This window comes from Pholcus phalangioides, unplaced genomic scaffold (assembly GCF_987345545.1).
Source record: "Pholcus phalangioides strain wild (caught in Gottingen) unplaced genomic scaffold, Ppha-v1.0 ptg000024l_1, whole genome shotgun sequence".
NCBI lineage: Eukaryota > Metazoa > Arthropoda > Arachnida > Araneae > Pholcidae > Pholcus > Pholcus phalangioides.
The window spans coordinates 9,759,400-9,994,464 of record NW_028301616.1 but is presented as its reverse complement, the minus strand read 5'-3'; the positions used below and the strand labels follow the sequence as shown (position 1 = coordinate 9,994,464).

The following is a 235,065-nucleotide window of genomic DNA, read 5'->3' as shown; positions in this document are numbered from 1 at the left end:
ATAAAATTTATAGATTGCGAAAGAAAAAATAATAGCAATTTTTCATCTTTTTTATCTCTTATTACTTAAATTATTGTGGTGAAATGTGTTGTACACTTTGATTTAAACTAGTAATTTTTAATTTAGACTGACAGAGCAACTGTTTGAATAAGTAGCTTTTCTTCATAACATAACTCTCTATTGCACATTAATTTTACATATACATCAAATTTAATTTTAGTGTTTGAATTCTTCATCAGTAGTTCATGATGCAACTACAAAGTAATCTCGAACACTTTTGACTTGTTGGAGGGGCCCTGGGCAGGGAAAAGTAAACAGGAGACCTCAACACTTGGAAAATAATATCTAATTTTTTTTTCAACAAAGATATTTTGTTTAAATTTCAAGTCGTAAATTAGTAGAGCCTATGCAGTAATGAGATCCAGCTCGAACAATTCCCAACATTCCAAAAAACCTTAGTCGGCAAATGAACTTCCCCAGCGTAACTTTCATTACTTAAACTGTTCCGTTTGGGCGCATAGGATTTTATGGTGACTTTTAAGCATATACCAATGCTGTTAACAAGCTCTGTTTTTAATGGGAGCCATAAAAATAGCCTGTTCCACTTTCTCAAATTTTTTCATAGTGACCAGTTAACCGAAATTAGCGACGAGTAAACGAGGGTTTAATAACATTGTTGTCTCAACTTCGAGGCGCAAATTGGAGCCGATCTCCCCGTTAAAAAGTTTCGCCACAGAGAGCAACAGACCTACAAACAGTACAAATATTCAGTCACTACTGTTAACTAGCTTGTGCTAGTTAAAATAGAAATATAGAATAGAGGGAATATTTAAAATTATTATTTTCAGATATATTTAAATTGATAGTTTGGAGTATTTTAAATTTGATTTTTGGATTTAACTATTTAGAACTGTAGGTCAGGCACCGATAGCAGGCGACAGTAACCGATCTACTATATGTACAGCAAACAAATAATTGAACAATAGGAACGTAAATAAGAATGGTTGTTTATGGATGGTAGACATGTTTCTTGAGGGTTCAAAGTAAGCGGCGTCATGCCGATGGAAGAAGCTTTGTCCAAGCGGTGGGAACATAGTCCCAATTAAATGAAATACAATCACAGGCCGATGTAAGTAGATGGGGCAATCGCCATTCATTAGGGAATCTTTTAGTTACCGTCACAAAGCATCTGGTCGGTTGTACTTCAGGGGTGCCCTAGGCAAAAGGGATCGTCCGAGGAGTGTTTTCTTGGAGAGAAAGCGGGGAATCGTAGAAAATAAAGGGGACCAACGCGAATGAATAGACAAATTTTCAAGATTGAGAATAGATGACGGCCATTTAAGTAGAAGTAGAATTCCTTTATTTAGGGGGTGCAATTAAAGTATAACAGAGGATCTAAAATGCCGAGTGTTAGTCATGGGAAGCTTCGATGTAGGTTAAAGGTTAGGCCATGGCCGTTGGGGTTCTCGGGGTCCTGAAGGGAGAGTCGCTTGGACAAAGAAATTAGGGATGGATCGGCAGTGGTCAATCTTATGAATAAACCTTCAAGAAACGAATAGAAACTTAGAGATGATGGGTAAAATATCAAATCAAATTAAATGGGTGGAGTTTTCCAAGGGACGGGGGACGTCCGAAATGAAATCTTAAAGGGATGAGAAAATCTGGATACGGGGGAATTGAGAATTGGAGAGTTAGAAATGCAGTAACGAAACTAGACTGAAAAAGAGATGACTTGTGAAGACGAGAGTTGTAATCAGAGGAATCGTCTTGGCTGCGATGAGTGTCTAAGGGGCTAAAGCTAAAGACTGGAGAAGGGTCTCACCTGGTGAGTGATGCATGGATTATATTCTCTCTCCCATATGTGACAAATAGTGTAGGTACTAGTAATTAATTGTTTTGGGGGCGAACTGAGATGTAATGGAAAATCACGGGTCATATAATGTTCAGGGCCAAGAGCTTAATTGTTTTGGGGGCCAACCGAAGATTTTGTTAAGTATCCTTGAATGGAATATGTATTAATAATTTTTAATAAGGATGATGATATGGCATGAAAAATACAAGTTGCATTAATTCAATTAACTAGAGTGTAAATAAACTAATTAACTTCCAGCATCTCGTGTATGACTACTTTGTGTAAACTTTGCCTGGGATATATACTTTATAAACAATACACAACGCAATTGTAATCAGGGAACGGTATTCGCTTACGTACTTACGAGAACGGCCTCAAACCCGAACGGGCTAACACTACACATCACTCACTTCACTTCTGAGATATAGATGGCAGCACTGAAAATCATACGCACAACACTAGATACGCACTCAGACTGTTAGGTGCACACACTTACACTTCCGGCACAACTCACTAGGTAGAAAATTGCCTATGGCGATAGACCTGAGTTGCGCTCGGTTAAAAAAAACAAAAACAAAAACAAAAAAACATTGTTGTCTATGAGAGCTGGAAGGGCCTGAATAAAAATGACGACTTAACCGAAGTGACGACTTAAGGAGGTTTTACTGTAGTTTTGAATCATGGAAAATGCCAATTTGCATGGTTCACCAACTGTAAAAAAATTCCAACTCAACAACCTTACATATTGGAAATCACAACATACGTCCTGCCAAACAGGTAAAATACTTAGAATGTATACTTAATAAAACACTAACTTATACTCCTCATATCGGATTTGCATTACCAAAATGATGGGAGCCTTAAAGAAAATAACATTCCCTCAGACAAATTTTCTATTAAAAGCTAAGTTCTACTCTATAAATCAATCCTACGGCCAAACTTACTTTATGCTTCTCCTGCATGGCCACATTCTAGTATAAAGAACATGAAAATGCTACAAAGGGGGGAGAAAATAAAATTTTTAGGAGATTTGTGAGGGCTCTATGGTACATCAGAAGCATAAACGTACAAAGAGACCTCAATATTCTACCTATTTTTAATTATATCAAAGAACTCAACAAAAATCAATTTGATGAATTCAGAATTTCAACATATAACAGATTGCAATGAACCTCCTACGCCGAGAACATCAGCTCGCAAAAAGGTGACCAAAACAAATCTTTCATCTCCCATGGGAGAACGTAAGATAAGAGTGGAAAAGGGAATTGTAAACCCTCTTGTAAATATTTTATATATCTCATTTGGCAACTTTTCTATTGAATTTTATTTTTTTGCACCTATTTGCTCACTGGCACCTATCTTGTAATTTTTATCTTGGCATTGTGGACTGTATATTCATTGAAATGTCTTGGGGTATATAATGTGTGTTATATTTATACCCCTTTTGGGCACCTATTTAATCATTTCTCTTCTGGCAATGGTGGATAACATGATCGCTATAAGTGATGAGGGAGTTGTACTGTGAAACATTCTTGTACCTTAAACACTTTCATATTAATCACTAGAGCCCGATTATATGCACCGAAATGTGGGAAAACATGCTCTAAAAATATGAAAATATGCACTTAAAAATGCAAAAATAAGTTCTTAAAATACAAATAGTGCACTTAAGCCCTTAAAATGCCAAAATATGCACTGAAAATCACAAAATATACATTAAACACTCAAGAAATATGCATTAAACACTCAAGAAATATACATTAAACACTCAAGAAATATACATTAAACACTCAAGAAATATACATTAAACACTCAAGAAATATACATTAAACACTCAAGAAATATACACTAAAAATCTTGAAGTCAAAAATTCCGAAATATGTACAAAAAATGAGAACATATGCATTGAAAAATTACCATGCAAAAAAAAAAACCAGATGTACTTTTAAAATGCATCTTTTCTATTTCTTCGTGCATATGTATTAATTTACAAAAACAATATCCCCTCATATATATTTATATACCGCGTACGCAAATAACTTCTACATATTTTTTATTCGGGCATTTTTTAATATTCATTTTGTTGTAGCTGCTCCATAACGAAAATACCAGTAAGAAAAGAATTTCGTCACTATTTTCCAAAAAACATTTAACACTTTGACATATCTCTAGAAATAGCCTTACAATAAAACGGTTAATATTCGTAAAATACTTCATAAATATGTATTAATTCACTAAATTTCACCTGCGGGGAAAAAAACCGATATTTTGAAAATATTACGAACAATATTTATTTGAAAAGTTATAAAAAAAATTGAGTGAGCCTAAATAAACCTTCAAAAATATGCACTTATGCTGAAAATCCTTTGATTTTATGCATTTACATGCATTAATGTTAAAAAAAGGCCAAAATATGCAAATGCATATGCACATATGCATTCGCATATAATCCGGGCTCTATTAATCACATATTTATCTTACATTATATAACCTTGCATATTAATCATATACTAACCTCATTTTATAAAGAAAAAAACTCACCGAGGGAGCAGTTGCCTTGAAGTGTTATTTGAATGACAGAGCGTTCCTTGATACCATATTTCGATTTTTGACTTATTGATAGATTTTGCTCATTAGAGCTCGCATTATACTACTTGTGCGGATTCACTTAGGTTGTATTTCATGTATAATCAGCTTACATTCCAGAAACATCATACCTGGAAAAGTGGCGGCATTTTAACCAACCTGCAAAAAGACCAGGCTTAAACTTCTATAGCATCGACCAAGACTACCGGAATTCCCTTTTCTTCTTCCCTCTACATACTGACTTACACCTACTCTTCGTACCTTCATAGGCCTACCTGGGCCCTTCTTTAATCCCACAATCAGCCCTTTGGCGCTGGGAGTGGGACAAACTTTGATATGGGTCTGGTGGTAATTTGTGGGCTTCACTTGGATCTTATTGTACCATAATATCATTTACTTATAGATAAATGTATAATAATTTATTCTAATAATTTATTTATTTATTTATACAAAAGAGAAAATAAATTGTAGTTTATGCTCTGTGATATTGTTGCATTAGATTTTAACAGAATTGTGCTATTTTATTTTCCTTTTATCGGCGATTTCATTAATGTAGCGTATTTTGGCAACTTCCGGTACTATCGGCGATAATGTGGTTGATAATTACAATGTCCCGCATTTTTCACGATTCTAGTTTTCTGGATTTTTCCTCCAAGAAACAAGATCGCACCGGACAAAATGCCATAGGATGGTTCATGCAGAGGATTTTCGATTTTTTTAACATGTTTATTCGAATGCATAAAAACTATACCTTTTCTATTTTTGCTCTTTTAAATACACTCAAACCTCGTTATAACGGGTCACTAAGGAAAACAAAAATTATGATCCTGTGAACGGACTGACAGATAAAATGCATTCGTATGCCTAAACCAAACTTTCCGTTTTCTAAATATGTTCAGTCCTGGAAAAAAATTTATACAGTCGACCACTGTATATAGTCCGCTGACCACGAGATGAATTTTCGCTGCGTCATGTCACGTCACGTCGGATGATTTTATTAAATTTTTTTTTGGTAAAACGATTGCACATCGAGAAAAGTTCATCAGTGACTGAGCTCCCACGATTGGCATGTCCTTCCAGGATAAAATAGAATCGTTTCACGTGACATGACGTGCCGTAGCCAAATCTCATCTCGTGATAGGAGGACTATAACTATGCCCCACGGAAAACGGACGCTATATTGGGAGATCTTTATATCGAACATTTTAAAAAAAATCATAAAATTTATTTTTGCTTTTTCCAATTGTTGGATATTCACTTCCAGTGATCGACAAGAAGGAAACCCGAACTCTTCATTGGGATCATTCAAGTGTTACGCCAGCAACGATGGGAAGGGGGGTTCCTGACTTTTGATGACAAGGGGGCGGGGGCTTTGGATGATATTTACGTCATCAATCGCCCTTTATGAAAACATGAAATATTCTCAATGGCATCTTACTCGGTGCGCCAAAAACGAAAAAAATCTTTCGATAGTTTGTGGGCACCTGAACTAACATTCTCCCTATTGATAAGCCCTTACGGAGCCAATTTAGTGATCTCTAAATGCTTGCACGGTTCCAAGTGATTTGGAAACGTGTCGCGAGTCGCTCAAGTGCTCTGTGCCACGCATCACTCAATTTATCCGTAATTATGCCACGGATCACTTAAGTAATCTGGGAATGTGCCGCGGGTAACCTGAATGATGTATAACTTTTCACTGGGGGGCCGCACCAGTGCTTTAAAACTGTGCCACATGTCACTCAAGGGAACTCTCAATATGCCACGGATCGCTGAAATGTTCTGGAACTGTGTCACGGGTCACTCAAGTGATCTGTCAATGTGCCGCTTAGTTCATTTTTACACAATCAGGTTTGAGCGGCAGGGGGCCACATTTGGCCATATACAGCATCGAGATCGCAATGAATTTCTTAAAAAGAAATTTTGCCCCCTCTAGTTACGCCCACACACACGAACGCACGAAAAAAAATATATATATATACATTTTGGTTTCTGTTCTTTTTACTCAACAGATCTGGTTGTTGTAATTAATTAATAATCGTTTAAATATTTTACAACATCTTTGTCGTTTTATTTCAAGATTTAAATCGTTATATTCTTTAGATATAATGTATAACAATATAACAATTGTTTTTCAGTTACGAGTTTTTATTTCGTTTTATAATTTCATATTGGATTCCAGTTTATCTAGTTTGTCTGTTTGTTTTATTTTCAACCAGGCACAGGGTTCCTGAATAAATAATTACATTTTGTAAAGGTAATGTTTTTAGCATTAAACCTATAATCATTATTGCAGTCCTGGATGATAGAGATTTTTTGGGATACATTATTAATTACTTTTTGCAAAACATTTTTGACCGTGTCGAAATTAGAGTCATAGTCCCCACGCAGAAGCTCCGGCGTGAAGAAAACATTACGGGGGCTGAAAGTTGCTGGTCATCCCGTATACATGGGATTCAAGCACGTACGCAGGAAAGGGAAGCTGCATTGCATTGTTTCTTCAGAAATTATTGGGGGCTCTGCCCTTTACGAAATATACTAGTGGGGAGGAGGCTCAAATGGCCACCGCTCCTAGGTTCGTTCTGGCGCCCATGTTCCCCACCTGAAACTGTAACAGCATAGTGTATAATTGGAAGAACCCAAGCAAAATATATATATTGCTCGATGATATTTTTCAATGAGTGGATTCTAATATTGGTAAATTTAAGTTTATTACTTACTGCCATGGGTTGGGGAATTTCCATTAAAGGGTTTTATTAAAACTACCCAAATAGTTGAATTCATTGGTTGCTTATATCTGTTCACAGTTACAACAATCTCTCAGGCAATCTTTCATATTATATTGGATTGTGATAGGTTTTATGTTTTCATTAGCGTATAATCGAAAATAAATAAATTCGGTTCAGTTAGGATTCAGGGTTAATTTATCGCATTTCAACCAATTGGAAATCATCATGAATCACAATCAGCTTTATTTTTAAGAGTTGATTTGTTTGAAAGAAGAGAATACCAAGAAACCGCAAAGTTCAGTAAATAATTATAAAATAATTTATTTAAATTATTATTTACCATAAGTGTGGGGCCCACATAAAACCACATACTCGCGGGGCCCGGTGCGATCGCACCTGTCGCACACCCCCTTATGCCGGCTCTGAATAATCCCTCTACAGCGATAATCTTTCTTGGTGCGAAGAGTATCGTTGTATCGAGGTTACACTGTACGTAGCGGTATAAGCTTTAGTGTTGAAAATCATTCCTACGCTCCTTCAAAAATACAGTTGATTATAAGCGTTCTCTCTGCATAATTATAAAGCAAAATGGAGCAGCATTTTTATATTTGAGCGTTCCATAAACAAAAAAAAAATCCTCTTTAAACGACTTTTTCTGGTTTTTCAATGTAACGAAAATATTCTATTTTATGAGGGAAAATAAAGAAGTGCCGAAAAGTAATTATCATTTTTCTCTGAAAGAAAGGAGTCATTTTTAAAAGATGAAAAGCGAATTTTCTTAATTAGAGGAAGGAGGGGGAGGGGGGCAAATACTTTCACACAACCCTCGAAAGTTTCTGGCACACGTTCAAGGATAAGATTCGGAAAAAATAACAACCGAAAATAATGCAAATTTTAATATAATTTACTTAAAATATTTCAATATTTCAGTCATAATGTTCCCGAAGAGTATCTGCTACGTTGTGTCGTGACTCAACGGGGGCAGTGTTTTGAATGGTGGGGGATGAAATTGGAGAGCGATCGATCTGGCGATCAATCGACGACAACCGAAGACTTCCATTAAGGACCTAAAAATTGACTGATTATTAATTCACACTAATGAGAGTGGAGAGAGTCTGGGCTTAAATAATTTAACGTTGGTAAATACCAAATGTTTTCGTTTCTTGTGGATAAGACATTGCTTTTTATCTGAAATAACGGTTGAGAGAAACGTCTCTTGAATAATTTAATACTGCGAGCGATACTTTGGGTGACCATATGACTCGCATTTCCGAGTTCCGACGTATTCGGGTTGTGAGTCTGCCTTCTTTCTGTAGTCTCCTGGAATGAGTCCTCGGCACTGGTCAACCAGATATTTTAATGTGGATTCCCAACCATAAAGTTTGCGTATGCGAGATTACTTCTCCTTCTAAGAGGTCTCTAAAGCTGATAAGTTGAAATACGCTTTCATTTTGACATCATATTGATTCACAAAATCTTGAATAGGTGGCAGCATCCACCGATGTTATTTTATTTTATAGAAGGTTACCATTTGATAAAGATGCACACACATAAAAGCATTAATCAATGAAACGACTATTTTTTTTTTTTTTGATTCTGTCGAAGACAGGTATCTGTCTCATATAGTGTTAACCTTAGATAGGTTTCACTTCACAGTGATACCTTTGCATAACGAACGTCTCGTCTTACGAACATGGGAGGAGCATTGGGAGCCGACTGATCTGATTTATATCCGTATATATGAGTTACTTACCCCGGTCCAGCGAATATGATTCGCCATACGGTTGTATATCCGTATATATGAGGGAACACACAGCATCACGCCCTCACCCCCTAGCAATCATCATCATCGTGCCCCCCCCCTCCTCCCCCAGACTTTCAAGTGTTCATCTCCATCTATGATTACGAAATTTTCGGCTAAGGAACGTGTTTCCGGAACGATTTATTTTTGTTAGCCGAATGTGTTTGCAACGTATGAGTTCGAGAGAGTGTCATCTATCTTTTTACAAAAGACAACTGGAAAAAAAGGAATCTTTCTTAAGCAGCTTTTATCCGACTATTTCCGCAGCCTAATTACTACTACTACTTCACCACACACCAACTCAGGCCATATCGCTATACTAGTTGGGTTGGAAATGAAGGCACCATCTATCAGCAGTTGTCTCAAGTTCGTTTGGGAAGATATCTTTTATATTCTTCTCTGGGATTGAACCTGGGACCTGACGGAAAACTTCATAGCGGTAGACGAGCATCTCACTATACCACGCCACTCGAATGTCAATTAAATAACTTCTGGCGTCGATTTGCAATTGTGGTAAGAGAGTACTCGACCGGTTAAGAACAACTACTACTTAGCCGTAGATGTACCTCGTATGTATTTCTATGGGACCGTTCAAGTATTACGTAAGCGAATTTTTAGCCATTTTTGACCCCCCTCCTCCCCTTGCCAGAAAAAGTCAGCAAAACGCTGGCCCTCACCCCCTTTCCAGCAAAATTTTGTCATCAGCTCTGCCCCTCTGAATCCAACTCATATTTTCAATATTGATGACGTAAGCATTATCCAACCACCCCCCCCCCCTGCCATCAAAAGTCAGCAAATCGGAAACCCCCTTCCCCCCCCCCCCATCGATGATGACGTAGTACTTGAACGGCCCCTATACGGAATTTCTAATGAACTGGTGCATGCCGGAATTTGAATGTACATCTTATGAACCTAACGTGAAGTTTGTTTCTCTTTACTGCTTGTTATGCGTAGTGATCCGCTCGCATTTGCGCCTTGAAGTTTGCTTAGAGCCACTAATCTAACCACATCGTAAGGCTTTTCCAATTGAATATAGTAACATCCCTCTGTGCGCAGGAGTTTCACGCAAGCTAGAGAAAACAAGCCACCAAGTTAGAGTTTAAACTACTTCTAAACCCGGTCTGTGCGCAACAATCTCATACGCATCTATTGAAGCTCTGCCTCTCTCGAACATACCAGAATGAAATACAATTCAAATCTTCAAAACCAACACAAACGCTGTAAGATTTGAAATTTAAAACTCGCTTTTTGTAGATCATAAATCAAAATTGAAACAATTTATCTTCACGTGTCTAAAACGTAATCCGATGCCACGATCCAAAACGAAAAGCGACCACAAACTAAATCCCACCATTAAAAATTCCAAATCAAAAATATTCAACGGTTTCGATTTTCGGAGGGCGTTTAGACAGAAAGGATTTAACGCGAATTTCGCGAGAGGATCAAGCCCCTGAAATTTCAAATTGCTTCGAGTTAAAAATTCATGTATCGAATCTTTTGATACCGCGAAAACAGCTGAGACCCCACACAATCTAATATTCATTCGAGTATTGGATCTATTAAATCACAAGGGTGCTCGACCTATTAGCAGAGTGCGGGCCATTTCACTGTGGTGTGAAAAAGTGCCACTTATGTGGTCTGCATCTCAAATCTGCCGTAGGCCATTTGAGTGATCTGGAACTGTGCCGCAGGTCACTTAAGTGATTTGAAAATATGCTGCTGGTCACTTTAGTCATATCTAAATGTGCCGCAGTCTGTTTGAGTTATCTGGATTTCTGCTGCGGGTAACTTGAGTGACGTGGACGTGCTCCGCTTAAGAGTTCAGGACACTTTGTGATCTGTAAATGTGTCACAAGTCATTAAAATGATCTGTAGATGATGTGACGCAAGTCATTTAAGTGATCTGTAAAAGTGTGCAGACCACTTGAGTGATCTAGGACTGTGTCGCTTGTTACTCTAAGGATATGTAAACATGCTGCGGGTCACTCAAGGGAGTGATCTGGGAACGTGCTGTGGGTGACTTAAGTGCTCTGCAAATGTGTCGCGGATTCTTTAAGTGACGTGGAAATGTGCCGTGGACCACTTAAGTGATATGAGACTGCACGACAAGTCACTTGTGATCTAAAACTGCCCCGCCGTTCACTTGAGTGATATGTGAATATGCCGCGAGTCACTCAACTTATGTGTAAATGTGCAGCCAGTCCCCTCAAAATTCAAGGAGTCCTGGACCTTTAATGTCCTGGGAATGTACCGCTTAGTTCATATTCAGATTCAGAAACCTAGGTTTGAGGTCATGGGCCACATCTGATGACTCAGAGGCATAGGCGGAGATAGACTTGGAAGTCTGGGAGGCACGGTCATTATTGCTGGGGGGAGGGGCAAGATGATGATAATGATGTCAATTCATATATACATTAAATCAGTCGACTCCACCTTTGACGCTGGGGGGGGGGGCAATGCCCTCCACGCCCCCCCCCGTATCCCGCCCATGCTCAGAGGGCCACAGTTTGCTCGCGGAGCCATCGGTTGAGCACGTATGTACTAAATCAACGACTAAACACACAAATTTTGAGATCAAAAACTGAAAATTAGACACAAGTATTTAGTTCCAATAATATATTTATTTTCATATGATAATATAGAAGAAGAGAATACATATCTTTCATTTTTTTTGGCGGTATTATACAGTATATATATTATATATAACACAATGTGTACATAATATTTCCATTTTCACGTACGACTTTGTATCACCCGCAAACTGTTTTACCTGACATTATAATTTTATGCATCAAATGTTTTCTGATACATTTAAATTGATAATGGGGGGAATGGATCCTTTACACAAGGTGCGTAGGCAGTCCCCTTTGTTCCGGATTAACTCGCGAATCGTTGATCCTAGAAGCATATTTCCAATTAAGAAAAAGAGTATCCAAATAACTTGTAGACCTCAGGTAAGTCATTCACGTTGCAAGGGGGTTGTATAACTATTAAACTAAAAAAAATGAGTCACCCTGTCCTAAAAAACTGAATTAGAAACTTGTTGCCCTGTCTGCCCCTGAGCCCAACAAAAATATTTCATGTGGAAATATTCGCTTGCATCAGGGGTCTACAATGTATGTTCCGTGGGCCACATTTGGCCCTCGGTGCTTTCGGCCGTGGCCCGTCGGTTATTTTTAGAAACACATTGAAAACATTGAAGAGACGGACGATTAAGAGAAAACGAATAATTTAATCATACCTGCGATGAATGACAGAGCAAGAAGCCCAAACAGTTTTTGAGAGAAAAGTCCGAATCTAGAGGCATCTCTACCTGCAGAATTCATAGAAATTCTGAAAAATGTAATTTCAGAATTTTTGAAAGAAATAATTTTTTTGAAACAATTTAAAAAAATAATAATAATTTCAGAACTTTAAAAAAAAATTCCCAAATACATCAATGAAAGAAATAATTTCGAAATAAATGAAAGATTGAATTTCTGAATTATTGAAGTTATTATTTAATAATTAATGAAACTTTCAAATAATGGCGGGATATTTTCAGAATAACTGAAAAAAAATATATTTTTGAAACAAATATTTTTAGGAGTAGTGAAAGAAATAATTATATAATTTCAAACACGCGCAGAATTACGACAATAATTCGGTTAAATAATTGTAAATTATTAAATTAATGAATTAATTAAAGTGATTTCAGAAATAGTAAAAAGTATAATTTCAGAATAAATGAAGTCTCCAATTATTTCGGCCTCCTGTTGGTTCTTGCTTTGAGATAAAATACAAATATGAGGGGATTGCATCTTATAATCCTTAATACCTCAGCCAGCGAGCTTCGTGGGAAGTTTCAATTTGGCCCGCGATGTCTGGAAGTTTGAGGCTTAGATGCCTGAATTCGGAAACCGCTGCAAATGAAGGAAAGAACGTCCTGAACTAACGGAAAAAAAGCTCATTTTTTACGCTTCTATCTGTTGTCATTTCCCTCTTACTAAAAAATTTTCGAATTCAAATATCACTTAAAAACATGTATTTTTGTTTTGGTTCAGGAGAGACGGGGCAGCAAATTTCTAATTCAGTTTTTCAGGAAAGGGTGCCAAAATATGAAGTCCATTATTCTAATTTTGATAACTATTCAACCCCTTGCAATATGAATGACGTATACATGAGTATGTATATATGTTACTGAAAAAGCCCGAAATACAGCCAATTCACGCGGTGGGGGGCCGGCTACTTTGCGAATTGGCCAAAGTCCGAATTGCAGAAATGATTCGGACTTTGGCCGGACATTTCCGGAAGTGGCTGGAGATCAAGCTCGGTAGGAGCCAAATCCAATTTTTTTAATCGCCAACGTGTGATAACATATCTATATATAGGAGCTGTATTGGATTAGCTCCGTGTGTGACGAGAGAAAAACTATAAAAATAATTATATAAACACATAAATTTTTCTGCCAAATTTTGGAGCAAAAAAAAAAGGACCTTCCGCATCGTGACATTGGTTTTATGGGTTGCCATAACTAACATGGACATAATTATCACAAAAAAATACGACAACTTGACGATGATCACGAATCATGTCTTTTGTTATAGAAGTTTGGCAAGGGATCACAGGCCACTTCGAGAATTGGCCAATTTCGGGCTTTCTCAGCAACATATGTATACGTAATGCATTATACATATCCGTCCCGCCCCCTAAAGGCATGCGGTTATATGTATATATAAATCTGAGGTCTACACGTTGTTTGAATTATTCTTTATTTCAATTGGAAGTATGCTTTTACGGTTTGCGAGTTATTCCAGGATAAATGTAGTTTTCTGTGCACCCTGTATATTCTCTCGACAAATCTAGTCTCGGCAACGATTCTACAGAAGTTGAATTGCGAATATAAGGCCGACATAAACTCCGGTATACGTGTACACCGGACTTATTTGTATACGCCAAAATTTGCAATAATAATACAAATACACTGTATACCAAAATGAAGTACATGTATATAATAGGTCTCACACAAATACTAAAAAAATGTGAAAAGCTTCAGAAAACTAACACAGGCACGTCGAATAGTACGCAAAACTACATCAATTTATAGGCACAAAAAGACGATATTCTCCATTAATTTATTATGCAATTTCAGTTGTTCTAAATTCATCTAGAATCTTCCTGGAATCTGATGACCGATGGTACTGCTTGATGTAGAATCCAATCGAACCAAAACTGTATACAGGCTTTACCAAGTGTTTTTTTTACGGTGGATATTTCTACAACCGCTGACTTCAGAAACATGCTCTCAGTTACAAAAAAGGTTCTCAAGTGAAGTGCGGTTATTCAAAATGTATTAAATTTGTAGAGGGGTCACATACATAAAAAAAACGGAAACATTAACTTTTTATGTACACCCTGTGCATTAAAACTTGTATTACCAATGTGTTACTTGTAAACCAATTAGTAACATGTTATTGCGACTCTAAGAAGTCCTTTACGAAAATTGCAAGTTTTTAAATGCAATATTTATGGAGATATTACACTTTGAAGTTTTCAGCATTCGTCGCCAATGAGCGAGGGTGTGGTTCAAAAACTACGAATTGTAAATTAAATTCAAAGTTTTAAAAAGAAGTGCAATTGTCAATAAAAGTAATTAATATTTACTGCGAATGAAAAAATTGATATTTTTGAGTTCATTCTATTTGTGTACAGTTCCCGAGAGTCACAACTTCTGAGGAGCTAATGAAGACTTGCCGAAAGAGATAAGTTGCCAAAAGATAGTGATTGTATACATGATCATAAATATTGCGTTTAAAAATATGATTTTTTTTGCAAATGACGCTTCAGTGCCGGTTCCACATTTCACTAATATTTATTTGTTTTTTATGTATACGACCTCCCAAAAATATTACGACATTTTAAGTAATCGCACGCCATTTTTGAAAACTTAGTAATTGAAAGTATGTTTTTTAAGTCAACAGCTGCAGAGATAACTGCTGAGCAAACAATTCGGGAGAGTCTGTACAAATTCAATAGCTAAACATAGCGATGAGGTGTCCGGAGGGAATAAATGCTCATAACAAATGAATAAATAAATATTTATTGAGTATTCAGAAATGCGTAAAAGAAAATTGGGATAGTTTTCTATGGTCTGGGCCTGATTTTTTAAAAAAAATTCTGATTCTTAGTTTTTGAAGGACGCCCACAGCGTAGATCAGAGAGAAATTAGTACCGTGAAGCTAAAAATCTTTATGTAGAGAAAGATGTCCTCTACACTTGTTAGTACAAGATATGCGGAAACTTTCTGTAAGTAAACATGCTGATATTTTGGAAAGAAATACCCATATCTGTCCCACGACGAGTTTCGTCTTGTCTAATTTGTCACCATCTCTGAAGACTGTAATGAACAGGAAGAATGTTTACATGAATTAGTGCCGGAGGATTGAGGGAGCGAAAGGTTCTCGGGGCAAAGAGCTATCGTCACTACGAGGTCATTTCCTCAACGGGTTCGCAACAGCTGCGGTTTCATCATCAGGAGGTGTCTCAATTGCATTACTGGTAACCGGATTCGAGATGATTCTTTTCTAGTTGGAAGTTCGAGACTTTCAACACCGATGGACGCAATTACACAGCTGAAACTTCTACAGATCGAAATCCCGACAGACCAAATTCACGGCACAAAATCCCGACAATTCAGTAATCCCAAAGGACCAAACTCTTGACTCAGTAGAAATCTCTACGGTCGAAAATCCCAACGCGGCTGAAATCCCGACACTATAAAAATTCTGACGGACCATAAGTAGTTGGGAATTTCAAACGGATTTTCCACAAGTGTTATCCGTACTTCTAGAAGGATGTGGTTGGATAGAAGGCACCAAGTAACTCGATTCATTGTCTCGCTGATTTCATTCAAGGCAACAAACAGAACCAGATGATTGTTTATTTTCCAACGATATTATAGTGTTGCATTCTTCAGCCTTATTTTGATCCGTGCCATGGTCATGAATGAAGACCGGCTGAAGTCAGGCATCAAGAACACTAAAAAGTAAACGAATACTAATTTCAACCAACGTCAGAATCATTAAACCTTCCTTGAGTTAGGTTTGTTATCTTGAATGGCTTTGTCACTCTTTTTCCGGTCTTATTTGTCAAAAATAAGACCGGATCTTTTTATAGACCGGATTTTATCCGGTATTTAGACCGGATAAGACGATATCTTTTATTTGTGGGCTGCGACAAGTTGTTATCCTTTAATTAGAGCTTCTGCCCGGGGGAGCTGCTTTTCTTTTCTTCTGAGTTTTGCTTGGCCAATGGCAGATCCTAGTTAATCACAAAATTCATTGACTCTTAAATCGTATATCTCGGTTTCCAAGGGTTTTGATGTAAACTCACTCGAAATTAGCACTCTTTAAAAGGAGCAAGAAATTACCGGATTGCTGCTTTTATTATTGATAAGGGAGCAGCTGGTACAGTGAATCACCTCTTAACACGTTCACTGCGGGGCCTAAATTGCTTGTCGAGTCCGTGGGGCGCATTTTTTTTTTATATTAAAACCAGTTTTGTACATGACGCCACGGTGGTGTCATGAGCCCCCTAGTACAGGTCCCATTAGCAGTGAACGTGTTAACGGACACGCCACAGATGCGGTCACCCCTCTTTAACGGTCAAATAATAAATTTCCCCTTGTATAATAAATATATGCATTTCAAACCCCTGATTGACGGTCATTCCTCTTTTTACGGACGCAATTTTTGTCCCGCTTTTGTCGGCAAAAGAGTGGTTTTACTGTATAGTATCGCAGTGACGCGGGTGCCAAAAGTTTGAGCACCGTAGTAATAAGTGTTACATCAAGTCGACATTATTGGTTGCGTAAAATATATTTTTTTTCCGAAATCAGGGCTAGACTACGAAGAATGGCTTGGATTGGGGGTCATGGAAGGAACTAACGTAAGTATGAAGCACAATTAGTGGCAGGTGTTCAAATATTTAAAACCACGAAAGGACCGACAGAAACAGGCCCAGACCATTATGTAAAAATCATTTTTAAGGTTCCAATACACTTATGATGGCAACAACACGTATCTTTTGAACGGCTATTTCCATTTATGTCTTTTATAAACCAGGTTCCCGATCGGCGAATGGCTCATTCGATATAATTGAACTCAAATATCTAAATGCACTCGAAATTCTACTTATTTTCTCGAAAACATTTTTCAAGAGCACCCGAATGATCATTGATAAATTTTCCTCCATCTTACAAATGCACTTAATTCCCCATTTTTCTGTTTTGTTTGGGAATTATCACATATAAAGTTCACCACATGTTTATCCAAACGTGAATATGAATTTTTTTGTTTTACTTGTTAATGAAATCTAACAGAACTCATGAGCAGTTGAAACGAAGATTCCTGCATATAAGGCATAGTAGAGGGTTATAAGAAAATACCACACATTCCCCCTATATGACAGTGGCGATGAGGAATCGGGGTGATTACAGAGCGATTTCGTGAACACGGTAGTCAATGATGTGATGTCTTGAAAATTCGACGACTAGGGAATTCACCACAAAAGAAATTCTTCGAAGGCAAAATTCACCAAAAAGGGAGTTCTTCGAAGGCAAAATTCACGAAAAAGGGAATTTTTCGAAGGCAAAATTCACGAAAAAGGGAATTTTTCGAAGGCAAAATTTACCGATAAAGAAATTCTTCGAAGGCAAAATTTACCCGCAAGAAAATTCACTAAAAAGAAAATTCATTGAATAACAAATTCGCCCACAAGAAAATTCACTGAAAGATAAATTCACAGACAACGAAATTCATGGAAGAAAGAATTCACTGACAAAAATTCCTGATTGACAGGAAAACTCAGACAATAAAATTCATTCAAAAGAAAGCTCAACGATAAGAAAATTCATTAGAGAATAATACGCCCACACAAGAGAAAATTCATGGATGGGAAAATTCGCCGAAAAGAAAATTCATTGAAGGAAAAACTTAACGACGAGAAAACTCATTGAAGGATTCACCGACAGCAAAATTGAAAAAAGAGAAAATTCAGACAAAAAATGCATCGATGGAAAATTCCTGGAAAGGAAAATCCTTCTGCAGTAAAGTTAACTGACAACACAGTCGCCCCCACGTGTATTCTTCATTCGCGAACGAGTGACATAGAGAATGAGTGACTGAGAGAACGAGCGAGTTATCAGAAGATTAAAAGAGTGACTTCACAGTGAGAGGCTGTATTCACCGACAGAGTTATTAACTGCAATTGCAGGTTAAAGGATTAGAGATCGACGCGGATTGGTTAATCCTTTAACCTGCGGTTGCAGTTAAACTCTGTCGGTGTGAATACGGCCGTTACAGAGAGCTCAAATTTGGATCGGCCTCTTTCACCCGGTCACCAATTCAGTCGCCCGCTCACTAGCTCAGTCACTTACACGCCTACTCTCTTGGTTACTCACTCGGACCATCACTCCCTCACTCAACATCTCGGTTATTCAGTCGAGAGAGAGAGAGAGAACTGCGGAATTCCCCATCAACCCTTTCTGATTCAACTGCTCATTCTATTACTAAGTAAAAATTTGATAATTATTTGCGTCCAAGAAAATAAAATGGACAGCTCGGAAACAAAAACTGGGAGAAAAATCTACTTTAAGGGGGAAACAGAAAAAAGAGGGATCTTACAGGATAACTCGTATACTACACATACATGTAAGATATAAGTATAGAAAAGGAGCACTTATATACCTATATATAAAAGTCCCCGGATGTTATTTTTTTCCCATGATCTGGAACCACGTCGTTAAGATAAGCGGATATGAAACTCACTATTATTATTTCGATCTATATGTAGGTATGGCTTATGTCACATCGAGCAGCAGTTCGAAGCTCATTGGCACTTTTCTTAATGTTTGTCTGCACATATGGCTGACAAAATCTTCTTATTCTTTTATAGATTCCTTTTAGATTCTCTGTCTTTTTTTTTCTCAAGGAAAATAGAACGAAATCGCTGAGATAGAAACGAAAACAAGAAGATTCATCGATTTCCCAAGACTTTTTTTTCTGAACATGTGATATTTTGGATTCTCTTATTCTCATATCTCTCAGCATGTTCATATACACTATATATGATCTTCGTCTCTCTTTATCTCTTCATCAATCTTGTTGAATGGATGAGATAAATAGTTTATAGTCACAACACTGTGTCGAGAAGCTGCATTGAGTTTATTATGTCTTCATTCTGGAAGTATAAAGAGTATGAAATAATTATTGTTGCAGTTCTAATTGGAATAGTTTGTGATTATAAAATTAAGTTTGAAATTATAATACGCACAACCACGTTTAGAACAGATTTTAAAATGAATAGAAAATTAATGTTTTATTGTTTTTATTAGACATTACAACAGTATTGGACTTCAGATTATTGAATAATATTGAATTGAAACATCGAATATGAAATTCTGCAATTCTTTCCTTAGATTCCACAAGTTTATGCAAACTTAGGGATTTAGGAATTAAATCCCGACAATGCAAAAATCCTGTCAAACCAAAATCTCGACACGACTAAGATCCAAACAAACCAATCTCGACACGGCCAAAATCTTTAAAGACCACCAGGGTCGTCTTAAGAGCATCATGGACCCCCGGGCCAAATGATTTTTCTGAGGCCCTACCAGGCGAATTTTTGAAAATCTCAACCAGATCCCATTTTTGTAAGGCCCCCCCCCCCGGGTGGGCCCATGCATTAAGACGACACTGCAGACCACATCCCTATTTTTGTTGTTTGCTTTCCTGACAAAACAAAACACCCGACATATGAAAACGTGTCCACGACTGAAACTCCTACAGACAGAAATCCCCACAATGCAAAAATTCCGACAGACCGAAATCCCGACAGTATAAAAATTACATCTAACCAAAAGTTCGACACGAACAAAATCCTTAGACAGAAATCGTGACAATACAGAAGCCCTGATACACCGAAATCCTCGAAATCTAGACAGTCGAAAATCTCCACAATACAGATATCCCAACAGACTAATTTCTCGACGACAAAAATCCCGACAGTAAAAAAGTCCCGACGGACGAAAATCTCGTACGACCGGAATCTCTACCGACTAAAATATCGATAGTACAGAAATCTCGTCACGGCCGAAATATAAATAAATAATAACATGATCTTCACGTATTCCCAAGGGATCAGCATGATCCGTCCAGGGAATTTGTTAGTGTTAGTAGACATCCCTGCCCGAACCGGGATTCGAACCCAGACCTGCACAGTGAGAAGCTAGTTCCCTAACCACTCGACTGCCAGGCGGCAAATATCGACAGAATAAATTCCTATTTTTTTTCCGATAAAACGAAAATCCCAACGTACGAAAAACTCTACATGACTGAAACACCAACAGAACAAAATCTCAACACGGTAAAAATTCCTACAGACAGATATCCTAAAACTACGAAAAATTCAAACCAAAATCCTTACAGATGGAAATCCCGAAAATACAAAAAGTTCAAACCAAAATCCCGGCAGACCAAAATCTCGACATGACCGAAATCCCAAGAGGCCAAAATCTCGACACAGGATACGAAATATTGACAATACTGACAGACAAAGATCCTGATACGACCAAAATCCCTTCAGACAAAGATCTCGACACAGAAGGCCTTTGTAGACAAAATTCGCAGACGAAAATCCCGAAACGGCCGAATTCCCGACATTTCACAAATTCCGACAAACCAAAATCTCGACATGGCCAAAATCCCTACAGTCCGAAATCCCGCTGGACAAATCTCGATACGACCGAAATTCCCTAGAGACCAAAATCCCGATACGGCCAATTGCTGGCCAATAAATACTATAAACGAAGAATGACAATGACAACTATTAAGTTAATGACAATTCGGAACATTGTGGAGCAGTTGTAGAAAAATGATGGTGAGGGAATGATGCAATATTTTCCCCTAACAAATTCCTATATCATTGTTGAAATGATAATGCCAGACAAAGATTTCCCTGTAATTAATTCCGTCAGGGGGGAAACGACAAAGTTTTTTCTCATAACGCTGGAAAAATAACGCGACTCTTCGACGATTCTCGAAATTCCGTCGCGGTGTCACACGTCACAATATATATTCTCATAATTGCGTAAGCAGGCAGAAAATGACATTTCCCATGTAAAAAGCGGTAAAATATGTAACATAAGAAAGAAAAACTAAGATAAGATGGTAAAACGAAAGAGAAAAAGCGCGTATCTCTTTTCAATTAAGAACTCAAGATGATCCAAAAAAAAAAAAAAATTGAAAAAATAAATAAATGTTTAATTTTTACCTTTTGGCAAGTTTCCAAGAACTCTTCGAATGTCACGTAGCCATCGTGATTCTGGTCCAACTTCTGAAAGTAATAAAAATGTCCCAAGAATTATGTCCATGAATAAATAAATAGACGCACGTAACAAGCAAATGCAATCAAGATTCCTCGGCTAGAACAAAAAAAGTAGCCCCGAATGTAAATAACGTCTTATCTTTATAGAATCCAAGATGGGGGAAAAAACTATTTTTATAGGAAAAACACATACACAATTCTAGTTATGATCTCATAACTTAAATTATTTTAATAAAAAAAACCAATTAATTATAGAATTCATATTATTCGAATTCACTCAATCATTCAGCGATAATACATTTATTTTTTAAATTATTTATATTGAATGAATTCTTACTTTACAATGTTATTCAGGCAAACACATAAATTGTGGTAAAACTCGAAAACACAAATAAAATGGTTTTATTTAATCAAATAATTTTCCCCACAAGCTGCTGAAATGATGTTAGGTATCTATGAAACTTAATTTTATTTTTTTGAAAAAAAGAATACAGGGTGTCCCATAAGTTCGTAAATGGTTTACAAATTTATAAGAATTGTAGGAATTGGTATATTTAGAAATGCGGGTTTTGAGAAGTGATTCTCACGAAGGGGGTCATTCAATTATTACGTCAGCATCGATTGAGGGTGGTTTCTGATTTTCTGACTAGGTGATTTGATCTGATGACAAGGGGGAAGGCGGAGGGGGGTTTGGATTATGTTAACGTCATCAACCACCCTTGATGAAAATATGATATATTCTTATTCGGCGCATCTTACTGGGTGCGCCGAAAACGAGAAAAACCTTCCGATAGTTTGTGGGCACCTGAACTAAAATTCTCCCTATTGATAAGTCCCCTATAGAGTCAGATGTTTCGCGGATCCAAGTGATCTGGATATGTGTCGAGGCTGCTTAAATGCTCTGGAAATGTGTGCGGGCCGCGTAAGTGCTCTGGAACTCTGTCACGCATCACTCAAGCGGTCCGTAATCATGCCGCGGATCACTTAAGTAATCTGGTAATGAGCCACAGGTAACTTGAGTGATGTAGAACCGCACTGTTCTGGAACTCTACCACGGGCCTCCTTGCATGATTTGAAAATGTGCCACGGGCTGTTTAAATGCTCTGGAATTGTGTCACGGGTCACTTAAGCGATTTATAAATGTGCCGCTTAGTTCGTTTTCGCAAAATTAGATTTGGCGGGTGGGCCACATAAGATAATCCACAGGGCCACATTTGCTCCGCGGGCCATATATGGCTTAGGGGGCGGATCACAATGAATTTCTTAAAAAGAAATTTTGAGTTCTTCAAATAGCATTGGAATTAATAGAAACTGATTCAAATAACACATACACATATAAAGATATTTTCTTACGCAATTTTAAATTTAAAAAATACACTTTTAACCCTCCTTCTCCCACCTCCTCTCTGATCCCAGCAATATGCATTTGGAGGCAAGAGGGGGGGGGGGCAGAGCTGATGACGAAAGTTTGCTGATGGGGAGGGGGGTTATAGTTTTGCGGACATTTTCTGAAAGGGATGGTTTCAAAAATGGCTAAAAATTTGCTGACGAAGTACCTGAACGGCTCTAAGGGGGATTGTTTTAGTTACAAGTTCCAATTCAGACTTATTCTATGAGTTTTAGTTTTTCGTCGATAGAAGGCGCGCTGCACGTATGGAAATTTGCAAATCGGAGTCGTATAAAATGCAGGGCGCACGATTAATGGCTCATTTTTGAATTTTCTTGTTACTTGTACTCGCGTAAGGTTATCATTGTGATGCTAACATTGGTGGATGAAAAACTATTGGTGAATTTAGTTTTTACCTCACTCATGAATAACCGGCTGAAGCTTCTGATGCAGAAGAGATTGAAGAAAGGTTCAGGAAAAGAATTCTGTGATTCGTGCAGTGACAGATATTTGAACTAGTTTTTCTGTACCTATCGTGTGAGAACGTTTTACTAAACATATTCGAATATATCAATTTCTATGAATTTTCGAACAGTTCAGTAATTTACGGGACACCCTGTAAATGTGATGTAGTATTGAAATTACTTTACACCTGAAATTGGAAATATATAATGATGATTTAAAAAAGTCAGGTTCCATTTTAGTGTGTGTGTTTGCTAAATATTTTCTATTTATATCTCTTGCGGAGTATTTATGCTTGGAAATGGCTCTCTCTTTGAACACAAGATTTGAATTTTACCAATTGATTTTCGCAATGGCAGATAAGATTGAAATAAAAAAAATTCACAAATTAGACAATTTAGATATCATAGCTTATTTTTTGTCATTACTGAAACAAATATTGTATTTATGCAATTAAAATCATGCTAAGTATGTTGTTAAAATGTATTCAGACTTAGCCTATAATTTTATAAAATTTATAAATTTTTGCTCAAACTTCATCTTCGGGAATCAAAGGGGAAACTAATGGAATCTAATAATAATAATATTAATAATCTCGGATAAACTTCTTGATCAATCTAAAGAAATTATCGAAATCTGATAGAATAGAAAATTTCATGAAGTTTTATAGGGATTTTTATATCGAAAAAATGACTTTTAAAGACTTTCTTTTGACCTTGCGTCCAAGACTTATTCTAGTAATGGTCTTTAAAGTCTTTTCTTGTATTTGGTGAGGATTCGGTGGAAGTATGGGGCGGAGAACTGATCCTTGTACAACCTCAAAAGAAGAAAGTGATAATCTCTTTAAAAGAGTTGATTACTTTTCTTCTTTGTAACCGCAAAAGCGAAAAATTTTCTCACTTTTTCTCTCCCCTCGTTAAAATAGAATTTTTCAACGAAGTTCTGATACTTTAGATGAACAGATCATAAAAACAATTTTTTTAGTACTTTCTCGGAGGTCAGTAAAATCTAGCCTGATTTTCCCCAGAACACTTTCCGCGTTATGACTAAGCCAAGTTTCATTTAAAACTATACAGAGGGCTAACCTTACATCGAAAAAGAAAGACAGTGTGGGGGTTTTAAAAGTGTAACTCGCATGCTCACGTGAATTCTGACAGGATAGTATTGTATACCCATACCGAGTTGGCCTCTGACCTTGACACGTGAAGGGAGGGTTCATTTTCCAAGGAGGAGAAACGGGGGAAAAACTCGCTAAAAAAATAGCGCTAAAGACACCAACGGAAAATACCAACCTGCTCCTTTTGCCCCTGCGACTTTTTGACCGAAAGAAGATCAATGGAATCGCCCATCGTGACGTTTTATGGCGTAGCCAGAGGCCAACTCAGCGTGGGTGTACAATAAATTCAATTTAAGTGTTAGAAGCCACGTGAATATACAAATGAGGGGTCATTAAAGTATTACGTCAGCATCGATGGGGGGTTTTCGATTTGCTGAGTTTTGATGACAAGGGGAGAGGGAGGAGTGTTTGGATGATGTTTACGTCGTCAACCATCCTTTATGAAAATATGAAATATTCTTTATGGCATATTATTCGGTGTGTTACGAACGAGGAAAGACTTTCGCTAGTTTGTGGGCACCTGAACTAACATTCTCCCTCTTGATAAGTCCCTTACAGAGTCACTTTAGTGATCTCTGAATGTTTCGCAGTTCCAAGTGATGTGGAAATGTGTCGCGCGGGCCGCTTAAGTGCTCTGGACCTGTGCCGCGCGTCATACAAGGGATCTGTGATTATGCCACTTAAGTTATGTCCGTGATTAGATCACTTAGTAATCTGGGAATGTGCTGCAGGTAACTTGAGTGATGTAGAACAACACTGAGACCCACACCAGTGCTCTAAAACTGTTCCACATGTCACTCAAGTGTTCTTTACATGTGCCACGGATCGCTTAAGTGTTCTGGAACTCAGTCGCGGGTCACTTAAGTCTATTGCCACTGGCCTACTTGAGTGATCTGAAAATGTACCACGGACGCTTAAATGGTCTGGAATTGTGTTACGGGTGACTTGAGCGATCTGTAAATGTGCCGCTTAGTTCATTTTTACAAAATTACGTCTGAGGGGTACAGGCCACATCATAACTCCTAGGGCCACATTTAGTGAGCGGGCCAAAGGTTTACCATATATGACTGAGAGGGTGGGTCGCAATGAATTTTGACTTCTTCGCCTTAGTAAATAGCATTGAAATTAACAGATATTCATTATAATAACACATATAACGATTTTCCTTCAAAATTTTGATAAAAAAATTTTTTTTTGCATTAAAAAAATAAATTTTTGATCGTCTGGGGGAAAGAGGAGCCATCAAAATGCATTAGGAGGTAGGGGGGGGCAGAGCGCGCTCACGAAATTTTGCTGACAAGGGGGGGGGGAAGGTGTCAAAAATGGCAAAAAATTTGCTGACACAATACTTGAACGGCCCCGAAGGGAGGCAAACTGGCAGATCTATGTTGACAAAATCTTGGTTTGGTGGTACTTTTTTTGTATTTTTTGGTGATAATGATATCATAAACATGATAAACATGCGATTGTTATTCTGTGTTCAGGATATGAAAGAACGGGAATGAAACGAAAGAACTGCACGACATGAACATTCAAGGGAGTTAAGTAAAAATGTATTAGATTAGATATATATAAAGGTGTCCTCCATCTCCTAACCAGACCATTGCCCGCCAAGTATGTCCCAATGTGACGTTTATCTCATCAATCGTTCGTCGTAGAAGTATGGTCCCAGGTCAAAAATGCTCAAAATGTGTGCAAAAAAGTCACCTTGTATGGTATTTGAGAATGAAAATACAACGTGTCACGAAATAAAACATCTAAACTTTTATGCAGTTCCCCAATCCTGTAACTTTCAATTAGAAAGCTGTTGCTCTGTCTCTTCTGAGGCCAACAAGAAATATTTTGTTTCTAAGTGTGATATTCGTCGAGATATTTAAATTCGAAAATATCAGAAGTTACGGGGAAGAACAGACAACCCTTGTTTCCCTCATTTATGTTGTTCTTTCCCAAATTTTCTTGGGTTTTGAGTTCAAATATGTCAGTGAATATTGTGTTTATGAAGATGGAACTTATTCGTTGGCCTCAGGAGACACAGGGCAACAACCTTCTCAGAAGTTAGAGGACGGAGGACCGTATGAAAGTCTAGATTGTTATTTTATTTTGTGAAAAATATGTGTATTTTCGTTCTCAAATATCCATAAACGGTAATTTTTGTAGACATTTTAAGCATTTTTCAACCTGGAACCATATCTCTACAACAAAAGGTTGATGAGATAAATGCCGCATTAGGACCTACAGGACACTCTGTATATTGTATATGGATATATATAGTGAGTAAAGTTGAATCGTTATAGTTCCAACAAAATTATGAACGTAGGTGATAAAAATCGTGCATAAAATTGAAAAGAGCATCTAAATAACGTGCCTATTATTGATATGTAATTTATTTTACATTATAATAAATTATTTATACGGGATCTCCGTCCTCTACTTTCCTATTGGAAAGCTGTATCCCCGTCTCTACTGAGCCCCCTTTCACACCAAAAAGGATTCATATCTGTACGTGAAATATCCATCGAGATATGGAGAAATGGAAAAAAATTCCGCGGGGGAATTCAAAATGTTCTATTAAGTTGCAGTTTATTATGACTTTTCTAAATCCTCAGACGCCACCTTAACTTCCAATGAGAAATATCTCGGCTAATATCGTGCATAGAATCATGATTTTTTTTCCCTTCTGTTTTTGATTTCAATAAATGTGGCACCAACTTGAATTCAAGGGAACCTCACCTAGCGGACAACCCCCCCCCGTTAACGGACACTTTTCTGATCCCCGGTCCCGTGGAATAGGGATTTAATGTATTTCACTCCCCGCGAACACTCTCGATAAAAAGGACAGTAAAAACAGCCAAACTCTAATTTATTAATTTTTGGTCGTAAACCGAGAATTTATTGTATCAACTAAGGTTACGCTTAATCTCAAGTTCGTGTTGGCAAAAATGATAAATCGTCAATTAATTACTTAATTTACTGAACATAACTATGGTCCAGGATGGTGATGGTGAATTCGAATGGTAATGTTGAAGTTTGGTTTTTTGGATACGTGTGAAAAAAGCCAACATTACAAGACTGGTAGTTTTGTTAGGAATGCTTTTATCTTCTTCATACTTAATTTAATTTAATTTTTACTGCAAAATATACGCGTGTGCAGTGCACGTATCATGTACGGGTAAAAATAATTAATTGGTTTGATGAAGAAAAGAAAGGTTATAAATTTTTCCATATTTTATCATATTTATCAGACAAACTTTATTCGGCAATTATGCATAATCGCCGATAAAAGTAATAACTGTAGTTAAATTTGATCAAACTTTCTTTATCGAGACGATTGGTGATTATGCATAACCACCGGCGTATCACTTTTACAGTAACAAATTGAAATGCATCGGAATCAATTGCAACCGAGGCTAAACGTCGTATAAATGTGAAAAAATGTGTATAAATGAAGTTCCACTCTATATCGTACCTTCCCATTAGCGGACAAAATTTTTGGTCCCACGGGTGATCGTTATCGAGATGTTCTACTGAAACATGAAGTTGGTGGACAGGGAGACCGTATGAATTACATTTGGATTTACATTGAACGACCGTATGAATAATTAGATTTTCACCATGGTACATATACATACGGTTCCTGGTAATCGAAATACCATGTTTTAAATAAACAAATTAATTATATATCTTTATTAATTTAAAGTATGTTCATATAACCAAGGGTTCAAAAGATAAAGGACATAAAAGGACTAAACTGATCAGTAACGCTGATGTGTAATTACCTCGAAGACTTTATCGGCGTGTTGCTGAGGCGTATCCGCATCAACCTGCGGCGTCGTATACCTCCCAAGCATCTGGTAAACGGAGCTTATAATCTCTCTGATCTCGTCCCTCGTGATACGACCATCCCCATCGATGTCGTACAAATGGAAAGTCCACTTCAACTTGTCTTCCGTCGTACCTCGGGACAACATGGCCAGACCTTGAATGAACTCCTGCAAAGAGATCGAAACAGAGACAGAAGGGAAGTTTTCCAGAAACCACCGACAGAATCATACTAGATACATGGAGAACAACGATTTAAACGACTAGAAAAGAAGCTCCGATTCCAGAGAATGCAATTCATATTCAATCGCATTTCAATCATTTGACTTCCATTGAACTGAACTGAACACGAGAAAGACAAATATCTCCAACATAATGTTCAGGTTGAAAGCATTGGGGAGGATTCGAGTCTATCAAGCCACTCAATATGGCACTGGACCAAGAAAACAAGATCTAAAAAGTTTTCTTACTACGGCCCTGGACAAGAAAAGAAAAACGGAAAAACCCGGATACGGAAAGAAAAGTATAAGTAACTTCACTTTGATAGATGAGAACTGAATGTTTCTTTCTTTATCCGATATGAGGTAGATTCTGGGAATAGAGGGGAAAAAGCCGGAAGCAATGACCCAGGAAAGCATTTGTTGCCATTTCATTTTAGAGTAAGAAATATATGTTTGTATATAGCATTTTTATGGAAAAGGGAATTGATAAAATCGAATGCTTTTGTGCGATCGATAAACATGATTTATTTGAAGTTCCTGCCGCGATGCGTGTTGAAATGGAAGAGGGCCGATCGATCTTTATCTTCGACTTATATTGTCTTCGTGCTGTCATTTGAACTGTTATCCAATGAAAGAATGGATGTCTTGTGTTGAGTTATGGGCATACAGCTGCTTTCCGACTTACGAACGCCCAAGTTAAGACATTTTAGTGAAGAATCGAAATATCCCCGCGAATCTTAGAAGTTGGAGGTATTTGGTGAAAAGAGTTGAAATTTACTTAAAGAAATGATTCGATAAATCTGTTCACGTATCCCCCAAATAAGTGGGTTGAAACTCAGTTTTCACTAGACAAATTGATTTGCTTGGCGTGTATAAACCATCATCTCTTCCATTTTGGCGGTAGAGTTCTGGAACACTCCCTACAAGAGTTTCGTCGAATTCCGTCAGGAATTTATTGAGAAATTTTGTCATTCGGAATTCAAGTTTTTATTTTTGAGCACCAGTGTTAATATACAGGGTGTCCTACAAATTAGTAAAGCGTTCAAAAATTCATAGGAATTGAACGAATTGGTATATTTGAATACGGTTTGCGAAGAAGTTATTCTCACGAAAGGCTGAATTTTTTTTTTGGTACAGAGAAAAGTAGTTTTGTCAGTAGAGGGTGCTGCACGAAAGTAAATCACAAAATTCCGTACCCGAACCTTTCTCTAATCTCTTCTGGTTTTGAAACGTTCGTAGAGATGCAGCCGGCGATTCGTATCTAAGGTAAAACAACTTCACCAATAGTTCTTTCTCTACCATTGTCTCTCAACATCAGAATGAAAACCATGTGGAAGGTAACAGGAAAATCCAGAGATTTACTTAGAATTTTACTGGACTCTGATTTGCATGTTTTTAGTGATTTGCTTTCGCGCTTTGCCCTCTATCGCAGAAACCTTAACTTTTTTTTTCTGTATCAAAACAAATCCCGCCCTCGGGAAAAAATAAAATATTTTCCGCAAATCTCATTCAGATTACTGATTCATTCAATTTTTTATAAATTTTAATCTATTTGCCACTATTTTTATCACTACTATTATTATTCAATTATTAGTTATTGCATTAAGTTTTTAATTTATATATAGGTTGATTATTTACGTACAAAATTTATGTATATTTGGGTATGTTGTATTCTACACGACAGCAAGTTCTGACGTGCATGAATACGTTTACTGAGCTTTCATCGCGTGTTAAGCTTGTGAGTTATCATTGTGTGTGGAAGAGCTAACGAACGATACCAATGCCGTCTATTTTCGTTGTGAACTGCTCGAGATATAGCGGAAAATTTTTGTTTCTGAAATCAGAGAGCGACGGAACACAGACGGAAAACAATATTGGAACCGGAGTGATATCCTCGGGTACAGCACCTTTACAATGTGCACCTGACGATACTATTGTTGTTGATATATGTTGTGTACTTTTTGAGATATTGCGGGGAACAATCTGTTATGAATGAGGGACGTGGGCCTGATGCCACGACGGGAAGAGATATTGGAACCGGAGTAATATCGTTGGGTCCACCTTTACCATGTGCAGCTGAAGATATCATTGCTTTTGACTTGCGTACTTTCTGCGACATGAGCGTTTAAAGAATTTCGTCATGCAACTTTTTGCGTATGTTCCCAGTATCGTCAGGAGGTTTAAAAGACGTATTCATGCCAAAAATTCAGCTCGAAAATTGGAATGAAATTTCTAAAATTTCAATTTTGAAACGTCACTTTTCATAAGAAATCGAATCTTTTTTGCGAACAAATTAAAAAACAAAATTCTACGGAACTTATTAGACATTTTAATTTCCAAAAATGTTCGTTTCATACGAAAATTAGTATGAAAATTGATCGACAACAAAATTTCAACAAAGCCTGCGCGAATGCGAAACCAGTCAAAAATGGGTTAACGAGTTCATAATCTAGTGTAAAATGTGTTAAAATATCAAAATAGGCATTGCTTCATGGCCATGTTTTTGAAATATTACCATCCAAAAAAGAACCGTATCTATCTCACTTTGAGACTGTTCTGCCACGATTTGCATAATATCGATCACAAAATCCGGGAGAAAGACATCACCAACCGTTATTGGGAGGAAAAACATCCGATATCGTACATATGTTGAAAGAAGTAATTCAGGGTAAGTTGTCTACCATTCGTTATAGAATGGAAGGTGTTCAGACACCAAGCTGTTCTGGAGAATGATGGAGTGCCTCACGAACCGAATTTCATTTTAACGTGTAAAAATCTACGTCTCATGAAGAACGAAAGCATATGCGTGCCAAAAAATTTGTTTTACTCTTGCCATTCATTTCAGAAACAGAACGTATTTCAACCAGGAGAAAATTGGAAATATTTTAGGAGTTATTTTAAAGGATAATTCAGTTTCAAGGGGAAAAAAAGATCAAAAATGAGGAATTAGTCTCCGATGATATCTCGTTTTCAAGGAAGTTTCGTGTTTTTTTTAAATTTTCTTTTACTTTTTTGGGGGAATTTTTGAGCAAAGAAAAACATTTCGGGCTTTACCTCTAGTCTTAAAAATGTAGGCCGTGTTTTCCCCACAATTTCAATAAGAAACTTTCAGGCATTTCCAGCTAGTTCCCACAAATCCATTTTTGTGCGAATTAGTTGGATTTTCTCTCTTTCTCTTAGTTGGATTGAAAACAGGGCAGGACTTAGGCAGGTGCGAAGGGTGCTATCGCACCGGGCCGCTAAATTTTTAGGGCCCCAAAAGGGGATAAAAATGTTTTGATTACATTTTGACTTCAACTTCTTAGCAAAGCAATAGCTTAAAATTCAGTCCAAGATAGAGAACCTCTAAGGTTTTAGGAGACAATCGGTTTTCTAGCCCTGAGAGTCCCAAATCTTCGAGTGCCTGGGGAAGCACTTGCAATTTTTTCACTGGGAAACGTACACTTTTGTCCATATTTATTGCCAAATGGAATTTTTTATATGACTACGAAGGAGTTTTACAGTCGTTCTCGGGCACCAGAGTACCCATGGACACCCTGGGGTATTGAAAAACCTCTGTTCAGAGGGGCCGCAATTTTTTTTCGCACCGGGCCGCAAAATACTTAAGCCCGTCCCTGATTGAAAGCAAAGAACCTGTTTAAGTGGCTCAGGGCTGGAACTAGAGAGGGGCAGAAGGAGCAACTGCCCCGGACTACAAACTTTAGGGGTGTTGCAAATGTTTTGGCGAAAACTAAAATACTATTGTAAAATTTACGCACGCACTCTTTGCGAACTGGTGAAAGTAAATCATTGATGAAATTTTTTCTGACCTTCTAACTTATTATATTTTATGACGCGTGAAACATCACTGAGCTGGAAAACCTGCTGCAACCTATCAAATGAAAACAAAACTATCCGTTATTATGCTTCAAGTAAAATTGGTTGTTGATTTCAAACCAAGGTGTAGCATGAAAATACTACATGGTCTGCTGCCATATACAGTCGATCCCGCTTACAACGTTTCCAAAAAACCACAACTGAAAAACGTTATAAGCGGGAAAACGTTTTAGGCGGGAAATGGTTATAAGAATTACAAGACATAGTTTTCCACCTATCATAGCTTTTTTTATGTCATTTTTAATTTATTAACAAATTTTAAGGTACATATACAGATTTAATAAGAAACAATTATTTGTTATACCCAGTAAAACTATAACAGTTTTTTTTTATAGCAGTCAAGTTTCCGTAAAATCTGGATGGCATCACCTGACACATTTTCTTGACTTTAAAACGAAATATCGAAAAGTTTTCCGGTCCTTTTATTGCTTCTGCAAAATGTTGGTGGTTACAATTTGTGTTGACTCTCTGTGGTTATCATCTACAAATTTAAGAGTTTTTATTTTTTCCTTTAAACTTAGAGCTTTTCTTTTTAACTTGCTTTGAGACACTTTGACTCGAACTGTGCTCGGCAAAATCTAACGCTTTCACTTCTTCATTTTCCGAAATTTAAAAGGTCATGAAAGCATCGTATTGGCTGTTCTGTGAAGAATCGAATTCCTAGAAGTACAGTTGGGAAATCCGATTTTAATTTCCTGAAAGAAGCCGCTTTTGAATGACACTTGATGCTGGCGTCTGAGAGTCTGTTAAGTTGTGCATGTTTTGTGTCTCAATGTAACTCTTTTGCTGCTTTATTTTGTATCTATAGATTCAGAAGTGGATGAGGAAGACTGCCGTTTATTCCTTTGTTATATGCAATACTCTATAACACCAATATGAGAATATTCATTTTTTTAAATCGATCTAATGCGACGAATTTGAATAAGACAGAAACGGAAAAAATAAGTAACCTCTCTTATGAGAACTTTTTCTAGTTCTTATCTAATAGTCTTCCTATTCAGAGACAACTTCCACCGATCATGTGCATTTGAACAGTGGTAAGGGCAATTATGCTCTGTAAAATATTGTTGGAGGGAACAGGGTAGAAAAAAATGTTCAACGGGGCTAGCACACACACATAATCACCATTTTCGTTTCTTTACATGAAAAAATTTGAAGAAAAGTGTATACGCTGATTTAAAGGGAGGAATAAGCCCGACGTGAATTTTCCGAACGTTGTAAGCGGGAATAGCAAGAAAGTTAAACGTTGTGTCCGGGAAAAGTTAACATCATCAATATGCGAAAGAAATTAAATTCACGAAAATTAGTCGTACTAAGAGGGAACATTATAAGCGGGATTGATACCGGCTACTATGTTTTCATGTACATCACAAAATAATTTTGCGGCAAACCGAGTAATTGCAGTTACCGATATTACGACGCATAAGATTTACATCGTTACGCCACATAAAAATAAACAATACATGGTATCATACTATTTACATTATTAATTTTCAAGCTCCACGCCGGTATATGGCATCAATTTTACTTGCAGAGTTTAAAACGAATAGTTTTGTTCTTATTTTATTGGTGGCAGCAGATGTGCCGGCGAAAATCTTCTCTATTCCACTCAATATATTAATGCATTTCTCTTCTATACAAAAATATCGGAATAGGAAGTGAATGGAATTCGAACTCATTCATCAATGTCCTAGGCAATATAATTTATCATTCTGCGACGCCAGCATTTTATCCATATAATATTAATGTCTGTATTTTCATTATCCCATGTTTTTTAGTTCCCGAGGAAATAACTTCCGAGGTTCAAATGTACTAACTAGCCAGAATTCTCATTTCTTTTCAGTTTCGCCAACATTTGACGGCGTGAGATAACTTAGATTGTCGTTATCACTATGCTTTTTACGCCAACCATGGCTTCCAATGCGCTACAGCAATTAATTACAGCTAAGTGATATGAGCTGCTATAGGCTCATTTACAAAACTATTTGTTATACGTAATTCTTGTAAAATTGGTTGTTGGTTTTAAACTGCAGGGAAATGAATAGTGTATGGTACCCTACATTTTCCTAATTTTTATCATGCACACCGGTGTCTATTTTTTGTCTCAAAATACTTCACAAAAGTATAGTAACCGGTATTTCGAGGCAAAAAAATTACAAAAACAGGACATTCTGATATTAGGAAGTCGCCAACGAATGAGCCAAATAAATATGCGAAAAATACAAAAACTCTTAATGCATTTCGACACACAGTGGATGTTGTCTACAGAGGAAAAAATATTTAACCACTAATTATATATACTCTAACCGAGGATCTAGCTTGGGTTGGATACCAAATCTCAATTCTCGTGCTCAGCGACAAAAAAGTGCGTCTGTTCACGTCAAACGTCGTAGTCGGAATGAAGCCGATAGCCTGCGTGTAAGAGTAATGCAGCTGCCTGACTGGTCGCTTACGAAATGGCGCTGCCCGATAGTTCTGTTTGAATTTTCTTAGAATTCCCGCTCGTACTGAATCTGAACCCTGACGTTGTGATCGGTGGTGTTGATTTATTTTCGCTTACCCTATATTTTTGAAAGCCCGAATATATGTGAAAGGATGATGTCACTCTCCACTATCCGTGCAAGGTTTTTAACAACTGGCTGTTGCGAAGATGAATTTTTGGAAAGAGAGAAAATTCAACTGCCTTTTGCGGGGAATTGAACCCACGTCCTTACACTTTCCGGGTGAACGTCCTAGACCACAAGTCGCCATATGGTGGCAGCGTCAGCAGTTGTGAGCTTGAACTGAGTCGGGTCCGGCCATCCATGCATAATAGTGGTTCCCAGCGTCTGCGTTAACGCCCTGTGGGGGGGGGGGGCAATGGAATGTTCCGGGGTGGGGTAGAAGCTACGAGTATAACATAGGAATCTATGGGTTAGATTGGGGAGGGGGCGATGGGAGAAAAAAACTAATTTCTGAAGAAGGGGGCGATGGGGGAAAAACTTCTAAAGAAGGGGGCGATGGGGGAAAAATTCTAAAGAAGGGGACGATGGGACAAAAAAAGTTGGGAAATTATGGTGTATACGGTCCCTTTTAGTGTACACGAGCTCCAAGGAAAGATTGTGATATTCGTTACCTCTGTAGTCTAGTGGTATAGGGCATTCATCCGGAAAGTGAAGGAACGTGGGTTTGACTCCACGCAGGGGTAGTTGAATTTTCTTTCTTTCCAAAAATTCATCTTCGCAACAGCCAGTTGTTAAAAACCTTGTATCGAGTATATGTGCCTTTTTTTCATAGACGTCTAAATCAGTTGTTGACTTCACTTTCTGAAAAACTCTCTTCTTGAAATTTTAAATCTATGGCTCTGTTGCCAACAGTGAGCAGCGACGGACGGTTTCTCACATTCCTGATTCTTGACTCTTTATACATTTATATGCAGATATTTTTTTTTTACACATAACGAAAAAAATACAATTGCACTGGGACCCCTGGTGCTAGAAAATCGGAGTAAAATTTCTAAAAATTTCATGTTTGAAAAATCATAAAAAATCGAATTTCGTTGTATACAAACTAAATAAAAAAATACTATGACACTCTCTCGTTAGATCTCTTAGTTCCTATAAATAATCATTTCATGCAAAAATTTGAATGGAAAGTATTTGAAAATTGTTTTTTAAACGAAAATCGTTGCCAAATGCATCTTCAGTCAAAAATGGGTTAACACCTTGTAGAAATATCCGAATCGTCCGGAAACCAGGATGGACATTCACTACATTTACAACTTCCCAGTGTTGCGACAAAAATTTTATTTTAATCTGACGAAAAATCCACAAAGCAAATAATATCCAGAAATTTCGTGATGATCTAATAGTTTTTATTCCTATGTTACGAGAACCGCCCGTAAAATAATTCCGAACATTAATGAAAACGACTGTCATTAACAGCAGATGCTAATTGATAGCGCACGCGAACACGTGCCGTTAACACTCTCTTCCACGTTTATTAGAATCCAATAGCAACCAATAAATACATTAATATATATATAAAGAGCAGGGAAAATAAAAAGGGACGGAAACCCATCGACATTAATCGTCAAAAAGTGCCTAAAAATCGGTTTAAAAAAATCCGGAATTTTTAATGGCTTCTGGTTCTGTTTCCTACTACGACCGTACATCGAACAATATTCAAGGGAACAAAAATAACATAAGTAATATCGGAACATCGAAGTCATATTACGGGGATTACAAAAAAAAACCAAAAAAAAAAAAAAAATATGGCGTCAGTTTTTCCGATATTAACGATTATTGCAAAACCATCGAATACTTTTCGGGATATTTATGGCAAAAAAATGCAAAAGAATATTCTTCGTGTGGATTTATTTCTTTACGATTTCGAATGAATTTTATATATTTCGCTTTTATGCGAGAATAAAAATGATCTTCAAAAATGTCCTTAAAAGGAAAATTCGAATAGAAATGAAAGATTTTGTTCTTAGTTGATGAGAATTGATTTTGTAAATTCTTCAGGCAATTTCTTGAAAATTTGCACGTATTCATACTAAAAGAAAATTACTGTTTTTTTGAGATAATTTGTGATCCGATTTTGGTAAGTATTTTGATTCCTTTGGAGAACTGTGGATCTGTATTAGACAGTTTTTGTAAATTTTTTAGACAAATTCGGATTCATTTATGAACACTTTTGGGTTATTCTCTCGACAATTTAGGATCGTCGTTTAGGCAATTTTTTTTATTCGATTTTAGTTTGGGATTTTTCAGACAATATCGGATTGTTTTAATAATTTTGCATTCTGCATGGAAAAGTCTGAATTATTTTTTGAGAACTTCGGATTCATTTTTTGAAACATTTAGAATTTTGGATTTTCTACATGATTTCGGACTTTTTAAATTAATTTTTCACTTACATTCAAACAGTATCGGATTCATATTCAGGCAATTTCGGATTCATATTTAGACAATTTTGGATTACTTTTCAGACAGTTGTGAATTCTTTTTATATTGAGACAATTTTGGATTCATACTTAGACAATTGTGACTTCTTTTTAGGTGATTTCCGATTGTTTTTTAGACAATTTCATATTCTTTTTCGCACAATTTTTTATTCAATTTTAAACAATATCGATTTGATTTTAGGCACTACTGGAGTATTTTTAAGAGGATTTAGCATTCTCTGTTTTATAAGAATTTGGGATTTTTTAGACAACTTTGGATTGTTCTAGGCAAAAATAATTTTCTTAATCCAATTTCAGATTTTTTCCAGCTGATTTTGGATTCGTGTATTTTAGACAACTTTGGAATATTTTTTACATAGTTTTGCATCTTTTTTTGTAGATAATTTTCTTATTAAGTCTTAACTTTCCTTGCAATTATAGAAGATTACACATGATTCATCCTAAGACCAAAGCTGGGCAAATCTTAAAAAATTTACATGCCATGTAACTCAGTCTAGTATGTAACTTAAACTAGTAGATGCCCGAATCGAAAGTTTGCACGCCCGAAAAATATTATCGCTGGATTTATTTGAAAATACCGTATTTTGAAAATTAATTGATATAGCTGCATAAAAAATATCGAAAGTCAAAAATTTCTTTTAACTCGAAATTTAAAAAAAAATACGAAAATACAAATAGAATGTTGTCACCAATTTGAAATCTAAAATTATTAAAACCGCTAATTAAAATTTTCCACGCTGGCGTTGGAAAAGAATACCACCAAATTACAACTCATCTTGCTTATCGAATCAAGATACGTACATATTCCGTTTAAACTTGCGGCCCGCTCGATTCGAAACTAAGAGGTGATTGCTGTAGTTGGGCGATTCGAAAATGAAACAGTTAAATTCTTAAAAATAATTTGATATTATTGAATCTGATTAGCGGAGAAAAAGCTCAGGTGAAAGCATTCAAAAAATAAAAAATTCCGGGAAAGTGTATTTATATGCCATTAACCAAACCAAAAAGCCAACCATGCCCCCCTGCTCTGTCCTCATGGGGGATATAAGCTGGTTACCCCGATAGACTAAAGATATAATTAGAAGATTTATTCTTACTCTGTGGTTACCCCCAAGGGGTGGAAAGACCAACACAGTCGAGACCAGGCACGAATACGACGACGAACCCGCGACCGAGACCTCTAACCACCCTATTAGGATGAATCCCATTATTATGTTTGTCGAAAGAGTTAAATTCACCAAATAATAAAAATCAATCGAGAAGTATTAAAGAAAGGTCTGTGCAAAAACTAAAGCCTATTGATCCGCCAAAGAGCCCAGTTGCAGTATATAAAGCACGCACCTTCTACCCATTGCTCGAGAGCACCACGGTGCTTCCCCGAAGAATCCAGAGTGCTCGATGCTCGTGTCTGATTTCGTGCTTGCGAGCACTTGGTCAATGTTCCAATTAAACACCTTGTGCAAATCGCATTGTAGGATTGAAATCAATCCTGATTTCATGCATTAGTACGACAAATTTGCCGTAAGGGTGATCTTTTGATGATTGGGTACAGGCAGTGCTCGCGACTAGGAAAAGGTTGAAGACCTCTGAGTGTCCTTGAACGTACCGGGCTGCGAAATATTTAGTCCCGTCAACATATAGATCTAAATTTCATCAACTCTACATTTGCAACATGGCTGCCAAACAAAGCATTTCCGTAAAGTATTGCGCATGTGTCGTAGGAACCACTTGCATCATCGTCGAAGTAAAAATTGAAAACACGAGGATTAAATGTGTGTTCTTTGTTTTTTTTTACATACCTACGTCAGGCATGTGGTCGAAAAAAATACATGCCCGGTCGAAATTTTTACATGCATGTCGGGAAATAGATTTGTCCACACAAAAACAAACACACAAGCTCTGCCTATGACTTGTGCAAGTTTCCACGGAAAAAGAATGGGAAATAATTGTGCTCATCCCCAACGTTTAGCATCATTTGCAGGTTTCCGTAAACATCCGAAAATTTTCGAAATTGTGGAAATATTACTTGTCATTTTCCCATTTTCAGTTCCACGTCCATAAACAGCTCTTAATAGAATTTTAAATTTTGCAACTTTGAACTTATTTAAGGTGTTTACGGCGTCTTCTTTTGTAATCGTAGTGTCATTCTCTCCAGTCGCTACCCTTCCGGTAATTTGAGCACGAACAATGGCGATGATTATCCCGGATGACGGGATCCACGGGAAACTGGCACCGGGAAAAACGTATTTAATGAGAGACATTTCGTATTTGCCACGTTATATAGTGCCGTGCGCTCGTGTGTGAGTGTTAATCTGCTCCGATGCATCCCATTGATCCAAAAATTCTACTGTATGTCTCAGGAGGTTCCACCGACAGAACTTGGATGCCATCCAAGGACGATTCTCTCAGAAATAAGGTAAAAACACCGCAGTGGTGGTGGCGGTGGTGGTGATGATGATAACACATATTGTAAATACCATGGTGTTATCTCCGGGATTCGGCACGCTCCGAATACCACCCTGGGCTTTTGTTTTATCCAAGAGAAAGAGATATGAATATAACTCATTGATTATGAAGAGAGCGGCATTTTACTCTATAATCATCGTGAGGAAATGCACTTTCTGCATATGGATGGGAGCTTAACACGTGATGAGTGTGTGCAAATATAATAATGATTATAACGTAAACGGTATTATTCTTGGGTAAATATATTTTCAGCAGCCCATTTGTTGGTTTTTCTACTTCGGGTAATATTTTTTCGTCCCCGATCGAAGGAACTGGTTTTCTGCAACCCCCCCCCCCCCACACACACACACTTAAATATTTGTTGCTATCAAGGAATTGGTGATACATACGCGTTGTCCCCCCAGTGGCGTATTTACAGGGGTGGAGGCTTAGCGAGCTGTAGCCCAGGGTGGTAAGTTCAGCGGGGTGGCAAATTTGAAGATTGAGTGAAGATTGAACAGAATTAGTAGAATGGAAGAAGGGTGGAAAAATGTGTATATATATAACCTTAAATAAATCCACCTCTGCAGAGACAGTAAGGGACTAGATCAGTGAGTGACTTAAAAGAGTGACCTACAGATCTAGAGACGTGGTCAGCGAGTAACCTAGAGCGTGTGCAAGCATGTGAATGACCAAAAGAGTGACCTAAGGAGTGTGAAAGCATGTGAATGACCAAAAGAGCGACCTAGGGAGTGTGAAAGCATGCGAATGACCAAAAGAGATCTAGAACACGTGCAAGTATGGGAATGACCGAAAGAAAGAATGATCTAGTCTAGGTCACTTATAGCACGTGTAGACGTGTAAATGATCAAAAAGAATGACCTATGAAGCAAGGAACCATGTCAGTTAGCGACCAAAAGAGTGACCTAGAGCGCGTGCAAGTATGTGATTGACCAAAGCAGTGTGCAAGCATGTGATTGGCTAAAATAGTGACTCAGAGGGTGTGTGAGCATGGAAGTGACCAAAAGAGTGTGTTAGGAGGTGCGTTATACTGTTTAGTAGGTGTACTTGCAGGAGTGGGAGGGAGACCAAATAGGTTATAGCTGAGAGTGGCGAATTCGAGTTAGGAAGTCATGAAAACTTCCTGCTACACTCTGCCGTTGCTAGATTTGTGACTCGACTGCAATGTGTTAACCCCTGTGGTGGTGGTCATGTGGAACACGTACTGCTGTAATAAACGATTTTGTGGCATTCTTTGACTTGTGTACGTCAGCGCCGCCTATCGGGCGTTTTTTAGTTATTTTTTCCTGTCAAAAAAATCCCCGTGCCCTAGCGATGCTTACCCTGCAAACCGTTTTCACTTCGGTTATTTTTCCGGTATTTCTGAATTTTTAAAGTTTTTACGGACTTTTTGCCCACCCTTTACGTATATATGTACAGTCGAATCCCGTTTTAACGAATACCGTTATAGCGAAAATCTCGTTTTAACGAAGACTTTTCCAATCTACCACATATGTTTACATAGGAACAATGCCAGGTAACCTTTAATTCCTTTATAACGGAATTTCGTTTTAACGAAGTGATTCCTCCGTTATCTTGGCATTCGTTATAACGGGATTCGACTGTACATATAACGTACTTTGGTTGTAAATTGTGCTTGAACAGGATCAAAGTTTCATGTCCCAAACATTCGTGAAGCTTAAGCCATTCGTGTCTGTGGTAAAACAACTTTACCACACACACACACAATATATATCAACATCACAATAAAACCCTTACGTAGCAGCGGCCAGCACAGGAAAATTAAAAAAATTAGCTGTTAATCGTACACTCTGCACGTTTATAGGACTCTGATTTGATCATTTCCAGTGATTTTCTTTTGTGCAGCGCCCTCTATTCACGAAAATTCGAAGTCTTTTTCTGTACTAAAAACAAAAATCCCCTTCCGGTAGCAGAATTTTTTTTTTACAAGCCATATTCAAATACACCATTTTATTTTCCTTTTTTTTATGCATTCTTAAACTGTTTACGAATTCACGTGACACAATATTTTTTAAGTATTTGTGTACCTATTACTTTTTAAATATTAAAAAAAATTTTCCTACGATGACCGTCCGCAGCCCAGTCGTGTTATCCGGGTGTAATTTATTGTGAAGCTGGGAGGACTTTCGCCTTGTCGTTGGATCATTTTGTTGCCATCTAATGAGGATTGACTGTGGTTCTTTCTGGAGCTTTGTCTTCCATGTTTCGAAGTAAAGTAATCGTCATGGTAAATGTTTGAATTATCATGGCATGTAGTTATCATGTCTGCCTGCTCTCTACGGAGAGACTATTCCAAATGGGAGATCAGCTCGCATTCGCGCCTCGAAGTTGGGAAACTGCAGAAAACAAACTTCAGCCTACCACCACTGTGCCGCCAACGGGGTTCGAACCTGAATCCTCGCAATGAGAGGGCAGGATGCACACATGACCGCAAAACGCCGTTCATCTCAAAGCGCTGCCATCTATCTCTCAAATTCGAAAATAACACATCGGAAAGTAGTTTTATGCACATACATATAATAGAGATATAGAGGGAAATTTAATTGTTTTCCCCCCCGACTTCAAAAAATCTGTCTGTTTAATCACTTTACGATCAAGGACGTAATATTGTGTCCACACGTGTGGAATAAATTCAAACAAGAGTTCTCTCTGTTTTTTCCCCTCTCTCGTCATCATCACGAAGCTTGTTGTTACCCTACGAAATTGTTCTTTTTCTTCCTTTTATTTCTATATAATTATTAGAGATTTTTTTCCCCGAATATGATGTATCCTTCTACTATATACATGCATATAAGAGCAAAAAAGAGCAGGTAGGGTGAAGGTGAAAAGAGAAATTTCTACTTCGTATAATATACCTATACCTTCTTATCTCTATCCTCTCTCTCTCTCTCCCCCTCCTTATCTATTCTATTGTTTTCCTTTCATTTGTTTTTTCTTCTTTTTCTCCCCACCTTCTTTTCCTTTTTCTAACGCGTGGTTATGTTAGGACATGGTTACCATATTTATCGCCCATTTGTCAAATAGAGATCATCTTAATTTCTTTACCAATAGCTTGTGAGCGAACGGGGATAAATACTTTGAAATAAAGGTCTGCTCGGGATTTCAGACGATTACAAAAAAAAACAACAACTTCAGCCGATCAAATGCGCAGCTCGTAAGGATTGAACCTGACATCTCGATGACTACACGGCAGCAAAGAAACTGCTTAGTTACACTGTTTCATAACTTTTCGCACAAAAACAAATTGTGTTTAACTTTGCTGGTTTCTCTTTCGAAAGCATTGTAAACATACTTTAGAGTGGTGGGCGAACTCACCGTTTTTGATCTTGGAGAGGCAAAACCATTTTTTTGTTGTTGTAAATGCCGTCTAATCGTTGAAAAAAAGGAAGATATAGGAAACATTGTAATTATCATGTCTGATAATTACAATGCCAAATATAATACTTAAGTGAAGTAATTTTTATAAACCCCAGGGACACTAAATTGTTGCTCCCGAGTTGTTAATGGTTGCTCCCTGGGGTAAGATGTAAAGTTTTTTTTTTTGTGTGTGGAGAAAAATAAATGCTCTATTCGGGGAACCCCGTATGGCGAACTAAATTTGACGGGCCGGGGGTTAGTATCTCTTAACCAAGTATCGTTGGTAAATTTGATAAATACTTGAAATTTATTGCCTTTATGATTATGCATAATACCTAGTGTAATTGGTGAATTTGATAAATACGAGAAAAATTCCGAATGAGTTTAGTATGTGTAATGGATATAGTCGAATCTCGATATAATGGTAACAAATTTTACGATCGATATAATAATAATCAGAGGCTCGGGGGTGTCGGGAGTTGCGCCTTCTGGTGATTCACCGGCGGGCGCCCCCGGCTCTCCCCAGCACGACCCAACCCACACGGGTAAAAGGCTTACATCCTGGAAGCGACAGAGCCTGAGTCGTGTCTGGTCTGACAGACAGATATAATAATAACAATTTTTTTTAACGATCTGTACCTAAATATAATTATAACAAATTTTATGATAGTACCCAAATATAATTATCACTACATGTATGAATTATCATGTATACTATATCATATAGTACTGTTTCAGATAATGTCTCACAAGTCCTTGAAATGATCAGAGGATGAAACAATTATCAGGACGTCACAGATTTATTCACAGAAAACGGCTATTAGGATAATGTCCAACAACACTGACTACTACACTGGCTATCGCATGATTTTATAGACGTGATGAAAATTCTAGAATTCTCGCCCAGTTCTGGTTTTGAGACGCCACCGTCTGGAGGTCATACGAGACACCGGATGAATCTAAAAGATTCGAGTGTTTATCTTTACAGTTCTGGTTTAGCAACAGGAGATTACTATCCCGAGGGTTTCTCCAAAAATTGCGGGGTACCTTCCGATATTTTTTCGTGACAGTACGATTTGTCATGTTTATCAACGACGCGAGGCTTGGTATTATGCATAATCACCGGTAAATGCGATAATTTTTAGTGCTTATTCAATTTACCAACGGCGCTTGAGTACTACGCACAATCACTGGTAAAAGTGATTAATTTAAGGAAATTTATCAAATTTACAACGATACTTGGATGTTATGCATAATCACCGGTAAAAGTGACAGTTTTTTCTTTTATCAAGTATTAAATTAGCCAACAATGCTTGGGTACTATGCGTAGTCACAGGTAAAAGTGATAAATTTAGGGAAATTTATCATATTCATCTGCGACGTTTGGGTACTATGTATGATCGCCGGTAAAACTGATTAATACGGCTCAGATTTTTATGCCCCAAAAAATGAAACGTCGTTGCTGATCGGTAAATCCAGGTTTTTTAATCCATCATCAACGACGTTTCATCTTTATGCATAAAAATCCGAACTTCTAGTGATTAATTTAGGGAAATTTATCAAACTTAACGAAAATGCTCTGTGATTATGCATAATAACTGGATTTATCACATTTTCCGTAACATATATCTAACGAATTGTTTTAATTTCACATTGTCTAGCTCTGTTACCATCTCTAAGAAAATGTGGCCATTATTGAAATTCAACTTTTCTGTAAAGAACGTTGTATTTATTTCTAAGCTTGTTTATATGATAAACAATCATATGATGAGTTACAGCCAAAATCACAGCCATTAACAGATTAAGATCTTTCTTCAAAACTTAGGATCGACCGTAATTAGATCATCATTTGCCGTAAGACCGACTGAATTAATCGAAAGCAATTATGATCAGAGTGAAAAGCATTAGCAGTGATAAGCGGTGAAATGCTTATCAAAGGAGGAATTTCTCCTCCGGGGATGTCTCTGAACTCATCTATGAGCTTTATTCATGGATGATTTCCAGTTTCTGGACGAAAGCAATTGATTAATATTTGACTTATTCATATTTCAGATATGTATAACACGGGGTTTCATCACATACAGTCGAATCCCGTTTTAACGAATACCGATATAGCGAAAATCTCGTTTTAACGAACACTTTTCTAATTCCCCCAGATAAGCTTACATAGGAACAAGGCATAAACCTGGAATTCCTTTATAACGAAATTTCGTCCTAACGAAGTGATTTCTTGGAGTTCGTTATAACGGGATTCGACTGTATTTTATTCAATTTGGGGGTTTCATTGTTATTGTACGCATAGCCAAATTTTCTTTCCTCGATTTATCTTCGCACCAGCCAGCGTTCGAAACCTTCGTATTACATAAGGTTTTCATTGTGATGATGACATTGGTGGATAAAAATCAAGTTGTTTCACCTCAGCCACAAATCGCCGGCCGGAGCTTCATGGGCGTTTCGGACATAGAAGAGATTAAAGAAAGGTCCGGGTCCAATCGCGAATGATTCGCTTGGTGCAGCGTCTTCTGTCGACAAAACCTTGAACTATTTTTTTCTGTACCAAAAAAAAAAAAAAATCCTCCTTCGTGAAAATAACTTTTTTTTGCAAACCGCATTTTTTCAAATTCACCAATTCCTTCAATTTTTATGAATTTTTAACCACGTATTTACGAATTATGGGACAGCCTGCACAATACCTATTGATCCCTAGGTTTCGCTTGATAGAGCGCAGAAAAAAAAACGTCAATAAACAGACTGTAAATAAAAGATTCTCTGTCAACTCATGCGGCTTTAGTTCATTATTTCAAGCCACTATTTCAAAACAATTTCATCAAATGGTTGCAAAAGTTTTTGCGAAAATTCTTTAGAAGTCTCGGAGTATCTCGCTGAACTTAAGATTTCCGTTCTGATCGATGATCATGTCGAAACAATCGGTGTGTAGGATTTTCTTTCATTTCACATAATAATCTGTAAAACGTCGGAATAATCGAAAATAATCGTTTTAAGAAAGAGCGGCAACTGGAGAAAAAAACTCCATAACGATCGCTATTTGAGAAATCACTTATCGGTGCGATTGGCAGTTGAGTGATTGGAGGCGACAGAAATTTCTCTCGATTTCTTTAGCGATACGTTATTTCTGTAGGTTCTGATTGTGACAACTCTTCATTGATCATTCGGTTGAGTTTATATCGACTCTCAAGAAAAATAATGTATGCATGAGTATATATAGTGTGTGAAAAAAGTCCATTCTAATATAAATTTCGCTTCTGGTGGTGAAATTCGAAATTTGATATTCAGCATAGATTGAGTACAAAATGGCATTCAGAGAAATAAATAGCTTGAAATATTCACTTGATCGCGGGAAATTTCCATTTATTGTATGCAATTAATGTTTTACATTGAATAGTTTGGTTCTGGAAGCAGGGTTGAACCACTCTCCAAAAATTTACATGTCCGGTCGGGGATGTAACTTAAAATATTGAATATCACACAAAATTTTACATGCCCGAAAAATATTAACACTGGATTTACCAAAAAAAAACAAGGATTTCACAATTTTGTATTCAATTTGAAGGTAATATTTTGGTTTCGTATATAGGCGATATCGGAGGTTTCTTTTACGAGGATTTAGGATTTATTTTTAGGCCGGGATTATACACTATAAAAGTTTTGTAAAAGTGCTTGTATAAAACATGAAATATACATCGAATAAGCTAATCGGTTCCATTCGAGCTAATGCAACCGATCAGTTTATTTGTTGTATTTTTCCAAGTTTTATAAAATCAATTTTACAAAACTTTTACAGTGTAATCCCGGCATTAAACGAATTTGGGATATTTAAGACAATTTTGATTTTTTAGATGACTACAATTTTCTTAAACTGATTTTGGATTTTTTCAGACGATTTCGGGTTCTTTTTAGGTGATTTTAGATTATATGTATCTAAGGCCGATATTACACCTTAAAAGTATTGTAAAATGCTTTTATAAAACTTGAAAAATACAACCAATGAACTGATCAGTTGCATTAGCTCGAATGTAACCAATCACTTATTCGTTGTATTTTTCAAGATATGTATATAAGCACTTTTACAAAACTTTTATAGTGCAATTCCGGCCTAAGACAACTTCATGTTTTTTAGACAACTTTGGATTATTTTCTAGACAACGTTTTTGATTATTTTCTCTAGAAAACATTGAATTATTTTCTCTAGAAAACATTGAATTGTTTTCTCTAGAAAACATTGAATTGTTTTTCTAGACAATTTTGCATAATTTTTTAGACAATTTTGCATAATTTTTTAGACAATTTTGCATAATTTTTTAGACAATTTTGCATAATTTTTTAGACAAGTTTTCTTATGAAGCCTTAACCTTCCTTGTAATTATAGAATATTACACTTGATTCATCCTATACGAAAGTCTTGGGCCTTGTAGGATTTAGTTGAATGTTGTTCACCTCTTTTTTATTTGCAGACCACTGAAACTAAATGGAAATCTTTGCAAACGGGTATAAATTGAAGAATCTGTGAATCGGTAATTAGAAAAAAAAAAGTTATTTAGAATGAATTACTTAAAGCTGAAAATTTTAAATAAAATAGGAGGGAAATTTCCTGTAAAACTTTCTGGCTTATTTCAATTCATATATTCGGTCAAATTAAGTTAAAATTTTCGCGAACCGCGGCATAACGGGGAGCAATAACTTGGGTCATCACGTCAAAACAAAAAATTAGGAGGGAAATTTCCTGTTACCTTCTAACTAATTATATTTCATACTTTTATATTTGCTATTGTAAATACCAGAAACTGTTTCAAGCTAAGGCCCTGCCCAATTGAATAAAATCGAAACTATGTCATAATTCTCAAAATAAAACGATCGTTGGTTTTAAACCAATGTGTGGAATGGAAATGAACATCTTAATTTTTTGTAGTACATACACGTGTAAATTTCATGCGCCAAAATACTGATTGATACTCTTTTAGATATTTGGTGCATAAAATTTACACCTGCATGCAGCATAAACATAAATAATATATAGCATCATGACATATTTTGTTCGTTTTTATGTTTCGTATCAGTTTGAAAACCCACAACCACATTCAATCGAAAAATTATAACAGATAGTTTGATTTCTATTCGATTGGTGACAGCAATAATTGCAAAAATTTATCCCTTTCGAACACTTTATAAACTTTATAATAAGACCATAATATATATATAAATATTTGAAAAAAATGTATATTTTTGCGTTTTCATGGGAACTATGAAGTATTCTTTTATTCCATGAATATTTCACTCTTGAAAAGTGAGGTTTTTCGTTTTCCCAAACAGCCCAGTTAGAGCAAGCATATCAAGACCGCACCGAGCTGCTGAATATTAGGACAGTGAAAATAGATAAAAAATACGTACGTTGAGACACTACACGTTTGCATCATGGCTGCCAAATTAAGCAGTTCTGTAGAATTTCGCGCATGTGTGTGGGAACACTTCCATCATCGTCGATAAAAAAAATAAAAAATAAAAAACGATAATTATTAATGTTTTTTTTAATGCATCGTGCATGTGGTCGAAAAGAATTTGTATCGATATTTTTACATGCCGGTACAGAGTTTTCAGCAGGTTTCTAATCACTAGACAGTCCGTATAGTCAGGTTTTCCCAGTAATTGGTGAATTTTTTTTAGCGAAGGGCCGCTGTAAGTCTAAGTATCTCCTCGAAGTTTTGCTGACTTCAAAAGGGCTGACTTCGCTAGGAGGGGATATTATCACTTCTTAAACTTGTCCAAATGTTTGCATATACAGGGTGCACAGGTAACAGCACGCACGACGTTTTGCTGGCGAACCATTGGTCCTGGGAGCATACTTTCAATTAGAAAAAGTATCCAGATGACATTTAAAATTCAGATAAGCATTCACGTTGCAAGGAGTTATGTAGTTATAAAAAAAACTTCTTATACGGGCACCTTGTGCTCAGAAACGCAATAAAAAAGTTGTTTCTCTGCTTCTCTCCTGATGATAAAAAAATCCACATTTCTAAGTGCAATATTCGCAGAGATATTTGAATTCGAAATGAAAGCGGAGGAAATTTGCGGAAAAAACAGCATAAAAAAAATGCGGACTCTGGCTTACGGTCATTTGAACAATACAATTTCAATATCTTGAAACGACAATGGGACTGGTTTATCACATTTACCGACACGGTATGGTGATTATGCATAACATAATCGCCAAATTCGGTACATCGGCAAATGTGATGAATTCGGTACGATTTATCATGTTTATACCACTGACGCTTGTGCATAATCACCGGAAAAAATAATGAATTTAGGGAATTTTATCAAACTTACCCCAATGGTTAGCAATTATGAATTGTAACGGGATTTATCCCATATACATGCTAAGATCCCTAAAAAACATTTAGCCAGAAATTTCAGAAGTGATAATATTTCCTGATGACTTCAATCACAAGAATTTACAAAACGTCGGTTGAATACCGAAATAGCGATGGTATTCTTTCTGAAAAAAAAAAATCATCAATTATCTCTACAGTACAACCAGATCCTGGATCTGCTGGAACTAGAGAGCTGGTATATGACCAGCCTTCCATTCCTATGCAAAAAATTATGAAATAATAGATGAAAGTGACCATGAAAGTGGTATCAAACATGAGTGATGCACGAAATCATGGAGGAAAAAAGAAAAACTCATGCCCTTTCAAAACTCTTTTTTTTGTTGTCAAAATAACAATTTTTTGGCTTCAACTCATTCTCAACTATATATAAAGTATATATATTTATATATACTTCTGCCATTTATTCAGTGACAATAACCCTCTACGTGCCTTTGACAATTTTTACACCGTATTGACAATTTTACTTTCCTTAGACAATTATTTGACTATAATTAGGAAATTTTATTTGAATTTGGCAATTTTTTTTGTGATAATTGGTGATATCCCATATGAATCCTGATTTCCGTATTTCTATGGAGGAAATATGGTTAGCCTGTGTGTTTACCGTATTGTTTGTATCGGTACTTTTATACCGGAACACCTATCGCAGGCAAGATGGAAACTCTTCGTGGGCCGGAGGTTGTGCAGCCCTGCTGGGGCGGACTTCAATTGGGAGGGGGGGGGGGGTCCGACACAGAATAGTATTGTAATAATGAGGATAATATATTATTATACTTAAATTAATGAATGAGAGTATTATTGAAAACGACAGTAGTCGTAGTATTAACCTGAAAGTTTAAAGTACCATTTTTCTCCTGGTCGCAAGCTTTGAACACATAATGAGCATACTGCGTCGCATCTGCAATTATAACAATAAAAATAACGAATATAATAATGATGATACAATACCTGAAATTAAATATAGTATTACAATAAATAAACTGATTATTACTTTAGGTTCACAAACAATATCACAAATATCGTGCCATATTCTTCATAGATTTCTGCATGTGCAACTAGCTCCTCAGAGAGCGGGCAGATCTTCAACATAATACTTACATAACATAAAAAATTCAAGCATTTATAATCTTCATTTCAAAATACAAAAGACGGATGGCGGCAGCAACAGCGAGAAATCGAACAAGCACAACTCTGACAACATGAATACGTCAGAGGCCACACATACAAAAACACTGAATACACATTCTGGCATGTACACGTTTGCAGGTTACGGGGGAAAATATTTCTTCTCCCTCACTCACAGGGCTTCCCTATGTTGAGGCTCTGATTTTCACTCCCCTCTTTTTTGACGTCAATGGCTTAAATTATATACAACATGTGCTGTGAATACAGGGTGTTAGTAAATAGTTTAAAATTTCATAAAAATTCAAAAAAAAATTATATTTCAATGAGGTTATACAGTATAGCAAAAGAGTTCACATTTTTGTCGATAGAGGACGCTGCACATATTTCCGGCAGGAGTGATAGGACACGAACATTTTTTCAATCTCTTCTGTATCCGAAACTTTCATCGAGCTTCAGCCAGCAGAGAACAACCGTATAGCTGAGCTAAAACAACTTCACCAATAGTGATCCACCGATATCCACCAATGAGCGAAATTCGATGTTTCAGTTTCCTCCATTTATTCCCCATTAGTCGTATTGTAAAGGACTCTGATTTTCGGTTTTGCACTTATTTGCATCCGTGCAGGGTTCACTATCGACGAAAATTCGAACTATGGTTAACGTTCCAAAAAAAAATCCCTCCTTCTGAGAATAACTTGTGCACAAACCGTATTCAGATATACAAATTCCCACAATTTTTAAGAATTTTTAAGTAATTTAAGAATGTATGGGACACCTTGTATATAGGGTGCGAACCTTGGTTTAGAAAAATTGTTTGTCTTGAGGTTTACTCCTGTTCCTCCCATTTCAGAGGGGTGGACAAACAAAACATTTTATCTCAATGAACTGACATTGCCCATCCAGGCCCGTCATTTGGGGGGGGGGGGGCGCTGGATTTTAAAAATACACTACAAATGGTATATATATATACACAAATATATATATATGCGTACCTTTAGTACATGCTCCTTGCCCCCACCCCCCGGAAAAAGTTGAAATCACGGCGCTGTGTGTCCATCAATATAATTTTTTCATCTGGATCCATAATGAAAACCTTTTTGTAATGAATTTCTGACAGTCTTGAGGGGGTTACATACAGCTGCCAACACTTGAAATATTTCGAAACGGATGACGAACATCGATGAGTATACATATTTTTAGCTAATGTTTTCGAAATTCGGCCATAAAACATCACTTCACGCAATACATCATTCCAACGCTGTGAAAATTTTCAATTTCACTTTCAATAATAATCAAGCTAAATACCAAAAAAAAAAAAGAAAAAAAAAAAGGAACCCAAGACTTGAACCAAATCGGGGAACAGAACTAATAAATTGCAACTGCAATTTGTTGTTGATGTTGTTCTTCATTATCTATGACCCACAAACATACGATTCATCCAAAAAAAAGCGTGGAACCTGTTCAGATTCTCAGTGAAATTAATTACCCGGAGCTTTGTGGTAAAAATAACAGCCCATTCGTTTCCCGAAATTCAGGAAAAATCTGTGGGAAACGATCTTCTCTCTTTTCATCATGGCGGATGTGTTTTTCTAGTTTCATGATTGAGTTTTGGCAACACCTAGCGTCATGTGTAATTGATCTTTTTTTCGCTCTTTGTAAATGAATAAATACAACTCTCCAATAAGCTTTACGGCTGAAAATATTAGTTAAGTAAAGATACGAATGTTTTTTTGATCAAACAATGCTATACGGTGGTGTTCTTCAACCACTGGTCCGCGGACCGGTGCCGGTCTGCAAGGAATTTCGACCAATTCATACAGATGCTACGTGAATTTATTTTTATATTAATACCGTAAGACTGGTATTACACTATAAAAGTTTGATAGAAATTATTTTATAAAACTTGAAAAATCTAACCAATAAGCCCATCTGTTACATTTGAATGAACTTATCTGATCCGCCTATTGGTTGCGTTTTTCAAGTTCTATAAACGAAATTTTATCAAACTTTTATAGTGTAATACCGGCCTAACTCGTAAATGATTTTGCTTATTTCCCTCTTGGCATTAGTAGTTATGCGAATTATTTTTTCCTATTTACTTTTTTGCGGGTCTGTGTGTGTGTGTGTGTAAATTATTTCGCCAATCTTATTTTTCATCGGTCTGCAAATTATTTCTTCGATTTATTTATTTTTTTGCCGTTTCTCAAATTATTTTTCCTGTTGATTTATTTTTTGCAAGTTTTCAAATTATTTCTACTATTTTTGGTATTTATTGTTCGTCGGTTTGCGCATTGTTTCTCCAATTTGTTTGCATTTCGCTGACCTGCAAATTATTTTGGCATATTATATAACTCCTTTTTAGTTTAGTTTTAGTATTTATTTTTTATTGGTCCGCAAATTATTTCGTCTAAATTGTAACTGCAACGAATTTATTTTTTTGCTAGTATGTAAATTATTTCTCAAATTTATTAATTTTTTGCCGGTGTGCAAATTTTCTTCTATTTTCGGTATTTATTTTTTGCCGTTCCTCAAATTATCTTCTATTAATTCATTTTTTTGTCTATCTGCAAATTATTTCTCCCATTTATTTATTTTATTTCGTTTATCATATGATACTATTGATTTATTTTCGGCTGATCCGCAAATTAATTCTCCTATTTTTGACATTTAATCTTTTGCTGCCCATACAATTATTTTCCCCCATTTACTTATTTTTCCTGCCAGTCTGAAAATTATTTCTCCTATTTATTAATTTTTTGCCAGCCTGCAAATTGTTCCTTCCTACTTCTTCTTCGGGTCTGCAAAGTATTTCTCATATTCCGGTATTTATTTTTCGCCGTTCCTCAAATTATGTCACCTACTAATTCATTTTTGGCAGTCTGCAAATTATGTCTCCCATTTATTTATTTTTTTCCGTTTCTGAAATTATTTCTCCTAAGAATTTATTTTTTGCCGTTCGTCAAATTATATCACCAATTTATTTAGTTTTGTCGGTCTGCAAATTATTTCTCGCGATCGTTTATTTCTGTCCGCAAATCATTTCTCCTATTTACTTATTTTTTTGCCAACTGCAAATTATTTCTCGGCCACTCCGTGAAAATGCTAAACTTTTTTCACTGGTCAGCAATTGTAAAGAGGTTGGAAAGCACTATTATACAGGATGTCCCATACCTCTACCGTTGAGGGTAGCTCGTCGAACAAGCATTTTTTCGAAATGAAGCCCAGGGTCACGACCTCCTTATTCTATGGATAGGTGCATTAATCCACTTCAGAAGATTCCAAATTACGCTCACATCACGAAGCATGACGTGGAAATTTCAAACACCATGCGAAGGCCCTTACACACTATTTTGACGGGACATGGTACCACGTCACGTCAGAGTAGTGTGTTGTGGCTTTTACAGAGAGGTAAAACAAATTCTTCCTCTGAGTCCTAGACAGTTATGGAGGAAAAAGGAATATCGTTCGCGAGAGCGCGCGTGAACGATATTTTATTTTATTATTATTTCTTGAATGTGCAATAGTGCATTGAAGCCATGTTTAATATTAACAAAATAAGGATGACGGCAATCTTATGGTCATCTCGCGCCATCAAATAATGAAAAAATTTCAAGAATAAATAAGAGATTTAGGCTAAATTTCAACCACGGGAGTTCCAGGACAATCTCTTCAGGAACTAAATTGAAAAAAAAAACAAAAAAAAACAGGGTAATGTGAAATGAAAATATTGATACTTTATGAATAAAATGTGAATGTGTCAGAATGAGATAAACGAGTTCTAATGTTACTCGTTTTCCCGATCCAGTATTTTTTGTATAGAAAATAAATGCGCAAAATATTACAGAATATAAATGCGCTTCCGGAAATTAGGAAGCTTTGCGTTAGGGAACCTGCTGCCACATATCAAACAAGAACAAAACTATTTGTAAAAAAATTTCACAATTGATTGTTGGTTTTTACACCGTTAAAAATTAACACTATGTAATGGATAATATATATATATATATATATATATATAATTAGGAACAAAAATTAAGAGATATGAAGATATAGAATGAAGAAATAGCAAAAATAGATTTTTGAATGACGAAAGCGCTGGTGCTGTGTTCACTTGTTCATTCAAAAATATATACTTAAAGGGTAATTATTTGAAGAAAAAGTGAATACAAGATGAAATTTTTTGAGCGTAAAATAGAACGTATGCAGGGGGTCGTCATCAGGGGGACATGTATGGTTCGAAAACAGTAGGCGTTTCTGAAGGGTGGCTATGCCTGATTGCATTAAAAATGCCAACCCTTGTTGCCCGACGCAAACCATGCATGGGGTTTCTCCGATGACGACCCACTGCATAGGTTCTATTTCACTCTCATAAAATTACATCTTATATTAATTTTTTCTTGAAATAATTACCATTTAAGTATAACTAAATATAAGTACTACTAATATAAGTTATACTACTTTTAGTATAACTATTAATAATTACCTTATATGTACAAATAAATACAAATACAAATACAATTCGGGAATGAAAGCGGGTAATCGGGAATGAAAGTGATAGGGAGTTGCTCCAGACCAACTTAAACAAGATTGCAGCATGGGCAAATGAATGGAGCATGACGTTTAGCGTAGATAAGTGCATGGTCGCTCATTTTGGTTCGAACAACCAACGGTTCTCTTACGAGTTGAATGGTGTCACTATCCCGGATGCAACTAGAGTCACCGATTTGGGAATTCTCATTGACGAGCGACTTAAGTTTTCTGAACATTGTTCAGCGGTTGTCAAAAAATCGAATAGAATGCTTGGTCTCATTTTCAAAAAGGTCTCTTCGCGTTCTCCTAAAGTCATTCTTCCTCTTTTTCGAGGCTTAGTTCGTCCTGGACTGGAGTATGCTGTAAGGTTTTGGAGACCATACCTACAGAGGGACATAGACTTGGTTGAAGGGGTGCAGAGAAGAGCTACGCGTGTCCTTATTGGCACACAGGGCTTGAGTTATGAAGAAAGACTTCATTTTTTGAATATGTTTACATTGGATGAACGCAGGTGTCGAGGAGATATGATCGAAGTGTTCAAAATTTTCAATGGGATGGATAGGATGGACCATGAACTTTTAGTACACCGCCAATCGACTGCTTTTACAAGGGGACACCAGTATCGATTGGTGAGGGACAATGCAAGGTTATGGTGTCGCAGGGAATTTTTCTCCAATAGGGTTGTTAATAAATGGAATAGCTTACCCCCGGAGGTAGTAAATTGTAACACAATTGACACGTTTAAAAAGAAATACGATAAACATGTTGGGGTAAATCGAGAAGCTATCCATTCTTAGAATAAGACAACCATAAGTAATCTTTATGGGCATCGTATAATATTTTATCATGTGTATATATTGTTTGTAATTTGTGTTAATTGCATTTTTAATTGGGTTGCTGTATTTTTGAAACATATGACAACCATATTTTTATGGGCATCTTTTTATCAGCCACCTCGTTGGGCATTTTGCCTGTTGTGGCGTTGTATTTGTATTTGTATTTGTATTTGTATAAAAATACATGTTATCAATGTCATACATTGTTCATTTTCAAGCCACACACTGGTTTGATACTATGTATTAATTCGATGGTTCTCAACTGGTGCTCCGCGGAGCCCTAGAGGCTCCTTGGGCACTCCCCAGGGGCTCCGCGGCAGCTCGATGAAAACAAAAAACAGACACAAAATTTGAAGAAGAAAATTATAAATATTTTAAATAATAAAAACAAATCAGTAACTTTGATGAATAAATAAAAAAATAGGCCTAGGGGCTCCGCCATAGAAATTATAGACCAGAAAGGGCTCCGCGTGTCAAAAAAGGTTGAGAACCGCTGTATTAATTAATTATACTTGAAGAATTACAAAATAGTTCTGTTTTTATTTGATAGGTGGCACGCAACATGGATATGTTTCTCGCATGATAAAATACTATAATAAGTTAGAAGGTTAGAAAGAGGAAACTTCCCTTCGTATTATTATTTTGTTTTTTCGGTGAGCAAATTATTAACTAATTTGTTCATTTAATCTCACCGGTCCGCATATAGAAGAAGGTTGAACAAAACTGCAATTAGTTAATTAAATTACTAGTTTTTCAGGAAATTTCTTCATCCATTTCTGAACACAATCCCTCATCAAAAATGGTTTTTATACACATCAGTAATGTCTGTTTAACGGCCTTCTTTGGACACCAGCAGGCAATACCATACTCCTTCCACCATCATCATTTCTTTGTTCCCAATGATTCACCTTCCAATTCTCACTGAAAGAAGTGAAAAGTCTTCTGGGAGACTTTTTTTTTTTACAGCACACTTTTCTTGAAGATTCCGGGAGTCTTTTCCTGATGTTCCAAGAAGGAGAATATCGAAAAAATTCCTTTTTTTCTTCTAGCCAAACTATTGACCCCTTTACGAGGGAGAAAAAAAGGAAGGCAATTGTCGAAATGGATGACCAAAGTCCATTCCTTGATGGTCATCTGGTAGATTGGGTTTGATTCATTGATCATTTATGATGCTGATCTCATAATTGAAGGACCACGTGTCTACTACACCCTCGTATTACTCACACCGTCATGTCCAGACGGGCAATAGACATTTTATTCCTGTTGTTTTGTTTTTAATGTCATCTGGTGGTTAGTGGTGATACTTTTATTCCTTTTTTTTAGCTGTATTAAGTTTATTTAGCTGTATAAGAATATACAGCTGTATACAGTCTATTTTCTCTGTACATTAAAGCTCTGTTGTGATGAAACTTTGTAAATAATGTCAATAATTATTGACAAATGGAAGCAAAAAACAACCATAAGCCATCTGGTGGTCAGTGGCGATGCTTTTGTTACTTTTTTTAATTGAGAGGTTTCGTATGCAGTCAAACTTGGGTATAACGATCTTAGTTGTTATGACACCTTGTCAATAATGTCAACAAATATTAATACATGGAAACAAAAAAGATGGGAGAAAATCTGTCGTAGCATCCAAAGTCATTGCGTTTACGTCGACGTCTTCTGCCATAAATGGTGTTGGCTGAACCATCTCAGTCTCTCTCTCTGTCTCTGTGGTCGTTGTGGATTGGGGATCACGATCCAAAGTATGATATGAATTAATCATAATAAGTCCATAAATTTTTGTAGTTTAATGATAGTATCTAAAATCCTGTTGAATATAATCTCTTGAGTATCACGAGAGGCATCCATTTTTTTCGATTAATGATGTTGCCTTTAGCAAGGTAAGGAAGACATTAAGATTCTCCTCAGCGAATAGGATCAAAGTTATTTGATCGGCATTGTTTGAATTCGAGTTCCTAAAACATGGTGGCCTTGGAGAAATGCCCAACCTGCCCATGTGTGAATCAAGCTTTTCTATTGGCCGTAAAGAAACGATGCAGATGAAATATCATTGGTCGAAAAGCTCTAACTCTTTCATAAAAGGAAGAGTGACTAATACCTAAAGTTTTTTCTTCCGAGAAGCTCACGTAGTTTCAACGATAGATCGCGAGAATCGCTATTCAGAAGATGTATAATCCATAACATGGACATTCTTCACTTTAATAGCAGTTAGTCTAGGAAATGGAATCGAGGAAATCCTTGCATCTAATATTCACAGACAAAACAACCATTCACATTTCATGATCCGGAGAAAACGCCTTTGTGCTACGTGTATTCGTCCATAATCGTACTTCGAATCATTGTAATAGATGAATGTTGAATAAATGTTTTCCGCACAGCTCCGCACCTATTTACAGACAATCCCTCCCTTTCCATTGCCGTGATTTACCGATGCTTCCAGAGCATCCCAGAGACAATTTTCTCTCTAGCTCTAAGCGAAGGATGCGAAATGATTGCACGTTACCGAGACGCAATATGCATTTTACCTTTATGAGTTTTGTCATCTTCTCTCTCTATGCTCAAGGGATATTCCCTTTTTTTGTTTTATTGCGTGTGTTGTTTCTACACGCTTTTGCTTCCGTGATTGTTTCCCTGAAAATGGGTATTTTCGAGAAGGAAAAAAACCTCTCCATCATATTCCTCTAGCTCTTATTCTCCCTATCGCTGTCGATGATAGCACATTTTAGATGTCTTGAATTATGAATTGCTTTTTTCCCCCTTAGTTTCTTGTACTAATGTCTATCCCATTTGTCAAATATACTGCTACGAAACACTCTTTCAGCTGCTTCGTGTTTGACATATTTTTTAAGAAGATGGAAATAAATATTCGGTAAAATCTTAGTAAGCCATTGTTGGGAGGAAATGGCTGAGACATTTTGGCTCTTTTTGTAATGGCTGCAGATAATCAAAATACATCAATTATTACTTAGCGACGTTGAACAGCAACTCAGCAGTTAGCTTCTTACTATTTATATGGAAAGTTATTTCTCAGGAGCAAATGTGTCAGCGCTGAATAGATTTTTCTCTATTTTCTCAAACATGGTTTCACAAATGCAAGTCAGCTTCTCGCGGAAACAAGTTTTTTCACCGAGAAAATTGATCCCATGAAAATCCCAAGTTTTATCCCCAGGGTTGCACTGTGGTAGGCTGCTGAAATTGGTTTTGCTGTGGATTTGTTTTTGTTTTGTTTTGTTTCGAGGCGATAAAAGCTAGGTTTCCTATAACTTTTTTTTTATTCTGAACTCGTGTTTGTATGGAGTTTTGGAATTTGAAGAGAAGTGAAGGAAACAAAGAATTATGAAAATTATCGGCTGGTTGTACAATATTGTTTCAAATAGAATAGGAGGCCAATATGAAGATGCAACGGTAAAAAAATGAGAAGACACATGAATAGTCAGATGAATAGACATTAAAAAGAAGAAAGCAGAAATAGACAAATAGGCAAAACCAACAATAGACAAATCAGTGAAGGCATTTCAACGAAAATAGAAAAATAAGAAAATTAAAGAGGTAGGAAAATAAAAAGTGAGGAGCTGCGTAAGAAGAGAGCAAAGAGAAGGGTAGAAAGGAAGGGAAATGAAGCGGAGAAAGGATTCAATATACAAAACGGTGGGAAAATATACAGAGCGAAGTAGAACAAATATAAAGAGAGAAGAAGCTTAGCACCAAAAATAAAAATAGACTGAAGGAGAGATAAAACGGAATACTAAAGACAAAAAGTACTAGAATAAAGATTAGAAGAAAGCTTGGTGCAAAAATTGCTTGAAGAAAGGAAAGGAAGAAAAAGAAGAATCAGAGGCTTGAACTACATAGCGAGAGAAGCAGAAATAGACAGAAGAAAATTAGAAACATTCGATAGGGAAAAAAGATCAATATAAGTACTGTAGGCAGAATGAGAGAGGAATGATACAAAATAAATAAATAAAATAAAAGTAACGAATAGTAGAAGTAGAATAAACGAGGAGAGTAGGCATGATGCATTAGAAAGAAGAAAATGTTTATGAGAAGTAGAAAGGAGTTTTAATGAGGAGTGACAGAGTAGAAAGGAGGAGAAAAATCTTCGTACAAAAAGAGAAATGGACATAGGGATAGACAGAAGGATGTAGAAGAAGACGGAAGAGAAGGAGAAAGGGCATAGTACAAAATACAAAGAGATAGAGGAAGAGGCAGAAAAACAATAGAGGTATTGTAAAGAGAAAGAGTGTGGTTGAAATACAAGAGTGATGAAAAGATACAGAGGGGATGTCTTTGAGAAGTAGAATAAAGTTTATATAATGAGAGAAAGCTGAGTAGAAAAGAAAGAAAAAGAGATAGGAAACGAGTAGAGGAATAGAGAAGAAGAAGTAGTATGCAGATGTGCAGAAAAAGATAGAAAGATGGGTAAAAGAAAAGGGAAAGGATTAAGGAATCGAACTAGATAGTGAGAGAAGTAGGAATAGATAAAAAAAAAAATTCAGGAAAAAAAGCAAAAGAGAGCCGAAATTAGTGAAAAAAGGGGATAAACAGAAAAGAAAACCGGGAAGATAAATGGAGAGAAAGTAAAAGAGTGGATTAAATGCCTGTTACACAAAAATAAGATTGAGAAACAGCAGAAAAAAAAACAAAAACTTCTAGCAAAGAAACAATTAATAACATGAAAAAAAGGGGAAAAAGACAATGTCCATCACAAGAAAGACAATGAGAAGACACTAAAAGTAATTGCGGGTATGAAAATCAACTGACTTTGAAACATTTCCTTTAACTTTACGATCCCCGTCCTAACAAGTGTATTTAGTTATTCACGCGACTGAATCACGCAAAAATTGATTGCATATTCATATTCAGTTTCCTACCTCATCTCATATCGAGCGTATTTCCCAATTGGCGACAAAAGCAATTTGCCGCCTCAAACAGGAGATATTCGGAAAGTGGAGAAAAAAAATCGTTTCGTTACGATATAATCGACGATCCAATTAACACTCCCTCTCTCCCAACTCGACTTCGCACTTTTGTCTCTTCCCACGAGGACAAGAATTCGAAAATGCGCGTAAGTGACGGAAGACAATGGAACTCATTAGAACAGTTTCAAGAAGTCGTTTGATAGTTTTAATCACGCCTAGGGAAAAGTGTCAATCCTGAACCAGAAAGCGAAGCTTCCAAGGAAAATGCTTCTGTCTGGTAAAACGTCTCCGAGGAAACTGTCTACTTTTTTTTTATTGTATCCGAGTATATCTTGTCGTTTATTGGTCGAAGAAGGCAGAAGCCGCAGAGTTTGTACGAGGTCGAGGGGAAACATCATGGAAACCCGAAAGCAATAAACAGTAATAAGACCGCAGTGAATCGGACTCAAGGGAACATATAGATGCAGAATGGAAAGAAGTAGTTTTTTTCTTTAACACATTAGTGACCTTTTCCGTCTTTAATAATGGCTACTACTACTTAACCTCACGTGAAAACTCGTACACATTCCTCTGCAGAATTTCTGACGAATCGGCACATGCCGGAATGTGTCTTCCGAGTGTATGTTCCGAGCCTACAACGTATTTATGTTGTTGAGTTGCGCTTGTTCAGTGTTCATGCTGCCATCTGCCTTCCATTTTCTGAAGATGGAAATGTTTGAATTCTCATTTTATGTCTGTATCGTGTTGTAGGTCTGCCTGCTCTCTCTGGAGAGATTTTTTTCAAATGTGAGACAAGCTTGCATTTGCATCTCGAAGCTACAACTTTTAAACCACAGGGCCGTCTTAAGAGCATCGTGGGCTCCCGGGCCAAGTGGTTCTTCTGAGGCCCTAACTGGTAAATTCTAGAAATTTTTTACCGGATCTCATTTTTAGGAAGCCCCCGGGCCGTGCTCGGATGGGCCCATGCGTTAAGACTGCACTGCTAAACCCCATACATGTACCTCGTCCATATTCCTCTGCGGAACCTCTAACGAATTGGTACATGTTCGAATGTGCGTGTACGTGCAGTGTAACCTAACGTGTAGTTTCTTTCTGTGTAATGCTTGTTATGTGTATTTTGCTTTTTTTTCTCAAGCCGAGCACAACTCAGGTCTATCGCCAATGACAATTTACTACCTAGTGAGTTGTGCCGGAAGTGTAAATGTGTGTACCTAACAGTTTGAGTGCGTATCTAGTGTTGTGTATGATTTTTCAGTACTGCCATCTATATCTCAGAAGTGAAGTGAGTGATGTGTAGTGACTGAATATTTGTACTGTTCGTAGGACTGTTACTCTCTGTGGCGAGACTTTTCAATGGGGAGATCGGCTCGCATGTGCTGGGAAACCGCAGAAAACCAGTTTCAACCGACCACTACTGTGTCGTCAACGGGGTTCGAACCTGGATCCTCAGGATGTAATAATGGCTGAAAGTCGATATATGAAGAGCATTTTTTTGTAAGTTCTGGAAGTTGAAGAAACGTCATTGGCCTGAAAATGAATTTATTTAAGCATGAACAAGTAAACCTAATCAGTTGTTTCGCGTTGTGGGCATAATAATTTATGACTACAACTTGCTTATGCCATGTTGGCCATATTGCAGCAAGGTCTTACCGTTCCTGATTTTGAAGTTTACACTAGCCGCTTTTAAAGAGTATTTCTACGCAGGGGGCGTGAAAGAACCGTTCAGTGTATCACAGAGGCCTAAGTATCTCTTGATCATCACATAATGTATGAACGACTTCGCACCCTTGTTCATCACAGAGGTCGATCGACTCTTGACCAATCGCAGAGGGTAAGAAGAAGTCTTTGGTCTATCACGGAGGACCGAAGAACACCTTTGTCTATCAAGGAGGGCAAAATGCCTCTTGACCATCACAGAATGTGTGAATGACACCCCCCACAGGCTAATCAGAGACTAAGTGACTTCTTGAGCAATCAAAAGTGGTGAAAGGATCTCTCGACCTATCACAGAGGGTGAACCCCCACCGTCACCACAGTGGCGGTCGGCTGAAGTTGGTTTCCTGTGGTTCCCAACTTCGAGGCGCAAATGCGAGCCGATTTCCCCATTAAAGTCTCGCCACAGAGAGCAACAAGCCTACAACGATAAATAATTCAGTCATTACACTTAACTCATAGTTAGAAAAACTGGTGGCTAATGGCAGCACTACACATACCAAGTATTACACAGATACTAACTTTACGCCAGGTTTCACTACACGTACACGCACATTCCAACATGTACCAATTCGTTAGAGGTTCCACAGAGGAATATGGACGAGGCATAGGTGGAGATAGAGTTGAAAGTCTGGGGGGGGGGGCACGGTCATTATTGCTAGGGGGCACGATGATGATGATGTTGTCATTTCATATATACATATATAATGTACATTTGATCAGTCGACTGCACTTTGACGCTGGGAGGGGCAATGCTCCCATCCCCCCCCCCATATCTCCGTCCATGGGACGAGGTGCATGTCTGGTTTAGTAGTAGTCACAGAGGGTGCAAAAAACCCCTTAGTCCAACACAGTTGGTCCAAAAACCCTTCGGTCTGTTACAGAGATAGACCTCTTGGTCTCTCACAGAAGGTGAAGGACCCCAAAACCAATCGCAGGCTGTATATAATGGTTGTAATAGATTCCTTGATCAACCACACACAACGAGCTTTTCACGGTATCACCGCGAGTCTGTAGACCACAGGTAACTCCAGTCAATCCCTCATTGTACAATCTACTACTTGTCGACTCCCGAAGGAGGTTTTGCGTCAAAAAAGGCTTAGTACCTATAAATGAAGTAATTTATGAGTTGCCATCTATGTTTCAAAGTAGCGACAACATCGTTGAAAGTAAATAGTTTTCGGAATGTCGTGGGACTACCGATCACCATAAACAGACGACTCGGTGTACAACCAAAAACAATAAATAAAATTCATCTGAAAATTGGATCCAAGTTATCCGTCTTTCCCGGAAGAATGCAAATTATCATCGTAAAATGCCATTGTAGTATAAACGCGGCATGGAAAAAAAAAAAAATCAAGAACGTGACTTTTCAAGCATTAACATTTATCCATATAAGAGAAAATAAAAATCGCATCTTTTTTTCTCGTAAGATCTGACATTTCTCGTTGATTTATGTGTTTCTATAGCGTTAACTTTTTTCCTCTTTTCTCTCAACTAATAAATTTCTTTTCCATCGATTTGTTATTTCTTAATATCTTTCTTATTTCAAGTTTCGGAACATAAATAAATAAGTAAATGTAATTAATCTTAGTGTTGGGGGAAGAGGAAAAACCACTGTGATCCCCCCCCCCTACCCGAATTCCTATCTATTTCCCTTGAGTTACCTTAAAAAAAGTATTTCCAGTTGTATACGCAACACGTATTTCGTATGTACACCATTCGTTGTACGGGTAAAATATTCGAGATTGGGATTCGTGACCGGCAGCACGATCCCTAAGGATCCAGAGTTTCCTCCACCTCCCGTTTTTCCCCGTGATTTGATCCTGCTTGTTCGTTTTCACTGATCGAATTTTCCATGGTGACTGTGTAGAGTAAGTACGTACATATCGAGATCTCAGTCGGAGTCGAACGTTTTATCGTCGGGAATTCCCCCTGAGGGGAGGAAATGAACTCGTGATTAATTATGGATTCCTATCCAGGATTCTAATCAGCTTGATTACGGGAATGCCAACGTCGTCTCTTTGAGTGTTATGCGGTGAAGGATTTCTGTCGGAAGAGACAGCGATGCAGTCGACCGGAATGTTATTCGATTACGAGGCTTCTGGACGTCCGTGTATTCGTTTTTGTGAGGTAACGTATTACAAGATACGCAATTAATTTCTGATCTGAACTTTTTTTCAGTAGAATCGGAATGTATTTTAATAAATTATGCCAGTTTTTTTTTCATTGAAGTTTGAGGCAGAATTTAATTTGTAAATTCGTTTAATATTGTCTGATACACGACTTTTTTGACTTTTGTGGGTGCGTTATCATTGGGAGCCAATAATAACGATGACATCGTGCTATACATCGGGGGAATTGCATTTCAGTTCTATGTGACTGACTGACTTTTTTTCAAACTGTTAAATGTCAGAACTATGTACGTAATTTTGAAATAAGATCAATTTTCTGAAACACACTGTACATCTACGAAATATGAATGATAAGTTAAAATTCTACAATAGCAATAAGCAGAAAGAATCGGGATATATTTTTTTGAAAATAGGCCAATTACTATAATCCGCTTAGCCTACAAGAAGATATATTGTCCCGATCGTTATGCAGACGATTCAGTGTAAAGCATCCATAAATTATCTAAAAGCAAGTATTAAACTGTTAATGGTAGGAAAGGTCAAGATCATATCAGTGGAGTATCCAAGCGTTTATAAAAACCATACAGAATAAAATAAAGTAAAACTTTGTAGACACGTCGGACAACATGGCGACAAAATGTCCTTTTATATAATATATACCGGGAGCAAAAATCCCTATTTTCTCTTCTCCTTTGTTTTCTCAACTCCTTATCCTTTTTTATTTTGTTTTTTTTCCCCCCTGCAGGAAATGAAGTTGCTTTCCTGTTTTTAGAGATCGCTTTCTACGCCATTGAACAAGCAGCAATGACCGACGGAACTTTACAGTAGCGGCCTTAAATGTTTCCCAGCAGAAGTATATACACTCACACGCTTATTACATCTTTCTTGGAGTCCCTTAAACGCGTTTGTATCTTTTTTTTTTACTTTTCTCCTTGAACACGTTAGCTTTCAAGAATAACAAAATTGTTTTTCTTACGTCCGCGATAAAAGCTTAATTCAAAACACATAAACCCCCATTAAAGTCCATCCAAGCACCTCATTGAGGGAACTATGAGCGAACGTTTATAGCGTCTTTTTGCATGGATGTCCGTTGTTAATGACTAGGTATATTTTTACTTTCTTTGAAACAGTGGCTCTTAGCCGGGTGTCCATGGACCCCTTGGGGGTCTTTGGAGAGGTTCCAGGGAGGGGGTCCTTAGCTTGAATCAGCAAACAATTACGACAACTTTTTGTCTAGACATTATTATGTACGGAATGTTATTCTGTCCCTGGACTTCGTCTTATTGGTTCCGTGAAACGCAAAAGGTTACCTGCTTTAAGACGACAATCATAGCCACCCGGGATCCATACCAAGTGTATAGCTTACCAACCCTTAGTTTGACAGACCAGGGTCTGAATCTCTGTTGGGGCATGGATATCTTCATTTGGCCGTTTCGAATATAATCTTAAATGTAAAGTCACTCTAAAAATAGCTTTAACCATTTGAAGGGCGGTGGTTTCGCTGTGAAATTGCCTGTTCAAAAAAATTTTCCCTCGGCTGGGTGGGGTGGTGGTTTGCGGGGGTGTGGATTTAAGAGGGTGGATAAAAGAGAAGCAAAAAATAGTCTTTTTTTTTTCTTTTATTGACTTATGTGTAAACAAACTTCAGCTACAGGAAGACGAAACATTTTGATTTAGTTATTTTATCATATCCCTACATTGGTATATTTGAAACAGCAAAAAGAAATTTCCCCTCATACACATACAAGTAATATCCATAGAGTGCTCATGCATATAAAAACTAAATTTATTCTAATTTTTCATTTTTTTGTAAAATAATTCATTTCTTTCTCTTATGTATCGTTATTCTTTCTGCAAAAGCCAATATTAACCACTCATCATTGAGGGTGCCTTTGATATTCCCTGAAAATACCTTCATTGCAGATGAGAACGATTCCCAGGCAGCGTGTTCTATGTGAAAACAAAATCGGTCGATACTTATTTGTGGAATTACATACACTGCTTCTTTTAGTTTTGTCTCATTTAATTTCGGAAAAATTTTCTTTTAGGTGAGAGGAACCTGGACCTGATTTGTCCACAGTCTTCATTATAATTTTCCATCAGCTCCAGGGGTATACGCAGGATCGACTTAGGAGGAGTCACAAAAAGTTTGTGGTCGGGGGACACTAGGATTTTCTTCCAAATAAATCTTTAGTTATTGACCTTCAAAAAACTCTGGAGTTAACAAAAACCGATTAAAATATCTGATTAAGATATTTTATTACTCCTCCGTATTTAGTCTTTCGATATTTTATTTTCTACAAAAAATACTAAAGAATATTTTCAACTTTTAATCATCTTGGAATGAGCATAAGCCCCCCCCCCCTCCCTGCGTACATCTCTGATTAGCCCCCAATTTTATGTGAGGTGATGACAGCAAAACTTATTTGGAACATTAATTCATCTGTGACATTGATTTAGCTCCATTTTTTGACTAAAGGGTTTTACATGAACTATATATTTCTCTTTCAATATAAAAAAAAACGGAGAATCCGGTTGCAATTACAGATGAAATCAGCGTTGCCATTCCCCAAGTTTTAGATAGAAAAAAATAGAAATATGATTTCTAGTATCATTTTACATGCATATAGCCTGAATATGTAAATTTTGAAATATTTTTCAAAATTTAATGCCATATAACAAAAACTCTAGATCCTTTTTAAGGTCAAAAATTTGAAATCAGCACCCTAAAATCTATCCAGAACAGCTATATTTTTCCATGTTAGGTGAAAACCCTGTAGACCAGAGATTATCCGACCGATACTAACTTTCTCATAGTCCAGAAATGTAAATTTTTAAGTAAGAAACAAAGCCGAAAAATAACTGTTATCAGTGAAATAAAGGTAATTAAAACTTTCAAAACTCTGCACGAATTTCAACTCTCTCTAAAATTCGACTTCCACGAGACTCCGATAACAAGAGGGGGATCGGGATAATGACCCGGAACGTATAAGTCTTGAAAAGATGATAATGACGCGCTAATTTATGTGATAACTCCCTGATAACACCCAAGCTGAATCGTAAGTACTTGAAGCTATTTAACGTAATCGCTGGACGCGCTTGAAACTGGAATAAGTGAGAGGGAAAAATATGAAAATTAGCTTATGAAAATTTTATTTTTCGCATTATATTATCATAGGTAACTTCCCTAAATTCAACTCATTCTTAAGCGATTGTTTTTTATTCCGGTTCGTAGAAAGAAGTCTAGTAAATAACCGCTTGAGATGCAGAGAAGCGCAATTTACCTAATTACAATATAAATCATTCTTGATTTTATTTGTCCATTATCCAAGATAATGTATTATATAACTTGAATAAATCCGTAATATAGCTTCAAAATATTGTAAAGTAGATAATAATACCCCAGAACTTACCGCCTTGGGGGAAATATGAAGAGAAAATATCCTTGAAGGAGTTTTCGTTGACTATTCCAGTAGGACATACCTTGGAATGGAAATAAAAATCGATTATAATAGTTCAATTAAAATATAAAATAAATTATACAACTTCGATTATGTGAAAATGAATTTTAATTGAAAAATAAATTCTAATAATTCTGAACAATTTATATAATACATTGTCATAGACGATTATATACAGTAAAAATCATTTGTAACGACTACGGCTTTTACTGATAATCTCGCTATTACGAGTAATTCTGTGGTGTTTGGTCAGAACATGATAACTTCAAGCATTTTTCATTGTCATTTAAAAATCAAAAATGACACATACACATAAATACAAATGAAACTACCATACATCAGCATGTTTTTTAGCCGTACGCACGTATTTGTGCATTTGTCTCACTTATAATTAGTTATAATTAGCAAGACTTACAGTAAGATCAAAAAGCCTTTTTTTTTTTAAATATATCATATTCTGATCGAACACCACAGAATTGTCAAACAGCTAATGTTAAAGATACAAAAAATATTCGATTATTTCGAATTATTTATGAATGAATATCAGAACACATTCGCTATAACGACAACGGAAATTCTGGAAAAGCATATTTTACTTTTTCATTCTTTGAGAATTCAACAGAAATTGGAGAGACTGGAAAGAGTCATATTTTCTTAATCTATCTACCCAATAGGTATTTATAGAAAGGCCATGTCAGTACTTCCCTCCAATGGATAACAAGATGATAAGATAATCGGAAGATGAAAAATACATCATATTATCTGTAAGTGTGGGTTCGGCAGGTGGGGCACAACCTCCGGTTTTGACATTGCTGTAACCTTTTCTTGAAAAATGCTTCCTCCCCTCTCCTTTCTTGGAATCTTCTTAAACTGGACACAGGATAAATAGTTCTTATTCATTTTCCCCGCCTTATATTTATTGGATATTTTGATAGTGCAACGAATCGTCAGTTGTAAAAACTGCTGCATTCGCAAAGTGTAAAATTTTGTTACACAATGAACATTGTGTACGCATAAACAGTTAGCTCCAGATGTATATTTCAATGAAAGTAGTTTAAAATAAAATGAAAAAATATATATAATTCATTTGGCTTTTTTTCACATTTATATGTTCCTACAGAACAAAAAAAAAGATAAAATTCGTTTATAACGACTGGTCCGTTATAACAATAATTTTCGCTCTAATTACGAACTGTCGTTATAAATAACTTTTACAGTACGTATTCTGATATACGAATGAAAATAATTTTATGTGAATTTTTCTTTGGATTGGATTTAGATTGAAGTTGTGTCCTGAAATGAAATTATTTAAGCTTGCGCACATGATAAAACAGCATGAGATCAATGCAATTAAACAAAAATTGGCAGAGATTTCATTGATTCAATGTTATTTAAAATTTAAATTTAAAACTACAGAAAATTAAATATCTTTTTTTTTATAACCCATGTAAAGTAAAACCTCGATAAGTCCTCACTCAAGTTTTCGAGAAATTGTAATGGCTTGAGCGTCGGTTTTAAGTTTAAAACTGTAAAAATCGTATAAATGTAAAATAACATTTATTAGCATGCAAATTGAAATTGGAATAATAACAGATCTATAGATTACCAAGGAAAAAAAACGGGCTTTTTACTTTTTTATTGAGTTTTACAGTGTTAATTATTATGGTTGAATAATAATTAACTGACGATTTATTTACAATTTTATTTTAATTCAGACAGAGCAGAGTAATTGGTAGAAAATATTTAACTTTTTTTTCCCCAGCATAATTATATTTACAACACATTTAATGCTTTACATTCTTCAGTAATAGTTCATGGTACGAAAATAAGGTAATCTCGAATGCAGGGCCTGATTTTGACTTGAAGGAGCAATGGGCAGGGCAAAGCTGAAATTATAAAACTTTCTCGTTTTGGGAAAATATCTGTGGTTTGTATGTCAACAAATATATTTTGCTCAAATTTGAAACCTCCGGATTAGGAGGAGAGGGGGGGGGTCTCTTTTGGCAAATACCTGAATTTCCCATGTCAAAATCAGCTTGAACAGCCTTTAACGCTCTAAAAACTGTTGTTCCAGTTGGGAAATGAACTTCCTCAGTGTCACTTTCGTCACTTGAGCAATTTCGTTATCATATGGTCGCTTTGAACATATGATAATGCTGTTACCAAGCTCTTTCTTGGTAAAGGTAAGAAAGAGCGTGGCTTTAAAGGGAGCCATATAGAAATTACCTGTTCATTTCTCACAAACGTTTCTATAGTGACGAGTTAACCGAAATTAGTGGCGAGTATACTAGGGTTTAATACATTGTCGTCTTTCGAGCCCCACCGTCATCACATTGGTGGTCGGCTGAAGTTGGTTTTCTGTGGTTCCCAACTTCAAGGCGCAAATGCGAGCCGATCTCCCCGTTAAAAAGTCTCGCCACAGAGAACAACAGTCCTACAAACAGTACAAATATTCAGTCATTACACTTCACTCAATTCACTTCTGAGATATAGATGGCAGCACTAAAAAATCATACACAACACACTAGATACGCACTCAGACTGTTAGGTACACATACTTATACTTCCGGCACAACTCACTAGGTAGTGAATTGCCCATGGCGATAGACCTGAGTTGTGCTCGACTTCAAAAAAAAAAAAACATTGTCGTCAATGAAAGTTGGACGGGACTGAAGAAAAATGACGATTTAAACGGCTTATTAGGGTGACGAATAACCGAGATTTTACTTCGTTTAGTATTAATTGACAGATCTCTACTATTTTTCGTCATTTTATGAACTGAACAGTTTCCTTAATTTTAAACCAATTTTTATTCAGTTGAATTGATGTCATGTCGAATCCCGTTGTAACGAACTCCAAGAGACCTGAGAAATCACTTCTTTATAACGAAATTTCGTTATAAAGGAATTCCAGACTTTTGCTGTTGTCCCTATGTAAACTTATCTGGGGGATTAGAAAGGTATTCGTTAAAACGAGATTTTTGTAATAACGGTATTCGTTAAAACGGGATTCGATCGTATTTTATTATGCGCATAATCTGTTAATTTTTTTTCCTTGAAAATTTGCGAAAAAGCTTGGTAAAGCAATGTATTGGAAGATATGTAAAACATTCTATTGGCACTGGGTGGCATGTAGAATCAAAAATACGTGTACCTCCTCCTGACGAGTTCAGGGTTCCCCCGCTCTGTCTTAATGAAGAGATTTCAGCAGCTGGTCAAGAAGACCTGGGCCATGCTGGAAGCTGTGCATGTATATATTGTGAGCCTACCGTGAAGTCTGTTTCTGTGTAAGGCTTGATATGTGTAGTGCTGCCATCTGACGTCAATTTCTGTAACTATGAGTGAAGTGTAATGATTGAATAATCGTATTATTGTAGGTCCGTTCCTCTCTCTGTGGCGAGACTTTCCAACGGGGAGACCGGTGGTGGGGTTCGAACCCGGGTGCTCTTGATGCGAGTCCGTCACTATGATCAGTCAACCACCACCGCGGTGAAAAACATAAGAATATGTGTACCAAATTTGAAATAACATCAATAGGCTAAATAATATTTCTAATGATATTCCTACCAGTGCACAGTTTTTCGGCAGATCCCTTAACGAGATGAACGTGCGATTACGTTATAAATGAATTCCAGTTTTTTTTTGTATTCTTCTTATGTAAACTTATCTTGGAGGTTAGAAAAGTGTTCGTTAAAACGAGATATTCGCTATAACGGTATTCATAAAAACGGGATTCGACTGTATTTGTTATTTCAGTGTCATATTATTATGTGTCATATTATCTCTTTCTTAAACCACATTGAATTCTTTTCCTGCAATCAGAATAGATTTCTACCAAAAAGAAACCCTGGAAATCTGCACTTTTAAACTTCACTGAATGTGTACAAAAATATTGATTTATCTCGAAAAACTAGCCATTTTCTTAGATGTTAGTAAAGCATTTGATAGTGTCGATCACACAGTTCTGCTCTCCAAATTGCATTATTGTGGTAATAGAAGGCAACGGTTCTAACCTTCTCATTTCATATCTTACTAACGGAACTCAAAGTGTAAAATGTAATGCTCATTTCAGTAATTTTATTAATATTATCAGCGGAGTCCCACAAGGATCTGTATTAGGTCCCTTATTATTCATTATCTTTATTAATGGCTTATGTAATCTTAAAATAAGTGGTAAAATCATTACGTTTGCCGACGATACTGTCATTCTCCACTCTGTAACAGATTATCAACCACTTATCACAGCAATTAATAGTGATCTAATTACAATTCGAAACTGGTTTATTAATAATAATCTCAAGTTAAACATTTCTAAAAAAGTAAATTTATTAATTTCTCTTTACTTAAATATACTTGAACATAACATAATATTCCATGAACCAAATTGTTTTAACTGTAATTCATGTAATTGTCAACGTCTTGAACAAACAAGTACGATAAAATACCTTGCTATTCACGTTGACCAGAATTTAAAATGGCTTTCTCATATTAACCATTTAAAAGCTAAATTGCATTTCATTGTTATACAAGTTTCATCATCTCAAACCTATCGTGAGTAAAACCTTTCTACTAACCTACTGCTATTCAATGTTTCATTCTCATTCACTGTATGGTTCATCAGTCTGGGGAAGCGATTATGTATCTAATGTTACTCCTATTTTGTCTCTACAAAAAAAAATTATCAGGCTATTGACATCTGATTGTAACACTCCATCAAGCGAACTCTTTCATCCTACTCTCGAACGAACTCCAGATTCTACTACCAGAATCTACTTATATTTTTATAGATCAGTAATGATAATTAAGAAGAATCAATTTACTTTAACCTCAAACTCAGCCCGCACATCCGCTCGCCTTAATTCCACTTATTCACTACCTTTAATTCACAAAACTATACTCAAAAAACATTTCAGTTTTCTCGTTCCGAAATTTTATAATACCATTCCCAATGAGATTAAAGAGGCAACTACATTCTCGAGTTTACAAAAAAAAATTTAAGTTCCATCTTTTCCAAATTCCAGACATTGAGATCCACTTTTAATTTCATCCTCAGCCTTCTTCTCTTAAACATAACTTTCATTTTTTCCCCTTCTGCTTTATTAACTCGATGTAGGAATTAAATAGAAAAAAGGAAAACACAAAAAATGCTGTCAAATAACATATCCAACTTATTTTTCAGAAAAATTTAGACAGTTGCAAATGCGTTGAATTGGCACGAATGTACATTATTGTATTCTGCATATGGTGATTCATGTTCTCATATCGTATAAGCGTCACAGCATCTTCAACCCCGTCACATGTTTATTATTTTCACACCAATTGTATATATCTTGCTACCACCTATTGTTATACTAAATTTATAATTACATTTTGCCCTCTTTCCTTTCTCTTTATTTTCTTTTGTTTCCTGTTGTTTATTTTCCACTTATCTTTATAATACATATTTTTACCATTGTTTCATTAGTTATCATTTTTCTATCTATTTGTCAAGAACTCTAACTTGTTGTAGTAACCTTAACATGCACAAACATTTTGATTGTAACAACCAGTATGGGACTAATGTCTCCTTGGTTGTTTTGTACTTGTATATGAATGATATTTTATTTTTTTTTGTAATTATTTGAATTTGAAAATATTTATTATATTATTGTTATTAAAATGATTTTTAGTTTTCTGGCCACCAGATCCTCAATTCACAAAATATGGACACGTCAAGCTGATTATATTTCAATGAGACAAAACCATGAGATCTATCCAACCATTGCCAAAGTAATATGGACTGTCTGCATCAAGTACTGACGTCTATTCACCCTATTACTAACGTAGTGTGTGTTTGTAAACAATCGCCATATCGTCTTCTGGGTGCTACCATATCCCACTAAACATTTATTGAATGTCTAACTATTTGAATGTCTAGTCGGCCGTGGTGCTACTCGAGCTATATCAATTTCATATTATGGCACCAATACATTGTTTGGCGAACTTTAACGTTGCCAAGAGGACGATAACGTTCGGTTTTGAAATTCCCAGATATAATATAACCTCGAAGCTATTTGTAGACAAATGACAAATATTTTTTATTCTTTGGTGTTGCCGAGAGGATTATAACGTCAAGTTTGATTTGCTCAGTGCGAATAGAACCCGGAATCATTATAAGAACAGAAACACGTGGTGAATCCGTAACAAAGAAAACAAAAAACACTAAAATATTTGAAATAATCCCTATGTTCTTTAATAACTTATTTATAAGATATTATCCAAGGAAGTGGAAAATGACAAAATCCTCTTTCCAAATCAAAGTGAAATGGAATCTTAACGCGCGTATAAAATATATTATTAATGTTAAGCGACATGCACATTAGCGACGCCATTTAACATAACATCTTAAACTGACATCGGTGATTAGCAGGGCCCGGGTGTTGATGACATTTGCATTTTTTTCTGCATGTTGCATTTTTACGTTTTCTTTTCACTTGTTGGGGCTTTTTTGGAATTTTCACGATAATTTTTAACTTTTAAAATTTGTTTTGACAATGAAAAATATTGAAAAAAAATTATATGAATACTAATTGATTTGAGCACTTATGGAAAAAAGTATGCTTGAATTTCTTGGAAAATGAAGGAAAACATGCTTTTTGGCATCCTAAGCACAGGCACTGTAAAACATTATTCCCTCCCCCCAGTACGCCAGGCACGGCCCCCAGATCCAGCAGCAGGGCCCTCCGATCAGAATCTTCACGGGCCTCTGAATAGTGAATTTCTTTAAAAAAAAAAAAGATAAGAATTTTTTGTCTCAGCCTCCCTCCCAAGCCCGAGATTTGTCAGCCCCACAGTTATGGGGGGGGGGACATAACGCCGGTGCTTCTAAGCTGTTCATAAATTATGAATTTTAACTCGTTTATTAGAAAAATTGTTAGTTTTAATGAAATCTAAAGAACAGAGGGGGAAAAAAACTAAGAAAAAAATTTGCAAATGATTTTGATGATGTTAAAACGTTTTCTCTCGACATTCGAACACAATTGGTCTTTCCAGAGAACTTCGTTTTGTTATTTTGATGGCATTTTTTTCAATTTTGATGGCATTTTTTTCAATTTTGACATATTTTTTTCCAATTTTTAGGACATTTCTTAAAGATTTTTTAGGGCAACCACATCCGGGCCTTGGTGATTAGAGTTCATGAAGAGGGTGGTTCAGCAATGAATACTTTATTTTGATGTGTACGTATTTAAAATATAATTCTTCACGAGAAACAAAGCATTCGATGTCATATAACATATGCAAACATGCGTCACATGAGGATTCATACAAATGCGCGAATCCGAGATACAAAACGTAAACCGCACAACACCATCCAATTTAAATTTCTCGTCCTGACAAAAACCTCAAACACGAATATACTTTAATGTATAACACCCCCCCCCCCCCCGCCAAGTCCGCCATGCAATCATAGAAAGCTTATGAAATGCACATATCTCTCTATATACACACCATACATCTCCTTGTTTTCAAGTAACCCGAATGATTAATTTTGGTGTGTTGTATATACAAGCATATGCGATACTCGGGATTATTTGAACCGTTTCCTCTTATCTGGAAGGAAAAATTGATAAATGGGTTCCGCGTTATACGAGCATGATGAATGAAGAATATGTCCATGTTCCCCTTTATCAGATATGATATTCGGGAATGTGTGAAGTTATTCTCGATTATTCAATAGCCGTGAGACTAGATTCGTGGTGATGAATTCGTGATTCAAAGGAACTGCTTTGATATATATATAGGATTTGATGAAGTGTATGTACTAGGAAAATTTCAAGATGATTTATTACTTCGAGAAATTTATATAGACTTATACAGGGACGCCCAGAACACTACCGTCGGGGGGGGGGGGGAGAGCCAAGGCATATGAGGATTTTTTCTGCAGTAGAATCTAGGCTCAACCCATGGCCCTTGGGCCAAATGCGTCCCTCAAAGTAATCTAATGTGACCCGTGACGTCAGACTTAAGTTTGTAAAAGTGAACTGAGCGGGACAGATATTTCCAAACCGCTTGAGTAGAATTGAGTTCTGGGTGCAGTTTCACATCACATGAGTGGCCTGTGGGATATTCCCAGATCACTCGTGTGACCAGTGACTCGCGGCATATTTATAACTTACTTGAGTAACCTGCTTCACAGTTCCGGAGCAACTAAGTGACTTGTGACACAGTTCCACATTACTCAAGTGGCCCGCATCACGTTTCCAGATCTTTGAGTGATTTTTGGCGTATTTACAGCTCATTTGAGTGATTTGCGGTACATCCCCAGGTCTCTTTAGCACTGGAGTAACCTGCGGCGCTTTTCCGGATCACTTAATTAAGTGGCCCGCTCTTTCCTAAAGGTTGAAAAACCTTTATCTAGGGTCAGAAATGTTTTTTCCTTATCGCATAACATGCAATTGTATGATCCCAGATCCTTTCACGCCATGCATCAGATTTTCTCTTGCTCTTCATCATAAGATCAAGGTTGTGTGCCTTAATTTGGTGACTTCTGAAGTGGGGTAATGCTCGTATCCCCCCAATAAGCGTGGTGCAATGAGGTTTCATTGCGAAAATTTTCCGTCCTGATGTCTACTATCGCCCTTCTTATTTAGGCGATAGAGTTATATATAGGACATCTCGCAACTTGCGTACATCCTCCGTAACTTGACGAATTCGTGTACCGCATTCTCGTATTGCTTTGAAAGCTTGAGCATAGAAGGTTTATTTAAAGGTACGTGCATACTGCTCGTGTGACTTGTTGAGCTTGCGAGTACGTGATGACAACCAACGCGCCTAACTTGAAATGGTCGATGTTAAGACACGTCTATATACGCGTCGCGTGCTATACGTTGTCGCTTTGCTGGATTTCTTAATAATTTGCACGGCTGTGACAAAAAATTTCATTCAGAGTAAAACAATTCGCACTAGACGAACGTTGAACTCGTGGCGCCCCCCGACGGTGGGTTCATGAAAGAGGCTTCTGACGCTCCGATCGCAACCCGTGGGCGGAAAAAAGAGAAGAAAAAAAAAGATGAGCAAAATCTGGGTGTATTTATTCATTACCCCACGATAAAAGCGAGGAAGTAGAATATGTAGACGTTCCTAATGAAATGAAATGATTGAAATCTTAAGGGAAAAATACCTACGCGACTGGTTGACTACTTCACCAAACACCAACTCTGGCCATGTCGCTATATTGCAATTTACTGCCATTAATGAGATGGAAATGCAGGCGCTTTCTATCGGTGGTCGTGTCAAACTCTAGTTACGGAAAACATCTTATCTATATCCTCCCTTGGGTTCGAACCCGTAACCTGCATGGTGGTAGACCAGCATCTTACCACCACGCCACTCAGCCTCCGCGGCAGGTTGACTGGAAATTTTTCGTTCTAGTCTCTTCACTACTCTAGTATCATGATTCTGAGATATTTTTACATATTAGTAGTGCGCGCTGTTCCAAATATTGATCGTGCACCCACCAGTTTGCAAAACTAATTATAATTTTAAGTATAATTGAGTGACCAAGTCGTTTTATTCTATGACTTCTTTCTGTAGCGACCGTATGAAGGTCATTGTTTACAGCAAGGCTTCTCAAATGCTATATATACCTTTTGTGTATACAGTAGAAGTCTGCTATAACGACAGCTCACAATTACCGGAAAAATTGTCGTTATAACGGGCTTTTTGTTACAAGCGGATGTTTTTTGTAAAACCAGCTCTTTGAAACACACAATCACCTGCAAATCATTCATTAAATCCATATAGTCGTTATACGCCATAGGGGCCGTTCAAGTATTACGTAAGCAAATTTTTAGCCATTTTTGACCCCCCCCCGTCAGCAAAAGTCAGCAAAACGCTGACCCTCTCCCTCCCCTTGTCAGCAAAATTTCGTTATCAGCTCTGCCCCTCTGAATCCTAACTCATATTTTCATAAAGGGTGGTTGATGACGTAAGCATTATCCAAACCCCCCTCCCCCCCTTGTCATCAAAAGTCAGCAAATCGGAAACCCCCTCCCCTCCCCCCCCATCGATGATGACGTAATATTTGAACGGACTTTTACCGTATGTTTATACTAGCACATGCTAATTTGAATCACTTGTTTGAGTGCACATCGTCTAGGTACTCTAAAATAGGGGCCCCCGAACTCATTGTGTAACTTAATTCGCTTTGCATATGTCTGACCTTACACATGTGCTTTTGTGATTGTATATGATGCACTTGCATGACTAGGGCTTCCTTTAGGTCCCATAATAAGGACCCCAATTATTTTTCTTTTTTTTATCCTTTTAACGCAGAATTTTCTTCGGTACGACCGTCCCCTCCTGGGCAATGAGCTGATATCACGTAAGCGAAATAGCCTGGTTGTGCTCGGCCCGTTCCGTTCTGCTCGAGCATGAACATCTATAAGGCATACCCATCCATTGCAGCAGAGACAATGCGGGAAAGAAGTGCCTTTAAGTTGCACTCTTCAATTCTGTCTATTAAAAACTGAAATGCATTTCTGCTTTACATAATCCAGTTTCAATGAAATAACCAACTCTTCACGAATCACAATGGCTTTTGCAAAGCGAGAAAGAACTGGATGTTTCCAGTTTCCAGATAAAATATGTATATTTATTTAAGAATAGAGAATAAATATGAGGACAGATATAGCGAAAATCCTCTTCCGCACCAAAAACAACAACAAAAAACGGGAACATTTTTGCCGTTTCGGACCATATCTCTTGGTCATTTCCGCTCGACTCTTGGCAATTGAGCTGTCGGGAAGAAAAGAGGGAAAAAGAACGGACTTGTGGTTTATGTTTATTCATTGCTTTTGCAGTACAAAGCTTTTGTCTGAGTCCAGGAGTTTTCTCGCTCCCTTTAGACAATATCTCATTTGCTCCTCCGGCAGAATCCTTGTCCAATATACATACATACATATATACAGTCAGAGAGAGAGAGAGAGAGAGAGAGAGCCAGGAGCACTGCAGATAAAACTGCGTAAAAAGGGAGGCTCAACGACAAAAACGGGCGCTGTTCCCATATTCATTCCCGAGTACATAGGCATATCCTTCACATAAGGTGTATGTATTAAGAGAGAATAGAATCCCTTGATGGATGATAGTGAACGTTAGCAGAGCAGCTGGAGGCGGCAAATGCTCAGCGTCATCAGACTTTTGGCTTAGAGTGTATGTAAAAATATTTTTAAAAAATACCAGAATAAAAAACCGAGGGCCTTTTCTATTCTGTTCGGATTAGTGCCTAGTGAATTGTTATGGCCCCTCTTGCGCTTTTTTTTTCTCCAGAAAATGGGAACTTTTCCTGGTTATTGCCGTTTGTCCCGAAAAAGCGCGTACGTATTTAATGCGTCTACGGTAATTTTTCACTGTTTAACTCGACTCTTGTTCGAATGAATCCATTAAATGAACGCAAATGTGTTAAGAAAGCGGAAAAAAAAAGTGTTTTTTGGGACTAAAAGCTGGGTAACGGTGATAAAAATTGAAAAGGAAAGGCCCAAATGCCCTTTTTTTACTCGTGAAATAAGTAGAGTTGAGAAAACTGTTTTCACTCCATTAAAGGGATTTTATTTATTTAAAATTTTAGGGAAAAAAGGGTCTTGATAATAAATGCTTGTGAAATCGTCACCGAAATAAACTCACATATAATAAAATGAATAATATTTTTCCTGCAGGGTTTAATGGATAAACTTTACGTGGAAATTTCGAATACTCGGGTGGATTAGGGCGGAAAAGCGTTGAAGTTGCTATTACATAGTAATTTTAATGTTTATTTTGAAATAATGGATGCGTTTATTTTTGTTGGTTAGATAGATAGATAGAACCGCTCACAACCCCGGACTGATGCAAAGCAACTTACTTCCGTTACCTCAAAGGAGGCAGGGTTGTGTCGGAAAAATTAGCAAAGATTAATAGTAGTGGCCCCCTTGCCCCGTGCTCGCAAGTATCAAATCACTCGCGTCCTTCTCCCTATGGAGACAGCTATTACGTCGATGTAACGTACAAGCCATTTGACTAAAAATGGGTAGCCGAACCCAATGACCAGGAAGAAAAAGTGCACGTGCGTTCAGTGGAATACAAGGGCTGGGGACCGCAGCTTGGGATTTCAAAAGCAGTGAGGAGGAGACTTGTGTGGCAAGTAAGAAGATGAAGTTGGCATGTTGAGGTGGAGGATTCGAATGAGCTAAATACACAATATATACAAAATACATATATACAACGCCTCCACTGTGACGGGAAACGAGAAAACAAAGCCTCCGTCCACAGTGCTGAGCAGTTTTGCTTCCCTTTCTTTTTACAAAATATGCAATATATACACGCATAGATGAAAACACACAGAGCCTCCACTGCGACGGGAGAACAATTATGTTTTGGTGATTTTTAGTAGTGACTTTTCTTATTTTTTAACCACTTGACAGGTTTTTTTTCCTGTCATATTGCGTCCAATAATAACCATGGTTTTTGATTAGCAATTTTAAATTCAAATCGATGATATAAATTCAAATCAGTAATCAAAACTCTCACAAGTATTGTTAATTTATTATTAAAGTATTTTTTCAATTATATCATTAGTATTTTTTAAATAAATTTAAAACAGCATTCTTATGCTGTGGTGGTCGAGTGGTTTTAGTGCCGGACTCGTGATGCGAGGATCCGGGTTCGAACCCCACAGTGGTGGTCGGCTGAAGTTGGTTTTCTGTGGTTCCCAACTTCAAGGCGCAAATGCAAGCCGATCTCCCCGTTAAAAAGTCTCGCCACAGAGAGCAACAGTCCTACAACGATTAATTACTCAGTCATTACACTTCACTCGTATTTAGAAAAACTGGTGGCAGATGGCAGCACTACACATAACAAGCATTACACAGAAACAAACTTTACGTCAGGTTGCACTACACGTACACGCACATCCCCGCATGTACCGATTCGTTGGGTGGTTCAGCGGGGGGGGGGGGGTGCATGTGTGGTGTAGCAGTAGTAGGTAGGGGCTCGGGGGGGATCCATGATGTTCTTAAGTCAGCCACCTCGTTGGGCAATTTGCCTGTTGTGGCGTTGTATTTGTATTTGTATTTATTATAAAAAAGTTGGCTTTTTCCTTAGAACTAAATGAACTGAATATTCAGTTTTGAGCCGCTCCCTAGCACTCGTTCTTTTATTTTTGCACAAAATTTAAAAGTAATAGTATTCGCAACGGGTGATACACTGAACAAATGCAAACACAAAATTCACTCCTTTTCCCCTCGTAAACGAAAAGCAGTAAACTCTGACCTTCAAACCAGTGTACACTTACGAAGTACGAAAGACTGGATAACCAAGCGGAGATCAAGATGTTGTTCAGAAAGAAAATTCACATTCCACGCGATCTCCGCTTGGTTATCCAGGCTTTCGTGTTTCGTATCAACAGCGGAGAGTGACATCGTTTCTCTTTACAGTATACACGTGTTTTGCAATCCAATTTTTACTATTATTAGAAACACTGCAAACTAAAAGAAGTGAAAAAGGGGTCATTCAAGTATTACGTCAGCGTCAGGCAGGGGAAAGAGGGTTTCGGATTTGCTGACTTTTTGATAACGGGGGGGGGGGGAGTTTGAAGGTTTCTTACGTCATCAACCACCCTTTTGGAAGATATGAAGTATACTAAGCTGCTGACAAGGGGGTGGGGGTGGTCAAAAATAGCTAAAAATCTGCTTACGTATACTTGAATGGCCCCAAAGCCGGGCAAATCAGTGTGTGTGTGTGTGTGTGTGTGTGTGAGTGTGCGTGTGTGTGTGTGAGTGTGCGTGTGTGTGTGTGTGTGTGTGTGTGTGAGTGTGCGTGTGTGTGTGTGTGTGAGTGTGCGTGTGTGTGTGTGTGTGGCGTACGCGCAAATCAAGAAAAACCTCTTTCGCAGTCCTCTTTCGGTGAAACACCATGCAATAAAGTCACGCATTGTCATTTATACCACCGGTTATTCACATACCTACCCTACCTCCGAGCAAAACAACTTCATTTTCCTTTCCATGCGCATGCCAAATGGTTACTATGTGTGTGTGTGTGTGGGGGGGGGGGGTCTACTTTGCGATGGTTTCGAATGGCAGAATGGCAAAATACCAAGTATACCATACTTCATCAGATGTTGTATACATCAAACATATGTCTATATATTCTTTATAAAATTGTCGTCGTCTGAACCACGTCCTCTTCATGCTGGCGTGGAGAAACACGCGTCATGTTGGTCATAAATTTCTATGTTTTTGGTAAGGGAAACGAATTGATGCCTGTATCAATCCAAAATGCACTTTTTCACCTTTCATCTCGAACCGTTATCTCGGAACCAATTAAGACGAAATGTGTAGCAGCAAAAGAACATTTTGGCTACCAAAAATAGGGCAGACGAATAAATTTTCGAAGAAAAGGCTAAAGCGAGTGGTGAAGTATTTATCAGCGACCATGACACTCACTCGAAGTTTAGAATGAAACCGAAAAACTACAGAGAGCTAAGAATGCAATTAAAACGACGATTTTTTTTTTCAATCTAATCAGGTGTCTTTTGAATCCAAAAAATGACCAAAACAAAAAAAATCGTTGCCCTTTAGTTTAAAAATATCACAAAAATATACATGCGGGTCTGATACACTCAACACACGTCCCCAAGTCTGAATTTTGACACAAGCACTGGCGGGTTGATAAGGCGTCCGCTTTGGGGAATCCCAAAACAAAAATCAGAAATTGAAACGACAATAAAGTGAATGACCACACAGCTTAATGATGGGTTCTTCTTAGCCCTTGGTGTTCGGCCAAGGAATCTTCGGATTTGTGCCAATTGGAAATCTGTGATCTAGGCTGTGAGCTTTAGCAGTTCGTCCATCTGAATGGCGACAAATTCGTCCCGTCATCATGAATTCCTGCTCACGAAATCATGCTATAACAACCGCGCTCTATTAAATTTGTCACATATAAGAGCAACTATTTTGGTAATGATAATTCACATGGTAAGGGGAATATTAAGTTAATGTCCAACCGGAGAATATTATCAATCACTTTCAAACTCAAGAGGACAGACACTCTCTCTCTCTTGTAAAGCCCCCCCCCCCTATAGTTGAGCGTGTATATTCACAAACAGGCTTCCTATACGTGATTTGTATACGGCGATCACAGTCTGGTAAGGTCCACCGTGGCGTGTATGTGAGTGTACTTCCGTGCAAGATATATTAAGCAACCCGCTCTAACACACATCACATACACAACACGGATTGCTGGGAAGCCATTAGTTTGAGCACAACACTTTCACAGGTAATAACATTTGCCATTTACTAAATTTGCATGAGAATTAGTGCACGAGACGTAGAAAAGCCACGTTCACGGAATTCCACAATTAGCACCGACCACCACCACGCGAGAGATTCCAGGGAAGTTCTATTAGTTCGCGACTCTTCGAGCTGCTGAGAGGAGACTCTTCAAAAAGATAGTATATACACTGTCCTGTCCACATGCACACAAGTTTCATTAATCTTTCACAAAAGTAAAGTACCTTTTCATATGTGTGTATATACTAAGAACTTTACTCAGGTTCCCGCCGGAACGAAGATTATACTGTATTTACGGAAAATATTCTGTCCGAGTGTTTTCGGGAAGAGGTATTTTACCAAGCACTCACCTGTTTGAAGCCCTGGTACATTAGCTTTATTTCATTCCTGCTGAAATTCGTCAGCCTACACAGGGCATTTATCCTTTCAGGTCGATAGCGTGGTGGCAATAGGTCCAGTTCGTCAAACTCCACTGCTGGAAGTGAAACAACAAATAAATGGAAAAATATTTACATATGCTTAGGCTGATTACATTTCATGCACAGAAATATATATATACTATATATATACATACACATATGTGGCTGTGATAAATCCGGTTATTACGCATAATCGCCGAGTATATCATGGTAAGTTTGATAAATTTCGCTAAATTAATCACTTTTAAAGCCGATTATGCGTAATATCAAAGAATCGCGTCTTTGGTAAGCACGATAAACTGTATCATATATTATACATGATGATTCATACATGTGTTGTATCGTTATATCGGAGTACGGTCGTAAAATTTGTTATCATTATATCGGGTTGCGACTGTATTCATCACACATGTTAGACTCATTAGTAATTTTTTTTTTCATTTCGTCAAATTCACGAATTACACGTGGGTATAATGTCTATCCTTTAAGAACATAATCACAGATAAAGGTTAACACATTTCAAGTACGTATCAAATTTACCAACACAGTTATTGTTCATAATCACCAATAACACTGATAATATTTTTAGTATTCATCAAATTTACAACGACGCTAGGGTATTGTCCATGATCTCCGGTGAAAGTGATAAATTTATCCAACTTACCGAGACGATTGGTAAGTATGAACAATAACCGGGTATTGAGTATAATAACCAATATCACATTTACCGTGACATATACAAAAAAGGGGGAAACTAAGATTTTGCAATACAATTACAAATAAAAATACAACTGCACAACAGGCAAAATGCTCAACGGGGTGGCTGAGAAAAAATGTCCATAACAAATACGGATGTCATATATTTCAAAAATACAGCATAATTAAAAACACAATCACAAAAATTATGAACAATATATACACATGGTACAATGCCCATAAAGAATATTATAATTGCCTTATTCTAAGTATGGATAGCTTCTCTATTTACCCCAACATGTTTATCGTATTTCTTTTTAAAAGTGTCAATTGTGGTAGAATTTACTACCTCCGGGGGTAAGCTATTCCATTTATTAACAACCCTATTAGAGAAAAGTTCCCGGCGACACCATAACCTTGCATTGTCCCTCAACAATCGATACTGGTGTCCCCATGTAAAAGTAGTCGATTGGCGGTGTACTAAAAGTTCATGTCCATCCTATCCACCCCGTTGAAAATTTTGAACACTTCGATCATATCTTCCCGTGTGCCAATAAGGACACGCGTAACTCTTCTCAGCACCCTTTCAAGCAAGTCTATGTCCCTCTGTAGGTATGGTCCCCAAAACCTTACAGCATACTCCAGTCGAGGACGAACTAAGCTTCAAAAAAGCGGAAGAATGACTTTAGGAGAACGCGAAGAGACTTTTTTGAAAATCAAACCAAGCATTCTATTCGATTTTTTGACCACTGCTGAACAATGTTCAGAAAACCTAAGTCGGCAGCTCGTCATTGAGAATTCACAAATCGGTGACCCTAATTGCATCCGGGATAGCGACACCATTCAACTCGTAAGAGAACCAAAGTGAGCGACCATGCACTTGTCAACGCTAGACGTCATGCTCCATTCATTTGCCCATGCTGCAATCCTGTTTAATTTGCTTTGGAGCAACTCTCTATCGCTTTGATTCCTTTGATTCCTTTGATTACCCCCATTAGCTTCACGTGATCTGCGAATTTGCTAGTAATCCCATCGATACCCTGATTGAGTTTATCGATAAAAAGTGAAAAAAGTATGGGGCCAAGGACACTTCATTGAGGAACTCCACTTGTGACGTCTGTGCAACTAGAGAATTTCCCGTTTACCATAACTTGTTGCGACCTATCTCTTAATCACGATTCTATTCTATTCTATCCAATTCAGCAAGTTGCCTCCAATTCCAATCTCATGTAAATGCTTTAAGAGTTTACCATATTGGACCTGATCAAATGCCTTCTGGAAATCAAGGTAAACAACATCTACATTCTTGCCATTACCCAAAGCCTTCGTCACGTGATCATAGAAGCAAAGGAGGTTAGCTACACATGACTTCCCCTTCCTGAACCCATGCTGATTATCCGCCAATATATAATTCTCGTCTATCCACTTCACAAACTGCCTAATGATGATAATCTCCAAAATTTTTGAGAGGGAGCTCGTCAAACTCACTGGACGATAATTTGACACCGCTTCTCTACTACCCTTCTTAAATATCGGAACAACATTAGCGAGTTTCCAATCCCTTGGGACGATACCCTCAGCAACACTAATCCTGTATATCTGTGCGACTGCGCCCAACAAATCATTAGCAGGAAGGAGTAGGACCTATTACCCTGAGGAACCTGGGAAGATAGAAAAAAGAATAATAGAAAATAAGGGATATTACCGACTGCTTGTGAAAACAGCAGCCAAGTATAGAAAAGTTTTCCAATTATGGCTGAAATCGCTAATGGCGGAAAATAAATTGTTACTGCAAATACTGAATTGGAAGTTATTGCATCATCCCGCCCCTCCCCAAAGAAAAATGTTGAAAACGGCTAATATCCGAAGATGATGTCACTCTCTGCCATCCATATGGAGGTTTCAAGAGCTGCTTGATGCGCAGATGAATTCAGAAAAGAAAATACGGTATGGCATCGATTATTCGAATACCGATCAACCGAAACATCGCTTAACCGAAAGCGTTCTAGTCGGCAAATTCACTGCCTTGAGACGGCCATGGGGTCATAAGAAGAATGTGATGCTGTCCTATTGCTATCTTTTAAACGTTTGCGATAATTAGTGGGAGGGAAAAAAACAGTCAAGCTCTGAAACAAAAGAAAATTTTGGACTTTTTTTCCTTAACTGAAGACCTACTTTAATGAGGCCCAGGACAATTACTATTATTTTTTTGTTTTTCATGTTATAAATTTACTATATAAGGGTATAAGGACCCGTGAAAAGTTTGGTTTGGGGGGGAGGCGCTAAAGATTTCAGCCTAAGGGACCTGCTCAAGGATGTGGAGGCCTTGTCTCTGTGTTATTTGTAAGACGTGTGACACAAATCCTATAGAGTTTTGTGTTTAATATCAATCTTTCTTTGTTTGATATCTCCGATGACACTGCGTAATTTTTTTTTTTCCGTTAATGATCGGTTATCCGCAAAGCAAGTGAATCCGAACACCCTTAATCCCCAATTGTTTCGGATAATCGATGCTGTATTGTACAACTGCCTCTGCGGGGAATAAAACCCCCGTCACATAAGTCGCCGTCTGGTGGCAGAATAAAATTAATTTATGAGTGTTTATTCACAGAGGAATATTTTAATATTGATTATAAAAATCACTGATAGTCGTATAAAATTCAGTTAGGCGTTCCACCCTGTAAATTAGTTTACCTATTAGCACTTGCATGCAGTACACAGAAAAGAGATCTATGGAAACTTTAAACACATGCTTTCAAAGGTAGATATGTAACTTTAAACTCTTTCTGAAATTGAACTCATGAAAATTGCTTCAGATGTTTTTATATTGGCAATGACGAAGTCCAAGGCGTCTAAAAGCTTCACCTCAATTCGTATGAAAACAAAAAGAGGATAAAGAATTATTAGACAGTTGAAAAGATGATTAAAACTATCACTGTCTCAAGATGGCTTCCAATTAACCCAACAAAAATGAATTAACGTACGTGATCCAACTGAATTGGATCAGGGAAGAAAAATACTCTCAGTGAAAGTTATGAGCAAATGAGAAATTTCTTATTTTTGAATTTTTAAATAGTTGAACGAAGCAAGCCAATAAATGTACAAATACTGACAACAATCGAATAGTTAATTTTGGAAATAATTCAGTGAAATGCGTAGTAACTATACAGTGATTGCAAACTGTAGTAATTAACAGGATGGCAAAGCTGGCGCACTCGGTTCTACTTGAGCAATGACTTCACTCATGACGTCGGCTTGTCTTGAAACAGACCTTACTGTAATATTTCCCTGACAACATTCAACAAAACCCCATTTAATTACAAACATTCCTATTTCGACAACCTTGAATATATTTGAGCAAGGAATTTACGTATGTTAACATCGACAACTCTCAATGATTCTTCATTACTAGAGCTCGGATTTTTTTATGCCCTAAAGATGAAACGTCGTTGCAGATAGGTTAAAAAAAAACCTGAATTTACCGATCAGCAACGACGTTTCATCTTCAGGGACATAAAAATACGAGCCCTCATCATTACACTCTTACACATGATCATATTTCGCTATATGAGACCTCTCCATGTCCAAATGCCGATACCGATTCCAAAACATCCGCTATCATCATCGATAATATAATTACGGATAGATCCAGCGTACCATAATGATGTTGCACGGGAAAATATAAAATGGTATTTATAAATGTTTCATTTACAGATGACGAGATGTACAATTGTGCATACACACATGGAAATTGATGGCGAACATAAGGCGCGTTACGCCTAATAAACTCAATATTTTTTTGTACCAGTCATTCTTCCTCCAATGTTTTTTATTGTCCGTTTCTATCGGATGGAAACAAAACAAAAAATCAGGGTAATAATATTCCGTTCGCTTTCTTATCCAATAATAAATAAGGTCCCTTCTTTAAGGACAATAAAAAGAAAAACTCAGCAAAAAAAGTAAATAAATAACCTCGCAAATCCTTGGCACACCACTGCTTACGACCCTGTGCAGTTCGATTTTTCCCATCCTTCTCCGGACGAATCAAAACTTAATCCGTTTTACTTGAAAAATGCCACCCTAAAATAAGCTCATTTATCCACTAATATTTGTCCCAGAGCAGCGCATGTTGCCCATGACTGAATACAATCGATGGCGAAGATATCGTATTAATATTTCCCAGCACCGTCATTTATATTTGTACCGCAGGTACAACATTCCTCAAATCCCCCATTCAATTACACAAATTCAATTTTCGATAACCCTGAATATACCCGAGCAGAGAACTTGCGTATGTTAACATTGACAACTCTCAATGATTCCTCATTACGCAGCTACATACGATCATACTTCGCTGTATGAAAACTCTCCATGTCCAAACGCTTAATTACCGATGTCAAAACATCCGCCATAATCATCATCGGTAATATAATTACGACTAAATCCGACGTACCATAATGGTATTGACAAGAACGGAAAAAAAAAAATGAAAGGTTATTTATAAATGCGTCATTTACAGATGACAACGGGATGTGCATATATGGAAATTAATGGCAAGCGCAAGCCGTGTTACGCCTAATAAACTCAATATTTTTGCACCAGTCATTATTCCCCAAACGTCACAAACAGACGTTGCGCCTCTTCCAATGTTTTTCATTGTCCGTTTCTGTCGGACGGAAGCAAAAAAGAAAAACAAAACAGGGTAATATATTCCGTTTGTTTTCCCTTATTCAATAATAAATAAGGTCCATTCTTTTAAGGACAAAAAAGGAAGACAATGCATTCTATTCTTATTCTGTTCCCCCGAACGATTCTCGGACAAAAATCGACTTGTTTGGATCGTTTGAAGAACTAACGCCCAGAAGTTTCGGAAGTAAATATCCATCCCCGTGTACGAAACTGAAAAAAGAAAAAAAGTGTTTTGGCCAAAGTGAAATAAAGATAAGAAAGCTTTCTCTATATAGTTTCTGTCTGTCTCCGAGAAAGAATGGAATTCTGGGATCTTTCACGTATTTACAGGATTTCCATTGTGTATAATAACATTATTTTCCGGGAAAACGAATTTGACAGAAGATTTTACTTTTTTTTTTTTGGAACATTTTCAGTAAGAATGGATTAGGAATTATTCATGGATTCAAAAGAAATGTCTAATTAGATTTTGAAAATAATAGCTGGAAAGAGAATGTTATTGAAAGCTGAATTCAACATGGCTATGAAAGACTGGAGGAACAAAGCACGTTGCATTGTTTTTGTGCATACCGTATAACTCGGTCTGTCTGCTATAAAAATTGGAGTTTTGATCAATAAAATTTACGGGTTACTTTGAAAATTCTAGCAAAACTATTTTAGTGTTTATTCGAAGCATTAAAGCACAGAAATGTACAGGGTGTCCATGAGTTAGCAAATAGTTTAAAAACTCAAAAAAAAAAAAAAATTAAAGGTATTGGTATATTTGAATGGTGCTGGCGAAAAATTGTTCTCACAAAGAGGGATTTTTTTTTTAATACAGAAAAAAATTTGTTCAGGCTTATGTCGATAGAGATCGCTACACGAAAGTAAATAGGCAAATCAAATCCAGCAAAATGCGTGGTGTGCGATTTACATCTTATTTCTCAATTTTCCTGATACTGGCGTTAATATAAGGTTTTCATTGTGATGTTAAAATTGGTGCAGTTGTTTTATCTCAACCACACAGATCACCGACCGAACGTTTCGGACATAGTAGAGACTGGAGAGAGGTTTAGGTCCTTTTACTCCTGCCGGACTGACGTTCAGCGCCGTCTAACAACAACAGTTGAAATTGATTTTTTCCGGACCAAAAAATTCCTTCTTCCCGAGAAAATAAGTTTTCCACAAACCCATATAACAATTCTTTATAACATATAATAATAATATAACAATTCTTTCAATTTTTATGACTTTTTAAACTATTTACGAATTCATAGGATAACCGGTGTAACAAAAAACTGTGAAGGGATGAACACATACTTCGGAATTGTTTAGAAAACCTTACAATGTGGTCCCTCGCTTGCCGGACGAGTGCTCTCAACCCGGGTTTTCTACCCTACCCCCGGTAGAGGTAGAGATGAGTTTTTTCCTCAACAAAAAATCAATATCTCAAAAAATAAATATCTTCACAAAATCCAGTTTTCCGTAAATCTTGCATTAACAAGTGGAGAGCGACATCATGTCATTATAAACTTAATTTTAAAACATAATTTCATTTTAGACCGATATTATTGAAGAAATTAATTAAAATGCACACGAAAAAAAAATTTACAATAAATGAATGAATAACTAAAATATAGATTTTGGTGTTTTAAAGTATTTTTCACCATATAATTTAATAATATAATAAATTATTACAATATATCGATCAATAGATCGATCTTACACATGTATTAGCAAAATTTTTCGACGTCATTTTCTCACCAACTTGATGTATAACTTTATAAATAACCCAATTATAAAACGAGAACATAACCAAACATAACAAAAATGTAAATATTCATAAAAATCGTAAATTTAATAATAATTGAGCCTAATAACAAACGCAACGAATGAAAAACGTAAAATAATGTATAACAAACGCATCATAAGCGAGAAAAATATAGAATAGGTAATAAATTTTTACATGCAGCTAAATTATGGGGTAAAAGATGAAACTCATTTTCTAAGTAAATTACATAAAAATTTATGGAATACTTTTCTTAACTTGAGGGATTCCTCTTATATTTTTATCTATGGTTTTCATTGGTTTGATAAAATCTTCTCTTTTTCTTCAGTATGGCAGCATTTTTAACGGGATTCTATTTTCCATTTCCGGGAAAGATCCTTTGCTTTCTTTTTTCCCTCGATCCCGATGCTCCTGATTTTTGAAAACTCCTTCTGATATATAAACGCGAAAATTATGCTTTTACTATGGATCGTTTCTCTCAAGTTTCGACATGTTTGGGAAAAGAAAACTAAAAGCTCTTACGAAAACATGCTTGCCGGGATAAAATAATAAAAAAAAAACTATTCCTCTCTTTAAATCTATTCTTCAAAAAGTGAAAAGTGTTGGCTTCCTTTTGGCGGTGGAGAAAGAAAAGAAAATTTTAACACACTAAAAAGTTTTTGATTTCGTAAATGGGAAAAGTTGTTTTCAGAAATGTAACAAATTCGATGTAAAAGAAGCTTTATGCTTACGCCATTTAGGTATGAAGAAGGAGGAAAAATGGTTCTTTTTTCTTTTCACTGATTTTGATGCATGGAAAGAAGAAATTGGGAAACGATTTCGTAAAACAGATGGAATATTTTGAAACGAATGTATGAAATTTATTACAAAAAAATTGAAATATTCATCGAAAGAAATTAGAAAAATGACAAAATTTCTTTAGGAATAGAAATTTTTGACGTAATCTATATAATGATGAACCGTTCGTCGTAGAGAGGCGTGATTCTAACATAAGATAATGTCCAAAATGTGTCCAGGAATCACTCTGTACCAGTTTCAAGAGTAGAAGCACGATATGTCATAAAATAAAAACATATAAATTTTTATACAGTCTCTTGGCTTCTAACTTTGAATTAGAAAGTTGTTGCCCTGTCTCTCCCGGGACCAAGAAGAGTAGCAAAAACCACGCTTCTAAGTGGAATGTCAGCTGAGGTATTTGAGCTCAAAAATCGGAGGAAAGTTGGAAAGGTCAGCATAAATGAGAGAAAGAAACCTTGTCCGTTATTTTAGGCTGTTCTTTCCCAATTTTTCTCCAATTTTTAAGCTTAAATATCTCAGCGAAAATTGTACAGAACGTCCATAATTAGAAGACCCTATTTTAAATTAGCCTACAGGCGAAACCAGTCATCAGAACATAGTGAAATTTTGTGGATGAATTCAGGAAGTGATAGGAATTTGTTTCGGGGGGGGGGGGGGGGTAGTAGCAAATGTCACCACCAGAGGGCGTTTTAATAAGAAATGGCACATTTAGGCAATAGTTTACAATTTTAACAAATGTTAAACACTTTTACAATTGTTACTGCAACAAAACATGTTCCACCAAAACATGATGGCCATCATTTTCAGATACCATGTAAAATCGCAAGATGGCATGTTCCACAACTGACTGAAGTGTGTGCGGGGAAATTTTCAGCACGTGGCGTGAAATGCTTGCTGCCTTTAAGGTCAGGTGTATTCTTGGATTGTCAAATGCCCCCAAAGCCAAAAATCGCATGGATTAAGGTCGGGGAGGCGATAGATTAGGGAAGTGTCGGCTGATTACACGTTCTTCTGTAAAATGTGTTTTAAGAACATTCTTAACTCACATTGCAATGTGTGGAGGAGCTCCGTCTTGCATAAATATTGTGTCTGCAAGGCAGAGACGTGCTTGCAGACCCGGAACAATTTCGTTCTGTAACAGCAATGCATATCGCCTCCCGGTGATCGAATATGTCACTGGACCTGTAGAACGTAACTCCTCGTAGAAGTAGGGACTGAGAATAAATGTGCGATGCAGTAAATCCACACCATACCGTCACTTTTGGTAAATGCAACGGAACCTCTAAGATAGCGTGCAGATTTTCTGGTTCCCAAATTCTGCACCATCCAAGCAAAGCCGTAGCGAAAGTGGGGAGGGACTTTTTGGTAAAACTTATCGTCGTTGTGAGAAAGAAACAAGATCATCGCGAATGTTTCTAGGTTTTATAACAGCTGCTGTGTGACATCACATAAATTTGCATGTTTACTACATGTATTCAAAGTGGAACGCCCTCTGGTGGTGGCATGAGCAACTAATCCTCCCGCCCCGCCCCCTGAATCGAGAATTCCCATCCCCACTTCATGAAGTCCTCCACAAAATTTCACACTTTTCTGATGACTGGTTTCGCCTGTAGGCTACTTCAAAATAGGGTCTTTTAATTATGGACGCCCTGTACTTAGAAGCGTGGAAGTTCTTCGTTTTCCTCAGGAGACACAGGAAACAATTTTCTAATTGAAAGTTAGAGGACAGGGGGGACGTATATAAGTTGAGATTTTTTGTTTAAGGACTCACTTTGCTGTTTTGTTTCATGACTCCTGGACATATATATATTTTGAGCATTTTTTTCTAAATTAGAACCATATCTCTAAGATGAACGGTTATACAAATACAAATACAAATACAAATACATGAGATAAAGGCATGAGATAAAGAAAATACATGATGAGATAAAGGCCGGATTAGGATTTACAGGACACCCTGTATACAAAATTGATTTTCTGTCTGTTATCCATACAAATTCACAATTTTAGACCGGTGTACGAAATTTTCCATATATACCAAACAGGACCCAACTCGAACGATAGGCTACTTACAAGTTTGTCGGAGCTGTTCAAATGCGTAAAATGGGCTGAGAACTGTCAGACAACATTGGTTGTTTACCTCAACAATGACATTTAGAATTTTTATTTAGGTTACCGTGGTTCCTTAACAATATGTTTCAGACATGCATATGCTTTTTTAATGGTTCGTCACTTCTTTAATGCTGCCAATCTATGGAGAAATCACAGGTATTATAGTTGTTTTATGACGTGGTATGAAGCACAGTGGAAATTCGGGTAATGAGCAATTCGCATATGTTACTGCCAAAGCCCAAAAAATATACCAATTGGTCAATTTCGTTGTAAATTGACTAGGCCGATGTCTGAATTTCTAGCTTTGGCCAGCTAGTTCGTGAAATGACCGGTGATCCCTCGCCAAAGTCCGATAAGAGAGGACGTTATTCGGGGTCATCAACAAATTTGCGTATTTTCTCGTGATAATTATGGCCACGTTAGCTTTGCCAACCCATCATATCGCGGTCACGAAGCAGTAATCATTTTTGTTTTCAAAATTTGACAGAAACAACTATGTTTATATTATTATTTTTGTAGTTTTTCTCTCTAATTTCTCTTTTTTTTTCCTCGTCACATGAAGCTAGTTCAATACAGCTACTATATATAGCCATGTATCACATATTGATGGTGGAAAAAAGAAGATTTTGGCGCCTACCAGACCGTCTTACATTTGAAAATCCAGCTGCCGTTACGAGGAATCGAACACACGTCTTTTCACTTTCTGGGTGAACGCCCTAGACCAGTGCTTCTCAACCGCCGGGCCCTGAGCTGCGTGTGTTCACCGTTTCATTTTTACCCATCTATTCTACATTACACGAGTGTATGACCAGGCTTCCACTCACCAAAACGAAACCTAACGGACCGTGGGCTTCTAATAGTTGAGAATCACTGGCCTAGACCACTGGACTACAAAGGCAACGAATCTCTCAATCTTTCCTTGGAGCTCGTGTGCACTGAACGGGGCGGTACGTGGACGGTCGGACGTGACTCAGGCCAAGCTCGCAACTGCTGACGCTGCCACCAGATGGCGACTTATGCAAAGATGACGTCACTCTCCGCTACCATATACGAAGGTTTCACGCGCTCAATATCTGAGAATCATCATTACGGCGTCATCCTCTTACCCTGGTTGCGAAAATTTGAACTATTTTTTTTTTAAACTTTTGCTGAATCTATTTCGCATCATCTGATTTAAGCAGGGACAGAAAATTTTATTTGAAATGTTTTTTTTTTTGGTCTTACTGCTCTGAGTACCATGAGTTTAATTATTGTCACTGCATTTGTAAATTATCAATACCAAACTTCAACATTAGGATTGGATTTTGAATGTTATTAGTAAGGATAGGATTTTTATATGACCTGAAAGCCGACAGAATATGCTCCATAAAAACTGCATTTATGCTCTAAAATTTTTAAGATATGTCGTTAGAAACTTAATAAGATATGCTTTTGTGAATAGGCTCTGACGATATTTCTTCGATGAAATTACTTGAAATCGCAATCATTGTCCAAATGATGCCAAAGGCTCACAAATAAAATTGCAAATTGTTACTGATACTGTATCACCAAAAAAATCACCAATCACTGGCAAAAACGATGCTAAAGGTGAGTAAAATTATTAATAATACTGTAAACAAATTAAAGTATACCTTAAAGTTACTGAAAATCATGAAAAAATGCTTAAGTATTCGGAAACTGTGTCTCGGGACATTTAAGTGATCTGAAAATATGCCACGGGCCGCTTAAATGTTCTGGAATTGTACCACGGGACACTTGAGCGATCTGTAAGTGTGCCGCTTAATTAATTTTTAAAAAATTAGGTTTGAGGAGGACAGGCCGCATCAGATAAACCCCAGGGCCATATTTGGTCGGCGGGCCAAGGGCCTTCATTCGATTTATCATTATATGGCTTGGAGGGTGGGTCTCAATGAATTTATTAAAGATAAATTTTGAGTTCGTAGATTTCAAAAAAACATTTAAATTAACAGAAATTGATTATAATGGCATTTATAAGGTATTTGATCGTCGGGGAAGGGGGCACGAGCCCCTCTTGGTCCCCCCCCCCCCGTGTACGTCTCTGATCCCACCAATATGCCCTAGGATTCAGAGGAGCAGAGATGATGACGAAACTTTGCTGACAGGGGGGAAGGGGGTCAAAAAGGGCTAAAAATTTACTTACGTAATACTTGAACGGCCCCCAAAAAAACAACAACTAAAACATACCCCAAAAAAAGGAACAATAACGACCGTTTCCCTATTCGTTTATCAGCGTAACAGTCTGGTCAGTTTTACTGCCTTTGTGGCCTTTGCCTGAAGCATGGCGAGGTTTTCTTTGGCATGCAAGAACATTTTCATTGCATTTATTCGCATTCCTGAAAGATTTCATAAACTCTTTCCGCTTAAGGTTTTCATTTCTTTCGGAATCGATGCATTTTTGCCAGAAGTTTTTTGCCAAGAATCAGCGTTGAGTGTTGTGTGTGCATCTAATTTTCTTTATTTCCGAACTGGAAGAGGTAACCTCCCCCCCTTCCGCCACTCTCTCCACTTTGGTGCACGGCATCTGCTGTTGGTGAGCGAACAATAGTACTATAAAAATGGATGTTGCTGTTTTTCTTCCACTACAGCTTTGGACGAAAAAGAAACCAGTTTTCGAACAATCTTTTTCATATTATCCTGCAGCAAGCTGGATCATGGTTATAATAGTATCTACCCCGTATGTAGGCAACTTGCGTTCGTGAATTCTGGAAATTTTGACGGCGATTGATCATATCGTGCAAAAGTGCGAAAAACAATACAAAAACTCTCATCGACGGAGAGAGATTTGTTTCAGGGAAAAGAAAATTTCCCCCCCAGGGAAAAAAAAGAATAATTCCGGAAACTCGAAAAAGAAGACAAAAAGGTGAATTTTCCAAAACGTAGGAGGGCGCTTGAAATGACACTAAAAAGGAGGATCTCTGGCACCCTAGCTTACAACAGCCAACACCTTCTCTGCTAGAGATGGTGTTGCAACGACTTGCGTACGTGATAGACAAACTACATGTGCTGCCATCTATAACACAAATTAGAAATAACTATATATTTCAAATGTTACCGATCTTTTCAGACAGGAAAAAAAAAACACCATAAAAAATGAAATAAATAAAATAATTGAAATCCAAAAATAAAAAATTGTAGATAGTAAAGAAAAATAAAGTAATTATATATAAAATAGCAAAACCAAATCAATTGTATATTAAAAACTATCAAACTAACATTTAACAATGTTTGTAACACTCATTTACCGATTTTACTTTCTTCAAAATAATTAAAAGGTAAATTAAGTAAATCAGATGAATTGAGAAAAGAAGTAATTGAAAGAGTATAAAAAGCATAAATGCAGAATAATGAAGAATATATAAATACGAATGAAAAACAAAAAAACTGCTGAAAAAACAGTTTGGTTGAAAGAAAAAAAAAATCGTAAGTTAATGAAGATCTTTGTTACTTAAGTTTCCTCAAACAACGGAAATTGGCTTTTTTTTAGGTTTTTTAAGAGAAAAATCTTATTATATACGATTTCCTTTTTTTTCATTTTTTTTTTCAGTTTCTTTCCTCCCCCCCCCCCCATGAGAAAGAAAAAAACAAATAAAAGTTCTTTTTTTAAAAAAAAAATGGAAAAATAGTTTCTTTTACTTCGAAGAAAAGAGTTTATTCCAAAATAGACTTTGGAAAAATAAAGTATCTATTTTTGTTCTTTTGTGAGAATCGTTTTTGACAAGACGTTTTGTATTTCTTTCATTCCATTCTGAGCTTATTTTTTTCCGAAAAAACTGTATCTTTTAATCTTTTTTTTTCCCCCGGTCTGATAAAAGAAATGACCATTGGGTATCTACGTTGAATTGCTAAATCTCCCCAAAGGCTGAAGTGTGTTCTAAACATTCGAACTCCTTAAGGGATTTTTTTTTAGTATTTTCTTTTAAAAATCTTGGAAAAAAGAGGAATTTTTATTTTTGAATTTCAAGGAAAAATATTCAGGCAATTAAGTGTCCGGTTTGTGAATTTTTTTTAGTTTGTTTTTCAATGTTGGTACTGAATGAAAATTCCTAGCCATCTTTATTTATCCGAGGATGATGCCACTCATCGCTATTACATAAGAAGGTTTTTCAACAGCTTGCTGATACGGAGATTAATTTAGGAAAAAGAGAAAAATCAACCGCCCTTGTGCGGGGAATCGAACCCACATTCTCTCATTTGCCGGGTGAGCTCAATAGACCAGTGTTTCTCAACCGTTGCCCGGCGGTTGAGAAACACTGACATCAGTCAAACAGGGTCATGAGTAGTGCCGTACCCGGGAAGATGGACACTGGGACAGCGAATGCTCCCCAATCAAAATTCTGCCAACGTTGGCGTCTATCTTCCTAAAAATGACAAACAAATACTTAAAAATTTGCGGCAAGTATGAAGGGGGGGGGGGGCGATTCGTGTTCAGTTCATATTAGCCCGGTTTACATGTACAATATTGCGGTAGCATTGGGAGTTCCGGCACTTTCTTTTCGCGGAAAGAAGAGTAAAGAAAGAGGAATAAATACTGCATTTACATTCTCTCTCAATATGAGATTTTCGTGGTGCACGCCCCTTTCCCATAATCCTTTGCGACTTTTCCCTATTGCGGAGATAAGGAAACAGATGGTGTTTAACAACTGACTGTTGCGGACATGAATTTTTGGAGAGATGACCCCCAACAGTCATTAGCACATTCCCTGAGGACCCTAGGATAGATATCAATGTTAAAAGTGTTATTACAATTTATTATTATTTTCTATCCTGATGCATTCTCATTGCACAACTGTTTACACATTATTACTAAAATTTTAATTTTGTTTGATTTTTTTTAAATTCGTCCAAGCGTGCAATTTTCCTGAAAATTATTTTTTTTTTTCAAACTTTTGATATAACGCCCTCCCGATATAACACCCGTTTATTTGTGTCGAATTTTTACTTTCAACTTTTTTTATGTATTTTCCAATTTTTTATTAAACATATTATTAAATTTATGTCATGATCGGACCTCAGTAGTCTTAATATCAATAAATTAAGTTTATTAATTATTTAAGTGAATAAGTTGTAACGAAAGTCAACTGTATATTATTTATTGGAGTGAAACTTTTGCGCTTTTCGTTGTATCTTCATCTCTCTTCCACGAGTGGGAGCAGGACATTTCCTGATGGATCTTGAAGAAAGCCAAATGGGTTAAGGATTTTCTTTGTTTAATACTACCGAATGAACTTTACTACCGAATGAGCTTTGCCGAAAGTGCGTATGCGTACCTGACAGTTTGAATGCGTATCTGGTGTTGTGCTCTGCCATCTATGGTTCAAACTATGCGTGAAGTGTTATGATAAAATATTTGCACCGTTGTAGGCTGGATGTCCTGTGTGGTGAGACTTTATCCGGGGAGATCGGCTCTAGCATTGGGGTCTGTCTCAAAGTTAAGGCGCCACGCATTTAGGGCTCACTGAATATCTGAATAATGTAGGACAGTGCTCTTCAACCTTTTAATACTTGTGCACCAGTGAAATTAAGTCAAAAATTTCACAGACCGGCATAAATAAGACGAAAATTTGCGAAACAGCGAAAAAAATTATTTTTGGAGGAAAATCTCCTAACTTTACGACTTCTTAAACTTCCTAGTTATATTCGACGAGTAATATTTTTGTACATTCGAAAAACAGTGTTGAGCTGGAGGGAACTGTGCCGTCACCTATCAAATAAAACAAAACTTCTCTGTTACAGTTCTGGAAATAAAATCTGTTGTTGTTTAAAACCTGTATGCACAGCAACAAAATTAACAATATATGGTATGACAGTAAATAATCTACCAGGGAAAAAAGGCAGAATTTTTGAATCCAAACTGCCTGCATGGCTTAGGGCCCCCTTGATGGAAGAATTTTCAACACTCCCCTGTCAAGATGAAGACAACGTTAACATAGAGCACAGCTCATAATTCATGTACGATCTACTAACAATACAATTATTACACCTAATTCTGATAAAACACATGACAGAAACATGGAATCTGAAATTTCAGAACTGAGAAAGAAACAAGAATTTTTGCATATAACTGTCAGGAAAAGGCAACATCCCTTAGGACGCGGTAAAGTGGTTAAATCAATTGATAATATTTTTTATAACGTGATTTTTTTATAAAGGGATCAGCATGATCCGACCAGGGAATTTGTTAGTAAACATCCATGTCCGAACCGGGATTCGAACCCAGACCTGCACAGTGAGAAGCTAGTTCCCTAACCACTCGGCTGCCTTAACCACTCGGCTGCCAGGCGGCCGAGTGGTTAGCATATATTTACCGAGATTTGCATCAAAAGTTATATAAGAATGTGATGAGCCAGCTTATTATACACACAGAATAGCTGGATATGACTGACATTGACATGGCCAATGATGATAGCTATCATACCTCAAATGAGGAAGTGAACTTTTCTAATCATAGTGCTATCACATTAGCTAAAAAAACACATGGTGATAATTCCAACTCTGATAATATGTCCAAAATTTGCACAGACACTGAAAACTCAATCAACAATTTTGGAAAATTGTTGGAAGGGGCTAACATTGACAAAAACCAAATTCAACAAATACTCTCAGTTTTGATTACTATTCTAATATCGTCTAACAATAGGTCAAACAATTGCTGCTCCTCCCAGGCCACTCATTGTAATGGCCTGGGATGCAAATAGTCTCAGAGGATCTAAACATTTATTCACTCCAACTCTCTTTGATTACCAGATAGATATAGCACTTATCAATGAAACTTGGTTCCTTCCCAGCACAGTATTTAATATAAGTGGTTATCAATGCGTCCTACGGTATCGACTTCATAATCGGGGGGAGGGGTCTGTATATTTATTAAAAATTGTATTCCTCATCAACAAATTATTCTTTCTAATTCAAGTGATATTGAAGCTGTGGCGATCTCTATACATATCAATAAAGTATCGATGAACTTTTGTGCAATTTATATACCGCCTAATAACAGTTTGGACTTAAACTTGTTAAAAGAAATATCCACCACTAGATCTCCTGTTCTAGCAGCAGGCGACTGGAACTGCAAAACATCTCTGTTTTTCTCTAAATCAACAAATAGAAATGGTAAATTGCTCAGAAAGTTTTGTATTGACGAGTTTCTTCAAGTAATCTCTTCCCCCTCAACCACACATTTTCCTGCTCAAAACAGAGGATCGCCTTATGTCATCGATTTTGGTCTGGCAAAAAACTTTTTGTGTGATATACAGATGTATACTAAGGCAATTTTGAACTCTGCTCACAATCCCCTGTTTTTCAATATTAATTTTTAACACCTAGAAAAAGATTTTTGATTAATCATATTGACCGGAATGGATACAATGACAGACTTTCTTCCATATCTCTTAATTCTTTTGAAAATCCAAACAGTGATGACATTGACCTGGCAGTTGATAATTTGACCCATCTCACTAGTGACACAATTAAAGCCTCTTCTACACAAAAAATAAAATCTGAGAATGAATTTGGCTTACCTAAAGAAATATTGGATAAAATTAGACATAAAAACAGAGTTAGGAAAAAATAACAGGGGTACAGAGGTGCCTTAAACAGAATAATATTAAACAGACTACAAAAGGGGATCAAAAAGGAAGTTGCACCTCACAATGACCGTTTTTCTGATTTTGTGGGAAATGCCACTGAAGAAAACGGCAATTTTTATGGAAAGCTTGGCGAATTTGTAAGCCCAAAAATAGAAGAATTAACAAAATTAAAAAAAAAAAAAAAGACAATACAATTGTTTACACCGATCAGGAAATTGCCGAAGCATTTGCAAATACTCATGAAGGACAATTTTCTACTAATAGGAATCATACAAGGATGACGTCACTCTCCGCTACCATACGAAGGCTTTAACAACTGGCTGTTGCGAAGATAGCAGCCAGTTGTTAAAACCTTCGTAATAGGAATCAACCTAATAATACTAAATTACGACTTCGTAGAAAAGTGGCACGATTCACTCACTTTTACACAAACAATTCTACAAGTCACATGGATCTCCCAACTAATGAGGGGATTAGATCATTTATAAACTCACACTGGATGTCAAGAAAGCACCGGGTGCTGATGAAATTAGCAATAAGGCCTTAAAATGCCAGCCAGAAAACATTATTTCTCACATAACAGAAATTTTCAACAATATTTTAAAATTAAATTATTTTCCACAACCATGGAAATATTCTATCATAAAAACAATTCACAAAACTGGGACAGACCCACGTTTAGCACAAAACTTTAGACCGATCAGCTCACTGAGTAACTGGAGTAAAATCTTTGAAAAATTGTTGCAGTTAGACTCGCTCAATTCATCAATGAAAATGACATAATTGAACCCGAACAACACGGGTTTCGACCTGAGCAGTCTTGTGTAACACAGCTAGTCAGAGTCTCAGAGTTCGTAAATAATGCTTTTAATAATTTTGATTTTGTGGCTGCTTCATTTTTAGACATAGCCAAATCATTTGACCGTTGTGATTATGTTACTTTGCTTTCAAAACTCATTGATCTATATTTGCCTCCGCACATGTTCATTTTTTTCTATCATCACTATGTATCCTTGCACTTTTTGACAGTTTTATTCGCATCTATTCGATTTGCATTTTTAATAATTGTCTCTTGTATATTCACATATTTTCCCAATCGGAATTGCATATTGGACTTTGGTTGTATATAAATGTATATGTGAAAAAAAAAAGAGAGAGAAGACTCTTTTGAATTTGGATTGTTTTGCCGACATAAATTTTGTCAATACAAATCCCCATTTATTTTTGATGCATTCAGTTGAAACACAACTTTGCTACCTGTATTGCATTTTTGATGTTATTGCTGGGGGTTTTTTGCGTCACGACTCCCATGTGATGTTTTTCCCCCATTCCACTTCGAATAGATGTTGCTAGCTGCTGATTGTGTGACCTGCTTCTGTGGACTGTGGCATTTGCCTGATTATCACCAGATCATGACTTTTGACCAATTTTGACCAGTTCTTTTTACATACACTGCACATACATGCAAACACATATCTATCTACAAACATTTATACATTTTCTTCTTCACAGGCCTTCTTGGCCAGTTTTTATGCCGGCAGTTGGCCCTCAAGGGCTAGGAATCGGCTCAAAATTCAATTCTGGTCTGGTCTGGTCTGACACAGTATATTGTTTATTTCTATATTGCTCACCATTGCTCCCCGGTTTAAACTTTATACGCCGTAGTACCGGTTAATATATTTTTACGTTTGCTGATGAACTCCATATACTAAATACAAATTATATATATTTTATACTTTTTTTTATGTCAAATATAAATATATTTTTGAAACTAATGTGCGATAGTAAATTTCGCTATGTATATATTCTTTTGTTTCTTGTAGATGGCAGGAGTAGTTCCTACGTAACACTAATTGCTGTATTATTGTTTTCATACACAGCAGAGAAACTGTTAAACTCTTGCTGCCACCTTTTAATTAGACACAAAACTATTTACTATTTTTCTGGAAGTGAAATTAGTTGTTCGTTTAAAGCCGGTGTGAAGCATGAAAATGAACCAAATACGGAAGACAATAATTTTTATTTTACTTTAATGCAGCACAATGCGTTAACTTTTTACTGGTTTCTCAGAATGTCACCAATTACTTTTTAGTATGACAGATTACAATTTTTTCAACAGTTGTGGATTGCCCGTTTTGGGTGCAGTCCTCTCATATGACGTCCGTTTTCCGTGGAATGATGGAGATCGTTTTAAACCTGAGAAGAAGCTTTTGAGCAGATGGCCACATGTTTACAAAAAAATCAACGTATGTACTGCAACTTGCATGAAACTCACGCTTTAGTGATGGATATCGGAATTAATTTTTTTGCTCATCAGTGGGGCTAGGATTTCTGTGACTGCATATTCTTCATGCATTTTGTATATTTCTGTGTCTTTACGCGATAGAGAATTTTTCTTCAAGATTTTCTGTAATTTTAGGGCATTTTTCATGATTTTCAGATGTCAGGGCATTTTAATATTTTGTATATTTCAGCACAACAATAAAGAAGGATCCCCCCCCCCCTTAAGCTTTCTGTTCACAAGCTTCATTTCAATATTAGCTTCATTAGCCAATTATATTTTCATTAGCAATACTAGACAATTTTACTTACCTTTGACATCGTTTTTGGTAATAGTTGGCAGTTTTTTGGGCGCTATTAAGAACTATTCGCAGTTTTATTTGTGTACCTTGAACAATTTTTTTTTTTTACAATGATTGACGATTTCGTGTAATTTCGCGTATTTTTCTCGGGGTAAATATGGTCAGACCATTTATAAAATCCATGTTTTTAGGTTTTCGCGGTATATTTACAGTTTTTTAGGGGTATAAAATGCTTTTTTATAGAACATATTCTGTCGGTTCTAAGGCTATAAAAATCCTAGCCCTACTCATCAGTATTAATCTGAATTAACCAATGAATACATTAAAAATTTCAACTTCTTGTAAACATATTTTTCATTTATTTGTACGGAAAAAATATATTTCCACTCCTTCATACATCGCGTGAATTTTGAGTTATTATCAACAAAGAACGTGCAGATAATAACTCAGAATTCACGTAATTTGAATACATTCTAAAATAAATAACAGCATTTTCTCAATAATAATCACCCATTTTTTAACATAACAGTCATATACATTCAATACGCGATGTAAATAATCTCGTACCCAACACCATACGAAGACAACGGAATTCATTAAGCTGTACGTAAATTCAATTTAGGAGGGTTTTCTTAAACGGAATATAAAGATGGAGTGTGTATCTCTCTTCACAGATTCACTTCTGCGTGTGTTTTTGTGGGAAAAGAACTTGTTGAAATAATTTGCATAAGTGGATTCGTCTTATTCTTTTCTTTTCCGTGACGCTAGAACTGAGATTTCCATTAAGAGAAGGAAGATTAATATGGACTCTCAACATGAGATAAGATTTTTTTGTTGTTGTTGGAGATAGTGTGTGTAGAGAAAGTGAGAGAGTATCATCCATTGTCTGTTCAGTGAGTAGAATATATAATGCATGTAAAAATAAGATTGAAAGCAGAGTTTCTAATTTGAGTTTTGCGGTCGACTTTTGCATGACTGAAGCAATTTATATCATTGAATTACTCTATTAATTATTCCTGAAATCTTGATTAAATTGCACCGATAATACATCGTCTGTTAATCCATTGAATTTTTTTAATAGAGATAATGTTCTTTTACGAATTGCGTTCGAAGATGAAGTTATTATGAGAAGTAGTGAAAGCAAGATAAATTAACTTGAGCAAATGGTGGTTTTCCATACGAGGAATTTCCATTGATCACCGCCGTATTTCGATGGGGAAAAAACTTTTCCCTGCAGTGCTAAATACATCGTGCCGTAGAGATTGAGAATTTTTCCATGGGATACAGTATAACCTTTTGTGTCAGATTAATTGCATCGCGTTATAGTTTGCATTAAGTTTTTATAGTCCCCGAAAGACATTACGGATGGTTAAGTTTATCTTTTTTAGGTCTAACTGTGTTCAAGTTTTTGTTCTACCTGTACCAGAAATATTTATAAAATATTTTAATATAAATTGCTGGCAGACATTATTCATGCTAATGTTTTCTACTAAAAATGTTCTTTTCTCACAACTTAGTTTTTGTTATATAAGGAAACAAAGGTAGAAGAAGTAGAAAGCTATGTATACGTGGGACAAGAAATTACCATGGACAACGGAATCATTAATGAAATAAACAGAAGGATCAGGATTGGATGGAGCATTTTTGGCAAAAACTGCGCAATTCGGAAGAGCCACATGCCATTATGCCTGAAAAGAAAAGTGTTTAACCCGTTTATGCTACCAGCACTGAACTACCAGCTAAAACATGGACTTTCACGAGCAAAACGATAGGGTACAGATAACGCAAAGGAGCATGGAAAGATGTATGTTAGGTATCACAAGGAGAGACAGAAAACGAATCACTTGGATAAGGAACAAAACAAAGATATATGTTTTCATGGAAAGAATTAAACTTTTGAAATGGAAATGGCCTGGACATATTGCAAGAAGACGGGACAACAGATGGACCACAAGTATTCTAGATTGGTACCCCCGTGGTGTTAAAAGACGTCCGAGAAGGCGTCCCCATGCAAGATGGATTGGCGAGATCAGGAAAGTGGCTGGAGTCGACTGGATGGCTAAAGAATCAGACAGAGCCAATTGGAAAAATTTAGAGGAGACCTTCATCCAGCAGTGGATTGAAAATGGATGATGATGATTATGATAATATAATGAACAATTTTTCGAGTAAAAAACCACTCATTCAAATGTCTTGAAAGTTTGGGCGTCTCTCTCTCAACGCTATCGCATTACATACTTTAGCACGAGGATTTTTTTAATTAAAATTATATAAATATGTTTTTGCAAAATATGGGTAAATTTTGGTGATTTTTGAAAAAGGTTGATTGTCACGACTTACCAGACGTTTTAAATGGTCCCAAAGCCAAAAATCGCATAAATTAAGGTCCGGGGATCAGGGATACCATAGATTAGGGAAGTGCCGGCTGATGACACGTTCTTCTGTATAAAATATGTTTTAAGAACATTCTTAACACACACTGCAAAGTGTGGTGGATCTTTGTCTTGCATAAAGATTGTGTCTGCAAGGCAGTGACGTGCTTGCAGAGCCGGAACAATTTTGTTATGTAACAACAATGCATATCGCTTCCCGGTGATCGGTGATTGAACATGTCACTGAACCCGTAGAACGTAACTGCTCGTAGATTTACGGACCGAGAATAAATGTATGATGCAGTGAATCCACACCATATCGTCACTTTTTGGTGAATGCAATGGAACCTCTGAGAACGCGTGCGGATTTCCTGGTTCCTAAATTCGGCAGTTGTGAGCATTGACTGCACCATCAAAGTGAAAATGCGCTTCGTCTGTCAAGAAGATATTCCAAGGCCATTCTGAATCGAACTCAACGAGAGCTATAAACTGCAATGAGAACCGGAGTCGATCATGTGAAAGCAACTGCTGCACAAATGAAAGTTTGTACGGATAATATCGAGGGATATTCCGCATGATCTTATGGACAGTTGAACGTGGCTTATCCAACGCCTGACACTAGTGCTACCACGAGAATTTGAAGCTCTGTGCTCTTCCACCTGAAGCGAAACCTCCTGAACTGCGTCTATAGAAACGGGTTTTGCTCTTCCACCAGGATGGATCGCCAACGATCCCGTGGTTTCTAAGTTCGTTATCATACTCCGAAGGTTTTCAATATTCATTGGACCTTTTCGAATCGTCTTCAAAGTCCGATATTTCCGTAGAACAGTTAATTGCTGTTTTGGTAAAAAAATTTGACCAAGAAAGCGCGATGTCGTAAACTTATCGTCATTGTGAGCAGCAAACACATTAAAAAGCAAGATCTCCGCGAATGTTTCTAGGTTTTATAACAGCTGCTTCGTGATAAATTTACATGTTTACTACAGGTGTTCAAAGTGATACGCCCTCTGATGGCGACATGTTTAGCTAATCCCCTCCCCCCTGAAACATACTCCCATCACTTCATGAAGTCCTCCACAAAATGACACACTTTTCTGATGACTGGTTTCTCCTGTAGGCTACATTAAAATAGTCTTTTAATTATGGATACCCTGCATTCTTCAGATTTTATACAAAACATAAAATAAGGAGTTTTTTATTATTTTTATTTGTATATAGAATATAAGGAGTTTCAATTTTAACATGCCAATTTTATCCTATTAGATATAAATTATGGGAGTCTGGGATAGTACAAGATGCCCTATAAATTCGTAAATAGTTTAGGAATTCATAAAAATTGAAGGAATTGATATATTTGGATGAAATTTTTTTTCAGAAACGTTGTTCTGGGGAATGGGGAGTTTTGTTTTTATACAGAAAGGAAATTTACAAATATACAAATACAAATACAACGCCACAACAGGCAAAATGCCCAACGAGGTGGCTGATAAAAAGATGCCCATAAAAATATGGTTGTCATATGTTTCAAAAATACAGCAACCCAATTAAAAATGCAATTAACACAAATTACAAACAATATATACACATGATAAAATATTATACAATGCCCATAAAGAATACTTATGGTTGTCTTATTCTAAGTATGGATAGCTTCTCGATTTACCCCAACATGTTTATCGTATTTCTTTTTAAACGTGTCAATTGTGTTACAATTTACTACCTCCGGGGGTAAGCTATTCCATTTATTAACAACCCTATTAGAGAAAAATTCCCTGCGACACCATAACCTTGCATTGTCTCTCACCAATCGATACTGGTGTCCCCTTGTAAAAGCAGTCGATTGGCGGTGTACTAAAAGTTCATGGTCCATCCTATCCATCCCATTGAAAATTTTGAACACTTCGATCATATCTCCTCGACACCTGCGTTCATCCAATGTAAACATATTCAAAAAATGAAGTCTTTCTTCATAACTCAAGCCCTGTGTGCCAATAAGGACACGCGTAGCTCTTCTCTGCACCCCTTCAACCAAGTCTATGTCCCTCTGTAGGTATGGTCTCCAAAACCTTACAGCATACTCCATTCCAGGACGAACTAAGCCTCGAAAAAGCGGAAGAATGACTTTAGGAGAACGCGAAGAGACCTTTTTGAAAATGAGACCAAGCATTCTATTCGCTTTTTTGACAACCGCTGAACAATGTTCAGAAAACTTAAGTCGCTCGTCAATGAGAATTCCCAAATCGGTGACTCTAGTTGCATCCGGGATAGTGACACCATTCAACTCGTAAGAGAACCGTGGGTTGTTCGAACCAAAATGAGCGACCATGCACTTATCTACGCTAAACGTCATGCTCCATTCATTTGCCCATGCTGCAATCTTGTTTAAGTTGGTCTGGAGCAACTCCCTATCGCTTTCATTTCCGATTACCCCCATTAGCTTCACATCATCTGCGAATTTGCTAGTAATTCCATCGATACCCTGATCGAGTTTGTCGATAAAAAGTGAAAAAAGTATGGGGCCAAGGACACTTCCCTGAGGAACTCCACTTGTGACGTCTGTCCAACCAGAGAATTCCCCGTTCACCATAACTCGTTGCGACCTATCTCTTAACCACGATTCTATCCAATTCAGCAAGTTGCCCCCTATTCCAATCTCGTGTAAACGCTTCAAGAGTTTGCCATGTTGGATCCGATCGAATGCCTTCTGGAAATCAAGGTAAACAACGTCGACATTTTTGCTCTTACCCAAAGCCCTAGTCACGTAATCATAGAAGCAAAGGAGGTTAGTTACACATGACTTCCCCTTCCTGAACCCATGCTGATTATCCGACAATACATTATTCTCGTCTATCCACTTCACAAAGTGGTTTTTTAAAAAAATTTTTTTGGTAGAAAGCGAAGCGTGAAACAAAAATCACTGGAAATATGTAAATCAGAATCCTATAAAATGCAGGATGTACGATTGACACCTCATTTCTGAATTATCCTGTTACTGGAGCTTGCTTAAGAATTTCATCGTGATGCTCACATTGGTGGATAAAGCAGTAGTTACAAGATATACGGAAGACTGGATGTTGTGAAGATATTTATTATTTGAGATGTTAATTTTTTAAGGAAGGAAAAAACTCATCTCTGCCTCTACCGGGAGTCGAACCCGGGTCCCTCGATTGCCGGACGAGTGTTCATAAAATTAACATCTCAAATAATAAATATCTTCACAACATCCAGTCTTCCGTATATCTTGTATTAACAAGTGGAAAGCGACATTCATGTCATATAAAGCAGTATTTGTTAAGTTGTTTTACCTCGTTGACGAATCAGCGGCTGAAGTTTTACGAACGCGAAAGTTTCAGATACTAAAAAGAATGTAAAAGAAATTTCAGGTCCAATCATTCCTGCTGGACCCTCAGAAAGCGTAGCCTCCTCTATCGACAAATATCTTGAAAATGTTTTTCTGATCAAAAAATATTTTTCTTTCGTAAGAATATATTTTTCGCAAACCGCATTCAAATATACCAATTTTTTCAATCTTAAAACATTTTTAAACTATTTACAAAGTTAGGGGGTAAACCTGTATCATTGATTGGTTAACAGGTATTTAGTAAATTCATATATTTTTATAATCTTTTTAAAACAATTACTAATGTAACATCGTATCTTCGAACATCGTAATTTTCGAACAATACCCTAGTTTTGGGGTTTTGTGTGTGTGCTGCGCAATGTTAATTTCATAATGTTCTTGGACACGTCAATATCTCCGAACGGTGGCATCAGAGGAAATTGAGAAAGCGTCTCTCTCCTTGTTCCCTTCTGTGCATTTCAACGGTTCGATTCCCGTGTTACGTTTGACTTGAAATTCTCCGTGTAAAAACCATTGGATACTTTTCGAGACAGCAACTGTGGTTCAATCACCGATCTTAAAATGGGCGCTTTAAGCCGGATTTTCCTAGGAGTAAAACTTTTGCGCTGTGTGCAGCGTGAAAATACTCATTGGGTAAAAACCTGAAATTCAGGTTTTTTTACCAATCAGCATTTTTACGCTGCGCGGGCTGTAGAAACCTGCTCCTACGAAAACCCGGCTTTACAGCTGAAAACTGGTTTATTTTCTCGCCTCGTCTATAACAAGCCGTTAATTCTCATAAGTGATACGATTGGCTGGTGATGATGCAACGAAAATTAATGGGTTGCCGGATCAGCTCTTAGCATTGGCGAAGGGTGGGAGATATTCTGTTTGAGCGACTATTGGTTGGCGCCAACATATTACCTGGCTACGCTTAACAATACAGTCGAATCCAGTTATAACGAACGCTAAGAAACCGGAGAAATCACTTCGTTGAAACGAAATTTTGTTATAAAGGAATCCCAGGTTACCTAGCATTGTTACTATGTAAACTTACTTGGGGATTAGAAAAATGTTCGTTAAAACGAGATTTTCGCTATAACGGTATTCGTTAAAACGAGATTTTCGCTATAACGGTATTCGTTAAAACGGGATTCGACTGTATAATTTTTTAATTTCACGTAGGGTGCAATCGCAGTTGGTGAAGTGGTTAACGTAAGACACTCTAGCGTCTTAGATCGTGGGTTCGAATCCCATTTAGATCAGCTGTTGCTTTTTATTTTCCTCCCTTCCATCTTCATTTCTTGATCTCTTAAATTAATTTTAATTGTTCTGGTTCTGATCTTTCTAGTAAAAATTAAAACTTCGGAACATTTCCGGCCGCGGTATAGTATTGCCCGTGGCCGGTTTTGGAACATTCTGTGTGAACTTATCAGTATTGTCATGTTTCTGGTTGTGGTGAAAACAGAGTTGATATTTTCAGTCCGGGGACAGGCTCCCCCCCCCCCCCCTTTTAACGGCCTGAGGAGACGTTTGCGGGCTGTAGGCCCACGCCGAAAGGAGTTCGACGGAGTTCGTTAGATGCATTTACTAATAAAGTAGTCGGAAAAACGTGAATGATCAAAAAGTATGATGATTTTGCCAAATATGATAAACTGATGACAGTTAATGCTTACGTCACTCTCTCACCAGCCAATCATATCACTGTGCCTTATGAGAATCAACTGCTCGTGTCCCTGTATGGTGTTACGCGGTGAATGTGTTGAACTGTACTAATGAGTCTTCAATGGCGTTTCCGGCCTTGTGCTGGAATTTAGATCTTCGGCGGAATCTCAAGACCGGGCCGGACCGTGGGCGTACAGCTCCAATGGTAAGTCTTTGTTTCACAGCGCTCGTAAAACTGTCCCTCCGTTGTCCGTATTCAGATCCAGCGACCATGACTGAAATTTTGGGCTTCCGCCGGATGGCTTAAACCATTGTAAATGACGAATGTTGTAATTTTGCGATGCTAATGGAGAAATTTATGCCATTGATAACTAAAATTTATGACCAAAGAAAAAATTGATTTCCATTACTAAGCATAAATTGTATGAAATTCGGACATTCAAGCAATTTTTTCCATAGCCAGGCTGTAAGTGCTTTCTGTGCTGATAAGCATCAGTACCAGAAGCTGCTTCGTAAAAGAAGACTTGCTTAGCACCGCGAAATCAGGTGCTATTTCTGTGGAGGCACAGGGCCATATTCAAAATGTCTAGCTAGACCATCAAAGTTACCACCATCTCTTTAAGAATTTTCTATAATGTCAAACACTAGAGACAGATCAGCCCTTGAGAGTAGAAATGCAGAAAAAAAATCAGTTCAAGTTTTGTCGATAGAGGACACTGCACAAAAATCCGTGCATAATTTCCGTGATTAGCATCCGTGCAACGCTCTTTATCGACAAAAATTTGAACTAAACTTTTTTCTGTACCAAAAAAGAAAAAAAAAAATCCACTTCGTGAGAATAAATTTTTCCCAAAAACCGCATTCAAATATAGCCACTCCTTCAATTCATAAACGATTTATGAACTTCAGGGACACCCTGTATAATGGGTCATGAAAGCGATACTCGATGATTATTAGTTCACATCCTCCCACATCGGGAGTTACCAAGATTGGCGGAGCTCCAGAAACTGAAGATGACAACATACATGAAAGAGTTAATTTGTTTGGAAGTTGACATGTGTTGAAGAGCGGGCGTGTCGAACACGTTGTTTTGTTCTTCCAGACACCACACTCGATATTTTATTTTGCTGGTGCAGTTAGTTGTGAGCCGTGTTTTTGACGTCATATTCGTCCCTGAATCGGATGATATATCTCAGATGGTGATGATTTCACAGGAGAATTGCTCGTGACAGTATATTTGCCTGTCTTTTCTCAAATAAACTGTTGATCATAAATCACCAATGCTTAAAACAAAACCCGCAGGGTGCGATTGTTTGCTAATTGAATCCATATTAATTAGACACAGAGGATGCGTACTTTAATTGCAACGTACATAACGTCATAGCTGCGAATATCGTTCAAGGTACACAGAAAAGTCCTTGCACATCCAGTTAACGATTTAACCAATTATTTTAAAGGCACATTTTCAGTTAGAAAAAATTGAGATGTATCGGTTTAAAATATTTCTTTTATTTTTTTGAGGGGCTGTATAGGTATTGAAATACGAAATTCGAAATTTTGTACGGTCCACCTATTCTAAATTTCCTGCTAATGAGTTCAACAAAACAAAGTTTCGTGTTTATAAAATATTCTGCGGGAATACTCATAGCAGTATTTAACCCTTCCAGCAGCAACCCCGAGATATCTCGTCAAACTTGATCTGCTTCATTTCTGTCACCCCGAGGTATTCCTAAGGCTTCTAAAAACGTAATGAAGCTGTTTTTATAATAAAACATGTTTTCCATCCCACCCCCCAGTAACCATTGAACTGTAGTAGGCAGAGTTAGCTCTCGTTCAACCCTACATAAGAAGCAGCGAGGTATGGGCGGAGATAAGGTGGAGTCGACTGATCTAATGTATACAGGAATTTATATCATCATCATCATGGTGCCCCCCTCCAGACTTCCAAGTCTATCTCCACCTATGGAGCGAGGAAAAATGGAGAAAGAAATATACACTCATTATAAACGATACAAGACAAAAAGTTTTTCTCTTCCTAGAAAGCCACAACACATGGCAGGTGTTTTTTGTATCATAGTCAGGGAAACAAAAGCGATGGGTGGAGTAAATTTTCTTGATGGGGGAGGTAGGGAGGGAAAGCAATTATCTGCTCGCAATCTGAGAAAAATCTTAAAATACGTGGCAATTTGGGAAGACCTCGTAATTTCAAATGTGGCAGTTATACAACGCCACAACAGGCAAATTGCCCAACGAGGTGGGCAATTACCTACTACTGCTACACCACACATGCACCCCGCCCACCACACCCCTCCCCGCGGAACCCCCAACGAATCGGTACATGCGGGAATGTGCGTGTACGTGTAGTGAAACCTGACGTGAAGTTTTTTTTTGTTTCTCTGTAATGCCCGTTATGTGTAGTGCTGCCATCTGCCACCAGTTTTTCTAACTATGAGTGAAGTGTTATGATTGAATGATTTATCGTTGTAAGACTGTTGCTCTCTGTGGCGAGACTTTTTAACGGGGAGATCGGCTCGCATTTGCGCCTTGAAGTTGGGAACCACAGAAAACCAACTTCAGCCGACCACCACTGTGGGGTTCGAACCCGGATCCTCGCATCGCGATGAGAAAATAAATAAATAAATTAGATAATGCAGATGAGAAAATTTTAAAAACAGCTTAAAGGGTTAATTTTTAATTTTTTGATTTTAATCACCAAGGCTCTCCAGGGAGATAAAAATTGTTTTTTCGGGTTCGAAGACCGTCGTCCGTTTGAGTTGGTTCTCAACGGTTCCCCAACACTGGTGGTTGGCATCATCAGGAGAATTGATAAACTGGATCAAAGTCAAGTTTTCCGGAGAGTCCGGAAAACTTTCGGGACTATCTTCGCTAGTCAAGATTCGATAAGATCAAATTTTCAATTTTCTTCTAGAAAAAAGCATAGAGATAGCAACGAATAAATGGGGGGGGGGGGGCACTGTACTACTTTGCGTACCTATAACACTGCTCAAAAAAAAATGTTTTTAAGGAAATATTCATGGTTTCAGGAAATATTGGGGCTGCTGATTCAGAATCTCGCATTCATTTTGTCAGATTGACTCTAGGTTTTGAGATGAAGGGGAAAATTAAATTTCAGTTTTAAATGCTGCTTATGGATTTTCTATTGAAATTAAGTTTTCACTTTATCTCATAAACTACAGCCAATTTAACAAAACCATTGCCAGATTCTGAATCAGCTACTTAAAATTATCCTATAGGAAATATCTTTTTGGCAGTGATTTCTTATTTAGGTTTATGTAACGCACAGTTTCAATTTGATTTGAACGTTGCTTATGCTATTACCATTGAAATTCAATTTTCACTTTATCTCGAAAGCTAGAGCCAATCTGACAAAACCAATGTCAGATTTGGAATCAGCAGCCCCAATATTGGCATTATGAAAATAAAATCAGTGTAGAGCTGTATAATTTTTACACGAAAGAGATAATTGTTTGTACGCTACTACAGCAAGTGAATCTTTCGACACGCGAACGAAAGGGAAAGTGGATCTCGCGAGATGGCATGAAAGAATGGGTTATCTAAATGTTCGTGATATCGAAAGGGCTGTGAATCAGCGGTCAGTCAGTGGTTTGGTCAACGTGAATTTTCCGGACGATTTTGTGTGTGAAACCTGCATTGAAGGAAAGCTGAGCCAAGCATCGTTTCCAAATCGTGCCGTGAGATGTTCAGAGAAGCTTGGGATCGTTCATTCGGATATTTGTGGTCCTATGCGGACACAATCAAAAGGTAAAGCTTTTTATTTCATAACTTTCATAGACGATCATTCACGTTGGTGGGAGGTTAGATTTTTGAAACATAAAAGCGAGGCGCTTGCTGCTTTCAAATGGGTTAAAGCATTGATGGAAAAGAAAACTGGTTGTAAAATTAAGGTGCTGCAATCAGATAACGGTGGTGAATATTTAAGTGAGGAATTCAATAATTATTTGAAGAGTGAAGGAATTACTAGGAGATTAAGTGTTAAAAATACTCTTGAGCAAAATGGAGTTTCTGAGAGGAAAAATCGCACGCTGTTAGACATGGCTCGATTTTCTTTGGCTCAATCGAAGTTGCCTACTTCTTTTTGGGCTGAAGCCATATTAACGGCAAATTATATCAGAAACAGATGTCCTTCAAGTACTCTTGATTGCAAGACGCCATTTGAAATTTGGAATGGACGAATTCCTAATGTGAGCTATTTCAAAGTATTCGGCTGCAAAGCATATGTTTGGAATAATAATAAAAGTAGGGGTAAATTTGAAGCTCGTGCGAAACCAGGTGTATTCGTTGGATACTCTGAAGAATCAAAAGCTTTTCGTATTTGGCTAACTGATGAAAAACGAATGGAAATATCTAGAAGTGTCAAGTTTTTGGAGACTTTTACAGACATCGCTGGTGAGCGATTCGGGGACTTCAAATCCGAAAATCAGTCAGAATCCGAAAATCGTAAAATTGAAGTACCGCTAATCCACGTCAACCCCGATGATGGTGTTTGCGAAGAATCTGAAGATGCCAATGGAGATACGAGTGCTGACAGGACTGTGACCAGCAGTTCAACGAGGCATAGCAGAGGACGACCGAAGATGATTCATACCGGTTCAAGAGGACGCCCTCGGAAGCAGTATCAAACAGTGGATTGTGATACAGCTCAGACAGCCGAGATACCCTTTGACTCAACGCCATCTTCTTCGAACCCAAGAGAATGGAAAAATGCATTGGCTGAGAGAAGAACTGAAATGTATTTTAAGAAATGATACGTGGGTAATAGTTGATCGACCTGAGAACTGTAATATAATAGGTAGTAGATTTGTGTTATCAAATAAGTATAATGCTGATGTGCCTTTAAGTCGTAGAAAAGCTAGGCTAGTTGCTCAAGGTTTTAATCAAAAACCTAGTGTAGATTTTGGCGAAACGTTTGCACCTGTTGCTCGCCAAAGCTCTATCAGATTGTTAATGGCTCTAGCTGTAAAAATGAATGTAAATGTGCATCATTTTGATATTACAACTGCATTTCTAAATGGTACTCTTGAAGAAAATATTTTTATGGAATGTCCTAAATATTTGAGTGATATATTATGTGATATTGTTTATGCTGAGAAGGATCATGATTTAGTTGCGAAAGCTAAAAATATGTTGAACGAATTATCAAGTGGTAACAAAGTATGTGAATTGGTCAAAACATTACATGGTTTGAAACAGTCTGGGCGACGCTGGTTCTTGAAACTTGATCAAATTTTGAAATGTTTTGGTTTTGATAATACCGTTACAGATCCTTGTGTATATTTTATGTCACGTAAAGGTAAGTTAACTATTTTAACTGTATATGTGGATGATATTCTTGTATTTTCTCAAGATTGTGATACAATTTTTGAATTGAATGAGCATTTGAAAAGGGAATTATCTGTTAAATATATGGGGCTGGTCAAGCATTGTCTTCGTGTGGAGTTCAATCAGAAAAATGGAAAAATTTCAATGAGTCAATCTGGTTATATTAGAGATCTTTTAGATCGTTTTAACATGGTTGATTGTAATCCTTTTTCAACTCCAATAGACATTAGCATAAAACTCAAAAAGTCTGATGGTAATGAAGAAATTGATTTTCCTTACAGAGAATTAGTTGGGGCTTTGATGTATTCAGCTGTTTGTACTAGACCAGATATTACTCACGCAGTCAGTAACCTAAGTCAATATTTAACATGTTTTGATAATTCTCACTGTATTGCTGCAAAACGTGTTTTGAGATATTTGAAGAAAACAATTAATTATGGCTTAATTTTTGAATGTTGCAATGATTATATTTATATGGTTATACAGATGCAGATTGGGGAAATGATAATAGTGATCATAAGTCTTATACTGGATATTGTTTTGTACTAAGTGGAACTGTAATTTCATGGGAATCCCGTAAGAGCAAAAGACTGTTGCTTTAAGTTCAACTGAAGCAGAATACATGGCACTCACAGAAGGAGTTAAGGAAGCCATTTATTTACAAAAAGTGATTTCGGAGTTAAGAATTCATGATATATTTGAAACTAAAATATTTGTTGATAATCGTAGTTCCATAAAATTAGCTGAAAACTCTGTGTATCATAGTCGTACTAAACATATCGATATTCGACATCATTTTGTTAGGGATGCTTTAAATGAAAATATTATATCATTAGAATATGTGCCGACGACTGAGATGGGAGGTGATATTTTAACCAAAGGTCTCCCACAATGTAAACTGTCTGAAATTGCTTGGTGTGCGTAATGTTTCTGAATTATAATTTTTGTAAGCAATCGAAATTTGCATCCGGGGGAGTGTTGATGTTATGGAATGCAATTTCCGCATTGAGCACTTCGCCCTCATGCGGTAATGGGGACTATTTGCCAGTTGCTATTTGTCCGTCGTACCGTACGCACGTTTGTAACGTTGTTATAATCCCGCTTTACTTTATAATGTGTAGTAAATGTTTATATTATACATAATGCGTGTCTATGGATTCTTTCACCGACGTTCATAGTGTCATGGTCTGTGCAGGCATCATGCTAGACGGCCACCTTCTGTTCGTGGTGCCTTTCTCTGGTGTTGGACGAATGATATATCAGATGCCAGTTTCTCGCAAGATCAAGGTACGGATGATAATTTGCAGATCATGGTTTTACAGTCTGTAGGCTATGCAGTCTATGACACCCGCATTCTATTCTTGTCTGTTTTCCCAGACCACCCATTACCGACTAACACCAACAGCCACCCTGACTGCCACCAATTGCCACCCTGATCTTCCCGCACTGGGCAATAGTCCGCTTGGGTCCCTTATTCCCTGTAAATATGCCAGTGTTTGTCAATACGCACCTAGATGCGTGATTCAAGCATCAAAATTCAATTTCACTACTTCAAATTTCGTTGCGGAGAAAAATACTCCTTCAAAAATTTTGGGTTTTTCTATTTTAGAGACAAATGTGCAAGGGCAACAAGAATCCAGACAAACGCAACGGAAGCAAGATCCCACACGATTGTAAAGCCGAAAACAGCCAACACAAATTTAAGTGCAGCAAGGACCTAAACACAAGTGCAAGGGTAACAAGGTCTCCCTTAAAATTTTGGCGGAAAGAAACTGTGCTTTCTTCAAAATTATTTTTTTCGGATAACGCTGGGTGGAGCCAACACAAAAGGAATTCCAATATTTTCTTTGGTACAGACAATGCCAGCCTAACACACTATATCCGTTTTTTCTCCATGTTAGAATATTTTCTTTGTGAAACGGCAACGTTATCATTTCTCTTCATTACTTGCATATACTGTACTGAGAGAGAAAGACCTTGAGAGTCCGTGCAATGATGGGAAGCCTTTCTTTTTGGATACATACAATAATAACGGAGGGTTCTCTATATTCATTTCGCAAGCCCTTGAATGAAGGAAAACCACTATCGCGGTTGAATATAATCTATCTTGAACAGAAAATGTTTCCGAACATCTATCAAGTTGAAGTTGTATACTTGGTCCTTACTATGAAATCGAATTATGTCCGAAACTATAGATATGATTAATATACAAATTATGTAACTATCTACGCTTATTATGATATAATTTGAATAAAATGTTTGATATTTCCTACGTTTGTTTTTTGTGCTTGAATTTTATTATTTCAGCTTGAAAAAATGTTTGGTACAGGGTGAGCATAAAATATATCTTGCTGTTTAGAGCACTGTTTTTTTTTTTGCTTTAGTGTACACTGAAATACGTATGTGCCCAAGTAGTTTGCTCTCATGAGCTCGTTTATTTTATTTCAGCAACAATCGGATATTTCCTGTTGGGACCTTGTTGCACTTGTGCGGGTCCTTGATGTCTTCGACTGCTTGTGTGAATCTTCTCTGCCTTTACACTTCTGTGGTGCTTGCTTACCTTACACTTGTATAGTTCTGGTTGCTTAAGTACCTGTGAGGTGTGTGTCCTTTTCTTTCTTCCAAACCGAGCAAAACCCAGGTCCATCGCCATGGACAATTTCCTACCCAGTGAGTTGCGCCGGAAATGCAAGTGTGTATACCTATACAGTTGTATCTGATTTTCAGTGCTGCCATCTATATTTCAGAAGGGAAAACAATGAAGTGCAATGACTGAACATTTGTACCGATTGTAGGCCTGTTATTCTCTGTGCTTGACTTTTTCTCCGGGAAGATCGGCTTGCATTCGCGCCTCGACGTTGGGAAACACAGAAACTCAACTTCATAAGACCACCACTGTGGTGAGGGTGGGGTTTGAACCCGGGTCCTCGCGATGAGATTCCTTCACTATCACCACTCGACCACCACAGTGGCTCTGTACGGATCCTTGTTACCCTCGCTCTTGTTTGGATCCTTGTTACCCTCGCTCTTGTTTGGATCCTTGCTGCTTGCACATCTGGCCTTTCTGCTCTTGCATTTGTGTAGGTTGTTTTTTGCTTTATACTCGTGTAGACACTTGTTGCCGCTGCACTTGTAAGGATTGTTGTTGCCCTTTAATTCCTTGGGTCCCTGTTGCCCTTTAATTCCTTGGGTCCTTGTTGCCCTTTAATTCCTTGGGTCCTTGTTTCCTTTGCCACTTGTGTTAGTCCTTGTAGATGTTGAACTGTTTTTCAATTTATCAAAAAAAAAAAATCTACACCACAATAAGTACTTTAGTGCGTACCTCACTATTTTTTACATCAGTTGGTTAATGTTCATTTTCAATCAATTTTTGAGATGTGTCGTGTACTCTTTCACCCACTCTGTGTACCACGAAGTTTCACGGCATCACCGTATTCGAAGCACCTTTACAGGGTGAAATATGGCCTTCGTATTATCAATATATCGCTGTTTTTTACAAATAAATATTTTTAGGATAATGTTTGTTGAATGTCCATAAACTAAACGGAATAGTTGAAATGCAGATTAATTTGTTGATAACTTAATTTTGATCAAAAAAGTCCACAATCAATTTCTCGGGAATTAAAAAAGAATTAGCGCTAAAATAAAGCCGAAAAAATTGTTTTTCAAAGCACAAGCTCTTCACGGCGGATCTGCCAAGAAATTACATTTATACATCACACAAGTTTATTCAGAATAAGTAGATAGAAATTACCCTAATCAGTACGTGAATGAGCGATCAAAGAAATATTAATGCAAATGGGAAGAAAAGATCAAAGATTAGTTGTGCATTCCTTAAGAAATTAAAAGAAAATTCATCAACATGTGATGAGATAAATATGTACATACATAATCACGGATGTTTTAACCCTTAAAATGCTAATTTATTTTTATTTTTTTGAGCTGATAATGTTTTCACAGTTACTGACACGTATGCAAAGCCTGGAAGATCATTTTAAAAATCTATATCGAATTTTACTGTTTATACAGGGTCCTAAAGAGGACGTAAAATCACATATATAATGAAAATGTATTGATTTAACATTACTTTCCAAATACAGATATATATACACTGAAGAGCCAAAAAAACTGGTACACCTGCCTAATATCGTGTAGGGCCCCCGCGATCCCGCAGAAGTGCCGCAACAAGACGTGGCATGGACTCGACTAATGTCTGAAGTAGTGCTGGAGGTAATTGACACGATGAATCCTGCAGGGATGTCCATAAATCCGTAGGAGTAAGGGGGGTGGAGATCACTTCTGAACAGCACGTTGCAAAGCATTCCAGATATGTTCAATAATGTTCATGTCTGGGGATTTAGGTGGCCAGCGGAAGTGTCTAAAGTCAGAAGAGTGTTCCTGGAGCCACTTTGTAGCAATTCTGGACATGTGGATTGTCTTGCTGAAATTGTCCAAGTCCGTCGGAATGCACAATGGACATGAATGGGTGCAGGTGATCAGACAGGATGCTTACGCTCCTGTCAGAGTCGTATCTAGACGTATCAGGGGTCCCATATCATGCCAACTGCACATGCCCCATACCATAACAGAGCTTGAACAGTCCCCTGTTGACATGTAGGGTCCATGGATTCATGAGGTTGTCTCCATACCCGTACACGTCCATCAGCTCGAAGCAATTGGAACCGAGATTCGTCAAACCAGGCAACGTGTTTCCAGTCCTCAACAGTCCAATGTCGGTGTTGTCGGGCCCAGGCGAGGCGTAAAGCTTTGTGTCGTGCAGTCATCAAGGGTACACGAGTGGGCCTTCGGCTCCAAAAGCCCATATCGATGATGATTCGTTGAATGGTTCGCACGCCGACACTTGTTGATGGCCCAGCATTGAAATCTGCAGCAATTTGCGGAAGGGTTGCATGTCTGTCACGTTTAATGATTCTCGTCAGTCCCGTTCTTGCATGATCTTTTTCCGGCCGCAGCGATGTCGTAGATTTAATTTTTTACCGGATTCCCGATATTCACGGTACACTCGTGAAATGGTCGTACGTGAAAATCCAAATTTCATCGCTACCTCGGAGATGCTATGTCCCATCTCACGTGCGCCGACTATAACACCACGTTCAAACTCACTTAAATCTCGATAACCTGCCATTGTAGCAGCAGTAACCGATCTAACAACTATGCCAGGCACTTGTTGTGTTATATAGGCGTTGCCGACCGCAGCGCCGTACTCTGATTGGTTCCATATCACTTTATTTGCATACGCATGTCTGTACCAGTTTTTTTGGCTCTTCAGTTTATATCCCTCGCTTTAGGTGGTTTCGCTTTACGCGATTTTGAAAAGTCGATTTTAGGAGTTCCAGCCTGCAAAATGAGGCTTGGAGTTTGACTTTATTGATGGAGATGATCTTGCAAATTGAAGGCAAGACATAGTTAAATCCTCTGTCGGCGAAATACGTCGGATTTGATGATGTAACAGACAAATATGAGAGAAATTCTCATATTTGTCTCAGTATCTTTGTATCTCTCTTAAATGATAGATACACCTCACCAGATCTCACTGATGAACAACGATTGATAACACACATTGACAATGATATCAGAAATTTAACGGGAGAAAAATCGATTTCAGTGAAACTAGAATTTTCATATTTACGAGAAACATGCGGAGTTCTCTGGCTTCGCTACTAATGTTTTTAAAAGGAGACGAAAAATGCTGAATCTCGACTGTTTCATTAAAAAAGAGTTATCAGCCTATAATTTCCAGGCTATTCAGAAAAGAAAACATCCACGCTCACTAGTACCAATCAGAAGTAGTGAAGAAAGAAAAACTATTAATTTAATTAATTCATATTGCCTAAATTCACGGGAAGTTTGAATAATTAATTCATTAAAAAAAAGGTTCCTTTGCTGTTGGGTTCAATTCTTTTGATTCTGCTGAGCAAAAGCCAATTCCCTATCCCTATCTTTTCCATGTGAAATTCAACTCACTTCACGCGACTATTTGGCGGAATTAATTAATCGCTTAATCGGACGTCTGTGTATAAGTACCTACTTTGTGATTTAAACTATAATAGGAAAAAAATTCAAATTGCAAACTTCAAGGTAAAAATAATAGAAATGCAGAAGGTAAAAAAAAGTTTTAAATCACCGAAATCACAGCCACACATGCTCTGCAACAAACAAAGAGTTGTTGTCGTTAGTTGCGGCATCTACCAGCAAATCCAAGATATAAAACGGAAAGAAAATGACCTCAGCTCTTTATCTGCAAAAGCGGTTCTGAATTTTTATCTTCAAAATGTGCAGTAATGAACGTTTAAAGGACCCTTTGCACATACGCAAAGCTATGCTTTTAAGGGTTGAATAACACATGTTAAGTAGTACCTAAATTGGCATTTCCCTGAAAATTTTCATATTAAAAAAAAAACCTTGGTTAAATTGAATAATTAGACTGCTCTCGAGAAACCAATTTTTTTCTTCATGCGTCCGAGGAAATTCTAATGCTGATTTTAAAAATGGTGTTGGTTTTGCCGAATTGGCTGTAGTTTTTGAGATAATGCGTTTCTCAACATTTCAATGTAGCCTGCAGTCACTAATTTCTGCATCGTATTTTCATTTTGAATTTTTTTAAATATATTTTCTAATATATTACTATATACATCATGATCAGACATCAGTGGTCTTTATTTATCTATTAAGTTTATTATTGATTTACATTTCACATACTTCGAATGCGATTTATATGCTGCTTGTGTATTACTATTGAAATTTAATTTTCAGTGTGTCTCAAAACTAGAGCTAATCTGACAAAACCAATGCAGATTAGGAATCAGCGCCCCCAAAATCATCATAAAATCACTGAAATATATTTGCCAATGATTAACTGCATTTATTTATAAAGCACACTTCGAATGTGATTTCTTTGCTGCTTATGTTTTAACATTGTAATTTAACTTTCACTTTATTTTGTAAACTAGAGTCAATCGTGACAAAACCAATTCCTCGTAATCAGCTCCCTAAAATCGCTGAAAAATGTTTGGGAACAAAATCAGCGTTGAGCCGTGTCGCTGTGGTGGTCGAGTGGACATAGTGATGGACTAGCATCGCGAGGGTTTGGGTTCGAAACCACTGTCGCCACAGTGTTGGTCGGCTGAATTTGCTTTTGTGCAGTTCCCAACTTCGAGGCGCGAATACTAGCTGATCTACCAATTAAAAAGTCTCGGCACAGAGAGAAACGGGCTCACAACGGTACAATTATTCGATCATTACATTTATTTCATTCATTGTTACAAAAATTAGTGGCAGATGGCAGCACACTACACAGAAGAAAGTATTACAAACAAGCGTTAGATTCACTACACATACCGATTCGTAAGAAAGAAAAATTCCGCAGATCAATACGGACGAAGTTTAGTGGTAGTGTTATCATATAAAAACTGAACAATATTTAAATATTTCGTCATTATTCGTTAGATGATGTTCTACTGTTTTAATTCACATTTAAACGTACAGTAATTTCCCGAAGTAAAGCTAACAGTTATGGCTTGAAAAGATCATTTTTAGCAGTTGTGACTAATTGAAAGCCACGATGTGTATACAGTGTGGTCACCATTCATTACCCTTATCCAATACATTTTGAATCGTAAATCTTGTAGAAAACTTTCAAGGAAAATTTTTCACGTTGCCATACATTATCCTAGAAATAATTTAATTCCAAGGGCGCTGTAGCCCAGGTCGATAATATACTCTCCTCAAGTACCCAAGGATGTTTAGAGATATCGTGAGTTCGATAGCCGGTTCGTCCTTGTCAGAAATTTTCCTGACGCAAGGGTACAACAGAAACGGTGACAACATGACCAGAGAAATAGATTTCTGCCGCAGTGAGTCTCACCAGCATCCTCCTAGAGATAGAAGGCCTCTGCACTGTTTGTCATAAACGAAATGATTCTTTCAATGTGATTATGAAATTGAATCGTGTATCAATATTATTGTTCAAAATAATTTTAAATATTTATTCGTTTTCCATTCGAGCTTTTCTGGAATCTTTAGGGGCGAAGAAGGAACATTTGAAATTTTTAGAATTCAATGTTTCATAATTAAATGAGTTTTGGACTGAAATAAGTGATTTTACTTTGTTTCACATGCCTATCAGTGCACGATATTTTTATTACTGAATACTGAAACAGCTTTACCGTATATGCAAGTGTCGTACGCATTCCCGCATGGAATTTCTAACGAATTGGCACATACCGGAACAAATGTCTTGATAGTATACGTGGCCCTAGCATATTTATATTGAAAGAGTTGCGCCATTCTGATGGCGGTGTCATATGTGTTTTCCATATTTTGAAGTGAACATGGTAAATGTTTGGATTTTCTTGTTATGTAAGTATCATGTTGAAGGTCTGCCTGTTTTGTAAGGAGAGGCTTTTTCAGATGGGAGACCGGCTCAAATTTACACATGGAAGTTGGGAAATAGCAGAAAACCAATATCTGCGACCACCACTGGGGCGCAAAATATAAAAAATTAATAATAATAATACAATCAACGCTTTTTATAATACCCCAATTGTTCCGTCAAAAGCCGTAGTTATATCGGGTGGTCGTTGTATTGAAAAGTAAAACATAGGATACTCGTTATATGAAAAAAACTAGGACTTACCCAATCAGTCGTGAAAACGTAATAGTTGCTATAACGGGGGGGGGGGGTCGTTATATCGAGCGTCGATTGAAATATATCAATATATAATGGAAAAAGTTATAATTAGATACACACAACACTCTCTCTTCATGTTGTTATTTCATCATGATTAGAGTGACAGTATTATAGCGTAAAAAAAATACGGGAAATTGGGATCATAAGTATTTGAACATTGCTGATTCTCACCAAAAAAAGGTTACCAATTATAGCGGGGAAATTCGCAATTATTGCGTATAAAGATTAGGCGTATACAGGGTGTTTCCTCGAAATGATGGCAAACTCAGAAGGGTGATATTAGGCATCAGAAGGAGCGAAAATTGTCATAGAACACGGTACCGCAAACTACGTTGAGTCGGTGAAAATCGCAAAAATACTTATGAAAGGTGCGACGTCGAGAGGGACAAAATATCCAATTATAAGTAGAAAACACATTTATTTGACTGCATGATTACAACACAGCCTGTGGTGTACAAAATGAAATACACTAATAAGTACCAAATATGAACAAAAAATGTAAAGTAAATAAGCACGAAAAAGCGTTTACTAACATGGCAACATGATTACAATACAGACTGTGCAGCACAGTTCAATGTCAGAAAGTAGACGAAGAGAAATGATTACAGGAGTTGTTGACACCATACACCAAGTTGCAATCATGCTGTCAAATAAATGTTTTCTTCTACTTATTATTGGCGTTTTTGACTCACTCGACGTCACACCCGTCACATAAGTATTTTTTTGCGATATTCACCGACTAAACATGGTTAGGGATACCATGTTCTATCGCAATTTTTTGCCCCTCTCGAGGGGTGTATATCACCCCTCTGAGCTTGTCGCCACTTCAAGGCAACAACACCCTGTATATGCGTTCCACAGAGTATATGTAAATTAAGTTCACAGAGGAATATGGACGCGGTACATGTGTGGTTGAGTAGTTGTAGCGTTCCCATAACCCTTGGCGACAAATAAAATGCTAGTCAAGTCTGCATTGTATTTAATTAGCCTGCATTAAATACATTACACGGGGGAAAATACGTAAGATGAATATTTATATTCATTATAATATAATTTATAAATTATGCAAATTATCTTCATTCCGAATTTTAGTGAAGATCGTGAATTAAAGTGAATTAAATTGGGAAACAGGATATTTTTATGAGTAAGCAAATCCTAGGAATTTCTTACGAAAACTGAAGCAAAAGCGTTCAAAAGTGCCGTTATATCTGAGTCAGTTGCGTTTCCAATATGTTTATAATCCCAAAAGCTCATGTATCGATGAAAGATCAGTGACCACAGAAAAAGATTGCTACAGCAGGGAGTCCAACGTCGAGGGGTTAGCGCACCAACTTCTCGGTGAGTATAAAAAAAAGGCAAAATTTCGAACGCTGCCGTTCGGAATCAGCAATAAATTGTAGGTCCCGGTCTATTTAGCCCTCGCGTGAGGAAAATGAGCGTGAGTGCAAGGACAAGAAGGGTCGGAGGACCAGATGCACTCCACTTCACATCTCGCAAAGAGCGTTATCGAAGTGTTCTCGAAGGATGGATGTGTCCGGAAATTTTATTAAATAACAAGTAACATATAGAGAGCCGCTTTCGACAAAGGCAATAAAAGTAAATTTCTAAGTGGCTTCAACAACCATTTATATAACAATATCATACTTTGAAACATAAATATGGATTTAGGGCAATCGGGCTCAATAACAATGATATCAATCTAGAATTCTCGCATACAACACCCGTCGGTCGTCTCTGCGCGATGGGAGTGCCCTGCGTTAAACGGTAACCTATGATGATGACATTCCACTCGTGGTCATGTGGTCAGTTTAGGTTCTTGCCCTGCAGTTTACGTTGTTGTGGAGACTGGACGTCCAATCAACATGGTGTTCGTCCTCGTTTAGATGAAATGTCTTCATTCCTTTATTCATGTCACACAGAAAGACACATCTACAATGAGTAGATATCTGATACTTTAATAGTGTAAAAAATGTCCATACACCCATCCTTCGGGAAAGCTTCGATATCTCTCCGAGATAGGAAGCGGGGTGTGTCCGGTCTTCAAAGGTCAAAGTAGAAAATCTCCTCCAGCTCCTGTAACTCCGGTACCAGCGCCGATAAGGAGATCGCCGCGTCTTCACCCTGACTGTGCGCTGGTATTTGCAAGCGCGAGGATCAGAATGAATCCCAAATCTCTCTAATGAAGTCCCGGAGAAATTTTAAAGATCTCTCTGTTCAACAGGTTCAAAAGTAAATTAAACTGTCTGCAGCGCAATGGTGTGCTCTACTCTTCTGTCATACAATCCTTGATCAATCAGATTTCTGATTGCGCCTTTTGCGATATGATTTTATACAACTTTCTGTGATTGTTTATTATCAAGTGCCCGTTGCACTTTGACTTTAACTTGATTGATTTGAGATTCTTCGATTTATATAATTTCCAATTACTTTGCACTATATGTGATCTTTGACGTATCAATAAATTTTGGTTTTGCCGCCCCCCCCCCCCGCCGAGGGAGGGGCCAAAGTGCTTACGTTGCTTCTTGCGACAGAGCTTGGGTGTCTCGCGGTTTTTCCAGTTCCAGTAGAAAATCTGAAATCGCAGTGGCATAACCGGGTATCACGGTGGCAATTTTACAAAATCGTACACTGATTTGCGTTTCTTGCGGAAATAGATGTAGTTACTAGATAATCTTGTTGATAACGATTATATGAATTGTCTCAAATTCGACGACGGTCGAGCCCAATGTATGAGTGAAGCATATTATTAGTAACTGATAGATCATTTTTGTATGTACTCTTGTATGGCTACGTCGTACAATGAATCTAACTAGGTCGAATATCGATGGCGAAAAAAATCCCACTACTATAGCCTACATATACACAGGTACCGTACGTATAGGCTGTATAGCAGTGGGGTTTTTTGCCTAATTACAAGTGACGAATACGAAATCGTGGTTTTTCTCTCAGGATATTTTTTTTCCAAGTGCGTTTATTTATTGGAAATTACGGTCTTTTTCACGAGAAATAAAAAAGTCTCTACTTTTTGACTATTATATCGGAAATGAGCTTTTTATCTTCTCCGATCGATGGAAAAGGATCGTAAACATTACGATGATATTTACTCATCCAGCGGCTGTTTAAACGAAAAACAACGTCGAGGATAATCACCTACCGAACGTTAACGGCCGAAATTAGAGCAAATTATATGTGTATTCAACAACTTATATTGATAGGAAATGAGTGAAATATTTAACGTTATAATATCATTAGCGTCTATTCATGTAAATGCTCCTCAGATTTACTTCGAGGAATTTTCTTGAGTATTTGCTATAGAAATTGAAAAACACTAAGCGTAGCGATAAAGATCGATTTTCCTAGAAATTATCCGGGGAAAGTCTTCGAATTTAGTTGCCTTTAAATTATTAAAACTTCCAGTCTCGGGTGATTATTTGGAGTTAATTAGCACTATAAATTATCCGTAGTTAGCTTTAAATTGGCTTCTATTAATTGGCGGGTTGAGCAGCGTCAGGGGACAGAGAGTGATTCACTGTCAAGTCGTGAAATGCGAATGTTGGATTCATCAATTAATTAACTGTTACTACGAATAAATTATGCAGTTAATTAACTGTTTGCAGTAATTAGTTATATCGAGATTTTTTTTTCATCGATTAACCTAGCCATGTTCACAAACGGCATGTTTTATTTTTTAGCACGAGAGATGCTGCGACATTCGTGACATTACTGCACGTGGATTAAACATAATGAGTTGAAAAATCCGGTTCAAGAATATACATGATTGATATTCTCACAGATTTATTCTCTCTCTCTCTCTCTCTCTCTCTCTCGTTCAATTTACTCGAATGCTACTATATTACATTTATTTTAATAGTTAAAGATTTCAGAGAAAATTAACACAATTACTTCTTGTCGCAGCATTTGATAGAATAATTTATGAGACTGAGGAGTAAGATAATAAGAGGCTAGTACAAGAGTACACACGCGAATCCGTTGCATTCCAAATATCACGGTTCACGGAACCTTTGCCTCCGACATCTCGCCCCTGGCACGTTTCGTCCCCGGTACATTTGGCCCCCCGAAATTTGGCCCCGGGGATTTCGTCCTGACATTTCGCCTGCCCTGACCATATCAGTGACCATATGAGTGACTCAGTGAGTAATCAAGTAAATCGGAAATTTATCTCTGATATTTCGCCTGCCTTGATCGTATACGTGACCGTATAAGTGAACTTATGAATGATAGTACAAGTGACCAAGTGAGTGACTACATGAGTGATCAAGTGTGGTGGACATTTACTCGTGACATTTTGCTTCCCGTGACCGCTCATACGCTCAATCACTCACTAGAAAACTTACATCAGTATTTAATTAGTCACTCACTCACTCACTCATTCAGTCAGTCACTCACTCACTCATTCAGTCAGTCACTCATTCACTCAAACGTTCCATCGCTCAGTAACTCCCTCGATCACTCACTTGATCACTCATACAGTTAATCACTCGGTCGCTCATGCGGTCATTCATTTGGCCACTCATACGGCCATTCGGTCAGTCACGTGGTCACTCATAGGGTCATTCACTCATAAAGTCAATTGCACAGAAGTTGATACGGTCACTCACGTGGTGAGTCATTCTGCCACTCGCTTAGTCATTTGTACGGTCACTAACGCACTCCTACAGTCTATTTCACACTCATACGGTCACTCGATCACTCACACGCTCACTCATACGTTCAGGGCAGGTGAAATGTCAGGTGTGAATTTTTCGGGGGCCAAATGTAACGGGGACGAGATACCGGGGACGAAATGTCGGGGGCGAAAGTTCCGGATCCCAAGTGGGATGTACTATTATGGTGGCATGTTACACAGTTAAAGAGGAGTATACAAGACATATACGTAAAGATAAGCATTCATAAATGTCTTGAGACCCACCCCAAGAGGCGAAAAGATAATTTTGAAAAGAATTCAGTAAAATGGGCAGTATAAGCGTGATTGGGGAAAAACTACCGTATAATTAACACGGTAGAAAAGCAAGAGCACTCGGTTCCGCAGGAGAATGACGTCACGCGTGACGTCAGCTTGTACCGACTTCGGCACTTCACGGAACAGCCCTTGTTATAAATGTCACCGGACTCTACATGGAATCGAAGAAAATCTACGGAGCACAGTAGCCCAGGTCGATAAGATTCTTGCCTATTGTAACAATGTTCAGAGGTGCGAGTTCGATATCCAATTGGTAACGGGCCGTTCAAGTATTACGTAAGCAAATTTTTAGCCCCTCCCCCTTACCTCGTAACGCATATTGGTGGGATCAGAAACATACGAGGGAGTGGGGGGGAGGCAAAGAACATGTACTCAATGTATTTATTTATAATTATATATATATATATATATACACACACACACACACCACTACCATTTTTAGTGTATTTTATTTTCAAAAGCCGGTGAGGGAAGGGGGGTAGCAATGCCTCCCCCGACCCCCCCCCCCAAAATGACGGGCCTGGGGGCATAGGGGGTTCGTCCGCCTCCCCTCCAGACAAAAAAAAATTCTTTTAATGCAAAAAAATATTTTTTTAATTAAAATTTCGAAAGAAAATACCTTTATATGTTATTATAATCGATTTCTGTTAATTTCAACGCTATTTGAAGGGTAAGAACTCAAAATTTCTTTTCAAGAAATTCATTGCGACCCACCTTCTAAGCCATATTTTGGTAACCCCTTGACCCGCAAACCAAATGTGGCCCTAAAGTTTATGTGATGTGCCTTGCACTCCTCAAACTTAATTTTGTAAATATGAACTAAGCGGTACATTTACAAATCAGATCACTGAAGTAGACCTCAAAGAAAACTTTCACATTCAAAGATCACTTTAATAACCCGCGACACAGTTCCAGAACACAAACGATCCGTGGCACACTTAGAGATCCCTTGAATCACATGTGGCACAGTTTTAGAGCACTTAAGCGGCCCCTAGTGTGGTTCTGCATAACTCAAGTTAACCGCGAAACATTCCCAGATTACTTAAGTGATCCGTGGCATAATTACGGATCACTTGAGTGATGCGTGGCACAGTGCCAGAGCTCCTAAGCGGCCCAGAAACATTTCCAGAGCACTTGAAGGATCCGTGAAACATTTAGAGATCATTAAAGTTTCTCTGTTTAGGTTTCTCAATAGCTAGAACGTTTAGTTCAGGTGCCTAATAACTAACGAAAGGTTTTTTTCCGTTTTTGGCGCACCGAATAAGATGTCATTAAGTATATTTCATAGGAGGTGGTTGATAACGTAAGCATCATCCAACCCCCCCCCCTCCCCCTTGTCATTCAAAGCCAGCAAATCGGGAAACTCCCTCCCCCTATCGATGCTGACGTAATACTTGAATGATTCGTAATTGCTGGAGGCTTTCCCGGTGCTGAGGGGAATCAGAAACTATGATAAGCGTACAGAACAACAGATTGGTATCATAGCAAGTTAAAAAACTTGCGTAAAAGGTCTAGCTCTAATTAGTCCTCTAGTGCAGGAAAAGACCGTGTTGCGACAAAAATGATCGAAGAGGGCTCATAGAGCACAAATATCACACGCTAAAATCAGTTATTTCAGTCAATAAACGTCGGTACATCATTGTTGCGCAATCTCAAAAGACTGACTTCGTAATTGTATATCATGAAAAAAACCTGATTGTAAATTCATCTTAAATGAGAAAAAAATCCAAAATCCGCAGTATTTCACATAATCCCTGATTGAAATGTATCATTATAAAAACTTCATTTACATCATTCCTGGTTTTTCTTTAAACAGTATTCCTATTAAAATATTTTTATAAAAAGACCAACTTTGAAAATTTTCCAAAGGAAATGGTAGAGAAAAAAATTTTCAATTCGAGATCAGTGAAGAGTGAAAATCATTTTTCATGTCTTATTTCATGTCAATTTGCTCCGTTTCCGGCTCAAAATACCAAAAAAAAGAGCGGGTTTACTTGAAACGGAAGACAAATTTTTCATTGAAACAGGAAACACGGTAATTGAAATACTTATAACTTGCCGCTTTTCTTGAAAGAATTCCCGGAAAAAATAAAATACAGAATTCAAATTTCCATGAAATTTTTTCTATGTCAATTCTAATCATCCGCATGAAACGACAAGAAGCGGAGAAAGCGTCGATCCTTGTGACAAACCCTTCTAAAATGTTACGAGTTTCATTTTCTAGCTTTAAAACATGTAAAAACAGGGCCCTCTAAGAATCCAATCTAAGTTCAAGCCTGATAAATGAGTAGTTCTCAAACAAGAGATCAATTTATCCGGAAAAAAATCTTGCAGAGATGCAAAGAGCATGGAATTGCTTGTTTATCCACAGAGATGAAGTTTACATTTACATCCGCTCAAATTCGAATTTTCTGAATAGGACGTTACGATGAATGAAATATCGAGGTTTCCAGTCTGAAATGATACGAGATTGGTAAATGAAGTCCATAAGAATGAATGATGATAATATTCAGGGTGAGCTTTTTGCTTGTTTTCGATACCGTTACAAGTCGGTAATATGAATATCATACATTGATTAATGCGTATTTGTTAATGATAATAATAATAACGAATGAAGAGTCTGAGCTGTTACGAGATTTTTCGTAAAATTATTAAATCAAAAATAATGTTACGAAATTTGTCACAAAGTGATTAAATAAAAAAATATCAAAATAATATAAATTGTTCTGATTCTGAAAAAAGTTTTTAGTCTATCATTTCAAATCATAAGCACGAAACAGAGTGGATAAAACACTGATGCGTGCAATACACCTTTCGGAAATGTTGCGAATTTCATATTCTAGCAATGGTCGAAAAGACCATGGAAATGTTCGTCTGTCCATCGCAATGAAGTCGCATTAGTTCGAATTCGAATGTATTGTGCGGTGTTTTTAAAAAAACTGCCGTATAAATATATAAGCTAGAGCTGATTTGAGATTCGTTTTAGTGATTTGTCCAAAAAATAGATAAAAGGTAACTTGTGCTAAGAGGTCCAATTTCTCTTGGAAACAACTTCAGAAACTAAGGTAAGGTAACTTAGAGGTGATTGTCACGGTAACTATTTTGTTAGTTTCGCAGGTCTGCAATGACAATAGTATCTATTGATTGATGTGTGTCTGTCGGTGTTGCTTCTATCGGAAAACATGAAAGGGATTTTTGGGGAGAACATCAAATAATTCAAAAGAACGTTTTCTTCAGTCATTTCTAATCGTTGTCGCGGAACGGTAGGAAGCGGGGAAAACAATGATCCTTGCGACAAACCTTTTGGAAATGTTACGAATTTCATTTGCATTCTTAAAAATATTTGAAAGCAAACACAATCCAATCTAACTTTGAGACTTTCCAATTCATGAAAATTTCTCTTCGATTCCAATTCATCTAGAAAAGCTTTTAGGAAAACAGCATGGGATTCCTTGTTGTCCCACAAAAACGAAATCTCCATTTATATATCCGTTGAAATTTGAAATTGTTGTAAAGGAAAATGTGTGTGTGTGACGCATCGAGAATCGAGTCTGGGGCGATACAAAATTGGTTATAAAGTGATAAAACAATAGATGATAAATAATTTTCAAGGTAACCTTTTCATTAGTTTTTGATATTGTTACAGGTCTCATAGTCAAACTAACATCTATGGATTGATGTGTGTTTGTCCGATCATCATCATCATCATCAACCATTTTCAATCAACTGCTGGATGAGGGTCTCCTCTAAATTTTTCCATTTTGCTCTGTCTGATGCTTTAGCCATACTTTTCTCATCCCGTCGATCCATCTTGCGTAGGGACGCCTTCTTGGACGTTTATTACCACGGGGGTACCAATCTAGCATACTTGTGGTCCATCTGTTGTCCTATCTGCGTCCGATAGTAGTGCTTAAATCGGAAAATATCAGAGATTTCAGAAGAATATTAAAGGTTTTTGAAAATGGTAGGTGTGGAGAGAACACTGATACTTGCGGCAGGCACACGTTTTCGAAACGTTATCATTACTTCCATTTTCTATAGTTTAAAAATATGTAAAGAGCATTTTCCAAAATGCGATCCAAGTTCGACACATGCAAATGGATGAACATTTCTCAAAAAAGAGTCGAATTCATCTTAGAAAACCTCAGAGTTTAAAAAAAAGACAATATAATTACTCATTTATACTTACAAAAATGAAATCTGCATTCAGATCAGTTCAAATTCTAATGATTTTTTTCGGGGGGGGGGGGAAGGTGTAAGGATGAATGGCGTATTGAGGTTCGAAACGCGTCTAGTAGTCCATTTCCAATTTTGGGTCTACACGCACGTTGTTTTTTTCCCATTATATATATCATGTCTATATTATATATAGTCTTTTTTCCTCTCAAATTTCACTGTTTTTTCTCTCTTGCCACATCACATGGAGCTGAAAATAGTCATGTATTACATTCACAATGAAAAAAAAAAAGAATTTGGAGCCTACCGGGGGGGGGGGGGGCATCTTGCATCAGCACATTAAACTTTGGCCGGGGATGTCAGTCCAAGTCCCAAATCGGCCGCACTTCGAGCTTTGGCGCAGTAACATATAGATAAGAATTTTGTTTGTACCTCAGCTAAGTAGTTTTTGAGGAGCGTTTTCTTCGTTATTTTTTAGTATCATTACAAGCCTGGAATCAAAATACCATTTATTGATTCATGTGTGTGTCGGTTAGCCGATGCTAAAATCTAGCGATATTTATCGGCTTTATTGCAAAATCGACTTTTGCTATTTTTGTCAAGATGGCTAACGTGCTTACGGGCGTTATCCATTATAAAAAAAAAATCATCGAAGCATTCAATTACCACAGAAGTAAATTCTACGTTGCGTAAGTATTGAACGGAAATAGCTGTAGTTAGGGAACTGGCGTTATAGATACAGCTGGATGGGTAGATTCCGAACTTACATAGTAATTGCAAGATCCATATCCGAAGAGCTTGGCACAAAGTTCCAAGTTCTCAAAGTTCAAATGCAATGGTATTTGAAATTTTCAGCGAGGTGCCAAACAACTGCTAAAGCCATGGATCGTTTTCATGAGCTCTCTGATTCCTCTGGAATTGCATCTGCATGGGTTACAACTTTTTCCCCGAAAGTCTTATGAGAAATTGCTTTTCTTACCAGAAGAGTCTCTGTTTTCTCGAATCTTCCTAACTAGATAGAGCACGTCGTCTAGCATAGTAAAGCGTCTTTCATCCTTAGACTGAACTTCAGTTGGCTAGGTTTTCCTCAGTGACAGGTCTAGACACTTTCACCATACACCAACTCCAGCCATATCACCATACAGCTGTTCACTACCGATCGAGCTACCAATGAAGCGTCTCTAAGATTACAGGGAAAGAAGGAAAAGGTAAGAGAGCTCGAATGCATTTCCTCTAGGCCGAGCTGTCTCATCCTCGCACGGGAAGTTAAGAGATAATTCTTTCAGTTTAAAAAACTTACTTGTACAAATGTACAAAAATTATCGAAAATCACAGTTCGAAAATATTATTAACAACCCCTTTGAGTCGAGTTCACTTGTAACATACCCTCTTGGTGATTCGAGAAGTGTACGTTATAACCGACCTTTTATGCTATAATTACAAGCAAGGTCTAGAAATGGGCTTATGTAGCAGCTGTTGTATATGTGCGTAAAAGGAATTATTGAGATTTCCCCGCCCAAACGAAATAAGCACACGTAATTAACATTACGTATCGCATGAATATAGTTTTTTGGGTGATATCTCCTGAGGAATTTTGAAACCCATTAGCATTATACAGGGTGCCCCCCAGGTAAGTCCTAATTCGACCTTTATCTCATCAACCGTTCATCTTAGAGGTATAGTTATAAATAGAGTGTTTAAAGTTCACTCTGTACCAGCTTCGAGAGCTCTGTACAGCCTATCATAAAATAAAATAAAAAATTAAATTTTCATACGTTCCCCGTCCTCTAACTTCCAATTAGAACCCTGTCTCTCCTGAGGCCAACCGAGACCCAAATGCGGTCTAGAAGCGTTGTCTGATGGTTTATGATGTTATACCCCAACTCTTCTCCGATTTTTGAGTTCAATTATCTCAGCGAATATTGCACTTAGAAACGAGGGAATTTTTTTTTCTGGCCTCAGGAGAGACAAAGCAACAACTTTCTAATTGGAGGTTAGAGAGCAAGGGACGGGGGACCGTAATAAAAATTTAGATTTTTTTATTTTATGACACACTGTACGTTCACTGCCGAAGTTGGTGCAGATTGATTTTTGAATGCACATTTGGAATTTCGAAGAACATTCGAACCATACCTCTATGACGAATAGCTGATGAGATAAAGACAAATCATGACTTACAGGACACCCTGTGTATAGCACATGTAAAAGAACATGGGATATATTTTGTAATAAATTTAGTTGATTTAAATGATATTGTTTGAGGTGAAACTTTGACAATAAATTTAAAAAACAATGTGCATGAATTTTACTTGTCATCATTCAACACGCTTTTGCAGTCTTTCAATATGTAGAGATTTTGATGCTGTTGGAACTGTGAATTTCTGTTATTATAATCGATCGGCTTATGACTGCCAACTATTATGTAATCCAAAAATAACAGAAACAGTGAAACATTCAATAAGGAATGTGAGCATATTCTATGCGGTTTTCACATAAATGGATTAGAAAGACGAATTTTTTTATTAAAATAACTCAGTAAAAGTTGTATTTGTTACTAGCAGGTGGCGCTTTAAAGCTGCAGACTACTGATGGGCAAACTACGATTTACCAGTGATTTCATATTTGTCTGCAATTATGCAACAATTCTTAGCGGTGATTTAAATTCTAATTCGCCAATTTGTAATTCAAATAATTACAATGCAACAGAAAGTATATTAGAGCAAGCAGTATTGCAGAAATAAAAATATTATCACATACGGGCCAAGTGCTCCGACACACTATCTGGATGACAGCAACCGGAGAGCAGACGTCCTAGATATTACACTTGTCAAAAAGATCAATGTTCCTTTAGCAGTAGAGGTAATATCTGCACTTTCATCGGATCACAATCCAACAATTATTGATGTTGATTTCGAAACTCCCATACAACAAAAAACTTACAAACTGGCCACTATACAGGCAAGTGCTTACAGGAATCGAAACACCAGATAATGCTAGTGAGTATGCCATTGTTATAGAAAATGAAATAGACTCATTAACACAAAAATTGCAGGACACTGTTAATAATTCCACTCGGGAAAGGTCAAACGAAAACAACCCATTAGCACTCCCCAGATATTTGAGGGAAATGATAAGAGAAAAGAATAGGGCTAGAAGAAGGTGGCAAAGAACCAGAGATGCTACACATAGGCTCAGATATACAACATTACGAAACAATACACGTCGAGAAATCAGGCAGTTTACAAGTGAACGATTTCTAAGGTTCTTAGAAGATGCTAATTGTGAGGATGGGTCGTTCTATAAAATTTATAGAGCAAAAAAATCCCGTAGCCAAATACTTACATCTATACATGGCCCGCATGGACTGGTATATACAGATGAAGATAAGGTAAAAGTATTTGCAGATCCTTTTAATCTGCAATTCTCACCATGGAATGCCAACACAACAATACAGTAGACGCCGCTTATCATAATCACAGATAATGTTATCATTCGGATATTATTATCACTTTCGTTAAGCACGGAACGGATTAATCACTTTACGATCAAAGGACGTAATATTGCGGCCAAACGCCAGTGGAATGAATTCAAACAAGTCTATCTGTTTTCTTTCTTCTCTCCTGATAATCCCGAAGTTTTATTTAGTTGTTGTAACCTTAACATTGTTTTCCTTTTTGGTTTTTTTCTTTCCTGATTGTGATTTTCTTTCCTCACATATGATGTATCTTTCTCATAAGAGTGAAGGAGAACAAGTAGAGTGAGGGTGAAAAGAAGTCTAGATTTGTACCTGCATTTTCTTATCACCTTATATATTTTATACTGCCTTACTCTTTTATTTGTGTTTTTTTCCCTTTTCCCGGTTAGGTTAGGACAAGGTTACTGTACCTATTACCGATTCGCCAAATAGAGAGGATCCGAATTTCTCGCCAATTCGCTTGTAAGCGAAGACGTTAATATAAAAGGGGAAAATTTCATTCAATGTTATCAGGACTTTGGTTTATGTTATGTTTTTTCATCGAAAGTTTCTTTCTTCGTTTTTTGTTTTTGCATCTTAAACCAGACTCGTTTTTTCCCGATAAGTTATCGTTATCAATTTTCAGGACTATGTTTGAAGTCAGAAGGCTCCCTGATTGACAAAATATATCCGTACTCAGCAGTTCACAATGTCCTAATCGGGCCGTGATGGCCGCTATGCTCCATGCGCATGTAACGCTGCTTTTGCGATGGCTTTCGTAGTCTATTTCTTCAGTTCATGGTCAGTTTCTTTCACCTGGCCACATTCACAGTTCCTCGGTCGTTAGACTTTCACAACGTTTGACTCTATACGTACCGTACATTATAAAATATATCGTAATTCGTAATACTTTTTGGAAAGTTTCATTTAACTACTCATAATTTATGAATTTAAAAGGAAAATACTTTAGCTTAAGGGAACGTAATACCTTTAACATGGGGAAACACTATGCCCTAACAGAAATATAATTAAAAGTAGTATTTAACTATTGATTTATTTCACATTTTTCGCACATGTTCTTGATTATATGTACTATCCTATGCTTTTTGATCATTTTTGTCGCACCACGGTCATTTTCTACACGCGAGGGCTAATTACACCGGGACCTACAATTTATTTCCGATTCCGAACGGCAGGCTTGTTTTTTATACTCATCGAGAGGTTGGTGCGCTAACCCCTCGATGGGGGACTCCCTGCGGTAGCAATTTTTTCCTGCGGTGAAGTCGCCGTTTTCTGTTGTACCCCTGTGTCAGGAAAGTTTTCTGACAAGGACGAACCGGGTATCGAACTCGCGACACCTCTAAACATCCTTTGGTACTTTAAGCGAGCATCTTATCGACTGGGCTATCGCCCCCCCCCCTATCCTATGCTGGTAAAAAGTTTTACACATCTTGGATACTTAATTTTCGGTAGATAGATAGAACCGCGCACAAGCAAAGGACTCACAAACAAGGACTCATGCAAAGCACATGACTTCCGTTACCTCAAAAGAGGCAGAGTTGTGTCGGAAAAAGTTAGCAAAGATTTATAGCGGTGGCCCCTTTTGCCCCGTGCTTGCATGTGTTGAATCACTCGCGTCGTTCTCCCCATGAAGACAGCCATTAACTCGATGCAACGTACAAGTCATTTGACTGAAATGAATAGTTGAACCCAATGACTAGATAGAAAAATTGCACGTGCGCCCAGTGGCATATAAGGGCCGGAGACCGGTGCATGGGATTTCAAAAGAAGTGTTGAAAAGACTTGTGGGCCAAGTAAGAAGAGGAAGAAGGCGGCATATTGAACTGGGAGAGATTTGAGAATGGTCTAAATACACAATGTATACAAAATATGTATATACAGCGCCTCCACTGTGACGGGAAACGCAGAAACAAAGCCTCCGTCCACAGTGCTTGGGCAGTTTGTTTTCCCCTCCTTTTACGGAATAGGCAATTATGCACACACAAAAAACACACACAGCCTCCACTGCGACGTTAATAATCAAACAGAGCCTCGTTGACAGTGCTGGGCATTCCATTTGAATTATTCACACATATTATTTACATTACTTAAATCTCCCTTTTTATACTATTGGGAATGCACATAAACATTACTATGAAGGTAATACATATTGGGAAAAACTGTCATCATGAGTTCATACAAATATTCAAGGTTACAACATACAATCAAAGCTCAACAATCCTGAGTTTGAATGACGCATGTCGAAAGTGATGAATGTTTTTTTTTTTTGTAATTTTCTGGAAATTAAAAAAAATGCGTTAACAACATGCGTAAAATGCGCGCAGGATGAACTACCATGAGACCAATGTAATTGAATAAAAAATGATTCAAAATGAAGTAAACTGTTCAGTCCACACACACACACACGTGGAATTTCAAACTTCTGATTCATTTCCCATGAACTGTAGTTTCCATTATTGTGAATCATTTTTTTATTAAATTACATTCATCTCATGGTATTTCATCCTGCGCTCAAGCTTTCTTTAACACATTTTTTTGAAAATTTACAGAAAATTAATTATCCAAGATGTACGTAAAACTTTTTACCAGAGTAGGACAGCATATGCAATCAAGAACGCGTGTAAATACTTTGAAATAAATCAATGGTTAAATACTATTTTTAATGATATTTCTATTACAGCATAGCGTTTCACCATGTTAAAGGTATTAAGTCCCCCCTTAATAATATCAGGATATTATAATATCATAACAGGGGAGGAAATCCCTGTTTTTAGTACAGTTGAAAAAAAAAAAAATCACGATTTAACATAGTACTTGATACTTGTTATAGCAAAGAAAAACGAAGTTGCCCCGTTACGAAACGGAACATGTGGCCATATTGCTACTAAACCATACATTCCTCTGCGAAGCTTCCAACGAATTGGTACATGTTGGAATGTGCGTGTATGTATTATGAATCTATGTGAAGTTTGTTTCTGTGTAATACTTGTTGTGTGTAGTGCTGCCATCTGCCGTCAATTTCCCTAACTATGAGTGAAGCGCAATAATTGAATAGTTGTATCGTTATAGGATGCAAACATGACATAGATTTGTCGTTGTACGGACTACACGACTATAACTTGTGACTTCCAGACGGACGGACCGAGTTCAGACGTGCCAAGGACGCTATATTATCAATTTATATTTCGATTCTTAGATCATGATTTATCATAACTATTCCGTTGATTTATACTCCTGTAATTGGACTTGTCATTCTGTTATACAAATTTATATAGATATATATACATATTTAATAAAATTCCGGATGCACCCATCTTTCGGGAACGCTTCGATATCTCCTTGAGATGGGAAGCGGGGTGTGTCCGCTCCTTCAATGTTCAATGCATCGTTATAGGCCTGTTGCTCTCTGCGGCGAAGACTTTTTAACGGGGAAATCGGCTCGCATTCGCGTCTCGAAGGTGGGAACCAGTGTGGCCACATTACTTACAACCTGGACTTTTCGGATATAGTTATCAATCGGTTGCTGTTGCCAGAAACCCCGGAGTCCCGATGTGATCACGTGAAGCGGCATACGGAAGTGAAAGGCCATTACAAAATCGTAAGTTATATCCACGGTGCTTGTTACACTCAAGATAGTTGTAAGCATATTCGACTGTATATATCAAGCAGATAAAATCAGAAAAATAATCATCCTTCCTTTTCCCCCCCCCCCACCACTCCAAAAAAAAAAAAAAATTCACATTTTTTTCTATAAATCATAAAAATTGGCTCCAACGGGATCCCAAAGTATATGCGAAGCTCCAAAAAAGATCACCGATATCTTACATTTAATAGAAGAGGAAGAAAATACTGTATTTCTCATACCAAATGAAAAATCTCAAACGATTTATTCTTACGAATCTGATTGTGACACCTTAAGGCCTGCATGAGACATAACTCACGGAAGGAAGACTTCCGACAGGCATATTGGGAATGACACGGAAGCCAAAGGGCCAAGAAAAGACACGACGTCACCATTGAAAGGGGAAAAGAAATCATTCATTTTTTTAGTCCCTTCGAATCTTTTTGTACTGTATTGTATTGTATTGTACCCCTTGCAGGTATTCCTCCTTTTTTACTTCTTTATTCTTTGATTGATGAAAGGTTCCGTCACTCAGCAATGGAAGATAGATCCGAATTCCACTTTTAGTTTTTTCCCCCCACGATTTCTCTCTGTATACCTACCTTTACCTTTAAAGATACCTTTTTCTCCCATTTTTTTCCCCACATTATGCCTACGGTTCCATTTTTACGTATTTCCTCTTTGAAAAAAAACACAAAAAAACGGGAAAAAATCCGGAAAAGATGGAATTGAAATGAAGTATAAGAGAAAGGATTTTTGGAAATGCAAAAATAATGCCGTTTAATAGCGAAAGTTTTTGAGCATTTTTTTTTTTTTATTCTTTGAGTTTCTTTTGAAATAGATATTTTAAAGGAATTTTATAAAATATTATTTTCTATGTTCAATGTTGTATTGATTTTTTTTTAAATTGCGTCTGCAGAATTAAAGGGAAAAGACCTTTTACGCATGTCTAAGCGTGAGCACACCCCCTACGCATTTCTAGATCTGTATGAGAGCTTCGTACGCATATCCAGGAATGAACAAACCCCCTCTATGCATTTTTGCCAAACATATTTCAATGGATGTGCACGGACATTTTACACATTTCAACGGGTAAACAAACCTTAGAAGCATTTCGAAGGCTGCTAATGCTTTGTTTGCACTTCCGCGGTTGCGCATGTCTTGAGGGAAAGTGCGATAAGCAAGCCTCTTGAGCCTTTCTTTGGATACGTAAGCTTCACGTGTATTTCTTTGTATGTGTAAGCGCATATGCATTTCTAGCGGTTAAATCCCTGACTTGAGTCCGACCGTCCATGTATTGTCCCGTATAGTGCACACGAGCTCCAAGGAAAGATTGCGATATTCGTTGCCTCTGTAGTGTAGTGCGTTCACCCGGAAAGTGAAAGGACGTGGGTTCGATTACCCGCAGGGGCAATTGAATTTTCTCTTTCCAAAATATATCTTCGCATCAGCCACCTGTTATGAACTTTTGTATTTATCCGATTCCCTACAATTTCCTTCCCAAGATTATCGCTGCCCTTCGCCATTGCAGCAGATCAAGAGAAAATTTTCCATTTGACGAGAAAATAAAAGTAAGAATCCACAAATCACCGGTTATCACCAATTACGCTAACAAAAAAATTGATAATTTTTGTCGCAACCTAATCATTTTCTATACGCGAATGCTATTAGACCGGACACAACTGAACAGAGACCCACCGTTTATTGCCGATTCCGCAAGACAACCTTTTTATACTCACCGAGGTTGATGCGCTAACCTCTCAGTGTGTAGACTCCATGTGATAACAATCTTTTTTTTATGGTCATGATGCCACCGTTTCCGTTGTACCGCCCCGTCAAGACAGTTTCTGACAAGGACGAACCGGGTATCCATATCAGGGTCCTAACTAGGATTTTTGTCTCCCGGAGCAAACATTATTTTGCCGATCCCACACCTTAAAAATTGAATAATTTGAATTTAATGGTGTTCTTTGTTCCCACCTAAAACTGTCTCCTCTAAATATTCTCGCCCGGGGTAGTTGCCCCCCCCCAAACCCAATTACGGCGCTGTATCTTACCGACCTGGGCTACCTTCCTCGAGCTAAAAATATTTCCAATTTCGCTAACATTTTTCCTAATTTGGCACCAGATAATAAAAAGTTGGAACCGCTACAAAGTCAGGGAATTAAAAGGAGGAAGCGCTGAAGAGATTGTATCGTTATCTTTTGTCTAAAGTAGTCATAAATTGATGTATTTATATGAAGAGGGTCTGGATCTCACGGCAAAAATGTTTCTGGCAGGAAAAATTTGTTTCGATGGAAAATAAACTCCACAAAAAAATTCCTTATAACATGAATGCCATAAAAGCAATTTATTTCACCCATTACTAAAGAAATAATCATTACTCTATCCTGAAGCCACATCTATCGAGTCTTATTTGTTTACGAGAAACTAAAAAACAAACATATTCTTATAGAAAAATATACAAATAAGATTCCAATTCCAGGAAAACGTGAAACGTTTTCAGAGAATTCGGAGAACAAAATAAACAAATTCTTTTTGGTGGAGAAAGTTCCAGCGAAAAAAAAAAAATGAAAATTTCATTTTGTTTGGCACTTTAGATAGATAGATATGAGCGTATACATACACACGCATACATTTAGGATGACACAAAGGGTATGCGGACGTGTATACATGCATAACAGCATTCCCCTTGAAGCCCATGCAAATTTGTTGTGTTTCCTTTATATGCAAAAATTCTATCCAGAATAGCAACATGCATATTGAAAGTGTCATTTCTTTTGATGGAGAGCACTTCCGTCGTTGTCAAAATGCTTCAGATTGGAAACTCGCCCGATGTTGTTCGTACGTCATCATACGGTTGCGTTGCTCACGATTGTTATGGATTTCCTGGGAATATCCGAGAAAAAAATTGGCCTCGGGTACTTCCGAAAAATATACAGTTGGTATATGGAAAGTGTGAGTAATGAATTATTCATGTTGATTTCGACTGTGTTTATATTTTCTTACTCCAGGTAGAGTGATCCACCGAAATTACGTTGTATTATTTGAAATTGAATTTCGCAAATCTGATTGCCGCAGCGTTATGTAGACGTCTACTGTGACGTCGATTTCGAAGATAGTGGAACAGTGACTAGGGGCATCTCTGTGATTATGATTTATGTGTGTAGTGGATGCTGGGGTTAGACATGAATAACAAAGTCCTACTGACAGCCGGCAATCGATCATCTTAAGTCATGGGTTCAAATTACTTCGTTATTAATCGAACCCTTACATGGAAGTGATACTAAGGAGAGTTCATTTCGTGACTTTCAGCATAACATCAATTTCGTATGATTTTCCAACTTCAAGAAAATAAAGCTGGACAAATCTCTCACAATTTGCCTACCCGACCGGGCATGTAACAGAAAATAATAGATACCCGAGTGAATATTTTACGAAAAATAACATGTGATTCCTTAAAAAGAATTTTAATTGCATGTGTGTGTTTTAAATCGGTTATGATATTTCAAATTGCTTATCATTTCCATACAAATTATCTGAAGTAATATATTTTGAAGAAAAAAATCTAAATTTTTTGAAGAAATAGGGGTCACCAATTATGAATCCAAAATTAGTCAAACCACTAATTACAATTTCCCTCGCTCTCTCTCTATTGGCATTAAAAAAGAAATCACTAAGTCATAGACAGAGATCACTAAGTTGAGACCAATTTGAGATGGTTTGTGCTCTTTCCCAAAGGGATGGACGGTCTCGGAGAGACTGATAATGTCAGACTCAATTGTGGGGGTTGGGGAAAGCTTATTTTACTCCAGGAAGAGCACCATTAACATTTCGAGAACAGAAATTCAGGGCCTTTGAGGTTTACATTCTCGCATCGAATTAAGAGCATATGCAGGGTGTTCTGTTAATGGACCGACAAACTCAGAGGGTTGTTTGTAGGCATCAAGAGGAACATGAATGAATGAATGAACGCCAGAAATTTGCCACTGGACTTATCCCGTTGCCGAGATCTCTTCCAGCCCAGCTTCATGGCAGAGTCGGGAATTAAGAGGAAAAATAATTACAATGTTACAATGGAACATGATATCACAAACCACGTTGAGAGGGTGAAAATCGCGAAAAACGCATGCAGGTTTCGACGTGACGCTGGAACGACAAAAAGTGCAATAATAACTACAAAAAGATTTATTTATTTATTTATCAAATTATTGCAAGAGTTGTTGGAAGTGGCAGCCGCTGACAACATTGCACAGCCTTTAAGGACGTAAAAATGATTCCCGGACGCACTCAAAGATCCAGGTATGATTTTATACAGACGATACTCGTGTAGCAGTTAGTTGTATGTTTCAATGAGTATCGTATGTGTAAAAGCATACCTGGTATCTTCGAGCGCGTCCGAGAATCGTTTTTACGGCGTTAAAGGCTGTGCAACGAAATCAGCGGCCGCCACTTCCAACAACTCTTGTGACAATTAATCAAATAAATCTTTTTTGTAGTTATTATTGTACTTTTCGTCGTTCCAGAGTGACGTCGAACCTGCATGTGTTTTTCGCGATTTTCATTCTGTCAACGTGGTTTGCGACGGCATGTTCCATTGCAATTATTGTTCCTCTTGATGCCTACAAACAACCCTCTGAGTTTGTCCATCCATTAACAGAACGTCCTTTGTAAAACATGCATATGCCAGCCACTAAGTAACAATTCACTTCGCCGCCTGGCAGTCCAGTGGCTAGGGAGCTAGCTTCTGGCTGTGCAGGTCTCGAATCCCGGGTCGGACATGGATGCCACCTAACACTAACAAATTTCCTGGACAATCTCTTGGGAATGCGTGCTGATCCAGCACCTCCTAGAGATAGAAGGCCTCTTCACTGTTTGCCATAAACGTCATTGAGACTACTTAGCAAGTTTGCCACATTTTGAAATACAGCATCCTATTTCGTTTCTTCTTGTTTTGGCTCACAAATACCGCATAGTGATTGGACGTGGGGCATAGAAATCGCCAATTCTGAGCCGGATCATTTCTTTTCCTCACAACGATGATACTGGAGCGAGCAGGGAATTTTTTCCCCTGAATATTCTCAGGGAAAATGGACAACTAACTGACGTCATAAGCAGAGTCCGGAGACCTTCTATCGCTAGGAGGTGCTGTTTACTACATTATTATTTAAATCACATTATTTCATCATTGGGGCGACAGCATCCACCGCGGGATGGCAATGTCCGCGTAATAGGGAAAACAGCCTTCGCGATAGGGGAACTGGACTGGAGTTCCCCGCGCAAACCAGACAGTTACGCGGTCCGCTATATCGATTAATTACGTTCTTGTAGATTCTGCTGCGTTAGTTGTATAATAAATGTTTAATTGTTTGAAAATTTTGAAGAAAGTGTTGCCTCTAACCGCCTCATTCCTTCTACAAGACTTACAACGCCGAACATAGGCAGCGCGGGCCTAGGATAGGGCGGTCAGATCACGATAAAAACCGGGACATGTTTGAAAAAAGTTCAGAGAGCATTATATAGTGTGAAATTGTAAAATAATGGGGAAAATTACGTTTTGTGCGCGGGGCACTAAAATCTTTATATGGTTTAGTTCAACCATTTCTAATTGTTTTCTCATTGCAAAATTAAGCGAAAATTTTCGTGAACCGACATCAATGAGAGAAACAATTTGCGAACCAGTCAAAAAATATTATGTTGATTAGGTTAATTTAATTATATATTATTTCATAAGGTTTTGATTGTTATATTTCATATCCATACGTACTCTGCAACGAGAAACCTGCTGACACCTATTGAATAAAAAAACTGAAGTGTCTGTAATAATTCTGGAAACAAAACGCTTTGTTCAAGGAAACGTATTTTCTGGATTTTATGCAGAGGTGAGCCTAATCATGTTATCATCTTGTCTCCGCCGGGACTTGAGCCCCGGCCCTCTTGCGTAACTCATCCCGACCGTAAGGGTGAGTGAATGACCAAATGCGCTATCAAGTGAGTGATTGAGTGAGTGTGCGAGTTACCATATGAGTAGCCAAAGCAGTAGGTGAGTGACAGTATGAGTGACCATGTGAGTGAACGTAATAATGATCAAGTTAGTGATTGTATGAGTTACCAAGTACGTGGCCGGATGAGTGACCAAGTGAGTGATCGTTTTCGTGATCCAGTTAGTAACCGTATGACACACGTACTTGGTCTTTCATTTGTTCACGTGCTGTCACTCACTCATACGGTCACTCACATATTCAATTGGTCACTCAGGCGACCATTCACGCATTCATTTTATCAGTCATATCGTCACTCGTCCACTCACTTGGTTGCTCATACAGTTACTTAATCGGTAACTTACCTACTCAGTTCGTCACATGGTCACGTTGTCACGGCAGGCGAAATGTCGGAAACAAATTTCCATAAACCTGACTAAACATTTATATCATGACCGCCAAAGAAAGTATTTCTGTGTAATTTCACGCATGCGTATAACTACCACTTGCATCATCGCCGATAATAATAATAACAAAAACGAAAGTGCTTAATTTTTTTTACATGCTCCCCGTCGAGCACGTGGTCGAAAAAAGATACAAAAAAAATTTCCATGCCCCGGGCATGTCAGACAATATATTTGTCCATCCCCCGTCTCCACCACGACACGAGGTTTTATTCCTCACATCCCCTGACAACTGCGTACCCTGAGTGTACGAACAGAAATAAATTCTTTGGAAAATCATTCCATACGTCCTCGTCGTTTTGCACAAACAATACACCATTCACTATCTAATACCACAACTTTGCACGTGGTTTCCATAAATATTGATTTGCTCGAAGACTCTGGACGAGAGAGAACCAAAGCGCTGATGGAAACTAAAAGCTCGTCAATGTTCAGCGCATTGTTAGGTAAAGGAATATCCCAGGAATTCGATGACGAGCGCATTAATCAGTAACACTGTACAACACAATGACGAGACATCAACTAGGAAACTGATTGCAACTATTACTCACAAATATTTTCCCACGCATCTCCGAATGAGGTAAACTTGAATTCCACAGAATATTATGAATACTATGCTTAGAAGGTTATGCATGCTAAGTACTAATATACGCCAACAACAACGAGATTGGATTTCGGAACATCCCTGGGAGAGAAGGTCTAGGGAAGGTCTAGAAGAAGGAGTTGTTGTGGCAAGAAGCGAAGGAGGCACGCGGTAGTCCCAGGTCGATAAGATACTCGCCTAAAGTACCAACGAATGTTTAGAGGTGTTGCGAGTTCGATACCCGGTTCGTCCTTGTCGGTAACTTTCCTGCACAGGGGTACAACAGAAACGATGACATTACCACAGTAGATGATGCCTACCACAGGGAGTCCCACATCGAGGGGTTAGCGCACCAACTTCTCGAAGAGTATAGAAAAAAGTGGAATCGCCAATAGACTGTAGGTCTCTTTCTGATTAGCCTTAAAAGTTATTAATTTTAATGATTTTGTCCAATAAGCTTTGGATCTTTAAAGAATTGAAATAAAAATAAAAATATTGGACACGTTTTAGAATAAATTTCCTTTTATGTCTCTCTTGACTGGAAAACTTCCATATTAGAAAAACATACGTGGAAAAATTCAAATACGCAATTGTGTGTGTGTGTGTAAAACCCATCTATAAGACCGGAAATAAAAATAAATTAACAGATTTTCGACTTTGGTCATATTCTTAAAAGTAATCGAATCATAACTGACATACCAAATTGTTGGTTTTCTTGACAAACACACTCGAGTTTTTGGTTTCCGAAAAAATATGAATGCAGAAATGGACATTTCGAAATTCTCTGAATATATCTACACCGAAATTAGTAAAAATAATAAAAACGTAGCTCTTTCCTTGGAAATAAAAAAAGCGTTTGACTGTATTGATCACGATATATGGATGAAAAAATTCTACAATGCAGGTTTAATGGGGAAAATCTATAACTGGCTAACGAGCTATGGTTATCCAAATTTGGAAAACAATTAGGACTGAAAGTGAGTATTTTTTGGCCTCAAAATTTCTAACTTGTCTTCAGTACGCACATTCAAATATTTTATTTTTTGTTCCCTGTTGAGCCCATAGAGGGCGCCCGTTTAGGATGGAAATTAAATATCTCAGATAATGTGACCATGGTAATTCATTAAAATTTTCATTTCATTTTCATGTCTGATTTATTCCAAAAGCTTTATTAACATTTGTGTTTCATCAGTATTCAATATTCGAACTATACTGAAGGCGTTAAACAGTAATTGAATTGTGCCCTGCATAATACCCCACTTAATAATCGGATATTGTGTGCCGGAACCGTTAATATACATTTGAGCGGGACCAACTGCATTCGTATAAGTAATAAGTCATTGATATTGCAAGGGAATGTATGGGTCATTAAAATAAAAAAATAAATAAAACCCAACGTTTTTCATTTAGTCACCCTGTCCAAAAAAACCAAACTGGGAAGTTGGTGCCCTGTTTTCTGAAGGACAAATATTTGACTTCGAAAACCACTGAAAATGATGAAAAGAACCGCAGAAACTATTGGACAAGCTCAATATATTTTTCATATGTCGTTCCTTCCCTCATTTTCAACGGTTTTCGAATTCAGGATTGAACAATCGGGAGGGCAATTGCAAATTGCCACCTACTTCTGAGAACATCTAAGAATTTATTTGGTATAATTAACAGTGTAACGACTCACTGTACGATCCAGATTTGGCATTTATCCCATTAACCAGTTTAGATGTCATTATACTACATCATTTTGGACACTCCTTCTTTCATGAACATTACTCATGATATGAGACGGTAAATTTACTTTTGTAAAACAAAGAACTGCCTTATACTCTAGTCAACCAAGTTTTATAAAATTGTATTCAGTCATTTTTGAGATATTCTAAAAAAATGTGTTTATTTACGTAGTTTTAGATTCCTGTATACCATAATGAACAAGAACATTTTCTCAGATCTCGTCATAATATAAATATTTAAAGGAAACTTAAGTTTACACACTTAAAAAATAAATGTCAATATCTAGTAATATACATAAAAAAAAACTACCATCTTTCAATCAAAGTTTTTAATAAAACATCAAAATGAGGGAAAAAACACGTTGAAATTTGTCAATCAATTTCAATACCGTGCATTGATAAAGGAAAATGAGTTCATAAAAAATTTTATATTAATACTTGATGTATAATATATATATTTAACTTTTATAACATATTTCCAACCACCTCCGAAGACTTTATATGGTGCAGGAGTGATTGCGGCTGCCACAAGGAGCCATCAACTGTGTAATTAACAGTGGAAAGACTCGCTGTACGATCTAAAGATGGCATACATCCCATTAACTACATTTTTAATGCCGTTTTACAACGTCAGTTTGGATATTCTTGCTTTCATGAGCATTGTTGAAAATATGAGACAGTAATTTCACTTTTTTTGTTGGGAAGAATACTACTACCTTATAAAACTACTATCTAAAAAAAAACTATTCTATACTTCATTCATACCAAATTTTATTAAATTTTCTTCATTCATTTTTGAAATACTTGAAATATTCTAAAAAGTGTGCTTATTTACTTAGTTTTAGATAGCAGCGTACCATAATAAACCAGAATATTTTCTCAAATCCCGTCGTAAGAGAAATATTTAAAGAAGAATTAACTTTATGCCCTCAAAAAAGAAATTTCAATGTCAATGTACGATAGAAAAAAATAGACATTTTTCACTCTAAGTTTTTAATAAAACATCAAAAGTGAGGGAAAAACGTGTTCAAATTTGTCAATCAATTTCAGTACGGTGCATTGTTCTTTTCCCGTTCAAGTACAGAGGATACTATATATATATATATATATATATATATACAACGGCAAATAAGGTCATAAAAAATACGAAAAAACAACTTTAAGGTTGGTGTTTTGTTTTTGTTTCTCAACTTCACGCCCCTGTTTTTAAAGGCTCTATCCCCGTATCAAAAAATTTTTGTAACTGGTTGGTGAGTGAGAAAATTGGCCGCTTCTCAAGAGCGATATTCCGCATCCTTTTCACGTCGGCGGCGAAAATAAAAGAGGGAAAAAATTTTCTAAATAAAATATATAGGATACAAAATATTCTGAGTTAGGAAAATGACAAAAAGAAGACAATGTTTTCTTCTGCAACAATGGAGAAGAGGTGAGTTGCTGTTTGGCCTTGTAGTGAGTAATGCAGTAGAAGAGCCAAAAGAAAGAGATAAAGACATTATATATATACCTCGATGTCAATTTGAAATTTCCGGGACTGTCATCTTGGCTCCTGTGACCGAAAAGTAGAATTTTTTTCCTGTTAATGTCCGATGTAATTTATCATTATTATTATTCGGGAAATGAATATTTGGCAAGATTTCACGTGTATGATAATACTGATTAACTCTGATTTCAAGATATTCCAGTGATTTTAAGATAATTTTGGGGGCGCTGATTTCAAATCTATAATTACTTTTGCCGGATTAGCTATAGTTTTTGAGAGAAAAGTGAAATTTAAATTTTTTTCAATAGTACTAATATATAAATACCATAAAAATCACATTGGAACTGTGCTGAATGTAAATCATTCTCAAGAATATTTCAGTGATTTCATGGAGATTTTGGGGCGCTGCTTCCGAATTTAGTGCTGTTTTTGTCAGTTTGTCTCTAGTTTTTGGGATAAAGTGAAACCTAAATTCCATTAGCGTACATAAGCAGCAGCACACAAATCACATTGAAACTGCGAAATTTAAATCCATAATAAAATTAAATCAATGCAAATATATTTAATCATGAAAAATAATCAATATATAAATCAGAAGACAAAAAAAGCCAATAGTTATAACACTAAAGTAATGCCTATTTTTTACATTAATAAATATACATTTTGCAAAAATGCATCGTAAAATTGTCCGATTTAGATAGGCAGGAATCCGCATGTCACACGAAATTTGTGTAATTAAAATTACCCAAATTATCTGGAAATACGTTGAAATGACTACGAAGAAAATTTGACTTTTGCGATCATTTTGTACCAATTGTTCATGATTCTTTGCTTTGTGGTCACCCAGAAAATTGTTAATAACTAAGATTAAAATGAACGGATTTAAAAATTGATATCAGTCAAAGATGCTGAAAATTTTCAATTTTCTAATCTTATGAATTTGAAAACCATCAGAAGTCCCTGCTCGCGGCTTTTCATTGTTCAGTTCATAAACATTTTAACAAATGTATTGGAAGCACATGTCATTTTTATCGAGTACCTAAACCAGGGAATTCTTAACCTTTTTGAACCGCGACCCAAAATCAGCAACAAGATCAACTTCTCGACCCATGTGAGCTTTTTTTTCGAAATTAGTGAAAAAAGTGATGAAATAAGTGCATTTATAACAGGGCTGTACGTGGTTTTGTACGAATCATCACGAAAGCCCCTGCGAATTATATTTGGGTCGTCGTCCATAATCTCGAGTCCCCTAGCTGTTAGTGGATTTGTACGACACACCTTGCAAGCTCCTGCACAACTTTCGGACGTCACTCATAGTTCAAGAATCCCTGTCTGTAAGTGGATTTTTATGACCGACCTCGGAAACCCGTGGATTCCCGTACGACCCTTCTCGGAAGCCTCTGCGATTTACGTTTCAGTCGGGACCCCATAGCTTAGAGTCCTTGGTTGTTAACGGATTTTGACTGTTTGGATACAACGACCTATCTTGGGAGCCCGGTGACCCAAATTTGGGTCGCGGCCCATAAGTTAAGAGCCCCCGGCTTAAACGAACTGCTTCACTAAACCAAATTTTATAAGAAGTGTGTCGGGGGACATATTTATTCTATCAAACAATATCTCTCTGATAATATTCACTGTACCTATACAGCGCTCTTAGGTGCCATTTCACTCGTTTCCTCTATCTCACAAATTTATTACCATTATCAGCCATATATGTCATGCACGTTTCAAAGAACAAATAAAATCACTAACGGATCATACGATCCATACTAGTGATCATAGATGGAAAATACACATTCCTTTCAAGTACTTAATTCACACAAATGCATAAATGTATACGATTCATATTCATCATGTATAAATGAAACGGTTTTCATTAATATTGTTAGAATTTATTAGATATATGAGGATCACAATATTTTTTCAAAAACAATGAAGTAAAATATTAATAGTATCATGTGGCAAACAGTAGTGTTAGTTTTTCAATGAAATATAATATCAGTCATTATAATATTTCAGAATTACATTGAAAAATAGATGACAAATAAACGAAAAGACATCGGATACGATATTTTAAAAATATTGTTCAATATTAGTAATAGAAAGTGAAGAATACGATTGTATGTTTGTGTGAGAAGTAATAGATAGTTCTTTCCAATGATTTATCTCTATTTGCCAAATGCCAGGATTACAGTATAAAAATTTCATAAAAGTTCTGCCATAAAACTTGAAAAATGCAACCAGTAAGCTTATCGGTTACATTCGAGCAAATGTAACAGATAAAATTATTGGTTGCATTTTTTAAGTTTTATAAAAGAACTTTCATAAGATTTTCAACATAAATGTGTACGTCAATTCAACGAAAACTATTGATGATTTATAAAATTATTTATTTAAAAAAAAACACTAGATCCAAGTTATAAGAAATTCTAGGGCACGACAAGCATGTTCAGCATATATCATTTTCCTTATACCTTATACCATACGTAATTTTCATTGGGTTTGGTTATCAGCTGGTTGGATCACTTATTTTGCTAAGTTTTGCTAGAAATGAGCAAATTTGCTAGAAATACAAAACATTTTAGGAAAACAACTTACATAGAGTTACAGGGGTAGAGTGAACATTCAAAAGTCGTTTTTCAAGTTCTAGAAATTTGCACATTCGTGTTTGTGGTAACGAGACAATATTAAAATAGCTTCAATCTATTCTGTAAATCAATAGAATATGTTTTTATAGCATCAATTAATATTGCATAGTTACCAACCCAGCGTTTGCTACGAATGCATAGCATGTGAAATTTATTCTATTAAAATTCAATTAATCGGTCGATTAATCGATTAAATTTTTTTTGTTTAACCAGTCAAAAATTTTAATCGATTCCTAGCCCTATATGAAACGTACAGGATCACGAAAACTAAATTAACTAATAAATTTATCATCTTAATTTGTTTTCTTTTGGATGCTCTTAAACATTGCGCAAAATCTTTGAGGTGACAAACAATGAAAGACGCGGTTTTGGAGCTTCAATAGCCATTTTTCCCGAACATGTCCGTACTTTTTGCAAGTAATATAAGGAGCTCTATTAGAATAGGGACCGTTGTTGCTTTCTTAGAGTCTGTTTCGTCCTCGTCATGAGAATATATTCAAAGTGAGTTTATTCCCTTCGTATTCACTAACATCCGCATCCGTAAGTCGGCCACAATTTTTTTTCTTTGTAGAAGTTGAAGAATAAGCTTTCAACCCTCATTTGGGCATGGTGAAAAAATTTTGCTGGGCTATATATTGATATTCCAAAAGAAACAAACAATAATGGTAGAGAGACTTGTATTTACAGCACATTTCCACAAAATAACTGAAGGGATTTCAGCACTCCAGCTTTTAAAAATTCCATCTGTGTGTGTAGAGATTACCACTAACACACAAACTTTCGTATTTCCGGAGTAGTGGCATTTGCAGTATTTGCAAGTGTAAAGCATTTCAGAGCATTTCTGCTCTTGGCAGGTGCAAGTCATCCAAGAACCGTTAAAATTCCACTTGTCCAAGGAAAGACAAAAGCTGATTATTAGTGCATGGAAAACTGTTAATGGAAACATCTCTTCTTACTAACAGCCACAACAAAATATTTAGACATTGTTGATTGTATATATTTTTTTCAATGTTGGTTGTATTCCTATTCTCTGGGAAAGATGAGTAGCAAACGGAATGAATACCAAAATTCAGCCAGAAATTCTGAGAGAATAGACGCATTTCGAAATGAAATATATGAATCAAACCTCGAATTATCCAAAACACGAGGAAAGAAGATCGAGTTAAAGAGGTTTAACATTAAATTGAACACGGAACTCAATGGTAATTGCTAAAATTTGAATTAAACACGTTCAAATTAACCACGTTCACCTTTAAACCACTGATGTTCGATGATATAAAAGATCATGATTATATATACTTATAGTGAAAAATTATAAACAAAAAATTAAAAGTAAACACACACGCAAAAATTAGTAGCTGATCCTTGAATATAGGCCACAGTGAAATTGTGAGAGTATGCATTATATCTAAAAAATAGTGCCAATTCGACAAAAACCGACACCAATTTTGGAATCAGTAGCCCTAATATACACTAAAACACTCTAAAATCTTTAAAACTAACTTTATAACTTGATTTTTTTTTCTTCTTTCTTTTAGTGATATAATAGGTGTGATTGGGCATTCACCAAATGTACCAAAAGAAGTGCCGATGTTTCGTGAGTCCTAAACCGCCTTCGGACGAATTCACACTTTAGAAAAAGAAACGAGCAACATATCAAATATAGCTTCTTAAACCAAGAACAGCTTCTTAATGCATTTAACAGCTTTGATTATAGCGTTATTGTGAGTTTGACCGATTAAGGGGTGACACTGGCAAGTCTTGCTACCTGATAATCATCATCTTAGACAAATGAATCGTAAGTAAACATCAAAATCAGTGCGAAACTGATTTTGATGTTGGTTTTGGGTCGCGGTTGAAAAAGGCCAAGAACCCTTGCATGAATAATAGTTTTGAGAGAAGTGGTCATATATAAGATGAATTGGAGTAATCTGTTGAATACAAGGGAGGAATTATTATTCTAATATTATTAGTTTGTGTTATCAAATGCCTTTTAACGTAATAAAATTGCTTATATTTTTTACGACAATCGAATTCCGGGATAAGGAAAAACCCGGCAAACGTTATCCCGTGCTGGTGAGTCTCCCAAATACTAACAGCGGCTGATGCTGCTTAACTTCAATGATCGGACGGGAGCAGTTGTTTTGAGAATGGTATGGCCGCTGGATGATTGACAAACAAAAGAGATACTGTATTCACAGTGGAAAATATGATTTTCATTGGGGAGTCATATTTCGCTCAACCTATTTGATAATTATCTTGTAAGATGTGATCAAATAATGGCTGAAGGTTTGAACGCCATAATTCTGCCGCCGGACTTATCCCGTACCCGAGATACCTTCCAGCCCAGCATCGGGACAGAATCTGGAACAATCACATAGTAGCTGATGAACTTGACTTTTACTGCAACAAAGGAGGAATAGAATATCCCATCTGTTTGCAACACTGAAGCTCATGAAATTTTTAACAATGAATTCCTAACAATGGGATGAAATTTCCGAACAATCCAACAAAAGCCTATAAATAAGATGGACAGCCAGTGCACATCAGTGCATTGGATTCTTTTCAAGATGACAATGGCGATATGAAGTCTTGTGTCAGACAATCATTTGCTGGACAAATGAATGAGATCAATAGACGGAAGGAAGGAAAAGGTTGATAAGTGAGAACCCAAGAAATGTTCTCCCTTCGTGGGAGCACGTTTCTCTCACTCCAGAGTTCAGTCGTTCTTAGGTAATGTCCGAAACCTGCATGATATTCCGATATGAGTTGGCAGAGGCGAGGTGTGGCCATTCGGAATATACATGGACTCGGCGCTGTAGAAGCACGTCCTTTTTATTATATTTTTCTTTGCTTTCATTTTTTATTTTATGGACGTTTCGGTGTCGATGTAGATGTTGGTGATGTGTGAAGGCCCATTGACTTCGGAGTCCTAATACAAATACTCGGTCTATTGTGGCTATTTCATCAAAAATCTACAAAATAAAATATTTAAATTATCAAAAATCGTTCACGAGCATGAAAAAAATAACCACTCGTGTCAAAAAGTTTTGTAATGCGTGAGGGCATGAAATATGGCTCATACCAATGTTCTTCAACAGCTGGTGCGGGGACTGGTGCCGGTCCGTGGGAATTTACTACTGGTCCGAGTAATATTTTCATTTTATTATGCGTTTTTTAACCGAACACCGTACCTATATGTTTCAAGTCAATTCAAAATAACTTCTGAATTTCCCGATTTTTCAACCAAGTCGTTTATATTGTATCGCTTATTGAGAAATAACAGAACGCAATCAATAGTTACTTGTTAATAATAATACGCGAACACGTAATAACAGTTACATACAATCAGTAGTTACTTTCCGGAGCATTTGGAAGAAAAAAAGATAGAATTTATTTCTTCAGATTTGACCCTTCAGGCGGAAATCTCGGACGCAGACAATCAATCCCATCAAAAGATTCTTTAACAGGAAAGTCAAAAATGCTAAGTCAGCGAAAAAGCACGGAATAAATCCGGCGGCTATTATCGTCTTTTAGAGAATTTTCATGGACCATGAAATCGTTCGAGACTTTTGTTATCATCATCATTGCCCTGCAGAAATTCAGCAGCAGTGATGCCCGGTATGGTAGAGATTTATTTGAAATTGATACAAAGAAAGAGAGAGAGAGAGAGAGTCTGAAGTATATATAATAGTTATCACACACTTTCCAACTTTTACATTGTATATCCAACTATACCCGGGTTGTGCATATGCATAGATGACCAGTTGCGTCCATTTTAAATACCGATACGTTTTTAAATCCGGAACCTTATAGAAAATCTTCTGACAGAAAGCTCAGCTAAATATGACCAAACAGCCCGTGGAGCTAAATAGAATATCAAACCTGATGAATTTCAGACCAGGAGAAATATCTAATAATAATGATACGGATTTTCAATCTGGTAACAAAACAGTTTTGAATTTTGTGTTGGTTTAAATCACCATCTTCAACCTGTTGCTCGCGATCACCATGGTCTCCCTTGAAGCACTAAGAATGCTCAATGCTCATGCTTAATTTCGTGCTATTGAGCGATTGATCAACGCTTCAATTTAACACCTCACAAACATTGCATTCAATAATTAGTATTAAGTAGATTTATACGTATGTCAACGTTGCTGTAAAGGTGTTCTTCATTTGGCGATAAGCATAAGCATTGCCCGTAAGTCGAGAAAGGTTGAAGACCCCACTGGTCAAAATCTCGAAAACAAAGGGGGCGGGGGAGTCATTACAGCAGCAATATGATGGTCCCCTAATCAGGGCCGCCGTGACAAGCTTAGGAGTTCGAGGCATGAATACTTTTGGGACTTTTTCATTGTTTTGCTCGTGAGAAAAATTTGGTTTTCATTGTTAAATACAGAGCATGAAAATTTTCAATAACAAAATTTAATCAAACGTTGAAGAGAGACAAAAAGAAAAACATTTAATTAAAGTTCTGAATGAAAAATATCCTTCAATGATCAGACCCCTCTGTTTGATTCTGGGTCTCGGTCAGACCCAGTTGGTGTCCCCTTAAGATGATAATAATCATTTACATTTTTCATTATGGTAGTCAATTGAAAGCTTTTGGATCATTTGGTTCCATTGCGGCCCGCGTCCGGTTATAAAGCCATTTAATTGGCCCACGTTCTCCACAAGTTTGAGCATCTTTTTCCCTAACTGTTGAAATCAATTTAATCGCCCAAGTTGTTATTACATCGGACCCCATATATTAGCCGCCCCATTCCTGAAGCTACAATTTTTTATGTGTCTCTGTATAGTAGATTTATAGTTCCAGTAAACAAAAGATATAGGATTTATTCCGGGCACCCAGTCTTGAACCCTAGGCATTACATAGTCCAAAAACAAGCGTATCTAATTTAACCAAGTAGATAATTTTGCAACTTATAGCTCACTAAGCAGTGATTCTACGGTACACACACACACAAAAAATAATAATAATAATAATAATAAATAAAGAACCGCTGTTCTACACAAGTGTTTCTCAACCGCCGGGCCGCGGCCTGGTACTGCGTCCTGACATCATTCATACCGGGCTACGAGTGATTGGCCGTTTACGTTTTCCTCATTTGTTTTCCGTTAGTCGTGTGTTTGATCGGGCCTTCCAGTCACAAAAACAAATGAGACCGGGCCGCGGGCTACTAAAGGTTGAGAACCACTGCTCTACATCATAGGTACATATTACAGCCCTTCCAAGACTTATCTGTGCAAAGAAGCAATTTAAAACAAATAGGCCTGCTTCTAAAGGTGCTCAAATAAATTATTTAGCTTTTATACCGTTATGAAAGTAGCTATTTAATATCTATACGGCTCTCGAAGAGATTATTTGCCTTCTATAAGGCCGCAAGAAGTTTTATTTAGTTTCTATTCGGTCCTATAAGCAGCTATATACATATCATCTTTGTGATATAAGCTATATATCGTGTTTGTGGCCCTTAAAGAAATTATTTAGGGGTGGGCTGCACTACCTCGCAAGAAGTTATTTAGGTAATATTCGGCCCTAGAAGCAGTTATATAGCTTCTATATGGCCCTTAAAGACATTATTCAGCTCTTACATGGCCATCGATGTAAATAATTCTGACAATATCATAGACGAGTTCCCCTGGGCCCTTATGAAGTTACTGTTGTATAAGGCCTCTAACAAATTATTCCCCTTCTAAATACTACACAAAAGCGGATCCTGGTTGAAATATGGCCCTCGATTCAGAAATAATGATCGGTATTGATGGTTTTCTAGGCTGATTGAATAGCGGAAAAGTTCGAAACCGCGAGGAGAAAATGTCAAATTTAGACGCATTCACTGTGAGCATCGCCGTAATTAAACACGTTTCAAGACACAATTAAAAAAATTACTGTACCAAGTCAATTTCCGATGGGAGATTAAAATATTCTACTGCTCAGGGGCACAACAATATCCTGGATATTACTCTTCTTACGGTTGTCACCAAACACAGCCTACCTATCGGAACTGGGCAAACTTATCGCACAATATGCCCGGGGCACGTAAACATTTTGACCGGGCACATATTTTATCGACCAAATGCCCGACTCGGACTATAAAAAAATAGCAAAATTTTTGAACACTCATTTGTTTTCATCGACGATGATGCAAGTGGTTCCTACACACATTCTACCGAAATGTTTTCTTTGACACTCATGATGCAAATGTGTATAGTGTCAACGTATTTCGATATATTCTCACAGTTCTAATAGTTAGCAGCCCGGTGCAATCATGGAGCCTTCATATACTGCAACTGGGATCAAAACGGAATCATTTAACGCGGCTGGGCTCAAAATAGAACCATATTCTGCAACTGGGCCCAAATTGGTGTATGCGCGTGCAGGGTCGCAACTCGATGCTCGGTCACCCGGGGAAAGCACACACTTTGACGCCCCTTTGTAATGTTGAAGGAAAGGTTTCTGAATGAAATTTGCGCCCCCTCGGGTCCAGCGCCCGGGGCGTGAGACCCGCGTGCTCCCCCCCCCCCCAGTTGCAGCCCTGTGCGCGCGGGCGCGCGCGCGCGCGCGCGTGTGTGTGTGTGTGTGTGTGTGTGCGTGGAACCACGTAGTGCCACTGAACTCAAAACGGAATCATATACCGCAACTGGTTTCAAAATGGAACCTATACTGCAACTTAGCCCAAAATGAAACCGTACAAAAACTGGGCTCAAAATGGAATCATATACTACTACGAGTCTTCTGTGGGAAACAGAGAACCTCACTTCTAGAAAAATAGTATATTCTCATAATATTCACGGAAGAAAAGAAAAGACTTTAGTTTTTGTATAAAAATATAGTTTCCAAAAAAAAGAGACGTAAAAGTATATTTTCCAAAAAAAATTAAATATTATGTGACCCTTCCGCATAGTATAGATAGTGTGTGAAAGGGGAAAAAAATTTGCGATTGATTCTGAGATTGTAAAAAAGATTTATGCTCATTTCTCTCCCGCACAAAAAGTATGAGGAGAAATATATCAATATCAGAAAAATATATTACCTCTACTGCCACCCATCAAATAGAAATGAAACTATATGTTGTAATTTATTGGAAGTAAAGTTAGTTGTTGCAGTCAACCGGTATTCTGTATAAAAAGGGGCAAAATATGTTACGCTATACATTATTTGTTTTTGTGCTGCATACAGGAGTAAATTTTTATGTGCCAAAATATAAGTTAATACATGTTTTTATATGTTTGACTCTAAATTACTCTCTGTAAACATGAAAAAACATAGTAACCGTTAGTTTAGCGCGTAAAATTTACAGCGGTATGCAACATCAAAATAAAAACTATATTTCAATAGCACCACAAATTGTTCATTTTTACTCTACACATTGGTTTAACACGAACTATTTTAGATTGAGAATTAAAACAGATACTTTTGCTATTAAAGAATAGGTGACAGAGCATTTCCTAGCTTAAATAGCTATTTTTTTGTATTTACAATAGCATAATACATGGCGATCCAAAAGATGTATGAAATATGTACTCAAATAAACCTAGTGATAATATTTTTCGTGCATGTGAAATATTGATTCAACGTCTATTAATTTAAGTTACATGCCCGACCGGGCACGTGAATTTTCGAAGATTCGGCGAACGATGTTACATGCCCTTTTTTTGTCAAATGATTCTTAAAAAATTCCGTACACATTGAAACCACGCTACAACGATACTCGATATAACGATAAATCCCTTTACAACGATATATTTTTCAAATTTTGTTTGGAATAGCCTGAAACCTACTGATAAAATTCTCTCTATACAATGATATCCTTTACTACGATAAATCCCTCTGCAACGATGTGTTTTAATAATTTGCTCAAAATCGTTTTGAATTTCGTCCCTTGTTTTTGTTCTTCTTAGTGCGTCTTATCACATCGATATTTTGCACCACAGGATCACCAAACGCTCTAACGAAGTAATTGGTATTGCTTTCTTGTATAGGACACGGAACTACAACGCGGTAAACAACTTTACGGAGGACAATGCATGTGACTGAATTTTGTTAATCGACTAACCAATCGCAATGTTTTGTTGCAAATAAATGCATAAAAGCGTCTTTTTCTAGTGTTACCAACAATGCCGATTTAGAAAAGATGACAACAACAGCATAAATTTGATGATATGTGTTGATAATGTTGCATCTCGATATATCGATACCATAACTCTACAACGGTATTTTTTGTTTTTTCAAATCTTATTTGGAATAGCCTGTAGCTTTATGTTGATCTATTCTCGATACAACAATATCCTTTACTACATTCCTCCCACAACGATATTTTCGAGATTTCTTAAAACCGTTACAACGATAGTTTTTAATAATTTCCCCAAAAATAGTTTTGAATTTGATTTTAACTTCGTCACTTGTTTTCGTTCTTCCGAATGCGTCTTATTACATCGGTATTTTGCAACCACAGGATCATCGAAAGTGCTAATAGAGTAATCGTTGCTGCTACTCTCTGAGCATGACAGGAATCTGCAACGCAGTAAACAACTCTACGGGGGGGGGAGCAATGCATCTAATTGAATTCTGTTAATCAACCAATCAATCACAATTTTTTGCTGCGAATAAATACGCAAAAGCGCGTTTTCTAGTGGTACTAACAATGCCGATTTAGAATAGTTGGCAACAACGACAAAAATTTGATGACGACGTGATGATAATGTTGGCTCTCGATACATCGATAATCCCTCAACACAACAATATATTTTTCTTGGTACGTAGAGCATCGTTATATAGAGGTTTCACAGCATTATCGTGATAGTGATCGGAACCGAGAGACACCCAGGCTCTGTCACATTCAGTGATATAAGCACATTGTCCGGTTGACTCACGGTGTGCACAGGGACTCGGGTGACTTCGGGGAACCTAACAATTTATTAAGTTTGAACAAGACATATATATACATGGGCAGGTGCCACATTACACACTTCGCCATTCATTGCACTCATTGTCACTCATTGCACTGTATTATATATATACATGGGCAGGTGCCACATTACACACTTCGCCATTCATTGCACTCATTGTCACTCATTGCACTGTATTATCGTGCAATGAGTTGCAAAACAATGAAAAAATATTTTTCACGCACCACAGAATAAATTAATAAAAACAAATTATGAGAGAAAAGTGACCAACCTCTCCTCCTGGTCAGCATGCGCCTTATGTATCTTATTAGCCTATGGTAGAAAGACTGCCACGAGGTCGAACTCTCCATGTGGGGGTGATGGTGGTGGTGATGGTGATGCCGCCTCGCCAGCGAGTGGTCACCACCGCCGCCGCGCGGCATGAAGACGTTCCTGCTGCTGACCACGCTCGGTGAGGCCACCGAGTAACGGTGCACTGGTCTCGCGTTCGCGGTAGGCATTGAAGACTGCATACGGAAACGAACATGCACACACACTCACCTCCGGAGACAACTCACGCACAAACCAAAAAAAATAATTATAATAGCACGCCCACGAGACTCACTGACCACTGGCGAGTAGTAGAAAAAAAAATATGATTATAATGACCGCGTACGAAAAGAAAAAAAACTATATTATTAATATAATGGTGTATTTATAGTACAGTAACGAGCGCGTAACTCGTAACAGTAACGATGGAGGGAAAAAATGAGTGGGGCCCACTCACGGGCGGCTCCGGAGACAGAACATTAGACAGACAAAGAAGAGGAAAGACATGAATCTGCTCTTAAAACGGGGATAGTCAACAGACTGACTGGAAAACGTTTCAGTCTCTGAACTAAGAGAGAGATTTCCACGGGCTCAAAGGCTTTCGTTAGGGGGCGCCGTCGCCCATTTTCTTCACTTCACTTCACTCCAATCCTCAACACACGCGCACACCCACTATCAACATCATCATCATCACCATCCCGTCCGCTGCCGGACAATATTCATCACAAAAATATCGGAGGCGATTCCAATTCGAATAATATAATCCGACTTTCAAGAATAAAATTGAAATACATTTCAATTTTTTGGAGAAAGTTTCAGAACTTTTTTTATATTATTTAATAAAATAATTCAATTAATCAAATATTATGGTTTATTTAATTATCATTCCAATAAGTTGCTGAACAAAAAATACTGGAAAATTAAGAATGTGATTTCTTGTTATTGCGTAATCAACTTGAGAAATATTAAAGACGGTCGATAACATTTAGGAAAATAAACTAACATTTTATTTCATTGTATTTTTGTGGACAGAAAAATATTTGAAAAAATTTAATTTTATTACAAAAAATTGCTGTGAAAGGTATAGTTTTTTGATTAAAATTATATTATATTGAAGGAGGGATCCGTGCATGATCTTGGCTTCCTATGCTTTCCTATGAGAAAAATATTCATTTGAAGAGCATTTAAAAAAAATTTTAATCACTTTTGGCTTTCAAATTTTTTTCGTAAATACTCTATGGGTATTTTTATACAATTTAACTCGAGCATTTAGGATTATTTTAATTGTTGGTTATTTTTTCTCTTAAATTTTAACTTCCATAACATGCAACTTTTTTAAAAATCACCAAAATTTACCCATATTTTGTGAAATATATAAAATTTAAAAAAAAAAAATAATTTTAATTAAAAAAATCATCATTTAAAGTATATAACACCATACTGTTGAGACACAAGCAAATTTTCAAGACATTTGAATGAGTGGTGTGCGAAAAAAAATTTTCCTTATCTAACAAAAAACTTAGTTTTGAGAAAAACACATTTTAGTGAAGAACATTAGCACATATAAAATTCCTGCCATTAGTTTATATTGAAATATTTTAAAATTATTTCTAGTACAAGTACAAAAACTTGAACACAGAGGCAGAAAATTTTATAGAATTGAAAAATTGAAAAATTCGAAAAATGTGGGGGTTTGTTTTTTGGCTTTTGTGGTTTGGAGTCTAAATGATTTTGAAAATAATAGCTGTAGATGGTCATAATAGGAATAATAACACTTTTTTTCCAAACTTTTTTGTTCCATCGCCTATCTTCAGATTTTTTTCCCTCTCCTCGCCCCCCCCCACAACTCAAAGAAGCCCATAGAGTCCTATGTTATAACCGCAGCTTCTATCGCCCCCCTGGACCATTGCATCACCCACCAGGGGACGATATTGCCCACTTTGGGAAACACTGCTCTAACAGAAAAATATATTTTTGAGATGCGATTATTTAGATGCATTTTTAAAATTATTTTTATGTAAAATATAAAACATACGATAAAATTAGGTTTAAGAACGAAATGATATTGTGATAGAAAATTTCCGGAATAATATAAATGATTCATATATTTCGACAACAATGGGTATTTACGTTAAGTTGAAAAATGAAATGCTTCTCAATAAACGTTTGTCTACATAATAGATGGAAAATAAAAGTTTTTTTTTCCATCTCCCGCCATTCCTTCAATGCATTTCAATGTCTTTATCATTTTTTAAAACTGCAGAATGGCTTGAAAACTTCTAATACAAGAGTTAACATCAAATTTATTTGTAATAAATTTGAATTTCATTTTTCACATTTATTCATTTTTTAAAAGGAAAATATTAGAATGTTATATCTTCTACGACACTGTATTCACATAAAGTTTCTAGCATTTCATAGAACAATATCGAGCAATACCATATTTTTTCGGAATAAGCACCGCGTTGGTATAGGCGCGGCAGTATAAATATATGATCCGGAAATTTCGCCCCTGGAACGTTTCGTCCTCGTCAAATTTCGCCCCTGACATTTTGCCCCGGTACATTTGGCCCCTGGGACGTTTTGCCCCCGAAATTTTCGTACCTGATATTTCACCTGCCCTGAACGCATGAGTGACTAACTGTGTGAGTGACCATATAAGTGGATGAGTGACCAAGTGAGTGTGAAATCGGCTTTAGGAGTGAGTTAGTGACCGTACAAATGACTAAGTGAGTGGCAGAATATATTTTGTTAATTTTGTGTATGAGTAATATCGTGTAAATTTTGTGTAAGAGTAATATCGTGTAAATTTTTTTTGTATGGGTAATATTATGTTAATTTTGTATTATTTGAATTTCCGGAGTGGCTTTTTTGTATCATTTGTATTTTTTGTTAATTTCGTACCATTTGTACTTTATACTAATTTTTTATTATTTGTACATCTCCCTTAATTTTGACCTGACCTGACCTGAATAAAACGTTTTTTGGCGGTTCCGCGGCACGTTCGCCGTTCTACCGCACTTAACAAGCGGGCCAATGGGGTGGCCTATAGCCTTAATTTTGTATACAACGTTATTTTTGTATATGACTATAGTCTCTAAATTTTTTGTCTAAGAATATATTCTGTTACTTTTGTCTACGACTTTATGCACATGAAATTCTTTTTATATAAATCAATCAATTTTTCATTTATCTGCATGCTGCTCTACAAAGTAGTGGTCGGCATTTTCATTTATCTAGCTTAGTTTTGAAGATAGTATGAAAAAATTCCCGACTTTTCGCCACCAGGTAGCGTTTTAACTAATGTCGTTGTGCTGCCAGTATGTATATTACTATACAACTTAATATACAGTTATTTTCATGACCACGTATGCATAATTACGAAAGTTATTCGAGTTTATGTGAATTTTCACAAGTTCTTTATTTCTCAAGAATTGAACAAATTTTTTGATCAAAATTAAATTTTTCAAAGTTTATTTAGTGAAATGAGGTTTGATCGGAATATGTACACTGACCGTCCAAATAATTGAACGAATTATAATCCAATTGCTTTCAATCATATCTTTGATGATTTTATCTATTTTACGTTCAAGAGAAATCTAGCTAGCACCGGTTATTTCTGTTAGTAAACTGATGTAATCAATTCAATTTTCATGATTCTTCCGGCCCATGGTAATTAGTAAGACAGCCCTGGGCAGTGGGCAATATCTCCACACCGGGAAAAATCTCCACCGGCACGAACAACAGGTGCGCTTTATGCGACAGGTTTCACACTCTCCATCTAGTCTCCAAGAGGTAATATTTCAAGTCCCATTAACTAAGAATACGGACATCGTGGTCTTTTACCCTTGAAAGCTCTCTTTCTCGGTTATGCCCTCCTGTTTTTGAGGACTTGAAGCCAAGGATTCTGCTCAAGGATTCGTGACACTGAGACATAATAAGAAAGCAAGCAAAATCTCCCATGTCGTGTTCATTTCGGTCGGTGGTCATCAAAATTCGTATTGCGTGACTTGAAAATCTTTCTCTTCCATGATCATCGCAAAGAAAGAGAAAAACCGTCTTATATTCTTCTTTTATTTCGTACTACCAATCACACATCTATACAGTGTATGATGTCACGTGATCAGCAAGCGTGCCATGTCGTGACTATGACCACTCTTCGGACAGAAATAATCACCCACAATAGCCCTTCGAAGAGCAAAGAAGACAATAAAGGTCATTGATAATGTTACAAATCCTAGTTCCACCATTTCTCAATGCCGTGAGGTCTTGTAATGGCTTACAATAACTATTAATTATTTTTATCCAATTACTGTTATCAATTATTTTGGTATTGAAAAAAATACGAACTTCATGTCGACAGTGTAAAAATAGTTACATTATTTTTATGGGAACGTAAATATTATAAAAAGTTGAAAGCGATCTACTGTGTTCTTTTTGAGAGAGAGAGAATGTTGTTATAAATATTTATTTATGCTTTGGAGGTACTGTTTTGCAAAAATTTCTGGATGTTTGCCAGTTTGAGAGCTTTTACACGTTCTGAATATTTCGCGACTTGTTTTATTATAATTTTTCTAAAATATACTGGAACAATACGTAACACAAACAACGTATGCAAATGTCTGAGTAATTATTCCAGTAGCAAATTTTTGAATATTTTGCGGGAATATGTATTTTTGAGAGAACCTATGGGAATTTTGCGAATTCAATTCGATGTTTAAATGTTTTTCTCGTGATATTTACGGCATTATGGCATTCGATCGGGTCCAACATGACAAACTCTTGAAGCGTTTACACCAGAATGGGATTGGGAGCAACATGCTTAATTGGATAGAATCACGGTTGAGAGATAGCTCACAACGAGTTATAGTGAACGGGGAATTCTTTGGTTGTACAGCGTCACAAGTGGAGTTCCTCAAGGAAGTGTCCTTGGCCCCCATATATTTTTCACTTTTTATCGATAAACTCGATCAGGGTGTCGATGGGATTGCTAGCAAATTCGCAGATGACGTGAAGCTAATGGGCGTAATCGGGAATAAAAACGATAGGGAGTTGCTGCAGACCAACTTAAACAGGATTGCAGCATGGACAATTGAATGGAGCATCACGCTTAGCGTTAACAAGTGCATAGTCACTCATTTTGATTCGAGCAACCCACGGTTCTCTTATGAATGGTATCAATATCCCGAATGCAAATAGGGTCACCGATTTGGGAATTTTTATTGACGAACGGCTTAGGTTTAGGCTTTAGGCTGAACATTGTTCAGCGGTGGTCAAAAAATCAAATAGAATGCTTGGTGTGATTTTTAAAACGGTCTCTTCGCGTTCTCTAAAGTAATTCTTCCGCTTTTTCGAGCCTTAGTTCGTCCTGCACTGGAGTGTGCTGTGAGGTTTTGGAGACCATACTTACAGAGGGACATAGACTTGGTTGAAGAGGTGTAGTAAAGAGCTTCGCGTGTCGTTATTGGCACACGGTAGACTTCATTTATTTAAATATGGTTACATTAGATGACCTCAGGTGTCGAGGAGATACTTGTATGATCGAAGTGTTCAAAATTTTCAACGGGATGAATAGGATGGACCATGAATTATTAGTACACCGTCAATCGACTGCTTTTACAAGGGGACACCAGTATCGATTTTGTCGTTGCCATTCTGTCGCAAGAAGCAACGTAACTCTTCGGCCTACGTTGCTTCTTGCGACAGAGCCTGGGTGTCTCGCGGTTTCTCCAGTTCTCCAGTATCGATTGGTATGGGACAATGCGAGGTTATGGTGTCGCACGGAAGTTTTCTCTAATAGGGTTGTTAATAAATGGAATAGCTTACCCCCGGAGGTAGTAAATTGTAACACAATTGACACGTTTAAAAAGAAGTATGATAAACATGTTGGGGTAAATCAAGAAGCTATCCATTCTTAGAATAAGACAACCATAAGTATTATTTATGAGCATTGTATAATATTTCATCACATATATATATATATTGTTTGCAATTGGATTTTTAATTGGGTTGCTGTATTTTTGAAATATATGACATCCATATTTGTTATAGGCATCTTTTCCTCAGCCACCTCGTTAGGCATTTTCCCTGTTGTGGCTTTGTATTTGTATTTGAGACCATACGTACCACATTTAACGGGATTTTTCAAGTTTCGGCTGTCTCGTATTTTTTTAATAATGTCCCGTTTTGCCTTACAGTTTTAATGAAATTTACTTTAGTTTGTTATCGTGGATAGAGATAATTTACATAACTGTGTAAACATAAATATATCAATAATTACTTCAACGTTTTTGTCTGTCTATAATGTCTTTTAAAGTGAAAATGTCTCATATAAAATGGATTTTCATAAGAACGTCTTACATAAAACGTCTTTTATATAAGATATCTACATAAACGTCTTTGTAACATTTTTTTATATAAACATCCTTATAACGTCTTTTATGTAAAAAGCATATTCTGTTTATTTATTTTCAATTTAAATTACAGTTTTATTTCCGCACGTGAGAAATTTACAGAACATTTCAAAACTGAATTTTATAAACATAAGCAATAAACAATAGAATACATATGTACACACGTACAGTCGAACCACGGGGAAAAAGGCAAATGAATGAAGCTAAGAGCTTATTTTCTGATTAATTTGAATTTCATAACTTTCTAATTTAATGACTGGAAAATTACATATTTTGATACTAGCGAAGTTAATAACTTATTAATTAGAACTTAACTTTTTTGATTTAATTCTTTTTAAATTATATAATATCATAATTTTTCTAAAATATTTATTCGAAAATGTGAACATGTTTTTTTGAAATTTCGAAAAATTTTCATTGCATAAAGTTTTGAGTTTAAAATATCCAAAATTAGAATTTTGGGAACTCTTAAATAAATTTTGTGAATTTTAATTCCATCATTTTCAATATTTAAACTCTTATGATTTTCCAAAATTTAAATTGTGTTATTTTTCCGAATTTTAATTTTACCATATTTCTAAATTTGAAGTTCTTTTAAGTTTGAATTTCATCTTTTTTTTTTCAAAATTGAAATTTTATTCTTCTTCAAAATTCTGAGTTTATCTTTTTTCAAAATTTCAATTTTATAATTTTTCGAAATTTCAATTTTATCATTTTTCAAAATTTCAATTTTATCATTTTTCAAAATTTCAATTTTATCATTTTTCAAAATTTCAATTTTATCATTTTTCAAAATTTTGAATTCAAAATTTTTCCATATTATTTTGTAACTGGTTTGAATTTTTAAATCATTTTTTTCATTTTTTACTAGTTTTTGTTGGTAGCACAACATATAGCAACTTTTGGCTGCTCGGCTTGTGCTTCCTATTGGCGATATCTGATAATATGCCATTTTGGCCATTTCGATTTCTAGTTTCTAGTCTTGAGTAAATATTTTTATTCTATTCATAGAGTATTCTATCAGGCGATTTAAAAACTGTCTCTGACATATTTTTGATTGTATAGATATTATTGGCAGCATATACAGAAATGCGTGCTTATATCTCACTTCCTATACCGGAAAATATCTCGGATATTGCAATACTAGAATCGATGGCAGGCCTATACCCCGTACAGCTCGCAAACAAAAATAAAACCAATGGCAAAAGAATAATTTTAGGATACCTTTAGAACCTTTAAAACGTTAGCCAGATCATTTCGAATCACAATGTATAGAAACTTACTCGAGGGAAAATCCATTGAAATCGAGTTTTGAATGAATAAAAATTATCCCGTTTTCTCTCTCTTTCTCTCTCTCTCAAAGGAGCGTAGGAAATATCCATCACATGTGTTTAAGCGGAGTATAAATGGATGTATCCGGACCGTCCACCATTCGTCTCTTGACCCCCGCCAGTAGGTTAAGAACACGGTTATTGCATGATGCGAAATTGCTTTTCTCAGCGAGAGGCTACTTACTATATGCTGTACAAAATAACCTCGCCTTCCATTAATCAGGAATGAGGATTGCCTGCACCATTTTTAGGGATTGTCCGCGAACGACGATGACGATGACGTCGCTACAGATTTCGTTTTGACAGAGTCATTAATAAGGATCAAAAGTTAGCGCGGGGCACGTAATGGCGTATTATTCATTTATTCATCAACCATTAACGTCATTTGCCAGTTCAGAAATAAAATATTCTCGTACAAAGAATAGGTGGAAACTTTTTTTTCCCCCTTCGTCTTCTATGTGCATAACGAAATTCATTTTTTGAGCTTGACATAATTTTTTTCGGTCCTTATTTCATATACAGTAAGACCCTTTTATCTAAGGGGGACACACTACATACCTCAAAAAGTTTGCTCCATGAATAATAGATGGTTCTTCTTATAGAGGGAAGCTATAATGCACAGTGAAAATTTTTCGTAAGACTAACCGGAAACATTTTAGGCCGGTCGTCCACAGGAAACAGCTTGAAGCGATAAACAAGTCGCACGCAGATGTATGTATTCGCAATACTGATCCCATTGCACAGAAAGTACAAGAACTTCTTCGTCAATTAGCTGCGATCTTCAGCAAGCGATTTACGGCTACAACAGCGTGCGACAAAAATTTCCGATGCGAATGAGATCTCGCGCCCTGGAGATCTAGGCTATTTACTTTTTTTTGGGACCACATGCTCCGTTTCATTTCTCCTGTACTCAATCTCTCTCTCTCTCTCTCCCTCTATATATATTTTCACGGAAGCTGTTAATTTGAAAATTGTCGTTAATGGGTTGTGATGGTAAGTAGTAATCGATTAAATATTATTATTTATTTATTCACTACATGAATGCCTTCTAAGTTCGCCTCAGATGTCTTATTTATGTAGTAAAGACTTAAGAAGTTTGGATAAACTTATTAAAATTTCTAAATATAGGGGAATGTGTGTGTTTCAAAGCGGTATCATAAGTAATTGGTCGTAAACGCTACCTGGTGATAGCAGTGGGCTAGGTTCGCTGGTATGTCCAGATTTAATCTCTACGGCAGGATCTAGACGACAGTTAGTCTGTGGTCATAGTGGAGCGAAGAGATTCTAGTTCAAAGAATAGTGACTGGGAAGAAAAAATAATGCATGGGTGGGGGAGATGTCCGTACACATAACAAAGAAAGAGGATAGAGAAAATGGCCGGAGGGGTTCGGTTCTCTAATGTAAGGGTGTGATGATGATCATCCCTCCTCAGAAGAAAGAAAGAAAAGGTAGAAACGGACCAATCAGCAAATAGGGAAAACCAGCAGATCGAGACGAAAACAAACAATACCTCCTAGATAGACATAGTATCTAGGAGGTATTGAAACAAACAGGCCTGTGTTCAAGTAGCGCACTCCGTTGAGTGGCCTCTTTCTCTTTTTTTGTCTTGCTCCTGGAGTATATGCGGAACAAAGATATGGTAAAGGATTCATAGATATATGGTACAGGGGCTATCAGCTGGGCCTACAATCTGCGAGGACTCTCGTTTCACCATTCAAGATAGTGCAATCCCGGCCTTAGTGCAACCGCACTGTTTTATCTAAATTGGTTGACTTGTTATTAATATTTAAAACTCGGTCTAGAGAGAACTTCTCGTCGTCCACCCTATATAATCGGGCCTTGATTACGAAGACTTTCAACGGCTGGCTGATGCGAAGATGAGTTTTCATCTTAGATGAGTTTTCATCTAAGTGCATGGTCGCTCATTTTGGTTCGAACAACCCACGGTTCTCTTACGAGTTGAATGGTGTCACTATCCCGGATGCAACTAGAGTCACCGATTTGGGAATTCTCATTGACGACCGACTTAAGTTTTCTGAACATTGTTCAGCGGTTGTCAAAAAATCGAATAGAATGCTTGGTCTCATTTTCAAAAAGGTCTCTTCGCGTTCTCCTAAAGTCATTCTTCCGCTTTTTCGAGGCTTAGTTCGTCCTGGACTGGAGTATGCTGTAAGGTTTTGGAGACCATACCTACAGAGGGACATAGACTTGGTTGAAGGGGTGCAGAGAAGAGCTACGCGTGTCCTTATTGGCACACAGGGCTTGAGTTATGAAGAAAGACTTCATTTTTTGAATATGTTTACATTGGATGAACGCAGGTGTCGAGGAGATATGATCGAAGTGTTCAAAATTTTCAATGGGATGGATAGGATGGACCATGAACTTTTAGTACACCGCCAATCGACTGCTTTTACAAGGGGACACCAGTATCGATTGGTGAGGGACAATGCAAGGTTATGGTGTCGCAGGGAATTTTTCTCCAATAGGGTTGTTAATAAATGGAATAGCTTACCCCCGGAGGTAGTAAATTGTAACACAATTGACACGTTTAAAAAGAAATACGATAAACATGTTGGGGTAAATCGAGAAGCTATCCATTCTTAGAATAAGACAACCATAAGTATTCTTTATGGGCATTGTATAATACTTTATCATGTGTATATATTGTTTGTAATTTGTGTTAATTGCATTTTTAATTGGGTTGCTGTATTTTTGAAACATATGACAACCATATTTTTATGGGCATCTTTTTATCAGCCACCTCGTTGGGCATTTTGCCTGTTGTGGCGTTGTATTTGTATTTGTATTTGTATTTCGGGGAAATAAAGGGAGCATTCAACTACTCTTACGGGGAATCGAACCCACGTCCTCTGCGTGCACACGAGCTGTAAGGCAAGATCGAGACATTCGTTGCTTTTCTAGTCTAGTAGTCTAGGGCGCTAACCCGGCAAGTGAGAGGACGTGGGTTCGATTCCTCGCAAAGGCACACAGTTGAATTTTCTCTCTTTCCTAAATATATTTTCGCATCAGCCAGCTAATGGAAACCTTCCTCGAAAAAATACCTTCACGATTAAGTCTTTCTCTTCTATATCTAAAGGAAAGAATAATGAGTTGCTCAATTAGTCAATGCATTAATTAGAGGTATGAAAACATTCAGAATAGCGTCCCAGAGCGTATTCAACTAAATATCCTAAATTCATGCGTAACATCCACAATCGCTAGCAATCCATTTGGAATTTACCCGAACATTCACAAAAAGGTGGTATTATTTACGCGTAATTAAAAGTTGGAACACGCTCTCATCGGGACGGCGTACACGTAGGAAATATGACAGCGATTCCGAGTTTGGAATGCACGTAATTATATTTCACTATCAAAATATTATTCACGTGGGAATACATCAAATAAGTGAGGGTCCTGGAAGCTCATTAACAAGCGACACTGTGCTCAGACTCTCATCAGCATCTTGCCAGTTATCAGAGAAAACTTATCAACGTCACTCCACTGATTGTATTTCCAATGTATTCTCCTCACTCTGAACACGATCCCGTGACAAACGGAGCCAAATTATACGTCCTATGAATATACAGGGTGTCCTGTAAGTGATGATGCGGCCATTATCTCACCAACTGTTTGTCATGGATAGTGTCGTAATCAGGGCCGGGCCTAGAAATTCTGCCACCTGAGGCGAATGATATTTTGCCACCTTTAAGATACTACTATCTGAAAACCTCTACTACCTTGATACAGTGGTTCTCAAATTGTTGGTCACGACCCCCTCCTTTCGGGGGTGGCGGGTAACGTTGATGATTAACGTTCATTTAAGACGTCAGGAGAGAATTTCCTGAATAAAAAACGTCCGGATGAGAGTAAATATATTAAATAAATATAACTCTTCTTTGAAGGGTTGGGGAGGAACCCATACTGGGTGCCGCTGTTTAAATTTTTTCCTATGGGTTTTGGGGAAATTTCTCGCCCTTCAAAGGGTTAATTGAGCTAATGGCACATATATATCATATAACGCAATAAAAATTCTATATAAAATTTACCAAAACTTATTTTAAGGAAAATCGTATTCAATTTTGACAAATGTGCTTTTGCGCACTTTTATGACAAACAAGCGTAGTACGCATGAGAGAACATAAGGGGTGGGGGGCACGTGCCCTCCCCAAGTCAATCAAAAATTTAAAATATTTTCAAATATTTTAGTAAGAAGTTAAGATATCGAAAAAAAGTACCTTCATACTATACGTTATTTGTATCAATTTATATTAATTTAAAATGATTTTTGAAGGTTGGTAGCTTAAAATGTCTCTGGGGGAGATTACTTGTGCTCTCAAACCTAACGTGCTCCCTCTAAAGGTCGATCTTGTGTACACCAATGCTCGTGACCAGAATGGAGGTAATTGTATGTAGTAGGTTTTCTCGTGGTGCAATTTGGGTAAGGCAAATTCTACCGTCAGTCATTGTACCGCTTGATCATTGTTTGGCGCAACATAGCCTTAATGATCAGTGCACCAATAAAACACAAACTTCAATCCAATCCAAAGATGCATGTGCACCCTCGAATGGTTGATAGCACATATCGCAGGCAAATCCGTCCAAAAAATATATTTATTTTTGGTCAATACTGTTGTTCACTCTTAAAACACCATCTACCGCTTATTGCTATTGCAATTCGATCGCACATCAAAAATTCTTGTTTAGGTGTCTTATATCACCTTTAAAAGTTTTTCTCATGAAGTTAGAGTCATCCTGTATTACATGTGAGAAACACAAATGAAATACCTTCCGCTATTTATCAAATAAAACTGTTATAATTCTTTGAAATTTGTTAATTATCGGTAATTATATTCTTCGGTTTTTGATTAATGTGCCACATGGAAAAGAAATGATACGATATCAGTTAATATTTTTTTTAGCAATGATGTTAGTATGTTGGATGAGGGTAGGACCCTGGGTAAGATAGAGTGGGCCATGAGAAAAAATACGGTCCAAAGTGGGACCATGGGCTATATTTATATGTAAAAAAAGGTTTAGAGCCACTGCAGAACAATATCACATATATATGGGAGAAATATCTTCGAACTGGAAATCCTGCTGCTACCTATCAAATAAAACTAGCAATTCTTCGGTTGAAACTGATGACTGGTTTTTGATTAATGCAACGCATAATGAAACACAATATCACATGATATTTGTTGATATTTAATAATTAATAATATTAGTTAAATTATCAAATTTGTCTCAAAAATTGCGTGGTTTGCACTAAAAAACTTGCAAAGGGCCTTCGTCCACAGAGGGGCTACATGGGTTACCGTCAAGACCTCGATTAAACCCTTGGAACGTAGGAGTCTAACAACATTGACAAGCAGCGGACTCAACAGCCGCCCTGTAGAAAGGACTACACATTTTGGGGCAAGCTACAGCTCTCCATAGAAGAATTATCAGTGGAGCTGCAGAACAAATTTTCAGATGCAGAGCGTGAAAAACTAAAGTCAAAGTCAGCGAAACAGGAATGAGATATAAAGATGTCTTATACAAGATCTCATAACCCATCACGCTGTACAGGACAAACTCGAACAGAAGTTGGACTTGGTGAATCAGAATAAGGATGTGCCTTCAACAAACTTCTCCCTTCTACGGCCATCACTTTTCCGGAACTATGTCCACAACAAATGTGATCAAACCTACATCATAGTCGAAAGTACAGAAGAGTATATAGACGGAGTCTTACCAAATACAACTCACAAAATAAAGTTTTAGTCCATCAAACAGAAGCAACTCATTCCCCTGCTCAAAATTTTGAATTTTTCTTGTGGGAATTGGGTCTATCCAGGGACAAAATTGAATTCATACTGCAATTTTTCATCACTATAATCTCACACTCCAGCAATTAGCACGCCAAGACTTGCCAGCAGCAAACCACTGCGTATTTTGGCATGGAATGCCACAAGTCTGAGCAGTGACCTTAGAGAGTTTGGGCATTCACTCTACGACTTGGAAATTGATGTAGCCCTCGTATGCGAAACATGGTTGAAGCCTTCACACACCTCTAACATATTTAACTACATCTGCCTCAGAAAAGATGAAAAGACTGAACGAAAGAGGAGGTGGAGTAGCAGTCTTCATCATTTAAAGAACTAGATACACCAGACTCTGACTCCATGGAACTGACAGTTACCATCTTTATTAACAGGCATCCAATATCTCTATGTGCAATACGCAAGCTACCTAGAAATAGACTTGACCTGAATCTACTTAATTTTCTGATCAACAATCCAATTCTACTGGCTGGGGACTGGAATTGCAAAAGTCCTGCCTTCTGCAGTAACAGATCAAATTCCTATGGTAAAATTCTGGGAAGATGGTGTAGAAACAAATGCCTACAAATACACTCCAGTTCCACACCAACGCATTACCCTAAAGGGCGGGGTACACCGAATGTACTGGACTGTGGTCTATCTAAAAACTTTCGGCATGATGTTGATTTAGAATCGTTCATCTGCCTCAACTCAACACATAATCCAATCATATTCACAATTGATGTAACAAGGCCTCAAGATGTTCCTTTCGGCCTTGCCACTGACTGGAATAAATTCAGGGATCTGCTAGATGTTGGCGAAGTTTTCGAGCTCCAGCATGCAAACTAGGAGGAAGTTGAAGCAGCAACGGTCATCTTTTCGGACAGTATTAAAGCCGCATTACACAATTCAACTAGAAAAATCAAATACGCGGGAAACAAATTTGGAATCTCTCTTGAGCTAAAGGAAAAAATTAGACTCAAAAATAAAATAAGAAAATCCTGGCAAAGATTTCGTCGCCCTTTGGATAAAGTTGCACTCAATCGACTGGAAAAGGACATCAGGAAAGAAATCAAAGGATTCGTCAACGAGCGCTTTTCGAACTTCGTTGAAGAGGCCACTGCGAGTGAAGGCTCCCTTTGGAAAGTTTGGGAGATCTGCAAAAAGAAAAGCAAGAAAATTACCAAAATTCAAAATGAACGAGGCGAATTGGTCTTCACTGATGCTGAGATAGTGTAAGTGCTTGCCGAAACTTATGAGGGGCCAATTCGAACCTAAAAGTAATCAACCGATTGGCACTCAGTGGGAACACCTGAATATAAATGAAGACTTTCTCAACAGACCACTTCATCAGGCTCTTAGAGGGTTCCAAGATTCAGAGCCAACAACTATGGGGGGAGATTAGATAACTTAATTAACAAGCTCTTGATCAAGAAAGCCTCTGGTTTGGACGAAATCTCCAATCTTGCTCTCAAAAATCTGCCTCTATCTGCCCTTATGTGTCTCACCAACATTTTTAATAGATTGTTAAAAACTTGTCACTTCCCGAAAGTATGAAAACTTTTAGTAATCAAACCTATCCACAAATCTGGCTCTTACGCTCTCATGGACAAAACTTTTCGTTCAATCAGCCTTCTGAGCAATCTATCTAAGCTCTTTCAACGTATTCTTCTTACACGATTCATTAACTATCTCGAATCTTCTAATTTCCTTGGTCCTGAGCAGCATGGATCCAGAAGAAATCACTCCTGTGTCACACAGCTACGTCGAGTCGTAGAATTCGCAATACAAGCCTTCAACCACAAGGAATTCACCTGCGAAATGTGCTTGGACATTAGCAAGGCGTTTGACAAAACGAATCACGTAACTCTGTTGGCCAAGCATATTGAATACGGTTTTCCTGACCACTACGTGTTGTTCCTCAACAGCTATCTTGAAGACAGACATTTTCTGGTCAAAAATGGAAATGCTTGTTCTTCCATTCGTCCAATAAGTGCCTTGGTTCCCCAAGGATCGGTTCTTGGGCCTCGGCTCTTTTCCATCTACATCAATGACTTCCCTGCCAACAAATGTGATTACTGGGACTCTTTGCGGATGATGCCATTATTATCACCAACAACAGAAAATCTGAAAAATGCAGAGAAAATCTTCAGGAGACTCTGGAGGAGGTCGAAGACTGTGCGAGGATAATGCTGTTGAACTTAATCATGCCAAATGTCAGCTCATCTGGCTAACAAGAAGTACCAAATTCACTAGAGCACCAATCTGCCTGGGCAGAGAAGAAATAAGACCTGTGAAGGAAGTGAAACATTTGGGATGTATTTTAAACCAATCAATATCTTTCGTTCCTCAAATAAATCACGTAAGAACTAAGGCTACCTAAACCATGGGAATGATGTCACGCATTACATTCCCAAGTGCAAGACTAACTCTTAAAAACAAAGTCATATTGTTTAAATCGATCATTAGACCTATCATGAATCGCAGAAAAAACGCACCAATGTAGACATAGCTAAAATTGGAATCATTCCTCTAAGACAGACGATATTAGATAAAGGCCGCATTAGCACTTACAGGCACCCTGTATATGTTACAGTAAATGTGATTTAAATGAGATAATGTGCATAAATACACAATCGTCGTTGGCAAATTTGATAAATACTACAAAAATTTTCCCGTTTACCGGTGATTATGCATAATATCCATTCCTCGTTGGTAATTTTGATAAATGGTAAAAGAATAATCACTTTTACCGGCGATCATCCATAATACTTGAATGCTGTTAGTGAATTTGTTAAGTTATAAAAAAAATTACACGTAATGATAATTTGGTTAAATGATAATTAATATCGGGGTATGATCGTGAAATTCGTTGATACTGTAGAATTCGTTAAATAGGAGTTTTTTATATTGAGGTCTGAAATTATACGAAGAAAAACTTGTAAGAATTTGTTGGATTACAGTTCGTCATATCGGTGTACCAACGACGGAAAATTTGTTAAATGGGGGGGGGGGGGGGTGCTCGTTATATAGAAGTGTTATTTAGAATTCGTCGTACAGGAGTTAATTAAAGGAGTTATTTCAGTTTGTTTGGAAAAATTCGTTAAATCAGAGTTTTCATAATATCCGGTTCGGATTCTCACTAAACCTATGGTCACCAAACAATAAATCTTATCACGGAATGAAACCGATTTATCATATTTACCATAAGAAATGGCGATTATCTATAATAACCGACAAAAGTACCGAATTCCGAAGCTTGGGTGTTATGCATAATCATCGGTAAATGATAAATTTAGGTAAGTTTATCAAACTTACCAAAATGATCGGCGATTATGCGTAATAACCGGATTTATCAAATTTACAGAGTGGCATGTGCATGTTACGGTAATGTGATTAATCGGTTATTATGTATAATAACCGATTATTGTGCATACTACCAATCGTGTTAGTAAGTTCGATGAATTTATCACTTTTATGCCTAGGCGAATATGCCTATCACCCAGGCTTCGTTGGTAAATTTAATAAGTACTAAAAACATTATTACTTTTACCGGAGATTATGCACAAAAAAAACCCAAGCGTCGTTTTCTTTGATAAATACTGAAAACACTGTATTTGCATAATCATCGGTATGCATAATCATCATAATCACTAGTAAAAGTGAATTCATCACTTTTACTAGTGATTATACATAATAACCAAGTGTTGTTGGTAAATTTGATAAATGCTTGAAATTTATATTTTTTATGTATGATTAGCCCTTGTGTAATTGGTGAATTCGATAAATATGGAAAACATTTCGAATGAGTCCAGTATGTGATGTGTGAGGAATATAGTCTGACCCTGATATAATGATTTTCCCCGATATAATGATCTTACATTCGTACCCCGATATACTGATTTTACATTCACACCCCCGATATAATGATACACCACATGCTTGAATTATTACGTATACCACATAGGGGCCGTTCAAGTATTACGTCTAAGAACTCAAAATTTCTCTTTGAGAAATTCATTGCGACCCACCCTTTAAACCATATATGATAAACCCTCGACCCGAGGACCAAATGTGGTTCTGAAGGTTAGTTATCTAATGTGGCTTGGCCAATTTGTAAAAATGAACTAAGCGACACATTTACAGATCGCTTAAATGATCCATGGCACAATTCCAGAGCATTTAAATGACCCGTGGCGCATTTTTAGATCACTAGATCACTGAAGTGGGCCCGTGGCACAAATATCACTTAAGTAACCCGCGACACAGTTCCAGAACACTTAAACGATCCGTGGCTCATTTAGAGATCCCTTCAGTGACATTAGGGACAATTTTTGAGCACTTGAGCGGCCCCCCAGTGCGGTTCTACATCACTCAAGTTTCCAGTTTCCGCGGAACATTCCCAGATTACTCAAGTGATCCGTAGCATAATTACGGATCACTTTAGTTATACGTGGCACAGTTTCAGAGCACTTAAGCAGCCCGGACTCATTTCTAGAGCACTTGAAGGATCCGTGAAACATTTAGAGATCACTAAAGTGGCTCGTAGGGGACTTATCAATAGGGGGAATGTTAGTTCAGGTGCCCAGTAACTATCGATAGGTTTTTTCCCCGTTTTTGGCGCACTGAATAGATGCCATTAAAAGTATTCCATATCTTCATAAAGGGGGATTGATGACGTAAGCATCATCCAACCCCCCTTGTCACCAAAAATCAGCAAATCAACAAACACCCTCCCGCCATCGCTGCTGAGGTAATACTTGAATGACCACATTGTACGATTGATCATGTTCAACAACGACACGACACACACGATACATAATCGCCGGTAAAAGTGATTAATTTAGGGGAATTTATCAAATTTACCAACGACGCTTAGGTACTATGCATAATCGCTGGTAAAAGTGATTAATTTAAGGGAATTTATCAAATTTAGCAACGACGCTTAAATACTATGCATAATCGCCGGTAAAAGTGATTAATTTAGGGGAATTTATCAAATTTACCAGCGACGCTTAGGTACTATGCATAATCGCCGGTAAAAGTGATTAATTTAGGGGAATTTATCAAATTTACCAGCGACGCTTAGGTACTATGCATAATCGCCGGTAAAAGGGGCAAATTTTTGGGAAATTTGTCAGACCTACCAATATGGTGATTATACGTTACAACGGCCATTATGTTTAATAACCGAATTTATTTCATTCGACGAGACGTGCATATGAACTCCTCCTTACAAAAGGGAACTTTAATTTCTCATCAGAGAAGACAAAACGCATAAAAATGTGTTAAATTCTAAAAATTATTTCATCTGAAAAGCTAATTAGGATTTCCGGGAAAAATTCAATACCGAAGTTATTTTGATGGTCTGATGGTTTATTTTAATTAACCATAATTATTTTGCTCGTGGTGATGTTTCGGGTAATTATGTGCGAGTTCATATTAATTAATGATTCTCTTTTTGAAAGCGAAGGGGAATCTTGTTTTTTATAACTCGTGAAAACAAATGGCGCTTTTTACCGATTTTATGCGTCTTTTTACATGTGTTTACGAGAGATTAGGAAATGGAAAATGATTATAAGTTATATAATCTTATTGGCTTATTTTTCCAGTTTTATGAAAGGATTAAATTATATAATAACTGCTCTTCTAGTTTCAATTTAGTTTATGATCATGTAAATCTAATGGCCCATACAGGGTGTCCCGAATTTTTAGCACAGCGGATATCTCTGCAACCGTTGACTTTAGAAATTTGCATTCAATTAAAAAACGTTGTTAAATGACGTGCGGTTGCTCAGAATGTCTTAAATTTTACAAGGTGTCGTATTACGTAATAAAATAGAAAAATTAACTTTATATGTAGACCTTGTGAGCTAAAATTGTGAAATGTAAATGCAGCTTTAAAAAGTCATTTACAAAATGTTGCGCATTTTTAAATGCAATATCAATGGAGATATTTGACTGAAGTTTTCAACATTTGTAGCCAATGGCTCACATATCTCGGAATGTAAATAAAACTCAAACTTCTGTAGTTGTCAAAATAATTGTGAAAAATGTGATTCACAAAATAACTGTCGAAAATGTAATTGTTCAGATTATTTTCAAAACAAATCTTAAAAAACCTGTATCAAAATTATTGCCAAAATAAATGTAAAAAGAACCGTCAAAATTATAGTCAAAATAAATGTTAAATAGCCTGTGTCCAAATTATTGTCGAAATAAATGTTAAAAAACATGTCAAAATTATTGTCAAAATAAATGTTAAAAACTCGTGTCAAAATTATTGTCAACATAGATGTTTAAAACCTGTGTCAAAATTATTGTCAAAATAAATGTTAAAACTGTCAAAATGATCGTCAACAATATTATTGTTAAATAAAATGTAACTGTCAAAATAATTCTCAAAAATGTAACTGTCAAAATAATTCTCAAAAATGTAGTTGTCAAAATAATTGTCAATCAAGAAAATGTAGTTGTGTGCCATTATAATATTAAGATATACTGTATAATTTTCAAAAATGTTATTGTTGAAATAATTTGAAAAAAAAACATTTCAATTTATTTTATTAAAATAAAAATACATAAATTATTAAATTTATGTCTTTTCGTATTTATTTAGCGTGAATAAAAAAATAAAATGGTTGAGTTCATTCTATTTGTATACAGACCCTTAAAATGGCAACTTTTCAGCCAATGAAAACTTGCCAACACAATGATAAAATGCCAAAACATGGTTATTTTATATATTTAATACACTGCTGGCCACCCAAATTGCAACACCAAGAAAGACAAGAGATATCGCAACAATATTTATTTTGTAGATAACATGTTGACCAAGCATCAAATGATTAAATTTATAGACTTCTGTGAAGTGTGGTTCCTGCCAAAATCAGTAGCCAGAGTAGCCGCCATTGTTGGAGATCACCGCTGCCACACGCCTCGGCATTGATTCAAAGAGACTTTGGATGTGTTCTTGGGGTACAGCAGACCAAGCAGCTTCCACGCGTTGCCAAAGTTGATCTGGTGTGGCAGCTGGGGATGTAATCTGGGTCAATCGTTGAGCAACCATGGACCACATGTTTTCTATCGGCGAAAGATCCGGAGAGCGAGCTGGCCAGGGAAGCAATTCAATCTGGCGACTGACGAAGAACCTTTGGACAATGCGTGCCACGTGTGGTCGCGCATTATCCTGTTGAAATATGGCTGTGGGCAAGCCCTGAAGGTAAGGAAGGACAACTGGCTCCAACACCTCGGAGATGTAGCGCTGGCTTTTTAAAGTACCGGCAATGCGTACTAGAGGAGTGCGAGAGTGATATCCAATACCGCCCCATACCATAATACCCGGTGCAGGACCAGTGTGGTGGTGCATAACGCAGCTGTTCAGCATCCTCTCTCCCCGGTGTCTCCAGACTCGAATCCGACCATCGTGGTGTTGCAGACAGAAGCGTGACTCGTCAGTAAAGACAATTTCATTCCATTGTGCCGTCCACATCCTTCTTTCATCGCACCATTGGCGGCGGAGACGTCTGTGGTTCTGCGTCAAGGGTAGACGAAGCAATGGACGTCTTGCGGACAGACCACTCTGCTGTAAACGGCGTCGAATGGTACGCGCAGACACTGGATGATGCGGTACAGACTGAATGTGCTGTGCTATGGTTCGTGATGTGGCTGAGCGATCCGTCACTGCCACACGCACAATACGCCTGTCATCACGTGAAGTGGTGCACTGAGGTGGATGCGATCGAACACGTCGGTCCGTCGTACCCTCCTGCATCCAACGATCACATATCCGCATTACAGTTGTTTGGTTTCGTCCAACACGACTACCAATTTCCCTGAAAGATAATCCACTATCTCGGTAGGCCACTATCCTTCCTCTGTCGAACTCGGATACTTGATCAAAAGATGATCGCTGTTTTCTACGAGGCATAATTGATCGTTTTTTTGAAAAAACCACAAGAAAAACACAATTGCCGTACTTCAAATCGTCGAAATCTCCAAGCCTTAAATAGCGCTTTGAAGTGGCGCCACAGGCGCGCGTGATGTGCGTCTGCGCTGAAATTCTAATCATTTGCATATCTCACCTCCGCTAATGCATGTTGTAAATTTCATATTATTTGCATGCTTCCTTCAGGGTGTTGCATTTACGGTGGCCAGCAGTGTATATCACATATATTAAATATATATATTGATATTAATAAATACCACATTTAAAATAATGGAATTTTTTGTAAGTATGCCAATAATTGCAATTTAGCCCGAGGGAACTATAAAAAACTTACTTTCTTCATATTTTTAATGTTTACGGCCCCTCAAACTAATTTTGAGATTTTAAGTAGCTGCGCGTCGTGTTTGAAAATTTCTTGTAATTGAAATTATGTTTCTGAAGTCAAAACGGTTGCAGAGATATTTGCTGTGCAAACACTTTGAGACAGCCTGTGTAAGGCCGGGATTACACTATAAAAGTTTCATAAAAATCCATTTATAAAACTTAAATAATTTAACTAATAAGATTATCGGTTACATTCGAAAACATGCAACCGATAGCCTTATTTGTTGAATTTTTCAAGTTTTATGAATGAAATTTTATGAAATTTTTATAGTGTAATATAGAGAGAATACACACGTTTTCAATGAAGTTTTAGAAAGAATATTTCGGCCGGGATTACACTATAAAAGTTTTGTAAAAGTGTTTTTATAAAACTTGAAAAATGCAACCAATAAGCTTATTGGTTACATTGGAACAAACGCAACAGAGCAGTTTATTCGTTGCGTTTTTCAAGTTTCACAAAAACACTGTAAAAGTTTTATAGAAGTTCTTTCATAAAACTTCAACCAATAAAAATTCAACCAATAAGCACATTGGTTACATTAGGCCGAATCCAACCAATAGGCTTATTGATTGGTTTTTTCGAGTTTTGCAAAAATAATAATAATTTATAATGTAAAAATAGTTTTATTATGTAAGCCCGGCCTTAAAAATAATTTCCAACACTGAGTTTCGAGTCACTGTTTAACCAAAATTGAGATGTTCCTGGGTTCTTTTCGTCCCCATGTGTCCAGGAACAGACCTATTTTCCCTGTGTTGGCATTGATGCAGTCTTGAAGAGTGCGGGGCCGAACATTCTTTGGACCCCCTTTAACCTTAATTTAGAACTTCTGGGGGTTGCGAGGGAGGCACGACATAAAAAAAAAAGGAGCTCATAATTACGAAATATAGAAGAATGCTGAAAAATACCAAAACCTGGAACTTGTGAAAACTCGGGATAAAATATCAGAAAGGATTTGATCAGAAGTTAATAATTTTATAGAATTAAAGAAATAACTTTGGAATTAATAAAAGAAACAGCTAACATAAATTATTGAAATTCCAGATTCATTTCAGTTCTAGAATAATTAGAAATTCATAATACACTAAAGGAAAAAAATTCTAAATATCGTCATATGTCCTCAATAATTTTGGAGGGGGCCCAGTTTCACTCTGTGCATTTTGGCCCCGTTTGTCCATCGGTTAAAATGCCATCAAGTTGTCTAAATATGGCAAGAGGAGGATCTCTACAAAAAGAAATCCAATCATAACTTAATTCAGAAACATTTAAGATAAAAAAAAATTAGCATTTTATTAGCATACAAAACACATGAATCGTGTAATGTAGAAACGGGACATGACAACACTTCTCATGAAGTTATCTTCCCCATTTTTATGGTGTTTCGGTGTAAAGTATAAATACAAATACAACGCCACAACAGGCAAATTGCCCAACGAGGTGGCTGACTTAGGAACATCATGGATCCCCCGAGCCATTTTTTGGAGGCCCTACCTACTACTGCTACACCACACATGCACCCCCCCCCGCGGAACCCCCAACGAATCGGTACATGCGGGAATGTGCGTGTACGTGTAGTCAAACCTGACGTGAAGTTTTTTGTTTCTCTGTAATGCTTGTTATGTGTAGTGCTGCCATCTGCCACCAGTTTTTCTAACTATGAGTGAAGTGTTATGATTGAATGATTTATCGTTGTAGGACTGTTGCTCTCTGTGGCGAGACTTTTTAACGGGGAGATCGGCTCGCATTTGCTCCTTGAAGTTGGGAACCACAGAAAACCAACTTCAGCCGACCACCACTGTGGGGTTCGAACCCGGATCCTCGCATCGCGAGTCCGTCACTATAACCACTCGACCACCACAGCGGCATATTCATGGCTTGAAATAATATATGCTCGAAAATAAATATTTTACATGCTCGAAAATAAATATTTTACATGCTCGAAAAATAAGGAAGTAAGCGGCACACAAACTATCGACAATCAGGCAGCGATATACTTCCTCCAGTGCCACGCATTACTCGTATTCTAGTACAAGTTGATCCGCTCTAAGAAAATAATGCAACGCACAAATGTATTTCTGTCCTAATCCTCTGTCGAGCTTTCAATCACACCAACGAACGAGAAAATGCGAGAGTTCAAAACCATAAATAAACGCCGTTACTGAAGTATAACGAGCAACAGGAGAAAAAAAAGTGGACATTACGAGAGAGAGCGCAATTATCCAAAAAACCTCTCACACAGACTGTGGCCATTAACGTGATGAACGGACTGACCATATATTATTTTTTTGTCCTGGTCGTATCCTCGGTAGTTATTAATGAAAGGAGAATTAATAACAATAATGGAGGGGTTTACTTCGACCCCAGGAAAAGCAACAGGAGGAAATAACCGTCCACGTAAGCTGCGAGGAAGCGGGTGGAAATTGTGTATTTATACCGTGTTATTCAATATAATACCGAAATGGCGAAAATCACCAGGAAACCTACAAAGTTTCTCCCTCAAGAGAAAAATAATCGGGATAGTCTGTGTCACACATTGGCACGGCCGCAAATTCTGACGTGAATACGTTCTTTGTGCTTTGAATCCCGTGCTAGGTACTGATATAATCAAATTATGTCATTATCGGCTTTGTCTTCGGAATGGCAGACGAACTCATTGTGAATTGCTCTAGATATAGCGGAAAATATATTTGTTTCGGGAAGCGCTTTATAGCGAGCCTGGTGCCCAGACGGGAAGAGGTGCATGCATATTTGCCATTAGCATCTGACGACACCATTGCTTTTGACGCGCGTTGCGCAATTTTTTGATACGTCGGAGAACAATTTGTTACGAATCAGGGCATCGGGATTGGTGCCAAGACGGAAAGAAAGGTATTGAAGCCGGAGTTGGCATTCATTTCATTGAATGCAGCTTCGCCATGTGCATCTGACGATACCATTGCTTTTGACTTGCATTCGATACTTCTTGAGATATGAGAGTTTGAACAATTTCGTCACGCAACTTTTGGCGAATGCTCCCAGTATCGTCAGGCGATTTAAAAGACGTATTCACGTCAAAAAAATTGTGTTAATAATTCGATAATTATTATAGATACAGCCAAACTCGGTTGTAACGATACCGGAAACACCACGAATTTTTTTTTTTTTTGTAACCGAAATGCCGTTACAACCGAAGTTGACGTTGATCTCGAACCCTTTTTGAGGAAAAATATGATCAGGTATTGAATTTAATCAAAATATTTATTTATTTATTTATTTATATTTAATCACGTCTCAACAGGCAAGGGATTGCCCAATTACAGTATATGAGTCTGTGTTAAGATGAGGTCCCATGATCGCACCGGGCTGTGTAATATTGGGACCGTGAAAATAGAAAACAAGAAATCTGACGACATATTTGCATCATGACTGCCAAAGAAAGCATTTTTCCTGGAAAAATCCAACCTAAGGTTACATTTGTGCAAATGCAACCGATAATCTTATTGGTTGAATTTTTCAAATTTTATGAAAGAACTTTTAGAAAACTTTTAAATTTTTATCCGGCCTAAGGAACACTCGAATCATAGTCGATGTCGGACATGCGTAAAAGAAATACATGCCCGTAAAAAATCATTCATGTCCCGGGGCATGTCGGGCAATAGATTTGTCCAGCCCTGATACATAACACTATTTACTGGTTGTTTTTAAACACCCAACTCCAAATTGTTATTTTTCAAATGATCGAACATCAAATAAAATGTCTGCATGTAATCGCATGCAACCATGAGAGAAGAAGTCTCGTTTAATAAATTCATTCCAGTCTTTTCATGTCTGATGCACTGTCGGAGTCCGAACTTGGATGTGACTTAACGTCACTCAAGACACCGACAAAATCGTTACCTAAAATATAAGAAAAAACTCCTCTCTTCGTGAGAATTTCCGACGTTTTATATCGTTCTCCTATTTCTGAGAGAATCCTGGGGAATTCTAAGAACATTTACTCGCAAGAAAGAAAATGTCTTAAAACCTCCAATGTGTCATGTTATGCACTCGTGCAATTTTTTCTTTTTTCTTTTCGAAAACTAGGTAATTTCAATGCATTACCAAGAAAACACTCTCGTGATGTTAGAGAGAAGGAGTTTTCGCCTTTGATCATAAATACACTAAAAAAGAAAAAAAACAGTCTGGACTAAAGCTGACAAAAGTCGTAAAAACGGGACTTTAGGGATATGGAACGTAATGACCCTCTACAAAAAATGTTTGGTTTTTTTTTTCAGGATTTTTCTTTTTGATTTAGAAAAGAAGATCTTGAGAGAATTATCTCGTATTTTTCCAGTTTGATTCCTAAGATATCTCACCGAAAACTTTTTTCTAAGAGAATGCGTTAAATATATCATGACCGTTTGGCTATTATATCTCTTAACTGATAATTTTTTTTCTTTTATTTTCTTATAAGCATGGCAATTATCTCGATAATTCCAATCGAAGTTGATATCATCGATAACGACGTATAATTTCTGGTAACGATGGTATTTATTGAATTGAAGGAATGTTAATCATCGAAATTCCCAGAAAAATGGTCGTTATTATCTTTATTGGGGAAAGCGTCTTTGATATATTTGAGATTTGTTTTCTTATAATGATTACACATTAGAATTTTTTGTTTGCATTTATAAAATGTTTATAACAAGATAAATAGCTGAAAAGTGAAAAACAAAAAATTGGAACATATTTGAGGCTTGTGAATTCGTTTTATCACGCGTTTGTTACGGCTAATTTTCTTTAATGCTATTGTCGATTATTAATGCTATTGTCGGATCGATTATTCACGAATAATGTTGGTTTTTTGGCAACTTGGCAATTACTATGATCATGCTTCTATAGGCTGTTCAGAATTGTTTGCACAGCATGTATCTCTGAAATCGTTGAATTTAGAAAACTACTTTCAATAACAAAAAGATTTCAAATGCCGTGCAATTACTCAAAATAACGAAATTTGTTTGATGGGTCGTGTACATGAAAAAAAATAAAGAAATTAACATGTCATGCAGTCCCCCCATGTGCTATAACTTCCAGTCATGTAAATGTAGATTCCTCTTTGAAATGTCATTCGAAAAAAATCATATTTTTAAATGCTATATTTGTGGAGATATCGACAAAATATAATCACACTGTTTTCTGACATTTTATCACTGTGTTGTTGGCAAGTCTTTTTTCATTGGCTCCGAAGTTTATATTTTGAATGATTGCACACAAATAGACAGAACTCAACCATTTTGCTTTCTCTTTACTCCTAATTAATCAACTGTCCTAAATTTTTTGGACAGTTGCAGAATGTTTACAAATTTGAATTTAATTTACGTTTCGCAATTTGTGAATCACACCCTCAATGCTGTAAACCTCAAAGGCCGTAAATGATGGAAACTTCGAAGTCAAATATCAGCACCTGTATGCCCTACAATGTAGATTTAGTGATCCACGTACCCCCCGAAATTCGAGAGTTGAATGGTCGTTAAGTCCGGTGATGGCTATAAATTGTGAGTTTTAGTTTGAAGAATGTGAATTGAGTAGTCCATGAAACCTAAGAGGTTGGTAAATTCTGGTCAAAGATCCCAATGCGCATGGCCATTCTTGCCAGGACTAGCTGAATCGGCTCTGAAATATATAGAGGGTGTCCCATACATACCGTTCAAATTGGAAACGGAACAGAAACAGTCGTTCAAAGTAGATAAAAGTGTTTAAAGTGTCACCTATACAGGACAAATAGTTTCCGATAAAACGGGAAACAAAACTTATGATGTCACTTCCAATGCACAGAGCCAGTAGGTGTTGTCGATAGGTAAGACACTAATTATCACTTGTCGCGGAAAAGTTGAATTTACTCAAGCTGTAGAATTTATCTACGTAAGTCGTTCGGTGGCGAGTAGTAATCGTTATCGATTGGTGTAGAACACTTTTCACCCTCTAGGGTCAAGTATTTTGATTCAGCAAAGTTTTGGCGCCTTTATGAGGCACGCAGTATAGAAGTCTTCGGTTTGTATTTCTTTCCCCTTTTTTTTGCACACGAGTGGTGCTTTTTTTTTAAGATTCTAATCTTCCTTCATGAAGCTTACCATCAGGGTCCACCGGTTCGAGCCGGGGGAAGAACATAGAAAAAAACAAATTCCATACCTACCAAGCTTGGGCTGCCCACCGATAGATGGCGCCTTCATTTCCCACCCAACTCCGATGGTAGTAAATTGTAAGGCGGATATGACCGGAGTTACATATAGTGCACGGTAAAGTAGGTTGGTATTGATTTAACAAAAAAAAAATTATTCAGGACTTTTTTTTAAGGAAGTCAGCGGCACACAAACTATCGACAATCAGGCAGCGACATACTCCCTCCAGTGCCACGCATTACTCGTATTCTGCCAGTACAAGTTGATCCGGTCTAAGAAAATAATGCAATGTATTTCAATAATGACAAATGTATTTCTGTCCTAATCCTCTGTCGAGCTTTCAATCACACCAACGAACGAGAAAATGCGAGAGTTCAAAACCATAAATAAACGCCGTTACTGAAGTATAACGAGCAACAGGAGAAAAAAAAGTGGACATTACGAGAGAGAGCGCAATTGTCCAAAAAACCTCTCACACAGACTGTGGCCATTAACGTGATGAACGGACTGACCATATATTATTTTTTTGTCCTGGTCGTATCCTCGGTAGTTATTAATGAAAGGAGAATTAATAACAATAATGGAGGGGTTTACTTCGACCCCAGGAGAAGCAACAGGAGGAAATAACCGTCCACGTAAGCTGCGAGGAAGCGGGTGGAAATTGTGTATTTATACCGTGTTATTCAATAGAATACCGAAATGGCGAAAATCACCAGGAAACCTACAAAGTTTCTCCCTCAAGAGAAAAATAATCGGAATAGTCTGTGTCACACATTGATACACGGCCGCAAATTCTGACCTGAATACGTTCTTTGTGCCTTGAATCACGTGTTAGGTACTGATATAATCAAATTATGTCATTATCGGCTTTGTCTTCGGAATGGCAGACGAACTCCATCAATGTCGTCTATTTTCATTGTGAATTGCTCTAGATATAGCGGAAAATATATTTGTTTCGGGAAGCGCTTTATAGCGAGCCTGGTGCCCAGACGGGAAGTGGTGCATGCATATTTGCCATCAGCATCTGACGGCACCATTGCTTTTGACGCGCGTTGCGCAATTTTTTTGATACGTCGGAGAACAATTTGTTACGAATCAGGGCATCGGGCTTGGTGCCAAGACGGAAAGAGATATTGAAGCCGGAGTGATTTCATTGAATGCAGCTTCGCCATGTGCATCTGACGATACCATTGCTTTTGACTTGCGTTCGGTACTTCTTGAGATATGAGAGTTTGAACAATTTCGTCACGCATTTTTTGGCGAATGCTCCCCGTATCGTCAGGCGATTTAAAAGACGTATTCACGTCAAAAAAAAATTGTGGTAATAATTCGATAATTATTATAGATACAGTGAAACTCGGTTGTAACGATACCGGAAATCCCACGAATTTTTTTTTTTTTTTTGTAACCAAAATGCTGTTACAACCGAGGTTGACGTTGTTTTCGAACCCTTTTTGATCAGGTATCAAATTTAATCAAAATATAAGGGTGGATCGCATGAAAACGGAGCAATTATTATAACTTCGTTTATTTTTATATGGGTTTGGCGAAACTTTGAGTAGAGCGGGATATAAGGAAGGCAGCCGTTACTGCGGAATGGACTTGCCATAGGTAGTCACGCGGAATCACGTGATATGTGCTGGTGGTCGGCCGACAGTATCGCCGAACAGTCGATTGGTAGCTTTTTTTTTTTTCATCTGCTTCTGCGGAATGTTTGAGATTGAAGAACAACAACGTGGTGTTATTCGTGTTTAAGTGGTAGAAGATCCCCGATTCTCGCCAAAAATGTTGTTAATCGTCTTCGAGATCGCCAAATATTGTTTATAAATAACCCTTGGCGGAAGAAAAGTGCTACAGCAAATTTGCAGCGATTTTAAATGTATATTACGGGAAAAAATGAAATAAACGTGATAATTATGTCAGAGGGTTATTTATATTTTGAGTCACATTATCGTAACAATGAATTTCCATTCGAGTGATCGTAAGACTGACCATGTGAGAGTGGGAGTGACCCCCCGCCCATATGAGTGTTAAGACTCACCATGTGAGTGACCATATAACTGACCAATTGAAGGGGTTAATGACCGTATGAGTGAACATGTGAGTTAGTGTTTGATTGGCAGTATGTGATCGTACCCCCAGCATGGACCAACCCAACTGGATACAGGGCTAAAATCCCGGGATGCACAGAGCCCGGGCCTTGTCTTGCCCGTTTAGGTGGGAAATAAAATGTCCCGGGAAGTTGCCAGTAACAGGAATTTTTGCTACAACCCGCGTTTACATTGCCTTCAGTTTATGCCGGTATCGCTCTTCTTTCTGAGGAGGTCGTCACTGGTCACGTGGATTGAACGGATTTGGTTTATCTCAAGATCGCTGTAAAAGGAGGTAACAGTAATTTTCTCTGCACAAAGGATTATCGGATAGGAGGTCGAAGTCATCCACCATTATTCCACAACAAAAATAGGCCTCTTCTGACGAATCTCCGTCCCTCCTTTTTTTCCCTATGACGAAAAAAGGTTGCCATGCAGGTAAAGTGTGGTAACTCATTCAGCCACTCCCTCGGTCACTCTTTTACGGTCACTAACTTGATCACGAAAACAGTCACACATTTGGTCACTCACACGGTCACTCACTTAGTCCCCTAACTCGGTCAGGGTAGGCGAAATGCCGGTGAAATTTTGAAATTTTCGGTTTTCGCACATTTTGTCACTCACTTAGTCCCTAACTCGGTCACTCATACGGTCAGGGTAGGCGAAATGCCGTTGAAATTTTGAAATTTTCGGGGGTGCAATGTACCGTGGACGAAACGTACCGAGAATGAAATGTCGGTGCCGAAATTTCCTGATCCCCATTGCACAAAAAAAAAATCACTTTCTCTGCCTCCTGTTTCGTAAAATGGTGTAAATTTGCTATACTAAGTGATTATGGATTGTAAATAGTTCATTAAGCATTCATTTAATAATAATTAAAGGAATTGGTATATCTCTGGTACGATAACGGCGCAGATATTTAATTCAGGAACTGACGAACCTGAATTGCATAGACTTCATGTTCTTGAAATCGTCTGGATAATATCCCTGGTTTCCCAAAGAATCTTTCAAATTTTATCCAAGTTATTCCCAAAATTTGCGTTCAAGGATATCCTGACATCACTCGGAAATTAAATCTGTACAGGAAAACGGGAACTTGTTTCCCCCGATTAATGTACTTTGAAGCCGATGATAATGGAACCGAAAACTTTCCCTTGACACGAAACGGGAAACCCCTCGCCGGTTTTCTTTCATCACTGGAGCAGTAACTTTTCAATTTAATTGAGAATTTCCATTTCCTCATGCAATTGCACCGGGGAATATTAATTATACGGGATTGTTAAAATTAAAGTTCGCCTATCAAAAGGTTTTTAGAACCTGGTCTATGGAACCAGATGGCGAGAAATTCGGGCAATAGGCACTTGAGTTTGATTTGCTTGCCCACTCGCTGAATTAGAACAAAACTTAAGCGAATAATTACTGGTAAAGTCCAATAAAGGACCGATACTGAATAGTCGGATCGATGCTGATAATAGCGAATAGTAAGCGAATAAATTTTATATTCGCTACTATTCTGAAAATTATTCTACAAACGTGGTAATAAAATCAGCTAACAAATAAAGGAGTAGTTCTGAGTTCATCGACCAAGGTATATTTACTGTTCTCTAATAAAGAGAACCTCTGTTCGTCTACACTACCTGGCTGAAAGAAACGTCGTAACCTTTTTGGCTGTGCTGATATAGATGAGTGGTTAGCACAGATGGGTTTTGACTGTGCATATTATGGATGCCACAGGCAAAGATGGCTTTTGTCTGTGCAGATATATTAGCGGTTAGCACAGATGGTTTCCGGCTGTGCAGATATATATATATATATATATATATATGAGTAGTTAGCACAGATGACTTTTGGCTGTGCAGATATGGATGAATGGTTAGCACAGATGGTTTCCGGCTGTGCAGATATGGATGAATGGTTAGCACAGATGACTTTTGGCTGTGCATATATGGATGAATGGTTAGCACAGATGGTTTCCGGCTGTGCAGATATAATTAGGTAGTTAGCACAGAGGACTTTTGGCTGTGCAGATATGGATGAATGGTTAGCACAGATGACTTTTGTCTCTGCAGATATGGATGAATGGTTAGCACAGATGACTTTTGGCTGTGCAGATATGGATGAATGGTTAGCACAGATGACTTTTGTCTCTGCAGATATGAATGAATGGTTATCACAGATTATTGATGACTGGTCAGCACAGATGATTTTTGGCTGTGTAGATATGGATCGCACAGACAAAGATGGTTTTTGGCTGTGCAGATATGGGTAGCACAGACAAAGATGGTTTTTTGGCTGTGCAGATATGGATGAAATAGATAAAAAATTGATTTTGGCTGTACAGATATGAATAAGTAGTTAACATAGACAAGTTCTGAATGTGTAGATATAAAGGCATTCTTTTCTTTCTTTCAAACCGAGCACAACTCAGGTCTATCACCATCTATGGGTGATTTACTACCTAGTGAGTTGTGCCGGAAGCGTAACTGTGTGTGTACCTAACAGTCTGAGTGCATATGTAGTGTTGTGTTTGATTTTTCAGTGCTGCCATCTAGAAGGGAAGTGAGTGATGTGTTAAGATTTAATTACATTTGTACTGTTTGTAGGTCTGTTGCTCTCTGTGGCGAGACTTTTTACAGGAGAGATCGGCTCGCATTCGCGCCTTGCAGTTAGGAACCACAGGAAACAGATATAAAGGCAGCATACATAGTGTACAGATAAATGACGGCTGACTGAAAAAATTCACTAACTAATGTGGATGATATGACACTGCTAATTCAACTCGCGAAAGTAGCCGAGTAGTTTTCTCCGGCTACATCGATAATAACCACGAGTTTCACCATTTATGAAACTAACGAACTCTCCAAGTGTTAAGCCTCGTGTGGGGAGTATAACTTCCAGACATACACAGACTAAACACCAGCCGGTAATGAACGAAATCCTCTCAACCGAGAGCGAATATGACGGGAATAAAATTACTAAAATTAGCACTAGAGAGAGGCCAAATCGAAAAATAAAACAACGACAAACAAACGCACAGGAGCACCAATTCAAATTACTTGAGTCGTGAAAAATTATGAGCGAGAATGAAAATATTCTTGGCTCCGGAGTGATTAATGAGGGAAAAACAACTTTTTTTTTTCCACTTGCGTATAATATTATTATTATTATTATCATTTTTATTAGTTCACGGTTGTATAGACCATCCGAAATACGAATGCCTTTCGTATAATGGGATAAATACTTCGGAGTTCGTTGTGAAATATCCGTATGCCCTGGATTATTTTCGTAGAATGGGACAAAGCCTTGAGCGCCACTAGAGATCCTCCTCGTCCACTTGAGCGAATTCATGCAAGTTTTGTGACATGTCGGGAATGTTATTTCACGGTAACTTCAATTCTCGACACGTCTCCCGAGAAATTTCTTGATTGGGGGGGATATAGAGTTTCAAACGGAAAACAATGCATTCTCTAATATACAAGAGAGGACAAGATGAAAATTAAATTATTATCCGGAGAATTTTCTGCGGTTTGCTTTAAGAAATTGTTAGATCGATATCGAAATATTTATACGCTCACTATTTTGAATAGGATTATGCAAACGTGTTAAAACAAAAATCCACTATTCAATGCATATCCGCGGACCGCATTTGGACCTCCGAGTGTTTTGTCGTGGCTCTTCGATCATTTTCAGAAAATGGTTGAGAGCATTGAAAAACGATTATTTCTAGAATTAATGAAGGAAATAATTTCGCAATTGATGAAAGAAATAATTCTAGAATGAATGAAAAATGATTCCAAGATAAATGAAATATATATATAACTAATTCCGGAACCACTTGAAGAAAACTCGGAATTAATGAAAAAAATAGTTCTAAAATATTGATGATAATTCAAAATTCCTTAAAGAAAATACTTTAGAATTTTTGAAACAAATTATTTTAGAATTTTTGAAACAGATAATTTCAGAATTGGAGAAAAATAACTTATACACCAATGAGAGAAATAATTTCGTAATTTCTAATAGAAATCTTTTCACAATCAGTTAAAGACTTTATTACTGCATAATTATTAAAAGGAATGATTTCGAGATACACTGAGAAGGAAAATAATTTCAGAATTACCGAAGTAAATAATTAAAGAATCATTTAAAGTGACTTCAGATTGAAATTAATCTCACAATTATTTAAGTTAATCAGTAATAGTTATTGAATGAATTGATTGAAAAGTTTTCGATTAATTAAGAAAATGAAATTAAGAAATTTTTCATTAATTCGGCTCCTCATCGAATAATTACAGAATTAGTGAAAAAAAAAATGTTTCAGAGCTACTGTACAAGTAATTAATAAAAAGAAATAATTTCAGAATAAATGACTTCAGTTACAGTCGAATCCCGTTATAGAAAACCCCAAGAGATCGGAGAAACCACTTCGTTAAAATGAAATTTCGTTATAAAGGAATTCCATGCTTTGTAAACTTCGCTATAACGGTACTTGACTGTACTCATAGCCGGAGGCTTAAATTGGCTCCCTTTCTCACAAACTTGGAATAAATATTCGAAAACTAATAAAAATTATTTTTAAGTCATTATTTTTATATAATTATATATCTTATAAATTTTATAACAGTTAAAAAATTAAATTATTTGTTTTTGTATTCAAATATGGGATGCGAAAAAAGTACATTCTCATCAAATAATGGGAAAAAAAAAATTTTAAAGAAAAAAAATTCTTTACATTAAATATTAGCCGATAGAGAGCGCTACATAAAAGCGAATCTCTGGAATTATACAAATAGAATCATAAAAATTGCATGGATCACGATAAGGGGCCGTTCAAGTATCACGTCAGCAAGTTGTTGGCCATATTTGACCCCCCCCCTCCCGAGGATCTAAAAGTTATTTTTTTAATGCACAAAAATATTTTTAAATTGAAATTTCCGTAGAAAATACCTTTATATGTTATCATAATCAATTTGTGCTAATTTCAATGCTATTTTAAGGCTATGAACTAAAAATTTATCTTCAAGAATTTATTGACACCCATTCCCCTAAGCCGTATATGGTACACCCCTGACCCGCGGACCAAATATGACCCTGGGGGTTATCTGATGCGGCCTGACCCCCCCCCCCCCCAAACCTAATTTTATAAAAATGAACTAAGCGGCACATTTAGATAACGCTTAAACGATCTGTGGCACGAGTCCAGAGCATTTGAGCGGCCCGTGGCACATTTTCAGATCACTGAAGTAGGCCTCAAATATCACTTAAGTAACCCGCGACAGAGTTCCAGAGCACTTAACGATCCGTGGTATAATTACAGATCACTTGAGTGATGCGTGGCACAGTTCCAGAACACTTAAGCGGCCCGGACACATTTTCAGAGTAACTATCGAAACCTTTTTTCTCGTTTTTTGGCGCACCGAATAAGATGCCATTAAGAATATTTCATAACTCGATAAAGGGTGGTTGATGACGTAAACATCATCCCCCCCCCGTTATCAAAAGTCAGCAAATCAGAGACCCCCCCCCCACCCACCCATTGATGCTAACTTAATACTTGAATCACCTCTAAACAGCTCATTTGCGAATTTTTCTGTTACTGGCGCTAACATCAGATTTTCATTGTGATTTTGATGTTGGTATTATTGAAGAAGTTCTTTTTTACCTCAGTCACTAATCACCGGCTAAAGCTTTATGGGAGTTTCGGACATAGAGGAGATTGAAGAAAGGCTCAGGTCCAATCCCACCATATTTGCTGTCGTGCAGCGCCCACTATCGACAAAAATGTAAAATAATTATTTTCGTGAGAATAACTCTATTGTAAAAGCCGCATTCACAAACATACCAATACTCCCTTAATTTTCAACAATTTTCAAATTATTTACGAATTTGTGTTCAACTGCCCATAAAATCATGAGGAATATCTTCCGATATCATGCGTACAAAATTCAGTTGCTTGAACATGATTATGAAGCTCGACTCCGGTTCTCACTGCAGTTTCTAGCTCGCGTTGTGGTCGCCAAGAAAATTGATCGTCAACTCCTGAAGCCATTTATTTGTTATATGGCTTCAGGAGTTGACGATCAATTTTTATGTAAATTATTTTATTTTGCTGCCTTCGTCTGAGGTGGTCATGTTACGTTGTTTTTAATAAAACTTTCCGGATACACCCATCCTTCGGGAACGCTTCGATATCTCTCTGAGATGGGAAGCGGGGTGTATCCGGTCTTCAAAGGTCAAAGGTCGCCAAGAACTTTACCTGACCTTAAAGACAGCATTTCACCCCAGATGATGAACATTTCTCCGCACACACTTTGGTCAGTTGTGAAACATGCCATCTTGCGGTTTCGCGTGGTATCTGAAAATGATGGCCATCGTGTGGAGCATGTTTTGCTGCAATAGGAATTGTAAAAGTATTCGACAATTGTTTTAAAATTGTAAACGTTTACATAAATGTGTCATTTCTTAATAAAACGCCCTCTGGTAGCGACATACGCAACTAATTTTTTCCCTTGAAACAAATTTCCATCACTTCATGAAGTTCTCAACAAAATTTCTCAATTTTCTGATGACTGGTTTCGCCTGTAGGCTACTTTAAAATGATGTCTTTTAACAGTGAACACCCTGTCCTTACATACTCAAATAGCAGATTTCTGTACTCAAATAGCAAATTTACAATAAAGAATATATCATGCACAATATCAGTGACAACTACTACAACTTAACCGTTCATCCATATCGTACACATTCCTCTGCGGAATTTCGAACCAATCGGTACATGCTGAAATGCATCGAGACTCGCAAGCGTGCGCTCTTCGCAGTCAGAAAACCAACTTCAGCCAAAACCACAAGACCACACCTATCACTAGTTCTTCTTCGTCTTAACCGTTCATGGCCTTCGTATGTCTGTGGAATTTCTAACGAATCCGTACACATGCTGGAATCTGTGTTCTGAGTATATTAGTGCCCATAGCGTGTTTATGTTGCCAGAGTTATGCTTGTTTCGTGTTGTGCTGGTGCTGCCATCTGACTTCCATATTTTAAAATGAGGATAGTAAATGCTAGAATTTCCATGTTATGCAGATATGATGAAAATTCAAGCTTCATACCTGCTTGAAGTTTCAATATGCCTGGTGAAATTGAAGGTCTGCCTGCTCTCTACGGAAAGACCTTTCCAGATGTGTTATTAGCTCGCATTCCGCACGGAAGAATAATTTGAAAGAAACTCACAATGAAGTGGTGAAAGGGACTTCATGCCTTCACTGTAGGAAAAAGAAATTGCAAAAGCAACAATACCCGAATGATGCAAATACCGGAGCCACAACAGGCGAATTGCGCAACGAGATTGCTGAAGTAAGATGCCCATAAAAAATATGGATGTCAAATATAAAATTTAGCAACTCAATACAATCACGAAAAAAAAACTTGATAATTATATTTTTAATTATTAAGTTTTTCCATATCGTATTATTAAGTTTAATTATTAAGTTAATAATTAAACTTAAACAGTCCGTTAATTATTAAGTTTTTCCCGAGTATGTATACTCATACAATAACTTCTGCAAGCATCAGAATAGGATATTAGACGCATTTATAATCATTTTCTTAATTATAATAATTTTCGTAAATTCTGATATCTAAGTGTCAGTTTGAGACAAGTGCGCAAATGTCTCTCTTTTGGCGTCTATTTTGGCATCTTATAAAATCGGACAGGAGAAGACGAAACAGGAATAACGTCTTGGCGACAGAAACCGATTCCAGCCAAAACATAGAACTAGTAACCTCGGAATTTCGCCCCGCCCTGAACAAAATTGAAAATCGAATCTTCTCTCCAAGGAGCATTGATGAGAAGTAGAACCATGACGGAGAAGAGGTACAACGGCCCGAACTCCATCCTACAGAGAACAACACTAATTACAGCATACGGTAAACGAGGACGATCAGACGTACTCGACCATCGGAACAAACAAGTGGACAACCTGCCATCCTAATCACTTCTACAAGCATCTGCTAAGTGGCTGTCACCACACTAGGCGAAAGCGAGACGCACAAACGCACAACTATGGATATACTCCATCATCCTGCAATAATAACGACTTCAAGGTTGGGTACGACGTCGTTGACAAGCTGCCATCATCGCTGATTAACGTGTCACGGTTCATAGTTTCCTGAAAATTTAACGATTCATGGTTATGCTGTACAACACACGAAATCATTCAACAGTGAATAAATACCCTGAACAAATATCGAGAGACACTTTGACTCTAGCCAACTGGCCATGCAGCGACAGTTTGGAGAGAGAGATGATAGATAACTTGTTGTCGATGTGTCCAAGATCAATTAATTGGAGGAAATTCAACACCTTCATTGGGGAAAGGGAGGACATTCACGGAAATAGACCATCCGGAGAGACACAACCATGTAACCAAATGATCCATCAAGAAATGACAATTCTGTGAATAAATAGCATGAACAAATATCGAGAGACACTTTGACTCTATCCAACTACTTCACCAAACACACCAACTCTGGCCATATCGCTACATTGCAATTTACTGCCATTAATGAGATGATTGGTTGGGAATGAAGGCGCTGTCTATCAGTGGGTCTCGCCTCAAGTTCGTTAGGGAAAATATCTTATCTATATCCTCCCTTGGGTTCGAACCCGGGACAGTGACAGTAACCTAATTCTATCCAACTGGCCATGCAGTGATAGTTTGAAGAGAGATGATAGGCAAGTGTTGATGCGTCCAAGATAAATTAATTGGAGGCCATTCAACACCATCATTGTGGATGGTGGAATATTCACGGAAATAGACCATCCGGAGAGACACCACCATGTAACCAAATGATCCATCAAGAAATGGAGATTCTTAAATGTTCGCATCTTTTTACCAAGTTGATTCATTTTTTTAGTACAAGATATACGGAGAATTGGCAATATGTGGAGATGCTGATTTTCTCTGCAACAAAAATTTGGACAACAGAGGAGATTTTCTCTGCAACAAAACTTTAATCTCTGCCATTACGAGAACTCGAACTTCGGCATCTCTTATACTTCCAGCATACGAGAGATGGGGGGGGGGTTCGAGTACCCGTGGACGCAGAGGCGAATTAGTCTTACAGTCTTACACACTGTAGAGTGTACGATCAACAGCTCATCGAAAAGAAAAACTGGCACATATTTTGATGCTTTAAATTACTTTATCACGCGTTTGTGCGCTTGTGTTCTGTTTTCTTATCATTATTTGTATACAGGGTGTCCCAAAATCCGTAAATTTCTTGAAAATTCATAAAAATTGAAGTTTTTATAAATTTTATATAATATGGAGTTTCTATTATATTTTGAATAGAGTTTACGAAAAGTTATTCTCACAAAAAGGGGGAAGTTTACGAAAAGTTATTCTCACAATAGAGCACTTCATGGAAGCATAGCGTGTAAAGATATGGACGTGAGAGATAAGGGCATTAGTTCTTAAATTTTTCGATTCATTATTTCCTGTTTTTAATATTGGTACGTGGACGTCTAATGGATAGTGAAAATCTTAGTGAAATTTCAACGAATTTTTTTATGATTTCCGAGACATCGTCCACCATGGCCAGGATCACAAGAGTTGCCACTCTTACTGATGTGCCCACAAATCTTGCTGGGCTCCCTACATGCAAAGCAAATCAAATCACTGGAGACTTTACAAATCGGAGTTCTATTAAATGCAGGTTGTACGATTACCATCGCGTTTTTGAATTCTCCTGTTACTGGCTCTCGCATAACTTTTTTATTGTGATGTCGACAGTCGGTGTATAAATCACTATTGGTGAAGAGCCACGAATCGCCGACTGAATCTTCACGAACGCTTCGAACACAGACGAGAATGAAGGAAAGTTTCCGATCGAATAACTCCTTCGATTTTCATGAATTTTTTAACTGTTTATGAATTTATGGGACACCCTGGATGTGAACTAGTTTCCTTTACCTCCAGACATACTACTAAACCATACTTACACCTCGTCCATATTTCTCTGCGAAAATTCTAAGGAATTGGTACATGTTGAAATGTACGTGTACGTGTTGTGAACCTAACGCGAAGTTTTTTCTGTGTAGTGCTGCCATCTGCCATAACTTTTTATAACTACTAGTAAAAAAAAAAAGTTAATGATAGAAAAACTCTATCGTTGTGAACCTGTTGCTATCTGTGGCGAAACTTTTCAACGGGGGGATCGGCTAACATAAGTGCCTCGAAGTTGAAAAACAAAGAAAACCAACTTCAGCCGAACGCCGCTATGGCGACGGCGGGTTTTGAACCGGTGCCCTGACGATACGAGTCCGTCACACAGCGGCTCCTCCAGAAGTACTGGCGGATTATTTCACATTTGGCCGAAAGCCGACCACTGGCGCGATCATTCCGCACTTGGCGATGAGGAACAATAAAAATGCACGAATAACACCGCTTGTGGATCTGAATGGATTGAGGGAATTCTCTACGCGTAATGACCGATATAAGTTATGACACTTTTAGTGATCAATGAGTAAGAGGAACCTTATGCATTAGGTCGCGGTGATGAGCTCCAAAAGTACATTCTCTCTCTCTCTCAAGTATCTCGATTGAAGGAGGCGTGTCGAGAGAGAGATGTGGCAAAGATCGTGGGTTGCATTTTGGATCGTCTCCAATCTCCTCTTTGTCTCGTCTTTCAGATTCTCTTTTGTAACAATAATTCTAAGCAGAAGTGGTTCTGAGCACTTGAAATTTCATAGGGGCTGGTAGACACATTATTGAGACCAGCTCCAATCATTGACCTATTTTGATGGTTTTTGGGTTCTATTATAGCGTGTAAGATGACACCCCCGTGATTAATTGAAGTAATAACAGAGAAGCACCCAAATGCTGTTGATACAAAAAGTTAACGTCGGTTGAAGAGGAATTAGGGCTGACGACACACTACTACTTAACCGAACATGCACCTCGTACACATTCCTCTACTGAATTTCTAACTAATTGATACACGTCATTGGAATATGTATTCTGACAACTATATTGTCATAGTTGCGTTTGCTTCGAGTTCTTGCTTTCGCTGCCATCTGGCTTCCATATTTTGATGTAAAGGTGGCAAATGCTTGAGTTTTCGTGTTGAATCAGTATCGTGTTGTAGGTCTGTTTGGTCTCTGTGGAGACATTTTTCTAAATGCGTCAACGGCTTCTTTGTTAGTCTCTGCGGTTGAAGATGCGGACCTGACGTAAGCCAAGAATTTACCACTGCGCTACTTGTGCCCAAGTTTGGTAATTACAATCATTTTTTGAAATGAATACGTCTCTTTTAGATCATCTGACGATACTGGATACATTCGCAAAAAGTAGCTCGACGAAATCCTTTAAACTCTCATATCGTAGGAGGTTTTCAGAATACATCAGTGATTTTGATGTCTGCTGGTAGATCTCGTCACGATAAATCTAATGATTCTGCTTTGGTTTTCATACCTCTTCCAGTCTAGGCACCAAGCTCGCGGCCCAGTTTCATAACGAAATTGTTTAACGCTATATCTCGAGAGCTTCACAATGCAAACTAGAGCCAGTGGTGTCATTTGATAGGCATTTTGAAAACAAATCTGATGATGATCTTACTCTGGTTTCGGTACCTCTTCCGATCAGGGCACTAGGCTCGTGGCCCGATTGCGTTACAAAATTGTTTTATGTTATAAATGTAATATCGATTGTAATATCGAAATGTAATTGCGGTTCACAACGCAAACAGAAGCCAATGGTGTCGTGTGATGGATATTCTTAAGAGAAATCCAACGCCATCACTCCGGTTTTAATTCCTCCTCCTGTCCCTGCACGTAGTTTTTCATCTGGGGGAGGAAGTTCCCCAGAGCATTTGTTTGATGTAGATCGATTGTACCAAAATCCGTGTGAGAGAGAGTTGGGTTAGATTTCTTTCGAATATATTTTTATTGTCTACGGTTCGGGGAAATTTTTGTGTAAGGCTGGGATTACATATAAAAGTTTCATAAAAGTTCATTTATAAAACTCGAAAAATACAACCAATAAGGTGATCGATTGCATTAGCTAAAATGTTACCAATGCTCTTATTGGTTGCATATTTCAACTTTTATAAAAGTAGTTTTATCAAACTTTTATAGTGTAATCCCGGCCTTAGAGGTGTACATATCGCAGTTTGTGGTCATTCAGGAACAAATGAGGTATATATCAAATTTCAACCTTTGTTTAACTTTGGATCATTTCCTGACGAAAAGGATGGTAAACACCCATAATAGACGCGGACAAAACCCCCATTCAAAGTGTTTATTCTGTTCACCGTGCTCGGAAATTTACCTGAAAAGCGGCCCCGGTCATGCGTTTTATGGGCAGTCATGGAATGGACATTTCCCAGACTTAATTACAGTTGCGCGTGCCAAAAGGGGTTGGAGCCGTTTTAGCTGAGAATAAGCAGAGATTCGTACATACATGGCGAGTGCTAGTAATGAGAGTAATCATCTCTCGTTCATTTCTTGTCAAATGGCGTTCATGCAGCTAATCTCTAACATAACCTTTTTAATAATTTGCGTTTTCAATAATCGCATTTCATATACCTAATTTCTACAACAAAAGGGGTTAGAAATGATCAAAGAAATTACATAACACTCGGAGGAAACAGCGGATTTTGAATACCTTATTCGGACAATTATAAATTTCATTGTAAATCCTTGATCCATTGTTTTATTAGAATTATCTGCAACTAATGAACAGATTTTCGACACCACATTCTGGCAATTACAAGGTCATATGGACGTGACAATTCTTTCTGATCCACTTTTATTAGAATCATCCATAGTTATATATTGAACGGATTTTTATATAAATTTATATTACCTTATTCTAGCAATTATAATCTCAATATTGGATAATCCACATTCTTCTCTAAATCTCTGGATCTTTTTGTTAGAATTACCTGCAACAACCAAAATATGAACTTCTAATACTTTCTTAGGCCAGTTAATTACAAGTCGAATCGGCCATGACTATTCCTAACTACACTGGTGTCCAAAAGTTAAGTGCGCAACGGCCTATATCACTTATAATATGACGACGCTACTTCAATCTTGCCCCTCTGGGTTGGATGATTAGTGGATCACAAACACGAGGTACTCGGGATTAATATATACAGTCCCTTCGGTGCACTGTACTTGTATATATTGTCTTACCAAATGATGCTGTAATCACGGATGTAACAGTTTTGATAGTCGGTCTTCGACTCCACTTGGGTACTATAGCAATATATCGATTATCAAAGAGTGATGTCTCTCTCCGCTATCCATCTATGCGATGGTTTTCAACAGCTGGCTGATGCGAAGTTAAATTTAGGAAAGAAATAAAGTTCAACTGCTCTTGCGTGGAATCGAACCGACGTCCTCTCACTTGCCGGACGAGCGCCCTCGACTAAAAAGAGAAACGAAACTCGATCTTTCCTTAGAGCTCATGTGCACTGAACTAGACCATACGGAATCGTTGCCTGTCGTCTAGTAGTCGAGGGCGCTCACCCGGGAAGTGAGAGGACATGGGGTTCGATTCCCCCGCTAGGGCAGTTTTCTTTATTTCCTCAATTCATCTTCGCATCTGCCAGCCCGGTCGACCAAGGGTTATCGCTCCCCCTCTGATGAGATGGGTATATTATTGCTATAGTAACCAAGCAGAATCGACGGACGACCTCCGCAATTATTGCATCCATGGTTGCCTCATCACTTGTTAGGATAATATCTGCAAGTACTGTGCCCGCCAAAGGTTCCACATTACAAAAGCCTCCCTACATTTTAGCATAGTAAACAACTTTTAGATGTAGAAATATTATTAAAATATTGTTTTCCATTGATTTATTTGAAAATTTTACTACGTATATTTAATTGTATGTGATATCGCAGGGCCGTCATTTCAACTTTTTCCGGGGAGGGGGGGGGGGAGGCAAAGCACATGTATTATACAAATACAACGCCACAACAGGCAAATTGCCCAACGAGGTGGCTCAATTAAGAACATCATGGATCCCTGAGCCCTTTTTTACCCTACCTACTACTGCTACACCACACATGCACCCCGCCCACAACCCCCCCGCGGAACCCCCAACGAATCGGTACATGCGGGAATGTGCGTGTACGTGTAGTGAAACCTGACGTGAAGTTTTTTTGTTTCTCTGTAATGCTTGTTATGTGTAGTGCTGCCATCTGCCACCAGTTTTTCAAACTATGGGTGAAGTGTTATGATTGAATGATTTTTCGTTGTAGGACTGTTGCTCTCTGTGGCGAGACTTTTTAACGGGGAGATCGGCTCGCATTTGCGCCTTGAAGTTGGGAACCACAGAAAACCAACTTCAGCCGACCACCACTGTGGGGTTCGAACCCGGATCCTCGCATCGCGAGTCCGTCACTATAACCACTCGACCACCACAGCGGCAAATTCAATGTATGTATATGTGTTTATATATATATGTATACCATTTTTAATGTATTTTCAAAAGCCAGGAGGGGGCAACGCCCCTTCCCTAAATGGCCTGTGATATCGTATAGAATTTTCAAAAAAATGCATTAAATGCAGCTTACGCGCATAATAAAATTGCATAAAATTAATGTAAGGGGTCATTCTAGTATTACGTCAGCATCAATGGGGGGGAGGGGTTCCTATTTGCTGACTTTTGATGAAAGGGGAGAGGGGGGGTTTGGATGATTCTTACATCATCAACCACCCTTTCTGAAAATATGAAATATTCTTAATGGTCTCACTCGGTGCGCCAAAAACGAGAAAAATCTGTCGCTAGTTTGTGGGCACCTGAACTAACATTCTCCCTATTAATAAATCCCTTACAGAGCCACATCAGCGATCTCTAAATGTTTCACGGATCCTTCAATTGCTCAGGAAATGTGTCCGGGCCGCTTAAGTGCTCTGGAATTGTGCAACGCATCACTCAAGTGATCCATAATTATGCCACGGATCACTTAAGTAATCTGGGAATGTTCCGCTGGTAACTTGAGTGATGTAGAACCGCACTGGGGGGGGGGGCACTTAAATGCTTTAAAATTGCGCCACCAGTCACTCAAGGGATATTTGAATGTGCCACGGGCCACTTAAATGGTCTGGAATTGTGCCGCTTAGTTCATTTTTGTAAATTGGGCAAGCCACATCAGATATCCTTCAGGCCACGTTTGGTGCACGGGTCAAGGGTTTACCATATATTGCTTAAAGGGTGGGTCGCAAAGAATTTCTTAAAGAGAAATTTTGAGTTCTTACCCTTCAAATAGCATTGAAATTAGCAGGAAACTGTACAGTCATAAATTGTGAAAAGAATTGAGATTTTTTTATTAACTCGGACTTATTGAAAATTAAATTTTAAATTTAAAAATGTTTTAAAATGTTCATAAAAAATTTATAACAAAATAATTTATGAATGGATCTCAAATCTTTTCCGTCATTTTATGAACGAAACAGTTTGCTTTTTTTTGAATCAATTTTTATTGGATTACATTGATTTCATGCAATTTTATATAATGGTCTATTTCCACTAGAATTATCTGTAGTTAATAAACCAGTTTTTATAAAACTTACTCCAGACAATTACAATTGCGATGGTGATTGACCATTCTTTATTATAAATCCTGGCTTCTTTTTAATCAGGATCATTTGCAATTAATGAATGGATTTTCGGTAACTTATTTAGGCAATTATGAGCTGGATCAGGCGTATTCATTGCTCCCGAAATCCCCGGATCCAATTTTGTAGGAATTATCTGTGATTAATTGCGTTGTAATTAATGAACCGACGTTTACAATCTTATACTACTTCACCAAACACCAACTCTGGCCATATCGTATATTGCAATTTACTGCCATTAATAGGATTAATCAGAAATGAAGGCGCGGTCTATCGGTGGTCGCCTCAAGCTCGTTAGGGAAAATATAAATTATCTATATCCTCCCTCGAGTTTGAACTTGCGACCGCAACCTCCACGATGGTAGACGAGCGTTTTACCACCAGTGCCACTCCGGCGCTTGCAATGTTATACTGGGAAGTCTAAATGAGCAATTCTTCCAAAGCCAATGGCTTCATTTCTATTAGAATTATTTAAAATTAACGAACGGCTTGAATCCTTGACTCTTTTTCTATTAATTTACAATTAGTTAATGAATATTTAATTACTTATTCAAGCAATTACGAGCTCGATTGTTCGCGTTTTTTCCTAAATTCCCAGATTCATATTTGTTAGAAAATACTTTATTCAGACAGTTATTTATTTCATAAGAGTTCCAGTAAAAGCTGATACGGGGATTTGTCATGCTCAATCACCTTCCCAATTACCTGCATTAGAAATTAATTTTTATTAGAATTACCTGCAATTAAAATAAATATTCTTTCATTATATTATTCGGGAAATTACTAGTCCGACCAAGCGCGATCATTCTTTCCTAAATTCCTGGATCCATTTTTATTAGAATTATTCACGATTAATAAACTGACAATAACTTTCAGGTAGTTATTTCAAATAGTACCCATGAAGAAATACAAAGAAAAGTATCAAAACTCTCTCTCAAGTGTGTGTTAAAGGAGCAGATAAGCAGCCATTTTCAAATAAGAAGATCGCCTTGTTTTACTTCCCATAAAAATGGCCATAAAATTATATTAAATGCCCGCCATTTCATTCCACAGTGATTTTCTGTCCAAAAAATAACTGTAAGGAATTGCAGATATTTTTTTTTTATGGCTTTTTATATCAAATGGCCCTAGAAATAAAATTTACGAAGAAGCCAGAAAAGACAGAGAGTTGTCCATTTTGTGACATCGTCGAAAAGTTATTATTATTGTTATTGTTATTAAGATTCATTGAGTGGCAATTTCACGACCTAAAACGAAATAAAATAGATTGCGATTTAAATGTTTCGTATTCATTCGCCATGATGTATAATCTGAATATAACACGATGTCAAAGGCACAGCCCCCCCCCCCCCCCCACTCCCAACTCCACTCCAAAATATAAAAAAAACTGGCTTTTTGAAATTTTATGGCCGTCATAAATTCAGAGTATTCGCGTAAAATATAATTATTTCCACTGTGATATCATAACCTTTTACAGCCTAGAAAAATGGTCGTAATTTTGAATATTATTTTATGAATACTATATTGTAAGGATTTCCTGTGAAAATGTCTTCCTTTATCCGTAGTATTCGTAAAAATTATTAGGCACTAGACACTTATGAGAAATAACGATTTAATGTCCATTGTTTAACTTGGATTACTTGTAGTAGTATACAGAGTGTTTGAGAAAAGGACCTCCGAACTTTAAAATGACTGAATTACAATTATCTCACACTTCATGCGTTGGTGAAAAGGAAACAACAAAAAGGGACGCCTAATTGAGGAGAGGCATTCACTCAAGAAATATCTATGCCATGAAAATTGACAGATGCAAGTGCATTAAATTTCAACACAAAAGGATGGATCAAATGAAAACGGAACATTCGTTATAATTTGGTTTATTTTTTCATGGGTGGGTTGAAACTGTGTAGAGCGGGAGGGTTAACGAAGGCAATACCTTCGACGGAACGGCCTTGTTTTCGGTAGTCGAGCGGAATCACGCGATATGTGCTGGCGGTCGGCCGATAATATCGTCTCCAACAGGCAATCGGTGTTGTTTTTTTTTTCATATACTTCTGCGGAATGTTTGCGAGTAAAGAAAAGCAACGTGGTGTGTTATTCGTTTTTCATTGGCAGAAGGAGTTGGAGTTCGCGAAGTGCATCGGCGAACGAAGGCAGTGTACAGTGAACAGTTCGCACCCCACCGTTACCACAGTGATGGTCGGATGAAGTTGGTTTCCTGTGGTTCCCAACTTCGAGGTGCAAATGCGAGCCTATCTCTCCATTAAAAAGTCTCGCCACAGAGAGCAACAGACCCACAATGATAAATCATTCAATCGTTACACTTCACTCATAATTAGAAAAACTGTTGGCAGATGGCAGCACTACACAAAACAAGCATTATACAGAAACTTCACGCCACGTACACACACATTCCAACATGTACCTATTCTTTAGAGGTTCCGCAGAGGTATATGGATGAGGTGCATGTCTGGTTTAGTAGTGTACAGTGAACATGCACTGACACTGACTCGTGTGGAGGACTGGCACAAGTGTTTGCACTATGCTCTCACTTTCCTGCAGTGGAGTTGCTGTGCAATGATGGCATGAACGGAACCCAAACGTACTCTCACCATCTTGCTGATGTCTCTTATTGTGCGTCGTCTGTTTGAATCGGTTGTCTGGTCAACTTCTTTCGCTAAAGCGTCAGTGATGACGAGTTTACTTTGACCAGGTCACGTATCAACATTCACAGATGCCCGTCCCTCGCGGGAACGCCTGTACCAGTCCTGCACACCAGTCAATGAGAATGCATTATCACCGTATACTGCCTTCGTTCGCCGATGCACTTCGCAAACTCCAACTCCTTCTACCACTTAAAATGAATACACCACGCTGCTCTTCGTTACTCGAAACATTCCGCAGACCCAGGGGAAAAAACGCAGATTAGATGTTGGATAATACTGTCAGCCGACCGCCAGCACATATCACGTGATTCCGCGCGGCTAATTAATCCAAGTCCATTCCACATTAGGGCCCTTTCACGCGGAGCGGATGTGAGTCCGGAAGAAGTTTTAACAATTGGCATATACACGGAGCCTTTCAGACAATGCGGAATACGCCCGCAATTTCGCAGTGTTCGTGCGGGTCCGAACGCAGTCCGCATGTGTCAAAATCTAAGTACGGGCTCCGCATCCGCACATACAGGTTTTGTACATTAGGTTATACATAGCTATTCACACGGAGCGGGTCCGGGTGGAGTTCGCCAGCACGTTTGGCTACTTTTAAAGATGATTTTGCATGGAATGTTTTTAATTATTTGCCATAAATACCCTTAAAAACACTATATGAAGGTCCCTGTTCATTAATATAACGTACCCACATACGTCTATCCCTCCGTTTCCTTCTGAGATAGAGATATAGCAATTTTAACTGCCTTTTGTCCATACTTTATACAATAAAACCTGCCAACAACGGCCACTGACGGGACCAAAATTATAAGCCGTTCTGTTCATTACGAATATTTAATTGACTGCATACTTTAATAACTTTTAAATTTAGTTTAAAAATTTAATTTTTCTTCTGTTTAAATATTTAAAATTATTTTAAATATATATATTTTTTGAATTTTTAATCCTTTAATTTTTTTTAAATTTTAAAACCAAATACTCTTATTAGACAACGTTATAAACAGGGCGGATTAAGACGTTTGAAGGCCCTAAGCACATAAATACCTTTCTTGTCCCCCCTACATATATATTTTACACGATATTGAGTCTATAAACTAAAAAGAAAAAGTTAAATTTTATATTTCAGAAGGGATTTCACTCTAAAACGTTTATGAAAGTTATTAGTTAGGTTGCATTGGAGCAAATGCAGCCGATCATCTTATTGGTTTCATATGTAAAAGAATTTGTATAAAATTTTTATAATGTAAATCCGGGCTTAAGACAGAATTGTGATGTGAATATATCTAAGCACGGACATTTTGAAAGTCTCCACCCCTCCCCTTTTTTCTACTTTTCAAAGTCTTTGATGTCTCCTGAACTTTTTTTTTTGCAACATCATTGGATGGTTTTGGAATTTTTCTTTCATATTTTCCAAAAAGACCCCATATTCAATGGGGGGCTCTAGATTAAACCACCAAAGAATGGCTCTAGGCTGCCTATGAGCACTCTGAATCAGGGGTGAAGGAGAAATATAATTACAAAAATTGCAAAAAAATAGTTTTTATGCACAAATTTCAAACTAAAGATGCGAGTGTTTCGCTCACATCTTCAGTGCTCGTGTGAAAGGGCATGCGGATCCGGACTCCATCCGCTCCATGTGAAAGGGGCCTTAGGGGTTACCTTCCTTACCTTTACGCAAAACAAGTCGTCGCACTCATACAAAAATGAACCAAAATATAACAACTGTTTCATTTTCATTTGGTCCACCCTTATATAGGTAACTGGTTTCATTCTCAGAACACACTCAGAAGACAATATTTCTTCATTAAAATCATACAAAGTAACTTAAAATCGAACACTGTTTTTGTTGCCGTCTATAATGAAAAACCTCCTTTTCGATTTGTGCGACTGGAAATTAGTTGTAAAAATATTGAAGAGTTTCTAGCCTTTCCCCCCCCCAAACTTTTGGAAATGTCCCCGAGTGTTTTTTTTTTTTTAATTTTCTTCGACATTGATCTCTTTTCCGGGGATGATGACACTCTCCGCTATCCATACGAAGGCTTTCAACAGCTGGCTGATGCGAAGATGAATTTTAGGAAAGACAGAAAATTCAACTGCCCTTACGGGGAATCGAACCCCGAAAGATAATACAGTATCATCCTCTGATAAGTCGTCATCTGGTGGCAGTGTCAGCAGTTATGAGCTTTGGCCTGATTTAGGTCCGACCTCTACGAATGGTCCCGTTCACTGAGGAAAGATTGGGACTTGTTGCCTAGTGCGGAAAGTGAGATGTCGTAGGTTCGATTCCCCGCAAGGAGCGCAGTGTTATTTTCAATCCTTCTTAAAATTCATCTTCGCATCAGCCCGCTGTTGAAAAGCCTTCGTATTGATCTTCTCTTCAGCGTTGTCATGTGCATTTCAGGCACAATGTTTTGTAGTTCTCCGAACTTAGTTATATCATCAAGCTTTCATTCGTTCATTTTGAATGGTCAACTTTTTCGGCTGCAAATGGAAACTATACTTGCCTCTGACAATTATTGTGCCTGCAAATGTGCAGCTTTACTTACTTTGACAACCTTCTTGGCGATATCCCGTATTTTTAATCAAGGAAATATGGTCAGCCTAGGTATTTATCGTATTAGTGTGTATTGATACTTTTCTACCGGAACAACTTTCGTGGGTCGGAGGTTGTGCAACTCTGATATAGATGGCATTTCGTTAGATTTGGGATAAAATGTTAAATGTTATCTGAACACTAAATTAGAATGAGGTTAAAGTCCAACAATGTCCTAGCAATAATAGTTTGAAACAATAGTCTGGTAACAATGGTTTCACCACAAACGATGAAGGAAACATTGAGAAACAAAAATTGACAAGGGTATAAACACTGATATATTTCTTTATTTACCACGAAACATTGTTTTAATAAAAATTTCTACTGTAATATAAAATACCCTATCATATACCCAATGGTAACCCTTAAAGCCACCATCTCTAATGATCATATACAGATACGAGAAGAACATTTTTTCCGATGTTTCACATTCAAATTTTTCTATAGATCGGGACAAAAGCAAAATATTTTTTATTCATAACCCGATAAGAGTTCGTTTCAATACGTATTTCTCGAAAAATAGAATAAATATCAGCTTGTGTGTATCGTATTAAGTTCGTATTTCACGTATTTTTTCTTGTGAATCGTTGGTCATAAAACCGTGTTGGTCCCATTGCCCTGAGGGAGAAGATGTAAACTTTCTCTCCAGTTTTTTCCTATTCCTTCAATATCAACAGGAAAAACTGATTTTTTTTTCTGGTAAAAAAGCGACCAATACAAAAATGTTTCTTTATGTTTTTTCCCAATGAAAAGAGCAGATATCGATAACAGAAAAAACTCGTATATAAATGCTTTTCTTTGGTTTTTATCACCGTGTAAACAAAATATATTTATAGAATATTCGAGAGAAACATTTTCTCTGGGAATATCACAAATAAAATAATTCCCTATACGAATACAGTTGGCTCCGCTTAATCGGGAAACTGGTAAAATCCTGTGTAACCAAAATTTCTACCGTAGAGAAAATGTTAAAGTTCCCCACTTAGGACGTAATAATTTCCAAAAACAATTCCCCAGACTAGACTAGAATTGAACGTTCCAGTCGCCGCCTAGATCACCAGGAGTGGTATGTGAAGGAAAAACACAAGTTTGTGCATATGTGTAAAGGTGGTATAGTATGGGGAAACAGCTATTTACTTGTTCCCCGCATGATCGAATACCCCGCGTAATCGGATATTGAGTACCGGAACCGTCGATATCCGTTTAAGCGGGGTCCGACTGCATGTTTCGGAAAATCAGATTTTGAGAAAATTCTGTGGCTGTATTTATCGATGGAATATTTCAAAGTTTTCGATCCATAGAAACTTTTCTCCACGTTCAGATTTGAGTCAATCAGTGAGGTTCTACTTGTAGAATTTTCTAGAAACCTCTACGGACTATTTGCATGCACGTTCAAGTACTTTTGTGGAGACTATAGACTTTCAGTATGGTAAAATGCCGGTGGCACGTCTGTTGAAATGGCTGGCTTTGATATCCATTGGTTTGGACGGAAACCAGTTATGATGTGAATATGCTAAATTCTGCGGTGTCGGTCATAACATCTCGGTCTAAGAATTGAACCTTTCATGCATTCAAGCCCTCAATCAAAACAATATAAGCTCTGGAAACTTTTGATGTAGTTTTTTATTTTATTATTTTTTATAGTTTCGCATATGGTTTTACTTAAAAAAATTTCTCGTGATACTCTCGACTGAACGGAAAATTCTTTGGGAACCCCTGCAGTTGTTACGTTTTGGCGGTCCTATGTCGAAGTGAACTGGAGATAGGATCGCATCAAGAAAAAAAAACCATACTTCATCGTTATAACGGTCCCTTAAGATTACAGGAAGGCTCCCGTGAATTCGGCTTCTTAACAGAACTTATGTGATATCCCGAATACGTTAAAGCCAGCCTACATACGAGGGCCTTCTTTTTAACGAGCGAGGGCACTACAAATTACGAATTGCACCAACGAAGTACCCAAAAAAAGCCTTCAGACTGCTATGTGTTAAAATCCGAACTACGTAGATGCCAATTTTGGGGAATCGTAATTAGGTAGATTTCAGCCTGCATCTGAACTCCGTACAAAAACCGTGCGTGGACAAATATGAACTGCACAGGGCCAACTATGCAGGTTGAACGGATGAACGAATACCCAGCTTATAAACGGATAAAATTCCTTCGAATTAGTATTTGTCCCGTATAGAGATAAATTCAAAGTTCCCACGATAACTATAAATATAGTCGAATCCTGTTTATTATGTCGTTAAAGCGAAAACAAATCCCGTTTTAACGAAAGCTTTTGTAATTCCATATTTACATAGGCGAAATGTAAAAATTTGGAATTCCTTTATAACAAATTTTCGTTACAACGAAGTGATTTATCCGGTCTCTTGGAGTTTGTTATAATGGGATTCGACTGTATATATGAACCACTATGTATATGATGATTTTATTAGATTAAATATTCAAAAATTAAGAAAATTGTTGCCAGTTAAGACATAAAGAAACCTAGAACTGGGAGCTTTAAATGCCTTAACTATCTTTCAGTATACAGTCGAATCCCGTTATAATGAACTTCAACAGACCGGAGAAATCACTTCGTTAAAGTGAAATTTCGTTATAAAGGAAATATAGGGTTTTTGCATTGTTCCTTACCAATCGATACTGGTGTCCCCTTGTAAAAACAGTCGATTGGCGGTGTACTAAAAATTCATGGTCCATCCTATCCATCCCATTGAAAATTTTGAACACTTCGATCATATCTCCTCGACACCTGCGTTCATCCAATGTAAACATATTCAAAAAATGAAGTCTTTCTTCATAACTCAAGCCCTGTGTGCCAATAAGGACACGCGTAGCTCTTCTCTGCACCCCTTCAACCAAGTCTATGTCCCTCTGTAGGTATGGTCTCCAAAACCTTACAGCATACTCCAGTCCAGGACGAACTAACTCTCGAAAAAGTGGAAGAATGACTTTAGGAGAACGCGAAGAGACCTTTTTGAAAATGAGACCAAGCATTCTATTCGCCTTTTTGACCACCGCTGAACAATGTTCGGAAAAATTAAGCCGCTCGTCAATGGGAAGTTCCCAAATCGGCGACCCTAGTTGCATCCGAGATAGTGACACCATTCAACTCGTTAGAGAAACGTGGGTTGTTCGAACCAAAAAGCCAATAGAGGACGCTCATTTCTTCGATGGAAAGTGAAAATCTTTAAAAGAATATGTAGAAATACCATGGCTTCATGCAATGTCTTAAAATTAGAAGAAAAAAATTAACACAAAATATATACACCTTCACATAAGGTATGGGATTTCTCAAGCTCAGTTGCCAAGCATTAAGAAAAGTTCTGATAGAATCAGAAGCAATAGGGGAAAAAACGAAAGCTTGATCATAAAACGGATGAAAAAAAAAATCTAATTTCGATGGTGCTGACTCTAATTTGTATTGCAATGGTTTCACGCTGGAAGGCCGGCCTGGAAAATTTTCCGGACGGTGATACAATATTTACAACGGCGGATGTTTTACAACCGACAATGTGTAATGTATGGATATTATGTACAGTATATATACAGTACTACTGTTTATATACGACTAAGACATTGCCTGTGTGTGTACGAGGTATTATATTTATAGAACTTCATGGAAAATAGACGAAACCGCGAATACAATTCTTTTCGTAATGGCCTCATATTTTATGGACTTCCTAAGAAGAAAAGAAAAGAAAACCAAATCTCTCGTAATAAATAAAAAAATATCCGGGACACAAAAGCGACTACATATCGTACATGTTTTTCCCGTTTGAAACATCTGCCGTGTCGGGAGGAGAAGAAAAACATCAAAAAATAAGGAAAAACTCCGGTTTCACCCAGCACATAATAATATCACCGAGGACATAAAACGGAGAATTATTTGCGGCCGAGGATTTTGCGGCAAATGACAGCAGCTGATATTTCTCACGAATAAATAAATACCCCGAGAGAGAGCGAGAACAAAAAAAACAGAATCCGTATTTTTTATTTCATGGTATGACATTTCAACCAAGCATGATAATGCTGATGACATCATGAATTGGAGCATTAAATTTGTCTAAAATAATAAGAGGATATACTAAAACTGGCAGTTCATGTGAAGATACTGATTTTTGGAAAATAAAACACTAACCTCTGATTCTACGGGGACTCAGCCCACGCCCTTTCGTATTCTGGATTAATGCGCTACCACTACGCTATAGAAGCAGATAGAATATCTCTTCCTTGGAGCGTATGTATTCTGAACGGAAAAAATACTCTGTCTTCTATAGCAGGGGGCCGTACAAAAATCGTGCACAAGCTATTCAGCCTGCGAGCCAGATACGCCGTGATTCTGCAGCTCGTTGGCCAGAAACTTGTATATGTACAGCGGTGACCACAGCCCATATTTTATGGGACATTCCCGTAACTTTGTAAAACTAAAATTTCAAATTTTTTTATGATATTTTTATGCAATATTGCAAACAAGGCTTAGACGGATTTTCGGAATCAAGAATTAAGATTATTTTCATGGCACTGATTATGTGATAATAATCACTCTGTCATAATTAATTAATTACAGCCGTATAAATATATTCACCTCATCATTTGATCATTTTTGTCGCACCACGGTCATTCTCTGCACAGGAGGGCTAGTTAGACCGGGACCTACAATTTATTGCCGATTCCGACGGTAGGCTTATTTCTTTATACACGTCCAGAGGTTGGTGCGCTAACCCCTCCATGGGGGACTCCCTGCTGTAGCAATTTTTGTTGTGGTCATGTCGCCGTTTCTGTTGTACCCCTGTGTCAGGAACGTTTTCTGACAAGGACGAACTGAGTATCGAACTCGCGACACCTCTAAACATCCTTTGGTGCTACACCTAGGCGAGTATCTTAGGGGCTATTAAAGTATTACGTAAGCAGATTTTCAACCATTTTTGACCCCCTCCCCCCCTTGTCAGCAAAAGTAAGCAAAACACTGACCCCCCTCACCCCGTCAGCAAAATTCGTCATCAGCTTAGAATATTTCATATCTTCAAAAAGGGGTGGTTGACGACGTAAGCAACCTTCAACCCCCCCCCTCGATGCTGACGTTATACTTGAATGACCCCTTATCGACATGGGCTATAGCGCCCATATTTACCTCACACACAGATTTTTGTCAATCCTATTATTTTTCAGTGAATTACATTTTGACTAATTATTTTCCGTTATTGGCGACTTTTAAACAATATTAGCGATAGTCGAAATTTATACTTGCCTTTTGAAATTTCTTCGGCTGTAAATTACAACTCTACTTGCCTTTGACACAAGTTTCGCCTGTAAATAGCAACTTTACTAGTCTTCGGCAATTTCTTGGATGTGATTGGCAATTTTACTTACCTTTGGCAAATGTTTCGAACATTTAGAGAGAAGCAATGCCGCTCTCCGCTGTTCTGAGTACGATATATGAAATACCTATGCTGCTCTACCATTGCGAAGAGCCACCGCCCGGACTACGAGCTGCCGAGGGTTGATTTCCTGCAAAGGCATCTGAATATTTTTTTCCGAAACTCATATCTATCGTACTATATATGAGCATTAAGTAAACTTTTCTATGGAATATATTCATGGAAATTTAAATTTTATCGCTCAAAAAAAGATACGGCGGATACGCTATTGCGGAGCTGATTCCGAGAAATACGGCAGTTCATATTTCAGACCATTTTCAAATCCAAACTTTAATTATTTTCACCCTGTACTCAAAATAAACTGAAAAATTATCAATAATATATATCGGGTGTATTGCAACACAAAAACCTTTTCAAAAACACCATTAATCGCGGTTAACCGCATAGTTAAGCCGACGAATCCGCTAAACACGTCAAGGGAATGTCCGAATGGATGGTGTTTTTTTGCACTAATTAGCAACTTGATAATAATTAGTATCGATTCATAAACTTTCAAGTGAAACATGGTTCATCTCCGTTTTTTTTTTTTTTTAATGAGCATCATTAGTGAACATTTCGAAAGATGATATCGAGATTCACCGATAATGATTGTTTTTATAATTAATCTTTCACGAGCATTTATGGTAATTACTGATGTTCGACAGTCTTGAGGGGAATGACCGTGATCTGAACAGCATGTTAATCTATTCCACGTGGGAATTTCACTCGCAAAAATTTTCCACATGCGTTTTAACAATAAATACAAATTTCCATTGTAAATTACCGTTCATGAGTCCAGGGGAATGTTATGAAATACCATTGCGTATGTCACGTATGTAAATTGATCGAATAAAATTAGCATATACTCTAAGACTAAAATATCACCTTGCACAAAGTTATACTCTACTCCTAACCTCAGTGAATTTTTTCCAAGATTTTGTTTCGTTGAAGTTACCTTAAACCTGGTCAAGTTCAAGATTCTTGATTATACTTTCAAATTGGCTGGAAATTCAAGAACGAACCTAAAACTGTGAATAACAATTTTCCTGTCATTATTATTATTATTATTATTTGATATTGTTTCGGTTGAGTTAATACTCGGGTAACATGGAATCTATGATGGTATATATTTTTCTAGGGAAAATATTATATTTTCCTTTTAAATGAATGTTGTTGTTTTTTTTAATTTGAAACTTATTAGGTTTGGCACATCATGCGATTACTCGAAAGTTGCGTAGTTTTTCCTGTCGAGCAAACTCGTACTCCCAGCGGAGGAGGAGCAGGAGGTCACGCGGAAGTAATCAGACTATTTGAGAAAATTGAGTAAATTTGTAAAAAAAAAAAAGTTCAAACAATGTTTACGTAAATATACAAGGGAGTGCGAAATCTACCGACGCATTTCCAAAGCCCCGTTCACACAAGACTTTTCACCAATGGCTGCTCTCCACTTCTTTCCTTACGAAGGAAAAAATGTCGTCGAGCGGGTGCTACAACTCCCAATGCTACCGCGATGTTAGCGTATGGGAACGGGGATTAAGGGTGCGAAAGCCTCCTACGGAATAAAAAAACTAGATGCAAAGCCACAACCTCAGCACTTCTACATTATACTACGTTTCTATGTTAGGCACGCAAATTTTCACTAATTCTGGAACTATTTCTTCTAATCAAAATTTCAAGTGATTCTGTCGATTAATTAATTAGTTTAATTCTAATTCTATTTCCTTTTAATTAATTAATTCATTCTGAATTTTCATTGGTTCTGAAGTTGCAAAAATCTGAAATTATTTGTTTTCTTCTAAATTTTAATTAATTCTCATATTATTTCTTTTTCCATTAAATTTAATTCTGAAATTATTCCTTTCATTATAAAAATATTGATTTATTCTAAATTTATTTATTTAATTTGGCATCAAAGAATTCTTAAGTTATTTCTTTCATTAAAAAAAGTGGTAACTCTAAATTTATTAATTTAATTAATAAATTTGTTTATTTATTTATTTAATTTTTCTATTCAAAAATTCTGAAATTACTTCTTTAAAATTAAAAAAAAAAATTCTAAATTTATTTACTTTATTTATTATTCAATATTTCTATCATTAAAATTCTGAGAGATAACTTCCTCAAATAGTTTTGATTTCGTTAATTCGTCATTAACCTCTGTTCAGTATACCTGTATTTTTGGTATTTGCCAGCATTTTTTACATTCTGTAATTATGCATGTCTTCCTCCATTATTCTTAATTTGCATTCAATCGAGTCCCGAGACCTCGAATTCATTAAGACTGTTCCACACCCAGGGACGACCTGAATGTTTCTGGTAATTGAAGTGTCTCTATTAATCTCTATCTCGAGTATCAGTTTAAATAAATTTTGCCCGATCCCAGGTCTAGGCCAAACAAATAAAATTAATTTTTTTCTATTTGATCAGAATCTATGTATTTCCAAATCCGCAAACACGAATTTATTTGGAAAAATTCAATTTTCAACAACAAAAACATTCGAAAATCAATGCTAAAATCTATTGTTCATTGCCTTTGGGGGGGGGGGGATATCCGGAATTCTAAATTTCATTTGAGACTTCCTTTTATTTACAGTGCGTCTTGTAAATATTTTGAAAAAGTCATAAAAATCGAAAAAATTGGTTTATATATATTTGAACGCGATTTCTCACGGAGAGGGATTTTTTTTTTTTCGTGCAGAGTAAAAAATTACTTCAGTTTTTGTCGATAGATGATGCTGCCCGAAAACAAATCACTAGAGATATTCAAATCAGATTCCTTTAAAATGAAGGGCGTACGATTAACAGCTCATTTCTAAATTTTCCTGTTACTGGCGCTCATATAAGGTTTTCATTGAGCCATTGGATATAAGGACGACGCATGCGTCACCTTCACCCTTTTTTTGTAGCATATCTAATGGCTGTAGATGAGATTATAGCCACTAGAATGAGATGACCTTCTTCAGTGACGTCACGAGCTTCGCACGGAGGCTTTCTGCTATAGATGGTGTTGTCCTAACACTCCTGTAGGACTGACATGCAATGCCATCTGTCGAAAAAATTTTGAACTATTTTGTACCAAAACAATTCCACCTTCGTGAGAATAACTTTCCCGCAAAACCCGCGTATTCAAATATAATAATTCCTTCAATTTCTAATTATTTTTTTAACTATTTTCAAATTTATGGAAAACCCCGTAGATTTACATCATAATTATTTGTGCTTATCAGTTTTATACAAAAAAAAATGGATTGATACAAAATTTTTTTTTGCTTATGATTGGCGTCAAAATGGAGCATTTTTCAAGGTCATGTCATCTCTAAAAAAATTGAATTTAGGAGTCGTGACACCTCTTAAAAAAGAAATTGCCTAATGCAAGTAAATTAGCAATTACCGCAAAAAAAATTGTCAAAGGCAAGACAAATTGGCAATTATAGCCGAATAAAATTGCCTAAGGCAAGTAAAGTTGCCAATTAGAGCCATACAAAAATGTCAAACGGAAGTAAAATTCCCAGTTAATCCAAAAACACTGTCAAAGGCAAATAAGGTTGCCAAGCACAGCCCAAGAAAAATTATCAAAGTCAAATAAGGTTGCCAAGCACAGCCCAAGAAAAATTATCAAAGTCAATTGAAGTTGCCAAGCACAGCCCAAGAAAAATTATCAAAGTCAAATAAGGTTGCCAAGCACAGCCCAAGAAAAATTATCAAAGTCAATTGAAGTTGCCAAAAACAGCCAAAAAAATTGTCGAAGGCAAGTAAAGTAACAGTCAAAAAATTGTCTAAGGCAAGTGAAGTCACAGCCAAAGAATTGTCAAAGGCAAGTATAGTTTCCAATTACAGCCAAACAACAATGTCCAACGCAAGTAAAGTTCCTAATTACGGTCAAAAACATTGTTAAGAGCAAGGGAAACTGCCAAATACAGCCAAAGAAATTTCCGAAGGCAAGTGAAGTTGCCAATTACAGCCAAAGAACATCGCCAAAAGTAAGTAAAGTTATCAATTACAGCCAAAGAACATTGCCAAAGGAAAGTAAAGTTATCAATTACAAAAAAAAGTGTCAATTACAACAGAAAATGTTGTCAAAGGCATTTAATTTATAAGTCACGAGAATAATCTCAAACCTTGGTTTCAAAAATTCAAGTAGGCCACATTAAAAATAAAGGAGGAAAGAAAAGGGGGCATTTTATGAAAAAGTTGGGACGGCAAAGTCATATGGTCAATACATACAGTGAAGTTTATAGCTCGCGAGCGGCAGAATTACAGCATATCTAGCTTGCAACTGTCAAAAGGTTGCTCTTACTCTAATATATTGTACATGACGGGAATTTCGGAATTAATTTATCATTTAAGAAATAAGGAAACTTGGAGAATATTCACGAAATCTTCCTTAAAACTCGTTTTTAATTTTTGGCGTTTCGAAACAAGAGATATATTACCTAATTCCTAAGCGTTCCCGCTTCCTCCATTACGAGGAAACGGAACTAAATCGCTCGAGAGGGAATATAATAGTGGACTTCCGTTTCCCTGTTATGGAGTCGTAGCCGTCGAGTCTCTCTCTCTGGCAATATTCCGTGTATTTATAGTATATGGAATTTTCTCTCTCGGCATTCTGTAACAGAAATTGCTTCACTTAAGGAACCCAAGGTGTTTTGTCCAGCCATTAATTTTCGAGCAAATGCCAACAATTTGCGTCCGAAATTCCGGATATGGCGCCTCTCCGAGTTTCTAGTTTCTAATATATATGGGCTATTGAATTTGATCCCGGCCGGCGGATGTGATACGAAAAGGTACATTATTAGTTTCCAGAGGACTTTCTACTAGTTTCGAAATTTTCATGTGTGTGGAAATGGTATTTTATGATTAGAAACTACGATTTAACTTTGCTAAATTAATTGAAACTTTCGGATAAATTTGAGTTGAAAATATGCAAATTTTCCATTCATTCGAGTGTTGAAACTGATTCTGTCAAAATTAAATTATAATACAGTCGAATCCCGTTATAAAGAACTCCGAGAGACCGGAGAATTCACTTCGATAAAATGAAATTTCATTATAATGGAATTCGGTCTTTGCATTGTTCCTATGCAATCTTGTCTGGGTGATTAGAAAAGTGTTCGTTAAAACGAGATTGATTTTCGCTATAACGGTATTTGTTAAAACGGGATTCGACTGTACTAGGGGCCGTTCAAGTATTACGTCATCATCGATGGGGGGGGAAGGGGGTTTCCGATTTGCTGACTTTTTATGACAAGGGGGGAGGAGGAGTTTGGATAATGCTTACGTCATCAACGACCCTTTATGAAAATATGAGTTAGGAATCAGAGGGGCAGAGCTGATGACGAAATTTTGCTGACAAGGGGGGGGGGGGGAAGATGGTCAGCGTTTTGCTGACTTCTGCTGACGGGGGGGGGGGGTGAAAAATAGCTAAAAATTTGCTTACGTAATACTTGAACGGCCCCCCTACACAATATATAACAAGTAAAAATTAATATAAAATTACAGCCGTTATGGTTTAGTGCAAAAAATTGAAATGTAATAAGAAAAAGTGTAATTATAACTTCTTATGAAAATCTATATTTAATTAAAAAAAATTAAAATTAATTAATTTTTTTTAATGAAAACATTTCTAATGAAAATATTTTAAATAAAGTAATTAAATTTAATAAAAAAATAATTTTCATCAAACAGTAAAAATTAAAACCTTAAAAACTGGTAATTATAATTTTTGTCATTTATTCTACCTAAATTTAATTATAATAATAGAATTTATGAAAAAAATTGAATTCAATAAAAAAAAATTGCGAATGTGTTTAAATACAAAAATTAAATTTTAATTTTCTTCTCATTTATGCTGTTTAAATTGAACTTCAAAAGAAATAATTCTTCAGCATAAAATATAAAATTCGATAAAAAATGCAAAGAAAATAAAATTATGATTTTTAATAAAATCATAATAAATCACATGAAATCACATTGTAATTTCATATAAAAATTACAATTTTTTTCCTAATTGATTCTATTTAAATTATATAATGGCATCAAAACACACAATCCATAAAACAACCCCAGAATTTCTTTGTAGGCTGATAAACCAACTGCATCGAATTCAGTGAAGTACCTAACTGATTGAAGGAGTAGGAAGTGCAGCTGTGTTTCTTAAAACAGGAAAACATCCGACTCAAGCCCTCGTTGGGAATCACTGATCTACGACTTAACGAAGATATTCAACCAGAAGACAAGTCCTCGCAAATTGATATATATATCATAGAAAACAAAATCGCGGGATGGACAGATCACCCGGCAGAAGATATTGCACCAGCGCAAATAATTATCCAGAATATTCCGGAATCACGTGGAAGAATAATATACACTGATGGGTCCAAAACAACGGAGGGGACTGGGAGCAGCTTACAGCATATTCATCGACAACGAAGAAAGAGATTTCTGGATCTCCAAACTTTACGATCGGATTATAGTATTCTAAGCTGAAATGCTGGCCATCAAGAAAGCTGCAGAAGTGGCAACAATATTTCCGGATAATGCCATAATGAAAACAGACAACCTGACCTCTTTGAAAGCTCTCAAAGACCCACTCACAACAAATCCAATGGCCCGTGGCGTCCGTAAGCTACTTATAAGGAAGCCCCTATACCCTACCAATCTCTCAATCAGTATACAAAAGAAAGTGGATGCAAGAATCATTACGTCACTGGCAAGGAAGATGGAACACTGAATGTACAGGGCGTAAGATTCATGAAATTCTACCGAAAGTCAGTATACACCACTTGCCATGGACCAGAAACATCATCTTTTTCACAGAACACGGGTCATTCCCGGCCTATCTGACAAGTTTCAAGATTCAAAATAGTAGCCTCTGCCTCTACGAAAAAGAGGGAAGCAATTTTCATTTCATCTCAGAGTGCCCCCTAGACCAGGGGTCGGCAACCTTTTGAGTCGGAAGAGTCAAAAATTACAATTTACAAAATTTCAAAGTTTTTAAAGAGCCACAAAATTTTCAGAGCCACATACGAGAAGCTGGGCATAATGAAATATAATTTATCAAAAAACATTTTATCAAAAAATATGTATAATATGTATTTTAAAAATATAATACTTATTATTTTTATTTTTTTATACAAAAATTGCCACGTTTTTAAGACAAATAAATTCAATTGGTCGAATGGTCGACGCGTTTCGGCTCTTCAATGGAGAGCCGTCATCAGGACTTCGTGGTCAGAATTCACACTAATGAGTCGTGGAGGAGTGATGTTTACGTCTGGTCGTCCGAAGAGTTCGCCTTTGTATTTGCTGCGTCCGAGTGGTCTTTGGATGCGAATTGGGGAGCCATCTGTTGCAAAGTGTTGAAAGTTTTGTCACGACTGAGGTTAATAAAGCCTGTCCAATTTTATGGCTCCCCAATTCGCATCCAAAGACCACTCGGACGCAGCAAATACAAAGGCGAACTCTTCGGACGACCAGACGTAAACATCACTCCTCCACGACTCATTAGTGTGAATTCTGACCACGAAGTCCTGATGACGGCTCTCCATTGAAGAGCCGAAACGCGTCGACCATTCGACCAATTGAATTTATTTGTCTTGAAAACGTGGCAATTTTTGTATAAATTAAAACCAGGCAAAGTTTCTCATTTTTGTGATAAAATACTTATTATGTTACCTACCTATATTTCGGTTTTTATTATTATTATTACACTGCTGGCCACCTTAAATGCAACACCCTGAAGGAAGCATGCAAATAATATGAAATTTACAACATGCATTAGCGGAGGTGAGATATGCAAATGATTAGAATTTCAGCGCAGACGCACATCACGCGCGCCTGTGGCGCCACTTCAAAGCGCTATTTAAGGCTTGGAGATTTCGACAATTTGAAGTACGGCAATTGTGTTTTTCTTGTGGTTTTTTCAAAAAAAACGATCAATTATGCCTCGTAGAAAACAGCGATCATCTTTTGATCAAGTATCCGAGTTCGACAGAGGAAGGATAGTGGCCTACCGAGATTGTGGATTATCTTTCAGGGAAATCGGTAGTCGTGTTGGACGAAACCAAACAACTGTAATGCGGATATGTGATCGTTGGATGCAGGAGGGTACGACGGACCGACGTGTTCGATCGCATCCACCTCAGTGCACCACTTCACGTGATGACAGGCGTATTGTGCGTGTGGCAGTGACGGATCGCTCAGCCACATCACGAACCATAGCACAGCACATTCAGTCTGTACCGCATCATCCAGTGTCTGCGCGTACCATTCGACGCCGTTTACAGCAGAGTGGTCTGTCCGCAAGACGTCCATTGCTTCGTCTACCCTTGACGCAGAACCACAGACGTCTCCGCCGCCAATGGTACGATGAAAGAAGGATGTGGACGGCACAATGGAATGAAATTGTCTTTACTGACGAGTCACGCTTCTGTCTGCAACACCACGATGGTCGGATTCGAGTCTGGAGACACCGTGGAGAGAGGATGCTGAACAGCTGCGTTATGCACCGCCACACTGGTCCTGCACCGGGTATTATGGTATGGGGCGGTATTGGATATCACTCTCGCACTCCTCTAGTACGCATTGCCAGTACTTTAGAAAGCCAGCGCTACATCTCCGAGGTGTTGGAGCCAGTTGTCCTTCCTTACCTTCAGGGCTTGCCCACAGCCATATTTCAACAGGATAATGCGCGACCACACGTGGCACGCATTGTCCAAAGGTTCTTCGTCAATCGCGAGATTGAATTGCTTCCCTGGCCAGCTCGCTTTCCGGATCTTTCACCGATAGAAAACATGTGGTCCATGGTTGCTCAACGATTGACCCAGATTGCATCCCCAGCTGCCACACCAGATCAACTTTGGCAACGCGTGGAAGCTGCTTGGTCTGCTGTACCCCAAGAACACATCCAAAGTCTCTTTCAATCAATGCCGAGGCGTGTGGCAGCGGTGATCTCCAACAATGGCGGCTACTCTGGCTACTGATTTCGGCAGGAACCACACTTCACAGAAGTCTATAAATTTAATCATTTGATGCTTGGTCAACATGTTATCTACAAAATAAATATTGTTGCGATATCTCTTGTCTTTCTTGGTGTTGCAATTTGGGTGGCCAGCAGTGTATTAAATATATATATATATATATATATATAATGTACATACATAACTTTGAGAAGATGATTCGCTTCTAACTCTTTTACTTGAAACAACAAACTATACGTCACAGCCAAAGCACTGGTGAAGATGCCAAATTGTCTTGCGTCGAAAGCGAATTAAAAACATCCGACGACGGCGTCATTCGAGAGGTTCCGATGGACTGACGACAGTGACGACGCGTGTCACGGGGAAGGGGTGCGGTAAAAATCGAGTACAAGTGGCTGAGAGATAGAATTGGTGCCTAATCCTCGTTAATCGATTCAGAACGATTTTTAATTTTTTTTTTTTTTTTTGATAAAATAAATAATATTTGCGTATGGAACTAAAGAGCCGCAGCTTCACATCCAAAGAGCCGCATGTGGCTCGCGAGCCGCAGGTTGCCGACCCCTGCCCTAGACCAAAGCGTTCCATTTCAAATTACCAGACCGGGACAAGCTGCTACTCTAGAAACGACGCATCATCAGAAGTCCTATGAATGCAAATCGCAATACAAAACTTGTGAAACATCTTGAAACATGCAGAACAGAATTTAGCCGTCCAATTAACCGGACTGACGATTTCAACGACTCCGAATATACCAGGTTTCAGAACGAAGACCAAAACTTCCTGGCCAGCATTCCATGATCACAAAACTCAGAAGTAAAGAAAAGATCAATCCAGGCAGCCCTTCCTCCTTCCGAGATACCCTCTACGTCCCAACTACAGCATCCAGATGTTAATGTACAAAGTTAATCTGTGTAAATAAGCGTGTGTTTAATCTTTTATCTTTGGTATATTTATATTTCATTGTGATTTCATTTATCTTTTATGTTAATCCTGATTGTTTCGTGCTCAATGTTTTTTTTATGCATTGTTTCCACAGAATTTATATAATAGTGCATAGCTAATTAGTGCAAATTAGCGTGTATTTAATCTTTTTTCGATGGTGTTTATATATTTTATTTAATTTTTATCTTAGTTAATCCTGATTGTATGTATTTTCAATGTTTTCTGAGGGATTCTTTCCATAGAGTGTATGCACTGAAGAGCCAAAAAAACTGGTACACCTGCCTAATATCGTGTAGGGGCCCCGCGAGCACACAGAAGTGCCGCAACACGACGTGCCATGGACTCGACTAATGTCTGAAGTAGTGCTGGAGGTAATTGACACCATGAATCCTGCAGGGCTGTCCATAAATCCGTAGGAGTAAGAGGGGATGGAGATCTCTTCTGAACAGCACGTTGCAAGGCATCCCAGATATGTTCAATAATGTTCATGTCTGGGGATTTGGTGGCCAGCGGAAGTGTCTAAAGTCAGAAGAGTGTTCCTGGAGCCACTTTGTAGCAATTCTGGACGTGTGGGGTGTCGCATTGTCCAAGTCCGTCGGAATGCACAATGGACATGAATGGGTGCAGGTGATCAGACAGGATGCTTACATACCTGTCACCTGTCAGAGTCGTATCTAGACGTATCAGGGGTCCCATATCACGCCAACTGCACACGCCCCATACCATCACAGAGCCTCCACCAGCTTGAACAGTCCACTGTTGACGTGTAGGGTCCACGGATTCATGAGGTTGTCTCCATACCCGTACACGTCCATCAGCTCGAAGCAATTGGAACCGAGATTCGTCAGACCAGGCAACGTGTTTCCAGTCCTCAACAGTCCAATGTCGGTGTTGTCGGGTCCAGGCGAGGCGTAAAGCTTTGTGTCGTGCAGTCATCAAGGGTACGCGAGTGGGCCTTTGGCTCCGAAAGCCCATATCGATGATGTTTCGTTGAATGGTTCGCACGCTGACACTTGTTGATGGCCCAGCATTGAAATCTGCAGCATTTTGCGGAAGGGTTGCACGTCTGTCACGTTTAATGATTCTCGTTAGTCGTCGTTGGTCCCGTTCTTGCATGATATTTTTCCGGCCGCAGCGATGTCGTAGATTTAATTTTTTACCGGATTCCCGATATTCACGGTACACTCGTGAAATGGTCGTACGTGAAAATCCAAATTTCATCGGTACCTCGGAGATGCTATGTCCCATCTCTCGTGCGCCGACTATAACACCACGTTCAAACTCACTTAAATCTCGATAACCTGCCATTGTAGCAGCAGTAACCGATCTAACAACTATGCCAGACACTTGTTGTGTTATATAGGCGTTGCCAGCCGCAGCGCCGTACTCTGATTGGTTCCATATCACTTTATTTGCATATGCATGCCTTCACCAGTTTTTTTGGCTCTTCAGTTTATAATTTTTTTAATTTGTTGAATAAATAGGAGATGCTCTCCGACGCGACCCAGCCTCCTAGGAGGTGAAGAGAGGAAGTTGTCTTGCGTAACAGCTCTGGGCGTGAGTGGTCATCAATCAATCAATCCGTTCAAATTCAATTACAGAAGTGTGATTAAAAAGAGAAATTTAAAGTCATTAAAAAAAAAAAAAAATTTAATAAAATGAATTACAATTAATTTCATTAAAAAATTGTAATTTTGATCTCATATTAAAACTATAATTGCAATTATTTCCTAAATTCTGCAAATATTATGGTTAAAATCGGATGAAGAAAATTTCGTGAACTACTAAAAGTTACTCAAGTCTTAATTACTAAGATCCTCTAGTTTTCCTGATTGAGAAATAACATCAAAATTGTCAAAAAATTATCAATTTCGCATAATTATTAGATGAGCCTTTGATGTAAACTAATTTTTGTTTATACAACTTTTTAGAATACTTCGGAGCAGTTATTCTCCAATTTTTCCCACTAAATTTCTTGTAAATTTAAAAAAAAAAGACTGAAAAATTTCATGGAAAATAGAATTTGTGCTGTGGAGACAACGAAAATGTTCTTCTAATGCAGCGGTTCCCAACCTTTTCTGACTCGCGGAGCCCTATTTAGTGAATAATTTCTCTGGCGGAGCACTGTTTAACTCGAAGAGCCCTTTTTATTATATCATTTATATGGCGCTACCCTTTAGGCCCCTTTTTTGTTTGTTTATCGAATTTATTGATTTATTTTATTGTTCTCGAGTGGCCGCGGAGCCCCTGGGAAGTGCGCACGGAGCACCGGTTGAGAACCGCTGCTCTGGAATACTTTAAGACATTCATTTTTAAAAATATTGTTGGTACTTTGAAAATCGGAAGCGCCTTATGTGGTGATGACGAAGCTCCATGGGTGGAGATACGGGGACTGCCCCTCCCCCAACGTCAAAGGTGGAGTCAACTGATCTAATGTATATATGTGTATATGAGCTGACATCATCATCGTACCCCACCCCACAGCAATAATGACCTTGCCCCCCCCCCAGACTTCCAAGTCTATTTCCACCTACGCGAAGCTCATGTATAAAAAAGTAAATTCTTCATTCAGCTTTGTTCCTTATAAACTGACATGAAAGATCAAACTTCCAGTTCAGTAATAACAAAGGACCTCCACACAAGCAGATGACAGGTACGTAAGATCGTAAAAAGTGAATTTTTCCACACTGCACTTTATAGTAATGTGCTGCCATCTAATGTCAAATTTAAAAGTGACTCATGTGGTGATGATGAAGTTTAAATAAAAAACTATATTCTTTCATTCCGCTGAGTTCCTTATAAACAAAGCTCATAAACTGAACTGGAAATTCAAACTGTAAGTTCGGTTATTTTATTTGAGCATAAGGAGACGTCCAAAACGAAGGACCACTTAATGAGCAGACGACAGACGGTTTGTTCGGTTCCCTACAAGCTAAGCTCACAAACAGAACTGGAAGTTTGAACTGCCAGTTCAGTAATTTTTTCAGGACACAAGGAGAAGTACAAAACAAGTAACCTGGAGAGAAGCAGACGACAGAGATTCGGAGGCTTGCATCAAGCTTATATTACTGGAGGGAGCTTCCAGCCGCCGCGACTGCAGCGACATCAAATGTGAGGTGTGACTCGATGAAAACAAAGTTCCCGCCTGGCAATTTGCACATAGAAATGTTCGGTCTCTAAATATTAGGTTTTAAAGATAAAAAAAAAAGGATAAAGAAGTCATCTAAAGGTGAGGAAAGATTAAATTATATATATATATTTATTTATTTATTTATTTATTTATTTATTTCATTAATACTGGAATAATTTCTTTCATCAATTCTTGAATTTTCATTCATTAATTCTGGAATTATTTCCTTTATTAATTATTACTTCTTTTATTACTTCTGGAGTAATTGCTTTCATCAATTCTGGATTATTTCTGTCATTAATGCTGAAATTATTTCTGTCATTAATGCTGAAATTATTTCTTTCATTGATTCTGAAATTATATCTCATTAATTCTTAAATTGTCTCTTTCATTGAATTTGGAATTATCTCTTTTTCCTTCATTCTGGAATTATCTCTTTTTCATTAATTTTGGAATTATCTCTTTTTGATTAATTTTGGAATTATCTCTTTTTGATTAATTTTGGAATTATCTATTTTTGATTAATTTTGGAATTATCTCTTTCCTTCATTCTGGAATTATATCTTTCCTTCATTCTGGAATTATCTCTTTCCTTCATTCTGGAATTATATCTTTCCTTCATTCTGGAATTATCTCTTTCCTTCATTCTGGAATTATCTTTGATAAATTTTGGAATTATCTCTTTTTCATTAATTTTGGAATTATCTCTTTTTCATTAATTTTGGAATTATCTCTTTTTCATTAATTTTGGAATTATCTCTTTTTCATTAGTTTTGGAATTATATCTTTCCTTCATTCTGGAATTATATCTTTCCTTCATTCTGGAATTATATCTTTCCTTCATTCTGGAATTATCTCTTTTTCATTAATTTTGGAATTATCTCTTTCTTTCATTCTGGAATTATCTTTGATAAATTTTGTAATTATCTCTTTTTCATTAATTTTGGAATTATCTTTTTCATTAATTTTGGAATTATCTTTTTCATTAATTTTGGAATTATCTTTTTCATTAATTTTGGAATTATCTTTTTCATTAATTTTGGAATTATCTCTTTCCTTCATTCTGGAATTATCTTTGATAAATTTTGGAATTATCTCTTTCCTTCATTCTGGAATTATCTTTCATAAATTTTATTATTCATTAATTCTTTCATCAATTTTGGAATTATCACTTTTATCAATGCTGAAATTATCTCTTACATTAACTCTGGAATATTTTCTTTCATTTATGCTGAAATTATCTCTTTCATTAATTTTGGAATTATCTCATCGATGCTGAAATTATTTGTTCATGTTCTCAGCACTGCCAAGGCGGAGACCGCTGACGTCGTACTCTCTCCAGTAATATAAGCTCGATGGAGGCTTTATTTATATACTGTTGGTGCTGCCGCGCGCGCGTGTGTGTGTGTGTGTGTGTGAGAGAGAGAGAGAGAGAGAGAGAGAGTTTTTTATGAGACGAAAATTTCGGTAACAAAATTCGTACATAAGGGTCACCAGATTCACAACTGAAAAAAGAGGACGCCTGGTGCGAACCTTAGGCAGTGCCGTCTTAACGCGTGCTTCCCCCACCCCGGGCCGTGCCCGAAGGGCCTCAAGAGAAGAGGTGCCTCAGAAAAACGAGACGTGTTGAATTTTTCAGATAGGGCCTCGAAAAAATCCCTTCGCTCGGGGGCCCATGATGCTCCTAAG

At 37.3% G+C, this 235,065-nt stretch overlaps 1 protein-coding gene across 1 annotated transcript; it reads right to left on the bottom strand.

Annotated features, from left to right (window-relative positions):
* Positions 1–17,693: 17,693 nt before the first annotated feature.
* LOC149068708 (A-type potassium channel modulatory protein KCNIP1-like) lies at positions 17,694–164,436 on the bottom strand. Its single transcript, XM_089250697.1, has 7 exons — positions 163,870–164,436; positions 83,783–83,907; positions 68,084–68,153; positions 50,237–50,307; positions 28,071–28,283; positions 21,275–21,337; positions 17,694–19,183 (listed from the first exon to the last, which is right to left on the bottom strand). Exons 1-7 carry the CDS (start codon positions 164,108–164,110, stop codon positions 19,136–19,138), a joined length of 831 nt encoding a protein of 276 aa, XP_089106823.1. The 5' UTR covers positions 164,111–164,436; the 3' UTR covers positions 17,694–19,135.
* Between the last annotated feature and the right edge of the window lie 70,629 nt (positions 164,437–235,065).

Coding starts and splice junctions, on each gene's coding strand:
- LOC149068708 (XM_089250697.1), bottom strand. CDS start 164,110: ATGCAGTCTTCAATGCCTACCGCGAACGCGAGACCAGTGCACCGTTAC. Junction 83,908..163,869: donor CATGCTGACCAGGAGGAGAG/GTTGGTCACTTT, acceptor TTTCACTTCCAG/CAGTGGAGTTTGACGAACTG. Junction 21,338..28,070: donor ACGCCGATAAAGTCTTCGAG/GTAATTACACAT, acceptor TATTACTTTCAG/AAGTTGGACCAGAATCACGA.